This window comes from Geotrypetes seraphini, chromosome 2 (assembly GCF_902459505.1).
Source record: "Geotrypetes seraphini chromosome 2, aGeoSer1.1, whole genome shotgun sequence".
In the NCBI taxonomy this organism is placed as follows: Eukaryota; Metazoa; Chordata; class Amphibia; order Gymnophiona; family Dermophiidae; genus Geotrypetes; species Geotrypetes seraphini.
In genome coordinates, this window is record NC_047085.1 from 41,778,539 (window position 1) to 42,024,952 (window position 246,414).

Genomic DNA, 246,414 nt, shown 5'->3' on the forward strand with positions numbered 1-246,414 from the left:
AAACTCTGAAGAGATGTGCTGAGGAGAGCTGACAAATGCGATTGCTCTGCTCTGAAAAAAAAACCAAAGACTGCTGGTCCCACACACCCCACATTGGGTAGAAAGGCACCATTATGTGCAGTGCTGCCAAAGGCTTTGAAAAAATTCTTGAATGCTGAGTAACGGCTGTGCCAGAGCTCCACTGTGAGAAGATTACATCCTGCTTGTCCTGTAAGAAATATCATAACTATTAGTGGGGGGGGAAAAAAAAATTTTTAATGTCTTTTTATTGAAAGTGATACAGAGAACACATACATGAAGACCAATACATCCAGAAGAGGTCAACAAACCAGTATAGAACAAGGAAAACTAGATAGTATCAAAACAGCAATGAGACATGCTATAAGAAAAGCGCTATTCTCTGTACACCAATTTTTATAGTATAAAAATTTTTACAGTCTACCATGCTAGCCCCCGCACTCCAAACCGTCCTGGCACAGGGCATAGCCTCCAATCATACGACACATTCACTCACCTCCCTACCCAGCCTCTCCCCTCCCAAGTACTGCAGCATATCATGCCCCCCCTCCTCCATCCCTACAACAGCAGAACAAATTATGTGTCTCAGCGGTTTCCTGGGTGCAAGCTAAAAAATGGCCCCAAAGAGCTACATAACTTTTTCTGTCAGGGTGCATGGAAACCGAATAAACCCGGGTCTCAAAACTCACCAGTTTCCTCATGCGCATCTTCCATTGCTGAAGTGGCGGTGCTTCTTCCGATATCCAATATGCCAGGATTAGTCTCTTAACCAGCACTATGGAGTTATAGAAGCGGTGCTGAGGCGCAGTAAGCCCCTGCACCACCAAGGGGCCTGAAGTCCCAGGAGTAGGGTGCCATAATCCCATTCCACCTCCCGGCTCAAGCGGACAAACTAGGTTACAGGGATCTTCGACGCCACCTGGACACACTACTTAATGATCGGGCGGCACAATCCCTTTATTTTCAAAAATACCATCTTTTCCGATGGGGGAGGGGAAGCGGGAAAGGTGTTGGCTAACTTAGTTCGCCCCCATAGAAAGACTCAACTCATCACGAAGCTTCGCAACGAAAGAGGCATGAGTTTTGATAGAGCGGATCAGATTCAGCACGTTTGTTAGCTATTACACTTCCCTTTATGCTAAAAGGGAGTTGTGGGAGGAGCATCTTCATTCCTTTTTTAAAGATATTTCTCTACCCCAATTATCAGAGTGAAAATTTTTAAAGTGATATTAGTTTTGCCTTATCCAACCCCTTCCTCTAGCTTCAGTGTCTGTCACTTAATATATTTTAAAACAGGCAGAACCCGGATTTAAACTCAAATGCATTTCTTAAATAAAAACTGCATTCATTACACATATTAGAATCAGCATCACAGTTTATTCAAAAACATTTATGGTACATGTGCCAATAATCAGACTCAACACACAGTTTTGTACATTTCAATATACACTATTAAAGTTATATCAGAAAATCAGTTGTAATATATTGAAATACATATGTTTAAAAATTACAAAAAAAAATTTAAAGAAACCAAAGTGCAGTAATGTATGTAGGGCATTACAAATCACCACAAAAACTTTACTGGTGTGTTCCCTAAGTTTCACAGATTTGTCTAAGGCTAGTGACACATTTACATAACAGCAAGAACAGGAAATATTTTAGTTCTTTTAAAAAGGAAAGGAACAAGAATGGAAGGGAACATAATAATATATTTTTTCAAAGTGCTTTAAACCTGGACTCAATGGCCGAAGACTGAGAAACAGAGTAAGAAAGGGAATAAAAAAAACTTTATAATTCTGTCTATTGTTTCATTAAAATCCATAAATTTAACAAATCGTATATATTCAAATATAAGCCAAGATTTTTAGGGTCCAAAAATAGGGGCATCGGCTTATATTCAGGTCAGCACCCACCCACCTCCCTCCTGAACCTGTTGCAGCCCTCCACAGGAACTGATGGGCCAGTAGTGTGCTGGGATAGGAGGGATCCCTCTCACCTCCTGTCCTGACCGACTTGAAAACCTTTCACCCACCCTACTGCCTCCCTCACGTACCTTTAAAATCCCTGGTGGACCAGCAGTGAGCCGGAAGAGAAGCGATTCCTCCTGTCCCAGCCGACTGCCTTCCTTTACCCCCACCCCCCTCCCATGCATTCCTTTTACAATCATCGGTGGTCCAGCGGTGAACTGGAGCGGCCCTCTCGTAACTCCTGCCCTGTGGAGAGCCACTAGTGATTGGCTGCCGTTAGTTCTTGCAACCACTGTGGATTTTAAAAGGTACGTGGGGGAGGCAAGAGGCTGGGTAAAAGTTTTTCCAAGTTGGCCAGGACAGGAGGCAGGACAGGCCCTTCCTGTCCTGGCCCACCGCTGGATCACCAGATCTTACAGCAGGCTCGGTGGAGGCCTACAAGGTATCAGGAGGGCGAGGGTGCAGGGCATAGGGCAGGGAGAGAGGGGGGACAGAGTGCAGAGCCCCGCAGGGCAGGGAGGGGAGACAGGGTGCAGAGCTAGGGAGGGAGGAGGGCTGGGTGCAGAGCCTGGCAGGGCAGAAAGGGAGGGGGGACAGGGTGCAGAGCCAGGGAAGGAGGGGGGCTGGGTGCACAGCCTGGCAGGATGAGAGGGGGTGGGTGCAGAGCCCCGCAAGACAGGGTGCAGAGCCTGGTAGGGCAGAAAGAGAGGGGGGACAGGGTGCAGAGCCAGGAAGGAAGGGGGCTGGGTACAGAGCCTAGCAGGGCAGGGGAGTGGGGCTGGGTGCAGAGCCAGGTAGGGCAGGGTACTTGAATATTAACCCCCTCTGGTTTATATACGAGTCAACCTTTTTTCCTCCATTTTTTTTTTTTTTGGGGGGGGGGAAATGTTACCTCACTTTATATTCAGGTTGGCTTATATTCAAGTATATACAGTAAGTTTTGAATGGCTATATACATATATATCCTTTTAAAAACTGCCTCCTTGATAAGGTGATTTAATAGTAGGGTCTAAGCAAGCACTTGAGAAGGAAGTGGTCCGCTGTGCAGCAATTCAGTTCCTCCTCTACTACCTGTGTCTGGACTGAATTCTGCATAGCATGTGCAGAATTCTAGCATCCTGAGTGGGTGAGAAATTCTGCACTCACAGAATTCCACCAGGAGCAAGTTTTGTACAAGGCGTACTTATATGGACAGATAGAGAGTCATTTTATAAACAATTCTTAAAATTACCTCACACAAAAAGGTGAGTGTTTTAATGTGGTCTGAGGACATAGTTTGCACCTATGTGAAACTTTGCCTGTGCATGAGGGTGGTGGATTTTAGTCACAATAATAAAGTAGCTTCACAAAATTTGTGTGTCTTTATAAAATAGCCTCAAAATCAGTACTGTACTTGGTATTCTAGCCTCAGTGACCTGTAATAAAAGTTACTATTATAAGGTGCTTAGTACCTCTTCCACTGAATATGATGGAATGAGTAAGAGATTTGTTTTGAAGGTCACTCCTTGGGCTTCCAGCACTTTTCTAGTCTGTCATAAGAAGCAATGAGTAAACGTGGCAAGGTTTAAGGTGCTAGTAACCTTCATAGAGTTACCAGGGGTTTGATCCCTCAACCAGTTCACCTAGCTTGAATACTGAAAGGGGAACATGGATTTCAGAGCCTGGCAAAACTGCATCATTATAATCTAGACCTTTTGAGGGATGACTGTGACTCCCCCCTCCCCAAGGCTGTGGTTCAACTTCTACCAACCTTTAGTAGAGAATGACACAGGGACAAATTTTTCCCCGTCCCCGCGAGAGCTAATTTTCCCATCCCCACAAGTTCTTTTCCTGTCCCTGTCCCATTCCTGCAAGCTCTATCCTTATCTGCACAAGCCTCAAAACACTTTAAAGTGTTCGAGACTTATGTGGTTAAGGCAGAGTTTACAGGAATGGGGCAGGGACATGAAGAGCAACCAAACCCACGGGGACGGGATAGGGAAACCGAGTTCCCCGTGTCATTCTCTGATTAGGGACACGAAAATAACAACGAAGACGACCGGTTTCATTTTCACCTTCATGCGATTTTTCGCTGTACTCACCGCCAGCCACTACACGTTGGTGTTTAAAAGAGATTTTATTGTAAAATTTTAACATATGAACTTATACACCTATGGTTTTATCAATTCACATCAAGACTCCTGAGGCAGGCCTTTTGGGCCGAAACACGATCGTGTCGAGTCTAGTTTATTAATAAATGGATTGAGCACCATCTGGTCTCCTTCGTTGTCTTTTGAATTCTCTATTAGGGAGCCGAAGCTACAGTAGGTTTAGAAGCTAAACAGCCTGTGACACCATCAAGCATGTGATTTTTGAGAATCTCTCTCTAGCAATTGTTTGCTTTATCAACTAAAAAAGCTCGACTCTATACTTGTTATAACAGCAGTTTATTTAACTAGCTTGTTAGTTACTAGGCATTCTCATATCTATACCTCTGTGTTGTACCTTTTTGTGCTCACTCTCATCTTTGCACGCACCAATATGTCTGTCATGTTGTTCCTTCCTTAAGGTATTAAGATTCCCTATATACCATCACATTTCCCCATCATTTTTTGTATTGTGATTTCTCTATGTATTCATCCAATGTTCTATATTCCTCCTTTCTTCTGTAAATAATCCTATTTGGTAAACCAATTTGCTGCTTTTGGGAAAGGCAGCGTATCACTAACTTTACCAAGCAATATACGGCCAAACTGAATAAAATTTGATTAGGTACAAAAAAAGATTTTTTAAAAATGCATATTAATATTGTAAGCACAACCACTTACAATTTGCATTACAAAGGTATGAGTATTTCCTTTTCATCCTTGCAGTGGGTTGGGAGGATATTTATCACAGACTGCTAGGGAAATAAGAGATCAAATATATAAGCATTTGACCACTCTGCTTTTAAAAATTAAAACAAAATCATCACCACGCCCACAAATTCAACATAATCTTGGTAAATAAAAGGCAGTTCTTTATGGCAGTGCATTTTAATAGATTAACACTTTTGGCCCAGATTTCAAGTAGGTGCAAAATGAATTATGCAGACATATTCTATCGGCAAAAAAAAAAAAAAAAATTAAGGTGAAAGGATATTGGGAGGCAAGCACTGGAACTCAGGGTGCAAAGAAATAATACATCAGTTTTTTTCCATTAAATATAACATGTACATCAAAGGGAATGGAAATAACAAAATGGATTTCACATGGAATACTTAGTATTGGGAGAGCACGGAATCACTTGCATAATTAGTTTGTCTTTAGAAATACAGCTTGGTCTCAAGACAGAAATAAACCTTGAACAAGGTTTTTTCAACCAAAAAAATTCCTAGCACAAAAACACCAGTTGTACAGCATCTTGGACCACAAATAGGCACGTGGGTTGCATTTTTGAAAGAACAGGACAAGCATATGAAAAAAAAAAAAACACCAACCCAAAGCTTTCCAGGAAAAAAAACAACATAGGAGCAATGATTATACAAAGAATGTCAGGAGATAATTTTGAACAGCATTACCAGAAGGCTTCAGAATTCCAGTAAAATTACAAGTTTAAGGTTTTCTAATAAACAGTTGAGTCAAAATGGGTAAAATGTTAGTGCAAGCTACCAAACACTGCATAAAATTCAACCTCTCTACAGAATGGAACTTTATAAAATGCGGAACTAACCAAATCGGATCAATGTACATCTATCAAAATCAGTCCTCAAAGAGATGACAAAAGTGCCTCATTACCAACTGATTTTAAACAAGTCTGAAGAAAGTATTATTGCATTATCTTTCACTCAGCTAGGAAAACATAGCCAATTCTGGTCACATCCAGGGTTATCGGAAACAGGAAGGCCGCTTCTCTTTTTATTGAATTTTGTATCCAGACTGTTCCTTCTGTGTCATGGAACACCAGCGTTAACTGGCTAAAGAACAGAGCAAAGGATGAGAAAGACCTAGGATGGTTGCATCTCCAGAACTAAAAAGTGACATCAGCCGGAGTAAAAAACAGTTACTAAAATTAAACATAAAAATTACATCCAGAGGCAACAAAAGTTTTCTAGGGTTATGCAGTGACATTTTCACTAATCCACTGGCTATGTTTCTATGAAGCATTGCTACTATTAAGTCTTGAAACAATGATCTACGTATGCAAAAGACTTTATCAACCTAATATACATATCTTACAGTCTACAGAAAACACCATTGGACGGTATCAAGTTCCATATACTTTAAGTTAGGTCCTTTTCAAGTCCCAGTGTCAAATTTTAAACTTTGTATTTAAAAAATGTTTTGATTAACTTGATGTGGAGTAAAATTTAAAAATAAAAAAAGGTACAGGCAATCAACTTTTATAATATCTGGAATGCTTTTAATAATGGTATTTAATCTAAAGACACCAAGATAATGAAGTGATGCAGCTTGTTGATTGAGATAGAATACTCAATGCTAAGTCTTTTGCTGAAGCAGGAAACATAGTGATGAGCTACTGACCTTGCACAGTGAAAATATCTCCACGACCGCAGCACAAAACCCGCTCATGCCACAGCAGCAGATCCTCTCTTAACCCAGCTCACACACCACTGTACACAGCAGAACATGAAGCACTAGCCCTAATAATATATATGCTGTATTATTTCAGGTATTAGCTTATCACTGCTCTGGCTAATATATATTATTGTGAAATACCTGTTGAGCTAATAATTCATTTTCTTCAGTATTAGCAGTGTGGGATTACATGTGTGAGTGTGGGAGGGAAGGCAGTTTTTTTTTACCCCTCTGCCCCAAACAATGAAATGAAATTATGTGAGCTGCTCTTTAGGTAGGGTTGAAATGAGTACAGAGGAAGGACAGCGCCCATTCCATTCTGAAAGAGTTCCATCTTTAAACACCAGGTTTTTGGCAGGAAGTGAGACACCCATGTCAGCTGATGTGGGCTGTGACATCAGAATGGATGCACTGGATTCCAACAAGAGATCCTGAGTGGAAACGCCTTCCTAGAATAAAGAGAGAGAAAAATGGTAGTCTTAATGCGTTGGTACTAACCAAATTAAGTTTTTAATTTAAATAATTAAGTCACAAGTTAGAACTAATAAAGCAAGAGATGTTTTTGAAAGATCTCATGGCTTGCGATACTACTTCCAGCAGATCTATATACTAAGGTGCTGCCATTGTCAAAAACCTACGCTACTGCTCACTCAAAAATATACAAACCAAGGTGGTGACTTTAACTGAAGAGGAGGGGTTTCAAGTCAAACCACTGTTTTAAAAGATGGAGAAGCTAGACATAGTAAAAAGGCTCATACTGAATCAATGCTACAGTATAAAGGAACAAAGACATGCTTGGAGTACAAGAAAGGAGAACAAAGAGTAAAACCAACAGATGAAGGAAGAGAGACAAGAAACAAGGAAGTTGATGTCTGGAAATATTTAAGCCCCAATGCTCAATAACTTGCTGTGGAAGTAAGACTGGTTGTAGACGGTCTTATTTTCAAGGCAGCTCAGCCTCTGATGCATCAATTGAAGTAGCAGTCACCAAGAACCCTATGCAAATGCATTACAAAGCGCTCATTACTATTAAAATAAGCATTCCTTGTAATGCACAGAAGGGAACGCCCAACTCTTACTGTGCAAAATTTTCTGGCAGATCTGAAGCTACCAATAGCTGTTTGTACATATTTTCTATGAGCGTGTCCCCTATGCCTCTGATCAGAACACAGCCATTAGGCGCAGGAAAACATACTCGCACAAAACACGCACAACAGTTGTGTCCATATCGAATGTGAAATTTAAAAAAAAAAACACCAAAAACTTCAGAGCTCTGGCAATTGGGAACTGTACTGGGCCTGCCCACAAGAGCCATGCCTACCGCTCAGCTATTATGCGCAGGCGCCAAGCACAGTTCCTCCCCCTTTTACCAGGATACGGAGCACAAATAGTGTGCAAATAATTTGAATGCTATTTCTACTGAGCATAGCTGAGCAAATCAAACTTGCTCCCAACCCAGTGTTTTGGGTTTTTTTTTTATCAGTCTACTAAAACTTTATGCATCCTGCCCTTAGAGTGCTGCTGCTTTAAGCAGAACTGAAAAATACTGCATACTAAATGAAATAAGCCACTCTCCTTACACTGTTTCCTTCTGTTTCCCACTAGCTCAACTACAACATTTCACCCACTAGATGTTCCTTACAGTCCTCACCTACACCATTCAGTGTGTAGGAGTACATTTGATATTTTATTTCTTATCCGCTTAAACCTAAGTGGCTTACAAAATACACTCAAACATCAAATAGCAAACACACAAACAAAACATAGTAGTTTCAATGTTCTCATAAAATGTTACCATTTTTTCAGTGAAAAGCTTCCATAAATAGTTATTTTTAAGTATCTTCTTAAATTTTTGCATGTTCAAAAGCAATCTCAACGGTCCCTTTAAATTGTTCCATAGGATACCCCCTGCTATCGAAATTACAGTTGTTCTCATATTTTCATAATGTATTCTGGGTTATGGCATGAGGAGGAAGCCTAGGGTTTTACATTTTGGTACACTGAATATTTTATTTAAGCCTGCTCCCAACCCCGTTTAGAAGAGATTGCCACAAAGACAGAGATGCTGAGTGAGGATCTCTAAGGAGAAGAAAAACTCCATTGGAATATAAGAACATAAGAATTGTTATACTGGGACAGACTGAAGGTCCATCAAGCCCAGTATCCTGTTTCCAACCATGGCCAACCAAGTCCCAAGTATCCTACCTGCTGGCATTCAGACTTGGGAAAAGACAAACTTGGGCTTCAGTAGGTTATATGATTGTCTTTCTTTTCAACATTTTATTTCAGTACTCTGCTTTTTCAGCAAAGTCAGTTTAGACAATAGGGTAATCTCTAAAGGTTCTGTTAGGGTTTTTTTTATAAAAAGTGTTTTGGTCTAATTTAGTATTTTAGGTTGCAGTTGAGGAAAGTCTCTGTTTAGTGTTTAATTCCCTCCCACCCTCCCCAGCTACCACCCATCCCAAGCCTTATCTTTTAATTTACAGGATCTTCAGCAAATAAGGAAGAGGACATTGCTTTGGTAGGATTTTCTTTTTTGCTTTCTCTTTTTTTTTTTTTTCCATCAAGTATGAGCACTTCTGCAACCATAGTATGGCTGGGAAACACTGTTTGCCAAACCTGTTGCCCAGGTTACAGCTTCTGACTCTGTGCAGACAGAAAATGTCACCCAAGCAGAACGGGTGGTTCCTGTGCAAGTTGTCTTCAGCTTGAATCCCTCTTGAAGGAAGTGAAGGAACTGAGAGGGAAGGTAGCAAGACTGCGAAGCATCCATGAGAATGAGAAATAAATCGATGAAATGCTTCATGAGGCATCAAAGATTTCCAGCAGTGGGGAAGAAGAGGCCGTGCTGATGGAGAACAGCTGGACTCAGGTTACAAGATTAAATAAACTTGGAAACCCTGCAGGATCGATACTGTTACTCCACTTAGCATTGAACTAAAGAACCGATATGCAGCCCTGGAAGTGGAGGAGATGAGAGCATCCCAGGGAGAGGAAGGACCAAAGCATGAAATCCCCCAAAATGCTGGATCCCTGACTATTAGGAGGCGAAAGGTAGTAGTGGTTGGCGATTCCCATATAAGGGGTGTAGAGGCATCCATCTGCAGACCAGACATGATGTCCTGCGAGGTGTGCTGTCTGCCTAGTGCCAAAATTCAAGAAGTTACAGAGAGCTTACCGAGTCTCATCAAGCCTGACTATTATCCGATACTAGTCATCCATGTTGGCACTAATGATATCAAGTGATTTTGTGGCTCTGGGACAGAAGGCAAAGCTCTGGGACAGTCAAGTGTACAGGTGGTGTTCTCATTAATCCTCTTTGTCAAGGATAAAGGCCAGGGCAGAGAAGTGCACATCCTGGAGATGCACAGATGGTGTCATTAAGAGCATTTTGGCTTCCTGGACCATAGAGTGATTTTCCAAGGGCTGCCGAGTAGGGATGGTGTGCATCAAAGAAGGAACGAATGTCTTCAGCAGCAGACTGGTTAACCTACTGAAAGGGCTTCCGCTCCTACACCGTTAACACAAACGGTTCCTCATCCCCTGCCTGGAAGCCGAAATGTGGAGTCCCGCAAGGCTCACCCCTCTCTCCTATTCTTTTCAACATCTACATGTCCTCTCTGAAACTCCTTCATCTATCCCCCCTAGAAACTCTCTACTCCTATGCTGACGACATCCTCATCCTCCTCGAAACCGACGCAAACCTCTCGAACCTCGCTGAGAACATCTCCACATGTATTACGAACCTCCAATCCTGGGCCCAATCTGTACAAATGAAACTGAATGAGTCCAAAACCAAACTACTTTGGCTCGGCCCAATTTCAGATCATTTACCCACCTCCATCCCTCTACCTTCCGGCCCCACTCTTCATCTTGAGTTTTCAAGCAAAGTCCTAGGCATCATCTTAGACTCCTCTCTCTCCTTCAACGATCACCTCAACTCCCTGGTAAAAAAATGCTTCTTTAGCCTCCATATGTTAAGAAAAGTAAGATCTTGCTTTCATCATTCTCATTTCGCCATCCTCGTCCAATCCACCATCCTCTCTAGACTAGACTACTGCAACTCCATCTATATAAGCCTAACTAAGAAAAACCTCCATAGACTTCAGCTAATTCAGAACGCCGCTGCCAAGCTTATTTTCGCAAAAGGCAAGTTTGATCACGTTTCCCCACTCCTCTCTAAGCTTCACTGGCTCCCAGTATACTCCAGAGTCCTCTATAAATGTGCCTGCTTAGCCTTCAAGATTCTACAAGATCCTTCCTCCCGTTATCCCACTCTTCTGGAATTCATCAAACCCGCTCTCTTCTAGACCCTCCCAAAAACTGAAACTATCTTTCCCATCTATAAAAGGTATATCCCGCGCAGGAAAACTTGGAACATCCCTCCCCTTCAGAATCACGGAACTCTGGAACAACCTCTCTTCCCCACTCAGAAATTCTAGCTCCTTCCAATCCTTCCGTAAACGCTTGAAAACTTGGCTCTTCTCAAAAATCTAATCTCCTCCCGTTCTCCAGTACCCTGCCCCTCTCTATCTTCTCAGTCCCTCTCCTATATCCCTTCTTTGTAATTCCTTTCCTCTTAACCTCTGTAAACCGTACCGAGCTCTGCGCATGCGGAGATGGTGCGGTATACAAACCTAAGGTTTAGTTTAGTTTAGAATCACTGAAGCAGGGTGCAAAGCCCCCAGGTAAGTATAAACCCTCAGGTAAGTGAATCACTAAATACCTTTATACAAATGAGAAAAATGGACAATGTCTGGAAAGCAGTATATGCTAATGCTTGAAGTATGGGAAACAAGGTTCTTCATCCAGAGTCTGTGATGAAAGAGGCTGAGTTGGATTTAGTGGAGCTCATGGAGATGTGGTTCAAGAAGAGCTATGGCCGGGACATAGTTATACCAGGCTGTACAGTACTCCCCCCGAAATTCGCAGGAGTTCCATTCCAGGAAGTGAATGCAGTTTTCGCCTGTCAAAAGGCAGGGGAGGCAGGAGAGGGCAGCTAAAGCGCTGGTGGGTGAAGAAAATCACTCGCGGTTTGTTCCGACCACCTCTTCCTATAGTAAAGTTGGGCTACACCAATCAGGAGCTGCTTTGACACGCAGCTCCTGATTGGTGTAGCCCGACTTTACTACAGGAAGAGGCGGTCGGAGCAGACTGTGAATGAGTGAGTCCACAAACTGCTAATTTGCGGGGGAATCTGTTCAGGAATCTGTAATCTGTTCAGGAATAACAGTGTAGGACAAAAAGGAGGGGGGGGGAGTAACATTATATGTTAAAGATCATATTAAAGCCACACAACTGCAGGATCTACAGGGGAAGGAAGAGGCACTCTAGGTCAAACTGGGGAATAGAAAATATATTTATATTGGTGTAATATACAGGCCTCCTTCACAGATGGAAGACATGGATAGAGATTTAATAGAAGACATTCAAAATATAACAGTAAAAAGTGAAGTACTACTAATAGGAGATTTTAATATACCAGATGTTGAATGGGGAATCTCTATTATGGAATCTTCTAGAAGTAGGGAAATATTGGATTATCTACAAGGAGAACTGTTCTAGAAGTTGGTAATGGAACCCAAGTGGGATGGGGCCATACTGGACTTAGTGTTTACAAATGGGGAATATGTTTCTCATGTTATAGTGGGTGATCATTTGGCATCCAGTAATCACTGCATGGTATGGTTTACTATTAAGATAGGTGTAGAGAGAGGGCTCATTCAAAAGTGAAGGTTCTAAACTAATTTTGTTCGGATAGGGAATTATGTCAGGAATTGTATGGATGGGTACATCTGGAAGAAGTAGGAAAGCAGTGGCAAATCTGAAAGCAGCTATTATAAGGGCAACAAACCATTTTATAAGAAAAGTAAGTATAAGTAAGAGGAAAAGAAGGCCACTTTGGTTCTCAAAAGTAGTAGCTGAGAAGGTTAGCTTTCATAAACTACAAAACATTGCAGAAAGAAGAAGACAGAAAAAAAATATCTAGAAAGTTAAGAGAAGCTGGCCAAGTAGTCAGGAAAGAAAAGTTGGAAATGGAAGCAAAAAACGACAAACACAGTAAAACAAGGGGACAAGACATTTTTTAGATATATTAGTAATAAGAGGAAGTACAAAAGTGACATTGTGAGACTCAAAGGCGAAGGGAAGGAATATATAGAAGCTGATAAAGGCTGAATTGCTTAACAAATATTTCTGTTCTGTCTTCACAGCTGAAGCACTGGGAGCAGGACCTCAGAAAAGAAAAGTAAATAAGGCTGGAGGTATGACGGACCCTGATCGATTTTCAGACTAAACTAAAGGTGGATAAAGCGATGGAGCCAGATGATGTATATCCAAGAATGGAAAATAATGTACTATGCCGCTTAGTCCACTATCAGATCTGAGGGCAGGCTGAGAATTTCTATGTGTTTGTTGATGCTGTATTGTCTTTACACTAACAGAATAAACATGACACAGTATACTCCATGGCCATCATACATCCTTAGGTGAAATCTGTTTTTTATTAAGCAACAAACTACAACAAGTACAAACATCGGGCAAAAATCAAATATAGAAAACATGGCTCCCCTCCCCCAAGAGGACTGGACTCTTATGTCCTCTCAGGTAAGATAGGAAATTGTTGAACAGTGTGGGTGAATTCAAGCACTAGCCAATAACCAGTTGAATCATTCTTATTTCAGACAATTGGTCAGTTCTGAAACAATATCTAATAAGCAAACTTCAGACCACCTCGGTAAAACAGGGTAAGTTGAGACCATGGCTCAACCAATCTTTTGCCTCATCCAGCGTATGTAAATAGGCAGCTTGACAGGTTGGCGCATACATTGGTTTGTTTCTCTTCCATTCTGCAAAGCACCCTCCAAATGCACCAGCGTCAGCTCTCCCACGGCAGTTTGTTTCCCTCCTTCATCCTGTGGCCTGAAGCCACGTGGGAGACAGCTAGAGGATTTTACTGTGGCACAGCCTGCTGACCTCTCTCCTTCTATCTGGATGCCATAAGTTCACTTAAGTCTCCCTCTCTAGCACACTCGCTTAATCAGACTAGAACTTGCAGCAAAGCACTATTTGGGCGTACATATCTTGGCCATGAGACGGAGCCTCAGACTTAGGCTTCCATCTTTGCTGGTGGCATCACTTCTTCCCCACAGGTTGTTTTGTCTGGCTCACACCTCCCTCCCCACCATCATCTATTCTGAATCTGTGCTAGCATTTCTTTACCCATTCTCTAGTCAATTTGCTAAGCAAAATAAAAACAAACAGAAAAAAAAATAAAACCTAGACTTAAACAGTATTTAAAAGCAAGAAGTATATTTTAGGTTTTTATTTTTACCTGGAATGACTGAACAAAATTAAGAACTTGTAGTGAAAGCTTTCGGCTGGAATGTAAAAGATTTTGAAGGCTGTGAAAAAAAACAAACAATGAAAATATAATAAGCAAACAAAATAAAGCAAGCATGACCAAAAACTGCAGAAGTCTGCATTGTAGAGCAGTCTGTTATATTACTAGGCAGCAGGATAGACTCTACCACTCCACCTACAGGGCAAAGACAGGACAGGAGATTCATTCCTAGCACTGATTGCTGAGTAGCTGATTCATAAGTACAGCAAGGTGGCAGGAAGGTCCTGAGCCTCAGTTTAACAACAAGATACAAAATTCCCTGGGTTATTCAATTCACCCCACCAAATTACCCACATGGCTTTTTTGGGCTGTAATCTTAGAAAAGAGAACTGAACTTTTTTTCATGAATTCTTGCTTTGACCCAACGACAACATTAAATAAATATTCAGTTGCCAATTTCAGATATCTCTGTTCACACACTAAAGACCTGGTTCAGAAAGACCCTAGCAATTCTGGGACTCACAAAGGTTGCAAAAGAAAATGAAAGCATTTCTGTACAACGGTGATTCTCAAACCTATCCTGGGAGGAACTGCAGGTGGAGTTTCTAAGACATCCATAATAAATGTGCATGATATACATCTGCATGTTTAATAGAGGAAAGCTCATGCATATTCATTGCAGATGGTATGAAAATTTGAATGGCTGGTGCAGACTCAGCTCTTTAGATGCAATCAATGAGACTGCACAGCTCAAACTCAGATCAAGATAAATTAGAAAACCTCCAGTATATATAAAGGCACTTCACCTTTCTTTCCCACACAGTCTATGGGCAGCGATCTTCTTGCAGACACTCCTGTTCAATTCAGAGCTAAAGAGTGGAATTCCAAAGCACAGCTCCAGCGGGACCCACTCCTGCTCCGTGGTAGATGCTAGAAAATGTAATGCATTATAAAAAATATTGATAGAGATCCGCATTCATTATTCTGTCAAAGTACAGCAGCAGACAATTAGAGAACCGATTCTTTATAACATGTATGCCTAACTATTTTCATCATCCTAGAGTTTTATCCTATCTCAGATTTCAGTACAATAAAACACAACTGAATTAGAAAGACAAGCGATCCCACCACAAAAAGAACAAAAAAAAGAAAACCTATTAGAAAATGAAACAGCACAAAAATTTCATACTAATAAAATATATATAAAGACAACTTTAAGATAAAACTCTATCAGATAAACATCCTTTGACTATTTACAGGAATCAGTGGGACATAAGCCCTGGTAAGGGCACTCGGACTGGGCCAAGCACAGTTATGCTTTGCAGAGGGGGGGAAGCACCCATAAGCCAGGGGCTGCACTTGGCTAAAGAGAGGCCCAGATCTGGACCTGGAATCAGATCTTGCATCAAAACAATTCCCACAACTGGGGCTGGAACTAGAAGCAAGCAAGAACTGAAGGTCTACAGCTGGAACAGGAAATGGAAGTGAACTGGAAATGCAAGCCTGGAGTTAGAAACCAGGTACTCAATTAACCTCAAGTAGAGGAATTTAAAACTATGGGTTAATCATGTAAAATCTATCAGGTCTTCAACTAAACATAGAATCCAAAAACATGATTCCAATTATGATATCAAACTTAAGAAAACTTTGGTCAACTGCATGGGAAAATGCAACAAGCAGACAAAATTGTGCCGATAGGATGCCACACAGAGCAGAAATCATTACCCCAATTAGTAGAACCAAAAATACCAGAAACCTCACAAACAACACAGAAAACCATCTCCTGTGATAAGATCTGAATCCCAACCAACCATGCTGTTAAATAAATAGGCAACAAATTAGACCTGATTAAAGTAGTTGAGTCCATAGGAATAACTCATCACAGAGACATGGCTAAAAAATAAATCGGATCCTATAACAATATTTGACGTCTTTATCGGAATAGTGACATTTTCTTTCTATTTTTATTTGTCGTCAATAAACCTGGGACTTGCCAGTTCATTAACTCCACTTTGCTGGTTTTTGACTACCAGAATTTGTTTGTGGTTTCTCTGTGTGAACCAGAAAGAGATATTAGTCTGTCAATTTAAAAATGATCCCGCACAACAACTTCTAGGCCAGTGTTTCTCAATCTTTTCAAGTCAAGTAACCCCTAAGCCTAACAAATACCAACCGAGTATTCCGCCCCTGACTCAACCCCCAAAATAATACTAATTGTAATGCAATATACATACAATATAAAGCACACTATACGCAGAGAAAATGTTAATTATTTATATTCGGGGGGGGGGGGGGTTTCCCCAAAGATGTCAAGACAGATGACTTTAAAATATGCAATGTCACCTCAGTAACAACTATAGAAAAATAAACAAATATAGTGCAAAATATAGACAGCAGATATAAATTCTCAAAACTGACACATTTTGATCACTAAAATGAAAATAAAATCATTTTTCCTACCTTTGTTTGGTGATTTCATGAGTCTCTGATTGCACTTCCTTCTGACTGCATTCAATATTTATTTATTTCTCTCTGCCTCCTGAATGCTTCCTCTCCTCCAGAACTTATTCCATTCCCCAACCAACATCTCTCTCTGTCCCTCCATGAGTCCAACTTTTCTTCCTTTCTCATCCCCCAGATCATTTTTCACCACTGCCCACCAGCCCCATGCCCATTTCTCCTTCTATCACCCCTCTCCAACACCATGCCACATCGCTCCTGTAGGGGTGTTTCCTTATTTGCACCTGAAGGTTAGGCCTCTCTGACATCATCAAGCCTGAACCATTATTTGCAAGAAATCATTCCAGCCTGAACCTAGCAAGAAGAGAAAGAAGAAAACATCTTTGCTGTTTCTGCCTGATGCATTCTGGGTATGTACCAGAATGGTATTCTAGTCAAGGACATCCATCTATGCCTTCATGCTTAGACTGTGTGAATCTTGGGGGAGTTATACTCCTATGCTGTGCTTATCTATGGAAAGGAGTATGTGTCTCCAAGCCTGTATGAGACTTTATACCGAAAGGCTATTCATCTAAGATCTGTTTCTGGACTGGTCCGGAGAAATCATCTGACGAGATCCAAGTGAAAAGGTTCTAATTATAATTTAGTCTGTTTTTAGGTGTGGATGAACTCACATCTCATCACAGATGTTCTGCACGCCCTCTTGTTACCTCGTGTGACTCTCTGCCTGAGAGAGAGTGAATCGGACCTTAAACAGATCTGAATTTCATCACCTCAAGGAAACTTTTGCTGCCAATAAATTACAGCTTTACCAGTGGCTGACGAACACTTGTTCCTGTAACCAAAGGATTTCTACATCGGCTAAGCTGAGGAGACGTCTTCCATTTCACCTGATTTTGTGCCAAGGCCTAATTGGATGGTAAGATAAGGAACTTATCAGCGGGGGTTAGATAAAGTATCCTATTGTGATATAGGATAAGGCTCGTAAAGCTACTTGTAGTGATAACTGTAATAGATTGTTGCTGATCAGGAATTATTATTATTATAAGGAATTGTTTAGTGTGTAAGAATTAGTTACTTAGTTATCTAGCAAGTGTGTAGTGATAATTATGTACCGAGTTTCATATATGTAATCGGATATTTTGTGAACAATATTTAGATATTGCTGCTGGCTTGTGAATTATATTTTTCTATTTTCATAATAAAAGTATTTCTCATTAGCCTTGGTCTGGTCGTGTAAATAGGCAAAAAGAGTTGAACCTGGATGAGATAGTATGGTCTTCCCTAGAAACTAACAGGCACGTACTTGTTTATGTAACAGATTAGTGGACCGTAAATCTTTCTACACTCCCTTCATCACTATGACCAACATTCCTCCCCCTTGCATCCCCTTCAATCTATCCCTCTGTTCCCTCACCACCACCATAGCCAACATTTCCCCCTCTCATCCTTCTATTCCCCATGCATCTCTACGCCAAATTTTCCTCTTTGGTTCTCCATGTGAAACATTTCTTTCCCTCTCACTCACACAGGCCCAACAATTGTCCATTTCTATTCCCTCCCTCTCATGTCCCAAGTTAGTGCCCCCCTTCCTATGTCCCGAGATCATGCCCTCTCCCCCTCACTGACTTCCAGCCTTTGTCCTTCCTCCTTCCTTCCCTGCCGTACTGAAGCCTGCCTCCCCCCTCCCTGCTGCGCCGAAGCCTGCCTATCTGCTGCCGATTCTTCCTCCCTCCTGGTCCACCGCTGTAACTCCAGGAAGGGAAGGGCCAGGCACATGCAGCGATTGCATGCCACCGGCCCACAAGCCTTCCCCCCAATGTCAATTCTGACATCGGAGAGGAGGTCCAGGCCAGCCAAGCAGCTATTGGCTGACCCAGACCTTCTCTCTGATGTCAGAATTGACATCTGGGGAAAGGCTTGTGGGCCGGCGGCATGCAATAGCTGCAGGTACCTGGCCCTTCCCGGAGATGCGGCAGGAGATAATTAAATGCGGGTGGCAGGGAGCGGCGGTGGACCGGGGGGAGGAAGAATCGGATCAGCCTGCGTACCCCCTAAGGTAAGTATACCGCAGGTTGAGAAACCCTGCTCTAGGCCTCATACTCTGCTACAGACCTCCCCATCCATGTTCAAAAAGTACACCAAAAGTACAGGAATTTATTTCAAATGCGGTGCTAACACGTTTCTCATTGACACTGATTGGCAATTTCAACCTACCTCTAGAAAATACCCTAAATGAGGAAGTTAAGGAACTATTCCAACACCTTGATAACTTATCATTTCTTTATAATATACAGTGCTTCCCCGCGGATTCGTGGTCCCGGTCATTCGTGGTATTTTCTGACCGCAAATGACCGGGCAGCAGAGGGCAGCTGGAGCGCTGGCGAGTGAAGGAAATCACTCGCTGTATGCTCCAACCGCCTCTTCTTGTACTAAAGTTGACACTTAGCTCCTGATTGGTGAGGCCCGACTTTACTCCATGAAGAGGCGGTCGGAACATACCGCGAGTGATTTTCTTCACTCGCCGGCGCTCCGGCTGCCCACTCCTGCCTCTCCTGTCTCCCCTACTAAAAAACGTATTTGCGGTTTTTCAACATTCGCAGGGGTTCCTGGAACGGAACCCCTGCGAATATCGGGGGGAGTACTGTAGTAGGCCCTACATGTGAAAAAGGCCAACACTACACATAGTAACAGCAAATGATCCTTCATTGAATGGTCACCAGTAATATGGTCAGATCACTCTACAGCAATTTCACCTTAAACTGTGGAAAACTATACAACAAAACAAATGAAAAAAGAAAATCCATCAAAGCTAGAGGTAAAATTGATGCCAGGAAAAGACTGGTCCCTTGCTACAAATGACATACTATAGCCATAAAAGTGATAAGCTATAGAAAACACATTAGAATCAATAGCTCCACCAGTAGAGAAGAAAGTGCCCTTAGATGACAAAAAACAGTAGTATTCAGCAGAGCTGAGAAGTCTGAAAAAAGAATGCAGGAAACTAGAAAGATCAATCAATGAAAGACAGATGGAGGAAATGAAAAGCACACTATAACAAACAATTAAACAAAACAAACGAAGACAATTGCAGACAATTAGAGAGGCTTTGGCAGAAAGATAATACAAATCAAGCAAAGACAACTTGGAAAATAGCAATTAGAATTTATAAACTCCATATTACAGAGGCTAAAAAAATTCTTATAATGCATCAGAAAGATGAATTGGTAAATGTAATCCTAAAAAAACTATTTGAAATTATATATAAACTAATAGATCCTCCATCTCAGGGAGAGACTGCAGCTGTCTGCTCAGAATTTGGCTGATTTATTTTTTAAATAAAATTATTACAGTATGACAAGATCTTGATAAGATTGAGACTCCAATTGAAAACATGGAGCCATTATTAGATACGTTTAATTTAGGATTTAGAGCTGACCAGATTTGGGACACATTTGACACTATTTCTAAGGAAGATATAATCCTGTTTTAAAGAGATTCTCAACATGAACTTGTGCTTTGGATATATGTCCTTCATCTCTTTTTGTTAATCTTCCAGATGGTATCCTCTCATGGCTTCTGGTCTTTTTTAATAGATTGCTAGCTGAAGGTTCTTTAATAAAAGTTATGGGTAGTATTGTAATCACTCCAATTTCAAAACAACAAAATGACGATTTATCTCAGCCATCTAGCTTTAGGCCAGTCACTAATATACCATTTATGACCAAATTGTTGGAATCTCAAGTGAATAAACAGCTATCTGGATATATATATTTAGAACAGTTTTCTTGCCTAGATTCAACCCAATTTGGGTTTAGACCAAAGTACAGCACAGAATTATTGTTGTTGTTAACCTTAACATCTAAAGTTAAATATTGTTTAAGTTAAGGTAATCAATCTGCTCATTTTTTAAAATTCTTTCTTTATTAATTTAACGTAAATGTACAAGATAAACTCTTGTTAAAGCAGTACAGAAGGCAATATAAAACATTAAGGAAACTAATCCCCCTCTTTTACGAAATTGCGATAGCAGTTTCTAGCGTGGGGAGCTGCGCTGAATGGCCCGCGCTGCTCCCGACGCTCATAGGAACTCAATGAGTGTCGGGAGCAGCGCGGCTCCCCGTGCTAGAAACTGCTATTGCAGTTTCGTAAAAGAAGGCCTAAGTATAGAAAAAAAAAATTATGAATTCTTCCTTAGCCCACTAATAGAAAGGGGGAAGAGTAGTAGGAAATAAAAAAAAAAAAAGATGAAAACTTCTAACTCAAAAGAGAAGAAAAGCCATAACACTGTTATTCCCTACCTCTATGTATAATAAATCTGATAGCACTCAAGCAATTTTTTTCAAATCTAGAAAAGCTCTTAATTGCTCTGGGATGAAGAAAACATATTTCAATCCAGCAAACGTAACAATACATTTACATGGATATGCTTGTAAAAAATGACGCCCCTATTGATCTCGTTTCCTATTGCATAGAAAGAAATAATTTCCTTCTTTCTTGAGTATTTTTAGTTACATCTGGATATATCCAAAATTTCTTTCCATGGAACAGTTCAGTTGAATGACGAAAATAAAGTCTCATTAAAGCATTTACCGTATTTTTCGGTCCATAAGACGCACTTTTTCCACCCCTAAAAAGGAGGTGGAAAAGTGGGTGCGTCTTATGGAACGAAGATGACCTCCCCCCTTCCCGGTACTCTTTAATAACACCGCCTGCCGGCCCTTCCTTTAAAACATCCCCCCCATCCGCCCGCCCTTCCTTTAAAACATCCCCTGCCCTGCTGTACCTTTTCAAACACCCCCGAAGCCTGGTGGTCCAGCGGTGTATAAGCTGGCAGGAGCACGTCATCTGCGCTGCTACCCGGGCCCGCCCCACTCTCTGAATGGCTGCGTCAGTTCTTGCGGAATGCAAGAGAACTGACTGGAGCCATTCAGAAAGTGGGGTGGGCCCAGGCAGCAGCGCAGACAACACGCTCCTGCCGGCCCATACACCGTGTATACCGTGGAAATTAAAGGGCTTCTTTTATTGTGTTACTCTCTCTGCAAGAGCGCGGCTGTTGGAAACAGAGCCCGGATGAGCATGCGGCATGGAGTGCACTGTGTGAGAAATCAGCTGCGTGTGACTGTTCGTAGTTGCTCCACTGTGCTGGAGGGGGCGGGCTCAGCACGAAGATGAAAGGTGAAGGCACAAAAAGCACAGTTACTTACCGTAACAGGTGTTATCCAGGGACAGCAGGCATATATTCTCACATGTGGGTGACGTCATCTACGGAGCCCCAGCGCGGACAGCTTTTCAAGCAAACTTGATTGAAGTTTCAAGTTTGCTATGCTGCACCACGCATGTGCATGCCTTCTTGCCCACTAGAGGGCGCATCTCCACCTCGTGGTTCTCAGTTCCATAGCCAGCAAAGAAGCCATCCCCGGGGAGGAGGGCGGGTTGTGAGAATATATGCCTGCTGTCCCTGGATAACACCTGTTACGGTAAGTAACTGTGCTTTATCCCAGGACAAGCAGGCATGATATTCTCACATGTGGGTGACCTCCAAGCCAACCAAAAAAGGGCAGGTGGGAGGATGGCAATTTAGGAAAACAGATTACGCAAAACTGACTGGCGAAACCGGCCGTCACTCCTGGATAACGTATCCAGACAAGTTCAAGTTTATTTACATTTGATGGATCGCCTATTACAATATCTAAGCGATGTACATATTAAAAACCAACAGTTTTTGGTAATACATATAATATTGTAGGACAAGACATTAGACAGAGGGATTGGACATACATGAATGAGTGGGTAAGAGGGGAAAAAGTTACAATTGTAATGTTTAGTGAAATTACATAAATGGGAAATACATTAGGTAAGAATGGGATAGAAATGTAAAAACATTTTAGTTAATTGTTATGAAAATGCAGAAAATTGGAATATATTTGTTATAAATCAAATGCATCTTGAAATAAATATGTTTTTAAAATTTTTTTAAAAGAAGTGATGTCTTTTTCAAGTTTAATAAAATTTGGGAGGGCATTCCACAAGGAAGGTGCTACGACTGAAAACATATCATTTCGTCTTGTGCCGATAACCCTCAAAGACGGGATCGAAAGTAGATTCATTGAAGACGATCGTAGGGAACGAGAAGAATTGTAAGGGACAATAGTGGGAGGTGAAAGTATGAACCGAAGACCAAGTGGCAGCCTTGCAGATATCCTCCACCGGAGTAGACCGGAGGAACGCCACAGAAGCTACCATCGCTCGGACCTTATGTCAAGTTTCAAGTTTCAAGTTTCAAGTTTATTAGGATTTTATATACCGCCTATCAAGGTTATCTAAGCGGTTTTTACAATCAGGTACTTAAGCATTTTTCCCTCTCTGTCCCGGTGGGCTCACAATCTATCTAACGTACCTGGGGCTATGGAGGATTAAGTGACTTGCCCAGGGTCACAAGGAGCAGCGCGGGATTTGAACCCACAACCCCAGGGTGCTGAGGCTGTAGATCCAACCACTGCACCACACACTCCCGTGACCCGACCATAAAGCGCGAGACCAGCCTGAGCGTAGCAAAAAGAAATACAAGCAGCCAACCAGTTGGACAAGGTGCGCTTGGAAACAGGACGTCCCAACCGATTAGGATCAAAGGACAAAAATAATTGAGGAACCTTCCGATGAGACTTGGTGCGTTGAAGATAAAAGGCCAACGCTCTCTTATAGTCAAGCGTGTGAAGCGCCGCCTCCCCAGGATGAGAGTGGGGCTTCGGAAAAAACACCGGAAGAACAATGGACTGATTGAGGTGGAAATCAGACACAACCTTAGGTAAAAATTTAGGATGGGTGCGGAGAACCACCTTGTCATGATGGAACACAGTAAAAGGCGGGTCCGCAACCAAAGCCTGCAGCTCGCTAATCCGACGAGCGGACGTGAGCGCAAGCAAAAAGATCACCTTCCAAGTGAGAAACTTAAGATGAGATTTGTCAATAGGCTTGAAGGGAGGCTTCATCAGTTGAGCCAAAACCACATTAAGATCCCAAACTACAGGAGGAGGTTTCAAAGGAGGATTAACATTCACTAGACCCCTCATGAAACGAATCACCAGAGGATGAAGAGAGAGAGATCGACCCTCGAGATGCCGATGGAAAGCAGCAATCGCACTGAGATGCACCCTAATGGAAGTCGTCTTCAGCCCAGACTTGGACAAATGCAACAAATATTCCAGAACCGAAGACACCGGAACCGAACTCGGATCCAGATGATTCGAGGAACACCAGGAAGAAAATCTGGTCCACTTCTGAGAATAACAAAGCCTAGTCGAGACCTTGCACGAAGCTTCCAGAACCTCCCTCACAGACTGAGAAACCTGTGAAGTCATGGGGAAATGAACCAAGCCGTCCGATGTAAAGACTGAAGATTGGGATGCAACAGCGAACCCCGACTCTGAGACAGCAGAGAGGGAAAGACAGGCAGAAGCAGAGGCTCCCTGACACTGAATTGAAGGAGCAGGGAGAACCAGTGCTGACGAGGCCAACGAGGCGCAATGAGAATCATAGTGGCTCTGGACGCCTTGAGATGAACCAACGTCCTCAAGATCAGAGGGAAAGGAGGAAACGCATAAAGGAACCTCCCTCCCCAGTCGAGAAGAAAGGCGTCGGCCTCGAGACGGTCCGGGGAGTACATCCGAGAACAATAGAGGGGCAGTTTGCGAGTCTCCGGGGAGGCAAACAGATCCACCTGAGGAGTCCCCCAGCGGTCGAAGACCTCGCGCAGAACTCGGGAGTTTAGCGACCACTCGTGCTGCTGGAGAAGACGACTGAGTTTGTCGGCCAGACAATTCTTCTCTCCCTGAATGTAAACCGCCCGCAGGAAGATGTTCTGGGAGACCGCCCATTCCCAAAGGCGCAGGGCTTCCCGGCACAGGGACCAAAAGCCCGTTCCCCCTTGTTTGTTCACATAACACATGGCCACCTGGTTGTCCGTCTGCACAAGGACTACCTGATCGTGCAGCAGGTGGCAGAACGCTCGAGCAGCCAGAAAAATGGCACGAAGTTCTAAAACATTGATGTGACAACTCCTGTCCTCTGCCGACCATAGACCTTGAGTCCGCAGACCGTCCAGATGAGCTCCCCACGCGTACTCCGAAGAGTCTGTGGTCAGGACCTTGCGATGCGGAGGAACGAGAAAGAGCAAACCCCCGGAAAGATTGGAAGAGTTGGTCCACCAACGGAGCGAGCGTCTCAAGGAAGGAGTCACAGTTATAGGGGAGGAGACTGGGTCCCGATCCTGACGCCACTGGGAGGCCAAAGTCCACTGAGGAAGCTCAGGTGCAAACGGGCGAACGGAGTGACATGGACCGTCGACGCCATGTGGCCTAGCAGAACCATCATGCGCTGCGCCGAAACTGAGGGCAGCAACGAAACCTGGCGACTCAATCGAAGCAGGACCTCCAACCGTGGCGGGGGGAGGAACGAACGGAGGCGAACCGTGTCCAGCACGGCCCCGATAAACTGAAGGGATTGAGTCGGGCACAACTGAGACTTGGGGAAGTTCACTTCGAACCCCAGACGTTGAAGGAAGATGATAGTCTGTCGGGTCGCTGAAATAACCCCTTCCTTGGAGGACGCCTTGATCAGCCAATCGTCCAGGTAGGGAAACACCTGCAGCCCCCGAGATCTCAGGGCTGCCGCGACCACCACCATACACTTCGTGAAGACTCGAGGGGACGAAGCCAGTCCAAAGGGGAGGACCCGATACTGGAGGTGCAACTCCCCCACCTGGAACCTGAGGAACTTGCGGAAGGCGGGATGCACCGGAACATGAGTATATGCTTCTTTCAGGTCCAGGGAGCACATCCAGTCCCCCGATTCTAACAGAGGGTACAGGACTGGAAGGGACAACATACGGAACTTCTCTCGGACAAGGAACTTGTTGAGCCTCCGGAGGTCCAGAATGGGCGTAAGTCCCCTGTCTTCTTCGGGACCAAAAAGTAACGGGAGTAAAACCCCCGTCCCCTTTGGTTCGGGGGCACGGGCTCCACCGCCCGAAGGCTCAACAAGGACCTGGCTTCCGACAGGAGAAGAGGAAGCTGGTCTCGACAGCCAAGAGAAGCCCCCGGCGGATGTTCTGGCGGCATGGCTAAGAAGTTTAGCGAGTAACCCTCAGAGATGATCCGGAGCACCCAAGCGTCCGACGTGATCTCGGCCCAGGCTGGAAGAAAGGCCTGCAATCGGCCCCCGATAGGAAGGGGGTCCTTCGACAGTGCGGAGGGGGCCCGCCCCCAACCGCGCATCACGTCAAAAAGACGGAGCCGGTTTAGACGCCCCTTGCGCCTGAGGCTTTGGTTGGGACGCTATGCCCTGCTGAGGGGGACGCCGGGGCAGAGGCCTCGAAAAAGCTGGCGTCGACTTCTGCGGGTATCACCGCGGAGGAGGTCTAAACGGCTTCTGCGGCGGGGCCCGGGGTTTAGGACGGACCAATGAGGCGATAGAGCGCTCATGTTCAGACAGGCGTTTGGTCGCCGCCTCCAAGGACTCATCGAACAACTCTGAGCCAACACATGGAAGATTGGCCAGACGTTCTTGCAAGTTCGGGTCCATATCCAGGGTACGGAGCCATGCGAGACGGCGCATCGCCACCGCAAAGGCGGAAACATGAGAGGCCAACTCAAACACGTCGTAAACTGCGTGAAAAAGGTACAGACGCAGCTGTGACAAATTGGCCATAAAGGTACCAAAATCCCCCTTATGGGAATCCGGCATGACCCCATAATAAAGGGGCAATGCCTTCACCATCTGCCTTAAATAGGACGAGAAGGTGAATGCGTAATTAAGGACCCTGGCAGCCATCATGGAATTAGAATAGAGGCGACGACCAAACTTGTCAAAGGTCCGTCCCTCCCGCCCTGGGGGGACCGCAGCAGAGAGCCTAGAAGGCTGAGACTTCTTCAACGCCGACTCCACCAGCAACGACTGGTGGGATAGCTGTGCTTTGTCGAAGCCTTTGCAAGAGACCGTACGGTACTTCGACACCATCTTTGATGGAACCGCTGTGACTGTAAGAGGGGAGTCCAAGTTTCTCATGAAGGTCTGATGTAGAACCTTGTTGAGAGGCAGATGAGGAGTCTCCCTTGGGGGAGAGGGCAAATCCTGCTCCTCCAAAAATTCCTTCGTGTATTGAGAGCCTGACATAAGGTCAAGGTCCAAAGCCCTCCCCATCTCAAGCACAAATCTGGAAAAGGAGGAGGGCTTCGAAGGCGGAGAGGGAGATCGAGAAGCCCGCGTCGCCAAAAAAGAAGGGGAAGCCTCACGGGAGTAACGAGACTCCTTACCGGTGCCAGACCCCGAACCCCAAGAAGCCGCACCCAGCGACCTCGACGGGGTTGGGGACCGCCCATGCCCCGAGGAACCCCTGCGGGAAGTCCCCGGGGTATGAGGCACCGAGGCCCACCCCTTCCGTCTCGGCGAGGAGTCCCTCGAAAACTCCACCTCGGAGGAACGGAAAAGCCTCGGATTATCGAGGCGGAGCTCGGAGACCCGCAGGGTCTCAGCCTCGGTCAGCGAGGAGCGACCGCGGCGTCGAGGAGAGCCCCGTTGACGTTTGGGCTTCCTCGGCTGACGCTTCGCCCCGAGGCCGACCCGAGGGAGAGGAGCCCCGGGAGGACCTCGATGAGGAAGAAGAGGAAGAGATCCTCCGAACCCTCCGCACCTTGTCCCGAGGCCGCACGCTCTGCTCAGGCTGGTCAACCGAGGTCGAGGGCAAGGTCGGGGTCGAGGCCGAAGCCACCTCGGGGGCTGAAGTCGAGGGCACCGAGACCGAGGCCGCCGAAGCCGGGGCCGACGAGGCCGAAGCCGGCTGGAGGTGCGCGAGGGCACCGGACAGTTCCGAGGCAATGAGCGCACGGAGCAAGTCTTGAAAGACGGGAACCCCCATCATAGTCGGCAGATCCTGGGCCGGCTGGTGCTCCCTCGAGGGCGACCTCGGTCTCGAGTATTCCCGCGGGGCACCCGACTTCGACGCTCGGGGCGGGGCCGAGGACGACCCACCCGCCCCCGTCGATGAGCCTGAGGATGGCTTCTTCGAGGCTGGAAGAGAAGAAGGAAGTGAGGACTTACCCACCGTCGACTTCGGGGTCGAGGACGCCGGCTTCGACGAAGCAGGCTATCGGGGCGAGGTCGAGGGAGTCGAGGCCGAGGTCAAGGCCGGGGCCGAAGCCGACCTCGAGGCCTTCCCCGCCGCGGGGTCGACAGCGAAGAGCTCCGCCATCCGAGCGCGACAGCAGCGGAGAGCTCTCGGCTGAAAAGTAGAGCACCGAGTGCAGGAGTCGGTCGGGTGCTCAGGACCCAGACAAAGTAAGCACCACCGGTGGGGATCGGTGATTGAAAGCAGCCGATCGCACCGGGTGAACTTTTTAAAGCCCGTCAAGGGACGGGACATGGGCCCAAAAACCGGCCGGGAACGAACGAGGTCCCGCGGCCGCGGCTACTGGGAGCCCCCGGAGCCGAACGAAAAAGGGTTTTTTTTTGTTTTTTTTTAACGAAAAAAGACACACGAACAAAATAAAAACACAAATTAAGCACAGCGACCGAGAAAAAACCACTCAGCCGCGGTGTCAGAAGGCAAATTAGAAGAGTACAAATTCCACAGGTCTTCTGGCTCCGCGGAAAAAACTGAACTGAGGACCACGAGGTGGAGATGCGCCCTCTAGTGGGCAAGAAGGCATGCACATGCGTGGTGCAGCATTGCAAACTTGAAACTTCAATCAAGTTTGCTTGAAAAGCTGTCCGCGCTGGGGCTCCGTAGATGACGTCACCCACATGTGACAATATCATGCCTGCTTGTCCTGGGATAAACGGAGCTAGGTTAGTTCTGTGATGGGGTGAAGATGGTATAGTAAGGAGATAGGATGCATCTGTTGTGTAGAGGACATAACAAGGAATAAGGTAACACAAGGAGAGGATGGTGATGGAGGGATTCAGGAAGGTGATGGAGTTGAAAGTACAGGTTGAAGATGGGAGGAAAGAGAGGATTAGTGCAACTGCAAGGAGGAGATGGGGAGAGGGTACAGGGCAGGGCGGCAGGATAGGATACAGAGCCTGGCGGGGAGTGTGGGGGTTGGGTGCAGAGCCTGGCAAGAAGTGTGGGGTTGGGTGCAGAGCCCGGCAGGGAGTGAAAGAGAATGGGTGCACAATCTGGTTCAGAATGTTTTTTCTTGTTTTCCTACTCTAAATCAAGGTGCATCTTATGGTCCGGTGCATCTTATGGAGCAAAAAATATGGTAAATCCTGCTCAAAACCAAAAGAGACCAATAAGGTAGCTCTAATTGAAGAGTCTATTATAGATTCCTCTAGAATAGCAGATATATTGTTCCAAATCTAATTGAATTTGCTGAAGACCTTCTCTCTCAATATCTCCTTGGGTTTCTCTTGTTGAAACAGGCAAATAATAAATTTTATTTACTGGCGGAATAACTTCTGAAGAATATTTCAAAATTTCAATCAAGTATTTTTTAAACAATTCAAATGGTGAAACTCCTGGGGTTTTAAGAAAATTAAGTATTCATAAATTCAGTCCACAATTATGGTTTTCAATATTTTCAATTCTGTCAAACTGTTCTTTTACAATTTGATATTAGTGCTGCTTTTGATTCTGTAGATCATATTTTGAATGAACTGGGTATAAGTGGTGCGGTTCTCAATTGGTTCAAAGAATTTCTGACAAACAAGAACTACTACGTAGTGAAGGATATGATCTTCTCTAAAAGCTGGGCCTCTTTTTGTGGAGTTCCACAAGGATCTTTGATTTCTCCTATGCTTTTTAATATTTTTGAGTTCTTTGCAGACATTGTGGGGTTATTAGATGATGACTGTGTTCTTTCCTATGCAGATGTTATCTGCTGATCCCTATAAGTTTGGAAACGGCAAATATTAATGTGAAGATTTTGGACTGTACTGAGAGAACTGAGACTTGGCCATTGTCTTAACTCAAGTTGAATACAAAGAAGACAAAAGTCTTGTGGTTTCATAATCAGTTATCTATGGTCCCTTCATCTATCTCTTTACAAAGCGGTATCTCTCTTACAGTGGAAAAAACTACCAAAGTTTTAGGAGTTTTCTTGAATTCCTGTCTTACTTATGAAAACCAAATTGCCAGTCTCTGGAGGAAAAATTTATATATTATGAGACAATTGAGATTAGTGAAAGTCTATTTCTTTGAATGTTATTCTGAATTGTCAATTCAGATGCTTGTGTTACCTAAAATTGACTAAATTGCAACTCTTTGTATCTGAATGTAAATTTAAAATTAGTTAAAAAAATTGTAGTTAATTAAAAAAACTGCAGTAAGGTTGATATATGGATTGAAGAGATACGAAAGCATTTCAGCAGTATATAGAAGACTAAATTGGTTCTATATCTATAGAGAAATGTATATATAGCACTAAATTGTATATATAGCACTAAATAGATATAGAACTAAATTGGTTCTATATCTATAGAGAAATGTATTCCCATGGTTTGTAAATGGCTTCTTTTGATGTAAATCCCCTTGAACTATTTGGTATTAGGCAATCCATAAATCCTGTATTACATTAAATTAGATACTACTCAGAAATGATTGGGATAGACAAACCCAACTTAAAGAACCTATTCAAAATTCTAGCAACTCTGACTGTTCAAGCAATGACTGCTTCAAATGTAGATACCCTCACACCCATCTCACTAGCATCATATTTTGCGAACAAGATCGAGAATATATTCAACCACTTCAAAAATATGACATCAATCAACCAGAGGATGAGATCCATGAATGCTTTTCACTCGATGTAACTGGGGACAGAATATGGATAGAGTTTAATACTATCACAATAAAGGACCTAAGACCTCTAGGGAACAGACTTTCAGGAATGAAATGCCAACTGGACCCAAGTCCTTCCCACATATACCAAGATATACCAGAAAAAGTACTGCTCTAGCTAGCTAAGATGAATAATTCCACACTAAAGCAAGGATGGTTCTCAGAGGAATTTGGAGAAATCCTACTTTGAGGACCAGAAAAGAATTAAGCATGGGAAAACAAATCCTACCACTACAATTCGATATCTCAGCAGCATTCGATACAGTTGTGACTCTATGCTACTAAACAGACTAGCTGAAAAAGGAATTACAGGAAAAGTATTACCATGGTTTCATGGCTTCCTGATGAAAAGACACTACAGAGTGTTAAAAAATGTATTCTTTTCTGACTATTGGTCTCCACCATGTGGGGTACCACAAGGATCTCCTCTCTCACCACTATTATATAACATCTTCGTGACCACACTGAATTTGATAATCCTCAGACCTGGGGAATGGCTATTCTCATACGCAGACAATGTATGAAACTGAAATCACAACATCCAAGTCAAAACAGAGATATTCAGCTCATAACATCCAAATTGGGCATCCATCTCACATGTATATTCCAACAGGAAATACATCAGGACGTCCAGCGTGAACAGCTATTTTACAAACTAGAATATCCAACATATGAATGGCAAAAAGGCAGGGGCAAGGACATCTGTCTGACAGCATTCTTAAGATGAATGGCCACACAGAGGAGAGGTTAGTGGTCAGTGCAGTGGACTTTAAACCAAGTGACTCTGGTTCAAATCTCATTTTTACTCTTTTATTTTGGAATTGTGTGCTCTCGAGGAACAGAAAAATACATACTGTGGAATGGACATCATTTCAATAGTCTTGCAGGTATATATTTAGATACAGTAGGTATCTTTATGTTTCTGGAGGGCTCACAAAACGGCTTTAATTTAATTGTGTGACCAAATACACAAGAAATACCCTTACCAACAAGGCTATACCTAGACATCCCCAGGAGTGAGTTTAGGCAGAACTGCAATGCACACATACATTTTATCAAAGATGGAGTGCACATAGAACAAACACTAACATCTTCATTGGGGTAGAAATAGACTTGTGTGAGAGCACTGTTGCATTATTAGGGATAGTTCTAAGAATATTTTATAAAAACACATTGGCACCTATGTTACCCTTCATAGAATAGGTGGATTTTTATTTTGTTCATTTCACACACGCTTCCAATAGTATAGAACTAGGCATGTGGGATCTCTCGGAGAGGGAAAGAGATAATGGCTACTGCGGATGGGCAGATTAGATGGGCCATTTGGCCTTTATCTGCCATCATGGTTCTATGTTTCAACTATAACAAAAGCAACAGAGGCCTTCTTTCAGTGTGACAAACATACTCATTTGTACCTTCAATGCTTTGCTTAGCTGTAGAATCAAGAGTTGTTTCCTCTGCTACCATCTCAAAGGACTCTGTGCTTCCACCATTGATATCAGATCCTGAGACCAACTCGCAGTCTCCTAGGATGAGATTTGTTAAATTACAATCAATTGCTTTTAACTAGTGGACAAAAACATGAAAGGTGCTCAAACTATATACTATACTTTGGCAATGGTTTCAGACTCTAGTCATACTCGTTTTCAAATTTATAAAAAACAATTGTATCAGCCAAAAAGGCTACTTGATGTAATGATCAAGATAAAACAATTAACATGTGAATGCTTTCCCAATATGCTCCTCAGTTAGTCCGCAGATTAAAACACAGCTCTCTGGCAAGTGGGAGACATTATGTGTCTGATTAATCCTTCTATCTACAGAGAATCCCCATTACAGATAAACAACTCTGTTAACAAGTCTAGTGAAATCAACCCCATGAGTGGGTTCTCCCCAGTTCAGGCATGCTTTAGTAAGTAGATACATAACACAGAATATAAAAAACACTTTTTACAAATTGATTACTGGAGATAGAACATGTTAGGAATGACAGATTTAAAGCAACTCAAGATCTCTAGAGTAGATGGCACTTAAGCAAAAAAATACTATATGTCTTGATACTACTTGCTCTCCCTCACCGTCTTTTCTTGAAACTTGATTCTGGCAATAATGTGAAGTGAGAGTTAATCTAAAAAAGAGCATATGGCAACTCTATATATGTTTTGTATCAAGACTTAGGGCTCACCATTCAGGATCCTGTCTGCTTAAATCACACTGAATGAGCTATCTGCCATTCAGTGATACTTAACTGGCTAGGGCAGCTGAATATCGGCTCTGACTGCCCCAACCAATCCAGGAGCAGTCAGGATACAGCTGGAAAATGTGCAGACACCAGTGATATTCAGTGCCAGTGCCTACAAACCTAAGTGGGTAGATAGAACTGCATAAAACAAGGCAAGGTTAGACAAGGTGACGTCATCCAAGGAGTCACCCATCCGAGACGTTCCAGCCAAGACACCACTAGGCGAACCGCCAAACGGCCCTGCTCCCATGAGGGAGCTCTGATCAGCCAGTCGGCGAGGAATGGATGACTAACACACCCAGGAGATCGCAGAAGGGCAGCCTTGAACTAGGTAAAGGTTCAGGGCGCCGATGCCAAACCGAAAGGGAGCACAGCGAACTGGAAATGCCTCCCTAGAACACGAAACCGCAGGAACCTCCGATGTTCTGGGAAAATCGGGATGTGTAGATACCCTTCCGTGAGATCCAAGGAAGCCAAAAAACTCCTCGAGTGCCACCGCTGTAAACACAGCACGTACCGATACCATCCGGAAATGTGGAACTTGCAACAATGCATGCACCTCCATGAGGTCCAGAATTGGTCTGTAATCGACGGAGTCCTTTTTTGGTATGACGAAGTAAATTGAGTATCTCCAGAGCCCAAGTCGCCCTGTGGAACCGGCTCTATAGCCGCAAGATCCAGCAACCGGTGCACCCAGTTCAGATTGCCCTTGGGAGAGGACATGAAGAAGACCGCCGCCGGCCAGAAGAAAGGCAGTTGAAGACCTTCCCTGAGTACCTCCAGAACCCATTGCTTTGAGGTTATCTTCAGCCATTCCAGAAAAAAGGCCGACAGCCGCCCCCTGATCCGGGGAGGCCTTGCCAGAGCCCTGGCATCATAATTCTCTTTTGGAAAGCACCGAAGGTTGAGAGTTGGGAGATTACAGGCGCACTGTACCTCCAAGCGAGGCCTGTAGGAGGCTCCGAAACGCCATCCTGCGTACGGTGTACTGCGAGGTACTCCTGAAATGATGAATGTCAGCTCGCTCAGAGCAGCCTTGAATGAAGAATCCCCCGAAGTCATAACAATCTCATAGCAGAAACTGAATAAGCTCCCAGCGTAGCGAAAACCATCAAAATATGATAGAGGTTTAGTATGACATGCCCAGGTCAAAAAGGAAGCGGCCGCTGCAGCTCGCACCCCTGTCGCAGCAGAATCAAAAAGGCACTGCAAGACAAAATCCAGCTTATGGTCCTAGACATCTGGCAGGACCACCCCTCCATCCGAGGGCAAGGAGGTACATTTGGAGAGCTGAGCCACCGCCGAGTCCACCCACAGCGGGACTAGGCGCATGGAAAATGCCTAAGCCATGGGATACAATTTAGCCATGGCCCTAGCGTACTTCAGCACTCAAGGGCTCCCCAACCTCCAAGAGCATTTCTGCCGAGTCCTCATGATCCGGAAATGCAGCGGAAAGCGGGCACATGGTACACATGATCAAACACTCCGCCTGAACTGCAGTCGGAATCAAGTCCCAATGTCTGCAGGGATTCAGAAATAAAATCAGGAAGGCAACTGGACTTAGCCTGTGCACCATCTGATACTCTCCCACATCGTGAGAATCAGCGTTCTGGGAATCCCTGAGATCAGCTAGGCTAGTCACACAGCGGGACCCGCCGAATCGCCGTGTGACCGCAACGGCTTAGCAATTGATGCAGGTACCACGACAATAGTAAGAAGTTGCTGCTGACATTCAGGCATACCAGCAAGGATCAGATTGACATGTTGGAATCCAAAGACTGTACAGACTGCTGCATTGCAGTCTGAAAGTGAGACACAGGCATAGCCCACTTTCTCATGAAGGCCTGAGACAACATATCCACAATTTCCGGCTGAAAATAGTCCTCGGGAGTCTGAGCCAATCAGCGAGACTCAGATTTAAAATTGTCTGGAACTGCGCCTGTGTTTATGCAAAAACGCCCTCCTCGCGCAATTGCAGCGTCCCGGACGCTTGAAATGTGACTTTGGCGGCAATGGAGGAAAGTAGGTCCTCTCCGGAGGAGGAAAGTGTGGAATCCACACACTAGAAATGCCCCTGACGGACCGTGGCGCACAGAATACGCGGCTGCGCAACCACAAGCCATCCACTGGATTTACGGCATGAATCCATGCCATCCTGAGGTGGGCATCTGTGAAGTTTGAAGCAAAAACGAAGCTTCTAAGTCCAAAAAATATAGTTTTAAATACTTTAAAGAAAATCCAAGATGGCCACAACAGGTGCCGATTTTGACATAAAAACGGCTGTTAAAAACGGAGGAAAACGCTAAAAACAGCGATTTTAGGATTTTACAGGTGGGGGGGGACCAGGGCATGCAGGGATACCCCCCAAAACCCCGATTTGAGGACCCCCCAAAATCAGCAAACTCTGTGACTCACAGACACCATACAGAGACATGTGCTGCAATGCATTTCAATGGCAGCCAGCATTACACAGTGCAAGCATAGGGAGATCATACCTCAGGAGCAGATTAAACTGGAATGTCAGATCATCTGGCCGCCTCAACATCCCTACCACCTCAGATCACAATCATCAGGACCCCTCAGGGAAATCAGGGAAGACACGTGGCGCGGTCCCAATCCCGGCGTACCTCCTCGGAACCGCAGCAGCCTGCACTCTACCCCTTTGCGGACAAACCAGGGGAGAGATGGCTCCCGAACCTGGAGACCTGATTCAATATGTAGGCTGTCCAGAGGACTTACTGCAGTTTCAGGCTTACAGAGCACCCTCCAGAAGCAGACAAACGTCAACATGTCTGCGATCTCCCGCCGAAGGATCACTCGCATGGTGTTAATCCGCAGCACGTGGGCAAACCCGCAAAAAAATCAAAATAAGACTAGAAAGTGAAAACAAATCACGAGCAGAATTAACTGTGAAACCAAGCAGTGAAGCTACAGGAACAAATTTAAGCAAGACAGGAAGCTCCCGGGCAGGTAGCCCAAAGGGGAGGGATCTTTTAGTTGCCCTGCAGCTGAAGCTAATAGAAATACAAGATCCTATCCATTCAGCATCCCGAGAGCTTGTACAAGAAGGCAAGGTTAGGCAAGGTGACATCATCCAAGGAGCCCCGTAGCGGACAGCCTTGCAAGCAAACTTGCTTGAAGATCTTCAAAGTTTGCGAGTGCCCTCCTGCCCGAGTCAGGGCACGCATCCTCCTCAGCGTGGCCTCAGTTCAGATAGCTAGTAAAGAAGCCAACCAGGGGAGGTGGGTGGATTGTGAGAATATCTGCCTGCCGTCTCTGGATAACACCTGTTACGGTAAGTAACTGTGCTTTATCCCAGGACAAGCAGGCAGCATATTCTCTACATGTGGGTGACCTCCAAGCTAACCAGAATGGGACAGTGGGAGTGTTGGCAAATCAGGACAATAAATTTTGCATAACAGACTGGCCCAAATGGCCGTCTCGTCTGGAAAAAGTATCCAGACAGTAGTGAGAGGTGAATGTATGAACCGAGGACCAAGCGGCACCTTGCAGATTTCCTCAATAGGAATTGATCTGAGGAAAGCTACAGACACCGCCATCGCTCTAACCTTATGCCCCGTGACTCGACCCTGCAGAGGGAGACCAGCCTGAGCATAGCAGAAAAAGATAGAAGCAGCCATCCAGTTGGAGCTTTGAAACAGGACACTTTGAAACAGGACACTCCCCACCTATTTGGATTGAAAGATATGAAAAGTTGAGGAGCCGTCTGATGAGCCTGAGTGCGTTGCAAGTAGAAAGCCAACAAACGCTTACAGTCCAGAATGTGAAGCGCTACTTCCAGGATGAGAATGAGGCTTTGGAAAAAATACTGGAAGCACAATGGATTGGTTGAGGTGGAAATCTGAAATAGCCCAAATATTCAATGCTGGTGTTCAGATGTAGTCCAACATTAAATATTCATATCTAGTTTAGTTGGTGATAAGTCAGAGTTTAAAGAAACACTCACTGAATATTAACCTTGTTACATATAAAGCAATTAAATAACTAAGTAAACTGCCCAAAAAAACCCCACAAAACCCAAAATAGGGGAAAATAATTCCATAATAAAAGGGTATCAAATAAACACAGAGCACATCAAAGAGAGAGTGCAGTAGTATAATCCACAAGAAACTTATCCCTTACTTACTGCAGAGACGCAAAACAAAAAACAAGTATTATGAGTCCTAAAATAAGTATAGAGAAGATTAGTATCCCCAAGGTATACTCATATAAATCAGGTCAAACAAGATATAGCGGTTGCGGATGTAAAGCTTTGGAATGCATTGCTAGGAACCTTGCATTTCTGTACTGCTAGGATGAATTTTAAGAAAATGTTAAAATCCCAATTGTTTGTTAATGCTTTCTTGTATTGAAATTATATTTTTAGAATAATCTGAAAATGTTTTCTATGCCTGCTGACTGCAAATGATGATTTGGAATATTTGAAACATGTATGTTAACATTTTGTGTCTGTTATTATATAAACCGTACACCGTATATACGCGAATATAAGTTGATCAGATTATAAGTCGAGACCCCCATTCCCCCCAAAATGAGGAAAAATGGTTGACTCGAATATAAGTCGGGCGGCTTAATATTCAAGTGTCCTGCCCTGCCAGGTTCTGCACTCAGCCTCCCTCCCTGCCAAGTTCTGCACCCAGCCCCCTTTCCTCCCTGCCCTGCACTCAGTCCCATTCCCTACTAGGCTGTGAACCAAGCCCCCCTCCCTGCCAGGTTCTTAATACTGTCCTACCTTCCTTCCCTGTACACTCTTCCCCCTAAAAAGAGCCAACATCATCAGTGAGGTCACAATGGCTTGATTGTCCTGCACTCCCTTCTGCCTTCTAACCAAGCCAGCAGATTATGGTAACCATTCCCCTTAACTTTGTGGTAGGCCGGGGTCAGGAGGGATCCCTCCCGTCTCCTGCCCTACACTAATAATTACCACCCTCCCTCCTTCCCTCTTCCCTGGTGGTCCAGCGTGTATGCGCTGAAATCCTCCTTTGTAAAAGTAGTAGCCAGCAGCACACCTGGGCCGGCACGCAGGTGTGAGCTTTTTGTGCTCCCAGCCGGCCCTGCACTGCTCCTTGATAGGTTACCGCAAATCCCACAAGAACTTGTGGCAGCCTATCAAGGAGCGGTGCAGGGCCAGCCAGGAGCACGAAAAGCTTGCTCCTGCGTGCCGGCCTGGGTGCACCGCTGGCTATTACGTTTACAAAGGAGGATTTCAGCGCATACACGCTGGACCACCATGGAAGAGGTACGCGAGGGAGGGTAATAATTATTAATGTGGGCCCTAAAGTTGCCTCCAAGGCCTAAACTCTGGCCATCAACTGAAGAAACACTTTTCTCACCTGAGCTGCCTTACTTACACTGAGGAACAGACAGATTCTCTGCTCTTAAAAGGCAACATTATGATTGTGAAAATAAGCTTTCAAATTTTTTTTTATCTAATTCACTATGGGGAAGAAGAAGGGGAAAGAGCGCTGTACATTTAGCATTCAAATAGACAGTCTCTGCTCAGAAGAGCTTAAAATCTAATGCACTAAGAAGTCACATCAAAAATAGGGACAGTGTGACTCACTGGTAGAGCTGCTGCCTCTGCACCTAGAGGTTGTGAGATCAAATCCCAGTGCTGCTCCATGACGGGATATAAATAAAGTTATTATTATTAATCCTCCAGTGCCCACCACTTTGAATGTCAGCTTTGAAATACCAGTCCTCATTTCTTCCTCTTCCCTTCTCTCTAAGCATCTGTACTATATTAGTAAGTGCCACAAAGTGTACCACATGCTGATTTCATCTAATCAACATTCAGCAAGAGTTTATTAGCAACCAACCTTTTTCATCAGAAGCATCGCTCAGTTTACGCTGGTTTCCAGAACTGGAAGAATTCAGCAAGGTGATATAGCCACAAAAATGTTGCAAATCCACCTTCTCTTGCAACGTTCTTAAAGCTCTATGAGCTCCCATGTTCAAAAGAGAAAATTCTAAGATGTAAAGAAAACACACATGCTATTGATTAACCTGCTGTTGTCTTTTCTACATTGAGTTTCCTACATTTGTTTAGATGAAGATTAACCTAGCTGTCCTAGAATTTAATGAACAATTTGGTTCCTCTACAACAGAAACAATAGCATCATGAAAGACAGCGTGCAGAGAGACTGGGCTCTAAGGAAAGATTAGGTTCTTACCTCAGCAATCTTCTTACTAGTAGACATACACATTCTTGAACCTTGGGATAGTCAATCCATTCCCACAAAAATTATTGTAGAGAGCCTCATTAGCATTTTTTGTTCCATCTCCCATCTCTCTCCGGGCTGTCCTCCAATTCCTCAGTTTGTACCAAAGCAGATATTCAGCACTAAAGAGGAAACAGAATATGGACCGGTACAGGGACATTCCCTGAGAAAACATGTCTGTTCTGTTCATTTTCATTAACATCGAAGAGATGAAACAAACTTAAACATTTGTAGTATATAACAAGGTGAAAACAAAACAAGTCACCTACTGGAGTGTATCCTGTACTAAGAATGTGGGAGATTCATTACATAGCCCTTAGATTCTTGAAAGCGGCAACCGCATCCTCTATTCTTGTCAATGCTGGATAAATGAAAGAAACAAGGTATCTAGATTCCCCGGCATGCTTGAGACAGTAAGCAGACAAATGAATATCTGGCAGGGCGGGCTTCAGGAATAATGTGTATGTGTACTACAAAAAGATTACCGAGGTAAGAACCTGATTTTTTCTTCTAGTATGATAGACACATTATTCCTGAACCTCTGGGATTTATCAAAGCAGTCCCCAGAGTCTAGGGCAGGACAGATGAGCCTGCTGACAGTATGGATGACCTGAATGCGGAGTCCATTTTGGCCACTACATCTACCCTGTAAAACTTTGTGAACATATGACAGAGGACCATGTGGCCACTCTACAAATTTCTTTGGGGGGACACCGCCCATGAAGCAGCCACACTTCTAGTGGAGTGCACCTTCACGAATATAGGCAGCCACTTTCCACTTCCAATAAAGGCTGAAGAAATTACCATACGGATCCACCTCAAGATGGTTGTTTTTGAGGCAAATAGAAAAATAAGAACATAAGAATAGCCTTACTGGGTCAGACTAATGGTCCATCATGCCCAGTGCCCCATCCTCACAGTGGCTAATCCAGGTCACTAGTACCTGGCAAAAACCCAAAGAGTAGCAACATTCCATGCTACCGATCCAGAGCAAGCAGTGGCTTTCAACACATCTCTTCAGACTGCTTCTAGGGTCCAATGACCAGCCGGAGACTTCAAACCCCACCAGAACCTCGCGCATGCATCAGGGGGAAGAAAGCAATCGGCCCTGATCCTGGGAAAACACCACAGAGTCACTAAGCACACAAGCACACAAGTGCTCAAGCACACAAGCTCAAGCAGACAGAACCTGGTGCAAGGCAGTCTGCCCCCTGGATGCAGATCTCCAATCCAAGAGTTTATGCTCTCCTGCAGCTGCAAGACAGGGATCCTCTGCAGCACCAAAAAGCCTCACAAACAGTAAGCAAAAACCAAATTTAAAAGAAAAATAAACACAAGCAGAAAAGACAGGCTCCTACCATCTCACTTGTAAACAGACAATTGAGGAATTGGAGAACAGCCCAGAGAGATGGGAGGCAGAGCCAAAAATGCTAGTGAGGATCTCTACAAGAATTCTCTTGGGAATGGATTGACTATCCGAAGGTTCAGGAATAATGTATCTGTCGTACTAGAATTAGAGATATCAACAAACAAGAGGATTCATGACTAATTTTACCTTGAACTGTTTAGGGGTAGCAGGTGCCAAAAAATAAGTCCTCAAAGCTCTTTGGGGAAAAGTATTTACCAAGTACAGTGGTGCCTCGCATAACGGACGCCTCGCACAGCGAACGCTGCGCACAATGAACTTTATGTCTTGATCCGTACAACGAACTTCGTTTCACACAACGAAGTCGCCCGAGCTGCATCCTTCCGCGCAGGCACTGCGCTTAACTGCCCTCTCTCCGCCTGGTTCCCTCTTGCCCCCCCCCCGACTCCCCGACACGATCGGGGCAAAAAGGAGCCCAAGCCCTCTTGCCCCGCCGATTCCCCAACTCCCCACACAATATCGGGCCAGGAGGGAGCCCAAGTCCTCCTGGCCACGGCGACCCCCTAACCCCACCCTGCACTACATTACGGGCAGGAGGGATCCCAGGCCCTCCTGCCCTCGACGCAAACCCCCCCTCCCCCCAACGACCGCCCCCCCCCAAGAACCTCCGACCGCCCCCCCAGCCGACCCGCGACCCCCCTGGCCGACCCCCACGACACCCCCAACCCCCTTCCCCGTACCTTTCTGTAGTTGGCCGGACAGACGGGAGCCAAACCCGCCTGTCCGGCAGGCAGCCAACGACGGAATGAGGCCTTGGCCCATCCGTCCCAAAGCTCCGCCTACTGGTGGGGCCTAAGGCGCCTGGGCCAATCAGAATAGGCCCGGGAGCCTTAGGTCCCTCCTGGGGGCGGGGCCTGAGGCACATGGGCCCAACCCGACCATGTGCCTCAGGCCCTGCCCCCAGGAGGGACCTAAGGCTCCCGGGCCTATTCTGATTGGCCCAGGCGCCTTAGGCCCCACCAGTAGGCGGAGCTTTGGGACGGATGGGCCAATCCGGCCTCATTCCGTCGATGGCTGCCTGCCGGACAGGCAGGTTTGGCTCCCGTCTGTCCGGCCAACTACAGAAAGGTACGGGGAAGGGGGTTGGGGGTGTCGTGGGGGTCGGCCAGGGGGGTCGCGGGTCGGCTGGGGGGGCGGGCGGAGGTTCTTGGGGGGGGGGCGGTCGTTGGGGGGAGGGGGGGTTTGCGTCGAGGGCAGGAGGGCCGGGGATCCCTCCTGCCCGTAATGTAGTGCAGGGTGGGGTTAGGGGGTCGCCGTGGCCAGGAGGACTTGGGCTCCCTCCTGGCCCGATATTGTCGGGGAGTTGGGGAATCGGCGGGGCAAGAGGGCTTGGGCTCCCTTTTGCCCCGATCGTGTCGGGGAGTCGGGGGGGCAAGAGGGCTTGAGCTCCCTTTTGCCCCGATCGTGTCGGGGAGTCGGGGGGGCAAGAGGGCTTGAGCTCCCTCTTGCCCCGATCGTGTCGGGGAGTCGGGGGGGCAAGAGGGCTTGAGCTCCCTCTTGCCCCGATCGTGTCGGGGAGTCGGGGGGGGCAAGAGGGCTTGAGCTCCCTCTTGCCCCGATCGTGTCGGGGAGTCGGGGGGGGGCAAGAGGGCTTGAGCTCCCTCTTGCCCCGATCGTGTCGGGGAGTCGGGGGGGCAAGAGGGCTTGAGCTCTTGCCCCGATCGTGTCGGGGGTGCCAGGGACCACACGGAGTCACCCACCGTACCACCCGATTCGGGTAAGCGCAGGTATCGGTGGGTGGCTTATTTGCGGGGGGGTGCCTTATTTTACATTTTTTTCTAAAAAGGGGGGGCTGTCTTATTTGATGGCCCTGCCTTATCATCGGGGAAACACGGTAGAAAAAAAAAAAAAATGAACAGTTAAGTCCCAGTTTTTGCCGCTGAGACTCTGCCCTCTCACTGTAAAATTAGACTCTACTTAGTCTGTCTTTAAATTTAAAAAATGTGTGTTGTTTTAAAAAACAATTATGTTTTTAGATGTATCTAAATAAAAATAATAACCAAAAATTTATCTTTTTTTATGTCATCTTAGCATATTTTATGCTACAGAACGAATTATTTTTTTTAACATGTATTGTTATGGGAAAACGCGTTTCACACAACGAACGTTTCACATAACAAACTTGCTCCTGGAACGGATTAAGTTCGTTGTGTGAGGCACCACTGTATTGCCATTTCTATCAAATTCTACTTCACTTCAGAAGTAGATCTGTATTAAGTGGATCCCTTTTATGGAAAAGAGGTCAAGACTTCAGAGTTAGCGCAAATAAAATGTTTTAAACTACATGATACAGAATTAAGGATCAAACAAGTTGTAGGTGATACCATTTTATTAAAAATTCAACAAACCTGTGACTAGCTTTTGAGAGCTAAGCGCCCTTTATCAAGTCAATCAGGCAAACAATATGATTCAAGTTTAAAAGAATGCCAAATGCAATACAGTACCTCCTTGGAGTTCTGCTTCATCAAGTGGGAAAGACACATGCACAGTTTCTCCTATTCCACTCATTCCATGTCCCTGAGCATCGAGAGAGAGAGAGAATAACGGAATCAGAGATATAGTAATAGTAATTCAACAGAAGAAAGACTGAATCGGCCCAGTCTGTCTACCCAGTTGAGATTTTTATATTCTGGATAGGTAAGTAATGTGCATAAATTCTCAGGTGCAAGACAACCCCTTTATTTCAAGCCATGACGTCTACAACCATCTAAATAATGTCTAAAATCTGATTTAAAAACTGCTGGCCTATTTCTAGAGGGAACTCAAAATAGAAAATGGATCCACCAAATTTATATTTAGTATTTTTTTTTTATAAATCTTTATTCATTTTAGATTTTTCAACAAGTGTACAGAAAATCATCAATCAATATATAACATCACTTGAAACTCTACAATTTCTCGAGAAGATGATTTAACCCCAACCCACCTCCCAAAATTGTAATCACACAATACATACTACATAATATAATAACATATACCATTTGTTCTAAAATTTATTAGTGAAATTCAAAAACCCACCCCCCACCCTCAAACAATATATATAGTAATTAGGGAAAAATGCTGATTAATCATTATAATAAGTTATTAATAGCCCCCACACATCCTTAAATTTATTAAAATATCCTTTTTGAACTGCTAGCGCTCTTTCCATTTTATACATGTGACACACCGAGTTCCACCAAAAACAATAATTTAATCTTTTACAATCTTTCCAATTATATGTTACTAGTCTTATAGCCCGTTAAATTAACGGGTGCTAGAATATGTGTGTGTGTGTCTGTCTTTATTTCTTTTTCTCTCTCCTTAGCCGCTTTCTGTATTTCTATCTTTCTTTTTTTTTCCTTGGCTGTCCACCACCACCCCTTGTCTGCTCCCCCTGTTCATTCTTCCTTCCTTTTACCTCCCCCACCCCATCACTGCTCACCTTATCCAACAGCAGCCCTTCTCCCATTATTTTACCTCCTCCCTCTTCCTGCTCCCTCGTCCATCAGCACCTCTGCCTGCTCCCCCTGTCCAGCAGTAGGCCTCCCTTCATTCCCCCCCTGTCCATCAGCACCTCTTCCTGCTCCCCCTGTCCAGCAATATGCAGTTCAACAGCAGAGAAAGAGAAAAAACACTATACACTTTGGAATATTTTATTCATATTTATCCCAGTTTCTGCTCTCTTCTCTCAATTTTCTTACCAGGGTTTGCAGTCTATCTGGCTCTTCTCTCATTCCTGTCTTCACTTCCTCTCCTACATCCATTTCTGACTTTAACTTTATCTTTCAGTTTTCCTCCATTTATTTTTCTGCATCTCTATCTGCTTCTATTTCTCCAGTTGTTTGTTTTTTTGGGAGTTTTTATTTTTTTTTGCTAACTCCTCCCTTCCAGCATCTTCTCTTTCTCTCTCTTCCCCCTTTATTTTCAGTCTTCTAACCAGTATCTGTCTTGCTCCCTCCATCCAGCATATCCACTCCCCTCTTTCCTCCAACACCTCATCTCTCTCTCTGCCCATCACCTTTTACTCCTTGCTTCTTCCAATGGAGTCGCGAGTCAGGCCTGACATATAAGGCTGGAAGCCGATTCCTCCCGGAAGCAGTCCTCCATGTTGTTTGCCGGCCGCTGGAAGGAGGGGGGGAGGGTGTCAGGTCAAAAGCGCGCCAGGACAAAGGCGCGCCCAGACAACTGAGCGCAGCGCGGAGGTGCATGCCGGGTTCCCCAACAAAACCCCCCGTCGGAGCCCCTAAAAACTTTAATTTTCTTTGGTGCGCGCCTCCGTCTTGCGCTCAGTTGTCGGCGCGCGCCTTTGTCTTTCGCGCCGATGTGTATGAACCGGGAGGAGTGATGAGTACATCTGGATTGTGAGCAGCCCTGCCTTCGGTCCTGTCTCGGTCCCACTAAACCGGCTGGCAATAACGAAGCTAGACATCACGGGGGCTTTCCCTCTTGCTAAATTGCTGTAGGCTTTGCCGGTCTCGATCCTGCCCCCTCAAAATCAGGAAGTAACTTCAGAGATGGACAGGATCGAGACCGGCAGAGCCTTTAGCAATTTGGCAAAAGGGAAGAACCCATGACATCTTGTTTTGTTATTGGCAGCCGGTTTAACAGTGACAGGACCGAAGGCAGGACTGGTGAGGAGCAGAGGCTGGAGTCGGGCAAAGGAGGAGACTTACGTTTGAGGGACGGCAGGACTCCGCGTTAACTCCCTCTGTGACGGTTCGTCTTCTGACAGTGACCTAGTAAGCGCGCATGCGCACTCGTGCGGCCACATCCCGACAGAAAAGGGATCAGGGAACACGCTTGTCGCGAGTGCGCATGCGCGGGCTAGCATTTTATTATTTAAGATTTGTTGAATGGCAACTCCTGTTAAAATCATTAAAAGTTTTTTATTATTAGAGGATAACTGACTTTTAGCTCTCATAGACATGCCAAATAAAATTGTGTCATATGACAATGCTACATGATTTTCTAGCATACAATTTATTTGATCCCAAATTGACTGCCAAAAAGCTTTAATAAATGGACAATAAAACAATAAATGATCTAAAGTTCCAGCCTCAAGATGACAATGCCAACATCTATTAGACTTAGAGCAATCCAATTTTTGTAAACGAACAGGGGTCCAGAGTTCTCTACGCAACAGGAAAAACCATGTTTGTCTCATAGATGCAGACATTGTACACTTCATCCTCCAGGACCAAATACGTGGCCACTGAGATGCATTAATTTGATGCTTAATCTCAATGCTCCAAATATCTCTAAGTCCAGTTTTTGGTTTCTTATTCAAATAACCAGATAATAATTTATACCACTGCGTGGCCTGGTGACCCAGGAAGTCTACCTGAAAGCATAAGAAATCTAAACTAAATTGATTATTGAGAGATTTCCATTCAGGGAACCCTGCCTGAATAGCCTGCTTCAGTTGCAACCATTTATAACTTTGTTTTTTATCAAGGACAAATTTATGTTGCAACTGTGAAAAATCAAGCAGTTTACCATTAGATATAACATCATTTAAGGTTCGTATACCTGCTTTTATCCAATCCTTCCAGACAATCTTAAAACCGCCTATTTGAATCCTGGAGTTTAGCCATATATTTTGATACTAGTGTTTTAGCCCGTTACATTAACAGGTGCTAGAGTAGATGTCTGTCTGTCTGTCTGTCTGTTTTGGGGTTTTTTTTATTTGTCTCTCTCTCCTTGGACGCTGTCATTCTTTCTGTCTGTGTCTTTCCCTGGCCCCCTGTCTGTCTATCTTTATTTCTAACTCTATCCTCTTCCCTCAATCCTGCATGTGCCCTTTTTTCTTTCTCCTCCCCACTTCCTTCCAACGTCTGCTCCCCCTGTCCTCCACACTTCCATTCAGTGTCTGTCTCCCTCTCTCTACCCCTTCCATCTACTGTTCACCCTCTGTCTTGCCCCTTCCATTCACTGCCATCTCTTCTCATTCCATCCAATGTCTGCCTTCTCTCTCTCTGTTCCATATGGCCTCTCTCCATCTCCTCCTTCCTTTTCCCTTGGTCTGGCATACCTTCCTCCTTCCTTCCATGCCCTGCCATCTCTTCTTCCCTCCAAGCCATTCTCTCCCCCTTTGCTCCCTTTCCTCCTTGAACTACTTCATGGGGCAGCAGCAGCATTCACAATTCATTGCTGTTGCTGGCTTCAGGTCTTCCTCTCTGGCCGGTCCTGTCTTCATGAAAACAGGAAGTAGGCAGGACCAGCCAGAGAGAAAGGCCTGAAGCGAATTGTAAACGCTGCTGCTGCCTGAAGCACCCGAGGCAGACGCTTCTCTCCCCTCCCAGCCCAACCCCCGCTGACTCTGCGACCCTCCCAGCGAGATGACCTCCCTCCAGCGTTGGCAGCCGCAGCACGCTAAACAGGCTGCTTCGCGGCTTTCTTCTGCCGTTGAGTCCCTCTGTCACATCATTGATGATGTCATCAGTGACGCGGCAGAGGGACTCAACTGCAGGAGAAAGCCACGAAGCAGCCTGTTTAGTGTGCTGTGGCTGCCAACGCTGGAAGGAGGTTTGTGCCGGTATGTGCAGAAGCAGTACCTGTGCAGCACTTTGCGCGGCGCATCCTCCCACGATCCTGAGTCGGCCACAGCACTCGAGTGTGGGCCCTAACCGCGCATCCGCTCTTCTGCCTGCCACGGACCTACTGATCACGGAGCACACAGGTAGGAGTGCGCATGCGTGGCTAGTGTTTTATTATATAGGATGTAGATTTTTGAATTGGAAGAGGTGTTAAATTATTAATATATTCGTAAAGTTTTCCATGAGTCCATTAATATTTTATTGTTTTTACGTATCCTAGACATTTTAATGCTGAGAAGGTGACGAAGCCTAATGGGAAACATGAGCTGCTATTCCAACCATAACCAATCTGGTAGCTTTTCCATGAGTTCTGGGAGGACCCAATACATACCCTGGCGCATAATATAGGACTGATGGTACCTACAGAAGTTTGGAAAATTTAACCCACCCTCCTCAATTGGCTTTTGTAAGGTCACTAAGGCAATTCTTGCAATTTTACCCAGCCAAATAAATTTAGTAAGAATACTATTCAACTTTTTATAAAAAGACCCCTGAAAAAAAACTGGTATCATCCCCATTTGGTAACAAACAACAGGAAATATCATCATTTTAATGGTTTGGACTCTTCCCCACCAAGACAAATGTAAAGGATTCCATTGCTCACATAACTCTTACTTTTTGCAATAAAAGTCTTTCATTCACTTTCATTGTCTCATCGAGTGTATTTTTTATCCAGATTCCTAAATATTTTATTCCTTCCTCCTTCCATATAAAAGGGAATGAATCAAATAAACCTCTTGTACAATGTACATTTAGAGGAAGAACTTCTGATTTAGATCAACTTATTTTATAGCCCAAGAATTTCCCAAATTTCTCAATCAATTCAAGCAAACATGGAATGGTTGTTTCAGGATTTCTCAAATGGAGCAGTATATAAGCAGATACCTTATATTTCTTTCCAGAACACGGAATACCTTGTATCTCCTTTACTTGTTGAATAGCTAATAACAAGGGTTCAAGTACTATATCAAAAAGCAAAGGAGACAAGGGACAACCTTGTCTAACCCCCCTTTGCAGTTTAAAACAATCCGAGAAATTATTATTAATATATAATCTGGCTACAGGAGAGCTATACAAGGTTTGAATCATTTGTATAAATCCCGAACCAATACCAAACCACTCCATGATCTGATACATAAAGGTCCATTCTACCCGATCAAAAGCCTTCTCTGCGTCCAAGGATACAGAGAAGGCCGGATCACTCATATCTTTTGTTAGATATAACATATGAAAGGCCAATCTGGTATTATTGGAAGAGTGTCTCTGAACAACAAAATCTGTTTGGTGCATACCAATTATATAAGGAAGAGCCTTAGCCAAACGCATGGCCAAAAGTTTAGCTAAAAGTTTACCATCTACGTTAATTAAAGAAATAGGCCTGTAATTTGAAACCAACATGGGATCTTTATTTGGCTTTGGCAAAACAATAGTTAACGATTCTGCCATAGTGCCTAAAATACAACCTTTATTTAGTTGATTCTGATATAAATGTAATAAATAAGGTAATAGGGTAATTTGGAATGATTTATAGAACTCTACCGTAAAACCATCACTACCTGGAGCGGTCCCTACTCTAAGAGACTTCAATGCTGTTTGTAGTTCTTTTAGCGATATCGGCTCTTCCAAGCTTCTTTTTATATGATCAGGAATTTTTGGACCCTCAACTAGTTTTAAAAATTCTTTTTCTCTATCTAAATAAGGCTCAGAAGAATAAAGGTCTTTATAAAAATTTAAGAATTGTTTTAATATAGGTCCAATTTGAGAATGAATATCTCCTTTTTCATCTTTAATTGCATTTATTTTTGTCTTTCTCTTTTTTTGCTTTAAGATAATTTGCCAATAATCTTCCCGCCTTATTTGAACTCCCATAATACAAAGCTAACCAGTTTAGAAGAAATCTCATTATATTTACATTTAGCTTTTAAAAGAGCTTGTAATGTAGAATGTTCCCATTATTTATATTTAGTATACATATATATCGTCAATGCCACTAACACTATACAGACAACAAATAGGTTTCCATTAATGAGGTATAAAGGTTAAAAAAAAATTCAGGCAATGAAGGACAATGGGAAGAAGGTTACTTACCTCAAGAGAACAAAAAATGACAAGGTTATCATAATAAATTTAAATCAGAAAGGCAAAACTCGTTAGTTACCTCCAGGTACTGCAACAAGATCCTAGGCACATCCAAGGACCACAACACCCATTCCTGATCCCTCAAACCAGAGGAAGCAAAAGCAGGAAGTCGGACTTCCTGATTCACTTTGGGAAGAAGGGAAGGAACAATGCGCAACATCACACTAGATCAATTACCATTTTCACTGTTGTTAAATTCTGGTGATGCTTTAAAGATTGAATTTTCATCAAAAATTCTGGGTTTTTTTTAAACTGGATTCCACTCTTTATCAAATCAATAATATAATGAAAAAATGTTTTTTCATCATCGGATGTTGAGAAGGGTCCATTTGTTTCATTAACAACATTTTGCTATTCAGGCAATTATATTGGCTCATTTGGATTATGTAAATTCTCTTTATTATGAGCTTAAGTAAATGTAACATGAAAAGGCTGCAACTTATTCCAAATATGGCGGCCAAACTGATATTTGATAAGAGTAAATATGATCACGTTACTTCTTTGTCAAAAGCCTTGTACTGGCTTCCGGTTTATTGGAGAAATCCAAATCAAATGTGCCAGCATAACATTTTAAATTCTATATAGGATTTTTTTCCCCATTGATCGCTCTTTCATTTAATTTTCAACAGCCTCTGTACTCCAGGGGAATTCATAAATATAAACTAGCCTTCCTTTCTATTAAGGAAATTAAAGCTTTAGGCAAGATCTGCCTATCTTGCTTTCTCTTTTGCAAAAATTTGGAATAATCTTCCTGCTGAAATTAGACTTCTTCCTTCTTTATTAACTTTTTAGAAAACTTTAAAAACTCATCTATTTCAGAAATTTCTAACTGATTCTTCAACATAAATAAGGATTATAAATAATGATACCTGTACTTTAATATCTTGCCTTCCTTGTCCTATTACTCTAAGGTGACTAAAATTTGCGTTTCTTAGGCTGCGAAAGATTCACAGCCTGGCGGACGGAATTACCAGCCATGCCGAGTTCCGAAAGTCAAGCAAGCCGCCCTGCTGGGCTAGCTGAGCACTTGGTCACCTGCTTCAGCAGGGGAGAGGCTAAGCTGGATGCTGCACCCCTCCCCCCAGTTGCGCCACGCAGCACATGGAGCAAGAGCGCTCTAAAAATGCTAAATATGCACAGTCTTGGCAAGAATCCACATGAGAAGAGCCCAAGGACTCCATCCCAGCAAGTTTCCAGGTGAAACTTGCAGATTTGAAGAAGCAGGGAGCTTTAGGAAAAAATAAAAATAAAAAAATTGCAAAAAAAATCCAAGATGGCCTCCATCAAAAATTCACGCCAAAATCACAATATTCACCTTCCCAAACTAAAAATGTTGATTTTAGGATTTCTCAGGAGGTGGAACATAGAGGGAACATTTGAAAACACTCCAAAACCCCCACTTTTCCAACCTCCCCCCGATTCCTTTCACAGGCTGTCAGTCTGTGTACTCACTGTGACCAGACAGAATTTGTGTAGCCTGCTTTCAGCTCTCTCACAGTAGCTGGATGAGAAAATTCACTGCCATAATGCTAGGAAAGGATCTGTAAAAACTGATCTTCAGGCTGCCAGTCAGATTCGTATATCTGACTACACCTCCACCCCTGTGGACCAACAGATGCGCACCGGGACGGGCAGAGGCATGATGATGGAGTTGGCACTCTGCGAAACCCTGCCGAGCCTCCTAAGGGCGCTGAACAGACTGTGCTCGACCTCTGATTAACAGGAGGTGAGACCACCTCAGGGACAGCCCTGAGCTCCAGAGAAACTATGGAGGCTGGATAACAGTATGTTAAAATTGATTGTAATTCTGTATTTTTTTTTTTATTATTCTTATTTATTGTATTGTCACCCATCAAATGTAATTTTAAACTGTACATCGCTTAGAAGTATGATTAAGCGATTAATCAAAAAATTATTAAACTTGAAACTTGAACAGGTACCTAGAGGGATCAGCCTGTCAGCTACAGACCAAAGTCTGCGAATTCTCAAGCAGGCAGAGCTTCAAAATCACTCCAAGCACTAATTTACCCAAAAAGGGGATGAAATTACATTGAATTAAAATAATAAAATGGGTAGAGCAGAACAAACACTCCTGCAGGCATGTGTGTAGAAGGAAAGAACTGAAGGTAGAGCTAGAAAGCCCAGTGAAGTACAACAGAGGCAAAAAAATCCGGAGTGGATTCCTTCTACAGCAGCATGCGGCTATAGGGAAATAACCCTACTGTCTAGAATGTCTCACCTATTGCACTGAAAAAAAGATATGGTTTTCTATTAGCATTGACTGTGCAGAATTGATCTGTACAAATCTGGCTTGTTTTGTTTTACCATGAGCATACTGATGTTCTAGTGCTCACTGCAGTGTTTAAGATGCTGTCTTTTCCTAGGCATACCCTTGTGTTTCGTGGATTATTAATAAAAATATTTTTTTTTCATATAGAGGGGGGGTGTTAAAAAATGATTGGCCCCAGGTGTCAAATACATTAGGTACACCAAAAGCTATAACTTTCTCACAGGATAAGATTTGCATCTAACCTTATTGAAACACAGTCCATTACCTATTCTGGACACAAAATCAACACCAAAGACAAATTGATCAATGTAGAGAGAGATACAAGCTGCATTTTTGGACATGTTAAAGATTAGGAATGGCAAAGAAAAGCAAAACTTATAAATAACTTCAGGGACAGGGCACCCAGCATAAACACACGCATCTGTGATTCATACCACATATTATGGAATACAGGTAAGCTTACCTGAATTAGTACTGCAGAGTGCGTTAAAGCATCATTCAACATGGTGAGCACATTAGATGTAGGGACCACCCCAGGATCATGTCCCCAAGATGTTATCAATAAGCGATCATAACCCTAAAAAAAGGAGAAAAATTAAATTTGAATATATATATTAGTATCCCTCATGGAGGATCTCAAAATTCAGATGAGTAGATAAGTGCCATTAGATTATTTGATTATAGTGTGGGAGGGAAGGGATTAAATCTTATGTATTAATGTAAAAATAATAAGAAATTCAAGTGATGTATACAACCAATTTATCAATTATTTATGCACTTGATGTAAGAGTTAAAATGAATAAAGAATTTTTTTTTTTTTTAAAAAGAGATTTCTGGCAGTCTGACTGTTCAAAATTTCCAAAAGGAAAGGAATGGCAGACCCCTTACCACAAAAGCTCAAAATGAGTCACAGGACAAAAATTAGCTAAATGATAAAAACATGTATGGAATTAAAATAATTGATAGTAAAGACCATGGTAAATCTTGACAGAAACTCATAAAAATTATCACTAAGGGGGATGTTTACTAAAGTCCAAGATGTTTTTGCACTTAATGCACCTTAAGTGCAAAATCTAAGGTGCAGTAAAAGCCTGTGCAGCACTACTTTAAAAAAAATAAATTAATTAATTTTAAATTAAAGTGTTGGAATAAAATCCCTAAAATGGACTCTTATGTTTACCAAAGAGTTTAAAATGGAAGGTTGTTCTTATGCCAGATATAAATAAAGCATCCAGTACCCACCCAGATCCAATAAAGAGAGCCTGTTGATATGCCAAACCTCCACCACAAATTACAACCCTAAACAAAGGCATGGAGTGAAGTGCACAAAATGGTAGTTACAATTCTAAACACCTTAGGGGGCAGACTAGATGGGCCATTTTGGTCTTTATGTGCAGTCATTCACAGTGTTACTGTATCAAGAGGTTCACTTTCCAAGGCCTCAAAATGTATTTTTAATCTGCTTAGCACTGTCTAAAGAATAGCAAATGTTAAGACTAGGAATGTTCTCTCAAGAAAAAGAAATATAAGAACATAAGAAGTGCCATCTCCGGAACAGACCCTAGGTCCATCTAGTCCGGTAATCCGCACACGCGGAGGCCCTGCCAGGTGTACCCTAAGCTTCTCATAAGGAGATGTGCATCTAGCTTACCCTTACCTATGTCACCTTATGCCACCCTTACCTGAAAAATATCTGGTAGTTTTCGAAGCCTTGTTCCTTTAGATAACAACAAAGATGGTGGTCCTTGACCAGTAAGCCGATATATATACAATTTAAACCAAACTGAGCTAACCTCTGGAATAGCAGGTCCAATATGCTGTGGAAAAATTAAAATTTGATGTAAAATATTTCAAAACACTTAAGATGAGACAGCTGCTTTTTTTAATACACAACTTCTATCAATGAAACTGTTATATTTATAATTTGTTCATTAAAAGGGACATTATTTCTGTAAAAAGCATTTCATGACACTGTAACTATTTTCCTCCTAATGTATGTCACACATGCAGAGACTCAAATCCCAGAAATACAAAAATAAGGCTCTCGCACTTATGAGATTTTGTGCACTATCTAAAAGTTATGGACTGACAAAAAAAAGGGGAGACCAGAAGATGATGATTTTGTACAACCGTAACACTAGATCATTTCCAGGAGGGAAAGATTCATGCACCAAACGCTTCATCATCCTCATAGGATGAAATGCAGTTATAATATATACCAACCAACAAAGAAGTGTCTAAACTCAGTTTTGTATTAGATGAACCAGTAAGCAGTTTCACTAATTAACAAACTGGCCTCAAAATCCCAAAGGATACTACTCAAACCAGTGCTCTGTCCCTAGACAGCCATCCACCGCAAATCTGGCATGAATCCAGAATATCCTTGCCTGAGGAATCCATCTGATTTTGAGCAAAATTGAGGTGCTTTAAGGCAGATAGCGGTTTCTATTTTTTAAAAAATCAGGAAATCTAAGATGATCACCATAGCAGCAATTTTGGCACTAAAAATAGTCCATAGGAGCTACACTGGGGGTTGAAACCCAGCGATTTTAGGATTAGATAACCCTAGCTCTTGCACCAGCACCCCCTCCCCCACCAGGGTTTTGGAGATCCCCCAGATTTTGTTTTGTGGCTGTCAGCCCTGTACTCACTGTGACATGCTCGTGCTAGATGCTGTCTAGGCTGACACTGCAGCCATCTGAAGGGGAGAACCTCTGCCTCAAGCAAGCCTGGAAACTGGATTGCTTGATTCTTCGGAGTACCTCTCAGCCTCTCACCGTGCGTGCTGAGGAACCGCAGTCAGCCCCAATCCTAGAGAACCATCCCAGAGCTATTCAGCCTGCGCTCAAGCCCACTGTGAACAGAACCTAGGATGAGCCTTGATCCCAAGAGGACTGGTCTCTGAGCTCCAGAACTATTAGTGTAGGCTGGTCAAGTGAGTTTCCTGCAATGCAGGTGGACACTTGACTACAGACTTCTGATCTGAAAGTCTGTTCTCCCGCAGCCAGAGATGTCCCGAGACTGACTCCCTCCAGCCTCGCAGTCGTAATATGCTTGACAGCCGTTCAAAATTGGCGGCGTCCTGCTTTTGCTTTAGCGTTTGTTCCGGAAGAAGTGGTGCCTTAAGTCCCTGAAACCATGCCTGGTCGAACCATTTAATGAAGTCTACTTTTTATGGAGTAACTTCTACCACCAGAGCGCTAAACCGATTGGAATAAGCTAAGCGTTTTTTTCTAAGTTTTTCATTCTACATGTGGAGGAGGCTGTGACCACTCCAGTTCACCTCTCTGTTAAATATTTTTTGGCACTGAATTGCTCCATAAGTTTATTAAATCTAAATTTAAAATTGTTAATTTGCACTATTTAATTTTCACATCTCATTAATGGACACACACATACCCTCTGATGGTGTGCGGCAGTCGAGTGAGTTTATGGACTCACTGATTGAACCTCTCAGTTAAGTGTTGGAATGGCGACATCGTTGCCATCTCCTGTAGCTTACCTCCTCACACTGAGGGTTCGTTTCACATGAATTATTTTTAATCATTTATTGTTAATTCTTTTGATGTATGGGGCAATTTTGTGAACAGTGCAGTTGTTCTGGTGTTGGTCTAGTGGCTTAGCTGCTTCTATTTGTGTCTTTTAAGTACCTTGGTGCAGCATTTGAGATTTTTGTTGAATGATCTCTTTAGGGTCAGCCAGCTTTTGAGAAAAGCCAGGAATAATTGCCATGAGCTTTCCTACAACCTGCAAATCAAAAAGAATGGTCCTAGTTATCTAAAACAAGTTGCCTTCAGGTGAACCAGACCTTGATAAAATATCAGTGTGCAACTTCCCCCTAGAAGCCTTCATAAGAGTATCCTTTTGCATATCTGTGTTTTGCACAAACTATTGAATTGAAGGGAGCTCTGAGCTGAAGAACTCTGTGATCTAAAACTTAATTCTTTGTGCTCTGGACCAAATGAGAACAAACGGGTAGAAGAGACTACCCACTCTAAACCCATCTGACTCAGGGTCAAGACATTAGCAAAGTCAATACTGCAAACCAGCAGAGTAACTTTAGTGTCACTGTTAAATGCCTCTGACTAGAGTCCTAGAAACTGGTGTGATATCCATGCTGGAAGGAGAACCTCATTTCATAAGGCACCCGTTCAACAGCACCAAATCTCATACTCTTCCAGGCTCTTGGAGCAGTGCACTGAAGAACTATGCCATGCATCATGGTTTCGGTTACTTTGGCTACTTATTTGATTTTTCAACTCCTAGGACTGATGGGCCAATTTAGTTCAGACCAACAGTAGTCTCTAGCTCTCTGGTTCCTTTTGGGGATTGACTTAGTTCATAAGAAAGCTGGGACTGCAGCTTCGGTAGACCTAAGTGTATCTGTGGGCCACATAAACTATCTATTTAAAAATGTAAAGCTAGCTATCCTCTTCATAACCTCTAATTTCTTATTATGTCCTTCCCTCATTTATTGAATTACCTATAAACTATGCCGAGCTCTATCTTTATGGAGATGATGCGGTATACAAAGTTAAGGTTTAGTTTAGTTTATTGGCAATAAAAGGATTTTGCCTTACTGAAACACTCTGAAATACTGCACATTTGATGTCATGAACCACTTGTGTGTGTGATCTAGTTAGTTTGCTCATCTTCTGGGAAGGTACAGCTGTATGATTGATTGGATTATTTTTCATAAACACTGCCATAATCTACAGAACATATGGATGCACAAAAACAGTATGAATTGACCCCATTTATTCATCCTTTAGCTGTGATTTTTAAAAAAAGCAACCCTACATAGCTGAAGCCATTTGTTCAAACTATAAAGGTATAATACTTTATTTTTCCTTTCCAATTATACTGTACTTTTTAAGTTACCTCATTTATGCAATCATGTACTTCTAACTAAACTCAGCCCAACCTAGATTCTATAGAAGAGCAGGCAATTCATAAGCTGCTCTCTGAAAATGTTGGCAGGGTCATAAAATCAAAGACAGGTGAATAAAATCTACCATGTAGTAAACCAATTACACAGAATATCATGTACTATCAAAAAGCTGTCATTCCCACAAGGGTCCTATAGAAAAGCAATACATATGCCCAATTACAAATGACCAAGTTGGCATGGTTTAGTTATATCAAATTGTTTCCCCTCTGTGTAAATTAGGGAAAGAAACCATTTCCCTCCAAGATAACAAAGAGCATTAACTGTTTGTGTGGATTTACCTGAGGGGTGCAACTGCTAATAGGTCGGATTTCATTGGTGAGGGGTGCCATGGATACAAGCAGTGTGTAATTCTTGTTTAATACTCTGCTGCAAGTAGCAGGATCAAGACCCAGAAGGCTCTCACAACGCAGTAGGTCCAGTGGGAAACCTGTGTTAAAATATTTAGTAAAAGATGAAATGTTGGAGTAACTTATTACATAATGTATTTTGAGAGGCTTGTAATTCTAGTGACTAGCAAAACAATATAAAAATTAGACGACTATAATATAACCAAAGAATTTTTGATTTGCTGCTTTGATGAGCTTAGTTTGCATCAAAAAAACATGCAATATATCCAACCTAATGTTTATCTCAGTTTGGTAAAAAAGATCATATTGGCAGCCCCAGCAGAGAAGCCGATGTTGGAAGGACCTTAACGGTATGGGTCCAACAAACGGCAAGATGTCAATTTAGTTTGTGCGCAGATATCCATGCGGTGCCTAGTGAGAGACCTAAGTGGAGGCACCCTCTGACATTTAACGATGCTTACCTAAAAAGTAGGCACGGTTAGTGCCGGAGAATAGGCTTGGTAGATTTAGGCATTACTAGATGTTTAAGGTAGGTGCCAGTAAATTACACCAGGTAAACTTGATCTAATATACTGGCGCCTACCTCTAAGACGCCTAGTGATGCCTAATTCCACTTATGTAGTGCAAACTGAACAGGTAAAGTGAAGACCTTGAAGAAGTGTTCGAAAAACAAAATCCTCAGATTAACATCAACACTGTAGAACACTTCACGTATGTAAAATGCACAAAATTTGTTTAACCAGAGGAAAAAGATGTTCTACAGTGTTGATGTTAATTCCACTTATGTGCCACTAGGCATGAGTCTATAAATGACACCTTGAAGTTGATTGACAACTGCATCAACCGGCGCCTAGCTATTAGGCACCGTTTATAGAATTATGTCAAAATTCATAATTGTAAAGACTGTATAAAACACATGTATTTTATGACCCAAAGAAGCTCTAAGATTTTATAATGGCAAGGTTTGAATGTATCAACTGCCCTTCGTCCGGGAAACTTCAAGAAACTTCTTCAGATATGAATTCTTCCTCTGTTACATTTGCATCTGCATCTCTATACAATTCTGGATGAAGTTAAATCCATCAAAATCTAAATTACCCTGGTTAAGAACATAAGAATTGCCATACTAGGACAGACTGAAGGTCCATCAAGCCCAGAATCCTGTTTCCAACAGTGGCCAACCCAGGTTCCAAGTACCTAGCAAGATCCAAAGTAGTAAAACCTGAATGATCGCCTTTTCTGGAACAACTCAAACAGGCTGAGAAGAACTCAGTCCCCATTTACTCACCCCCTCAATCAAAGGCATAAAGCGCAAGATGATGTACGATGGTCTACTGCAACTAAGGCAGCGGAACTAGACCACGACCTCCCCTACTTAAAACAACGCCTGAATACAAAACCCTCTGAAGGGAAATAAAGACCCTGCTATTCAGGAAATTTATCAAGACAAACTAAAGCCGTACCTAATTATCCCTGCTCTTGTAAATATCTGAATAAGTTACAGTCTAGCAATTAGTACCTAATCCTGTAATTCTCCTGGAAATGTCCAGCTTACTCTTTTGTAATCCACCTTAAACTGCAAGGTTAAAGCGGAAAAAAAATCACTAATGTAAAACAGATTTTGATCTGCTTATCCTAGGAATAAAAGCAGAGGATTTCCCCAAGCCATCTCAATAATGGCCCATGGACTTCTCTTTTAGGAAATTATCCAAGCGTTTTTAAACTCTGCCAGATTTCACCACATTTTCCGGCACCAAATCCACAGTTTAATTACACGTTGTGTGAAGAATTTTTTTTTCTGGTTTGTTTTAAAATCTACTACTTACTAGCTTCATCACATGCCCCCCTAGTCCTAGTATTTTTGGAAAAAGTAAACAAGTGATTCACATCTATTACATCATATCTGAGCTGTCTCTTCTCCAAGCTGAAGAGCCCTAGCTGCTTTAAGCCTTTCCTCACAGGGAAGTCGTCTCATCCCTTTTATCATTTTTGTTATCCTTCTCTACCTTTTGTAATCCCACTCTATCTTTTTTTAGATACGGTGACCAGAACTGCACACAGTATTCAAGTTGTGGCTGTACCATAGAGCGATAAAAGGGCATTATAACATTTTCATCTTTGTTTTCCATTCCTTTCCTGATATTTCCTAACATTCTATTTGCTTTCTTAGCCACTGGCATACACTGAGCAGAGGATTTCAATGTATTCTCAACGATGATGCCTAGATCTTTTTCCTGGGAAGTGATGCCTAACCCTGCATCACATAGCAATAGTTTGGGTTACTCATTCCCACATGCACCACTTTGGACTTGCTCACATTAAATGTCACCTGTTTCGTCAGAAGGTTGTGTCAGGGCAAGAGATTCACTCACTCGCCAGTTAGCCATCATAGGCAGTGGACCAGAGATACAGAGGCAGTGAATCAGACATGACCTGAGATTCATCAGGCAGACAGTACACGGGGAATAGATTGAACTCTTTGACAACCACTTGAGCAAGATAAGTTTGTTGTTTCATTTTTGTTATTAAGAGTTTTGAGGACTAATTTGTCACTCTGTTTCACCTTCAAGTATTTAACGGGTTGACACGAGCATTGATGGTGCTCATGTAGGTTTTTTTTTAGCTGAGGTTGTTTCCAGCTGCTCTTTAAAGCAGTCTTTGATTTCATCAAGGAATTTTATCTACTTAGCATGCCCTGTTACATTTACCAAGTCAATTTCAGGGTAGTTGAAATCACCCATTATTATAGTTACCCAGTTTGTTAGCCTCTCTAATTTCTGATAATATTTCAGCATCTGTCCATTCATCCTGGTCAAGTGGATTGTAGTACACTCCTATCATTATCCTTTTCCCCTTTATTCATGGAATTTCTACCCATAGGGTTTCCAAGGTGTGTTTCAGCTTCTGAAGAATTTTCAGTCCATTTGACTCAAAGCCCTCCTTAGCATATAATGCTACACCTCCACCAATTCGATCCACCCTATCACTGCGATAAAGTTTGTACACCGGTATAACAGTGTCCCATTTCTTCCACCAGGTCTCAGCGATGCCTATTACATCTATCTTTTCATTTAGTGCAATAACAAATCAGACTCTCCCAGATTATGTAACTCGATCCGGTGAACATCTTCCAATTGAATGGTCATCAAGAGTTCTTGACATTATTCTAGACTTTTTTCACTTTTCAACTGCAAGCAAATAACCTGGTTAGAAAAAAAAATCAGTTTATGATGTTTGAAATTAGTATGTTCTTTAAATCTTTTTGTCATGCTGGTCCATCTTTTATTTTATCATGATTACTGTAATTCGATATATTGTGGAGCAAGTGTTGGCATTTTTAAATGCTTGCAGTTAATTCAAAATATTGTAGCCCATTTGATTTTTGTAAATCTAAATTTGAACATGCCATCACCTCTTTTGAAAAGCCTTCACTGGCTGCCGCTTCAGGCTAGAGTAGATTTTAAATGTTTATGGTTGTTTCTTAAAAATATTTCACGGCTTCACTTCCAAGTCTATAACTTCTCTAGTGCAGAGTTTTCCAGGAAGTACTGTGTGCAGATTTATTCGCATGTACGAGTATGTTGATGTTTCATTCCTTTATGGGTATCCATATAAAAACTTTTATTGTACATTCTTTTTCTTATGTGGCGACTTCCTTATGGGACAGGTTGCCTTCTTCTATACTTGTGATTAATTCTCATCAGCTATTTTGTAAACATTTGAAGACTTTACTGATTCGAAAATTCTTTGAGTCTTAATTTCTTTTTTTAGCTGTGTTATGATTGTTATTCCGCTTTATTGTGAACCACACAGAGCCCTATTTTTTAGGGAAGATGTGGTATACAAGACTGAAGACTAGTCTAGACTTCACTACATTCTAATTTTCCTACTTGGTTCCCATCTCATATGGAGGGCTAATAAAGCTGGCACTGTAGAAGACTGGCATAGATTGTCTTCTTATTTACTGTAGTCAAAGTCATCTTGAATTTCATATATGAAAACATATATAAAGAATATCTTTAAAATACTGCATAACTAAAAATCCAAGAATTATAGCCAAAAAAAAGATAATCAGAAGAATAAAAGGGATCTAACTGAACATTTTCACACAAGTATTAATTCCACTGTACCATTATTTAGCTGATCAGGATGTGCAACTAGGTCCTTATTATGCCGCAAGAAGAGAATTGTATTTCTTAAGGTAAGGGCATGATCAAAATACCTCTGGGCCTCTCCTTCACCTGTGCTCTGAACCTAAACAGGAAAGATAAGGTCAGTGGACTCTGTGTTAACTAAATGTCTATATATCCTTACATATTTCAGGAAAAAAACCCTACAAACATCATTTTTATTTCATTCATTAAACTTACATATTTAAACAGTTTAAAAGTTTACAGTATACAAAATATAAAACAACCAATTATCACTTCATTTTTAAATTCCACGAGATGAAAAAGACATTTATTGCATGCAAAAGCAAACACATACACACCATCCAAATAAATGGAACACAAAGAAGCTTTTAACAGGGGTTCTCTAGACACCATGATGAATCTGACACACCAGTATGAATAACATTCTTATAGCTCTAAACGATCTTAGGATGACCCTGCAAGGATATTCCTGTGTAGCCTCTTCCTTGTGTCCTACTCTAAAGTCTATTTCATAGCTTCTGACAGCATCTCCCAGAACAATGTGTTAAAATTTATCTGTCATCTATGGAGAGTAAAGCTAAGTAACTCCACATTCTTCCTCTACAAGCAGGATGAACTTAGTCACATATATGGGTAATTCCAGAGCTAAGGGTTATAACTGTCCTGCAGGAAAATTCTTTACAAGCAACCCCCAACTATGTATAGTGTCTTCCTATCCTCGTACATTTTCATATTCTACAGTCTAAAAAATGTGACAAATAACATAGATAAAGACTATAAAGGTTTAGAGGGGCAACTTTCAATTTTGAAAGTCGTGTGCATATAAGGTCAGTACAATGGGACTATGTGATTTGTTTTCATAAGACAAACTGCAGCTCAAAACCCAAAATTTTCAGATCAGTAAGCACTTTGAAGCAAAAGGTAGTGATGGCTGATGATGCCCTTTTGACAACTCAGATGTGTCCTGGGAGGTGTGCTGTCTGCCTGGTGTCAAGATCCAAGATGCTGCAGAGTTTGCCAAGACTGATCAAGTCTACTATTAGCCAATGCTGCTCATCCATATTGTTTTATTTATTTATTTTGTTTTCCGTCCCCTTTTCCCCAGGGAGCTCAGAATGGGTTACAGGTTAAACACACATAAATATTTGTTGCACTTGTTGATAGATGAAAAAATGAATAAAGATTTAAAAAAAAAAAAAACCATACATAAAATACAGTTAACAGATTACAAAATGACAGTTACAGAGCAATTTTATGATATAAGGTTGTGTTCTAATTCTATACATACTAGGGGTCTAATATCACTAAACATAAAATAGAGTTCAGAGGTTAAAGTTTGTCATAGTTATCCTCAACAGTGTAGGTTTTTCAATACAAATTTTTATCCCAACTAGTCAAATATTAGGGATCTAATACTAATATACATAATGTATAGTTACAGGTTAAATTTGCCATAGTTACAGTGGAAGATGTTTCAACACCAGTTTTTTTCTAACATGATCCCAGTACCAATATACATTTCTTTGTAATCCATCGGTCATGGGAGGGGGAGCTAGGTGAAAAGGCATGTTTTTATTGCTTTCCTAGAGCTGAGAAGTCCTTCAAGGGATCTGATTTGCAAGGGCAGTTGGTTCCAGTGGTTTGGTATGGCGGTCTGCAATTGAAGGGAACGACCAGGAGGCGTTTTAAGGCATATACAGAGGAAGCTTTGCCATCATGTAGTCCAGCGCCATGTCATGCAAAATTGGAATGCTAGCATCAAGCCCTTGAAGACACAATATTTGGCCAGGGGCCGCCAGTGAGCAAACGATAGAGCCTGGGAGACAGGGTCATAGGCACAGAGGTTTTTTTAGAAGTCTGAATGCCACATTTTGTACACATTAGAAACATCATATGTTGTTTGCTGTGAGACCATTGAATAGGGCATTGCAGTAGTCCAAGCGGGAAAGGACATAGAGTAGTTGGATGAAGTTCGCAGCCTGGGAGTAACCCTAGACGGACACCTATCCTTATCCAACCACATATCCCAAGTAGTCTCCACCTCCTTCTACTACCTTCGCCAACTGAAAAGGATCAAACCCTACATCTCCACACCAGACCTCGCCCAACTCCTATACGCATATGTCCTATCCAGAATGGATTATTGTAACTCCCTATTTAATGGACTAACCAAAAATAATATCAAACGCCTCCAACGGGTCCAAAATGCAGCCATCCGCCTCCTACACAACCTCAACTACCACGATCCCATCTCCCCGGCACTCCATGCTGAACACTGGCTCCCAATTAGCCAACGCTGTACTTTCAAAGCCCTGACAATTGCCCACAAGAGAATCTACTCCACCACCCCCTCCTACATAAAATCCAAACTTCCCATCTATAACCCCACTCGCACCCTCCGCTCAAAGTCAGAGATACGCCTATACACCCCCCCTGGAAGATCCCTGCTCACAGAAACTGCCCACAAACGATCCTACAGCCACTTCATTCCACACCTCTGGAACCAACTCCCCCCCCCAACTTAGACAACAGAACTCATTATTAACATTCCGTAAATCGGTAAAGACCCTCCTCTTCAATTAAAGATCTCCTCTGTCTTCTCCCCCCCTTAGGCCCCACCCTCCACTCTCCTACCACCTTCCCGAAATTCCAATATGACCCTCTCTTACTCTATCCACTAACAAATTGTACCTATACGCTTATAACTTTCCTTAAACTAAACTACTGTATTTCCCCCTTCTCTCTCTCTGCTTCTCGCCCTGTATTTAATTCTCTCCAAAAACTAAATCCAATCACTAAACCTGTTGTACCACTTATATGTCTAGTTGCTCCCCACTGTGTATGTTCATTTGTAAACCGTTCTGAGCTATTGGGAGGACGGGAAAAAAATCTAAATAAATAAATAAATGAAGTCAGATTCAGAGAAGCAGTTCCTTATTTTTCGGAATTGATGTAGGTAGTAAAATAAGGAAGTTACCACCTGAGAGATATGGATGGAAAGTTTCAGGTTAAAGTCAAGGAGTATTCCTAGGCTACATGTTTGGTCCTTTGTAGTTAAGGCAGTCGAGTCCCAGCATAGTGAGGGACGGGCGCAGTTGCAGTATTCTTTGCGGATCCAAAGGAGTTCTGTTTTGGAGGCGTTTAGTTGCAATTTGTTGGCGGTCATCCAGTTTTTTATTTTCAAGAGGCATTTTAGGAGTTTCGCGATCTGGGCGTCACGGTTTTCTCATAGTAGAAGGTATAGTTGGATGTCATCTGCAAAGGAGTGAATTTGTATTTGATATTTGTGGGCTATGTCTAGGACTGGCCTAATGTAGAGATTGACTAATAGGGGGGATAGCAGAGCCCCCCTGAAGAACAACATATTTGATTGGTTTCAGTTTCAATAGCTCATCATTGAGCAGTACAACTTTGGGATCTATTATTAAGAAAGGTGAACCATCGTAACACAGTGTCTCGGATTCAGATTTCAGAATTTCCTGAATCCCAATTGGAAGGGGGATAGGGCTCTTTGTTCATCGATAAAGGAGTGTAATTGGTTCAACACTGTTTTTTCTAGGATCTTGGAGATGAAGGGTAGGTGTCTAAAGTTGCTGGGTACATTAGGCTCGAGTGTGGGTTTTTTCAAGATCAGTCTGATGACCGCTGACTTCCAGTGTGTGGGCACTACATCTGTTTTCAGAGAGGTGTTCATGAGAGGAAGAATGGAATCTACACAAAGGAATCTTTCATAGCCACCAGAAGGCGTGGTGGACAGGAATCCAGGTTGGAGCCAAAAGGGCATGTAGCATCTAGTATCTTGGTGATGTCATCATGGGAGATGGTTTCAAAGTGAATTAAGTATCCATTTGTAGTTTGGGCATGAATAATACTGCTAGGTATCCATCTGAATATATAAAAAATGACTTCATAGCTCTAGGAGCGAAGGTGACAAAGTAATGTTACTTACCCTATTCAGTACGGAGACAGTAATCGCTGCCATCCTAAACTATCTGCGCCTATTATTTAGTAAGGGCCTCAACGCCCTGATCATGCAATTCGACATGAGCTCTGCATTCGACTTGGTAGACCATGAGAAAATGATGCAATGCTTAGACGCCATGGGTATCAGAGCTGAGGTACTAAACTGGTTTCGTGGCTTCCTCACATCCCGTTCCTACCAGATACGCTTTAACAACGAACACTCCGACACCTGGAGCAACTCATCCGGAGTGCCACAAGGGTCACCGCTTTCCCCACTGCTTTTCAATATCTACATGTCCTCATTAGGTGTGTAACTAACCCAACTAGGAATAAAACTATTCAGCTACACAGATGACTTTACGATCATCATCCCATTCGCCAACTCCATCTCGGAAACCATTCCCAAGGCATCCGATGCCATAAATGAGATGGAACAATGGATGACAGATTTCAAGCTCAAGCTCAACCCAGAAAAAACAAAATTCTTCGTTGCCTCCCCTCACCCGCTTGACAATAAAACCCCATTATGCATCAATAAACTCAACTACCCTATTCAGCCCACCATGAAAATACTAGGTGTTATTCTAGACCAATGCCTAACAATGAAGGAACAAGTGGATTCCCTATTCAGAAAAGGTTTCCTTACTCTCTGGAAACTCAGAACCATTGAATCATACTTCGATACGTCAACATTCAAAATCCTAGTGCAATCCCTCATACTGAGTCAGCTTGACTACTGCAACATCGCCTATCTAGCAATCTCACAAAAGAATATGAGACGTCTCCAAATAATGCAAAATGCTGCGGTCAGACTTATCTTCGGGCTGAAGAAATTCGACCACGTGACACCCTACTATCGGCATCTGCACTGGCTACTAACGGAAGCCCGAGTAAGGTTTAAATTTGCCTGCCTTTGCTTCAAAGTACTATACGGCCTGACCCCCAAGTACATAACGGACCTTTTCGTATTTTCTAATAACAGACTCAAGGGAAACACACACCCAAAACTCATTTCCCCTCCAGTTAGAGGCTGCAAAATGAAAAAAACACCACGAACACCTTCTCTCTCACCAAGCAGTCCTATGGGGCAAAGACCTAGACCAACTGCTTTCGCCCACTACATACGGGGAATTCAGGAAATGCCTAAAAACATACCTGTTCCAGAAATACCTAAACAATTGACCCGCTCTCCCTCTCCCTCCCCCCTCCCTATTCCACCTGAACTTATAGCACTGTTATAAATATAATCTGTTATCTTCATCTTATTGTAACTTTACGTTGCTATTTATCCCCAACAGGTCCTGTCGGACATTACCTACTAAAATGTACATATTACATTTTCGCTCAGCAAATTGTATTTCTATACTATTGTCTCCTGAGGACTCTGATCTCTGTATTTCCTCTGAATATCTACTTATTGTATTTCACTGAATGTCCAGCACTCTTGATTGTAAACCGCCTAGAAGTCGCAAGATTGTGGCGGTATAGAAGAATAAAGTTATTATTATTATTATTATTAACACTGAACTTCAGGCTACCAGTCAAACACAGTGCCTGACCTTACCTCCACCCCTGTGGACCAACGGACGCTCTATTTGGACGAGTGGAGGCGAAAACGCAGCCTGCGCCCTGCAAGACCCCACTGAGCCCCAAAGGACATCTTAACAGCCTGCACTTAAACCCATGCTTAACAGAGAGTGAGAGAAAAGCGGGGACAGCCCCAAGTTCCACAGAAACTAATTCAGGCTGGCAAACAGTTACCACCAGGGATTGGTCTGTCAGCTACAGACTAGAGTCTGTGTCTTCTCTATGAAGGCAGAGCTAAAGAAATGCTCCGAGCACAAAGAAATCCCGAAAAGGGGCGAAAACACTGAAATAAAATAAGAAAAAGGGAGAGCAGAGCAGAAACACTCCTTCAGGCATGCATGAGGAAGGAAAAATCTGCAGGTGGCGCTAGATCTCCCAGTGAAGTAGAGCAGAGTCACAGAAAAAAATCTAAAGTGGATTCCTTCTGCATATGGCATGCGGCCATTGGGATACAACCCACTTGTCTAGAATGTCTCACCTATTGCACTAGAAATACATTTTTAAGATAAACAAAATGATTATTACAAGAGTCACAGAAGGTTAAACTTTGAAATGTTTTTAGCGCATCCATTTTTTTAGCCCACTTAGAGGCATTTTACATACACCAGTTTCAAAAAATGAAAATCCTCATTAGTTCCAATGAATAGATCATAAAAACTTATATAAGACAGCCAAGTTTCATTTATTTTGCTTATATAACCAAGGAAATATTTTGACTCAAATTTACAAAAAATTTTGTAGGTATACTGTCACATGGTATCAAACAAAAAAGCTCATCTCCACAAGGATTCAACTGGTGGATTTTAAACTTTACCAGAGTTTGGTTGGGCCACGTAAGTTTCAGCACACAAATTTTCATCAAAATCAGTGATGATGAGGTGGGAAGCCCTAGACCACATGACATGGAGACCCTGTGGAAAAAGTGATGATGGTGATGCCTGGAATGACCTTTTGGGGGCGATGCGGTAGGAACAAAAATAACGATAGAATTCAAAAATACGTGGGATAAATGCAAAGGACTCCTATAAAGAAAGAGCAAAGTTAAATGACCTTCCTATGAGATTAATACCCTCAAAAATCCTATGACAGGGATAGGGAACTCCGATCCTCGAGAGCCATATTCCAGTCAGGTTTTCAGGATTTCCCCAATGAATATGCATGAGATCTGTTTGCATGCACTGCTTTCAATGTATATTCATTGGGGAAATCCTGAAAACCCGACTGGAATACGGCTCTCGAGGTCCGGAGTTCCCTACCCCTGTCCTATGACACCGTGTGGAAACTATTTTACTTGATGTTTATAGTATTCAAATTGTTTATTTCCTATGAAATTTAGAGGATGTAAGCTGCAAAGCAATAGGTGCAATTCTGGCCACTTTAATAGATAGATTATATGGACACACAGGTTTTCATCTGCCATTATTTACTATGTAACAATCATAAAAGCTTAAGACTAGTTTTACTGGTCCATCAAGCCCAGTAGCCCATTCTCAAGGTGGCCAATCCAGGTCCCTAGTACCTGGCCAAAACCCAAGGAGTAGCAACATTCCATGCTACCGATCCAGGGTAAGCAGTGGGTTCACCCATATCTTTCTCAATAACAGACTATGGACTTTTCCCCCAGGAAATTATCCAAATCCTTCTTAAAAACCAGCTACGCTAGCAGCTCTTACCACAACCTCTGGCAATGCGTTCCAGAGCTTAACTATTCTCCGAGTGAATAAAAAAAATTTCCTCCTATTGGTTTTAAAAGTATTTCCCTGTAACTTCATCGAGTGTCCCCTAGTCTTTGTAATTTTTGACAGAGTGAAAAATCAATCCACTATTACCCGTTCTATTCCATTGAGGATTTTGTAGACTTCAATCATATAGTTATGCAAAATTATACATATCTAGGGCATACATGCATTCTGCAAACTTGTAAAAATTCACATCCAAAGTCTTTTCAAACACAGGATGAAGTTAAGAGGTAATAGGCTCTGGAGTAAGGGTGGTAGATGCATGGAACAGTCTCCCAGAAGAGGTGGTGGAGACAAAGACTGTGTCTGAATTAAAAAGGGCCTGGGATAGGCAAGTGGGATGTCTCGGAGAGAGAATGGGCAGACTATAAGGCCATTTGGCCTTTATCTGCCATCATGTTTCTATGTTTCAACTTGACCATAGCTAGCCACAGTTTTTAAAATCTGAATCTTGATTGGCTGATGTGTCCTTACCCTGCTGTAACTAGTGCCAGAATCACTATAGTGAGCTGGATTATTACCTTTTCGAGCTCCAAAAGAAAACTGTCCAGAGACTCATCTGACAATTTTCCAACTTCAAACATGGTGACAGCATGGCTTTTCAAGTTCTGCAACAACAGGATCCAAAGTCAGTCACAGGGTCCTTTTTATTGCACACTGTGACTTGAAGTAAGGAAGATAGGGAAGAGGATGATAGAAAGACATTTTCAGTTAAATGTTAAAGAAATCCTAAATTTCAATAATTATTGTTCAGCAAGATTTCTATATAATCTTTTTTATTAATCTGACTGCTTTGAAGAGGTTTCTAATATAGAAAAGGCAATATATTAAACTATAAATTAAATAATTGCACAAGCATGCTCTCTACATTTTATCTTAAGAAAATCAAGAAAGAGTAACAGGGAGTAAACGGTGACATACTGGTGAGAGATTTCCCATCATCAGAAAGGCAGTGAGCGTTGAGTCGAAGAGAAAGGCAATCCGCTTGGTATGGACAGTCGATAAATTCAAACTGCTCACACTGGCTGTGTCCGCTATTAAAACACAAAAGATCAGAATACCCAGTTTATAATTTACAACACCAAAGAGATATAGTTACTAAATAGAAACCAAATGTGAGCATAATTAAATTCTGAAGGAGGTATGGACAAGAGAATGGAGTGTGGCCACAATGAGAACAATCAGCAACAGCCACAGCAACATGAGAGATAAATGAGCCGGGCCTCTTTCACATTAAAGAACAGCACAAGGATGTGTATCTGGAGCTCTCAGACGAATTTTAGCATGGGAACCATCTAAAATAATTTAGGGTAAACAAAACCAAACATACTGTAAATAGCATTTCATCAAATCTTTCACTCCTTTCCAACCAATAGAGCAACATGTACACTTAAGAATGAACCTGCAACATGCACTGCAGTGCTATCTATATCTGCAACCTCCAGTGTCCTTTGGCAAATTTTTCAAAATCACAAGCAACAGCAAATATATGCAAATTTGTGAAAATATGCCATGTATTTTACTAGTAAATTATACATTTACTCACATTAAAAAAAAATTAAATGGGGGAACCAAGATGACGGCGGCCTAGCAGCCAATGTTAGCGTTCCATCCCTGCCTGACTATTTCCCCTGAATTGCTGGATTTTTTTCGGCGATCTATACTGACAAATTCTACAATGCCACATACTAAAATGAGGGGCTCTGTTCGGCTGAATCCCTCACTGCCGGGACAGACGAGGATGGACCGCTTCATGGCAAGTTCACCATCTGTTCCAGGAATCGAGTTGCCTGCTTTTACTTCGGGGGAAGGAGCCTCCAGAGTTTCTGGGCTGGAAACATCTCTCTCTCCTCCGTTTACCCTGCCTCTACCGCGACCGACGTCAGAATACAGCGATGCTGTCGTGTCTCCATCTCCAACCCAGGGCGGGTTGGTGCAGATGCGCGAAGAGGGAGCTGACCTCCAGACCGACGCCGACATTAGAATCAACCAGGGAGCGACAGAATCGAGCTCCCCTGCGGTGGTTACCTTGGATGGAGTTTGGAGTGTTCTACAAAGGCTAGAAACCGCAGTAACGCCGACATTAGAATCAACCAGGGAGCGACAGAATCGAGCTCCCCTGCGGTGGTTACCTTGGATGGAGTTTGGAGTGTTCTACAAAGGCTAGAAACCGCAGTAACGAAATCAATTTTGGAATTCTCAATGGTCGCGAGTAAAATAGATGATCTAACTAATCCGTGGAATACATAAGAACTGATCCAACAAATAGGCTTGATCAGATGGGCAAAGAGATATCTTCTCTTCAAAATTTGACTGGGAACTTGGTGAAAGATAAACTCTTTATTCATAGAAAAATTGAACAAATTGAAAATTTTAACAGAAGGTTAAACCTTGGCTTAGACTGTTAAATTTTCCTAAAGCCACAGGAGTAACACCAGGCGACATATTTTAAAAATACCTGTCTGAAGTACTAACATTTCCACTTGAAACAATGCCGCCCATTAACCGTATCTACTATCTTCCTGAAAAAAAGAAATTGGATAATCAACTTGAAGCTGAAAAATTGAAACCTATTGATATTACTAACCTGTCTGATTTATTGGAAAAATCTTTAGAAATACAATCTCACCCTACTCTTTTTGTTTCATTTGTTTTTGAACAAGACCTAAATTCTGTAATGCGTATGTTTTTTCATTTCTCTCAAGCTTTATTCCTTGGACAAAGAATTTGGGTCTATCCAGATGTGACCAAATCTACCCATGAACGAAGGAAATTATTCCTAAATATGAGACAAGAGGTTAAGGCATTAGGGGCTTCTCTTTTACTAAGCTACCCATGTAAATGTTGTGTAAAATATGCTGGGACTAAATATACCTTTTTTGCCCCTGACCAGCTTAAAGCCTTTGTAGATACTAAGAAACTGCTCCATTAAAAGCAGAGATAATTAAATTAAATTGCAGATGTTGTTATAACCCGTTAAGCATATGCCTTAATTTAAATATATAACTTTAATTGATCTCCTTATCTTTTGTGTTCCCCCCCAGCTTTATTGTGGTCTGAGGAAGAGATTACATATATTATTCTTTGATTGAAGATTTCTGCTTTTTGTTAATTCTTTATTCTCTGCATTTCTAGAACAAGTGGATGCATGTAATTATATTGATAAAATGAATAAATAAATAATAAAATAAAATGTTCTGGCATTGCATGTGTGCCCTATTAAGAGATTTGACTAATTAATATAAGGAAGAAAGAAAAGGATAGTGACTGGGGGGGGGGGAGGGCAGGGAGATGGGATCTCATTGGAAAAAAATGGATCTCAATTTGGGAAGAGAAGACAGAAGGAAGAAGCTGGACTGAAGGAGCAGAGGAAGACAAGGGAAAGGGACTGAGGGGACAAAGAGGAACTGGAGAAGGGAAAAGAAAAAAAGAGGAGACCCTAAATTGGGAGGACAATCCACTGCCATCTCCCACAATTGATTTCTTTACTGATTTCTCCAACTCTTCCGCACATCCTGCAACACTTTGGACACCCTCATTCACTCCCTCCCTCCCACATAACTCATATCCTCTTAGAGCCCCTTACTCCCACCGCATCTCCTCCCAGCTTGGCTCTAAGAAAAGAGTAACAGGGTAGTGCTTCAAGCTGCAACCTCTCCTTATGCAACATAGGTCTGGTGTCATGCTTTGAACAATGCGTGGTACTGTAGTGCCACGAAGTTTGCAATAATCATGAGGGTAAATTCCAGGATACTAAGCCTTTCTTCAATATAATGGGACCTACTCTTCCCCAGGACAGGCACAGAACACCTAGGAGGAAGAAAAACCCAAATACAGTAGACTGTTAACTGGAACTCAAGCAACCAGCAAAAAAAAACCCACCCAAATACTGTAATACTTTAAATAAAAATGACAATAAATTTCCACCAGAAATTGATTTTAAGTGTAAACTTAGCATGCCACATCACGCCCACACTTTGCCTACCACATGTCCGGTTGTTTGTCTGGAACAGTTTATGATATGGCAAAGTATGGGGTATAGTATTAGGTAGGTCTATTTTTAATAATTACTCTCAAGCAACTAGAAACTGCATTTAGCCACATCTATCAATCCCCATGTGTGCCAGTTAACTGAATCTACTGTATGAGAGTTTCAAAAAGAAACAGTAAATTGAATATTTTGAGACATATAATTCAATTAGAGATACAAATTATGTCATTTTTCTACATAATTACCCTCCTTTTCAACTACACCAGACATGTCAAACTCTGGCCTACGCCGTAGTTAAATTTGGCCCTCCAGACACTTTCAACTTTCCACTTAAGCTGGCCTGCCGGTACAAGCACTGCATCAGCAGCCTGCAGAGGATCGCTGGTCGGCCGTTGCGATCCCTGCAGGCTGCCGTAGCCTCAGCAGTACGTTCAATCTGCTGTAGTCCCGTACGTCACAGGAGGGGCGGGACCACAGCAGAGGGAAGTGCTGCAGAGGCCGACTCTAGAGCCTTTGCTAGGCACTCTCCCCCTCCAACGCTGCGATCGTCTCACACCGAGGGACCCCCCAACCCCACGATACAGGAAAACATTAAGTGCTCGGAGAAGGGGCTTGCTTGCAAGCCTTTTTGATCGAGGAGCAGAAAACATCTTGGCATGCAGCCGGCAGGTAGGTTTCGGGAGACCAGGATGTGCAAACCTCAGGATTCAGTTCTATCCTTCAATGGTGCTTATAAAAAGGCTCCTGTGGGCGGTGTCCAGACCTAGGCAGCAGTGTGAAACTTGAAGGAAGTGGAAAGCATGTGGCATTTGAATTATTATTATAAATAGCTAGGAACCTTGCTTGAATATACCCTCACTGCAAACCAAAATGAAAAAATATATATTTATACCCCTCCAGAGCTGGTGTTAGACAGCAAGCGTGAATAGGATCTAAAAGAGAGAGGAAAAGTCTTTTTTTTTTTCAAAATTCTTTATTCATTTTTTCATCTTACATCAAGTGTACAATATTACATCAATTAATTCATATACATCACTTGAAAATTATTTCCTATTATTATTTCAATACATAATTTTAATCCCCCCGACACCCTCCCTTTCCACAAAAATTGTAAATCAAACATATCATACATGTAATGTGTTCAAAATAATTATTAAACCAATAATATATCTAATCTAATCCTTAGGTTTGTATACCGCATCATCTCCACGTTCGTAGAGCTCGACGCGGTTTACAGTAAAATTGATGCTCACCTTGGTCCTCTTGGCTAGTTGTATCAGTGTCTGTAGCTGATGACAGCACTTCCTGAACAGGGCTCTTGTTCTCTGTTCCTTCCCAGGAAAGAAGCATCTTCTGGGAGTCTATTGTATTCCTATTAATAATGAATACAGTGCTTCTTAAATGCAAAGATCCTAGTAATCAAAAGAAAAAATTCAAGTCTGCTTTAACTATATATTCTCTTCCCTTCACTTTTGGGATTTCAACCACAATTTTCATTTTATATATTTATCATATCATATTTATATATTTAATTTTGTTTATTGCAACTTCTGTTCCACAATTCTAATGTTCGGTGTGGATTACAATCAAGTCTACATATTTATGAATCGACTGAGCAAAACCTGGATCACGGTGATCCGCCCTTATAACATTAACTAGGGAATGGGGATGGAATTTGATATACTGCTTTTCTGTGGTTCCAATCAAAGCAGTTTACATATTATATACAAGTACTTATTTTTGTTTGTACCTGGGACAATGGAGGCTATGTGACTTGTCCAGAGTCACAAGGAATTGTGGTAAGAATCGAACCCAGTTCTCTTGGTTCTCAGCTAACTGCACTAACCTTTAGGCTACTCCTCCTACTGATTTTTCCAACCTAACATCCACCCTCTACTTCATCTCAAAGCCAATGAACACTCCTTGGTTCTTCTTAGCTACTGATTCCATAGTTCTCACGTCTCTGTATCTCCCCATTTTCCCTTTGTTACAAGCCTTAAGCTTTTCCGTAAGTCTCACCATTTCTACTTTTCACACCCAACTTTCCCTACTAGGGGTGGTGGTTTGCTTCTATGCTATAGCTATTTCGCTTCACGTTGCTACTATTAAATGACTGATTCATTTTTCAAAAGACTACTGCTATATTTTCCAAGAGCCCAAACAACAGTAATTTAGGATTTAGAGCAGGGGTGCCCACACTTTTTTGGCTTGCGAGCTACTTTTAAAATGACCAAGTCAAAATGATCTACCAACAACAATAAACTTTTTTAAAACACAAAGGACACTGTACGCAGAGAAAATATTAATTATAATTTATATTCTGGGTTTTTTTCAAAGAGGTCAAGGCAGATGACTTTAAAAATGCAATGTAACAACTATATAAAATAGACAAATATACCCCCTTCTCTTTTACTAAGCCGCAATAGTGTTTTTTAGCACAGGGAGCTGCGCTGAATGCCTCACGTTGCTCCCTTGGGTCACAAAGGTGTCAATAAACAGGTAGCAGGAACCTTTCAGGACCAAATTGGTTGACTCGAGGTTTGGCCTGTTTGCCCATCTCTTCGAGACAAGGTAGGAGATGTCTAAGCTAGCATCTAATCTGTGACAGTCATCTTGGATCCCCTAAAATAAATCACTCCAACAGTTCAAAACGTTTTGCTAAATATAGGATGTATATTGCTTCAGAAATACTATATACCAATATGAAACAGCTTGATCAAGGTTTTAATGCTATAAGTCTCTCATATTAGGGGTTTCAAAGTGAATCACATCCTGAAAAAGAAAAGATCTCTATCAGGATCCTTTAACTTATCCAAAGCATAAGACTCCATATTTCTTAAACCCAAACAGCACTAATCCAACATCTTTAAAACTGAAATTAAACCAAAGTAAGAGGGAGCAAAGAGAGAGTAAAGAAGAGTTAGGAGGCTTCATGTCAGCAAGTGCCAGCAGGACTGTTTTGCTGATGTATGCTAGCTTTTTCCTATTACCGGTACATTTTATTTCTTAGTTTTAAAATTTTGCAGATTAAAAACTTGGCACTATACAGTATTTTTATGATTTACTTATTATAAACTGCCATAATCTGTATTCAGCAATGGCGGGGTATCAAGACTTTAAATAAAACAAGTTATTTGCAGTCTCTCAGTGTTGAATCATGTGTTAAAACTAAAAATATAATTTCCATTATGAAACAGGACAGGACACAAAGAAAGGAACAAGGAACCATCTCTTCAATATAGTTACAATAATGCAAACAAAATACTCCAAAAAGTGTCGCTTTCCTTGCAACCCGTGAACCCTGGATATTTACTTCAGTCTGTTTACAGATGGGACATTCCTCCAAGATGGATGAAGTTGATCTGGATTTATTACTTGGCCTTTTTTGTGAGCAAAACCCAATCGAGAATACATAGAAACCGCATTCTGATAGAACAAAAAAAACATAGAAACACACATTAGGTATTTTTTTTTCCAAATTCTTTATTCATTTTTTCATCTTATATCAAGTACACAATATTACATCATTTGAATTAGTACACATCACTTGAATTTCTTTCTATTATCATCTTAAATACATAAATTTACTCCCTCCACCACCCACCCTTCCCACAAATATTGTAATCAAAAAATATCATATAAACATTACATTCATATTTACTGATTAAACCTTTAATATAACTATATACCACCCCCCCTCCCCATAATTATAAATGTACTTTCAGTGTAAAATGGCGTCTAATCATTACAATAAGTTATCAATGGTCCCCAAATCTTTTTAAAATTATTATAATTCCCTTTTTGTATGGCAATTGTTCTTTCCATTTTGTATATATGGCACAACGAATTCCACCAGAAGGTGTAATTAAGTCTAGTGTAAATTTAGGGTTTTTTTTTTAAATTTTTGATCTTCTAACAAAATCAGCATTATTATACTATGGTAAGAATACCCTACACTGGATAACTGCTTACCTTTACTAGTGATAAATCTATCTCGAGGACATTAGCAAGCTGTTAAAAAAAAAAACACACTACAGTTAGAAAGAATAGTTAGTTGAAGAATCCTCGGCTCTGTGAATTAGGGACATATACTGCACCATGAATGCAGCAAGTTACAAATTGATAAAACATAGTTACTCCTTCCAAGCCTATCCTGGGTATGAAGGAAATTACCTTCCAGTTAAGACACAGGAAATAAAATCACCACTAAAATGTTATTCAAAACTTATGTGGCAAATGAGCAGCATCACAATCAGCACTTCCATGTATCTATATCAATTATGTGCTGCTTTCTGTGTGAACTCAACTGGTTCATAGACAACAACGCGGAAGACAAAGGCGCGCGCTGACAACTGAGCGCAAGATGAAGGCGTGCGCAGAAGAAAATTACTGTTTTTAGGGGCTCCGACGGGGGGTTTTGTTGGGGAGCACCCCCAGTTTACTTAATAGAAATCGCGCCGGCGTTGTGGGGGGTTGTAACCCCCCACATTTTACTGTAAACTTAACTTTTTCCCTAAAAACAGGGAAAAAGTGAAGTTTTCAGTAAAATTTGGGGGGTTACAACCCCCCACACCCCACACAACACCCCCACAACGCGGCGCGATCTGTATTAAGTAAAGTGGGGGGTTCACCCCCCACGCCCCCCCCGTCGGAGCCCTAAAAACAGTAATTTTCTTTGGCGCGCGCCTCCGCACTGCGCTCAATTGTCTGCTCGCGCCTTTGTCCCAGCGCGCTTTTGACCTGACACCAACTCAACCACATTCTTTTCTCCAGCTACCAGCAATGCTTTGTTAAACTGAAGCAATTCATTTAGGAATTAATTTTATAACTGCTCATACATGTAAAAGATATGCTCATATTTTTTTCCCATGTGGATGTGACCAGATTTTTAAACCTAAATATGTGTATACTTCCACCTTGGAAATTACCCAAGGGAAATTATGTGTGTCCATTTGTCACACAAATTTTCCAGCTTAATTTATGTGAATATGGTGACATTTTCAATACTATATGCACAAATGCAAACCTCGCTCCAAAGCAGCCTGTGGGAACATCTCAGCTCAGTGCAGGTAAACTTGCAGGCATTTAATAAAAGTCCATTTCCACAGTTAAAGCGCTGCTTAATCTGCAGAAATACTTTTGAAAATTACCCTTTGTGCAAAGACAAGCTATAAACCAGTGGTTCCCAATCCTGTCCAGGAGAACCCCCCAGGCCAGTCGGGTTTTCAAGATAGCCCTAATGAATATGCATGGAGCAGATCTGCATTCCTGGCATCTCCATTATATGCAAATCTCTGTCATGCATATTCATTAGGGCTATCTTGAAAACCCGACTGGACAGGTTTGGGAACCACTGCTATAAACAAAGGACAACTTACCTCTGCTACATTAGTGTGCTCATCTATTGAGACAAAGATCTTGTATAGAAGAGTTTCAAAGTAATCTCCCTGTACTCTGTTCATCACAAAGCCTTCAAGTGGAGGCACTGGGAAGGAAAAAAAAAGATGCTTTCTAGGCTTCCTATAAAATGAGGATACGGACATGCCAAAGGGCAGTTTATTAAAGGATTGCTTCTCCTTTAGGATATTTATGGAAAATCCATGGTATCTATCCAAGTCATTAAATTGAAAAATACCTTAAAACTTTTAACATGTTTGATGTTTAAGCTGACTTAAATGAATGATATTTATATGCAAATTTAATGCTCAAGCACAGTGAAAAATGCAAGGGATTTGCCTTAGTAAAAGGAATATTTGCAGATCTAGGTCACCATTTCCGTTCCCGTTTGAGATTGGGATCTGTATACCACCTTTCTGTAGTCTTTACAAACACACTTAAAGCAGTTTACATACAGGTACTTCAAGCATATTCCCTATCTGTCCCAATGGGCTCACCATCTATCTAATGTACCTGGGGAAGTGGAGGATAAAGTGACTTGCCCAGGATCACAAGGAGCAGCAAAGGAATTGAGCCCACCTCAGGGTGTTGAGGCTGTAGCTCTAACCACTATGCCACACTCTCCTCCTAACATGCAAATACCTGTTCCTTCTGACCACCATTTAAAATTCAGTACCATACGTGGCCCTTGTTTGTCAGCTAAGCTAGTAGTCTCGACAGAAAGGCCAAAGGAAATATGACCCCTAGAGAAAGTAGCATAAGACTACCATTAAGGGTGCCATTCTAGGGATGGCACTGACCACAGCAGGCATAACTGGGAATCACTTCTGTACGAAGACCATTTGACTACCAGAGAAAATAATATTTATTTAAAAAAAATAAATAAATTATCCTGCACTATCCAACAATTCTATACAGGTTATAGTCTATAGGTAAGAGGTGATGGGCTGTGATCAGGGCGACCCTGATACTGTCAGCATGGTAAAACACCCCTTGCTTTTGACTGGGTTATTTTACTGTGAATTTATGGCAATTAAATTGACTTGCAGTGTGTATCTGGTGCACACCACAAGTCGTTTATGGTTTCTACATTTGCATGTTTTGCATATCATTACTAGTAATCCACGGTGGCCCAAATATCAGCGTGGCAGAACAAGCCAAGCTGCATCAGAACTTTTAAGTCACATTAAGGGACAATTAACACGATTTAAGGCACTAAAAAAGCTTGATAAATTTCCCATTTCTTCTGCAAGTTGAAGTGTCCTAACATTCACAGTCTTTCTTCATTAGGAAGCAAGGTTCCTCCCATATAATTAAAGCTTTTTCCTTTAACCTTTTTCAATAAATCAGCTCTGTACAGTCATACGAGGGTTGATTCATAAGTCATGGCAACTATTTTTTTCTCTTGAAAATGTGCCAACACTGGAAATCTAATATATACGTTTTGAAAGTGTGTGACATATGCTTCTTAATGTTGCCACCAGATAAGACACAACTGAAATCATCATTTTATTATGGCATACAGTGTACAGTCTGTATGCTCAAACCTCTGATGCAGGCCTCGCAGCCGAAACGTGTGTCAAGTCCATGTGACTTCAGTCTCATTCCTAAAGTGAAGAAGTCATTGCATGGGAAATGCTTTGCTAACAAACAGGACATTTTAACTGCAGTTTGTCAAGAGGTGCCACACATTAGCGAATCAAATGCAGCTGATGGTATTCACCGCCTTCCCCATTAATGGCAATGAACCGTGGACAACCTGGCAGACTACTTTGAAGAATGTTGTTCGTGTTGTATGCCATAATAAAACAATCATTTCACATGTCATGTTTTTGCTTCTCCCCTACCAGAAACGCCTGTACTCATCTCTTATCTGGTGGCAACATTAAGATGCATTCAATTGCTCCTGAATTTCTCTTCATAATTCCACCAAACGCTTTCATGACACGATCCTATCCCTAATGTTTTATCCCCTCTCTATCCATTTCCTTTCTACCCCCTCTTTTTTTTTGTTTTGTTTTTTTCTCCCCTTCTTATCTCTTATAATGTAACTTTACCCCACCCCTTCTCTTCAGTCATCACTCTCAAGTCTGTCTTGTCGATGTCTTCAATGTTCACCTCCCTTCCTTTCAATAGTCATTACTTTTAAGTACTTTTTAAACTCTATTTTAGTATTTTAGTATTTTATTGTAAACCGGCTAGATACTCGTTGATGGTCAGTATATTAAAAATCAATAAACTTGAACTTGAAACTTGACATGCATGTCACACACTTTCAAACAAATATATTGGATTTCCAGTGTTGGTGCATTTTCAAGAGAAAAAATAAATAGTTGCCATGACTTATGAATCAATCATTGTTTTTTTTTCCTTTTGATCTGATGGTTTATATGGAAGGAATTTGGATTAAAAATACTCTGGAAGACACAATGAAAGAAAACAAAAAAATCTTTGCTGCAGAAGGTAACAGAAATGTGCGAGCAATGGAACCCTTTACATCTTTCTTGGTGGGGGAGAGTTCAAATGGTTAAAATGATGATATTGCCTGTGGTTTGTTACCAAATGAGTATGTTACCAGTTTTTTTTTTTAGAGGGTCCTTTTATAAAAAATTAAATAGCATTCTTACCAAATTTGTTTGGCTAGGTAAAACTTCTAGAATTGCTCTAGTATCTTTACAAAAATCAATTAAAGAGGGTGGGGTAAATTTTCCAAACTTTTATAGGTATCATCAAGCCTATATTCTGCACCAGGGTATGTATTGGGTCCTCCCAGAACTCATAGATAATACCCCAGAATGGTTATGGTTGGAATGGCGACTCATGTTTCCTCTACGCTTATGTCATGTCCTTAGTATTAAAATGCCTAGATTGTATAAAGACAATAGAATATTAATGGATAAATGGAAAACACTACGATATATTAATAATTTAACATCTGTTCCAATACAAAAGTCAACAAATCAAACTATATGGCTAAACTCCAGGATTCAAATTGGCGGATTTAAGGTCATCTGGAAGCATTGGATGATAGCAGGGATACATATTTTGGAAGATGTTATTTCAAATGGTAAACTGCTTGAATTTTCACAATTGCAATATAAATATGGCCTTAATAAATCACAAAGTTTTAGATGGTTGCAATTGAAGCAGGCCATTCAGGTGGGGTTCCCTGAATGGAATACCCTTAACAATCAATATAGTTTGGAGTTCTTATGCTTTCAGGTGGACTTTCTGGGACACCAGGCTGCACAGTGATATTAATTGATAAGTGGATTAGTTAAAAAAAAAAGCCTAAAAATGGTCTTAGAGATATTTGGAACATTGAGATTAAGCATCAGATTAATGCATCTCAATATCCACGGATTTGGTCTTGGAGAATGAGATCTACAGTCTCCGCTCTAAGAGACAAACATGGTTTTTTCTTTTACATAGAGCTTTGTGGACCCCAGTAAGGTTGCAAAAGTTGAATAGCGCTAAGTCTAATAGATGCTGGCATTGTAATCTCGAAGTAGGGACTCTAGATCATTTATTATTTTTTTGTCCCTTTATTTTAGCCTTTTGGAAATCTATTTGGGGTCAAATAAATTGTTTATTGGAAAACCATGTTACATTATCATATGATAAAATTCTATTCGGAACATCAATGAGGACACAGAGTTAAATTTCGTCTAACAATAATAAGCTTTTATTGATCATGACAGGAGTTGCCATACAACAAATCACATTTAAATGGAAAAATTGGAGTAGACTTAATTGCTGCTTCTGGTGGAATTCATTATGTCACATTTATAAAATGGAAAGAGCAATTGCTATACAAAGGGGGAACTATAATAAATTTAATGAAATCTGGGGGCCATTGACAAGATATTGTAATGAATAGATACCATTTTTCTATTATAAATACAATAAAAAGGAAAGGATTGGGGGAGAGATTTTATAATTTTATTAATATTTAGACCAATAATAAAGAATATTATATAGGAGTTTTGTGAATGCATAGATTATGGTTGGGTTGGGAGGGATTGGGTTAAAATTATAATGTTTTAATGCTGAATATGATAAAGTTACAAGTGTTGTATTCAATTTTAACTGTTATTTATTGTTACACTTGTTATATGATGCAAAATGAATAAAGATTTGTAAAAAAATAAAATGAATCAATCATTGTAAAAACAGTTGAAATTGTGGACAAAATGAAGTTGCATCAAGCTAATCCTTAAACTCCTCTAGTTTCTCACCAACTTTGCCTGCCTTTTCTTAAGCAACACCCCATCACCTCTCTCCTGTCCCATCTGTCCTCCCTCTCTCTCCTCAATCCCTTCATTTATTTTCATTTGTCTGCCCCCACCCCAACTACCACTGTATCTGTAATCCCCTGGCAACTCCATGTGTCCTCTCCAAAGGTCAAAAGATGCTTCTAATAAAGACATCTTCCAAGTGACATTTTTGAAGACTGAGCCATAATCTCCAGTTTATAAGTACACTTCCCCCTCCCCATTCGCGGTTTCAGTAATCGCAATTTCACATATTCGTGATTTTTTGGGGGAGGGGAAAAAAGGAAAAAAAAAAAACATCCTCAAGTCTTCCCCCCCGGCATCCCGGCCTTACCTGGTGGTCTAGCGGGCTTTCGGGGCAGGAGCGATCTTCCTACGCTCCTGCCCCGTGCAGATCGCCATTAGGAAATAGCTGTAGGGAGTTCCCATCGTAGTCTCGAGAGACTACGGGAACTCACAGCAGCCATTTCCTAATGGCGATCTGCACGGGGCAGGAGCGTAGGAAGATCGCTCCTGCCCCAAAAGCCCGCTAGACCACCAGGTAAGGCCGGGAAGGTGGGAGGGAGGCGGGGGTGGGTCAGAACCGGATATTCGCGGTTTTTCGCCATTCGCGGTCCGACTCTGCCCCTATCCCCCGCAAATCCGGAGGGAGAAGTGTGCACACATTGACTGGGACTTTCTGACCCAAAGTTCAGAATAGAATGCTTGACATTAAGCGGGTTAAACTAAGTGGAACTGTAAAAATAAACCCTAAAATTAACAGGTGCAGCAACAGAAGACAATATACCTCATGCAACCAAATTATTAAATAGTAAAATGTGAAAGCTTTGGCTGAAGGATTCTGCCATATATACTGCAAATATGGCATATCACACTTCAGCAACAGGAAAGTACACTTCTCCCTCTGTATTCGCGGGGGATGCGGGCAGAACATAGCCTTGAATACCGAAAAACCGTGAATAATTTTTTGCATGTTATTTGTGTCTTTTTGGTAAAATAGACCTGAAAAAGATAATAAACCGTGAATAACCCGACCTGCGATTTACTCCGTACAACGCGGGGAGCAGCAATTTCCTCCAGGAACCACCGGGAGCAGCGATTTCCTCCATGAACCACTGGGAGGGCCGAGTGCCCATACTAGGCTCTATCTTTCCACAGTGAGTTCCTAATGCTCAAACCACGTCTCTGCTCCTACGCTCTTCTCTACCCCTTTCAGGGCCCGCCAAACTTTATTGCAAGGAAATCACCCTGCAGGCCACACACATGCAGCAGGAACGGCGCCGAAAAAAAGGATCTTGTCTCTCTCTGATAGTACCAATAGCCTCCTCCACAGTCTGTGCACTCGCAGCAGAGCGACGTTCCTAATGCTCAAGCCACGCCTCCACTCCCGTTCTCCTCTCAGCCCCGGTAGGACTCGTCAGATTCCATCGCCGGGGAAACACTCTCCACTGCAGCCGGTACACTCGTGGCAAAAATGCCACAGAAAGAATCCTGTTTTACTCAGGTAGGGCTGATAATCGAAAATTTAGCATTTAGTAGGGCAGTCGCTAAATTTCTCCAAGCCAGCGTAGAGTCCGGGGCAGCTCCTACGCTAGTCAGCCATTCACTTCCGCAGGGGAGCAGCAATTTCCAATGTGAAACGCTGGGTTCCGTGATGAAAATTAGGAGGCGGAGTCAGAAGCCCAAAAAATCGCGAATAAGCAAATCCGCAGATGCGGATATGGAGGGAGACGTGTACCTGCATATAATGTGTATAGCGTTGCATACATCTAGTAGCGTTATAGAAATGATTAGTAGATGTAGTAATAGTAGTATAACAGCATCCAAACTTTTCCCTGAGTGGGTACCAGTGAGATTTCAAAACAAAAGCATGGAAGGATGACTGCTTAGTAAACCACTTCAGGAAATAAATACAAATTTATTTAGGAACATTGGCAGATTAAGACCGGGCAGAACACATTAAGCAATTTGCAACATGTCCGTGTTGAACCGTGCGCTATAACTGTAAAAAAATAAATAAATAAATGTGCATTTACATGAATATTTTAAAAGTATGCACGTAAATGCTGACCCAACCCAGCTCCACCATTCCTTTAGGAATGCCTCTGCTCAGTTTATTTACAAGCCTATTACTGTACTTGAAAGGCTTATTCAAGCAAAATGTCTTTTTAAAATTACCTGCTCCCAGCAAAAATTCAATAAATTGTTTCATAGAAGATGGTAAGCCAATTGGAATGCAAACTATCCACTCACCTGCTATGCAACTGTCATCAGATATGGGTACATCAAGATAAATAAATCCCTTGTTATACAGACCTAAAAGAACAGAAATACATTACCTTCAGATCTCGCAAGAGAACTTGTAAAATACTGCACAGCTGGAAACAATCAACATATCTGGACAAAAACATTTTTTTTGTTATTTTGACGAAACAGTGCCTCCATGCCCAAAAGACACATTCTAAATACCTTTCTCCACTTCCTAGAATACATTTTCTTAATCTTGCCCCTAAATTATAAGAAATGAAAGTTTTCTTTTCCTGTTCAGGCTCACCAAAGTCTAAGACTTTGCCAGTAGAAACATGGGTAAAGTTCAAGTTTGGTTGCTTTTGCTACAAGGTTGTGTTTGGACTTACCCCTAAATATGTAACTGATCTCTTCTCTCTTACCATTAATAAACATTCACATTTGAACTTATCTTCTCGTCTATAAAAGGCTGCAAACTTAAAAAAAAAAAAATCACCAACGTTTACTGCCCTATTAGGCAGCTTTATGGGGTAAGGACTTAGATTGATTGATTGTGACTGCTAGTACTTACTTAGAATTTAGGGGGCATTTAAAAACATATCTGTTTGCTAAGTATCTGGGTAACTAATTCTGTTCATTCAATTGTACATTTATTTTTTGTAAACCGCATAGTTCCACGGTCCTGTGGTATATAAACTGATTGTTATGTTATATAAAACTGTTAGGCAGTAGTCTCTCTCTTTCAGTCCAGTGCTTTTAACATATGCCTTGACCCTTTTCAAAGGCATCCGTTAATCTTAACCTAGTAACATAGTAGATGACGGCAAATAAAGACCCGAATGGTCCATCCAGTCTGCTGAACCTGATTCAATTAAAAAAAAATTTTTTTCTTAGCTATTTCTGGGCAAGAATCCAAAGCTCTACCCGATACTGTGCTTAGAAGTATTTTACTTCTCCACAAATCTGTAAGATTTAAAGATTGAAAGTATGACCCCAAACCTTGTATTTACATTTTCTTTTATAATTGTTCTTTCCAATCATTATAGAAATAAAAATAAGAACACCTGAGAATTACATTTTAAAATTTCTTGTTTTGTTTTCAAAGTTTTTCATGCGATCACTCCTGATAAACTGGTCTTATATTCTCTCTGGCAAACTAGAACACAGATTTGATTACCGTATTTTCAAGCATATAACGCGCGCGTTATACGCGTTTTTACCTACCGCGCATACCCCTCGCGCGTTATACAAAAATTTTTTTACATAGTTCCCATCCCGCCCGACGCCCGATTCACCCCCCCCAGCAGGACCGCTCGCACCCCCACCCCGAACGACCGCTCGCACGCGCTCCCACCCGCACCCGCATCCACGATCGGAGCAAGAAGGAGCCCAAGCCCTCTTGCCCGGCCGACTCCCCAACTCCCCGACAATATCGGGCCAGGAGGGAGCCCAAACCCTCCTGGCCACGGCGACCCCCTACCCCCACCCCGCACTACATTACGGGCAGGAGGGATCCCAGGCCCTCCTGCCCTCGACGCAAACCCCCCTCCCTCCAACGACCGCCCCCCCAAGAACCTCCGACTGCCCCCCCAGCCGACCCGCGACCCCCCTGGCCGACCCCCACGACACCCCCACCCCCCTTCCCCGTACCTTTTTAATTGATAAACTCTACTACCGGGTAGATAAATGCAGAATACCAATCTGAAGAGATCAAATTAAAATGTGGGCTCTACATGCAGCATTAATCTTTTATAGGCTTACCCAAAGGCTGAGATGCTGTTGTATAGTCAAAATAGTATTCACTGGGCAAATTACAAGGCCAGATAGAGGGGGGCCACAGCCACGTGGTGAAAAGCACACCACCAGAAAAACAGCCTTGGTGAAAACTAAGCGGCAAGCATGCTCAGACCATTGCGCATGCTTACAGAGCTGGGAGCAGGGCAGGGCGGGCGAAAGGAGAGTCGGGACAGCGCACGGAGAGGCGGGGCAGTGCACGGAAAGTCAGGGCGGGTGAACGGAGAATCGGGACAGCGCACGGAGAGTCGGGGCAGTGCACGGAAAGTCAGGGCGGGTGAACGGAGAGTCGGGACAGCGCACGGAGAGGCGGGGCAGTGCACGGAAAGTCAGGGAGGGTGAACGGAGAGTCGGGACAGCGCACGGAGAGTCGGGGCAGTGCACGGAAAGTCAGGGAGGGTGAACGGAGAGTTGGGACAGCGCACGGAGAGTCGGGGAGGGCGAAAGGAGAGTCGGGGCGGGCGAAAGGACAGTCGGGCTGCATGCGCGGTATACCCGTGAGCGCGGTATACAAAAGTTTTTGTACATAAAATCGTGGTTTCTGCGCGCTATACCCGTGTGCGCGTTTTACACGGGTGCGCGTTATCTGCGTGAAAATACGGTAAATGTTCTTTTCTTTTAAGACTATCATATATATACCTACAGGCTGACTTTACCCTAAGAAATACTCCAAAATAAAAATTAATATGAACATTCAAATTCAAGGAGGAAAAGATTTCAGTGGGTACTCACAAAGGTTATCTATGTCACTCTACCCATCACTAATCAGAAAACCCTCCTCAAAAAAAGATGTCCATTGACTTATCTTGTTTATTCATACATATTCATAATCTTCTTTCACAAACCATTAGAGCAAAAATCAATTTCAACTTGTCTTAAATATCAGCAGTGACTGAGGCAGATAGCAACGCTCAACAGAGTATGCAGCGCTGTACGGAGTCACAAAGAGTAAGAAAACAGTCCCTGCTCGAAAGAGCTTGCCATCTAAACAGGCAAGACAGACAAACAAGATGTCATGGATACAGTTAAGGGGAAGGGTTAATCAGCTGGCTGGGTTGGATTCTTAGGGTAGAATGTGGAGACTGATGAGGAAAAGCTAACTTGCTAAACAAATATTTTTGTTCTGTGTTCACAGAAGAAAATCCTGAAGAAAGACTGCAATTGGTTGGCAAAATTATGCATGAGAATGGAGTGGATGCTGCACCGCTTACACAAGAAAGTGTTTATGAACAACTTAAAAAACTGAAGGTGGATAAAGTCATGGGACCGGACGGCATCCATCTCAGGATACTGAGGGAGCTCATAGAGGTCCTGTTGGGTCCTCTAAAAGATTTGTTCAATAACAAGTTACAACTACATGCATTCAAGATCGAATTACTCTAGATTTGCAAAAAAAAACGGCACCCACCCTCGTCCAACTTTCTCCTGGGATAGATAGTGTAACCCTCAAAACTAAGGACCAAGTCCACAGCCTTGGAATTACCCTTGTTGCAGACCTATCATTAACGAGCCATGTCTCGCGCCAACTCCGAAAAATTCGTACATACTTCTCCGAAGGAGAATTCACCCAACTGCTCTATGCCTATATCTTATCCTGCATGAACTACTGCAGCTTTTAAATCTGTTAAGTTCACTCATTCTGTACATTCTTTTAATTATTGTAAACCGCATAGAACTTCACATTCCTGCGGTATATAAACTGTTATTATTATTATTATTATGACTGTTGTTTTTTAAAGGCTTCATTTGGCTTCCTGAAACGTGGCACGTCGAGGTCAAAGAACTTTATACACAAGATAAGTACTATTGGTTCAACATTTGATGCTTTTGCACTAATATAATAAAACCCTAAGCCGCGCATGCGCACTCTTACCTGCATGTTCCTGTTTTCCGTGCGCTGTAGTCCTCGCAGGTAGGAGTGCGCATGCGTGGCTTAGGGTTTTGTCGGCTTTAGACGGCACGGAGGCTGTCGGCCGCGGCAGCTGTCGGCGTCTGCAGGCCGCGGTCGGTGGAGGGCAGACGCGAGGTAAGGGGTGCTGCTGGACAGGGGAAGAGACGATTGGCCCGAAAGCAGGAGCCATGTTCAGCAATTCCTATACTGTAGCTTCAGAGCTGCTGTTGTGCAGGTAGGAAAGCTGTTTGCTCTTTATTTTTTTTGTATATCCTTATTGCCTCAATATCTTTTAATTTTTTTCTATCCAAGTGCCCTTATTTTCTTTTAACAAATAATACTTTCTGGGAGCTCACACATATTCTTTTCTTTCTCTTAGTTATGGTGTGTATCTAATATAATAAAACCCTAAGCTGCGCATGTGCACTCTTACCTGCATGCTCCCGTTTTCCGTGCGCTGTAGGTCCCCACAGGTAGGAATGCGCATGCGCGGCTTAGGGTTTTGTCGGCTTCAGGTGGCATGGCGGCTGTCGGCGGCTGCAGGCCACGGTCGGCGGAGGGAAGATGCGAGGTAAGGGGTGCTGCTGGACAGGGGAAGAGACGGGGGGGTAGAAAAAGGAAGGGATGCCTACTGCTGGACAGGGGAGCAGGAAAGAGGTGCTGCTGGACAGGGGAAGAGACGGGGGGGAGAAAAAGGAAGAGGGCCTACTGCTGGACAGGGGGACAGGAAAGAGGTGCTGCTGGACAGGGGGGAGATTAAAAAAAGGGAGAAGGGCTGCTGCTGGATAAGGGGAGCAGTGAAGGGGTGGTGGTGGACACAGGGAAGGTAAAAGGAAGGGAGAACGGGTGGACAGCCGAGGAAAAAGAAAGACAGAAAGAAAGACAGAAATACAGAAAGCGGCTAAGGAGAGAGAGAGAGAAAGAAATAAAGACAGACACACACACACACACATATTCTAGCACCCGTTAATGTAATGGGCTATAAGACTAGTATTTATTATATTACAAGTGGAAGTACTGCAATGATTGGGTGGTGAGGTTTTTTGGGGACTCTATCCCCTTTTTCCTCCATGTCTCTGAGCACAACCTTTCCACATATGAGAATTTGAACTGTAAACTCTTTTGATATTTTTGTGTGAGTTTATTTAAGTGTTCTATGGCGATATACAAAAATAAAGTTATTATTATTATTATTCTAAGTAAGCGTGCCCTGTATTGGTAGGATGGAATATTGCTACACTTTTGGTTTTGGCCAGGTACTAGTGACCTGGATTAGACACCGTGAGAACGGGCTACTGGGTTTGATGGATCATTGATCTGACTCAGTACGGCTATTCTTATGTTGTTGTACATCAGGGGTGTCAAAGGTCCCTCCTCGAGGGCCATAATCAAGTCAGGTTTTCAGGATTTCCCTAATGAATATGCATGAGATCTATTAGCATACAATGAAAGCAGTGCATGCAAATAGATCTCATGCATATTTATTGGGGAAATCCTGAAAACCTGACTGGATTGCGGCCCTCGAGGAGGGACTGACACCCATGCTGTACATTGTTCTCAAAGCAGATATTTGATCTCTGCTGTATATAGAAATTGTCTACTATAGAGGTTTGAGCCCATCTAGCCGCTAACCAGACAGGCTTCCTGCTAACCTATCATCTAGCCTCTTCTGAGTATAGCTATGTCTCACTATTATATGAAGAATGTGCCTACCTTGTCACTAGCCGTTGCCAAAAGATGTGGTAAGAGTGGTTAATATAGCTAGTTTAAAAAAAGGTTTGGACAAGTTCCTGGAGGAAAAGTCCATAAACTGCTGATGAGACAGACATGGGAGAAGCCACTGCTTGCCCTAGATCAGTGATTCTTAAAAAAGTCACTGCAGAACAATCAGACAAATGTGAATTCAAGAATAATAATTTGTTTACAAATCTTTTCTTCGAACTCTGCTCAGAGACATGAAGGCTGATTCTCCGCCTCACCACCCAATCATTGCAGTGTTCAAAATGAACTCACTCTGAAATATGAACTTTTTCAATAAATTGAGTGCTAGCTTCAACAGCTATGCTGATACTATCATTTCAAAGGTTTAGTATTTTTAAGGAGTAAATTTAGCTTTGGAACCAGTCACTATTTTCAAAGCTAAGTTTACTCCTTAAAAATACTAAACCTTTGAAATGATAGTATCAGCATAGCTGTTTAAGCTAGCACTCAATTTATTGAAAAAGTTCATATTTCAGAGTGAGTTCATTTTGAACACTGCAATGATTGGGTGGTGAGGCGGAGAATCAGCCTTCATGTCTCTGAGCAGAGTTTGAAGAAAAGATTTGTAAACAAATTATTATTCTTGAATTCACATTTGTCCGATTGTTCTGCAGTGACTTTTTTAAGAATCACTGATATTTCTTTAGTCACTCTACAATACCAACGTAGTAGTTGAATTTATTACCCCTGCAATATTTTTGTGCCCTAGATCAGTGGCATAGAATGCTGCTACTATTTGGATTTTTGCAAGGTACTTTTGAGTTGGATTGGTCTCCACAAAGACGGGATTCTCGGCTACATGGACTATTGATCTGATCCAGAAAGGCTATACTTATGTTCTTGTTGCCAACCTTGATTATGCATGTAAACTTGTAACCTGTTCTGGGCTCTTTTGGGAGGACGGGCTAGAAAATAAAATAAATAAAAACTCCTTAGGGATGGGAGATGTTCCACAGGATTGGAAAAGAGCAGATGTGGACCCTCTTCACAAAAGTGGTTGCAAAGATGAAGCGAGAAACTATAGGCCAGTAAATCTCACTTTGGCTGTTGGAAAAATAATCAAAGTGGTACTGAAGGAAAGGATAGTGAATTTTCTAGAATCCAATGGGTTACAAGATCCAAGGCAACATGGCTTTACTAAAGGTAAATCATGTCAAATATAAAATGACACAGTGACAAAATTAATCAATGTTCCCGTCCCTGCGGATAACCGCGGGAAACCATCTCTATGTCATTCTTTAAGAAGAGAGGGATGACTCAGACTATGAATGAACACAGCCACTGACCCTCAAGCCTTGATTTGAAGAATGCTGGTATAGAAGGACTGAAGATGAGATAGACACTAAAGAATGACAAGGGATGGTTTCCCGTGGTTATCCATAGGGACTGAAATGGTGATGAATTTTGGCACTGTGTCATTCTCTAGTGTCAAACAAACCTGATTGAATTCTTTGATTTGGCAATCAGAGAATTAGATTGAGGTTGTCCGCTCCGTTCTTGGGCCCATCTTGTTCAATATTTTTATAAACGATCTGGAAGAGGAAACAACTTGCAATATAATAAAGTTTGCAGACGATACAAAACTATGTCGGGCGGTTGACTCTCAAAGGGACTGCGAGGAACTCCAGAAGGATCTGAACAAGCTGGAGGCATGGGCAATAAAGTGGCAGATGAATTTTAACATAAATAAATGCAAGGTGATGAATCTAGGGAAAAAAAACAAAGAACACGAGTATAAGATGTTGGGAGCGAAATTAGCAAAATGCGAACAAGAAAGAGATTTGGGGGTACTGATTGACAGAACCCTAAAGCCTTCAGCACAATGCGCGGCAGCGTCAAAGAAAGCAAACCGGATGTTGGGCATGATTACGAAGGGGATCATGAGTAGATCGGAAGATGTAATAATGCCACTTTATAGAGCAATGGTCAGACCGCAATTGGAATACTGTGTACAATACTGGTCTCCATACCTCAAGAAAGATATAACTCTGCTGGAGAGGGTATAGAGGCGAGCCACGAAACTTGTCAAGGGATTGGAGAATTTGAGCTACAAAGAGCGCCTTAGGAAATTGGGACTGTTTACCCTCGAGCAGAGAAGACTGAGAGGGGATTTAATAGAGACTTTTAAATTAATAAAGGGATTTGATAAAATAGACCAAGAAGAAGCATTACTAACTTTTTCGGAGGTGACACGGACAAGAGGTCATAGACTGAAACTGAGTGGCAGCAGGTTCAGGATGGATATCAGGAAGTACTTTTTCACACAGCGCGTGGTGGGAATTTGGAATGCTCTCCCGGAGGATGTTGTGACAGAGATTACTGTTCTGGGATTCAAGCGCAAGTTGGATGCACACCTTCTTGCAAATCATATTGAGGGCTACGGTATATCTGGGTCTCCAATCAGGAGTATCTAAATGGGCCGCCGCGTGTGCGGATCACCGGACTGGATGGACCTCGGTCTGATCCGGTGAAGGCTTTTCTTATGTTCTTACTTAGATTTCAGCAAAGCCTTTGACATGGTTCCTCATAGGAGGCTCTTGAATAAACTTGACAGTCAGAATTTAGGACCCAAAGTGGTGAACTGGATTAGAAACTGTTTGGCAGACAGAAGCCAGAGGGTGGTGGTTAATGGAATTCACTCGGAGGACAGAAAGGTGAGTAGTGGAGTGCCACAAGGATCAGTGCTGGGTCTGATTCTATTCAATATATTTGTGTGCGACATTGCTGAAGGGTTAGAAGGTAAAGTTTTCCTTCTTGCAGATGATACCAAGATTTGTAACAGAGTGGATACCACAGAGGGAGTGGAAAACATGAAAAAAAGATCTGCAAAAGTTAGAAGAGTGGTCTAATGTTTGGTAACTAAAATTCAATATGAAGAAGTGCAGTGATGTGCTTGGGGAGTAGAAATCTGAGGGAATCATATGTGCTGAGAGGCTGATATGCACGGATGGGGAGAGGGACCATGAGGTGATGGTGTCTGAGGATCTGAAGGTAACAAAGCAGTGGCTGTAACCAGAAAATGTTGGGCTCTATAGAAAGAAGCATAACCAGCAAAAGAAAGGAGGTGTTAAGGCCCCACCTGGAATACTGTATTCAGTTTTGGAGGCCGTATCTGGTTAAGGATGTAAAGAGTCTTGAAGCGGTCCAGAGAAAAGCAAAGAAAATGGTATGGGGCTTGCACCAAATGATTTACAAGAAGAGTTTGGAAGACCTGAATATGTACACTCTAGAGGAGAGACGGGACAGGGGAGATATGATACAGACATTTAAAAACTTGAAATGTATTAATATAGAAACAAATTTTTCTAGAGTAAGGAAAATGGTAAAACTAGAGGGCATGAATTGAGTCTGCGGGGTGGCAGACTTAGGAGCAACATTAGGAAATTATTTTTCATGGAGAGGGAGGCGAATGCCTAGAATGCCCTCCCAAGAGAGGTGGTGCAGATGAAAACAGCGATGGAATTTAAAAAAAAGCATGGGACGAACATAGAGCATCTCTAATTAGAAAATGAACAGTATAAAACAAACTAAAGCTGGTACTGGGCATCCCGTATAGGGCGATTTGGTTTAGGTTGAGTTGGTGAGGGCTTTCAGAAGCTCCAGTGACAGGATGGTTAGGATAGGCTGGAATGGGCTTCAATGGCAAATCCAGCAGTGGGAACCTAAAAAGACAGTCCAGGCAGACTTCTATGGTCTATTAAAGAAAACAGAATTTAAACATGAATGTGTAATGAGTGTGAATGCTGGGAAGAGTGGATGTATCTGCTGTCACTTACTATGTTACATTAAAAATGGGAAAGGGGGAAAGAGGCAGAATAGTGCAAAGGAGAAAGTGGACAAGAAATTAAAGGTTTCTAAGACCAGTATAGTTTTAAGTGATTTCTTAAAGTAATAATACATCCAACCATTAGATATCATCATCAACGGATTTTAAAGAATGCATTTTATATAGTTATGTATGTATGGGGCAATATGTGCATGTAAAATAGAGTTAAAATTAGATCAGGGTAAACTTGTGCATGTTGTCTCCTTGTCCAATTAACCTAGTTACCCTGTAAAATTAACCTCTTAAACAACAGATACTGCCTTGCTTCTCCATTACTAGGCAGCCATATCCATAGCAACCAATAGCAACTACATTATTCAGTCACTAGGTGTCACCATATATAGCAATCACTACAAAAGTAACAAGTTCAGCAACTAGGTTTGCCAGAAGAACTTAAACTACCCTATTTCCCCAAAAATAAGACCTAGCATGATTTTTAAAGATGCTTCTAATATACGCCGTACCACCAAAATAATCCCTAGTTAAGATCAACCCCCGAAGCCCCCCACAATGTCCCCGACACTCCCTGACTCCATCCCCGACACTAATGTTGCTCGATTCACTGAAAATTGGACCAATCAATTCAGCAATCCATACCTCCGCTCTGAGTCCTCCAAAAACAGCTGCCGTCGCTGCTGTTTCTGGAGGCCTTGAAGCAGAGGTATGTCAGTCTCATGGTGGGAGTCAGTGGGGTTCTGCTGCACAAGGGGATGGGAGGGAGGGATAGAAAGATGCTGCACAAGGGGATGGGTAACAGGGGAGGACTGCACAAGGGGATGGGCGACAGGGGAGGAAAGATGCTGCACATGGGGGGGAAGGAAAAAGGAAGAATTGGGGTGGAGGAGAGGAAGGGAAAAAAATACATGAAAAAAAATAAGACATCCCCTGAAAATAAGCCCTAATGTGTTTTTTGGACCCCAAATTAAAATAAGACACCATCTTATTTTCGGGGAAACATGATAATAAAATAAAACAGAATAAGAACTAGTGCAGAAGAGAAAGAGGTGTGACAGCAGGGTTGGGGAAAGCATGTGGAGCATGCCTAAAGAAATAGTTTCAAACATTTCTGCATGTGTCTTGAGTAAATGTTTCTGTGTATTACGTCTAAATGTCTGTGGGTGCTTGTAGGAGTGGCAAAAGCAGTGTCTGCCTGACTTCGTGAGGCAGCCCACTTGAGATCTTAATAAAAAAAACAAAAAATTAAAAAAAAAAACCTAAATTAGCTTTTAAAGCATTGCAGAGCTTTAGTGGATAAAAAGTCATGTTTTTAGAAGAGATTCACAGATTTTAATGAGTATAAATAAAGGTAAAGATGTGAGAGGGATTGAGAAAAGACAGAAGAGAACAGAGAGTAGAGGCAGTTTGAAAGGAGTAATTCCCTATTCTTTTGGCCAGGATATGGACCATATTGATTTTTTTTGCTTTATCTTTCAGCTATGGTTTGTGCATATATATCAGGCTGCCAAACACTTCCAATGCCAGTTTATGCTGTATAATGGTTGTCTAAGAGAACTATTGAGAAACATATGACACAACTTACATAATTTTAATCACAAAAATATTTTGCAAAATGAGAAAAAGCACCGAGAAGAAACTTTACTTAACAGCGCCACAGAAAATGTAAGACTAATATGATCCTGCATGACAGTTTATCAGTACTAAAGTTTTTGCTTTATCAGATGGCATCACGCATGTTATGATGATTTCAGTAAACTTCTTGTCCTTGGAGAATACTGTAGATCAATAAAACAAACTCCTATTTTAATGCATTCAGAAATTCATTTTATAGAAATCAGAGCACAAAAAACTTTCAAGGATACAAAGTTTTCTACAAGGCACTGTATGATTCCAGACTCTGGTACAAGCCTGTTAAAAAGACTTTTTGTATAAAAAATGCATTCTTTTTAAAAAAACACTTACTGTGAACTACATTGTAGTCAAGTGATCCAGCAAGCTGAGGACCTGAATCAATGATTTTATCCACAGAACGTTTCTCAGACAGGCTACAAATCTAAATGAAAGAAAAAAAAATAAACCCAGCGATGGCATATTTTATCACACAAAAGCTATCACCTATTTCTATTAAATTCTCCATTAAATTAAAAGAAAGTACGTAACTTAAAAAAGGCTAACTCAAAAAAAGCAACACAAATCCTAAACAGATAAACAAGCACTAGCAGTAAATCGGAGAAACCAATATCACATTCAACATACCTTGGGGCTTAGGGGCAATTTTCATGACTGCCATGGCGGGAGAAACCTAATCCATTTGGAAATACTATTGGTTCTTAATCTTTATGTCGCCAAGACCTTTTTAACTTCACTCCAGATCCAGTCCTCCCCCCCTTTTCATACACACATACACAGATTGTTTTATAGAAACTAATACATAAATTCAATCATCCTAATTAACTGGCATAGAGGAGTGGCCTCGTGGTTAGAGCTGCAGACAATATTCCAAGTTTATTACCAAAAGCAAACAAAAATGTATATATTTGCACTGTAAATATTTTTTTCTAGCACAATGAAATGCATTCTAGATTTCTTTTTGTAATCATACTACAAACATGAGGAATATTCAACAGTTCTATGGCATTCCAGAATGCATAAGATGACCAATTTTATATTACTGCTTCCAAGCTAATTGTTTTCTTCATAAAACTGCAGTTTTAGGTAAACTATCAATGGTAAAGTATTCCAAAGCCCTAGGAAACATAAATCAAATTACAAAATACCTTAATATCATCTTCTGTGATATAGCCAGCTTGCACAACCCACCATGGTTCCACAGAAATCTCCACTGGTTTCACTGGTAATAGATCACGAGCAGTTTTCCTTCTGAAAAATTTCTGCAGTGGTACAGTCCATTTGGAGATTGCACATACAGTATTAAGTGTTACTAGAAAATTACTTTTATATTGCAATGTCTTTACAAATGGCAGATACAAAGCACATTTAAAAGCATCATGTGAGGGGAAAAATACCAAGCTATTTCATCTTTATCACAGTTGGGAGATTAATAAAAACTTTTTATTTCCAAAGGCTTACTTATATCATAAAACAACACACAGATCAGTATAAGTATACTATTTCTTTTCTTGACCTGACGGATTCTGGAGACCTACTAACAAACACACGGATCATAATCCAAATTATCCAACCCACAAAAATATCATCAATCAAAAAAGAAGAAAAAAAGGTGGTATGAAGGATAATTAATACGAAAAAATTAATTTAATTTTTATTTTGTACCTAACTTCCTATTTATAAAAATTTTTTATTACTAATAACCCACACATGTGCTTATGCTGAGCACACACTTTTACCTCAATATAAATAGATGAAACGTTTTAATTTAAATTTAAGAGGCCGGAGTATCATAAAGAATGCATAATTCTCAGTAAAGAGACCTCTGATAACTTAGATGTTATTTCAAGTCTTCATCCTGAATGCATATGTTGTAATCATTTACTTCAAACCTTCTTCCTACCTCAAAAAGATTTTATTTGTTTATTTATATATTCAAATTAATAAATTTATTTAAATAGAAACTATCAATTAACTTAACTAAGGATGCAATAATTGAATCTGTTGACTGAAATAACTTCATGAATTAATCAAAAATGTATAATATAATGTGACGAGAAAAGAGAACAGCAACACTTATCTTAGTGGCTTCCCAGCCAGAACCAACGTTGGTGGGTTGTGAACTACCCAACGTTCAAACTGTTTTAGAGCGTTTCAGGAAAGTTGAGACATGGTATAGCACAGTAACTACATTGTTCCCCGATGAAGGCTAGTTTAATAGCTGAAACGCTCTAAAACAGTTTGAGCGTCGGGTAGTTCACAACCCACCAACATTGGTTCTGGCTAGGAAGCCACTAAGATAAGTGTTGCTGTTCTCTTTTCTCGTCACATTATATTATACATTTTTCATAAATTCATGAAGTTATTTCAGTCAACAGATTCAATTATTGCACCCTTAGTTAAGTTAATTGATAGTTTCTATTTAAATGAATTTATTAATTTGAATAAATAAATAAATAAAATCTTTTTGAGGTAGGAAGGAGGTTTGAAGTAAATGATTACAACATATGCGGCAGATCCAAGATGGCGGAAGGGACAGCCAGCTGAGCGTCCTGGCTCAGATCCTCGATCGAGTGTTTGGCTCCCTTTTCTTTTCCTAAGAGGAACTTTACATTACTATAATGCCAAAAAGAAGGGGCTGAAGTGCCGCTGCAGCCTCGTGGCGCCCCGACCCAGCAAGATTCGGCAACATCGATGATCTGCTTTGCCGGATGCAGGAAATGTCAGCGACGGCAGCAGTTTCCCCGCTGGAGGCTCCCACTGGCGAGCAGGAGGTGGTTTCCCCGGGGTTGGAGATCTCATTGAGTCCCAATGCCAGAGCACCCCCCCTCTTCTCAGACCGCCAGCTCCCCCCGGGTGGAGAAGCCATTGGAGGGCGGTGAGCTCCTATCCCGCGAGGCTTTGGTCATCAGAGATGGGAGTTTGGAATTGGATTCCTGTTTGGAGAGTCCTGTGGTGTCTGAGGCTTCCAACAGCAAGAGGGAGCATAGCCTTCAAGAGAAGCCTTCAGGAGGAGAGGTCAGTTGACTTAAATTTACAAATTCAGCCTGAAAAATCTATTTTAATAGAGAAGCCCCGAGAAATAACTCTAGAAGTCATATGGGATCTAGTGGCGGATCTGGCAAAATCCATTAAACCTCAATTATCCCAAATTGAACAAAAATTAGATACTCATGAAACATGAAACTCCCCATGCAACAATTCTTGGATCATTTTGTAATTGTTCACTGGTTTATACCAAATAATTGTTAACTATTCTCTGCACCTGCAATGCATAAATTGATCTGAACTGTTTTTCTGATATGCTGTAACTTCGCTGTAAATGTACAGTCTCTTAACCTGTAAACCGCTCTGAACTGATTTGTGGTATTGCGGTATACAAAAATAAAGTTATTATTATTATTATATTAAAAGTTTACAAACTGACATGCAGGACCTTAAAATTCAAATGTTGCCACTAAACAGCTCACAGAAACATTAATGAAAGACAATATAAATGTAAGAAGAAAACTGGAAGCACTGGACAATCTTTCTCGTAATAATAATCTCAGATTAATTAATTTCCCTAGAGTGGCAACAATACTTCCGAGAGATATGTTAAAACGGTATATGATGGAAATATTGGGAATTTCAGAAGAATTGCTGCCACCGTTTACCCAGGTCTATTATTTGCCCATATGAAGGGAAGAAGGACAACATCAAAAATTACGGATATCACAAGAGGACCAACAAAAATTAAATATCTCAATGATGTTGGAACAGTCGAATAGGGAAATGGCGACACCAGCAACTTTACTTCTTACAGTTGCCTTGGCACCAGACAAAAACTGGTTGCTGAGACTTTATTTAAAAAATAAGTTAAAAGACTTCTTGGGATACAGAATACAAATGTTTCCAGACCTGGCACGAAACACTCAGAAGCGTCGTCGTGAATTTTTTATTTTAAAGCCGGGAGTTATTGCCCTTGGAGCTTCTTTCTTTTTACCCATGTAAATGTGTGATATTGCATCAAAAGCAAAAATATGTTTTCTTTGATCCTATTCAACTGACAACCTTTTTGTCGGCTGCACACCTGAAAACTGGGACATGAGTGCTCAATGTTAATTTGGACACTTCCTTCAGTTGATTGAATCCCTATTTTCCTTTGATTTACTTTAGAATGCTCGCTGTTTACACTTCTTGGATCTATGATTTGAGGACTTGAGTTGGAGTTAAGTTTTATTTTGTCTTGATTGTGGTTATATTAATTGGAAATTTTGTGTTCTTTAATTAGTTTCATCTTTCTGTACAAGTGGATACTTGATATGATTATGAAAATATGATAAATAAAATAAAAAACAACAACATATGCATTCAGGATGAAGACTTGAAATAACATCTAAGTTATAAGAGGTCTCTTTACTGAGAATTATGCATTCTTTATGATACTCCAGCCTCTTAAATTTAAATTAAAACATTTAATCTATTTATATTGAAGTAAAAGTGTGTGCTCAGAATAAGTTTTCATATGTGGGTTATTAGTAATAAAAAGTTTTTATAAATAGGAAGTTAGGTACAAAATAAAAATTAAATTAATTTTTTCGGATTCTGGAGACCTGACAGATTCTTGACCTTAGAGATTCTGGAGCTATACTAAGAAATTAATGAGAATTTAGAAGGACATCATCTAATGTTTCTGGAAATTAAGAGATGTTTAGGTGGCTTCTCCTGAACAGATCTTTAGAAACTATCAATCTGCAGAACATAGAAACTGAAAAGCAATAGACTGGGAAGGTATATGGCACAGCATTAACCACTGGTATGCCACTCTATTAATGAGGAGCGGAAATTGAAGAGCGCTTTTCTAAAACTCACTATATCAACTGGAGTGAGAAAAATAGGTAGTGGCTTTTGGGCCGAGTTTTGCATAGTTATTAAAATCAATACATCGTAGTGATACTAAAAATAAATAATTAACAAAAACTATCACCCACCAGCAGTGGGCTCAATTTCTCAGATCTGACTTTCAAACAAAACAGGTGGAGAAAAAGCCTCAAGTATGATTTTAAAGCTCTTGTTGTTTTTATCATTGGCAAAAGACTCACACCTCAAAAGAATGTCAGGATCTCAAAGAAATTTAGGACCCACTGCTGTGCACAGTAGAAAAAATTATTTTTTCATTTTTAATTTATAACTTTTAATCAAAAATTAGTTCAAAAAAGCCCAACATTAAAGGCTTTTTCTGCTGTGCACAGTAGTGGATCCTAAATTTCTTTGAGATCCTGACTTTCTTTTGAGGTGTGAGTCTTTTGCCAATGATAAAAACAACATGAGCTTTAAAATCATCAACGATTGCTATGTGCTGTAATACTTGAGGCTTTTGCTCCACCTGTTTTGTTTGAAAGTCAGATCTGAGAAATTGAGCCCACTGCTGGTGGGTGATATTTTTTGTTAATTATTTATAGTTATTAAAATACCATAGTCCTAGTTAAGTTTTAGCATGGAAATAAAACACAGTAAATGAATCTTGCCTTGAACGAAATTAACTGATCAAAAATGGGTTGAGTGAGTTTTGGAAAAGTGTTCTTCAATTACTTTTCACAGCACATAAACCCTACACATTTCTTTCAATAGCATCAAGCATCTAACAATAACCCCTGTTCATTCCAAAAGCTCTTTTAATAAAAGACTAACTAGGCACTGTCAGAATTAATAAAATGGTTATTTGACAATCTTTCCCCAACAAGTGTTATTAGTGTCTTTAACGTGTTTACTTCAATCTCTTGGCTAGTGTTGAAACCTTTGATCTTTACTGAAAGAAGTTAGGTCTTGTCTTCCAGACTGTCAATGACTATAGGGTTATGTACACCTACCAGCATGTGGAGACTAAGAACGCTAAATCCCTCTGCTTATTCAATTTTCCATTCCATTCTCCCAGGTACTCAAGTGCTTTCCTGTTGGCAATGGGGGGATTAGGTGACTCGCCCAGGGTCACAAGGAGCAGCGTGGGTTTGAACCCATAACCTCAGGGTGCTGAGGCTCTAGCTTTAACCACTGCCCCATACCCTCCCCCCTAGGCTCACAAAGCAGGGACAAAGGCTTCTAACAAAAATAATACCAAGCATATTTTGCCAGCCAGAACATCCCACTGCTCAGCACAGCCCTTACTGCAGTAAAGATGAACATGCCACACTGAAGTGCCAACCTGTGTAACCCTTAGCTACACAAAGTTGGCAATTGTATCCTCATTTTTTTCTTTTATTTTTTTAATGCAGAAGCTAAAAGCTCAGAAAAGAAAACACAAAAGGAAAAAAAATCTCTGTACCCCTTATAGCCACAGTACCCGCCACTCCTGAAACACCCCCACCTTGAACTGTCTAACACTGGGAGGGTTCTGAACTAGTCTGAAGGTCTAAAGGAAAGAAAATTAGCAGGTAAGACTTAATTTTCCTTTCTTGCTGGCCTATCCAGACCAGTCCAGTCACTAACTGTAGGGAAGTACCAAAGCAGTTATTGACGAGGGTGGGAAACCTGGAAAGCAGAACACAATGCCCCTGCCAAAGTCCTTATCCTGAGATGCCTGGATATCAATGCGGTAATGACAAGTGAAGGAATGCAGAGAGGACCGAGCCGCCACCCTAAGGATCTCCTGCAGCAGGATCAAACACCTCTCTCCTCCTCCCTTCCCCCGGTCAAGTGAGCCTTTAGAGTCTGAGGAACCAATCTACCATTCAACAGATAATCCGAAGCAATCGCCTCCTTAATCCCGTTAGCTAAGGTTGCTTTAGAGGCCATCGCCCCTGCCTACGACCCCCAAATAAAATGAACAAGTGATCTGGTCAATGGAACTCCTCCAATCTCTGCAAATACGCCAAAAGATTTCACTTCACGTCAAGACATGCCAGCTGGTGCTGATCCCTATCTCCTTTACAATTCCCCAGAATCAGAAGAAAAATGAACTGGTTCAAATGGAACAGCAAGACTACCTTAGGAAGGAAGGAACTGTCTTGTAAAACCACATTCTCCCGCAGAAAAAAACTAAAATGGTTCCCTACACAAAAAAGCCTGCCACTCCGCGATTCTTCTAGCTGAAGAGATAGCCACAAGGAAAAAAGTCTTCAAAGTAAAGTCTTTTAAGCAGCAAGCAGACAAAGGTTCAAAGGGTGCTGAAACCAGCACAGACAGTACCAAATTAAAGACCCAAGGGGGAACTACTGGACGACGAGGGGGCCAGAGATGGACCCCCCCACACAGAAACCGCAACACTTCTAGAGAAGATGTCACACTCTGTACCCCGATCAGGTCCCTGAAAGCAAACAAATCCACAATCTGGACCTTCAGAGAAGCTAAGTCCAGACCCTTATCAAAACCATCCTACAGGAATTACAAAATTTTAGGAAGAGACCCGCAATTTATATACCCTCTATTCCAAATACCAAACCTCAAAGATGCCAGACCTGAACATAAGCCAGAGAAGTAAAATGCTTATAAGAATATAACATAGTGGAGACTACTGCCTCTGAAAAACCTTTTCTAGTCAAACGCATTCTCTCCAGTGAGAACAGAGATAGGTCTGGCATTTGAACTGGACCCTGAACCAACAATCCATCCAACCCCAAAAGGCACAATGGAGTGTCCATTACGAGTCTGATCAAGTCTCTGTGCCAAGGTCTGCAAGGTCAAACCAGAACCGTCTGCAAGGTCAATCCAGAGCCACCAACACCACTAGATCCGCATAGCTCTCTATCTGATGGAGCACACATCCCACCAGAACCAAGAGGGAAGCACATATAGAAGACCCTAAGATAGCCAAGGCTGCACTAGGGCATCTATTGACACCTCTCCGGGGTCCCACCATCTGCTGAAAAACCAAGGAACATGTGCTTAGCCACAGTGGCCATGAGACCCCAGCTTCAAACAATCAGATTAAGGTCTCCAGACTAAGACTCCACTCCACTGGATCTAAGGTGTTTCAGTAGGAAGTTGGCCTAAACATTTTCCACACCTACCACGTACACCACCGACAGATCTACCAAGTGGCATTCCACCCAAACCAACAGAGATGTCATCTCCTCAACCACCAACATACTTCTTGTGCCACCCTGTCTGTTCACATAGGCCACCACTGTTGCACTGTTGGACAAAACTCGTATTGCCTTAGAAACATAGAAGATGACAGCAGAAATGGGCCATGGCCCAACATGTCTGCCCACTCTATTAACCCACCCCCTAATTTCTTCCTTGAAGCTATCCCACATGCCTATGCCTTGACCTCAAAAACTTGCTGAAAGGCTTGCAAGGCTAGTCAAACTGCAAAAGTCTCCAATTGGTTGATCAACCAGCCAGCCTCCTCAGGAGACCAGTGTCCCTGCACCACCAGCGTAAAGCAATGTTCCCCCACCCTCCCCCCGGCAACTGAGATTTGAATCTGTTGTCACCACTGTCCACTAAGGTGGTTCCAGGCTGACCCCTGAGAAAGGTGACCCACATCGAGCAACCGACTGAAACTGACACATGCTACACCCTGGAGATGAAGTCTCACATTCAGAGCATGACGCTGAGGGGACCAACGTGAGAACAATGCTCTCTGAAGGGGGCATGTGTGAGCCCACTGAACTAACTCCATAGAAGCCACCATGGACCCTAGTACCCAGAGATAATCCCATGCCTGAGGAGAATGAGAAGCCAAGAGCTTGCAAGCTTGAGACCACAAGCAGACAATCCACTCTTGAAGAAGAAACAACCTGCCCATGAGGGTGTAGAATTGCACTCCCAGGTTCACATAGGCTACTGCAGTTGCGCTGTTGGATAAAACTTATATTGCCTTGACCTCAGGCTCTGAGATGGCTCCAAGTGGCTTTTGGAGAAACTCATCACCCAGCCAAGCACCTGCAGAAAGCTTACCACTTGAGTTGTCATCACCGATTTGCTTTCCTGGAAGGATGCCACCTAAAATCAACCAGTTGTCCAGATAAGGATGCACCAGAATGCCCTCCTTGCTCAAAGTTGCTGCAACCATCATCATCATCTTGGAGAGGGTACGCAGAGCTCTAGCCAGACCAAATGGCAGTGAACAAAATTGAAAATGTTGCCTTAAGACAGCAAAATAAGGAAGCCTTTAATGAGCAGGGGCAAATTGGAATATGTAGATAAGTTTCTGATGAGTCCAGAGCCATGAGGAACTCCCCACAATGTACCACCATGATAACTGACTGCAGAGTCTCCATGCGAAAACTTGGGACCTTCAGGGCCTCGTTGACCTGCTTCAGATCTAGAATTTTACAAAATGTACCTTCCATCTTGGACACCACAAAGTAAATGGAGTAACAGCCCAATCTTTGATCCTCTGGCAGCAAGGGAACCACCAAACTGAGGGAAATGAGATGTTGCAAGGTGTCCACAACTGCCTTGGCCTTCCAACTTGACCGATAGGGGGATTCCACTAAATGGTCCAGAAGAGGAGCGTTGAAATTTAACGCATATCTGTCTCAAACAATTTCCAGCACCCAACAATCTGTAGTAATGTGGGTCCACCTCAGATAAAATTCTGCCAAACATCCTCCCACTCAAGGAACAACTCCCACACTTTCATTGGACTGAAAGATAGGGAAAAAGACTCCATGCTTCTCCTGAGCACCCCAAAAGCACTGGGTCTACTTAAAGATACAGCCTTTCAGGACCCTACTGGATCTGCCTGGCCAATACCTGCAGGCTTACAAAAACCTACCTCAAAAGGAACCACCTCTACTTATGCCCTTAGGCTTGTCCTCAGGGAGCCTATGGACCTTTGCTTCCCCTAGGCCCCAAACAAGTTTGCCCAGATCCTCACCAAACAGCATAGACCCCTGAAAGGACAACAAACACAGCTTAGCTTTAGAAGCTACATCTGTGACCTAGCCATGCAGCCAAAGAGCCCTATGAGCTGCCATGTTTAATTGTGAGTGTCTGGATCATCTAAATTAACTAGGGAATCAACATGTTTCCCCTCTGAGGTCCTCACCATGGGCGTCTTCACCTCCTCAATGTGCAAGACTGAAGAGACCTGAGAAATAAGCTCCTGAAACTCATCCTGTGAAAAATTTAGATGACAGAAGGACCCTCTCCCACTGGAGGATCCTCCACCTCCCTCCTCCCCCAATCAAAAGCTGATCTTCATCCTTCTCTGTATAAACATGGTCCTCTTCAGCTAGAATGGAAGTCAGATCCCTCCCATTCTTCAACTCAATCCAGCAGAGGCTTTTTAGAATCTGCAGGATTTTGAGCAGACCCAGAGGGAGAGGAACTCATAGGATCATCAGCCTTCTAAGCTCTAAACATGGCCCAAACTCAGGAGAAGAGCAACCATCTTCTCCCAATGCCAACGAAGGCCCTGCCAAAGCTTCCTTATGTAACCGAGCCATGGCAGAGGCACAATTCACGGCAGAAATGGCGGCCATTGCAGCCAAAATCTCCACTGGCATAGAAACCAGAGCTACAACCACCAAGGATGCTGCGGACTCATCTCCTGTGCAGTCCCAATGGGACTGCTGATGCCAAAGACTTTGCCTCGCCACAGAGTCAATAGCCCATCCCCCAACCACCCATTCCCTTGCGGCCACATGTTTTACAGCGGCGCGGCTTCTTGCCCAACATACCAGATAGAGAGTAGGCAGCAAAAAGGAAACCCCTCCCAGGGGCGCTTGTACTGAAATGGAGGAGGACCATGACAGAAGGCTCTTTTTTTATATATAAACTAACTGCAGTTTCCCTGTAAGGCAAATGGAACCATACTGCCAGCCAGGCTCTCAAGGGTCCAGTATGTAGCACTGGAGTTGAAGCGTACAGTCCTCCCACAAGGACCCTCCTGGTTAATACACCCCAAGGGGATAAAAAATGGCCCCCATGGACCACAATCCCTAGAAGAGTTAGCCCACAGTATTGTAACTGGGAATATAACTCTCCTAGCCCCTGAATGCCCTAAACAAAAAGGAAAGGGAAAAGTGCCCTGAAAAAGGTCTACCAAGACACGTCCCTGACTGGAGACTCAGAACATTCTGGATGCTTAGGTTTTGCACAGGAATCATATGCTGTTTAAGATTTAATGTTCTAAGTCTCCACCTGCTAGTAGGTATACATAACTCTACAGTTAGTGACTGGACTGGTCTGCATAGGCTGACAAGGATGCTTAAGTTTCAGGACACCACAATGTCTAAAACCAGTAGCAATCCACAAATTAGTGATGAAGGGGTTTGCCTAGGTCTGTCTGACATGCTATGTAAAACTGGCAGCAATGAACCAAACTAAGACTATCTAGAATCACACCATCACCATAAGAACAGGGTCCCATCTACTATACATACGACTTTAACAAAACATATGACTGACAATTATTAAATTTGCAATTAGACTAGATCACCCTCAAGACTGGCAGATTGCTGGAAATTTTAAAGATAAATTACTAGCAATAGTTCTGCAATTTCATTTTTTAGTTTTATCAGTACGTATTTGTGGAAATTGTGTGAAAAACAAAACCCTGTAGCCAAGAAGCTGATTTGGGATTTAGAGAGGCAGTAATTTAGGAATATATATTGATGACTGGTAAGGTCTATTTGTCCTACTGATAGATTAGGACAATTTATAAAAGTGTATTAAAATGTGACAATTAACTAAATACATTTATAATTTGATAACTTTTTTTGAATGTGTCTATTCTGCTACTATTTTCGATGTGTTAAAGAAAAGAAAATCTTTACCTTTGATGATCTACACTGGTTCATTAGGTCGATATACTGGTTTCTTCCTATCCCAAGCAGCCTTAGACCTGAAACATTAAACACTTTTGAGACTAAAAGTGTTTTTAAAGAAAGAACACTACACTTGCAAAGATCCCTGTCTTTTGGATAAGCTGTACTTAGACAATGACACAGTGGCTAAAACGGTGGGAAAAAAATGTTCACTGTGGCTACGGGGACAAGGCCATTCACCGCCCTATGGAGCAGTAACTGGCCTTGTCCCCGCTGTTAAGGGAGGGAACACGCGTGCGGTCACCTATCACACTCCCTCCCTCCTTGCTGATCGCCTCCGCTGCTGCCACCCAGTCCAAATATCTCCCTTCTCTCACCCTGCCCATTACCTTTGTGGTGGGCGACTTTCTCCTTCCTACGAGCAGCCGAAGCGTTGAAGTTGCGTGTGGTTGCCGTAAAGGTCATCTCTGATGCAACCGGAAGTTGCATCAGAGACAACCTTTCTGGCAGCCACACGCAACTTCAATGCTCCAACTGCTTGTAGGAAGGAAATTTAGAAATCGCCCGCCATGAATTTAAGGAGCAGGGAGGTTTGCCAGCACAGTTGTGTGCTGCAAGCAGGAAACACTCCTTCTGCTTTTTAAATTGAGAAGCACGTGAGTAGGACTTACTGTTTAGCTTTTTTAGTCAGACTGTGGCCTGATGTCCGGGGAGGGGGGGGCGTGGTGTGCATGGCGGAAGCGGCTAAGAGAAGCGGAGAACACCGGTGGGTGTCTGTTCTGCCGCTTGTTTGGGGGACATGGGTGCGATGGTGATAGCGCCAGAGGACTCGTTAGTTTCCCACGATAGTGATACGGTAGAGGAAGTAAAATGTGTGGCCGCGCCAGCCCAAGATTGAACCTCTCTGGCAGCAAGGGGGGGGGAGGTGAAAGCGCAAGAGAACGCAGACCTGGATTTTTTATAGGCAGGACTTATGTCTTTTTCCACGGAGTTTATTCTTTTGTTTCACAAAGCTTTTCTGTTGCAACAGGCCAACTCAGATCAGGCAGGAGAGAATCCAGGGAGTAGTTTGGCTCAGGAGACACTGGCCCAACCACTGTTTGGGGTGGGGGTAGGTCAGAAGGGAGCCAAACGGCACAGGGTGGTTCTTGATGAGGAGGAGGAGGAAGGAGCGCAGACCTACAACTCTGGACTCTCTCTTGCTCAAGCTGTGTTCCCTGGGGAACTAGATATGGATTTTGATGAGATACCAGGGTCAGAGGCAGATGGACCTCTCTGGCAGCAGGAGCCAGGGCTTCAAAGGGGGGGGGGTGAAAGCGCCTTGAAGGTAAGAGGCAGGAAGGGAGGAAAGGTGGGGTGGAGAGGAACAGACGCTGAATGGAACTGGGGAAGGTGGGGTGCAGAGGAACAGACATTGACGGGAAATGGTGAAGAGAGAGTGGAGAGAAGGTTTGTATGGATTGCAGGGGCGGGGCGGGGACAGTGGTCGCGGGGACGGGGACAAATTTTTCCCCGTGTCATTCTCTAGCTGTACTCTGTAACTGATTTTCTGCTGATCAAACAAACATTAGAACAGTTCATCTATGATGTTATATAGGCATGAACTATTGTAGCCAAGTAGTCTTTTGAGAAAGAATTTCAGATTAAAAACAAATAAAATGACATTTTTCCTCAGTGTGAAAAAAAAAGCCTTATGCAGCGAGACAGTTACTAATAACTGGTAGTTATCAACATGTGATATTATTAACATACTGTATATTACCACTAACTTGTGCTATTTTAGCACAGGTTACACTTAATGCAGGGAGAGAGTTACTAATAATTGGGGTTAACAGTAAAATACACTCATCTTAATGATAGCCTACATTGATAACTCTCTCCTTTTAATGAGGGTCAAACCATACCATGGGTCTGATACTAACACTTTTCACGTTAAAGAGTCCCACTATATAAAAACATGACTTGTCAAACCTAAAATTTATCTTTTATCATGAAAAAATGTGTTCTGCAAGGAAATCAATACAGCCCTAATTTGCATGAAAGCCGCTAAATACATCCTGCAGTATACCTATGGTTAGAACAGCTGCACAATACGCTGAATTTATGCATGCCTATAAAACCTGATACAAAGATTACCGTATTTTTCGGTCTATAAGACATACCTGACCATAAGACGCACCTATCTGTAGAGGAGGAAAAACCAAGGAAAAAAAAAATTTTGGTTCAGAATTATTTTTTTTTTGGTTTTCCATCTCTACATGTAGGTGTGTCTGGTAGTAGGCAGCCCGCTACCTTTTTGTAAATGCCGGTGGTCCAGCGCGGTCTTCTCCAGGAGCTTTCCGCGCTCCTGCTGGACGGCTGCTTCCTTTCTTGCTTCAGAGCGGCACAAAAGGCAGGAATGCGAGCTTTTTGCTTCCTGCCTTGTCCTGCGCGCCGCTCGTGAATGGCTGCTGCGAGAACTGAAGGCAGCCATTCACGAGGGGCACCAGACAGGAAGCAAAAAGCTCGCGTTCCTGCCTTATGCGCCGCTCTGAAGCAAGAAAGGTGGCAGCCATCCAGCAGGAGCACAGAAAGCTCCTGGAAAGACCACGCTGGACCACCATCATTTACAAAAAGGTACTGGAGGTGGGGGGAGGTATTTAAAAAATTGCATTTGCGCCATAAGATCCACCCACTTTTTTTGGGGGGGAAAAGGTGCGTCCTATGGAGCGAAAAATACGGTACTTTCTATTTGACTTGAATCAGAAGAAAACAGACACTCATAACATTAACAGACTCTTGCGTAAGTGACGTACACGTCATCTATTCTAGTGGTTCTGTGAGTTTGAAGAAAGGGAGTGCAATGGACAGACCACGCTTCATTTGAATTCGATTTAGAACTTACCTCTCTACGGGTTTTCTGAGGCAGAACTCTGCGAAATGCGTCAGGACCCCAAAGCAGTTTGAAAGTCCTTATCATTACAACCATCAGATAAGTGATTTTTTGTATTGTAAAAGCTGAAGATTTATTCTAATATTGAACATATGCGTTGATTGAGAGTGCAGTTATAGCCTCTTGAACATTCCGGTGTTAACTGGTCTGACTACGCAAGAATTTACTCTGAGCATTAATGCATCTCAATGGCCACGTATTTGGTCTTGGAGGATGAAATGTACAATGCCTGCGTCTATGAGGCAAACATGGTTTTTCCTGTTGCATAGAGCACTCTGGACCCCTGTTCGTTTACAAAAATTGGATTGCTCTAAGTCTAATATATGCTGGCATTGTCATCTCGAGGCTGAAACTTTAGATCATTTATTGTTTCATTGTCCATTTATTAAAGCTTTTTGGCAGTCAATTTGGGATCAAATAAATTGTATGCTAGAAAATCATGTAGTATTGTCATATGACACAATTTTTATTTGGCATGTCTATGAGAGCTAAAAGCCAATTATCTGCTAATAATAATAAACTTTTAATGATTTTAACAGGAGTTGCCATTCAGCAAATAACAAATAACTGGAAAGATTGCACAAAAGATTAAATTATTGTTTTTGGTGGAACTCGGTGTGTCACATGTATAGGATGGAAAGAGTGCTTGCAGTTTTAAAATGGATATTTTAATAAATTTAAGGATGTGTGGAGGCCATTAATAAGGTATTATAATGAATAATCAGCATTTTTTCCTACTTAATATATATTGTTTTGTGGGTGGGGTGTGGGTTTTGTGGTTTTCATTATCAAATTGTAAAACAAATGATCTAAATTATTATATGATATATATTATATTTGAATATAATTTTTGGGAGGGTGGGGTGGGATATAACCTTTTTCTTGAGAAAAATGTAGAGCTTCAAGTGATTTTGTATATTAAATGAGGATTTTATTGTACACTTGTTGAAAGATTTAAAATGAATAAAGATTTATTAAAAAAAAAAAAAAAAGAATTTACTCTGAGCATTGTTCCAAATGTATTTTGGAAATCAATTTGGCCTCAAATTAATAGGATGTTAGAAAATCCGGTAGCCTTGACATATGATACGATTTTGTTTGGTACTGCAATGAGAGCTCGAAGTCAAATTTCATCAAATAACAATAAACTTTTATTTATATTGACTGGAGTAGCAGTACAGCAAATTACACATAATTGGAAAAATTATGACAGATTGAACTATAATTTTTGGTGGAACTCAGTTTGCCATATATATAAGATGGAGCGTACATTTGCAACACAAAAAGGATATATGGATAAGTTCAAGAAGATTTGGGGACCATTAACAGATTTTTGCAATGACTGATTTTAATTTTTTCCCATAATAAGATAATGGTTAAAGAAGGGAGGGAGGGAAGGGGTAAATAATTTATTCTCTTTATTATACATTATAAAAAATATATCATAATGAATGAATGATAGTCTTATGAGAAATTAATGTGATAAAGGGAGGGAAAAGGGTTCATAATTAAATAATAATTGATAAAATCATTACAATATATATGTTATATAAATTCATAAGAAAAATAATATAAAATATGGTTTATATAAAATACATTATAGAGATATCAAGTGTATTGTTAAGATAAATGTATGGAAAATTTATAACACTTGTTGATATGTGAAAAAATCAATAAAAAACTTAAAACAAAAAACCAAATGTATTGTTGAAATCATCTATACAACAGGTTTTGAACGATTGAATGCCGCTTCATTCATATCATTTTGAATAAGAGTTTATTCCTTCTGAGGTTGGTGACTCATAATCATTTATACTTCCCTGTTTTTTGGATCTATTCTAGTGTATACTTATGAAGGGAATTTTAAAAAATAAAGTAAAATCTCTCATGGCACACAGTTTGAGACACTGCACTAAATGCTAAGAAGTCCATTTTATACATATACACTTCTTAGCATTTGGCGCAAGCTTTAGTAAAAAAAAGACCACTAAGGACATACATTTATTTTGCAAAGATTAATCAGAGGGCAGGGAAAAATAGGCTGTTTAACTGTAAATAGCTAGTTTTAATTCAGCTAATTTTAATTCTCTTATTAAAAACTTATGAAACCTATTTTCTTTTAAGAATAGCAATGAATGAAAACTTTGATTCTCAGCAGTAATTTAAAGCAAGGGTTTCTGCTTGGTGAATTGAAATAACTTTAATGAATCATGCCCCACACTAAACACAAGCTTGTCTTTCACTTCCTCTAGGCCAGACATATAAGAATGTTATAGCAGATACTGCCAAAGAAGACCACCAATGAAGCAAATCAGAAAAATTCTATAAATTAAAGCAAAGATAGAAAAGAGTGAAATATTAGGAAGCAGGTTATCTATACAGAAACCTCATGCTTTCCTTTCATATTATAATCTCTTCATCTTCCCTATCCATCCCTGGATGTTAGCTCTTTAATTGAGCTTAAGCAATAATGCACCTGACATATGCGAGCTGTATTGGTAAATCCTATCTTAAAAAACTACAGCAACAAGAAAGCAATCCCAATATACTTACAGTCAGCAGCAGTAAAATTAGGAAGTGAATCATAGCTTTTTTCACTGTTCATTATATCCTTAAAGAAAGAAAACAATAAATAGTTGTGTAAAAATATATATAAAAGCTAAAAGTTTGGATCACGTCATTCCTTTCTTTTCAGACAGCTGTTTATTTATGTGTGAGACATCTTAGAAAAAAAAAAAGTTTCCCATTCATATTAATTTTATTATTCTAAAAGATACCTCTCCATCTCAGTGAAAAAGCATCAGCACCATGAAAGCACAAGCACAATAGATTAGGTTCTTACTTGAACAATCTTCTGTTAGAGCAGTGTTTCTCGATACATGGCATGCATATCCTTAGGGGGTACTGGGATCCCTCCTTGCTGCCAACCCCACACTCTGAAACTGAAGCCGCTGCTGGAGATCCCTATCCGCTCTCCCTCTCTGCCCACCCGAAGCCGCCAGAGATCCCTCCTTGCTGCCCACCCCACCCGCTGCCAGGGTTTCCTGCACCTCCCTCCCGAAGCCGATCCACAGGGCTTCCCTCTGATGTTAGAGCTGATGTCAGAGGAAAGCCTTCTGGGTCAGCGGGGGGAGTGTTCCCAGTTACCTCCTTGCTCATTTTGCCTCCAGTGGCTTGTTTGGGGGGAACGCACAGCAGGCAGCGGTTTACACACTGTACGTAGTTGACCCGGAAACCTTCTCTCCAACATCAGGGCTGACGTTGGAGGTAAGACTTGTGGGTCAGCGACGTGCAGCATATGAATCGCTGCCTGCTGTGCGTCCCTACAACAAGCCATTGAAGGCAGAAGGAGCAATGCGATTCAAACAAGAGGAGAAAGGGGGGAGGGAGAAGGAGCACATTGGGACATTGGAGGGGCACAATCCTTGGACAACAGCTGGAAGGCAGGGAGGGGGAAGGGCCATGAACTTGACACAGAAGGAAGGGGGGGCATGAACATGGAACACAGAAGGGAGGAAGGGGACCCTAACTTGGGACAGGAGGGAGGGAATAGAAAGGGAGAATTTTTGGGCATCAGTGTGTGAGTGAGAGGGAAAGGAAGAAAGAGGAAAATTGGGCATAGAGAGAAATAGGAGAGAGGTAGAGATGCATGGGGAGAGAAGGATGAGAGAATGTTGGATATGGTGGTGGAGAGGTAACAGAGGGACAGATTGAATGGGATGCAAGAGGGAGGAATGTTGGACATAGTGATGGAGGGAGAAATGTGGCATGGTGCTGCAGAAGGGTGATAAAAGGAGAAATGGGCATGGGGCTGGTAGGCAGTGGTGAAAATGCTGCACATGATTCGGGGGATGAGAGAGAGAGAAATGTTGGATGTGACAGTAGAGGGGGGTGGGAAAGATGCCTGGATTTTTCAAGACAGATGGACAGTAAGAGAGAGGGAGGGAGATTTGTTGCCAATAGGGGTGAAGGAGAGAGGAAGAAAAGTTGGACTCATGGAGGGACAGAGAGAGATGTTGGTTGGGGAAGAGAATGATGTCCAGAGGAGAGGAAGCGTGCAAGAGGCAGAAAGTGTTGGACTCATGGAGAGTGAGAGATGGATGAGGAGGGCAGAAATGAGGGAAGGAGAAATGTCACTCAGGGGAAGGGGGGGAGAAGGCAAAGAATAAAAAGTTGAACTCATGGAGGGAGACAGAGATATTGGTTGGGGAAGGGAATGAGGTCCAGAGGAGAGAAAGCATGAATGAGGCAGAAAAAAAATATTGGATGAACAAGTCAGAAGGAAGTGCAACCAGAGACTCATGAAATCACCATAATAATAATAATAATCTTGTATACCGCCCAACCAGTAGTTCTGAGCAGTTCACAACAGGAGAATACTGAGACATTTCAACACATGGTACAGTTTCATAGAACACACTATCTATGTACAATCTAAAATAATATAATAAAAGTAATACAATTGTTAAAAACACTCAAGTACAATATTAAAAATTATTAAAAAGTTAAAACATACTATGACAATAAGAATAGAAACAAAAGGCATTTAAATATATCAAAATTAATATTCTTATTTGTCAAATAAATAAGTCTTTAATGATTTCCTAAATGTGAAGTAAGAATTAGATTGAACAATCATCAGACTTAGCCAGGAGTTCATCTTCCCAGCTTGATATACCAGACAACAAAGGTAGGAAAAATGATTTTATTTTCAATTTAGTGATCAAAATGTGTTAGTTTTGAGAATTTATATCTGCTGTCTATATTTTGCACTATATTTGTCTATTTTTCTATAGTTGTTATTGAGGTGACATTGCATATTTTAAAGGCATCTGCCTTGACCTCTTTGAAAAAAAACCCACAAATATAAACGACAATTAACATTTTCTGTGCATACAGTGTGCTTTGTGTTTTTCTAATTTTGTGGTTACTATTATGTATTAATAAGATTATATTGTGTGTATATGAAAAATGGATGGAAGAAACTGCATTTCAATTAGTACTATTATTGTGGGGGTGGAGCCAGGGTTGGAGCTTGGGCGGGGGTACTCGGTTGGTATTTGTTAGGGTTAGGGGGTATTTGGCTTGAAGAAGTTGAGAAACAATGTGTTAGAGGACATAGGAGTCTGTACTCTAGTTGCAAGCTGTTTGCAGAAACATGTCAATCACATCTTTCAGCCCACCTCCTTCCCCAGTGGACTATTCTGGGGAAGTTTGTATTAAAGTAGTCAACCACCACAGAAGAGCACAGTTGCCTAGAAGTTTACTGGGACAGTATATAGCCGTAATCTCTTCCAGTTCCTAAAATCTCAGACCTTTTGTGCTTTCTGTTCAGGAGCTATATTGTGTCAAATATTTGCCTGTGTATTCCAAGACAAGCTTTTTCATCAACTTTGTGGTCCCCCAACAATATACCAAAGCATACACCAATGATCCGAGTGGTATATTTGATTCAGCACAAACAGTTGTACTAGAAATATGACTCTTAGCTTGGTCGAGCAACTATCCTTTCTACAACCTGAACCCAAAGTTGGCATTTTGGCACTATCTTCCATGGAATGAAAAAAGAGGCCCTAATTTTGGAAGAAGCTGAGATCCAGCTCTAAGACTTTGCACATATTCATTGCATGTCCTATTGTACTTCCACTAAAAATTTCAACAACTTCTGGAATGACTCATCTCTGAGTTGAGTGACTGAATTGTCAGTAACACCTATAAACTGTGTCTTTCTGTGCTAAGTTCAGTACAAGGAAGAATTTAGGAGTTGATTATTTACTGCTTCTACCAGACTGAGAATCCAGCAGCACATGCAGGGCATGGACTTGGACTATACCTGATGCTAACCAGAAGTTCGCTGTGTACAGCTACTACTACTATTTACCATTTCTATAGTGCTGAAAGGCGTACACAGCACTGTACGTTTAAAATTCAAAAGACGGTCCCTGCTCAGAAAAGGCACTGGGGCTGTGTATAAGATGAATATTTTACCATAAGCCTTTTACCATCAAGTATTCTTGGATGTGGTAGCAGTAAAGGAAAAGCAATTAATTACTTTCCAAAATGAGTAATCTAAATACTGTAACTAATTACTTTAAGTTGAGAAGTAATTAGTAAATGCCAGAACTACTTAGGTGCACCAACAAATATCTCCCATCTGGAGGAAACATATAGGAGGGGAAAAAAAAATCAGCAGATTTGTTCTTGTCTCCACCTGCTGGAAGAAGAGCAAATACCACTGGTCTGGCAGAAAGAAACAGGAAATTCCTTTTCCATTACTACATTAAAAATGGTTTTTAAAAAAGTTGGTTTTTATAATAAAGCTTTAAGTTTATGAAATTTTTAATGAATTTTTATTATGTGGTAGAGGGAATCAAGAAACAAAATAAAACTGTGATAACAGCTGGAAAAATCTCTTTTCTGCTTAGGGAACAGAAAGCTGAAAAACAGAAGCAGGGGTGCCAACCTTACTCACAAAAGCAAAAGAAGGAAGAACAGCTGGCAATCCTTTATAGAACACCCTAGTAACCAGCCAACAATAACACTATTTAGCAAGCTACCAGGGACCATATGTATGCAGCCACAAGATGTGAGAAAAAAAAGAATCTAAATAGCTACCTTAATAGCCATGCCTATGCCTGCCTGCCCACAGAAATGATACAGTAAAAGTCATACAGGGTAATGACGGAAACTAGGAACAAGAAACAGCATTAAGTGGAAAGGAAATAAAACAGATTTGATCCATCTTCAGTTTGCACATTGCCATACAGTAAGGTTCCTTAACTAGCTCTTCCCTGATTACATATGCTGAATAAGGGTTGATTGTTATCCTTTCAAGTGAAGATTTTGTGTTAGAAAGTGAAACATATCATCATTCCTGGATTTCCAGAGATTGAACACATTTTTGAGAAATCAGCATGGGATGCAACCATAGTAATTCTATATTGCTAAATTAATCAAACAATCTATGAAAAGTAAAATATGCCCAGCAATCTGTTTGAGGCTAAATCATAAAAAAGAGCAGGCAGAAGAAGCAACATCTGCCTGATTTAGCACCTGCCACATTAACCAAAAGCAGTTAACATAGAAACATAGAATATGACGGCAGAAAAGGGCTGTAGCCCATCAAGTCTGCCCACGCTAATGACCCACCCCCAGACTTCACCCGGCTAGAGATCCCATATACATATCCCATTTCTTTTTTAAATCGAGCACGCTGCTGGCGTTAATCACCTGCAATGGAAGTTCATTCCAATGATCGACTACCCTTTCGGTGAAGAAATACTTCCTGGTGTCGCCATGAAATTGCCCACCTTTGATTTTCAACGGATGACCTCTTGTGGTTGAAGGTCCTTTAAGAAAGAAGATATTATCTTCCACCTCGATGCGGCCCGTGATATATTTAAAAGTCTCAATCATGTCCCCCCTCTCTCTACGTTCCTCGAGCGAGTATAGTTGCAGTTTATTCAGTCTTTCCTCATATGGGAGGTTCTTGAGTCCCGAGACCATCCTGGTGGTAATTCGCTGAACCGAGGGTGGGGGCTTGATTTCAAAGAGGGAGGGGACCTGCCATGCCTGGTCCTTCAGTGTATCCTCGTGTAATTAATGTTCAGAGCTAGGGAGATGGAGATAGAGAAGCCACAGCCACACAGAAAACCCTGACACCTCTTCTCTGCCCTGCCCCTATTAAATGCAGGGCAGACAGAGGGGCTCAAAGACCTTAGCATCTATAGAGAAGTAGCAAAAATAAAACCCCGAGATAATACCTAGCATAATGTGTTAGAGTAAAAGGGAAAGAGAAAACATACATCACTTACTTCCATTATTCCTATGTAATATGAAAATGGTGTTATCCGCAGGCCCTTCACCATGTCAGACAGATGGTAGGGGTATAGCATGAGATGTTCCCTGCTGTATTTAAGCAGCTCTTCATAGTATTTGCGTTCATCTTTCCTCACATGCTTCACTGTAAAATGAATATGCTCCCATGTCATTCATATTTCTTCAAGAAATAACCCTTATATATACTCTCTCAGCACACATTACAATCAAAGGAAAAGTTAAAATAGAAGGCTAGCTACTCTAACCCCTAAGCATTTCAAAGCTTAGTAAAACCAAATGTTACATAATACACAGCAATAATTACTTAACAAACAGAAACTTTGGTTTGGGGACTGTAACTCATTACCACGCACAGATCTGATACTGGCCACTGATTAGATCCTCAAACTTGAAAACTTAAAAAATACTAGCACTACCCTTGAAGATCAGATCAATTCCCTGGTCATAAAATTCTTCTTCAGACTAAGGCAACTAAGGACAATAAGATCCCTTTTAAACCAGGCTAATTTTAGAACTATTGCACAGGCTGTCTTGCTCCCATACCTAGATTATCGTAACTCCTTGTACTGCAGAAGTACTGAGTTGCTACTCTTTGGGTTTTGGCCAGGTACTAGTGACCTGGATTGGCCACCATGAGAATGGGCTACTGGGCCTGATGGACCATTGGGTTGACCCAGTAAGGTTATTCTTATGTTCTTAAGGGACACAAGAGATTGCAACTACTCCAGAATACCACAGCTAGATTCATTTTTGGATTAGGCAAATTCAAGAGGACTAGCACACTGGCTACCAATGAAAATAGGATTCTTTTCAATTTAAGGTAAAACTCTGGCAGACTAGTATTGGCCATCAAGATTTCTCATTCCTTCCATAACGCTAGAAAGACAAAGCATCTTAGGCTGACCTTCCCCTCCCCTCATCATGTTTAATGCAAAAAAACTATTCAAATCCCTGGGCTCCAAAGTTTGGAATAGCCTACCTCTAAAATTATGTCAGGTCCCCTCCTATTACAGCTTCAGGAGAATATTAAAGCTTATCTTTTCTCCTTATAATGACTGATCACTATCCAATATGTTCTCTAGAAACTAATTGTTAATGTAATACCAGGTAGACTTTACAGTCTATGACCCAGAAATATCAAAGAAAAGACAAGTTAATTTAATCATATATTTTTAATGAGTATAACTAATGGGCAGACTGGATGGGTCAATTCAGGTCTTTATCTGCCATCAATTACTATATTACTATGTAATAACTGATCCCAAATCTTATTGTAAGCCGCAATGACTCCTTGTTGAAAACTGTGGGACATAAGAAACTATATGGTATGGTATCCAAACCAGTGGGCCATTTCCTCACTTATTTGCATCTCATTCACTAAAAGTCTTATTGCATTTTTTTGTGTGTGGAATCGATCATCATTATATTTGATTTTCCCATCCATGATGGAAAGCCTATGACACATAAACCTTCAAAAACCTTCAAGCTATCTAGCCAGGATCAATTTTTCTGCTTAAGATCTAGCAGAATATTTTGTGGTTTCTAGCAGATTATATTGTGGTAAAGATAGAGTCTTCCCTTGTGTCCTTTGATGGTACTGACTGCTTCACCTTCTCCATTTTATCAAACCCACTAGGAGGAAGATTTTGTGCAGGCGATGGCCAAAGTTCTGCCTATGATATTTTGGGGGAGATTGTTACATTCTTTGAATTGCATGACTTCTCCTTATGACCCGATGGCTTGATTTTTGTTTAGAAAATGTGATATGGGTGGGATGGGGAATGTATATCATATGGAAATAGGAATATTGACAAAAGGGGGGGATTTATTCTATATTATAAGAGAATTTGTTTGTAAATACAAGTGCCATATGATAATTGATTATAATATGTTTAATTCACTTGTTGTAAGAATTCAAAAATGAATAAATAAAAATTAAAAAAAAAAAGAAAAAGAAAAGAAAATTTGATACTTTCTCTTTTTTTTTTTTTTTTGCCTTCTCTCTATAACATAATGGCTTCTAGTATACATGGTGAGATTGTTCCTCTAGCAAGGAAGACAGCCTCTATTGAATCTTGTTTAAAGGATCAAACAATCTGCAGCACATGTATCTAATTATTGACCAGTACCTAATTTTACCTTTTGTGCGTAAGCTTATGGAACAGGCACTTTTTATATTAAAGGGAAACTAATGATAAGAATAAGGTACTCCTTAAAAGAATGATTTTATTTATTTTTATGGGCCTGGGTCCCTTTTCTGCAGTCCACCAGCCTACTCCAGAGACATGCTTGCAGCTCTACTAGGTGTGGGTAGTAGGGGGGTCGGTGACCATTGGGAGAGTGGGTGGGAACCTTATCTTCATCCCTCCAGTGGTCAGTTTGAAGACATTTTTGGCTCTTATTTGTTTTAAAAAACAGGTCTAGCCTAAAATGTCCAATTGTGCCCTGGACATTTTGTAAAAATGTTTCTTGCTGTAAAACATCCAAGTGCTGAATCCACCCTAATCCCGCCCAAAACATGCCCCCATAATATTTAGACCAGTGTTTTTCCAGCACCGATCCGTAGACTGGTGTCGGTCCGCAGAAAATTCCTGCCGGTCCTTGCAAGGCCAGTGAGATCGACGAACTGAAATTTCCTGCCAGTCTGCACAGGGCCGGCAAGATCATGAGGAGCCTCAGACAGTGGCTTTCTCTCCTCCCAGCAGCTTTCGGTACTTGCCAGCGTAGCGATTCACTTCAACAGCCTTGGGACTTTTGCTGAGTCACGGCCCGCCTCTGATGATGCAACTTCCTCTTTCCTCAGAGGAGGTGCAAACCATCAAAGGACCCAAGGCTGTCTTAGTGAATCGCTGCGCAGGCAAGTACCGAGAGCTGCTGGGAGGGGAAAAAGCCACTGTTGGAGGCTGGGAAACAGCTGGACAAGGGAAAATAAATGGACAGCTGCTAGTGGACCTGGAGGGAGGGAGAAGGAGAGATGCCGCTGGGAGGGGAGGAGGCAAAGGAGGCTGGGAAGCTGCTAGACAAGGGAAAATAAAGGGACAGCTGCTACTGGACCTGGCGGGAGGGAGAAGGAGAGATGCTGCTGGGAGGGGAGGAAGGAAAGGGAAGGGAAAAGTTACTGATGGGACAGAGGGGGAGAGAAGGGAGAAGGAAAAAAGGAAGGAAACAGCTGGTAGGGAGATTAGAGGAGGGGAAGGGTAGAATGGAGAGATCAAATGAGGGAAAAGGGAGAGACAGAAATGAGAAAGTAGAGAGACTGATGTTGGGAAGGGGGTCAGCAGAGAAATAAGCAGAGAGGGACAAAGATGCTAGATCTAGTGTAGGAGAGATAAAAATGATGAGAGCAGTGAAGCTGGCATGAATCATGTAAAAAGGAGAGAGGGGGTGCAGGCTGGATGGAAAGGGGCATAGAAAGAAGACAGATACCAAATGGAAGGGGGAGAGGGCAGACAGTGGATGGAAGGGGCAGATGCTGGATTGAAGAGACAGAGAGGGCAGACGCTGGAAGGAAGAGAGTGAAAAGAAGATGAAAGCAGAAACCAGAGACAACAAAAGGTAGAAAAAAATAATATTTCATTTCTATTTTGTGATTAGAATATATCAGACAAAATTGTTGGTCTCATGGGAGGGGGGTCTAACTGTATCAGATGCTCTCTTGTTGAAGGCTTCCATGTCCCAGGGTACCACAGACCAGATGGCCTCAGGAGAGAAAGGGAGCATCAAGGAGTCCAATTGGCTCTCTTTATAAAGTCTCTCTTCCAGACCATTGTGCCAACCCCTGCTCACAAATTGACAGAAAGAGACACATTTTATTCCTGATGCAGTAATATTTTTCCTGGCAGTGAACACTCTTTAAGCTGTGGTAATCTGCTTATCATTTGCTTACTGCATCAGGAGTAAAACTATTTTTTAGTACATGCATTAAAGCACTTAACACTAAAGCTTTGCACACTTCTAGTGTGCTGCTTACTGCATCGAGGCCTTGTTTAGCTCACATCACTTTGGTACTGCTCAGGCACCAGCTTCCCCTTCAGACATGGCTGAATTCAAACAACCCTCCCACCACAACAACAACTGCTTATAAACCTGATCATAGGTTTTCCTTTGCTTTCTCATGTTCTCACTGTTACTCATTTTACACAGTATCTACTATAATAAAACGCTAAGCGCGCATGTGCACTCTTACCTGCGTGTTCCCTGATCCCTGATCTGTATGTCCGTGGCAGGTAAGAGTACGCATGCACACTTAGGGTTCTATTCTAACGACCGGCGGCAGGTAGCACACCGCGACTTCCCCCCACTCCCCCAGCGCCGACCCTACCCGGCACACCCGAAACCCCCGTTGACCCTCCCAGCCGAACCTTCCACTGCAAGACAAACACAAACCTCCCGGCTCCAGCAGCATCCGAGACACAGTAAACACGCTGCTTCGCGTCCTTCTACTGGCCTGATTTCCTCTGCCGCGTCCCTGATGACATCATCAGAGACGCGGCAGAGGAAATTAGGGCAGTAGAAGGCCGCGAAGCAGCGTGTTTACTGTGCCTCAGACGCTGCTGGAGCTGGGAGGTTTGTCGGCCGTCTGGTGGTGGGAGGGTCGGCTGGGAGGGTCAACGAGGGTGTGCCGGGTAGGATCGGTGCCAGGGGGGTTTAAATGCAAACATGCTGCTCAGGGGGATGAGAGGCAGGCTGGCATGGGGGGGTTAAATGAAAACATGCTGCTCAGGGGGATGTGAGGCAGGCAGGCTGGCATCGGGGGTGGGGGGTTAAATGGAAACATGCTGCTCAGGGGGATGTGAGGCAGGCAGGCTGGCATTGGGAGGGGTTAAATGGAAACATGCTGCTCAGGGGGATGTGAGGCAGGCAGGCTGGCATCAGGGGGGCTTAAATGGAAACATGCTGCTCAGGGGGATGTGAGGCAGGCAGGCTGGCATCGGGGGGGGGGGTTAAATGGAAACATGCTGCTCAGGGGGATGGGAGGCAGGCAGGCATCAGGGGGGTGGGGGTGGGACAAAGTCTGGAAGATAATGATGGGGACATAAGAAGGAGGCACTAGGGGCACTAAGGACATAGGATGCACTGAGGGCACTAAGCAGGACAGAGGCACTGGGGGCACTAAGGACACGGGAATGAGGCACTGGGGGCACTAAGGACATAGGAAGGGGGCACTAAGGACATAGGAAGGAGGCACTGGGGGCACTAAGGACATAGGAAGGAGGCACTGGGGGCACTAAGGACATAGAAAGGGGCCACTGGGGGCACTAAGGACATAGAAAGGGGCCACTGGGGGCACTAAGGACATAGAAAGGGGCACTGAGGGCACTAAGGACATAGAAAGGGGCACTGAGGGCACTAAGGACATAGGATGCACTGAGGGCACTAAGCAGGACAGAGGCACTGGGGGCACTAAGGACACGGGAAGGAGGCACTGGGGGCACTGACATAGGAAGGAGGCACTGGAGGCATTAAGGACACAGTATGCAGGCACTGGGGGCACTAAGGACATGGGAAGGAGGCACTGGGGACATTATGGGCACAGGAGGAGGTACTGGGGGCACTAAGGACGTAGGAAGGAGTACTAAGGACATGGGAAGGAGACACTAGGGGCACTAAGGACATAGGAAGGGGCACTAAGGACATAGGCAGGAGGCACTGAGGGCACTAAGGACATAGGGAGAGAGACAGACAGAAAAAATGACAGACAGGCAGCGTCCAAGGAGAGAGACAAAGAAAAAAAAATAGACAGACAGACAGACATCTACTCTAGCACCCGTTAATGTAATGGGCTTAAACACTAGTACATCTATAAAGCACAAAAGGCCTGATTCTATAAACAGCAGCTAACTCCTAAGCACCATTTGGCACGGTTGTCAAATCAACCACTAGGCGCCATTTACAGAATTGCACCTAGCAGCACCAGAAGCCATAAAATCCTTAGGCGCACTCCTGGCCTAAAAGGAGTCCACCTAAGGTAGGCATCTTCTTGCACCTAACTTAATTCATGCTCAAACTCCACCCCTAACCAAGCCTAGGCACCTCGGTATAGACGTCTACATTGAAGTAGAAGGCACAAATTGAGTTAGAAGCCTACAGGCAAATGAATTTTTTTAATTGGTTTTTTACCGTATATACTCAAATATAAGCCAAGATTTTGGGGCCAAAAATGGGGGTCTCGGCTTATATTCGGGTCAGCGCCCCTGCGCGCGCCCCCCCCCCCTCTCAGACTTGTTACAGGCTTGCCATATGACCTGGTGGGGTGGGCCGGGCCAGGCCAGGACAGGAGATGGGAGATATCCCTCCCATCTCCTGTCCCGGCCAATTCTTGACAATTTTTATTACCTCCCTCCTCCCCCTGCATACCTTTTTGAATCCAGCGGTGTACTGGGCAGGAGCGAGCTTTCCGCACTCCTGCCCAGCGCTGAGCTGCTCCCTGAATGGCTGCCGCAAGTTCTCCTGGGACTCGTGAGAACTTGCAGCAGCCATTTAGGGAGCTGCTCAGCGCCAGGCAGGAGCACGGAAAGCTCACTCCTGCCCAGTACACTGTTGGGCCGCAAGAACTCAAGGTGGCCATTCAGGGAGGAGCTCAGTGCAGGGCACAAACACAGAAAGCTCGCTCCTGCCCAGTACACCGCTGGACCACCAGGGATTCAAAAAGGTATGCAGAGGAGGTGGGAGGGAGGTAAAAAAAATGTCAGAGTTGGCCGGGACAGGAGATGGGAGGAAGTCCTCCTGTCCCGGCCCAACACGCCAGGCCCGGTGAAGGCCTACATGACATCGGGAGAGAGTGGGGACAGGGTACTGGGCAGGGAGGTGGGACAGGATGCAGAACCTGTCAGGGAGGGAGGGAGGGAGGGGGGCAGGGTGGAGAGCCAGCAGGGCAGGGAATGAGGGGAGCAGGCAGGCACATGAATATTAACCCTCCCGGCTTATATTCTAGTCAACTTTTTTTTCCCTCCTTATACTCAGATCGGCTTATATTCAATTGGTTTTTAATGGCACTTTCATTTATCAGCACTGATTAAGCCAATTAAAAAAATTAAGTTAGGTGTTTAGACTGGCTATGCACACCAAACTTGGTACCTAACTGTTGGTGTTTTTTATAGAATTAGGGCCAAAATGTCACTTTGGGCTAAAAGTGGATATCTACTCCTGTCTATACCAAGAACGTATAACACAGAATTACACACAAACAAACCCAATATATATCCTCAGATTTAAATGATTCTTAAAAGCTTTTTTTTCCTTCAATTAGACACCATTTCCCAGTCTCTTATAGTAACTATACATTTGTAATCTAGGAATTCCAACATTTGGGAAATAAATTTGAGTTACAAATATACCTGTATGGACAATGACAAAAATATTTTACTCACCTAAGTTATTTCTGTAACGCAATTGATTTCGGATGCTGTAAAGTACCACATGTTTTTCATATTCCTTCTGTGAGTTTCCAAGACTCTATGAACAGAAAGTTCAAGATGATTTTTCAATATTATCTTTTCACATGCCATGCAAAGAAATGTCCTTTTAGTACCTTTAATGCATTTTGAATTGCATTTTTTAGCAAAATATGAAAAATGTACAAGGGTGTAAAGAATTATGTAAGTACTATAAACAAACATTTTATCAGACCTAAGCTGAGTTTGCTATTACATTACATTACATGAGAGATTTCTATTCCGCCAATACCTTGCGGTTCAAGGCGGATTACAAAAGATTTATGGTTGGTCTGTTACATATGGAGATCAGTGGGCATGATTAGTGAAGGTAAGGAATAGGGCAGGTAGTTTCAGAGACTATTATAAAAAGCTATTATAAAACCATATTGGGATGGGGTATGGGGTAATTTCAAAATAGGGAATTCTGAAATTGTTTAAAAAAACATTTATTTATAAAAGCAAAACAGATACACACCCTGTATAAAATAGGCTCTATAAGAGCCATCAAATCAATATGGGATACCCCAAACCACTTCCAAGAACACTTATCATTTGTGATGTTTGCTTGAATTTTAATTGTGAATGTTTGATATATGAACTGTCTAGACTTTTAGGATAGTGTGGTATGTAAGTTTTTTAAATAAATAAAAAATATATACTGCATGTTAATTTGATTTTAATATAAATTTTTAGATGCACAATCTATGGGTGTCTAACTATTGCTTATAAGTTTTAACATAAGAATAGCCTTACTGGGTCGGATCAATGGTCCAGTATCCATCTCTAGGGTGACCAATCCAGGTCACAAGTACCTGGCAAAAACCCAAATAGTAACAACATTCCATGCTACCGATCCAGGGTAAGCAGTGGCTTTCCCATGTCTGTCTCAATAGTAGACTTTGGACTTTTCCTCCAGGAACTTATCCAAACCTTTCTTAAAACCAGCTACACTATCCGCTCTTACCACATCCTCTGGCAATGTGTTCCAGAGCTTAACTATTGTCTCAGTGAAAAGATATTTCCTTCTAATGGTTTCCCTAATTCTCTCTTAACGTATTGTCCTCATTTACAGGGGTGGGGGGGGTGTTTAAAACTCTGTTTTATTTCATGTGTTTCTAGCAAAATAGTCACATATCTATATTTGATTAACAAGGTGAAAAAAAGTATGTGTGTGCACGTTATTGATTTGCCAAGCTTTCAGGACACTCCTATTTCCAAGGCCAGATTAAATTCACACTGGTCAAGGGCAAAAATTGAAAACCAAGACTGTGAGGTAAACTAATGGAAACTGCAATGAGGCAGGCTCAGCAAACAAACCTTCAACAACGATGCAGTTCCTGTTCTCTAACAGCAGATTTAGTGATACTGCTGAACAGGTACATTATATCATCATTAACATTAATTATTCAACTAACACATGAGCTACAAGTTCAATGCATCCAACAACGAAGCAACCGAATCAAAAGTGCTGCCTCACACACAACAGCAGCAGCAGGGAAGCTAAAAATTATAATGGGGCTTTGAATATTGCTTGCAGATAAAAGCATATGTTCTGTTCAATAAAGTGTATATTTTATCTGCAGACCCAAAGGCTGAGAGAACAGTGTGCATGGCTCCAATGAGAACATAAATCCATTCGTGCTTTGTGCTAAAGCTACATTTTGCTAGGCAATTAACAATTTTTGTATATTTGTTCTTAATTATGGATCAAATCCCACAGGTAAAAAGGAGGATGGGACTCATATACATATATACAAAGAGGTTTACAAATAAACAGGTACAGTGGTGCCTCACACAACGGACGCCTCGCACAGCGCACGCTGCGCACAACGAACTTTATGTCTTGATTCGTACAACGAACTTCGTTTCACACAACGAAGTCGCCCGAGCTGCATCCTTCCGCGCAGGCACTGCGCTTAACTGCCCTCTCTCCGCCTGGCTCCCTCTTGCCCCCCCGACTCCCCGACACGATCGGGGCAAAAAGGAGCCCAAGCCCTCTTGCCCCGCCGATTCCCCAACTCCCCGACAATATCGGGCCAGGAGGGAGCCCAAGTCCTCCTGGCCACGGCGACCCCCCTAACCCCACCCTGCACTACATTACGGGCAGGAGGGATCCCAGGCCCTCCTGCCCTCGAAGCAAACCCCCCCTCCCCCCAACGACCGCCCCCCCCCAAGAACCTCCGACCGCCCCCCCAGCCGACCCGCGACCCCCCTGGCCGACCCCCACGACACCCCCAACCCCCTTCCCCGTACCTTTCTGTAGTTGGCCGGACAGACGGGAGCCAAACCCGCCTGTCCGGCAGGCAGCCAACGACGGAATGAGGCCGGATTGGCCCATCCGTCCCAAAGCTCCGCCTACTGGTGGGGCCTAAGGCGCCTGGGCCAATCAGAATAGGCCCGGGAGCCTTAGGTCCCTCCTGGGGGCGGGGCCTGAGGCACATGGGCCCAACCCGACCCTGTGCCTCAGGCCCTGCCCCCAGGAGGGACCTAAGGCTCCCGGGCCTATTCTGATTGGCCCAGGCGCCTTAGGCCCCACCAGTAGGCGGAGCTTTGGGACGGATGGGCCAATCCGGCCTCATTCCGTCGTTGGCTGCCTGCCGGACAGGCGGGTTTGGCTCCCGTCTGTCCGGCCAACTACAGAAAGGTACGGGGAAGGGGGTTGGGGGTGTCGTGGGGGTCGGCCAGGGGGGTCGCGGGTCGGCTGGGGGGGCGGTCGGAGGTTCTTGGGGGGGGGCGGTCGTTGGGGGGAGGGGGGATTTGCGTCGAGGGCAGGAGGGCCTGGGATCCCTCCTGCCCGTAATGTAGTGCAGGGTGGGGTTAGGGGGTCGCCGTGGCCAGGAGGACTTGGGCTCCCTCCTGGCCCGATATTGTCGGAGAGTTGGGGAATCGGCGGGGCAAGAGGGCTTGGGCTCCCTCTTGCCCCGATCGTGTCGGGGAGTCGGGGGGGCAAGAGGGCTTGAGCTCCCTCTTGCCCCGATCGTGTCGGGGAGTCGGGGGGACAAGAGGGCTTGAGCTCCCTCTTGCCCCGATCGTGTCGGGGGTGCCAGGGACCACACGGAGTCACCCACCGTACCACCCGATTCGGGTAAGCGCAGGTATCGGTGGGTGGCTTATTTGCGGGGGGGGTGCCTTATTTTACATTTTTTTCTAAAAAGGGGGGGCTGTCTTATTTGATGGCCCTGCCTTATCATCGGGGAAACACGGTAGAAAAAAAAAAAAATGAACAGTTAAGTCCCAGTTTTTGCCGCTGAGACTCTGCCCTCTCACTGTAAAATTAGACTCTACTTAGTCTGTCTTTAAATTTAAAAAATGTGTGTTGTTTTAAAAAACAATTATGTTTTTAGATGTATCTAAATAAAAATAATAACCAAAAATGTATCTTTTTTTATGTCATCTTAGCATATTTTATGCTACAGAACGAATTATTTTTTTTAACATGTATTGTTATGGGAAAACGCGTTTCACATAACGAACTTTTCGCATAACAAACTTGCTCCTGGAACGAATTAAGTTCGTTGTGTGAGGCACCACTGTACTTATTTTGTACCCGGAGCAATGGAGGATTTAGTGATTTACCCAGGGTCACAAGGAGCATTGCTGGGATTCAATCTCACAGAGCTCAACCACTAGGCCATTCCTCACCTCCAAGTGTACACAGTTTGCCCACAGATACCTAGCTCTGAATATTTATTCCATATGGTTAATTCATTCTAAATGCTGAGAAAAATATTAGATAAATACTCAAAACGTTAAAGGCTTTTGCTAAAGAAGCTCTTTTTAGCATGGATTCAACAGAAAGAAGGGCTTATGAGACTACTGAATGTGGGTGCATACTGAAATGGAGGGAAGCATCAGACTTTTGTAGCTTTAAATGTGTTTGAGACAGGGGGAGGAGGACATAATGGTATTGCCCTGTGACAGAAAACACTGTCTTACAGGGTACAGGAGCTCCTTGCTCTTCCTAGAGGCCTTTGCCTCCTCTGATGCTCAGGTTGGGCAGACTGGATGGACCATTTGGGTCTTTATCTGCCGTCATCTACTATGTTACTATGTAATTTGTAGAGGCACAAGAGGGAGACAACGGTGGTATTTTTGCCACAGCTGAACTCCCAAGCCTTTCCTATGGCAAGCTAGAATGTCATACCTTTTACGCATCAGTACCAGGAATGCATTAATGCCAAGAGGGGAGAGGACAGAAAGAACCCCAAGGAGTTAAAGCAGAATACAGACCCCTGAATGCAACTTATTCACACAATACTGAATGCGAAGCTCAAACTTTAATCAATATCTTCATACTTGGTTTGGGTTCTTTTTAACATTTTTATAAGTGATATTGCTGGCTGTCTGGTAAGGTAAGCCTCTTTGCGAATGATACCAAAATCTAGAACAGGGTACATATCCCTGAAGATGTGGATAACATGAGGAAGGAACTAGTGAAACAAAGAATGGTCCAGAAGTTGGCAGCTATGATTTAATGCTAAAAATATAGGATCATACACCTGGGCTGCAAAAAACCAAGGGAGTGATACAGGTTAGGGCAATGGTCTGCGTATCTTTTCAGGGTTTTATCCCTTCCCCAACCCCCCCCAAGTGGGATCTGGGTGTTGCTCACGCTTCTCCTTTCTGATAGCACCGCTTCGGGCCACCAGCACCATGAGTGAACACGCTACCTTTGGTGACCCAGAAGCTTCTTGTCCCCGCATAAGCAGAAAGTAGTAATAGAGAGAAAGCTTCCAGGCTGAAGGCCTGTTTATTTTGCTGCCCACGCACAAAAAAAGTGCTGCCCTCGCACTGCAATCTTCTGGTTTGATGGGAGGGACCTAAGAAAACCAACTCTGCCCTACCCAAAAATTGGTGTTGGAGCAAAAGGTTGGTTGATCTAACTGCCCATGGAGTCAGTGCAGTGGGGAGTGGCAGGAAAGTTGGTCAGTGCAGGGATAGAGCAGCTCCCCCTTCTCTTTCCCGGTGCCTGTGGCTGGTATGCTGTACAACAGGAGCTCTGTATCATTCTCACATTGTGTGATGCAAGGTGTCATAGCAGCAGTGCATCCCTTTTTCCCATGGTCTAGTAGTTTTCAGAAATTGCTATAAAAGACTTTCTCCACGTGCCTGTTTACTTGTTACTAATGACTTAGTGGAGGAGGGGTCTGGAGCTTAGAAGGCACACTAGGGCCAAGGCTACTTTGAATTTTTCGGATGGTTTTGTAATAAATTATGGCATGCCTAAGTCCATTTTTTTCTAGTTTTCTTGGCTCTGACCAGGATCACACCATCCTGCCCTATCGCAGTTAGGGAGGGCAATAGTCTCCTAGCTATCACTGGAACTATTGCCTTACCAATTCATTAAGAGTTTTCTGAAGGTGTAAATAAACATGTTCATAACAAATAAGCTGGTTGATATAGTGGATCTGCATTTTCAGAAAGGGTTTGATAGTCTCTTATGACAAACTCAAGAAATAAAGTCATAATATAAGAGGTGATGCCCCTTTATGGGCTGGAAACTGACTAAAAGAGAGGAAAAAGAGGACTACATGATCAGTTTTCTAAATGGAAGAAGGCCAATAATGGTTTGCTCCAAGAATCTGTGTTGTCTAACATATTCATAAATTATGATAATCACCCAATGCATCTTTTCCCTAATCAAAACTGCAAAGGACAAAATTATTCAAATCATTAAAACAGCAGCGGATTGTTAAGAATTGTTAAAGAATCTTGTCAGAATGAGAATCTGGGCATTTATTATTATTAGTTTCACTTTCCCATGGCATTAAAAACTATTCCAAATAGTTTTAACATGACATTGAAATTTTCAGCTCAGTGTGAGCTGTGGCTGAAAAAAAAAAAAAAAGCATATAAAAGTTTTTTTTTTTATACATTTATAACACTTCTACATGGTTAACAATAAAACCATTCAGCTAACTGTGTTAGGGATTATTTGAAAAGAAATGGAGAACAAAAGTAAGACTACAATTAAGTCTCTGTATAGATTCATGGTGCAACCTTGAGTACTGTGTGCTGTTCAAGTCACCATCTCCAAAGGATGTAGCATTGTAGCAGAATTTAAAAGGGGTCAGAAAGGGGAAAGGTTAAACAAGGCTCTTCAGCTTGGAAAGAAGATGACAGATGGGATATAATAGGGTGTAATGGAATAATGAAACTTGGGACATTGCTTCACCTTTTAAATAACAATAAAACAAGAAGACATGCCGTGAAACTAACAAGGGCAGACAGAAAACAAGTCAGAGAATGTATTTTTCAGGTACTAGATAATTAACCTCCTCTTTTACAAAGCCCTGTGGCAAAAGCCTGGATGCCCTTTAAATATCTATGGGCTTTGGGGCAGCTACCACAGTGGCAGCCGCTAGCCCAGCTTATAGGAAAAAAAAAAAAGGAGGGGGGAGTAAGTTATGGAATCTGTTGCTGGTATATGTGGTCAAAGAAACTGACATAGTGGAGTTCAAAGAAGATTTGAACAAGTTCCTGGAGGAAAAGTCCATATAAGAACCAGATCAATATAAGGACACCACCTATTCCTGGAAATTAACTATGAGGAACAAATCAACATTTTGGAATCTGCTGCTACTTGTGATTTGAACTGACCACTGTCCAGAAACAAGATGATGGATTTTGGTCTGAGTTAGCACAGTTTATCGGGACAAAGGAAGCCTAATAGGAGGATATAATTATACAAAACCAGATTGAGGATTAGGATAATTTTCTACAATACAGTTATGCTATGTTAAAAGTGATTTTTAGCCCGTTTTATTTCCAAGTGGAGTACAGTAAGATTTAAAAAAGACATAATTAAATAACTATTGCCTGTGGGAAGGGCGCTAAAAGTACACCCCTCCCTCGCTCCTTCATAGAAACAGAGAAAAATGAAGGCAGATAAAGACCATATGGCCCATCTAGTCTGCTTACGGTAACTAAGCCGTCTACTATCCCTTCCTCTCCCTTAGAGATCCAGTGCCATTTTTCTAGACCCTCTGAACTCTTATTATTAGTAGAGACCTTGTTTCTATTGCCATTCGTTACTCATAGTCGGAGGGGGGGGGGGGGAGGAGAGAGAGTTAAGTCGCAATATCAGAAAACTTGGAAAAGAATCCGCTCCCTTGGGAAAGGAACCCAATGAAATACTAGTCTGCACCTCCAGCTGGAAGCCCCGTCACGTTCGTAGCCAGACGGAGGTGCTAAAGAGCCGCGAGCCCCGCGTCGAGAGGGCGTGACCAGCCTCGGGTACCTGTCTGATGTTGGCCGGCAGCTTGCCCCAGGGATAGTTGTGTCGGATGTGGAATTCCACGTCAATGTTCATGGCGAGCACCTCGCTCCGGCCAGGGCTCACACAGCCGGGGCTCGAGCCGGATCCCCCCACGCACCGCCCGTCGCCAGCTCAGCCCAACCGCCCCGCGGGTTAAAAAAAAAAAACCCAAAAACCCACGAGACGCCCTCCGCCACTCGCCCACCTCCCCGGCCCCGGTTACTTCCTACTCCGAGCGAGAGGAAGCGGCCACTGGCGTTGTTACATCACTTCCTGTCACGCACTCCTTCGGAGAGCGAAGTGGGACAGGACGGCGGAGGTGCTGCTGAGCTCTTGCGGGTTTTTTTGTTCACGAAGGGAGGGGGGGGTCTTAATGTTCCGCATTTTGACTTCAATACTATATTGTTGAGCTTTGGAAATGGGCTTCTCTGACTTTATACACAGTGTTTTTTTTTTACCCTGTATGGTTTAAAAAATGTCAAGAAATAGCACTGCAGCCAAACAGAGGATTCTTGCTGTATGTGTTACTCGTTGCTATAGCTGCAGCATTTTGTTGGGTATCTAAAATCTCTATTTCTCACCGGATCTCACTTTTTAAAAAGTGTTGGTGTGTTATGATAGCGTGGCTCTATCCAAGAGAACGGTTTCAGTGACTTTAGGTAATAGGACTGCCCGATTCATGGAAAAAAATTTCGATTCTAATCACTTTTCTTGCCCAATTGTGCGGTTTTGGGTTGTTGTTTTTTTTTTTGGGGGGGAAGGGATTTCAAATGACCTAGGGGTTTATCCTTGTAGCCTATTCACCCACCCCCACCCCTTTGCTCTCCAACTCCACGCTGGTGCTGTGGTGTAAACTAGAGCAGTGATTCCCAACCCTGTCCTGGAGGAACACCAGGCCAATCGGGTTTTCAGGCTAGCCCTAATGAATATGCATGAGAGAGATTTGCATATGATGGAAGTGATAGGCATGCAAATTTGCTTCATGCCTATTCATTAGGGCTAGCCTGAAAACCCAATTGGCCTGGTGTTCCTCCAGGACAGGGTTGGGAACCACTGAACTAGAGAATGACACGGGACACATTTTTCCCCATTCCCGTGGGAACTCATTTTCCCACCCCGTCCCCGCGAGTTCTTTTCTTGTCCTTGCCCCTTTCCTGCAAACTCCATCCTCAAAACACTTTAAAATCATAAGTATTCAAGGCTTGTGCCGGGAGCTTACAGGAATGGGACAGGGACAAAACTCATGGAGATAGGACAGGGAAATTGAGCTCCTGCTTGGGGATGGGGACAGATTTGTCCCTGTGTCATTCTCTAGTGTAAACAAAATACTTTTCCTCTCTCTGTTAGGTCCTAGCTCACTCTGCTGGCTTAACACCAGCTCTAGCAGGATACACATTTCAAATCTGACATATTGTAATCACAAAGTAGAAAATAAAATTATTTTTTCTACCTTTTGTTGTCTGGTCATTTTATTATTCAAATCATATTGGTCCCAGACTCTGGTTTCTGTTTGTCTTCTGTTAACTCGCTCACCAGGGTGTCCTACCCATTTAATATTTTCTTCTTTCTTCCATCTCAGTACCTTCCCTTCTACTGCCATATCCAACATTTCTGTTCCTTTTCCATTGTTTACCATCTCTGTCCCTGCCTTGTGCCCTGGGTCAAACCTCTCTATTCCCCTCCATGCAGCATCTCTCCCTTCCTCCCCTTCATTATCTCTCTCCCCATGCATCATCTCTCCCTGCCCTCCACCCTATGTCCAACATTTCTCTCTCCTCCATGCATGTCTCCCCTCCACCATATGCAAGATTTCTCCCTTACCCCTTTCTACCTCTTTCTTGCATCTCTCACTTCATCTCCACCCTATATCCAACAATTCTTCCTTTCTTATTTCTACCCCCCTGTATATCAGCTTTACATCCCTCCCTCCCATCCTATGCAGCAGCCTTCCATTCCTCCTATCCCCCTGTGTGACACTTCTCGGTCACCCCCTCCCCCACCATGAGATCTCAACTTTCAGGCCTCCAAAAGCAGTAGCAGTAAACAGGCTGCTCACAGCCTGTCCGCCAGGGCTTCCCTCTGTCGTGTCATCAGTGATGCGGCAGAGGGAAGACTCAGGCAGGGCAGGCCAGTATCAGTATGTTCACCGCCTGCTTCAGCCACCATTGCTGCTGCTTTAGGAGACCTGGACATATTTCAGGAGACTCAGGGCTCACTGAATCGGTGAGTCCAATTTTTTAAGAAAACAAATCGATTCACTGAAGTGAATCAGGCAGCACTACTGTCAAGGTGGTCACCTCAGTCAGACTCCCTGCAGATATGTCTGCCATGGACTTCAGAAGCACAGGCCAGTATGAGCAGGTGGCTCTATCCACAGGTGTTATCAAGGGGTATGCCCCTTAGAATAGCCTCATGGGTATTTGTTATAATGGATGACAGCCTATTTGGCTAGGGCTCACTGCAACGGACACCCGATCCAGGCATGTTTGTCGGCCTCCCAAAGGAAATAGTTGAACAGATTTGAACTTTGTGTCATTCAATTGGGGTTGCAGAGGCTGGAGAAGAGTCTGCAGGGGCAAGCGGTCCAACTGTTCTCAGACAATGCTACTGTGGTAGAGTATGTCAGTTGCAAGGCAGGCACCAAGAGTGTGCACTGAGCCTGGAGGCCCCCTTACTATGCAGGTCGGCTGAGTTTCATCTTCAGGCATTTTCAGAGACACATGTAGCGGGAATGGACGATGTCCAGACCAATTTCCCCAGCAGACAGACACGTTCAAGCTGATGGTGTCAACAAGAAGGTAGTCCAATTCTTCAGTTGAAGATCTGAGTCTGGAAGTGCAGGCCTGGATGCTCTGGTCCAGCTGTGAGTCGAAGAGTGAGCTCTTGTATGTGTTTCCTCCATGGTCCATAATAGGCCTGATACTCCACAGGACTGCAAGCAATCTGGGAAAGGTCATTCTCGTGGCTCCAGATTGGCTCTGCAGACTGGTATGCAGACCTAGTGAGTCTTCAGAAGGGTGCAAATATTGGCCTGCAAGTACAGCCAGACCTTTCTCAGGAACCAGTAGTCATAGAAGATCCATATCGATTTGCTCTTACAGCATTACTCTTGAACACGTGGCCTTAGCGTGCAAGGGATACTCAGAAGTGGTCTATGATATTCTTTCAGAGCCAAAAGCCTACGACAGTCTCTGCTTATGCTAAGGCATGGGAAACTTTCCACCACTGGTGCATTAAAGAGAAGGCGGAGCCTTTCTCTGCTCTGATCTCCATGGTCATGTATTTGGGCTGCAAAAACCCAAAGGAACAGTATAGTTTAGGGGGAGGTGAAGACCTTCTGTGCACGACAGAAGAGCAGGACTTGAGTGTGATTGTATGTGATGATCTTAAGGTGGCCAAACTGGTTGAAAAGGTGACAGCGAAAGTTAGAAGGTTACTAGGGTGCATAGGATGAGGAATGGCCAGTAGGAAAATGTAGGTATTGATGCCCTTGCATAAGACTGGTGAAACCTCATTTAGAATATTATGTACATTTCTGGAGACCGCACCTTTTAAAAGATATAAAAAGGATGGAGTCGGTCCAGAGGAAGGCTACTAAAATGATGCATGGTGTTCATCATAAGGCGTATGGGGACAGACATAAAGATCTCAATATGTATACTTTGGAGGAAAGGCGAAAGAGGGGAGATATGATAGAGACATTTAAATACCTACATGGTGTAAATGCACATGAGTCGAGTCTCTTTCATTTGAAAGGAAGCTCTGAAATGAGAGGGCATAGGATGAAGTTAAGAGGTGATAGGTTCAGGAGTAATCTAAGGAAATACCTTTTTACAGAAAGGGTGATAGATGCGTGGAACAGTCTCCCAGAATAGGTAGTGGAGACAGAGACTATGTCTAAGTTCAAGAAAGCATGGGATAGGCTTTCAGTTCCTGCATACTTTCGAGCAGCAGCCTTCACAAGTTTTACATTGACTGTCCTTCTAAGGATAGTTGTTTTTATCAGGTTCTCTGCGTTGATGTACACATACCTTTCGGACCCCTGATGAAAGAGTTTTCCAAAACACGGACCGTGTTGGGTCCCGTGTACTCACAGAAGAGGACCTTTGTTTGAAAAACTACATTGCATCTTCTTTAATAAAGATAAGTTTTAAACCTTGTACACCAGTTCTGCAGAATTCTTTTGGTTTGTCTGTGTATCTTTACATCTTTGTCTCTGCAAGTATTTGTATGTGTGCGTGCACATGCACATATGAATGCTTATGCACATAGATAGGCAAGCAGTCAGTCCCCAATAACAACTATCACTTTGGTGAAATTTTGTAATAAAGGCAAAGGATAAACACAGAGGATCCCTTAATGGTAAGGGGATGGAGATTAAGCTATGGGGTAATGCATATGGAATGACGTTTCAGTCCAAAACAGTAGTAAAAGTACTTTTTTGTGCTTCTAAGAACACAGGGGAACAGTAACAGAAATTCAAATTAAGGGTCTCTCAGAGCAGAGGGGATCGACCTCTGCAGATATGAGAGTAGCTATCAGTGGAGCCTTCCTTTCCTGGACCCCCAGCACTGAAGAGGCTTCATGAGTGGAATTTACTAGAGAATGACACGGTGACAAAATTCATCACCGTTCCCGTCCCCGCGGATAACCGTGGGAAATAATCCCATGTCATTTTTTAGTGTCTATTTCAGCCTCAGTCCTTCACCAGCATTCTTCAAAGCAAAGCTTGAGGGTCAGTGGTTGTGGCCATTCATACTCTGATTCTTATGTGAGCCAAGGATAATGAAGCCATTGTGACATCACTGATGCGATTGGCTCTTAGGCACTGGTGGAATGAGGCATTAGGACATCACAAGATCTGCTCTGGATACCAGAGACTGTTATTCTGTAGTGTCTATCTCAACCTCAGTCCTTCTACATCAGCATTCTTCAAAGCAAAGCTTGAGGGTCAGTGGTTGTGGCCATTCATACTCTGATTCTTCCCTCTCTCTTTAAAGAATGACATGAAGATGGTTTACCGTGGTTATCCGCGGGGACGGAAACGGTGATAAATTTTGTCACCGTGTCATTCTCTAGAATTTACATCACTGCAAGGAAGGTAAACTGCACAGAGTTGCTGTGACCCTAACCACCTTACCACATAGCCTTTACCTGTCCTTTGGGTATGGGAGGAAGTAGTGCTAAACGCCCTTTAAGAAAAAGCTGCCAAAATGAATAAATGGACACCACAGAATTTTCACAAAATATTAGACCCAGAAGGTACAAGCATTGCTTAAGATGAGTAGCCCAATAGGAATGAGACATTAAAAGATTTAATAATTCAAACTACTGAAGAAAGACTTTTTATTCAATCTTTTAGTGCAAGGGTGTCAAAGTCCCTCCTCGAGAGCCGCAATCCAGTCGGGTTTTCAGGATTTCCCCAATGAATATGCATGAGATCTATTAGCATACAATGGAAGCAGTACATGCAAATAGATCTCATGCATATTCATTGGGGAAATCCTGAAAACCCTACTGGATTGCGGCTCTCGAGGAGGGACTTTGACACCCCTGTTTTAGTGCATCATTGTCTAAGGCAATGGTTCCCAAATCTGGTTCTGGAAGTAGCCAATCAGGTTTTTGGTATATCCATAATGAATATTCATGAGAGAGATTTGCATGCAATGGAGGCAGAACATACAAATCTCTCATGAATATTCATCATGGATATCCTAAAGGGCTGGGATGTCTCCATGAAAAATTAACACAGGGTGGAGCTCTTCTCACATCCTTTGCTACAAAGTATGCCCACAGTAAGCATTTATTTCCAGCATTTTTAAAGCTATTTATAACATCTGCATTATTAAAAGGAAACTGGAGACGAAAAATATTTTAGAGCAAGACTGGGAAGAAGCTTGCTCAATTACTCACACTTGATCTTTCCAGCTCAGAAATGGTTCCAGTGGAAAATAATAGTGCAACATTTTATAGTGTTAAGTAAACAGCAAATGGATAGGGCAGAGCAGAGAGCAATGTTAGAGATTCTGTAGCTGTGTTAAAGGAAAAAGTTACAAAAGCGCAAAGAGTTATCCAAAATCACTTTTGTACTTTTTGTAAGTGGAAACTAGTGAGCTGTACCAGATATGAATCTGTTTGTCCATGTCAAACTGTCCATTGTAACTTCCTGGGTAATTGACCCAACCTCTTGTAATGCAATCTGACCTTGAACTGAATAGGTAAAGGCAGAATAGAAAACCTGATTAACATAATCTAATCTAAACCTTAGGTTTGTATACCGCATCATCTCTACATTCGTAAAGCTCGACACGGTTAACAAGAGTTAGGGTAGAAAGGAACTCCAGTGGAGGGAAGAGGCAAAATGAAGAGAAAATTTAGAGGACTAGAATAACCAGAGAGGGAGGAGGAGTTACATTTTTGAGAATAACCAGGCTTTCAGATGTTTGCGGAAGACTTGGAGGGAGCTCAGATTCCTAAGAGAGGAGGTAAGGTTGTTCCAGAGCTGAGTGATTCTGAAAGGGAGGGAAGAACCTAGTTTTCCTACAAGTGAAACGCCTTTTAGAGAGGGAAAGGAAAATTTCAGTTTTTGGGTGGATCTGGCAGAATTGGAGTTAGAGGAGTTCCAAGAAAGAGGAATGAAGGGAGGGAGAATACCGTGTAGGATCTTGAAAGTGAGGCAGGCACATTTGAAGTGGACTCTGGAGATAATCGGAAGCCAGTGGAGCTTGGATAAAAGCAGTGAGATGTGGTCGAATTTGCTTTTTGTGAAGATAAGCTTAGCAGCGGTATTCTGAATCCGCTGGAGTCTTTGAAGGTTTTTCTTTGTTAGGCTAAGGTAGATAGAGTTGCAGTAGTCCAGTCTGGAAAGGATGGTGGATTGGACAAGGACGGCAAAGTGTTTTTGATGGAAACAGGATCTCACTTTTCTCAGCATGTGAAGGCTGAAGAAATATTTTTTTACTAGGGAGTTGAGGTGGTCGTTGATGGAAAGTGTAGAGTCAATGATGGCTCCCAGAACTTTACTAGAATATTCAAGATGCAGAGTGGGGCCAGAGGACAGTGGGATGGAGGTGGGGAGTTGGTCCAACATAACATATTGGTTCACCATTTTTGTTCAGTGTGTCTTTAATAATTAGATTGTAAGCTCTTTTGGGCAGGGACTATCTCTTGGGTGCTTAATGTACATCACTGTATGTTTCTGGTAGCGCTATAGAAATAAAGAATACAGTAGAATCCCAGTTAACTGGTATTCAACTAACCGGTACTTTCAACAAACCAGCAAAAAGAATTGTCTCCAACGCTCCTCAGACAGCCTCCAAAGTCATGCACCTGACCCTACAACACCCCCCTCCCTCCCTCTAGCCCCCAAAGCATCAGCTGCAGCCACAAATCTCCCTCCCTCCAGCTCCCGAAACAGCAGTGGCAGCCACAAATATCCCTCCCTCCAGCTCCTGAAGCATCAGCATCAACTAGAAATCTTCCTCTGAAGCAGGAGCAGTAGCTGACCCTGACAACACCCTCTCCCTCCGGCTCTCTAAACTGCAGAGCTGATCCTGACACCCCTCCTCCCTCCTCCCCCCCCCCCCCCACATTCCTCTGCTTCTCAAAGTAGCAGAGCTGGTTCTGACAGCCTCACCCCCTCCCTACCTCACCAGAAGCAGTAGCTGCAGCTGGTGAGCAGTGGAAGTGCCATAAACAGGCTGCTTTCGGCCAGCCCCAGCAGGGCCTTTCCTTTACCACATCACTTCCGACATGGCAGAGGAAAGACCCTTCCAGGGCTGGCTAGAAGCAGTCTGTTCACTGTGCCTCCTCTGCTCACTGGCTGCCGCTACTGCTTCAGTTAAGTGAAGGAGGGAGGGGAGTGGGATTGTCAGGACTGGCTCTGCTGCTTCGGGGGCCGGAGGGAGGGGGTTGTCAGGACTGGCTGCTTGATGCTTCAGGGCCGGAGAGAGGGAGGGAGAATTGTGGCTGTAAGTTGGGTCAGACCTATGCTAAGGGAGAGAAGACAGACCCGGGGGGAGGAGGTGGACCAAAAGTGGGGGGCGGGTGGAAGGGACAAGGATACAGGTCCTGAAAGATACGGGAGATGGATGAATGCTGGACTAATAAAGGGAGAAAGAAAATGACCCGGGAAAAACAGATTCTGGACCTAGAAGTGGGGGTGGGGGATGATAGAATAAGATGGGAAGGGAGGCAAAACTATTTACATAGTAACACTCCAATAAGATTTTATTGTAATTTTGAAGACAACATAACACAAACAAACAATCTAATATTCTAATATAATAAAACGGTAAGCCGCGCATGCGCACTTCCTATGCGTGCGTCCGTTTTCCGTGAGCTGTAGCAAGGAAGTGTGCATGCGTGGCTTATGGTCTGGCCTCGTGGCCAGAGTGCGTATGCGGCGGACAGATCGTGAAAGCACAGCACAGCCGGCAACTCCTCCCCTCCCGCCCTCACTCACGCCAAAACCACCACCTCCTCCTTCTCGCCGGCTCACCCACTTCACCCGCTTTTAAATGCTGTCTTAACGCTGGCTTTGCTGGCTTCTGTCCACTGCGGCCCGCCCTCTCTGACTACTTCCTGTTTCTGCTAGGGTTGGCCGCAGTGGATAGAAGACGCCGAAGCCAGCGGCTGTAGCCGCCGATCTCCATTCCTCTGGGGGGGGTGTCTGGGAGGAGAGGGATCGCGGCCACTCAGCGCCCTCACTGAGGAGCCCAGCAACTTTCCGCTGCCCGGGACCCGAATCATTGGCCGCCCCCCCCCCCCCTCTTCCCTTACCGCGGGCCCGACTGCGATTTAAGCAGCGTGTACAGCAGTCTTCACACGCTGCTTCGGGCCCTTCTACTGCCCTGATTTGCTCCGGACGTGCCAGAGTAAATCAGGCCAGTAGAAGGACCCGAAGCAGCGTGTGAAGACTGTTGCACACGCTGCTTGAATCGCCATGTATAGTCGGGCCCGCGGAAAGGGAAGGGAAGGGGGGGCTGGCAATGGACTCGGGCCCGCATTTGTAGTCGCGACTGTGGGAAGGGAAAGGAGGTAGAGGAAACGCTAATGCTGCTGCACAGGGAACTGGTGTGGGGGGAGGGAAATGGAAGGGGGAGGGAATGCTGCTTTGCACAGACAGACAGAGGAAGGAAGGGAGACAGAAAGACAAGAAGAAAGACACAGGGGCAGGTGCACAGGGAACTGGTGTGGGGGAGGGGGAGGGAATGCTGCTTCGGACAGACAGACAGAGGGAGGAAGGGAGACAGAAAGAAAAGAAGAAAGACACAGGGGCAGGGAGATATACAGAAAGACAAACAGACAAAGGGGGCCAGGGACAGAGATAGACAGAAAGAAAGACAGCGGGAGTCGTGTCAGGAGGGGTGCGGGATGCCGCAGAGGGAACTTTTCCAATGGGTGCAACTGGGCGGCTGTCGAGAGCCTCTGATCAGGGGCAGAGCAAGGTAAGTGTATCATAGGGATAAGAAGGAGGAGGGGGGGGAGAAAAAAGAAGGGACGCCTACTGCTAGACAGGGGGAGAAGGAAAGAGGTGCTGATGGACAGGGGGGGGTGAAGAAAAAGGAACGGAGACCTAATGTTGGACAGGGGGAGAAGGAAGGTGCTGCTGGACAGGGGGGAGGTAAAACAAAGGAAGAAGGGCTGCTGCTGCATAAGGAGAGCTGTGAAGGGGTGGTGGTGGACACAGGGGAGGTAAAAGGAAGGGAGAATGGACAGGGGGAGCAGGCAAGGGGCGGTGATGGACAGCCAAGGAAAAAGAAAGACAGAAAGAAAGAAAGCGGCTAAGGAGAGAGAGAGAGAGAGAGAAAGAAATAAAGAGAGACACACACACACATATATTCTAGCACCCTTTAATGCAACGGGCTATAAGACTAGTATAATATAATACAATAAATAAACTCAAAGGATGTCATAACATACGATACAAATTAAATACAATAACATTCAATCTGTGAATTTAAGTAAACAATTCCATCTTATAAAACGAATGCTAGGAAGTTCTTCTTTACCCAATGTGTGGTGGACACCTGGAATGCGCTTCCAGAGGACGTAATAGGGCAGAGTACGGTACTGGAGTTTAAGAAAGGATTGGACAATTTCCTGCTGGAAAAGAGGATAGAAGGGTATAGATAGAGGATTACTGCACAGGTCCTGGACCTGTTGGGCCGCCGCACGAGCGGGCTGCTGGGCGCAATGGACCTCAGGTCTGACCCATTACTTATGTTCTTATGTCTCAAAAATACCACACTTAATAGCATATATTTTTTCATATTTGCTATATAAACATAAAGTATTCCATCATGTATTATATTCCAATTTAGAAAGATCCTCCAATTAATTAAAATTGTTTTAATGGTAATCATTATTAAGTTATTCAACAATTTTGTCACAGAAGAGCTTAATGAAGACCGTAAACCCAAACCCCCCAGAATAATTATTGAATAAGTTAATGACTCTGATATAGGAAGCAAATCTGAAATTGTTGACCAGATCTTATTCCAATAATCAGGCACATAAGGACATTCAAACATCATAGGTTCTAATGTTCCCATCCCGTCTTTGCATGACCAACAGAACTTTCCACAGGAGGTATCTATCTTTGACACTTTAACCAGGGTCCAAAGAGCCTTATGTAGTAAAAAGAAGGCGGCCAAACAAGTGGAGAAGGCCTCATCCAAGGCAAGGCAAATGATGGGATGTATCAAGAGAAGCTTCATCAGCCGCAAGCCTGAAGTCATAATGCCACTTTACAGAACCATGGTGAGACCTCATCTGGAATACTGTGTGCAATTCTGGAGGCCACATTACCGCAAAGATGTGCTTCGAGCCGAGTCAGTCCAGCGGATGGCCACTAGAATGGTCTCCGGACTCAAGGGTCTCTCATACGAAGAAAGACTGGGCAAATTGCAGCTCTATACTCTAGAGGAGCGCAGGGAAAGGGGGGACATGATTGAGACATTTAAATATGTCACAGGACGTGTCGAGGTGGAAAACGACATCTTCCTTCTCAAAGGACCATCGGTCACAAGAGGGCACGAACTCAAACTCAGAGGAGGGAACTTTAATGGTGACACCAGGAAGTACTTCTTCACAGAAAGGGTGGTGGATCACTGGAACAAACTTCCGATGCAGGTGATCAAGGCCACCAGCGTGCTCGACTTTAAGAATAAATGGGACATCCACGTAGGATCACTACGAGGGTCGAGCTAAAGAACTAAGTCATTAGCACCCAGACTCAATGGGGTGGGTCAGTAGAGTGGGCAGACTTGATGGGCTGTAGCCCTTTTCTGCCGTCATCTTTCTATGTTTCTATGTTTCTATGTTTCTAAACTCGCCAAGTGTAATGAAGTAGTGACTGATCTCCAAACCGATTTCCATTGAGACTCATCTAAATGTATATTCAGATCAAACTCCCAAGATCATTGTGTTCCTATAGGAGCCTTACAAATGCTCAACTTCAATCATTTATAGTAACTCTCAAGCAACCAGAAACTAGTTATCCTGCAACCACCAATCTCCATGGGTGCTGGATAACTGAGAGTTTACTGTAGTAGTAGTTCTTGTGTTTTTCCCATGGTCCTAGTGCTGCTTGGTTATCATGTGTTATCTCTGTTTTGAACAGATTTTATAAATCATTGTGATATTTAATTTGCTCAGAATGGTGGCGTATCACATAGGGATAGGTAGCCAGAAAATTTTCATTTCATATTGTTTTCCACGTTGTTTCTTAGAATATCCATTTTTGTTTGGCCATTTCATCTTATTTCAAAGTTATTGAGTGAGTGCTCTTTTGAAAGAGTGCATAGTATTTACAAAAAGAGAACACTCAGAAAGATGGTTATCAGATAGAAAACAGAGGGTAGGGTTAAATGGTCATTTTTTTTTCAATGGAGGAGAGTAACCAGTGGAGTGCCACAGGGATCTGTATTGGGACCGGTGCTATTTAACTTATTTATAAATGATCTGGAAATTGGAACGACGAGTGAGGTGATTAAATTTGCACATGACACTAAACTGTTCAAAGTTGTTAAAACGCATGTGGATTGTGAAAAATTGCAGGCAGACCTTAAGAAATTGGAAGACTAGGCGTCCAAATGGCAGATGAAATTTAATGTGGACAAATGCAAAGTGAAGCACATTGGGACGAATAATCCGAATCACAGTTACCAGATGCTAGGGTCCACCTTGGGGGTTAGCGCCCAAAAAAAGGATCTAGGTGTCATCGTAGACAATACAATGAAACCTTCCACCCAATGTGCAGCAGCGTCCAAAAAAGCAAACAGGATGCTAGGAATAATTAAAAAAGGGATGGTTAACAAGACTAAGAATGTTATAATGCCCCTGTATTGCTCCATGGTGCAACCTCATCTGGAATATTGCATTCAATTCTAGCCTCCATATCTCAAGAAAGTTATAGTGGCGCTAGAAAAGGTTCAAAGAAGAGTGACCAAGATGATAAAGGGGATGGAACTCCTCTCGTATGAGGAAAGACTAAAAAGGATGGGCTCTTCAGCTTGGAAAAGAGATAGCTGAGGGGAGATATAATTGAAGTCTACAAAATCGTGAGTGGAGTAGAATGGGTACAATGGATCAATGTTTCACTCTGTCAAAAATTACAAAGAATAGGGGACACTCGATGAAGTTACAGAGAAATACTTTTAAAACCAATAGGAGGAAATTTTATTTCACTCGGAGAATAGTTAAGCTCTGGAACGCATTTGTGGTAAGAGCAGATAGCAGTCCATAGTCTGTTATTGAGAAATACATGGGGGGAAGCTACTGCTTGCCCTGGATCAATAGCATGAAATGTTGCTACTCCATGGGTTTAGGCCAGGTACTAGGGGCCTGGATTGGTCACCATCAGAATGGGCTACTGGGCTTGATGGGCCATTGGTCTGAACCAGTAAGGCTATTCTTATGTCTCCAAATCTTTGACAAAAATGGTCACACTTAACATTTCAAAGTACAGAGAGGGCTGAGGGTGTCCCTTAAAGGGAGACAAAAAAAAAGAGAGAATGTTAAGGGGTAGAAGTTGAGTGAAAGGGAGGAAGGAGAGAGAAGGGACAAGCAGAAAAAGTAGAGGCCAGAGATGAGAGAGATGGAAGATGAGGAAGAAGGGTGGTGAAGAAAGAAAGAAGGAGAGGTGAAGGAGATGAGAGATGTGTGAAAGGAACAGAAGATCAAGATGTGAGAGTTGGAGAAGGGTGAGTGCTGGGAAAGAAGGATGTGCGTTAGGAGTCTACAGCAAAAGGGAGGATAATTTATCCAGGTTCACAGCAAGGCTGGATTTAACATTGCAGCTCTCAATTGCAGAGGACTAGTTAGGAGAGGAGTTCCTCAGAGATTGGCAAATGGAGTTCCAGGTTTTGGAAAGCTTCAGAATTTGATATCCTAGGCATGTGCCTACATTTATACCTAAATCCAGTTGTTCACAGAACTGAGATGGCAGGTTGATTAGGCAACAGGACCAGATAATCAGCAAGATTATCTATCCCTAGGAGGCCGAAATTAGGCCAAGGAGCCTAGAAGGAAGATTGTTGCTTGACTGTAATTTTCTACCAGAGGTGTCTTGAACTGGCGGTCAGGGTGAGAACTTAAGAATCACTGGAGGGATTTTAATGTACATGGATGTAGGATTGGCAACTCATCGCAGATCAGCCAAACAGGTAGTTTTGTCCTATTACAGACATGGAGTTGGAATTTTAATTGGCCCATTCAACTAAATAAGCACATCATAAGAAGGATTTACAGATAAAGGGAAAGTTCCTATACATGATGAATGTTATACCAATAATATTTTCACTGTGTGCTTTTGATAGGCAGTGATGATAGCTTTCAATCCGTACCCTACTCCTCTGCCCTCCAACCCAACCCGCTGATTAACCGTTCCACTTAACTATATCCATGACATCCTGTTTGTCTGTTTTAGCTGTTTAGATCGTAAGCTCTTTCGAGCAGGGACTGTTTTCTTATTGTTTGTGACTCTGTGCAGTGCTGCGTGCGTGTAGTAGCGCTATAGAAATAATTAATACTGTAGCAGTAGTAGTTTGGGTATAGGTCACCGAAGTCAAAAGGGAATATAATGGAATCGGAGCATGGTTTGTCTGTTCTGTTGAGTTTTCTGAGAAAGTACGTGAAGCTGTTGGTGGTAGTTACCAGTGATTTTAAAATGGATTCAATTGGGTACATTTTCAAAATCTGCACGTAACATGAGTTACTTGCTTACTTTAATCATCTGCACGTTGGGGATTTTCAGCCATACTCGGGTACATGGGTCGTAATATTTTATTTTATTTATTGCAGACTTACTATATCACTTTTAGCTGTCAGAGCAGGACAAAGCAGTGTACATTCTAATAAAAACTAAAAATAAAAATCCATAAAGAAAAGAACTACAAAATCAATAGGAAAACAACCATTCATACCAGCAGTCCAAAGTAGCCATTCCTGGACAGTTAAATAATTTTGAATATCAGGTAGAAAAACTTTTATACGGTCCTATTTATGCAGCTAACCTGGCTGGTTAATTAAGAACAGCCTTACTGGGTCAGACCAATGGTCCATCAAGCCCAGTAGCCTGTTCTCATGGTGGCCAATCCAGGTCACTAGTACCTGGTCAAAACCCAAGGAGTAGCAATATTCTATGCTATCGATACAGGGCAAGCAGTGGTTTCCCCCGTGTCTTTCTCAATAACAGACTATGGACTTTTCCTCCAGGAACTTGTCCAAACCTTTCTTAAAACCAGCTACGCTATCCGCTCTTACCACATCCTCTGGCGTTCCAGAGCTTAACTATTCTCTGAGTGAAAAAAAATTCCTCCTATTGGTTTTAAAAGTATTTCTCTGTAACTTCATCACGTGTCCCCTAGTCTTTGTAATTTTTGACAGAGTGAAAAATCGATCCACTTGTACCCGCTCTAGTCCACTCAGGATTTTGCAGACTTCAATCATATCTCCCCTCAGCTGTCTCTTTTCCAAGCTGAAGAGCCCTAACCGTTTTAGTCTTTCCTCATATGAGAGGAGTTCCATCCCTTTTTACCATCTTGGTCGCTCTTCTTTGAACCTTTTCTAGCACCACTATATCTTTTTTGAGATAAGGAGACCAGAATTGAACGCAATACTCCAGGTGAGGTCGCACCATGGAGCGATACAGGGGCATTATGACATTCTTAGTCTTGTTAACCATCCCCTTTTTAATAATTCCCAGCATCCTATTTGCCAACTCTGCCCCCGCCCTCCCCTTCTGGAACGTCCCCAAAATAGCTGGTTTGCAGTTCGGTACTAATTGGTTATTTTCAGCAACACTAACCAGTTAAGTGCTGCTGAAAATTGCAGTTAGCCCTGAATAGACAATATTTGTGGCCAGTTAGTGGCTGCTCACACCGAAGTTAAAAAGGTACTGCGGAAGGGAGGGGCGCCGGTGCCCAGAGCAAGATGGCGCCTGGGGGCGGACCGTCCTCCCTTACTATGCTACTGCCAGAGTCACATGGAGCAGTGTGGGATTTGAACCCACAACCTCAGTGTGCTGAGGCTATAGCTCTAACCACTGCATCACACACTGTACCTATTCACAGTGGAGTTTCTGCGTTGGTATGATTTTTTGTATTTGTTATGTTTTGTATATGTTACAATACATAACAAGCATACAAGTATATCAACTTTCAAACATAGCATAAAAATGCTCAACAAATAAAGTCCAAGGCAACAATTTATCAGTGATCTAGACCACATTAATAAAAAGAAAATAATATTTGACATCTTGGCACAGATTGGCAATGGATTGGGGAAGCAAAGGAGGTTTTAGTGAATCTAGCCCTAAGAAAATTTTCTAACTGGGCTGGATCCAGAAACACATATTTGTCACTTGCAAATGAGATAAGGCATTTACAGGGAAATTTTAAGAAGGATGTCACACCCACCGTTAAAGCCTTAGGCCTAAGCGATAGAAACTGCTTCCTCTTTAACTGAGTCTGTTTAGACACGTCAGGGAATATTAACATTCGGCCACAAAACAGAGCTATGTTGATATGATTTTACCCATATAAACAGGGGAAAAGCAAAGCACCACCTATAAAATAGGTAGTTTATAATTAAACTATAAAGATCCTCTAAACGAGACACACTACACCAAATCAATTCCCGCTGTCATAGGAACGGTCACCTGGTACAAGCTGTGCACTGGTACTGTCTGTTTACTTTTGATAACAGATATGACCCACCTCTCAGTCTGATAGCAGATGCTATGCACAGACAGTGGTGTAAAATATTCAACATTGGGGGGAGGGGAGAGGTGTTTCAGCAAAATTTTCAAGCGCTGATTTCTAGGACAGGTTCATTGTAGGATTTCTGATCCTTTGCTAATGAGAACAGATTGGAGGGAGGTGGGCTTAGCTTTTGAAATTTCGATTGAAAGGGAAGTTTCAGCAGGAGGCCATGATATATAGGCCCCAATGCTATAAAAGGTGCCTAAAATATAGGCACTGTTAGGCACTGTTTATAGAATCGCACCTAGTGGGGCATAAATTGGACTTAGGTGCTGGTAAGTGCCCCCTATTTATGGTAGGGTTTTCATGGCCTAAGTTAGGTGCCTTCTGGCGCTTAAGTACAGTCTGCCATGCCAAACACACCCACAATCCAGGGACTAGGGGACACTCGATGAAGTTACAGTAATACTTTCAAAACCAATAGGAGGAAATTTTTTTTTCAAAGAATAGTTAAGCTCTGGAATGCGTTGCCAGAGGATGTGGTTAACGTAGCTGATTTTTAAAAAAAGTTTGGACAAGTTCCTGGAGGAAAAGTCCATAGTCTGTTATTCAGAGAGACTTCTTTGCTTGATTCATAAAACCTTGCATCCAAATTGTCTGATTTATTATTGGAACCCTTTCAGTTTTTACATCCCTGAAAGACCTTTTGATGCAACCAGAAGGAATGAGACATCAATCTATATGCTGAAGGGCTTTTGAAATTACTACACCCCATATTTGGAAGCGGTTACCATTCGATATTCAAATGATAATGATGATCAAGTGCCATCAAGTTGAGGACAACTTCCAGCAATCATATACGAGGGTTCTTTAAAAGGTTTCCACACTTTCATATTTTCGTGGGAAATGGTTGAGAGGAGAAGTGGTAAGAGGGTGTGTCTTAGAATGTCATGTGATTAGTCAGTCAGGCAAGCTGGCTCACCTTGAAGGTAGTGATATAATTTGCTTTTGAGATATTTAATAGTGTTTAAAAAAATAAGTGTGGAAACTTAAAAAAAAAAAAAATCTTTATTCATTTTCAAACTTACAATAAGTAACAGTAAGTAAAAACATTTTAACATTAAATATATCACTTAATATTCAGCAATAATACAAATCATATAACCTTAACTTTCTCCCTTCCCACCCTTTCATAACAAATATTTTTATATGCTGTACTAAAAATTATCCCTCCCCCACCCTGAATATTGAACTTATAAATTTAAGGGAAAAAATGGCATCTATTCATTACAATATTTTGTTAACGGCTCCCACACTTCTTGAAATTTCCTTAAATACCCCTGCTGTGTAGCTATTACTCTTTCCATTTTATATATATGACACAATAAGTTCCACCAAAAATTATAATTCAGTCTACTACTCCAGTTCTTCCAGTTACAAGTAATTTGTTGTATGGCAACCCCTGTCATTATAAGCAAAAGCTTATTATTAATCGAAGATATCTGACTCTTTGCTCTCATTGACATGCCAAATATCATAGGTCAATGCCAGCAGGTTTTCTAATAAACAATTAATTTGGCCCCAAATTGATTTCCAAAAAGCCATAATAAATGGACAATAGAACTTTTTGAAGATCCCTCTTAGATTGACTTTCTCCAGTACTCTATGTTCAGCTTGTCTCTGAAGGCTACTCAATGGCATATTAATAGTTGATATTATTGAATTCATCCATTTTGGTCATCAATGCCTTTTTTGCCTTCAGCCTTCCCAAGCATAATACTTTTTTCTAAGGACTCTAACATTTTATAAATGGTGCTCAGAAATCAGTACCAGAAAGATGCATGCTAAACTAGAAATTCTATAAAGGGATCTCCATGCAAAATACCTGTTTTAAAATAGTGCTTAGTACAGATTCCCACATCCGTTTCAACAGAAGGTCCAAGAGTTCACAGAGTTCGCAAAGGGTATCAGACCACCCTACCAGCTGATACAGCTTGAAGGGAAACCATTCCTCATGTACCCGCGATTCCTGAAAGCTAAGTATTTATTAAACAGCTCCAGCAGTTATAATGTGTTGTAGAAAAATGAAAAAGATAATGACAAATAAAGTAAAATAAAATAAAGAAAAAGTTAGAAAAAGTAGCAATACGGAGGAGGAGGAATCGCGGGTACATGAGGAATGGTTTCCCTTCAAGCTGTATCAGCTGGTAGGGTGGTCTGATACCCTTTGCGAACCTCTAATATAAACTCATTAAAGTGTGGGTTTATTACTCTGTGAACTCTTGGACCTTCTGTTGTAAGATCTTAACGAACAAATAGGAGTAGTTGGTGTGTAGATGGCACATCCGTTTCAGGCACCAGTATTGATGCCTGCCGTAACCTAGTGCAAATGCTGGCACTGTCAACTTCATAGGCTGCACGCACATCTGCCCTGAGTGCTCAAATTTTGGACATGCAACATTTGGCGACCTATGTAGAATCAGCCTGAATATTTCCAAGATAAGATGGCTTCGGTCTCGTTATTTAAGCCTCAAGTGAGACTATAGGTTTGATCTGGTCCAGACCCAGCTGTTTTTCTTTTTAGTTGTCCATAGCATTCTCAAGATGTGCCATTAACAGCCCACCTTAAATTAATCAATACCTCGTACTTTTTCTGTCTTGTTTCTTGATAGCAAACACCAACAAGAAGAGTTGTACAAGCAAGAAACAAACCAAGGGGGAAGCACTTTTTAATTGCCTCGCTTTTGGGTAAGTGATCTTTATAACTGACACAAACCAGTATCTATTATTTTTTAATTGATAGCTAGATTTTATCTAATGTCTTAGATGAATAATTATTTAGGCCTATATTCTATACACGGTTCTCTACCTGCACCTAACGTAATTGGTAAAAGCCATTTTAAAAGGTTTTCAAATGTTTTTTAAAAATATAGGCGCCTAGAAAAATGGCAACTTCATTGTGTATATGAGGTACCTTAGAACACATAGAGGGGCATAATAAAAAAAAACATCTAAGTCCGCTTTTGGCCTAAGGCCTTAAACGTTGAAAGTAGAAGCAGGGAAAATGTCCATAATCAAAAAAAACATCCAAAAGGAGTTTTTTTTATTAATGGCCTGCCTCTACCTTCAGCTGTTTAAACGCCCAGACCACCCACCACACTACGTCTAAACTTATACCCTATAATGAACCTAAAAAATGCCTAAAAGCCCCAAACGTCCAACACAAGGGCTTTTAGGCGAAGGAGGAGCCAGTCCTTTGCCTAAAAGCTGGATTCTGTAACCGGTGTCTGTCAAAAACAATACCGGTTAGAGAATCCACCCCTCCCCCCCACGACATCGGGGCAGAAGGGAACCCAAGCCCTCCTGCCCTGCGATCCCCAATCCCCCCCCTCGATTACATTCAGGGCAGGAGGGAACCCAAGCCCTCCTGTCCCGCGATCCCCAACCCCCCTGATTACATTCAGGGCAATAGGGAGCCCAAGCCCTCCTGTCCCGCAATCCCCAACCCCCCGATTATGTTCAGAGCAGGAGAGAACCCAAGCCCTCCTGCCCCGCGACCCCCCCCCCCCCCGAGTCCGTTCCGGCCAGGAAGGAGCCCAAGCCCTCCTGGCCTCTCGCCCCCCACCCCCCACTACAATACGGGCAGGAGGGATCTCAGGCCCTCTTGCCCTCGACACAACCCCCTCAACGACCGCCCCCCCAAACTCCCGATCGCCCCCCGCCAACCTGCAACCCCCCCGCCGACCCCATGACCCCCCACCCCCAATCCCACCCCCCATACCTGTTAAATGTTGGACAGACGGACGGGTGCCAAGCCCGCCCGTCCGACAAGCCAGCAGCCTCCGAAATGGGGCAGGATTGGCACAGGCAGCTGAAACCCCACCCACAGGTGGGGCCTAAGGCACCTTGGCCAACCAGAATAGGCCCAGGAGTCTTAGGCCCCTCCTGTAGGCGGGGCCTTAGGCACATGGGCCCAACCCGTCCTCCTTTTTCTGGATCCATATGGTAACCCTAGGCAGGGTGAATGGCCACAGACAATTGACTACGGTACTCTGCCTATTACTAAATCCCCTTCCCCAAACATAATAGATAAATACAGAAAGGAAAGATAACAGTTTCCACTTTTTGACAAATAGAACATTTTCTTTTAGTTTATTTATTTATTTAAAACATTCATATCCCGCAGAACCAAAAATCTATGCAGGTTTCAAAAGAAAACACATAAACATAGGTGAACATACATATTCAGATATTAAAATACTAACATATAATTCTTAAACATCCCAAAATACACAATCGCACATCTGGAATTCATTGCCGGAGAATATGGTGAAAACCAGTTAGCCTAGCAGGGTTTTAAAAAGGTTTGGATAATTTCTAAAACAGAAGTCCATAAGCCATTGTTAAAATCCTAGGATCCTAGGATAAGCAACATAAAATCTGGTTTTCTCCTTGGGATCTTGCCAGATACTTGCGACCTGGGTTGGCCACAGTTGGAAACAGGATACCGGGCTTGATGGACCTTTGGTCTATCCCAATATGGTAACTCTTAAGTTCTTATATTTTTATGAATTTATTGAGATGCATCTCCTCCCATAGAAGGCAAATGTTTAAACAGATAAGAAGTAACTAATTATATTAGTAATTATGAAAACAATGAGGAGCGAGCACTGTATACTAGACAGGCAGACATCACATTGTGCATATTTCTATCAGGTTGACATGTCAGAACTGAGCTTTCAATGGAAAATTTACATTTACCATTCTCACTACTGTAACTTTTGGTCTGAAACACAAACTGACTCATATTTATGATTAGTTACTCATTTCCTCTTTTTTTGTGGAGCAAATTGCTTCCTTTGGTTATGTATTACTCTTCTTTACTCATTTCCTTCATTTCTCATCCACTTAAGAACATAGGAACTGCCATATTGAATAAACATCAGAGCTTTTACCACAGCAGCTTTCGATAAAAAACCCCTAACGTGGCTTGATAAAAGGGGGCCTTCTGTAAAGATTTCATAAAACGATTTTGTGTATCCGACAATAATCCCATAATGCACTACTCTCCAAAAATTCTCACCAGTCAGAATGTCCTTCAATCTCCACTTTGCGAAGGTCACCCAATGGTGCCTCGTAGATCTGAGGATTTTAGGATTGCAATTACTACCTTGTGACAGTTACCCCATTGCTGTTTTGTAGATCTTAGGATGCCTAACTACACTTGCCTGGAGGCACCTACCTGAAAAGTAGACATGGTTGGGGGGGGAGAATAGGTATGGTTAACTTAAGCATCACTAGGCGATAGCACTGGTAAAACCAGGCCTAATATACTGGCGCCTACCTCAAGGACGCCTAGCAATGCCTAAGTCTGCTTAAGCACCACTAGGTGTGATTCTATAAGTGGAGCCTATGTTTATGTTTATTAAATTCTTATATTCAACCAAATCTTGCAAAAGTTCTAAGCGGATTACATATAAAATACAAAGTTAAAACTAAAAAGCATATCTTCTATATATATAAAATCGGATGTGTGTGTGTGTATGTATGTATGTTCCCCCACTTAAAGGTAGCTGAGAGTCTGCTCCAATGGAAGCAAAAGCCTCAGATTTTATTGGCAGAGCTCAAGCTCAAACCACCACCTCCACATCATTGACTAAAAATCTTCCATAGAGTGACAACTCGCTGTTGAGGTTTGAAATAACTGAGGACCGAGATATTTTGCAACTGAAACCGCTGTGAGTGTTTAAAGCAGTCTGTTAAAAAGGCCAACGTTTCACAGCACTAAGCTGTTTCTTCAGGGCTAATATGACCTTGCTTGAATCTTCACAGAGTGACAGTGTTGTGCACACTAGTGAGATCGTGAGCACAACATTGTCACTCTGTGAAGATTGTGAAACGTTGGCATTTTAACAGACTGCTTTAAACACTCACAGTGGTTTCAGTTGCAAAATATCTCAGTCCTCAATTATTTTAAACCTCAACAGCGAGTTGTCACTCTATGGAAGTTTTTTTAGCCAATGATGGTGGTAGTTTGAGCTTGAGCTCTGCCAATAAAATCTGAGGCTTTTGCTTCCATTTGAGCAGACTCTCAGCTACCTTTAAGTGGAGTTTTTTTGCATTATTTTATTTATATTTCCCCACTTCACCTTTTGCAATATTGTATGCATTCCAGCATAACTCTGGAATGCATGGACAGATTTCAACCAAACTTGGTATACATATGACTTACTATCTGGGAAAAAATACTGTGAGGGTGGGAAGGGGGTGACATGTAAAAAAATTTTAAAACTACAGATATTAGTGTCTAACTCATAGCTTTTGGGCTCGCTGAGATGAATACTGACACTCCTGATGCCGTTTAAGTCCAAGTTCAGCCCCATAGAGAGGGCCATTCCTGTGGAACATGTGGGGGATGGCATGTGGGGGGTTGGACATGGGGGATATGGGGAGGGGAACATGTAAAAATAATAAAAAATGACAGATATTAGTGTATAATCCATAATTTTCGGGCTCCCTGAGATTAATACTGACACTCCTAATGACGTTTAAGTCCAGGTTCAGACCCATACACAGGGCCATTCTTGCTGCTAAAAATGAAGATGTCCACGAAATTAACAATCAAATGCTTCCCGTTTTACCAGGCATAATCATTGAATACATGTCTATCGATACCGGAAGATTGGGATAAATAAATATCCAGGCAACGCCGGGTAATCAGCTAGTTACCTATAAAATACAAAGTTAAAACTAAAAAGAACTCCATGACGTAAAGAAAAGACTTAAGCTCCTCATTCATATCTAAGATACAATCAGAATTCATTCTAGCAAAAAAAAAAAAAAATTAATCAGTGGGTCAGTTCAGTTGCCTGTGAATCTCTTGAATTAATGAATATGTTCATTCGGAACAGAATCAATACCAAAAGCCTTTTGGGAAAAAAAAGACCCTAAACTATCAGAACAGCACCTACAATGTAGGCATGCCTAGGTGCCGTTTATAGAATATGGCCCTTGATGCTGATATTCAGTTGTACTAGCCGTTTCAGTGGATAGCCCCACCCATGCGAATTAACTGGGCAGGAGCCTCTCCTGCCCGGTTAAATCACTGTGCATATCGGGCCCTAAAATTTACGATTCATAAGAATCCTGGTTGAAGGACCTTAGACTAAAACTAAACTCAGAAAAAATGTGGTTCCTTTTAATGGAGAATGATAAATAACCTACTGCACCCAACAAAAAAAAAAATTAACTCCCTAACTTACCTACTAGAACCCACACTAAAAGTATTAGGGGTTGCTATAGATAGTCGCGGCTCTCTTCAATTACAGATCAACAATGTCATCCAAAAATCCTTCCTAACAATGCGCAACCTAAGACACATAGAGGGCATAATTTAAAAAAAAAAAACGTCTAAGTTCCCTTTTGGCCTAAGGCCTTAAACGTTGAATGTAGAAGCAGGGAAAATGTCCATTATAAAAAAAAAATGTCCAAAAGGAGGGTTTTTTTGATAATGGCCTGCCTCTACGTTCAGCTCTTTAAACGCCCAGACCACCACTATGTCTACACTAACAACATATAATCAACCTAAAAAAGCCTAAGTCCCAAACACCCAACACAAGAGCTTTTAGGCGAAGGAGGGGCCAGTCCTTCGCCTAAAAGCTGGATTCTGTAACCGGTGTCTGTCAAAAGCAACACCGGTTACAGAATCCACCTCCCCCCCCAACTACAACGATCAGGCTAGGAGAGAGCCCAAGCCCTCCTGGCCCCGACGATTACGATCGGGGCAAAAGGGAGCCCAAGCCCTCTTGCCCCAGCGATCCCAAACCCCGACTATGACCGGGACAAGAGGGAGCCCAAGTCCTCTTGCCTCAGCGATCCCGAACCCCCGACTACGATCGGGGCAGTAGGGAGCCAAAGCCCTCCTGCCCAGGCGGCACCCCCCCCCCCCACCCCACCCTAGCTTTGATTATGGGTACTTGGATGATCAGACTTTTTGATTGTTCAAGTACACATTTAGGCCACTTTTTAGACATTTTTTATTATTATTATGAGCCCCATAAGCACATTTTTTGAAGAACCACATTTTTGTTTCCTAGTACAATCACTAATCTTGGATTATTGCAACATCTTGTACCTACATTGTCCGTCAATGATAAAACAGTTGCAAACTATACAAATGCTGCATTAACAAATATGACCACATAACACCATCCTACCTAAAAACACACTGGTTCCCAGTGAAAGGCTGAACTTTATTCAGATTCTATTGCCTGTTGTTTAAAGTACTACAGGGCTATGCCTCAATTTATCTGAATTATAGACTCGCATTGAAAGAAGCAAAAAGGCCTCGGAGAAACATGAATCCCTTTTTTTACCCCTCAACCAAAAAAAATCACAAAGGCTAAAAAAAGCAGTTAAACTAGAAAAAGATGTCATCAAAATCTTGAATCTTGGGTACCATATTGGATTATAGAATATTCTGGAAAGAAATTAAAGCTATGTTATTTAGGAAATATGTCTTGCAATTCTAATCCAATGTCTGTCTAATAATGAGTTCTGAAATATAATTCCCTGGAAATGTCCTTTTATTGTAATCCGCCTAGACCTGAAAGGTTAAGGCGGAATAGAAGTTTCAAGTTTCAAGTTTTATTATTATTTGATGAATCGCCTATACAAAACATTCTAAGTAAATGTAATGTAATAAGTACCTATGAAAAGAAACCTGAGTATTAGAAAGCGAAGAACTCTGAAAAAACTTCAAAGCTCGTGAGTTGGAGACTCGGCGGCTGTGGAACTTTTGGTTTTTCCTACACGGATAAGATCCCTCCTCCTGAAGAAGCTCCGAGTGAAACCCGAGGTGAGGAAGAGGAAAAATTATTTACATATTTTTGGACTTTTTAGTTTGTCACATCTTTCATGTTTTTGTGTCACCTGCATCTGGGGATTGAGATGCCGGAATCAGCAACGTTGATCACCAGCAGCCTTCGACCAGGAGAGAACTGAAAAAATTCCAACAAGACTGAGATGAGTTTTTCTCTTTATTTTTTCCCTGACTACTAAGTTGGTCAGGTTGGGCTGGTGCTACGATGTTCTAATTATATACCGCTGTTTTCCCGGCTGGTATATCATACTGAGCACATCACATAATATTTTTTGTTTATAGTGAGATTTTATAGTGAGATTTTTCTTCAGTTTTAATAGTATTTGATCGAAAAATCTACAATTTTTGTTGATATATTTTGGTCTCCTAAAATGTTTTGGGCTATAAAACATCACAGTCTACATAAATAGTATAGAATGAAAATAGCCTCAGCCAATGTAAAATAGATGTAGTTTATGTATCCCAAAAACTTTCTATAATATCTTATTGCCACTGGGAAGTTCAAGTGCAAAATAGCAGAGAAATTATATGCAAATATTAAATATTTGTTAGGTCCTCAGTATTCACTCCTCTCAAGTCAGGTTAAGCCTGTAATTAGAGTCGTGAGTCGTTGTAACCTAAGAGGGTAATCAGACATGAAACATGAAAAATAATTTCGATCATTGTTGCTCACAGCTGTTTCTTACAGACATTTTAGAAAACAGCTAAAAACCTATCTTTTCTCCAAATACCTGACTAGCTGACTCATTCAAATATACGATTATGTTTAATGTTCATAATCTTTTGTAAACCACATAGAACTTTTTGGTAACATGGTCTATAAGTATAATGTTATGTTATGTTATGTTATGAAACATCCTCGGACATAGTGCACAAGTGTAAAATGATAAGTGCATAACATAAGTGTGTGACATAAAAGCGTTATATCATTTTTTTTCTCTCTTTTTCTTTTATTCTTGGTTCTTTTTGTCTGTTCTTTGCTTTAAGCAATAAATACAATAAATACACTACCCAATGTGCAATAAAAGTCTGGTGAGATTGAAAGTTAAATACAGGAACCCAGTTCCTCGTAAGGACTCCCCTGACATCCACAAATTCGAAACAGCTTGCAAAAATAGTTTGTACTTATCTGAGCATAGCAGTACACTTCTCCCTCCGTATTCGCAGTTTCAGCAATCGCTGTTTCGATTATTCACAGTTTTCAGCTTGCTGGCTCCTCCCCCCCAATTACATCAGCTTGCATAGAGAAATCGCCGATTCCAAGCGTTTACATAGAAAATCACCGATTCCCAGCACTTTCTTCACCGTGTTTTGCCTCCCCTTCAGGAACAGGCCAGGTCTCCCACCATGTTATTTGCGGTTTCACCATATTCACGATGGTTTTTAATAGAAAACAGCAAATAACATATGAAAAAGTTATATGCGGTTTTTCTGTATTTGCTGTTCTGTTAATCCTCTAAGACAGCGAATACGGAGGGAGAAGTGTAGTTTTAAACGCTGAATGTTATGCAAAGTTAGTTGCTCTGCAGAGCTCTTTTTCAGGGAATAAATCTCCTTCTTCAGGAGCAGGCACTGGATGCTGGCAGGAAAATCGTAGGGGGAGAAACCACTTTGAATCTCGCAGCAAAATGGCTGAAACAGAGCTCTGAAGAGCAACTAACTGTGCACAACATTGAGCGTTTAGAACTACTGCTATACTCAGCTAAGTACAAACTATTTTTGCAAGCTGTTTCGAATTTGTTGATGTCAGGAGAGTCCTTACGAGGAACTGGGTTCCTGTATTTAACTTCCAATCTCACCGTACTTTTATTGCACACTGGGTAGTGTATTTATTGCTTATAGCACAGAACAGACAAAAAACCACGAATAAAAGAAAAAGAGAGAAAAAAATGATTTAATGCTTTTATGTCACACACATATGTTATCAAAAAATAACCCAAGAAATAAGGGAGAATATAGACAAAATACAGGAGAAAAAAAATCTTCCCAAGACCCCAAAGCAGAAGGGTGAGGGGGGAGAGACAGCTTTGGGGTCTTGGGGAGATTTTTTTCTTTCACACACTTATGTTATGCACTTATCATTTTTCACTTTACACTTGTGCCCAGGGCAGGATTAACCAATAGGCCAAGGAGGCACGCGCCTAGGGCCTGGAATGGTCTGGGAGGCTCGATGAAGGAAGGCATCAACATTGTTTTTTCCAATCAGCGATGGGCCCCTCCAGCATTGATCGGCAACGCGGGCCCCACCCCGATCGGCAATGTGGGCCCCCCCTTCTTCGACGGAAAGTAAGACAAGCAAGCAATGCGGGTAAGAAAGGCAATGGGAACTGTAATTGTGCAAGCGGTGCTGCTTGCCCAAAGCTTCCCTCTGACGCAGCTTCCTGTTTCCACCTGGGCGCATGGTGGGGTGGGGCGGGGCAGGGGGCCCAGTGTACTTGTGTGCCTAGGGGCCCTCGATGAATTAATCCTGCCCTGCTTGTGCCCTAGGTCCGAGGATGTTTCATGTCTGATTACCCTGTTGGGTTACAATGACTCACAACTCTAATTACAGGCTTGACCTAACGAGAGGAGTGAATACTGAGGACCTAACAAATATTTAATATAAATACGTAATATTTGCATATAATTTCGCTGCTGTTTTGCCCTTGAACTTCCCAGTGGCAATAAGATATTATAGAAATTTTTTGTTTAGATTTACCTTTTTGGATATTCTTTCTCTTGGGTTCTACATTGTTTAAAGTTTATGTATCCCACCCATCTATAAGCTGGTGAAATGAAGATAAACGTCAGAAGTTAATCATTAATCCGAAGGATCTCATAAACTTGATGCTTGTATTTCATTGCCGACAGAGTAGTCAAGTGTTCATCATCTCTGCACCACTGATAAGCAGCAATGGGCAACTTCCACGTAAGTACTAAGCACTTTTATTTTTAGTGAGGAGCAAATTTTAACATCTGTACAAATGTACTCTAAATAAAATAAGGATCTTTGCTATGAAAATGTCGTGTTAAATAGCGGCAAGCCCCTGTGACTGATGCTAGCTGCGCTAATAGTATTCGATTCAATATAGTAATATGTCCTCATCCTCTCGCACGTCCAGTTAACGTTTGCTTCATCTTGTAGCTGATAGCTTAGCTGCGTCTACTTTTCTTTGATTTGAGCTCTTTTGCTAGAGTGTTTGTGGCAGAATGCTACATGTAGGCTTATTGCTTCAAGGTTTGGAAATTACATTGTTGTATTAAACTAAACTAAACTAAACTAAAGCTTAACTTTCTTTGTGCACAGAGTCATCATTCTGAGAAGGCTCGACTCGGTTTACAGCAATAAAATAAACAAGGAATGATTTACAAATGATAAATAGAAGATATTAGCAAAATTTCAAAAGAATTAATTTTCAAAATGTTTGGCAAATAGAGTAGTTTTTAAAGATTTACGGAAAAATTGAAACGAACTGGAACTCCTTAAAAAAAAAGGGGGAGATCATTCCAGAGTTGAGAAAGTTTAAAGACCAAAGATTGACTGAAGATCTTGACTCCCTTGATGTCTTTATTAGAAGGAATGGAGAGTTTAAATTGTTGGATACCTCTTGCAAAGGAGATTCGGTAAATGTTCCAAAATAAAGGAATGTAGAATTTTAAAAGAAATACAAGCGCATTGAATTCTAAAAAAAACTGGGAGCCAATGAAGACTCTGAAGCAAAGGGGTCACATGGTCAAATTTACGTTTTCCAAAGATCAACTTTGCAGCAGTATTCTTCTGTTTACTACATGTTTATAGTAACATAGTAGATGATGGCAGAAACCCCCCCTCCCAAATAGTCCATCTAGTCTGCTCAGCAACAACTCGTCCAGTTAGTTAGATGTGCACCCAAATTCCCGCATGGAACCCAATGCTCCCTCCCCTGTGTCCCTCACCTAATTTTTCAAAGCTGTAAAATTATCTAAGAGTTGCAATTACAACTTTGTGAATGTTACTGCCATGCTGTCTCATAGACTGGAGGGTTTTAGCATTGCAATTGGCATTCCATGAAGGTCACCCCAAATACTGTCTCAAAGATCATGAGTTTTAGGGTTGCCATTGTCATTTCATGAAGATTACCCAATGGTGCCTCATAGATTCAAAGTTCTTAGAGTTGCAATTGCTACTTTGAAAAGTTTACCCAATGGTGTCTTGCAGTGGCATAGTGAAGGGGTGGACGGTCCGCCCTGGGCGCCATCATGGTGGGGGTGCCAGCACCCCTCCTCCTCTCCACTCCACCTCTTCCCACTCTTCCCTGATACCTCTAGTTGTCACCACCGCGAGCAACAACTTCAATGTGCTCCTCAAGACCGCGTCGGCTCCCGCTGACGTTGCTTCCGGGTGCCGCACCTATGAAGTGACATCAGAGGGAGAGCTGATACGGTTGCAAGGAGCTCGTTGACGTTGATGGTTGCAGCGGTGAACAACTAGAAACATGAAGGAAGGGAAATGGGCGGTGGGGCATGTATGCGACAGGAGGGCGGAAACGAGGGTGGGGGAGGGGTGCCACTGCCCCAGGCGCCTCTCACTCTCGCTACGCCACTGGTGTCTCATAGATCTGAGGGTTTTAGGATTGCAGTTACTACCTTGCAACGGTTACCCCATCATTGTCTTGTAGGTTCAAGGTGTTGGGTTTGCAATTACCATTCCATGAAGGTTGTCACAAATCTGTCTCAAGGATCATGGGTTTTATAGTTGCAATTGCTTGTCCAAGTGGATTATCCCCTAAATAGAAATTACATTAATTGTAATAATTATTTAATAATTGCATTAATTATTTTCTGTTTATCCTTAAGAATTATACTGTACTGTTACTATTTGTATTTTGTACTTCACTGAGTATCCAGTCTCTCTTTGATGTAAACCGCCGAGAAGTCGTCAGATTGCGGCAGTATAGAAGAATAAAGTTATTATTATTATTATTAATAATAATAATAATTTTATTTCTTATATATTGCTATACCATAAGTTAGAAGCGGTTTACAGCAAGATTCATGCAATGAGAGTATGCGATGATTACGACAAGAAACAAAAGTTTACAACAAGATACATAAGTTCAGAGCGGTTTAAAAACAAGATACATAAGTTCAGAGCGGTTTGCAAGAAGATACATGCAATGAGAGTATGAGATGTTTGCAACAAGCAGCAAATGATTACAACAGGATACAGAAGTACATTATTATTAATGGTTTGGTTAATCATGTTCCCTATACAGCTGTAATTTTTAGAATACTAAAACAGTAGTTCTATATGAAATAGAAATTAAGGAAAAGACCACTTCAACCATTAAAACTGTCTAGATATATCTGATGCTACCTTTTCCAAAGGAGGGAAGGTGGTAGAATTAGAGGGCATAAATTTAGGTTGATGGGGGGGAGGGGGCAACTCAGGAATAACATCAGGAAGTACTTTTTCACAGAGAGGGTGGTAGATGCCTGGAATATCCTCCCACAGGAGGCTGAATTAAAAAAAATGTGTGAGATACACATAAAGGAATCCTATATGGAAGGCATGGAACCAAATGAGTTTAGCGGTGATTAGATGACAACACTTGTCAACACAGTAATTGAAAAGCAAAAGCCGTGCAGGGCAAACGTCTACATTCTAAGCCCTGAAAATAGCAAGGACAAATCAAGTATGCATATGGCGCATCCCATCATACCTTATGAATTTATCCCGTTGGGCAGAGTGGATGGACCGTACAGGTGTTTATCTGCCACAAGCCTGAGGAGAGGGGGGTGCAGCCAGCACATCGCTCCAGGGCCTATGAAGCTCAAGGGGGCCCAATGAAGCCCAAGAAACATCACAGAAACCAAAACGTGTCAATGTCTCGAGAAGAAGACGACCTTACCAACGAAGACAAAGAATGGCGCGAGAACTTTCGCGTACAAGATCGCGAAGCATTGGGTGAGCGCAATGCAATAGAAGGCCAGCGTCGGTCTGCGTATTCTGTTGACAATTCTTGCCACGGTCACCTCTGCAGAGCGCTCATTCAACAAGTTAAAGCTGGTAAAAAATTTGCTAAGATCCACTATGTCACAAGCGCGACTAGTAGATTTGACAAGACTCAGTATTGAGTCTGATCTAGCAAAACAGATTAATTTTGATTATGTAATTCAGTTTCACTAAGAAAAAGGCCAGGAAAGCACCTTTGTTTCACAGACAATAAATGCTATTATCTAACGTCTTTTACTATTATAAATATATTACTTTATTATTGCATTTATACCTATACATAATTATCTAAATGTATCAATGTAATCTACGATTGTTAGAAATTAATAATATACACACATACATGTGTATAACATTTTGTATAAGGTCCCACACACCTTTGTATCGGGGCCCGGATTTTCTCTTGGTGGCCCTGATCTGCCGTCATCTATTATGTTACTTGGAAAAGTCAAATTTGTAAGGGTGTGGCCAGTTGGCCAGTTATTGTCCTATGTTCTTATGTGCACACATGTTTTACGTAATAGCATTTTGCCGTTTATTGTTCTTTAGTTTTTTTCCTTCTGCTAGGAACACAGTGTCAGACTTTGGTTTCTTGTTTGTAATAGTAATTTAGGTTATTTAAATACTTAGATAACCTCAGAGACACCAAACAATGAATTACCTTTTTTTTATTGAAACAGAGAGGAAGCGGAATAGAGATTAGAGCAATGAACTGCAAAATGGGATTGAAATCCTGTTTCAGTCTTGATACTTTGTTCCCTTGGCCATGTCACTTTGTTTTTTTATTGCCTCACTTAAAGGAGACCCAGATGCAATTTCTAAACCAAACGTGTTCTTGGGAGGAGTAAAGTATGCTAGGGAGACGGCATGCCCAGCCACCAGGCAGGGAGAAAGTCCTACCCATCCGTCAACAGCAACGTGCCCTTCTGTCCTTCTGTCATGATATGTTCATTGCAGTGGCTATGCCAGATGAGAACACGCTACCAGAACACGCTCTCATCGCCTCCCACTTATCGTGTTTCCCTGAAAATAAGCCCTAGCATGATTTTTCTGGCTGCTCACAATATAGGCCCTACTCCCAAAATAAGCCCTAGTTACGCAGCAGCGTGACTCGGCCCTCTCCTACCATACTGACAGCAGTGTCTCATACCCCATCTGGAAGCCTCCCTGCTGAACGTCCCTGCAACCTGCGCCTGTGTCCCGGATGTTGTCTCCGCTGCCGCGATGTGAGCTAAATTCAAATAAATTCCACACACCTCACTACCTTTTCTGCAACCTTCCCAAAATCCGAAATTCTCCCCAAATTTCTAAAAATAACTCTCCATGTTGCGACTCTCCAGCAGAGCATTACTCCAAACCAATTCATTTTAAGAAACACGGGAGTGGAAAACAATTGACTTGCATAATTAGAAAGGCATATGCCTCGTAGAAATTTGACTAAAATGGAGGAATAAAAAGTACTGATGGTTTGTTTTGGGAAGGGTTTTTTTTTTTCTGCTTTAGTTAACAATGATGTATTGTAGATGACACAGAGCCTTGCTTAAAATATCACAGAGCCTGAAAATAAGTCCTAACGCATCTTTTGGAGCAAAAATTAATACACTTCTCCCTCTGTATTTGTGGTTTCAGCAATCGCGGTTTCGATTATTCACGGTTTTTAGCTCGCTGGCTCCTTTACCCCAAAAAAAATTACATCAGCTTGCATAGAGAAATCGCCGATTCCAAGTGTTTACAGAGAAAATCGCCGATTCCCAGCACTTTCTTCACTGTATTTGCCTCTCCTTCAGGAACAGGCCAGGTCTCCCACCAAGTTATTCACAGTTTCACCATATTCACAATGGTTTTCAATAGAAAACAGCGAATAAAATATAAAAAAGTTATTCGCGGGTTTTCTGTATTCGCGGTTCTGTTAATCCCCTAAGACAGTGAATATGGAGGGAGAAGTGTAAAAGACCCTGTCTTATTTTTGGGGAAACACAGTAGATACTGCAATGTACTCCTCATAGGTACCCCAATAAACTACTCCCCCCCCCCCATCTGTTCAAAATTCTAGTGCACCACTTAACTTTCACCGGTTTCACTATACTCACATAACCTAAGATATGAACAATGCATACTCCCCTCTCTTCAGGTCACTTCATTAGCTTCCTAGCTGTTTCTTTATGCAAACTAGACTCCTCTTACTGACTTATAAATGCATTCATTGTACAGCTCCTTAATATCTCTATTTTATTTCACCTTACAACCCTCCCTCCCTGGGAATCCTCTAAATGTCACTCTTATCTGTACCCTTCTCCTCCGCCACTAATTCCAGACTCTGTTCCTTCTATCTTGCTGTGCCGTACACCTGGAATAGATTTCCTGAGTCATTGCATCATGCCTCAGCTCTAGCCCTATTCAAAAACCAGGCTAAAAGCCTGTCATTTTTTTGAGGCTACTTTTAACTCGGTCCATTTTTCACCTGTACAGTGCCCATATTATTTTAATCATTCCCATAACAAATGAAACGTCCTCATCCCTTATTTGTTTGTCTTGAATAATTTGTCAAATCTGTCAAGCAAGGGCTGCCACAGTGCTGCGTACAGCTGTTAGTACTATAGAAATGATACACAGTAGTAGTAGTAGAGAGCAGGAAAAGGATTAAAACCAGGAAACCTTCAGGGTACTACTACTTATCATTTACCAGAGCAACCAGTATATGTCCATATATATAGAGCAACCACCCTAGTGGGTCCATGTGCCTAAGGCCCCACACACAGAATGGGCCTAAGACAACTGGGTTGATTCCGGTTGGCCCAGGTGCCTCAAGCCCCACCTGTGGGCGGGGTTTGAGCCACCTGGGCCAATCAGGCCCTAAGGCCAGCCATTCCTGAGATAGCTGGCCTGTCGGACAATTTTTAAGGTACGGGGAAGGGGGGTGGGGGTAGGGGTTCGCGGGTCGGTGGGGGGCCGATCGGGGGTTCGGGGGGTCGGTCGGGGGGGTTTGTGTCAAGGGCAGAAGGGCATGGGATCCCTCCTGCCCGTATTTTAGTGGGGGGTGGGGGTTAGAGGGTGTCGTCGGGCCAGGATGGCTTGTGCTCCCTCCTGGCTCCCATCGGACTTGGCGGGGGGGGGGGGTCGAGGGGCAAGAGGGCTTGGGCTCCCTCTTGCCCCGATGTCAGTGGGGGGGTTGCGGTTCACCAGGGCAGGAGGGCTTGGGCTCCCTCCTACCCTGATCGTGTCGCGGAGTTTGGGGATGCCACGGAGCAGGAGGGCCTGGGCTCCCTCCTGCCTGGATTGTTGTAGCGGGGGGGGGGATTCTCTAACCGGTGTTGTTTTTGACAGACACCGGTTACAGAATCCAGCTTTTAGGGGAAGGACTGGCTCCTCCTTCGCCTAAAAGCTCTTGTTTTGGACGTTTGGGGCTTAGGCTTTTTTAGGTTGATTATATGGTGTAAGTTTAGACGTAGTGGTGGTCTGGGCGTTTAAACAGCTGAACATAGAGGCAGGCCATTATCAAAAAAAACCTCCTTTTGGACGTTTTGTTTTTTTTTTTTTTGATAATGGACATTTTCCCTGCTTCTACTTTCAACGTTTAAGGCCTTAGGCGTTGTTTTTTTTTTATTATGCCCCTCTATATGTACAGTACCTGTATTGCAAGACCTCGCTCATTTAGAACAGTCATTACATTCTTGCAGCATCAGAGAGAGAACCATCGGCTCAGTTGTGATGTATGTATACTGTATGTACTTGTATTGCAAGACATTGCTTGTATATCAAGTTAAAATTTACTAAAATGTTTTGCTTGTCTTGCAAAACACTTGCAAACCAAGTTACTTGCAATCCAAGGTTTTACTGTATTTTAAAACCCATGCTATTATAAAAATGCTAAGTATCCATGTATTAGCAAAGATCACTTGCTGCTATTCAGAAAGCAACTACCTGGGGTGTGACGATTTGGTAAAATAATATCATGCTTTCAAAAAGTACAGTAATTTCCCCAGGTGCGGCATTATCTCACCACAACACTAAATCTCATGTTCTTATTGCTGCCATAAATTTGTTCTTGATTAACATAACATTTTCTCTATATACTTTCGCTTCATCGACTACACCAAAAGCCCCTATACGTTTGCTTCGTCGACTACAACAAAGCTTTTGACTGTGTAGATCATGATAAACTATGGAGAACGCTAGCACAATTGGGAACACCCAAACACATTACTCATCTGATAAAGAGCCTCTATGAAAATCAAGAAGCTGCAGTGAGAACAGAATATGGCAACACTGATTGGTTTCCAATTAAACGTGGCCTCGGGCAAGGAGGCATCTTGTCACCTTACCTGTTCAACCTTTACGGCCAAGCCATTTTCAGAAAAGCAAATTTGGAAGGAGAGAGCATTGATTTCTCAATGGTGGCCGAAATATAAACAACCTGTGCTATGCAGATGATACATCACTCGTCACCAGCAGCAAAGACAAGCTGTATCTACTGAGAAAAGTCAAAGTCGAAAGTCATAACATGTAATTAGAATTGAACACCAACAAGACGAATATCATGAACACGAAAAATGATGAAGATTTTGAACTTGAAGGTGATAGAATAGAAGTTGTAAAGGATTTCAGTCGTAAACAAAAGAGCTAATAGAAGGGAAGAAATACTCCACAGAATAGCACTGGGTCGCTCTTCAATGAAGGCTCTTGACAAAGATCAAACTTGTCCAAGCACTCATTTTCGTAGTGGTCAATTTGGGATGCAAAAGCTGGACACTACGGAAACAAGGCAGAAAGAAGATTGACTTATTTGAGCTTTGGTGCTGGAGATTTTATGCATGCCGCCAGAAGAACTAACAAATCGATTCTGGAAGAGATCAAACCAGCTGTGTCACTCAAAGCCCAAATGATGAAGTTATGATTGTCTTATTTTGGTTATACTGTCAGAAGAGAAAGTTAATTGGAGAAAGACATTATGTTTGGGAAGATTGAAGAAACAAGGTGAAGAGGGTGACCTGCAATCAGATGGCTGGAAATATTGAAAACAACCATGGGAAGGGAGAGGTGAGGGGGTGGGTTGAAGAGTGGAGTAGAGAGTCCATAACTAGAGCATTTTCCTTCGTCTGGAGGAGCAGGGAGGGTGCAGGGTTTAGTGATCCGCTAGGAATTTGTTGAACAGGAATGTTTTTAGTCTTCGCCTGAAATGCATGTATGAGGTAATGTACCGCTAATGTACAAGTTAGCATGCACTAACAGGCAAAATACCAAAAAACACAATCGTGCATTTTGTGGTTTCCTGTTTTTCCCATGCTAAGTGCATTAGGGCTTGATGCCTTTTAGCAAAAGGGCACCAGGGTTTGCTAGCCATGTTGGTTGATGTTTGTTTCCTGCTTGTACTTACTGGAAACTCCAGATTAGGTTGGATTTTTCAGTGTGATCATTCATTTTGCAAATCTGCATGTTTTCATGCTGCCAATTAAGTAGTGAGGCTGCATTTTTATCTTGTTTTCAGTTCGGAGGTGGAAATAAATTACATGGCATTAAGGAGAATGATACCCTTAAAACCTCATGTAAAGCCTTGGCCAAAATGAGCACTTATTTAAAAGCTTTCTGGTCGATATTCAAAGCAATTTAAGTGGGCAGGAGAGGCTCCTGCCTGCTTAAATCGTGCTCTGCAAACCAGCTGTCAGTATTCATCGGCATTTAACCTGGCAGTGCCGCTAAATATTAGCTCTGACCAGACAATTTTAAAGCAGGCTGAAGAGGGGCGTTTCAAGAGCAGAGTCAAGGCGGAGCTGGCAGCTTTTCAGGTTGTAGCAATATTCAGTGTAGTGGCATAGTAAGGGGGAGGCAGTCCGCCCCAGGCACCGTCTTGGTGAAGGCGCTGGCATCCGTCCTCTCTGCCCTTCCCCCATTGCCACACATGCACACTGCTTCCCTTCCCCCATACCTCTGTAATGTTCCTGGCGCATGCAGCAAGCCCCAAGCTGCTGTAGCTCCAGCATAGGCTCTTCCTCTGATGTCACTTCCTGGCCCCGCACCTAGGACGTGACGTCAGAGGAAGAGCCGACGCTGGTGCAACAGCAGTTTGGGGATTTCTGCTCATGCCAGGAATGTTACAGAGATAAGGAGGAAGGGTCGGGAAAGGTGCATGTGGAGGTGAGGGGGGGAACAGGGAAGGGGCATCTCTCACCCTTGCTACGCCACTGATTATTGTAAATTGTTTAGATATGTTTGATAGACGATATATCAAGAAACTTAATAATAATACACTTGATTCAGTGCCAGTGTCCACATAACTTAGCCACCAAATACAAAGGGCTAGCTTCTGCACAAAACCCTTTTTCAGCATCTGTGTGCTCACAAAAATTGTGCGCTAAAGTCACGCTCACCCTGCACTAGCCCTGTGTAAACCCCCATGAGCAGATTGTGCCTACAGTTTATCACCAAAATGAAAGCAATGAATTATAAGAGCACTGGGATTATAAACAAGGAGTTTGTTGTGATGAAGTCATGGAGAAAGCAAAGGAAGGCTACAAAAAAAAAAAATTGTATTTTTATTGAAATTACATTGAAGAGGATAGTAATGGAGCATTTAACAGAGAAATGCAGACAGTGGCCTAGTAATTAATCACTGCTAACCTTTCCCCCGCATTTGAACACGCAACAGCAAACTATCAAGCGCTGTAGATGCAAACAGAGTTATTGATCCTACCGCAACCGCTGTGGGACCAGTCAGATCCTGAAAAATGTAGGCGATAAGACTGCGGAAACTCCTCAATACTGTCTATTGTACGGCCCCGAATGATTAACTAGCACCTCAGAGCTCACTGTTTCAGTCTGATAATCTTATCTGTCATTTTGCATACTGTAGTAATCTGTTGAAGAGTAAAAGAAACCCTTTTTAATGTTTAACAAGAAAATAGCAAAGGCAAAATCTTTGTCATAAAGATAATTCTACTGAGACAAAGAAATCCGTCGGTTACAACTTTTACAAAATACCGCAGTCAAGCTTATTTACAAAGCTAAAAGATTTGACCACGCGACTCCCCCTCTTTCGCAAAGCTCACAGGTTACCCATTCCTCACCGCATCACCTACAAAATGCTTCTGTTAACATTTAAAACCAAGCGATCCAATTCACCAGCATTCATCAATAAATGACATATTCCGTATACCCCTTAAGTTCCCGGAACCTGCATTCCACTACCCAAAACCTATTCTCTGTTCCTCCTATTCGCAAACTATTTCTTGATTCTACCCGTAAAACCATTTTTTCAGTCACTGCTCCTATGCTATGGAACAACTTTCCATCAGATCTCAGACAAGGAGCATCCCTTGAAAAATTCAAATGTAATTTAAAAACATTTCTCTTCAAAGATGCTTTCTCAATTTGACTCTGCTCCGCGAGCCCTAACAGCTTCCTTGTATTCGGCAGTATCGAATCAAGAAAACCAAAACGCTTCTTCTGAAGCGACCCCCCTAACCTAATGTATTAATGCCCTCCTCTTTCTTTCCTCCATTTTTTGCCATTGTATTTAAGCTCTTCCCATCTCCCACTTTTCCCTTTTTTATTCCAGTATGTCTATATATCTTGTCATCCCCCCCCCCCACTTTTCTTTTTTCCTTTTCTAATTTTAAAGTTCTTAAATGACAATTTTGCATGAGGTAAAACTCTTTATAGTTTATAAATCTTTCCTTTTACCTAAGTCTTAATAATAATATTGTAATTTATAGCTAAAGAGACATATGATAAAGAAACGGTTTTATTTTACTTTTGTGATTATGATAAACATACCGAGGGCCTCAAAATAGGACCTGACGGGGCCACGAGTTTGAGACCGCTGCTCTACAGGGCCTTGAGATGTCACGCTTTACCAGGGCTACCAGATGTTTGCGAAAACCTGGACGTGTCCTCTTTTTGGAGAGCTGTCCGGGTGCCCTGAGGGGTTTCCAAAACCTGACAGCATGTCCGGGTTTTGGAAGGCTCCGAGCTTGGGGGCTGCATCTGGGATGTCCCCTGCGTATGCAGAGATGTTGATGTGACTTGTGTGCTTGCGATGTCATTTCTTTCTTTCTTTCTTTGTTTTTAAATCCGGCCCTCCCAGAAGAGCTCAGAAAGGGTTAGCAGTTTGCATACATAACAAAGTGTCAGCAACTGCGCACACACAGAGGGCATCCAGACACCCTCTCCCCCCCCCGCCCCCCCGGGCTCAGGGAAGGAGACATGCCTTTCGTGTGGGGGTGGGGCTGAGGGAGGGGTGGGGCTGGGACCAGAATGAGGAGGGGAGTGGCCTTTTTTTAAGAGGGAATCTGGTAACCCTATTCCTGGACCTGTTGGGCCGCCGCGTGAGCGAACTGCTGGGCACGATGGACCTTAGGTCTGACCCAGCGGAGGCATTTCTTATGCTTAGGCTTATGTTCTTAATTTTAACAATACTCTGATAATTGTAAACCGTTTAGGTATGTTTTTGATAAACAGTATATCAAAGAACAATGAACTTGGAAACTGCTCTGCGCAGCAATAGATCCAGGGTCAGCCCTTCTGTCCATCAGGTGTAGCTGGACCTGGGTACATTGCAGAGGTGGTGGAACAGTCAGGACCAGTAGGAACAGAAGATAACTGCCCGTCAACAAGGGTGACAGGGCCTTTGTTAGTGACACATAAAACGAACCAGCATTTATAGATAAATTGATTATCCCTCATGAACCGTCTAGAACACTAAGATCCTCCAACCAACATCTTTTTTTTGTACCCTCCTTGAAAATAATCGGCACTCGCCGTACAACAGTATTTTCTGTGACTGCTCCCACAATTTGGAATTCTTTACCTTTACATATTAGATCAGAAACTACAAATAATAACAAATTATTACTTATAATGACTGGGATTGCCATTCAACAAATTATATATAATTGGAAAATTTGGAGTAGATTAAATTATAATTTCTGGTGGAATTCCTTATGTCATGTTTATAAAATGGAAAGATTTATTGTAATAAAGCGAGGTTTTTTCAGGAATATCAGGATGTGTGGGAGCCATTTACAAAGTATTGTACCGATTAGATGACATTTTATTATTTTTTTTCCCCTTAAATTTACAAGTTTGATTGTGAGGGGGGGGAGGGGAGGGTAAATTTATTGTTACATATTGTATAAGGTATTGATTATATGATAAGAAAGGGTGGGAAGGGTGGGAGATAAGAGCATTTTATTTTTATCATTGATGATTATTAAGTGTTATATTTATTGTTAATTTGTTTGGCTATATTGTTACACGTATTGTAAATTTGAAAATTAATAAAGAATTAAAAAAAAAAAAAAAAAGAAACTAACTTGGAGAAATTTAAAGGCGTTTTAAAATGATTTTTTTGTTCAAAGATGCCTATGAACACTAGATATCGTTTTCTGTTCAAAGATGTCTAGGAGCGCCGGGTACCCTTTCCAAATGCGCTGCTCGCCCCTTACAGTCACTCTTCTTTTTAAAAGAAATCCAGCAGCATATGTGTCTTCCCATTCTTTGTGTTTGTTCCTTATATGACTTTATTATAGTTCCTTCCCCCTTCCCACGTATAATCAGTATGGTTCGTCCTTAGTCTGTAGATGTCTTAGTTTCAAATTATTGTACTCCCTATTTTTATTAATATTGTACTCTCGCCTAGAATTTTGATAGATATGTAATTAAATTTTAAATAAACTATGAAACTATGAAACTCTTCTTCAGGCTAAAATTCCTTGAGGTGCCTTGGGTGCCACCTGGGGAAAGGGGAGGAGGGATGTGTAGATGGCAATGATCCAGGGGAGAAAATGGGCAGAGAGTGAGAAAAAGTGAGCTGCATGTATTTAGAGATCAGACTGGGAAAGGGTTTCCCCCATTTTGTATGTATTTTAAAGGCCTGAATCAGGCAAAGCTAGCAGACCAGTGAGAATCAGTCAGCTGGGCAAGCTCATTTAGAGGCTGTACCAGACTGACGCGTCCATCTAAATTGAAAAAGCAAGCGAGATGCCATAAAACAACCAATCATGCTGTTAGCTTCTTGTGTTGATACAGGTTGGCTTTAGTGCCAACACTATAAGCATATTGTCAGTGGCGTACCTAGCATATGTGACACCCGGGGCCCATCATTTTTTGACACCACCCCATCTATATGAAAAATATGATTTTTAGTAACAATCTACATATCACACAACAAGAGTGTACCTAGGAAAAGGCAGCATCTTAAACACTGCAGTGAGCACTAGAACACCAACACATACATTGTAAAACTAAACAAACCAGATCCTGCACAGTCAATTGATCCTGTACAGTCGATGCTATCAGAAAGCCATGTCCCTTTCATACCCAAAGACAGATACACCCTCGCCCAATATGGAATAATCACAAACTAAAAATAGAAATATGTAGACAAAAGTTAAACTGAACTGCCAAGAAACCAGACTCTGCATACAATGCAACACCATAAAAACAGTAATACATGTCCTCTAATACTGTGCAAAATATAAAGACAGTAGATGTAAATTTGAAAAAACTGATATTACATAACAATCACTACTTTATAAATTAACAAATAAAAATAAAACAAATAATGAGAAATAAGAAAATACCATTTTATTGGACTAATCCCCGTAAGCTCGGTCCTCATTCCCACAAACCACCTGATTCCATCCACACAAGCCTTGAATTGTTTTATATTGAACTTATTATATTAAAGTATAAAAATAAACAATATTCTGTACAATTGTCAATTTATAAATCTTTTCCTCACTCTCTGTTTCTCATTTCCTTTCAGCGTCCTCAGCCCACTCTCTCTCCACTTTCCTTCAGCGCACGCACATAAAAACAAGCAAGCAATTTTATATCATTTTCATTCTATTCATTCATAGAAATTAAAGTCTAAATAATGCTAGTCACATAACAAAACATGATTTTACAAAAATAATTATCTGCACAGTCAAGCCTGCAAGGATTACTAGATGTCTTTCAGCAGCTCCCCTCCCTCCCTCCCCCTTACCTTCGTGGCCAAGTCAAAATGATCTACCAACAATAAAATTTTAAAAACACAAAGCACACTGTACGCAGAGAAAATGTTAATTATCATTTATATTACGCGGGTTTTCAAAGAGGTCAAGGCAGATGACTTTATGCAATGTCACCTCAGTAACAACTATACAAAAATAGACAAATATACTCCCTCCCTTTTTACTAAACCGCGATAGCGTTTTTTTAGTGCAGGGAGCTGCGCTGAATGCCCCACGCTGCTCTCGACACTCATAGGCTCCCTGTGCTAAAAACCGCTATTTTGCACTATGGCTCCCTTTAGTAAAAGGGGGCCATAGTGCAAAATATAGACAGCAGATATAAATTCTCAAAACAGACACATTTTGATCACTAAATTGAAAATAAAATCATTTTTCCTACCTTTGTTTGGTAATTTCATCAGTCTCTGGTTGCACTTTATTCTTCTGACTGTGCATCCAATATTTCTTCCCTTCTTTCAGCCTCCTGTATGCTTCCTCTCCTCCAGACCTCATTCCCTCCCCCAACTTTTTCTTTGTTTCATCCTGTCCCTTTCTTTCTTTCTCTCTCCATGCCCCCTTTCTTTCTTTCTGGCTCCCTGTCTCCCCCCCTTTCTTTCTTTCTCCCTGCCCTCCCCCATGCCACTACTGCTGCCACCACCACCATGCTGCCACCACCGCCGGGGAAAGGCTGCCACTGGCCATCAGAAACAGGCCGGCGCCGAATTCGCCCTGCTTGTTTCCCGCGGGCCGACCAACTCTGGCTGTCCGACGTCAATTCTAACGTCGGGGAGAACGTTCCGGGCCAGCCAAGCAGTGATTGGCTGGCCCAGAACGTCCTCTCCGACGTCAGAATTGACGTCGGACAGCTAAATTTGGTCGGCCCGTGGGAAAAGAAGCAGGACGAATTCGGAGGGAGGGAGATCTGGCGCCGGCTTCTTTCATGGCAATGGCAGCCTTTCCCCTGTGGCAGGCCAGCTGTGCACCCTCTTGGGACCGTGCACCTGGAGCGGAGCGCCCCCCCCACGCCCCCCCCTAGGTACGCCACTGCATATTGTTTTCTACTGTAAACAATATTGATTTAAGAATTGCTATTGTAATCTATATTGTTCATCATTTGTTGTTCTTCATCATTTATTGTTATTTGAAAATAACTTAAAAAAATAAAACAACCAATCAGAACTTTTAGTAATGTATGTTTCGGCTGTCTGGAATGCGTTCTTCAGGGGACAAACAAGTAAACAAATACCGACTTTGAAAAAAAATGGTACGGTACAAAAGCGTGTCGGTGTCTCTCGGAGCGATGTGCCAATTTGCAGAAACAAAATTCTATGCTTAGACATGTTTCTTTTATTAGTAGTAAGTCCCATCTATTGTCAGTTAGTGCATCAGTTGCCAGAGGTTGTGGTAAGAGCGGATAGCGTAGCTGGCTTTAAGAAAGATTTGGACAATTTCCTGGAGGAAAAGTTCACAGTCTGTTATTGAGAAAGACATGGGGGAAGCCACTGCTTGCCCTGGATGGAATGTTGCTACTCCTTGAGTTTTGGCCAGGTACTAGTGACCTGGATAAAACCGTGAATAAGATATGAGAAAGTTAAAAAAAAAAAGTTGTGGGAGGAGGCCAGAAACATTGACGGTCTGAAGCTGCCAGAGGACGAATTGCGCTTGCAAAATGCCTACTGTACTGTAATATGGGGGGGGAGGAGCCAGCATGCTAAAAATCGTAAATAATCGAAGTTGCGATTGCTGAAACCGCGAATATGGCGGGGGAAGTGTACAGGACACATTTGTTACTTTTACTTTTACAGAAGCAATAATTTCACCAATTTTTACTCAGTTACATCTGATGTTTGCAATTAAAAGTAAAAGTGGAAGAAAACCATAAATGATGATTCCTTGTAAACCTCATCATGCAATACTTATGCCCATGTGTTCACGTACATATATACTCATAAATGACTAGAATATCAGCATTTAAGTACATGCTTCCTACTTAACTTTAGGCGGTTACATATAGAGGGGCCCTTTTATTAAGCTGTGTTATGTGCAAAGTGATATTATTGCTAGAGGGCTCAGTGGCCAATTTGAAACCAGGAGGTACAAGGTGAGAACAAGTGGCCACTAATCTCACCCTCCTAGACACCCAGCGTTTCAAGCCCAAGGTCCTTTTTGTGGACCATGGACGCTGGGGAACATAGAAGCCACCTTTTCAAAATCATTGAGGGTGCTAAACTCAGTACAAGTTGAAGTTCCCTGATTACAATAAAGAGGTTTCCTTGATATTCGGGGTGTTCAATCACCCACAGAGCTGGTACCTCCGCTGGGGGGGAGGGGAGTGTGAGAGAGGCTCCCATGAGGATGAGAGTACCATTGGGAAAGGCTAGCTGTGTTGTGGGAATAGGAGTTGGGGTTGGGGTACTTTTGGGGGCGAGCTGGCATCAGAATAGTGGGACACCTACTGTGGGGGGGACCTGCCAATGCTGGCAAAGGGTGCAGTGATTTTTAAAGGTTGCTCCAACATCTATCTGGAGATAAAAAGTGTGGACTTTCCCCCCATATCCAGGTTTCCAAAATTTTTCTCCCTCTGGACACAGATATATTGGGGCACGCAGTCCTGCTTCTGTTTTACAAGAAGCTTTACATTTGGCAGATCATCCTGTAAAATAGTATAGGAATTCAACTTGTCCTGACTTGGACATTTGAATCCCCCTCTTCACGTCCTTTCTAAAATCCACCTCAAAATATTCTTGCTACTGAGAGGAGCCATATAAAGAATGTTCATGCCATAAAAATTAGTGCCATTTACTTATAAAAATGCAGAATAAACCAATTAGAAATTTAACCCCTCATTTACGAACACATAGCGCGGGTTTTGGCGCCACCATTGCCAGCGCTGAAACCCGCACTTTGCGTTCGTAAAAGAGGGGGGTTAATGAACCGTTAGCTTAAGGCTCTCTCATTCATAAAATTAAAGAAATCAAATCTTTAGCCCACATAACTTGAAGTGTTCTGTTCCAAATTTTCACATGAGAAAATGAACAGAGGCATGCCAGGTGATGGATAAACTAAGGGCTAATGACACTCGCATCTAATGACTGTTAAGAAAAGACAGTTAGGAATATTATCCAGGAAACCTAGGCATCTTGCTAATCATTTACAAAGAAGATAATGAGTAATAAACCCTTCTCAATCAAATAATTTAACCTCTTTCTTCCATCTGTATATTTTTAGAGGGCTCTTCTTGGATAGATGATGTTGAAATAATCATGAGTGTTGACTTTAATTATGTATAAATGACTTAACCCAGGAAAAAATTAAGTTTAAAATCAAAGTAATCAAATACATTTCAAAAAACAAACCCACTGACGGAAGACAATTCTCCTGCTTCAAAATGGTGTCTTTGAAGTTCTCCAATGCAGAGTCTCCTAATAACTGAAGCACGTGTACTCTGTTTTACAATAATGTCCATTCAACATCATTATTGAGACCATTTGGGTGACTGGTATCCTGTATAAATATTAATTTTTGCTCCCTATTCAATAAAATCTGGGAAACGTTGCCTCCACCAACTTGGAAGGTTAACAGTCAATAAAACCACAAATTTCAAGTCTTGTCAGTGATCAAGCAGTGGTACCTTAACTTGATTTATTTTTTGATTATAGATATTTTTATATACCACCTATCAAAGTTATCTAAGCAGTTTACAATCAAATACTTAAGCATTTTCCCTATCTGTCCACAATCTATCTAATGTACCTGGGGCAATGGAAGATTAAGGCCCAAATTCTGAAACCAGCACCTAAAGTTAGGCGCCTATTTCGGAGGCGCCCAACTAGATAGGTGCCTATCTAAATTGGAGAACAAGCTCAATTAAGCTTTTTAATCAGCACTGATTACCTATAGATGCCTATCAAGAAAGCGCAATTCTGTAAGAAGGCGCCACTAAAAATGTAGGCGGCCTTCAAAAAAATAGGCGCTATGCATGTTAGGCATGGGCGTGGCTACGTGTTAGGCACCTTCTTAGAGAATCCCTGCTCTTAAGCGTGCTTAAGCGCTCGCATGGGTGCCTAACTATTAGCTGTGCCTAGAGCTGGCCTATTTAATGGGCGCCTTCAAAATAGGTGCCGCTCAGCGTGATTCACTAAACAGCACCCAATTGTACTTGAATCACGCTGAACAGTGCCTATATCAGAGCCTAACTTTTGGGCACTTCTTATAGAATTTGCCCTTAAGTGACTAGCCTAGAGTCACAAGGAGCAACGTGGGATTTGAACCCACAACCTCAGGGTGCTGAGGCTGTTGTTTTAACCTCAATGCCACTCCCTTAAATGTTCTGCAATCCATACTTTAATTCCGCATTTAGTATGACCGATGTAATATTTATTACAAGGGCATCTAATACAGTACACAACTTGAGAGGTGTTGCAATTTGTTTTGCACGGCAAATAAAATACCTTATTATGCTTTGGCACTGGAACTACCCATGTACTCCATACTTAAGTGCAATAACAGCAACGGCCACAAGGCGAATGACCGGCTTCCTGTTCTTGATTCCTCAATTCAAATTGATGCAGAGCCCATCAAATGGTCACTCAAGTTTTTGCTCCTGCGGTATGCAAACCGTGGTATGATAGTCAATTGATAATATTGTAACACTTGAAAAACCGTAGTAACATAGTAAATGATGGTAGATAAAGACCTGAATGATCCGTTCAGTCTGCCCAACCATACACTCTCTGTAAATTAATGATTTAATTTCAATTGTCCTTTTTCTTAGATATTTCTGGTCCAGAAACCCAGAGCTCTGCCCGGCGCTGTGCTTAGGTTCTATCTACTGGAGTCTCCGCCAAAGCTCACTCCAGCCCATCTAAACCATCCCAGCCATCGAAGCCCTCCCCAGCCCGTCCTCAACTGAATGGCCATATACAGGACACAGACTGTGAAAGTCTGACCTGTATTGGCCTTAGCTCTCATTATATGCCATTATTTTCTGATTAGAGATCCTCTGTGTTCATCCCGTTCTTTTTTTTTTTTTTTTTAACACTGTTGACATTTTTCTCTCCACCATCTCCCTCAGGAGCGCATTCTAGGCATCAATCACTCTCTAACGCTCAACTTCACATTTTGCCCTCTGGTTTTTACCATTTTCCTTTCTCTGGAAAAGATTTTGTTCTATGTTAATAACTTTCTGAATGTCTGAATCATATCATTTCATAAGAATCCTTCTAACGTCAAATACCCTGATTGAATAAGGTAACACACGTTAAATCTTGAAATTCCTTCTCAGTATTTGAAGGCAGTAACCACTGTCATCTTGAATATAATGCCTGCTTATAAGCTTTCTTAACTACAGCCCAGGAGCATCCTCAATCAACAAACCGCTTGAGAAACTGTCCCACTGGGATGTTGTCTCGAAGAAGATGTGGGTGATAACTGCAATAATGCAGCAGAGTGTTGCAGTCCATTATCTTCTTATGAATAGTAGTCTCAGATTTGCATCTTTTATAAATGTTGTGAATGTCCAAAAAAGCAACAAATGTACCACTCATTTCAGCTGTAAACTCTAAATTAGGATAACATTCGTTGACTCAATTCAAAAATTCCTGGAACATATCTATCATTGGTCCAAATGAAAAATGTCATCAATAAATCATTTCTAAATTAGCATAAGAACATAAGAATTGCCATACTGGGACAGACTGAAGGTCTATCAAGCCTGCTATCTTGTTTCCAACAGTGGTCAATCCAGGTCCCAAGTACCTAGCTAGATCCCAAGTAGTAAAACAGATTTGATGCTGCTTAGCCTAGGAATAAGCAGTGGATTTCCCCAAGTCATCTCAATAATGGCCTATGGACTTCTCTTTTAAGAAATTATCCAAATCTTTTTTAGGCTAACTAATTTTCTACATTCTCTGGCAATGAATTCCATAGTTTAATTGCACGTTGTATGAAGAAATATTTTCTCCGGTTTGTTTTAAATCTACTGCTCATCACATGTCCCCTAGTCATAGTACTTTTAGAAAGAGTGATCAAGCGATTCACATCTACCCTTTCCACTTCACTCAGTAGACCTCTGTCATATCCCCCCTCAATCGTCTCGTCTCCTTTCTAAAGATGGGGCTGCTATAGATTCTATTGCTACCCCCTTCACTTGATGTAACTCATATTGCAGAAAAACTATTTCACATTCATGGTTCAGTTTTATTTACAAGCAACGAATACGGCGATGATGTCTACAATGCTGCTGCAAGGTGGATTTAATGCTTCGGCTATTGCACCAAACCTATCGTTCCCCCTCTTTTCATGTCCACTTCACCGAAACCTCATCTGACATATGTTGGTGGGCATATGGCAGTCAAGGCAATTCTTTTATATGTAGTGATCCTTCAGTGTTCTGTGGGGTAACAGGAATGTGTTCCAACACAAAACACACAAAATCATCCAAAGTATGCCGTTCTTTGGCACAATGGCGGGTCAGGATGTCAACTTCTTTTCTGTGACCAATGTTAGACCGGTGTTCAAATAGCCGAGTCTTAAAGCATCTGGCAGTGTGGCCAATGTAAGTTAACCCACAAGGGCACGTCATCCCATACACTACTCCTCTTGTTTCACATGTTGTCAAGGAGCGTAATTTCACAGCTCTTCTGCCTGGGACCTGAACAGCAGTACCCTCTTGCATGACATCACAAGCTGCACATTTTCCACAATGAAAATGACCCACCTTTCCCTCCTCCTGGACAGTCCAAACATCAGCCTTGCACAAAATATCATTTAGATTCCTGTTACGTGTGTAAGCAATCTTATACTCTTGATTATGAAAACACGCAACTGTTTGCATCATAGGCCAGATATTCCCGATCTTTCTACCTAAACTTTGTGCCACAGCAAAAAACTTCATAATACATGGAACAACTTTATCATCTGAAGCCTGTGTATGATATTGCAACAATTGTTCCCTCGATCTAAACCTGGCCCTCTTCTAGGATTTCTGTATTATTCTATAAGGATAACCTCCGTCTCTGTACCATTGTTTAAGAGGTTCCGCTTGACTCAAAAATTGTTCTGTCGAACTGCAAATCTGTCTGTAATGAAAAAACTGGGACGCAGGTAAGTTGTTTTTTAACCCAGCCGGGTGCATGCTGGTGTATTCCAAAAATGTATTCCGGTCAGAAGGTTTTAGAAATACTGATGTGGCAAACCTATCTTCTTCCAAATGAATTTTCACATCCAGAAATGACAACTCCTTATTGTGGAAATACTCCATGTGTTGGAGCACATTCCTGTTACCCCATGTATGGGCAATGTGAAGAGGCTTTTGTACCAGCATGAACAGCGCTGCATTTTCTTTTTGGACACTATATGGCCTAATGGCCTTAATCAGCGGGTGGAGTGGGTGGCATTTTTCGGATGAGTGGCAGTTTGAAGGATGAATGGCAGTTTTGTGGACGAATGGCAGCTAGGCTTTTAGCTGCTGTGATGAAGTTGCAACCTGGAAGTAACACCGGAAGTTGGATCTTGCAGTTCTTTATAGCAACGGGCAATTCTTGTGCCTGTGTGCACGGAAGAGGAGCGGAGTTTTCCAGCTGATATATTCCCTGAGGAAGCCTTTGAGAGGCGAAAGAAGGCTCTTGTTGGAGGATTGGGCATGGATTCTGGACTGTACATCTAAGTGGTGCCATGGCGTTTCTATCGGTAGTCTGGCCAGACATCTTCAATCAACACAGCACGGCGTTTTAGACCATGTTTCCCAAGCTAAGTAAAAATTTTTGATTTTGCTTTTCCTGTGCACAGTGATGGGTATATTACCCTTTTGATAATTACATTTCAGTGGTGGTGGAGTTTTTTGCCAGTGATAGTAAATTAAGCAGCTTGAATCTTAAATCAGTATTGAAAGTTGTTTGCTGCCACGTTGAAAATTTTGAGGCTTTTTCTCCACTTTGTTGTAAAATGTTTATCGTGGGTGTGTAGCCCATCTCTGGCGAGTAATATTTTTGTAGATTGATTTTGGGGATTTTTCTATTACTCTATAATTTTTTCTTGTGAGACTATGTATTGTTCCCCATGTTCAGCATCTCCCTTCTCTATGTCTCCTAAACACCCCTTTCTAGTATTTCCCTTGTGCCCATCTCCCTGCCTTCATCATTTTGTCATTCTATGATCCCTTCCCCCTGTGTTCAGTATCACTCCTATATATCCCTATACCCCTCTAAGTCCAGCATCTTCCTTTTATGTTCTTATTCTTCTCTCTATGTCCAAATGCCCTCCCATGTCTGGCATTACCCCTCTGTGTACATATACCAACCCCATGCAGCATTCCCCTTTTTGTCCCTGTTCTTATGCTCCCATTCATTCCCACCACCTCCCCTCTTTTTCTACATCTCCCTGTGTCCAGCTTCTCCCCTCTCTTATACCAATGTGTCTCTCACCCTCTCTCTTTCCTCCGTCCCTCCTCTATGTTCAATATTTCACTCACTCTTACTTCTTCCCCTTGGTTCAGCTTTTCGCTTTCCCTTTCTTTCTCTCATCTCTCTCCCTTCCCTCTAGTCCCCATCCTATGGGTCCAACACCTCTATCCCCTCCTTTCAGTGCCCAGGTATGGGTTTGGCACCTCTCCCTTCCCTCCAGCTCCAGTCCTCCCATCACACAGGCCAAGCATCTCTTTTCCTTCCCCCAATCCCCAGACCAGGCCCATCAACTGTCTCCCTTCCCTTCGGCTCCATCTCTGGAGCCAGCCTGTCATGGGTCCAGCAGCCCAAGCAACCTTCTCCTTCCTTTGCGATTACAGCAGCAGCCCACCACCTCGCGGGTGCAGCAGCAGCACCCCTCCCTCCCTCCTGATCACGGATCCAACAGCTTCCTCCCTCCTGATTATGGGTCCAGCAGCCCCCACTCTCCCAATTGCGGGTCCATCAGCCCCTCTCCCTCCCGATCACGGGTCCTGCAACCCCAGCAAACCCTGCCCCACAGTTAAAAAATGGCAATAAACCCCCCAAAACCCTCGAGCCTACAAGCGTCATAAAAGCTTCATCGAAAAAAGAGGCAACGTCGCAGGCCTGCTCCGGGACCTTCCTCCGGCTGAGTCCCTCCTTCCGATGTAACTTCCGGCGAAACCGCTAGTAGATTTCTGAAAAAGAAAAAATTAAGCTGTCTCTTCTGTAAGGCCATTTAAAAAAATTATTTTAGCTCATGCGAAAAACCTGGGCAAGGGCGTGCCAAGGCCCCTTTGTTCCACAGTTTAGTAAAAGGAGTCTTTAATGACCCGTACCTATAGCCATATGACAAAAAGGTTTGACCTGAGACTTTAAAAAAAATAGCACTTTATTACTCATTTTATTTAGCTACTCCTTTTCAATTATTAAAATTTATGACCCACTTATCAAAGTAATCTTATGTTGAGAACAAAGTACAGCAACTTGCGCTTGAACATTACAGTTCAATGAGCTATGGCTTGAAAACCAAATATCCCTTCCAAGGTAGGACTAAGGGACACGTAAACTAGGCATATGCCTAGGGCTCAAGTCCAGCATTAGCACCCACAATATTTGGAGGAAGGGGGGAGATAAAGCCATGGTAGAAAACCTAAATGAATTTTTTTCTTGATCTTGACATTTATAGACCACAAATCTACAAATTCGAAATTGTTTACAATAAAAATATTTATAATGTAGAGTAATATAATCAGACAAAAGCATACAAATATCATATTAAAACAAATCAAAACATAAAATATATAATCAGTATACATAACATAAGAATAGTCTTACTGGGTTAGACCAATGGTCCATCTAGCTCAGGAGCCCATCTTCATGGTGGCCAATCCAGGTCACTAGTACCTGGCAAAAACCCAAGGAGTAGCAACATTCCATGCTACTGATCCAGAGCATGAATCACTAGGCACTCTGTTAATAAATGTGAAAGAAGGATATTCATATATACTCTCAGACACAATAGGATGTAATCCCACTGCTAACAGTACTTCTTTCAGAAATGCTTTTATAATTGTATTTTAGGGTCCTCAGAGGGCCACCACACACTCAAGTCATTTCATTGTGTGGGGCTTTATGCTCCCATTCGTCATTGGGCCCATACTTCTTATTTAAACTTTTATTAAGGTAATTTTGAATATAAATACTAAAAGTACTTAGCTTTAGGTTAAACGTTAGTCGGGGGGGTAGAAATATCCGCCAACATGTTTCGCCCATACAACTCCGGGCTTTATCAAGACTCCCTCACCCGTTCATTATCTTTAGTAGTCATATTACTGCCGCCATCACGTCGCTAGCGACTACTAAAGATAATGAACGGGTGAGGGAGTCTTGATAAAGCCCGGAGTTGTATGGGCGAAACATGTTGGCGGATATTTCTACCCCCCCGACTAACGTTTAACCTAAAGCTAAGTACTTTTAGTATTTATATTCAAAATTACCTTAATAAAAGTTTAAATAAGAAGTATGGGCCCAATGACGAATGGGAGCATAAAGCCCCACACAATGAAATGACTTGAGTGTGTGGTGGCCCTCTGAGGACCCTAAAATACAATTATAAAAGCATTTCTGAAAGAAGTACTGATCCAGAGCAAGCAGAGGCTTCTCCTATGTCTCTCTCAATAACAGACTATGGACTTTTCCTCCAGGAAACTGTCCAAACCTTTCTTAAAACCAGCTACGCTATCTGCTCTTACAACAACCTCTAGCAATGCGTTCCAGAGCTTAACTATTCTCTGAGTGAAAAAATATTTCCTCCTATTGGTTTTAAAAGTATTTCCCTGTAATTTCTGGAAAGAAAATCATCGAGGTTAAGAGCCTAATCTTCCCTTCCAGTACAAAAGAGATATGAGTCCTGACAAACGAGACGTACCAAAGCAGTCTCCTGAGTTTAGGGTAGGGCAGATGAGCCTCCTGTTAGCACCAAGGACCCAAATGCGGTGTCCATTTGTGCTGCCATATCTACTCTAAAACCCTGAAAAAGACCATGTAGCTGCCCTACAAATCTGTCCATGAAGATGCCATGCTTCAGGTGGAAGGCGCTTTTAAAGAAAATCAGCAACTGTCTTACCAATGTACGCAGATTCAATGGTCATGCAAATCCATCCAGAAACGACAGCCTTTGAGGCTCACTTTCCACGAAAGTCTCAAGAGCAGGATGAGGAATATAGTAATAGCAGAAAGCAATGCAATCAGGGCCCAATTTAAGATTTTGGTCCCCATGAGCAAGAGCAAGCAACAGATCCCAAAGATAAGAGAAGGCTAGGGTGTCAGACAGTGGCACAGAGATGGGTGGGCCCACGTGGACATAAGCCCAACCTGGCCACCCACTTTGGGGTTAAGCCCATTCAGCAGTAGCGGACTTGAGATGTGGTTGGCAGGGACCCTAAGCAAGCCCCAAAAGCTGAGAACTCCCGACTTCTCTCTATCTCCCATGGCCTGCAGGTCCTCCAACATCTCTCAACTCTCCACCACCCCTCCGTACCTTGCAAACACTTTAGTTGTTCACCAGCAGCAACTCATGCACACTGTTTGCGCCAGCCCCAGAGCCTTCCCTCTGATGTGGTCCCGTCTATGCAGAAACAGGAAGCTGTGTCAGAGGGGAGACTCTGGGGCCAATGCCAGTAGCATGTATAAGTCACTGCTTGCTATCGGCGTGTTTAAAATGAAATGGGCAGGGGGGGGGGGGTTGAGAGACCAGATCATCTACAGGGAGGGGGGATGGGGAGAGATGCTTGATGGGGGAGCAGGGTTGTTGTGCCCACCCCTTTTGAAGCAGTATATGCACATGGCCCCAAACTAAGCAGAAGCAGACTCTTCTTTGGCCTGGGTATTTGGCACCTTCAAAATGTGGTGCCCTGGGCAGTGGCCTATGCTACATGTGCCCAAATCCATGCCTGGAGCAGCTTTCAGTGATGGCAAAATGTTGGTATTGCCTCACATTTTGTATAGATCCCAGCAAACAATGACAGAATACATTTAACAAAAAAGGGTCTGATTGCAGAGATGTGATGAAAAAGGTAGCTGAAACAATAAGCAGGATGCATCTGTTCAATAGAAAATCCATTTGTGTACAGGTAAGTCACTCAGCCTTTGTTTGAGAGGATGTCAGATGATTGTCAGGTTTGAATCCTTTCATTTCGACCGCTCAAAGTTTGAACAAGTTCCTTATTATTCATCTCAACAATGAAGAATTAAAAATAGCTTGTGCAGTTTTAGAAAAGCCACAGAGCAGATATGGGGCTCCTTTCATGACGCCGCATTAGCGGCTTTTATCGCAAGCACCTTTTTTAGCGCACGCTAACCCCCACGCTAGCCGAAAAACTACCGCCTGCTCAAGAGGAGGCGGTAGCGGCTAGCACGGTCGACAAATTAGAGCGCGTTAAACCGCTAACGTGGCTTCGTAAAAGGAGCCCATAGTGTAGAGTGCAACAGATGAAACGACAAGGCGGAGGCAAAATACAAAGGAGCAACCTTATGTAAAGGCCTTACATAGGCCTGGATGCACTAATAATAATGATTTATTTCTTATATACCGCTATACCGTGAAGTTCGAAGCGGTTTACAATAAAGATACATTTGACAGTACAAGGGATAGAAACGGTTTACATTAAAGATTCATTTTGTCAGTACATGGGATACAAGTGGGTTACAATACAAGTGGTTTACTATCAAGATGCATTTTGTCAGTGTAAGGGATACAGGTGGGTTACCATAAAGATACATTTAGTCAGTACATGGGTTACAATAAAGATACATTTTGTCAGTACATGGGATGCAAGTGGGTTACAGTAAAGATATATTTTGTCAGTACATGGGTTACCATAAAGATACATTTAGTCAGTACATGGGTTACCATAAAGATACATTTAGTCAGTACATGGGTTACAATAAAGATACATTTTGTCAGTACATGGGGTGCAAGTGGGTTACAATAAAGATATTACTTCAGTACATGAGATTCAAGGTGGAAAGTATAATTAGTTTCGGGCCTTGGAATTAGGGGGCGAGGTGGAAGGGTCATGGCGAGGAAGAGTTGGGTATGGGAATTTAGAATTTGTTAAACAGTCGAGTTTTCAGGGATTTTCTAAAGTCTGCGTATGTAGTGGCCTCAAGTATGGGCTTTCCAAGCCATGTGTTCAGCCTAGCTGCCTGGAATGATAACATTCTATCTAGAAACTTTTTGTATTGTAGAGATAATCACTAATACCAACTGGATCGCTGTTGGCCAATTCTCTGGCTGATTGTGGATGAGCAATCGATGCACCACCGAGCTGACATGTAAATCATCTGAGCAGAGACTCGCCCTAATCTCATCCGATCGATCACTATGAGAGCGATTTAAACGCACGCACAGAATATTCCTGTTGGTTCATGCTGCAGTGTATGCACCTGTTGTACGTCAGTCATAGGTGTGGTTTATTTGCCTGTGCCCCCTATGCCTGGAATAAATTACCCGAGTTTGTCCATCAAGCCCCTTCCGTTGTTTAAAAGCAGACTGAAAACCCACCTTTTTGATATAGCCTTCAATCCTTAACCCTACTCCTTTGCCCTCCAACCCAGCCAGCTGATTAACCTTCCCCTTAACTGTATCCATGACATCCTGTTTGTATTTGGGAAGCAGAGCCGAGATTGTGATGTCATAATGCCTCATTCCACCAATAAGAGCCAACCTCATCAGTGATGTCACAATGGCTTGGTTGCCCTATACTCCCCTCTGCCCTCCATCCCAGCCAGCTGATTAACCGTTCCCCTTAACTGTATCCATGACATCCTGTTTGTCTGTCTTGCCTGTTTAGATTGTAAGCTCTTTCAAGCAGGGACTGTTTTCTTACTCTTTGGGACTCTGTACAGCGCTGCATGCGTCTGGTAGCGCTATAGAAATAATTAATAGTAGTAGTAGTCATAAGTGTACATCATCGGCACGTGTCAAAGGCATCGGCCACAAAGCATTGTTGTCGTAAAATGCAATATAAAGAATGCCAGTAGAGATTTTTGGGAGCTGTTGGAAGTAGCTGTTCGAAGCTGTTGGGACAGAGCTGTTCTAAGGAGATATTGAAAGGAGTTCGAAGGTGGTGTTGGAAGGAGCTATTGAAGACTGTTGGGCGGCGCTGTTGTAAAAGCAAGCAGTGAGACAGCATTTATACTTTTCCATCCTGTTTTCTGTTTACCGCTTTTTTTCATATTGGTTTTGATGTTTATATAGTATAACTTCGATACAGATTCTACTTTCAGGACTGAAGAGTCGGCAAGGATCCGTGAGCGACTGGTCTTCACCAATCGCTCTTTTTTGGATCGGTAAACCCGGTCGCTATTTCTGCTGGCAAAAAAGCCATTTTGTGCATCGATCACTCACCTAGTTTGCACGGCATTTCAATACTAATCTCATCATTTGCATGCTCGGATTGGAGAATGAGCGATTGCTCGATGAAACACACAGCCAGCAGTTTTGTGCATCGGGTCGGGAAATCCGATCGATCGCAAAACCTGTCAAACCGGTTTAGCAATGATCGGTAGACGATCGGTAAGTTTGGTGTCAGGTCAAAAGCGCGCTGGGACAAAGGCGCGCCGCAGAAAATTACAGTTTTTATGGCTCCGACGGGGGGGCGTGGGGGGGAACCCCCCCCACTTTACTTAATAGAGATTGCACTGCGTTGTGGGGGGTGGGGGGGAGTTGTAACCTCCCACATTTTACTGAAAACTTCACTTTTTCCCTGTTTTTAGGGAAAAAGTTAAGTTTACACTAAAATGTGGAGGGTTACAACCCCCCAAATCCCCCACAACGCCGGCATGATCTCTATTAAGTAAACGGGGGGGGGGGGCTCCCCAACAAAACCCCCCGTCGGAGCCCCTAAAAACTGTAATTTTCTTCGGCGCGCGCCTCCGTCTTGCGCTCAGTTGTCGGCGCGCGCCTTTGTCTTTAGCGGGGTTGTCTATGAACCGGTAAGTTTAGTGCATCCTAGATAGTCTGTTTGGCAAATTCCTGCTTCAGGGGTCAGAGTGATGTCAGAACAAATGAAATCTTCCTGTGCCAGTTCCACAATCACAAGATTAAAATATCAACACAAGAGTATGAAACACAATTTTTATGTGCTACTTAATTCCTCTGATCTGCTCTTTTAGAAAAATCATGGCCTTCAGGTTATAAGGTTGAAATCATTGAAACATACATCACCAAAGAGAAAAGTATTATGAAATTAAAAATATTTGCATTGGGACATAAGCACATTGGAATAGCCTCCTGCTCCAACAACTTACAATACAGAAAAGGCAGAGCTTACAGTATTGAAATGGCATACAGTTCTAACAGTATATAATAATTAATACACAGATAGGTGACCAAAAGTATGAATTTATCTCTTGAAAAATATATACAAAAAAGAAAAATGGGAGTGCCAGGGAAGCAATTGGAAGCCTCAAATTTACCATAATTCATGTAAACCTAACCAGACCAGGCACTTCAAACTAATGGAAAAACTTGATTTATAGTAGCACAGTAGGTGATGGCAAAAAAAAAATCCCAAAAAAACAATTAGCCCATGGATTTATGTCACTGCTTTGTAGTCATTGGATGAAAGGTGGTCATCAAACTAGGGCTATCATATGGCTTAGAAGGAGTTCAGATTGAGACATCTGTGCTTTTCTTCCATTGCTTTTATTGGAAGTAAAACTCAGATGTCTCAATCCATCCTCCTTTTTCTGGAGCCATATGGTAGCCCTACATCAAACATACAAATAAAAAACTCAGTTGTAACCATAGAAGATGGACAAATTGTAGAAAATTGGCCCTTATCCAAGCCAGTATTTTGTTTGTTTGTCTTTGACTGCTGACCACCATAGTCTGGAGCGGCCCAAGATTATCTAACACCCTAAGCAACCCTTTCCCCAATATTCCAGCATCTTCCCTCCCTCCCTCCTTCTCACTCTCCTGCTATGTCCAGCATCATACTTATTTATTTATTTAGTTGATTTTCTAGCTCGTCCTCCCAATGGGTTACAGGTTTGCATACATAGTAAAAGGAGAGCAATAAAGTTACCACTCTACCTCCATCCTGGCCCCAAGCATGAAACACAATACAGGGCCTTTGAGTACATGCAAATGCTCTAGGCCCGCCTCCTTCTGCTCATTCTGATGCAAACTTTCTGTGGGAGGGGGGGTGGGACACGACCAGCCCTGGGCACATACAAGTACTCAAAGACTACTGCTGCTCTCTTGCTAACTGTGCTGACACTACACTGCTCCTCCCCAATGCTACTGCCCTTGGTGAAGGCCTAGTCCATCTTTTGGTCATGCTGGCCCTGACCATAATGTGTTTTCAATACCAGCAGGCAGCTCATATACAAACCTTTCTGTTATTTTGGAATGCCTGATCTACTTATATTATGTGCCAATTTTGAGGTAAAAGATCTCCAATAGTTTGTTAAATGAGCTGATGAAGTGATACTGTAGAGTCAAAACCAAGAGAACTGTGGACATGAAGTACTTGATGACATAGTTTATTGGAGTACTTCTTCATAAAAATTCCAAATGGTTAAGGTAGTAATAACACACAGCAACACAAAGTGGAACACAAGGTCCTGGAGTTGCAGGAATTGAGACAAAAACGTATTTATTCCTCAAGATGCCTTGCAGTCACAATAAACTGAACGTTTCATCAGCTTTCGTGCTAGATGCAAACACTGCTTTAAAACTTTACGGTACAGACCATATAGTGTCAACGTTACAGTCATTGAAATTCAAAATCCTATTCAAGGTTCAAGCATTGGACCCCTGAGGCAGACAAAGCATTGCCGAAACACGGCCCGTGTAGGGTCCTGTTTTCATTCTAGGAACCTTGAACCTAGGGAGTTCAAACTGTAACATCTTGACACAAACTTTGTGTACCTTAAAAGTATTGTTTTTTTATTTACCTTCAATCATTGTGACAACAAGGCATCTTGAGGAATAAATACATTTGTCTCAATTCCTGTGACTCCAGGACCTTGTGTTCCATTTTGTGTTGCTGTTGATACTTTCGATTGTGGTGTGGAACATTGGTCGCTTCATTTTGGGTTTTGTTGCTTAGTAATAACACATCACAATGAATAGTGGTGCGGACCCAATACAGTCTGTATTTTGGCTTTGAACGCCTTCTTCAGGGGTCCGAATTCCAAATACTACTAGACTTAAATATGCTCAAAAGCATACAATGATGTGTGATTAAAAAAAGACGTTGATGTGAAAACGTAAAGATAGAGGAATGCTTATGAAGAAGTACTACAATAAACGGTGACATCAAGTACTTCGTATCCACAGTTCTCTTGTTTTTTGGTTTTACCTTGGTTTCCTGTATATCTTGTTGGTGTTCTTTTGTTGCGATACTGTAGAGTACCAAGCAAGATGGGAAAATAGGAGAATATAGGATGAATGATAGTTGACTGTAGATTATGTGGATGGTGGTCATTCTGAGGTTAACTCACTTGTAAGACCGTAGTGTATTTCTGTACAAGATTTCTAGGTAGGTCTGCATAGTTCGGAGTGAGTAGCTTTTTCCTTCAATTTCTGCACTAAAAGGTAATGAAGGAAGCACACTGTGCTGGTTTAGCTAGTGACCTTCCATGGGCAGATAAGAGCACAGCAACTTCAGGTATATTTCAAGTTCAATAAAATTGTGATACAATCGCAATTTCGGAATTCAGAGCATCAAGACATCATCCCAAGAATGCACACAGTGAGGAGATAATCTTGCATTTGTCTTCCAGCCAACCATCCGACGCCATCACAATTTTGATGCGGAACGAGATGCCAAGAAGCTTCACAAAGCCTGCAAAGGGATGGGTAAGAGCACTGGCTGCAGTCCTCGACTGTACTGTAGGGTATGCGGTTCATTCAGGGATAAACATCAGCTCACCATCTGGTGTACAGAAACATTCATCTGTGATTCACACACATACAGGGAAACACCCCCCCTCCCAACACATCTGTTTGCACACACTCACAAATTCATCCCCACAGGAACACACATAGGGCTTGATTCTCTAAAGGACGCCGATCTCAGCAGCTGCCTAAGAAGCAGCCACCAATCGCCTCTTCTTTTTCTAACAGATGCCTTATTCAAAACATCAACTGGGAAGTCCCAACACGTTTTCAAACGTGAATGCTATTATTCACTCTTATTTTCTCACGGACCTCAGTGGTACCGTCTGCATGCCGCTAGACTTTTAGAACATGCAGAACTATGGCACCCCTAATCGTCATGGGTCCCTTATAATGTTTTTCATTTTCATAAATACTTTGTATATAATTTATATTTTTAAATATGTCAGTACTTATCTTAGGCTACGCGGGTGGGGGTAAGCACTCCGACGTAGGCTACGTTTCGCCCCGCAGGGCTGTATCAAGGAAATCCCCCTCAAATCAACCTGCTCATGCTCCTCGCGTTAGAATTTCAAGACTGTCTTGAACGCAGGGGAGCATGAGCAGGTTGATTTGAGGGGGATTTCCTTGATACAGCCCTGCGGGGCGAAACGTAGCCTACGTCGGAGTGCTTACCCCCACCCGCGTAGCCTAAGATAAGTACTGACATATTTAAAAATATAAATTATAAATTATATACAAAGTATTTATGAAAATGAAAAAATTATAAGGGACCAATGACGATTAGGGGTGCCATAGTTCTGCATGTTCTAAAAGTCTAGCGGCATGCAGACGGTACCACTGAGGTCCGTGAGAAAATAAGAGTGAATAATAGCATTCACTTTTGAAAACGTGTTGGGACTTCCCAGTTGATGTTTTGAATAAATTGTATTTGGGGAAGGCCTGAAGATTTCTATAGCCATTGATAATTTCTTGTGTTTACATTTAGGCCAGTATTTTACAGGCCTACATTTAAGGCCTACAGAGACACATAGGGATGCTTACGGATACCCAAGGCCACTTCCAGTGGAAACCACACCCACACCGGCCTTGGGCATGCATAAGCATCCCTATGCATCGGCATAGGCATGAAACAAATGCCTACAATGTAGGTGTAATTCGCCACATCCATTTTTTTTTTTTTTTTTTAAACATGCATCCTGACTGGCTGGTGAGTTGGCGGTAGGATGCCTACCATCACCTACAATTGGAATGCTGTTTGCAGAATCAACCCCGATCGTGTACAAATACATATATACACAACACACAGGAAGCACATAGCAATATACACACTCACTCATAGACCCATCCCCACAGAAAGAAGTTCTCTTTGGCATAATGCAAATGCTATAGCAAACATTGGCAGTAAATTTGGGAGAATGAGGGCATAGTCCGCGTGCCCTGGCTTAAGACTGAGGTTCATTCCTATCATGGTATGTGCAAAACTAACCCACTTGGATAGAGTTACCAGATGTTTCAAATGGAAAATCCGGACCCTTAGACACGCCCCAGGCCTGCCCAGTTTCACCCATCCCCGCCCCACCTCCACACTAGCCCCGCTGCCGGCATCTTCCTTTCCGCCCCCGCCCCCTTCCCCCCCCACCGTGAGCCCCTTCCCTCGTGCCTCTAATTTTCCCTGCACGAGCAGCATTACGAACTTCCTGTCTGCATTGGTGTCACCTCTCTCTGACATCACTTCCGGCCCCGCGCCTAGGAAATGATGTCAGATGGATAGCCGACATGACAAGGGCAGCAAGGTTATGAGGTTGCTAGCACCTGGAAAATTAAAAAGGTACAGGGGAAGAGAAGGGAGGGCCCGCTGGGCAGGGAGGGCGAGGGGGTGGATAAGAGGGCAGGGGAGGAGCGCCACCCCCCCTCGCAATGCCACTTCACAGCTTAGTAAAAGGGGTGTGTGGCTCATGTCCATGAGGGATCTGCCAATGGTAGGCCTTTGTCTTCATGCCCCCTTCCTAAAGAAGGGCCCTGGAATTCTCTCTCTCCATCGAATTCTGTTCATTCTGTTATGCATCTGGTTAGATCTGGTTGTTCTTTGCGTAATCAGCAAAACGGGCCAACATTCTCTTTTGGCTTTTATAAAAATGGAGTCTGCTCACAGTGACCTTCGGTTCTTCATAACCGGAAGGAAAATGCCACAGTCTGAAACTCCTCATCCCTTCTATCTACTTCCCCTATGGCCCCCCCAAAGGTTGAGCACTGTGACTCTTATCCACATACAGTAGGTGCTGACTCTAAGATGTCACTTTGCAATAACACAGCTCACTTACCTGCTCCATACCCTACGAGTCATTGATGAATTGCATTTTTTATGTCAATTGAATAATTGCAGGGACAGATGAAAAGACCATTATTGAAATCCTTTCAAATCGATCATCGGACCAGAGGCAAGAAGTTAAAGTGAAGTTCAAGAGCATGTATGGCAAGGTATTTCAGAGATTCTGTTACCCGAGGATATACTCATAGTTGCAGTATAAGCACCCCTACAAGAAGTTTAAAGAAGAATGAACAGGAATGAAGTACTGTATAGGGATATAAATGTACTTGAATTCCCAGAGCTGGCTTCTACTTCTGAGGAAGACAGGCAGGGGTAGTTAGTGGATGCTGAGGAAACAGCACTCACAGCCGGGGTCTGAAGGCAACTATTTATTTAATTTAAGTATTTATATACCACTTATAGCCTAAGTGGTTTATATTCAGGTACTCAAGCATTGAGAAAGACGCGGGGGAAGCCACTGCTTGCCCTATATGGTAACATGGAATATTGCTACACCTTGGGTTTTGGCAAGGTACTAGTGACCTGGATTGGCCACCGTGAGAATGGGCTACTGGGCTTGATGGACCATTGGTCTGACCCAGTAAGGCTATTCTTATGCCCTTTATGTTTCCCTATCTATCCTGGTGGGCTCACATTTTACCTAATAGGGGCAATAGGGGGTTAAGTGACTTGCTCAGGGTCACAAGAGTAGCATAGGGTTTGAACCCAGAACCTTAGAGTGCTGAGGCTGTAGCTCTAACCGCTGTGCCACACACTCCCACTATATCACTGAGATAGAAGACTTGACATAATGGCCGGGCTAGAGAAGGGCTAGAGACTCAAAATAAGGGGAATCCCTGGGCACCTGTGAATATGTGCCCTGGGAAGCAGAAGCAAGCAGGTGGAAACACATAAACGGACAGAGCATCAGTCGTGCAAAGGAAATAGCTGGGAGGATGGGCTAGCTTAGAATTTATGAGCACAAAAGGAAAAATCGAATAAGCAACCAAATTGGGGAGTAGTGAGGAAGCGGTTTGGGGATAGATGGAAAGGATAGTAGACATGTTGGGGCTGTTCTAGGAGGAACTGTGATAACTACCAAATAGGACAGCTCTGTAATGAGTCTTGCAAAAAGGAAAAGAAGTTCTCCAGTGACTAGAGAAATGGCGACAAAAGTAGACGTGGGGAAGGGACACAGTCAACCAACAGTGAGAACAATCCATTTATTAAAAGTACAACATATGTAGCATATATTATATATATTATATATATATATATACACACACACAGTACTCCCCTGATATTTGCGGGGGTTCCATTCCAGGAACCCCCGCAAATGTCAAAAAACCGTGAATATGGTTTTTAGGCAGGGGAGACGGGAGAGGGCAGATGGAGAGGCAGAAGAGGGTAGCCGGAGCACCGGCAAGTGAAGGAAATCATTCGCTGTATGCTCCGACCGCCTCTTCCTGTACCAAAGTTGGGCCTCACTAATCAGGAGCTGCTTTGACACACAGCTCCTGATTGGTGAGGCCCGACTTTAGTACAGGAAGAGGCGGTCGGAGCATACAGCGAGTGATTTCCTTCACTTGCCGGTGCTCCGGCTACCCTCTCCTGCTTCCCCTTCACAGTTGGAAAATACTGCGAATGACCGGGACCGCAAACCGCGGACCGCGAATTCACAGAGCAGCACTGTATATAGCAAGCCTAATAGAGAGTCCATTAACCCTTTTAGTCCTGGAGCCCAACACGGTCCGTGTTTCAGCTGGAACTGCCTTCGTCAGGGGTATGTGGCTGAAGCCTATAAAACAGAGCAGCAAGAATGTGTGTTCACATCTATATATGAGAGAAAACCATACAAATAAATAACTAGAGAAATGGCATCACGTTTTCATAGACTGTGTTCCACTAAGGCCCTCTTTTACAAAGGTGCGCTAAGCATTTTAGCGCGCATTTAGCCCGCGCTATATCAACGCATGCGCTAACTGCTAACGCGTCCATAGGATAACATGAATGTGTTAGCGTTTAGCGTGCGCTAATATTTACTGCATGCTAAAAAGCATAGCACACTTTAGTAAAAGAGGGGGGTAAGCTTTTTTACCCTAAGAATAAGGATCAGGGAGGGGGAAACAATGAATCATAGCTTTATAGTAATATGCATAACAAGGTAGATGACAGCAGAAAAAGACAGCAAAAAAAAACAACCCAACCCAATCAGTCCATTCAGCCTGATAATTGTTGATTATTGTCCCAGGAATACTTGAATTTTAATTTTGTCCCAGAAATGACTGACTTTTGATTATTGATAACCATTTCTCATTTTTTAAAGATATAATTAGTCCATATCTGGCCCTGAAATTTTGCAGGATGATACAATTGATATCCCTCTAGCCCAGCGCTTCCCAACTTGGTCCTGGAGCCAGTCAGGTTTTCAGGATATCCACAATGAATATGCATGAGATACATTTGCATGCACTGCCTCCATTGCATGCAGATCTCTTTCATATTCATTGTGGGGACCTTGGGAAACACTGCTTCAGCTTATCTTGACTCAATAAGTCACATACCTCACTTTTCGCTCGGTGGTTGATCTGTATGGTGCCTCCTGTCTCTGTCAATTGTGTTACACTACTAGACTAACACAGCTACCCTTTCAGAAGCACTAAGTGGTCCTTTTATTAAGGTGCGCTAACCGGTTTATCACATGCTATATTATTAGCACATGCTTTATGCTAAAGCATGGCATGTACTAAATTGGTTAGCACACCTTAGTAAAAGGACCATTAAGTAAAATGTTAGGGTGGCAAAACATTTTCTTTAATTAAAGAACAGACATTGTCTTGATTTTTTTTCAAAAAGACTGTTCAATAAGAGTCATTCTCTTCTTAAAATATTTTATCTCTTCTTCCTATGCTTTAATTGCCTCCCCCCAAAAATCTGAATTTGCTCGTAAATTTGAAATGTAATTGCAGAAACCTAATTAACCTGGAGAAACTTTGGACATGATTTCTGATATCTTAGAACAGATTCTACCAGGAGGGGGATGAAAAATGCCCATTATCTAATTACAGTTGGAAAACTGGCCAACAAGTAGCAGAAGTAGTCTTGTCAGTCAACCCAACTCCTCCATATGCCTAGCATCATACCTGTAATGCTCCTGTTCTATAGGCCCCAGCGAAAAGGCCTCTCACAACCCACTGATTTCACCTAAACTCAAGATAACACATGACTTTACTGACCTGCCTTAGTACTTATAAGATAAGAAAGGCTTTTTATGAGGGGAGGGGAGCAGAATTGGATAAGAAGATACAGAGCTAGATTCACTAAACGTGGCGCTTCTTGGGCGATCTGACCCGCTCTGTGGCTGGCTGACTGATCCACAATGCATCCTCATGCAAATGGAGGCGATCGGAGGCACGCCTCACACCGATGACATGGATCGCTGCTGAGCAATCCCGCCACATGCACAGACCATCTTCTTCGCCTGTAGATGGTCTGCGCATGCGCTTGCTGTCCTGTCCTTCCTGTTCAAAGCTGCCTCCCGTATGTAAAACCCTGTGCTACACTCATCTTGCTCTTCTAGTCGCTTCATTAAAGTGTCTTGCCTGCTTATAAATTTTTAAAAAACCCAGCATATAAACCTTGTTTGATTCCTTCAGGTAAAACCTGTATGTATCTCTGCTCGGTGACTCCCTTTGGGCGATGTACTGTGCGTGTGTATGCGACGCTCGTGACTCCTGCAGAGAGCAACTGTATAACAAGGGCGCTGCCGGCAGCGCTCGCCGCTCTCCCCTTTCCCTTTCCTGCCATCTCAGCTGACCATTGCCCGCAGCGCTCGCTCTTCCCGTCCTCCTTCGCTGTAGTGCAGCCCCGTTTTAAACCTGCCGGTTAAAACCACGGGCTCGCACTGCAGGGAAAGGTGGCAGAGAGCAAGAGAGTCGAACACTTGCTGCGTTGAAGCTGAGTGAAGAAAAGGACACCATTGGAAACTACTGTAGAGTCGGGGCAGGAGACGTAATGGGGCAGGGGTGTAATGGGGCAGGGACGTGAGCGACTGGCTTCTTTTTGGATCGGCCAGCCCAATCGGTGTTCCTGCTTGAGTTTAGTGAATCGCATCCTTCCTACTTTGCATGCCGTGTCCCCTCATTTGCATGCGCGGATCAGAGGTCGATCAACCATGAGGTTAGTGAATCAGGTCGGAGGAAAATCGGGTCGGTGGCTTAGTGAATCTAGCCCATAGTCTCAACATTCTCCCAATATAAAAAGTAGTCATTAAAGGGAAAATTCAGTAAATTATGGCACCCAAAGTTAGGTGTTGGAAATAGGGTTACTAGATTTTCCGCTTGGAAAATCTAGACCCCCCTAGGCCCGCCCAGATCATCCATCCCTGCCCCATTACACCCCAGCCCTTTCCCCAATCCTGTCCTAGCCCCACCCCCAGCTGCCTGCTGGGACAAAGTGCCGGTTTTTGAAAAGCCGTCCGGACCCCCAGATACATCCGGATGTTGGATAACCCTAGTTGGGATGATCCACATTAAGCAAGTATTCTGTAAGGAGCATTCTGCATGGAAAGACCTTTACAGAATACTAGCTGAGCATGCATTTTGAATCTAATTCTATAAACGGTTCCTAGATTGATAGGTGCCAAGGGAAACGGCACCCAACACGTCATTTAAAGTTAGGTGCCATTTATAGAATCGAGTTAGGCGCCAGTAGGCATCAAGGGCTAGCATTTTGCAGGCCTACATTTAAGGCATCTGTCTCATATCTGTGGAGACGCATGCTGACACTTAAGCCTGCCCAAGGCCACTTCCAGGTGAAACCATGCCCACACCCCGCCTTGGACTTGCTTAAGCGTGGGTATGTGTCTCCATAGATGCACTGCAGAGGCCTACAATGTATGCATCCTGCCTCAGTCACTTTTATATTAATAACGTCCATCCCAACTGGCTTCCAGACGGCAGCAGGATGCCTACCACTGCCCGTAATCGGGACACACGTTTCAAGAATCAGGCCCCAAAAGCTTAGGCGCCAGTATATTAGACCAGGGTTTTCTTGGCCTAAAATACGGCACCTAACTCATTCATGCCCAAACTCTGCCCTATAATCACAAATACTTTTAGGGGAGGCACTTCCATGTAGACGCCTACATCGTGCCTACCGAATTAGGCACCTTCTCGAAAATTAATTTAAACATTTTTTTTAATCGTTTTTAATGGCACTTTCCAATTATCAGCACCAATTTACCAAATTAAAAAAATTAAGTTAGGTCCCTAACTCTGTAGGCATCCCAATCTGGGCGCCTACCAGTAGGCACCATTTATAGAATCAGGGCCTTTGCGCCTAACTTTGGGCGCAAGCTTTTATACCTTCCAAAAGCTGGTGTAAATGCTTGCGCAATTAGGCCCAATTAAATGGAACAGACTGCCTGTGGAATTGCGCCAGCAGAAGAATCCCTCCGCATTTCAGTGTATGTGGCAGCAGCATCTATTTATGCAGGCTAATTGTCAATATGTCTCAGTACTCTGGACTCTTTTGACATTGGTCTGCTGTTTTGGTTTTGCGATTATATTTTTAACGTGCGTGTTCTTTTTCTGTATCTCGCCTTGAAATAAAGCAGGATATACATTTTAATAAATGAAATGAAAACATCGTACCTAATTTCTGGGAGCACTCCTAACCCAACCATGCCCCTCTCCCCCCCATGGCCACGCCTCCTTTGGAGTTGCACACTATAAAATTTAGGGCATAGGGAAGATCCACGAGTAACTCCTAATTACTGCCACTTAAGTGCTTGTTAATTGATTGGTATAGCCTAACCAGCTAATTAGGATCTGCAGTCTACAGTCACTCTACACCAAAATTGCACGCCCAACTTTGGTTAACCTATACAAAATCTGGCAGTAATGACTTTATTTTAATTATGTACTGTCTATATAAAAAATATACATCTGCTCATTGGCTATGAAGAAATTTTACCAAACTATTTTCAGCGCTCTTCTTGATCACTCTTAATCATGCATGTATGATAATGAGAATTCTGTTCTTTTTTTGTTGTTGTTGATGCGATTCCGATAAACACTTCTGTAGGACTTGGAGGATGTGTTGAAAAGTGATCTCAGTGGAAACTTTGAAAAGACAGCCCTGGCGCTCTTGGATCGCCCATGTGAATTTGATGCCAGAGAACTTCGGAAGGCGATGAAGGGACTTGGAACCAATGAAAGTTTACTGATTCAAATACTTTGCACAAGAGCTAACCAGGTAAATACATTTCAGACAGAGGGGATTCATGTGCAAGTCAAGTCCTGGAGAATTCCTTTTACTGTTTTTACAAGAGGCACTGCCAAACAAAAAATACTTTTTCATGAATTGGATGCTGAATGTGGTAACATAGAGCCCATTATTCAAAAGGCTTTAACTGGGCAAGAGAGGATTGTGCCTGGTTCAGCCCTGTTGAGATGGACAATATTCAGCAGTAGGCAGGGTATGGCAGGGATCAGCACACGACCACAATATAGCCCCGGCATGCTTCCCCAAGAGGGAGGAAGTCCCTGTTGTGGAGAGCTTACCCTGTGTGTAATGGTCAAGATGGCATAACACAAGTAAGTATTCAAAAAAATGAAATCAAATTTATTTATCATTCAGTCTTGGTACAGAATGCAAAGGAAAAAGAATCCAAAGGTATCAACAACAATTGCAACAAAAAAAAAAAACACTGCTGCACTCACCAGCCTGGTCTGGTCAACTCCCGAGTATCCAGTTCATGTCCCAGGTATGTCCTGTTGCTTTGTCAATGGCAACAACAGTATAGAACACAAGATCAGTACTATTCAGTCCTTTTAGCACAACAAAAAAAACCCCAATATCATCACAATACTGAGGATCTTCGCTCCTTCTCATGTGCTCAGGAGCACAAGGATGGTGGATTCACCAAAACAGCACCTTGCCAATGCAAAAGTGCAAAAGTAACCTGCAAAACCCTCCACATAGAGGACAGGCAAATCCTGCCCCCAACCTTCAGATCTTTAAGCTCCAGAAAAGGACAAAACCAACTGTTCAGTTACTCACAGGCTCAGCTCTGCTCATCTGCAGCCAAGCCTCTGTTTGCAGCGGCAGCCATCTTGGAACAAAAAAAACTTCAAACCCCCCCCCCCTCAATTTACAAGCAGTTTTTCTTTTCAACAATCACAGTCTATTCACCACCCAAGATAGTGGCACTTTCAGCCAAAAACATTTCTAGAGGCAAGCAATTCCCTCAGCAGTAAAGCAGCAAAACTAAAAAAAAAGAAAGAAAAACTTTTGCAAAACCAAACAAACAACCACTTTAGCTTACTTCCATTGCCTCAGAAAGATGAAGTTCAGGCAGGGCATTCCATTCCATTGCCTTAGGTCCCTGGTTCTTCAGGTAATCTTCCTCTGGGTTCTGCATCTCAACATCCTCTGGTGGCTGGGATGGTGGAGGCTCCTCCAACATGGGAGCTTCCCTGGGCTGCCTGCTTCTCTGTGACAACCAGTTCTCTAAATGCTGCAGAGCTGTGGTGCCACACCCAGCCCTGCACGGGGAAGGGCTTCGTGCAGCTCTGGCTGCTTTCCAGCCTTAAAGGGGCCAAACCTGATTTTCCTAGGCTATGATTAAAGTTCTGTCGGGTCTCAGCCTGAACTTCATATTCTTGTTCCTGGCCTGGACATAATGGTCAGCCCTAACCAGCTTAACAGGGCGATTTCTGGGGTTCCTGACTGGCACAAGGCTGGTAGAGGAGTCGGGCTTGTTACATTATTAATGATTAATTAGGTACAGAGCTGGGCTCTCACTGTTCAAATGAAGCTGAATGAGTCCAAAACAAAACTACTTTGGTTAGCCCAAAATTAGATCAGCTTCCCTCGCTCATTTCATTACCTTCTGGACCCACACTGCAGATTGAATTCTCAAGCAATGTTTTGGGTGTCATTATTGACTCCACACTTTCATTTAATGACCATCTCAACTCTCTGATTTAAAAAAAATGGTTTTTTTTTAGTCTCCACATGTTAAGAAAAGAGAGATCCTGCTTCCACCAACAACATTTTGCTGTCCTTGTACAATCAATCATCTTTTCCAGGCTGGACTACTGCAACTCCATCTATCTAAGTCTAACCAAGCAAAGTCTCCAAAGACTTCAGCAGATCCAGAATACTGTGGCTAGGTTGATCTTTGCAAAAAGCAAATTTGATCATGTTTCCCCGCTTCTGTCAAAACTTCACTGGCTTCCAGTAATCTCTAGGGTTCACTGTAAATATGCCTGCCTAACATTCAAGATCTTGCATGGTATTCTTCCTCCCCTAATTTCACTATCTTGGAATTCTGCGAGACCTGATACTACCAGATCCATCCAAAAACTTAAACTATCTTTCCCTTTGTTAAAAGGCATTATCTATGCTGGAAAATTAGGGCAATCTCTGCTGCTGCTGCCAGAAGGATTCTGGGCTGTATAAAGAGAGGCGTAGTCAGTAGAAGGAAGAGGGTGTTGATGCCCCTGTACAGGTCATTGGTGAGGCCCCACTTGGAGTATTGTGTTCAGTTTTGGAGACCGTATCTGGCGAAAGACATAAGAAGACTTGAGGCGGTCCAGAGGAGGGCGACGAAAATGATAGGAGGCTTGCGCCAGAAGACGTATGAGGAGAGACTGGAAGACCTGAATATGTTGTGACAGAGCCGGTACCTGTATTTTCCGGAACCCGGTCTCTGCTCACCCGAGCGCAACTCCGGCGTGCTTCCGATGAAGGAAGGAAGTCCTGCTGGTATATCCTTACTTGTCAGAAATCAAATATAAAAATAAAACAAATCCGCTTTACTTGTTCACAGTCCCTTTATTCAGTGAAGCGATGATGGGAGCAACGTCTCCCTTAAGCATTCAAAGTCCAAGTAGAATGCTTTATCCAAATATCCAAAATAAAGTATGGAGTGGACCCACCGGAATGGGTTTACCACTGCTACCTTGAATCAGGCAATTCAGGTAAGTAACAGTTCAGTATTGCAATCATTAACAGAACTTTAGAGGGGTTGTCTTTACCTTTAAGAAGGCAAAGGAGCCTTTTTTTCCCTCACACAAGTTCTGGGCCTCCAAGCTCAGCAAGTCTTAAAGCTTGGCTGTAACCAACAGAGAAGCTGTTGGTGGGGGAGGGGAGTAAAGGAATTCACTTATCACTTTTCTGATACTTCAGAATGCCAATAATGGCCCCACTATCCCAACCTGGATCTTAAGTGAATTCTCCCCAAAATCACAACATTTACTTCCCTCACATTCACATACATGAGTCCCCAATTCAGGCCAATTGAATTAACTAAAAAAAAAAAAACACGTTTTTTTTTTCTTAGCACAAGTCTATGCAGTTTCCCACACACAGCACTACTGCACAACAATACTCTATCAACATAGAAAGCTCCTGCCTGCACAAACCTCCAGACCTGCCACTTATCCTCACTCCAGGAGCATGTCTTCAGGCAGTCCAAGGTTTTCTCCCCAATCCATGGGTTCAGGCAGAGCTGGCTGGTTGGCAACAGGGTCAGTGTCAGCTTCCTGCATTATCACATCCTCACAGTCAGGAACATAATCAGGAGAGACCCTTCCCTGAGCTGGCTCAGGGCCAACTAACTTTCCTCTCCTCAGAGCAGCCTCTATATTGTTCAACCGAACACACCCTGCTCTCTGAGGGGGAGGAGTTACCTGCACTGTTTGCTTGGTTTGTCTTGGGTTTTTCATTATGGGTCTCAGCTGAGAGTGAACAGGAGGAGGGAGGTTCCTCTGGAGCTCTTCTGAGCTGTTCTGCTCCCCTTCCTCTACTCCCTGCAGTTCAGCCTGCTTTAAGTTAAAGGGAAATACACATTTTTCCCTGGGACTAGTCACAATCCTATCCCCGTGGTTAGCTCGCTGTATGACTGGATAGGGTTTAGTCACCGGCAGCTCTGGGATGAGCGGAGCCACAGGGGACGGATTGTGACAATGTATACCCTAGAGGAAAGGAGAGACAGGGGAGATATGATTCAGACGTTCAAATACTTAAAGGGTATTAACGTAGAACAAAATCTTTTCCAGAGAAAGGAAAATGGTAAAACCAGAGGACATAATTTGAGGTTGAGGGGTGGTAGATTCAGGGGCAATGTTAGGAAATTCTACTTTACGGAGAGGGTGGTGGATGCCTGGAATGCGCTCCCGAGAGAGGTGGTGGAGAGTAAAACTGTGACTGAGTTCAAAGAAGCGTGGGATGAACACAGAAGATTTAGAATCAGAAAATAATATTAAATATTGAACTAGGCCAGTTACTGGGCAGACTTGCACGGTCTGTGTCTGTATATGGCCGTTTGGTGGAGGATGGGCTGGGGAGGGCTTCAATGGCTGGGAGGGTGTAGAAGGGCTGGAGTAAGTCTTAACAGAGATTTTGGCAGTTGGAACTCAAGCACAGTACCGGGTAAAGCTTTGGATTCTCGCCCAGAAATAGCTAAGAAGAAAAAAAAAAAAAAAATTTAAATTGAATCAGGTTGGGCAGACTGGATGGACCATTCGGGTCTTTATCTGCCGTCATCTACTATGTTACTATGTTACTATGTCACTGAGCTTGCTGCGGAATCTGGGCTCCTTCCAATTATTCTGAAAGCATCAGAAAACCTGGCTATTCTCAAAAATGTAAATCCCGCTACCCTCTTTATAATCACTAATTCTTATTATGTTTTTCCTTCCTTATTTTAAAATTCCTGTAAACCGGGCCAAGCTCTATCTTTATAGAGAGGATGTGGTATATAAACTTAAGGTTTAGTTTAGTTTAAATTTGGGTGACCTGTGCAGAATCCAGGGGTGAATTTCCCAAACAGAAAAATATATCAATCTGTGTCTAAGTTATCTTTAATTAAGATTTCTATTCCTTTTTGTTTTTCAGCAAATTGAAGCAATCAAAGAAGCATACAAGAGGTGTAAGTAGTACTCCACGTAAAGATGTTCAATTTTTTCACAATCAGAAGCCGTTTTCTGCAAGCAGAATTTTAAAACAATTTGTTTCCTCCTCCAAACAGTGTTTGACAGAGATCTGGAGTCTGAAGTTAAGAGTGATACAAGTGGATCATTGAAGAGTATACTGGTTGCCTTGCTACAAGTAAGTTTAATTCAGTGCGGGGATTGTTTTACAAAGCCGCAGTAGAAGGTGGCTTTAGCATGCGCTTACATGGGTCTCTCTCGTGTGTTATGGCCACTTTTTACCGATCGATCGCATAAAAAGTCCAATAGGAAACCAGCCCACAAGAAAGACAATAGTCATAAGAAGGAGTGGGATGGGACAACAGTCTTTCCCCACTCGCACCCTCCGCTCAAAATCGGAGATACACCTATGCATTCCCCCCGGAAGGTCCCTCCTCTCAGAAACTGCCTGCAAACGATCCTACAGCCACTTCATTCCACATCTCTGGAACCAACTCCCCCCTCAACTCAGACTACAGAACTCATTATTGACGTTCCGTAAAATGGTAAAGACCCTCCTCTTCAACTAAAGGTCACCCTCAGTCTACACCCAACCCTTATGCCCCACCTCTCTCTTCTCTCTCCTGTCTATCTTCTCCCTAAATTTCAGTATAGTCCTCTCTTAGTCTGTACTCTGATAAATTGTATCTAAACTCAAATAACTTGTATTTAAACTAAACTACTTATACTTAAACTCAACTCTTAATTTGCTGTATACTCTCTGTATTTAAACTACTGCACAGTCTTGTATGTCCAAACATTTAAACCTATTGTATATCTTATATGTCCAATTACACTCTATGTGTATGTTCACTTGTAGACCGTTCTGAGCTACTGGGAGGACGGGATAAAAATCTAAATTAAATAAATAAATAAATAAAATAAAGAGGAGCCAAAAGGACCAATGAAATCATATGATTTTATGTAATTTCATGCACAAAGGTATAGACCCGACACAGCACTGTGTTTTGATGTTGTTCCACCCCGCTTTTTACCGCTTCCAGAAAATGCTGCTTTTTACCATTTCTATTTTCCTTATTAATGGCCATTGCCAAAAATTAACGCATGGACTCTTATCACCACTTATTTTGTAGGCAGTAACTGGGGAATTCTATAAATGATGCCTATATTAAGTGCTGCTTGGCGCCCTAATAGCAGCTGCCTTTTGATGCCTAAGTTCGGGATCTGCGCCCATTTTTATTTTTTAATTGGCTTACTAGTTGTGGTAATTGACCATGCCAGTTATCAGTCAATCAAGTTTCAAGTTTATTTAAATTTGATGGTTCGCTTAACATTTCTAAGCGAATTACATAAGAAAATACATTTGGGGTAAAAACATTAAAAAAAGAAAATTAATATAATTGTTATTTTAAGTTAAAAACAGTGCTTTCTTATCTGACAATACGGACAAAACTGGATAGGATTGGGAAAGAACATTAGGGAAAAAAAGTTACAATATTTTGTTTCCTAGATAGAGGAGAAGAGAGTTGGAGGGGGAAGGGTAAAACAATAGGGTTGGGATATAAGTAAAATCAGAAATTTTTAAATTATCAGATAACCCCATTAATTAATCAATTTAGAAATCTGGTACCAAACTCTTAGAATGCCTAGTAATGCCTAAGAGGAAGTGCCCTCCCACGCCTTAGGACACCTAACGATGCCTATGTTTGAAAGTAGGTATGGTTATAGGCGAAGAATAGACATGGTTGACTTAGGAATCAGTAGACATTCGACAATGGTGCCGCCAAATTAGTCAAGTGAAAAGCTGGCCTAATCGACAGCACCTATATCTAGGATGCTTAGCAACACCTAATTCTGTTTAGACGCCGCTAGGCATGATTATACCAGGCATTGATTAACAACCGTGGTGAGCGGCACCTATAATAAATAAGATCTGCAGCATTAATAGAATTTGGCCTTAAGGGATCACACACTAATCAATTTGGGCCTGAAGGCAGATAAAGACCATATGACCTATCTAGTCTGCCCAACGATGCCATCCACTATCCCCTCCTCTCCCTATGAGATCCAACGTACTTGTCCCAAACTGTCTAGAATTCAGATACACTCTTCATCTCCACCACCTCCACTGGAAGGCCATTCCAAACATTTGCCATCTTTCCATGAAAGAATATTTTCTGAGGTTACTTCTAAATTTATCTCTTTTCACCTTCATCACATGCCCTCCCATTCCAGAGCTTCCTCTCATTTGAAAGAGACTTGTCTCATGTGCATTTGTGCCACGTATGTGTTTAAATATCTCTATCATATCTCCCCTCACCTGCATTTCCTCTAAAGGATACATATTGAGATATTTAAGTCTGTCTCCATGACCTTATGCTGAAAACTATCGACCATTTTAGTAGCCTTCCTCTGGACCAACTCATATCTTTTTGAAGGTACGGTCTCTAGAATTTTTACACAATATTCTAAATGAGGTCTCACTAGAGTCAATACCTTCTTTTTCTTACTGGCCATTCCTCTCCTTTTCGCTGTCACCTTTTCAATCTGTTTGGCATTATCACATCCAAGTCCCACTCCACTTTCTTGCACAAAAGTTCTTCACCCCCTAAACTGTATCATTCCATTGCGTTTCTGATGTCCAAATGCATGACCTTGTATTTCTTAGTATTAGATCTTAGCTGCCAAATTTCGGACCATTCCTCAAACTTTGCTAGGTCCTTTCTCTTTCCACATTTTCAGGGTTGTCTACACTATTGCAGATTTTGGTATCATCTGCAAAGAGACAAATCTTACCAGACAGCCCTTCAGCAATATCACTTATAAAAATGTTATAAAGAACAGGTCCAAGAACTGATACTTGAGGCACACACTGGTAACATCCCTTTCCTCAGAGCAATCTCCATTGATTACTACTCTCTGTTGGCTTCCACTCAACCAGTTCCTGACTCAGTTCGTCACTTTGGGGCTCATTCCGAGGGCACTCAGTTTGTTTATTAGATGCCACTGAAAAAGGCTTTGCTAAAATCTAAATACCCCACATCTAGTGCTCTCCCCCTATCCAATTCTCTGATCACCCAGTCATAGAAATTGATCAGATTTGTCTGACAAGACCTGCCTCTAGTAAATCCATGTTGCCTCAGACCCCTCCCTGTGTATCACATGATAGACCAGGGAGGAGCCTAAGGCCCAGTGTCGTCGTCAAGGGAGGACTTGGAGGAGCAGGAGGATTTTTTGGTACCTCCTGCTCCCAACATTTAAGGTACGGGGCAGGGGGGGGCCAGAAGGGGGAGTGGGCATCTTCATGGCAGGAGGGAGTGAGCATCCTTCCTGCCTTTTTTTCAGGGGGGGAGTGGGCGCCTTCATGGCAGGAGGGAGTGGGCATTACCGACAGGTCTAGAGCAATCAGGTTTTACGATTGGTAAAACCAGATGCTAAATAGCCAAGTGATGTTTGTGCATCAGTCGCTTGGCTATTTTTGCATGGGGTTTTACTAATTTGCATGGGTTGGATTGGATCGTTAAATGGGCGATCGGGGGGAAAAACACACAGTGGGCAGTTTTGTGCATCAGGGAATCCAATCCGATCGATCGCTAAACTGGTCAAACCGGTTTAGCGAGAATTGGGACACGATTGGTAAGTTTTGTGCATCCCCCCGATTGTTTGCTATTTGCTGTTTATTGTTTTGAGGAGAACAGAGGGCCAGAGCCCTTGATATAGCTGTATGCAAAACAGGGCCACTGTTGGGTCTGGCTGAAGCCATTTGAATTTACCTGAATGTTCTCTGTTGATGATTGCTGTTGAACGTCAATGGACATTAATGGCTGCACAATTGGATTTATTACTATAGAATTTGATGTTAGTGGAGTTTGTGTTTTTTTAGAGCTCTTTTACAGGACTTCAATGTACTGAAAATAAGGAGCAATTTCTGAGGTCTCTTTTTCTCCACTTAATTTTTTTTTTTTTTTGGATCTGTTGTTTATCTATTATGTGCAGGGATCTTCTGATCATAGATGTCTAATACTACTATACTATTATATAAGTGATCACCTATACACTGCTATTTCGCTGAGAATGATAGAGGGTAGATGTGAACGAGACATGGATCCACCTCTGGACCCTTCAATAAGGAACAGTTACAGCCACTTTTTAGACTCCTGGATAACGAAGCACACTATGCCAGCCAGTGCAGGAGCTTCTGCTAGGAGCCAACTCAAAAAATAGAAGCATATGTAGTCTGTCCAGTTCATTTCCTGGTATAATGCCATAGAATCCCCAGTTGAACTCTGACCTCCCTTCTCAACTTGCAATGCGTTGTGTTATCCCAGGCTTCCTTGGATACTGTTACTGTTTTTATCTCTACCATCTCCCCTGTGAGGCTGTTCCATGCAGCCCTTTTCCGCACCATGAAGATATATTTTCTAATATTACTCTTGTATTTATGTATTTAGATTGAGTCTGCACCTTTTCAATGGTAGCACGAAACAAGTTTACCTTCAGATACAGTAGTAGGTATTTTCTTGTCCCCTGAGGACTAACTGAGTTTGTACCTGAAGCAATGAAGGGTTCAATGACTTCCCAAAGGTCAAGGCGTGTCTGCAGGACTTGATCCTTGATTTTCCTTGTTGCCAGTCTACTGGTATAATTACTGGGCTACTCCTTTACATTTTTGAAGCTCGATATCATGATCTCTTATTGAAGAATGCCCTTTCTATTAAGAATGTGTGCTTCTTATTCATAATATATACCCTTGAGGTATGTGAGCATATTGTATTTACAGATTTTTTATAATAACCTAAATCCATTAGAATAATTCTCATTCACATTTGACTTGGGTCTCACTTTTACTGCATACAGTATGCTCAACATTCTTTTCTGTTTTCTGCCTTCCAAGCAAGCTTTGGCTTCACAGCAAAAATGTTGCGTCTTAGAAAATCTTTGTGCCATCATTGTTACAGTGCTTCATACTTTCCAGCAGGTGGCAGTACAAGAATGCTACAATAATGGTTGTAGCACTGTGACCCCAGCAAGAGATAAAAATGTGAATGTTTTCCGATTCATTTTTCTGAGACTTGATATCTCCTCTGGATGACTTTACCCTTAACGTGGACTTGATACTGAATTTGGTTTTCCTTTTTTGATTGATATTTGTATTATGTTTCTTTTCTTGATTTCTAAATTGATATACAGAAAGTACTAATTAAGAAAACACTCGTACAGTTCTAAAATATCTTTCGTAGGCCCCCCTTTTATGAAGCCGCGTTAGGCTTTTTTATCGCTGGACACAGCGGTATTAGCTCCGATGCTTATAGGAAAGGAAAATGGTAAAACCAGAGGACATAATTTGAGGTTGAGGGGGTGGTTGATTCAAGAGCAATGCTAGGAAATTCTACTTTACAGAGAGGGTGGTGGATGCCTGGAATGCGCTCCAGAGAGAGGTGGTGGAGAGGAAAACGGTGACGGAGTTCAAAGAAGTGTGGGATAAACACAGAGGATCTAGATTCAGAAAATAATAGTAAATATTGAAGAACTAAGGCCAGTACTGGGCAGACTTGCACGGTCTGTGTCTGTATATGGCCTTTTGGTTGAGGATGGGCTGGGGAGGGCTTCAATGGCTGGGAGGGTGTAGATGGGCTGGAGTGAGCTATGACGGAGACTTCAGCAGTTGGAGCCCAAGCACAGTACCGGGTAGAGATTTAGAAATATCTAAGAAGAATAAAATAATTTAAATAATTTAAATTGAATCAGGTTGGGCAGATTGGATGGACCATTCGGGTCTTTATCTGCCATCATCTACTTTGTTACTATGAATGTCAGAACTTTTACTGCCACGGCCAGCAATAACAAAGCCTAACACAACTTCATAAAAAGGGGGGGGGGATTAGTGTTTGATTGATAAACAAGTATAGGATGTCTGACTCTTTTTTTTGTTCTTTTTCTAGGCTAAGCGAGATGAGGGGCTTGAGATTAATGAAGCCTTAGCTGGCCAAGATGCTAAAGACTTTTATGAAGTAAGTCAGTCAGGAAACAGCACAGGCATTAAAGCTTTGTAATTTTTGCAGAATTTGTTTGGAGTCCTTAAGTTTCAAGTTTTCAAGTTTTATTAAAATTTGTTGTGCATGCAATGTCAAATATTTCAAAGTGTATTACAAGTTAAAAAATAGGGGATAAACCATAGGACAGTTTGTTACAAAATAATATATATATGTACAAATTTAGTACCAATACAGGAGGAAAGGGGGGGAATGAACTACAATTGTTAAAGAAAATGGAGAAACATTTATGGGTAACACATCAGGGGGAGCAAAAAGTGAAAATAAAGAAGAAGAGAAAAAAAAGAAGAAGGAAAATTTTTGAGTCCGATAAATGAGGACTCATTAAAACTGGGTATTAGGATATAAAATATAAGATTTTAACCGTAAACTGGTTATCTTGTCTATGTCTCAAATGCGTCCTTATACAGGAAACTTTTTTTAAAAAGCCTTTGAATTTTTCTGAGGTTTCACCATGCAAATAGTTTGTTAGATTATTCCAGAGCTGAGGAGCTATATCCGAAAAAAAATAGTATTGCCTATTACTTTTAAGGAGGGGATGGGTTAGAAGATGCTATTCTGTTGATCTGAGTGTCCTAAATGGGGTGTATGGTATCAGAAAGCGATCTAGAAATATTGGTGCATTAGATTGTCAATACTCCCTCCCTCCTTTTACAAAACAGTAGTGCAGTTTTTAGGCTGGCCATGGCGGTAATAGCACCGACGCTCAAACTCCTATGAGCTGGCACAAAAAATTGCACTACAGCTGGCACAAAAAATTGCACTACAGTTTTGTGAAAGGAGGGGGATTGGGATTAATGAACAATCACTAAGAATAAGTAAAGGAAATAAGCAAATAACCAAAAAAAGAAATACGATCCTATGACGAAGTTGGCTACAATGTTGGATATATAAAGAACTCAATATACATATAAAAATGTTTAGGAGAGATATAAATGAGGGAATAATTATTGACGATCAATATAGTTCAAAAGCAGAACCCAGGAAAAATGGTGTAAAAGGATAAAGTTTATTGCACTTCAATTTACAAATGGTATTAATATAATATTTTTAAAGTCCAAAGCACAATCATAACATCAATCAAAGCAACCCTATTCAAATATGTATTATTTTTCCGATAGTACTTATTATTTAAGCCAGTGGTCTCTATGCTGCCCCTGAAGCCCTCCATTGCGGCCTTCAAACAGTTGACCGAAATGCTCTTCAAATCCTTTAAATAGGTTCATTTCAATCTTTCCCACTTGCTATAGTAACAGCAAACAATCTCCTAAGCGTGTTACTCAGGCGTCTTATTTATGGAATGTGCTAATGCTGACAATCCACAATAAAGTGAGTTTTTAAAATGTATCCTTGAAGTATTGTAGAATTAATACTAGAATTAATTCTTAATGTTTAATACCCAGTCTAAACAAACAGGTCAAGATGGTTTACACCCCCACCCTTTACTAAGCTGCAGTAGAGGTTTCTACCATGGCTTGAACGCTGCTCTGAAACTCATAGAATTCCTGTGAGCGTTGGACCATTTAACGCTCCAGGCTGTGGTAGAAACCTCTACTGCGGCTTAGTAAAAGGGAGAGGTGGTAGAATTCGTAGTATGTGTAAGCCTGAAATCTTTTGATGGCCCTCAGAGCTTTCTCATATTCACACTGCGGCCCTTTACGCGAAAAAGGCTGGAGACCACTGATTTAAGCCATGCAGAGACATAATATAGATGTGTACAATTAATAAAGATTGTGTATGGTGCACATAGAAAAAAATAATGGTGGATGTGTTGCCATGACAACTGCCAGTCAAGGGAAGCACAGGAAAGGCTCTTTTAAAATGGTGGCTTTTGCTTTACTGTAGTTCATTTCTTTTCCCTTGGAGGGGGAGACTATGTACAACCTGCTGGCTTGGCACCCACTAACTCTATAATCTGTGTTAGATGCAAGGTGAAGGTCACGGTTTTATGACTGTGCCTTGGGTTTTATAAATACATTTTATGCCAATACTGTTTGTAAAGCGAAGTGCATAAGTTTTTGTCTGGTTGTGCTTTTGGACTACATGCTCTGTACTGGTTCCAGTCAAGAACGCAGGCACGAGGGTCCCCAGAAAGCTTCACATGGGAATGAGAAAACCAGAAAGAGATAAAAATAGCCTTGTAGCAATTCTCACGGAGGCAGACGTCTGTTCAGCCCACTCTGCTTGGCTAAATGTTTTTCATGTCAAGCAGAGTGCAGTACCATGAGAGTAAATAAAAACAAAGAGCTCAATAAGGCAATAGTCACGTGGTGTATTCCCCACAGTATTAATACCTGAACGCTAATTATTTTTAAGATTTACATAGTATGGGTTTTCTTTTAAATCTTCCAGGCAGGAGAAGGCCGCTGGGGCACAGAGGAACTGACATTCAGTACTGTCTTGGCAAATCGAAACTATATGCAGTTAAGGGCTACTTTCAAAGCTTATGAAGTTGTAAGTATGACTGAGGCAGGAGGGGACAATGAAGTGTGCAGTGTGGCCTAGTTCTCCTGATTTTCTGAAGGCCGCCTGCTAAGGTATGACCCTGATTATTCTTTTCATCGTTTCTTCCACACCTCCTGTATCAATTATGGTGTGAAAGTCAACTGTGAAAGGCATACTGTCCCTCCCTTATCCCATCTTCAAGATTCGGGAGTCCTTCTGAGAGTTAAGAGGACATAAGAATAGCCTTACTGGGTCAGACCAATGGTCCATCAAGCCCAGTAGCCCGTTCTCATGGTGGCCAATCCAGGTCACCAGTACCTGGTCAAAACCCAAGGAGTAAGAGGGTGTATGTGGGCTGGAGTGAGCTTTGACAGAGACTTCAGTAGTTGGAACCTAAGCACAATACCGGGTACAGCTTTGGATCCTTGCCCAGAAATAGTTAAGAAGAAAAATTTTTTTTTTTTTAGATTGAATCACGTTGGGCAGACTGGATGGACCATTTGGGTCTTTATCTGCCGTCATCTACTATGTTACTATGTTACTATGAGTAGCAATATTCCATGCTACCGATCCAGGGCAAGTAGTGGCTTCCCCCATGTCTTTCTCAATAACAGACTGTGGACTTTTCCTCCTCAAATCACTCTTACAGATGGTATCTTTACATACGAGAGGAAAAAATAATCTTTTGAGGCTCCTAGGCAGCATGTTGCAGTAAAAACAAAAAAGAAGAAACCCCTACACAATTGCTCTGAATCTGTTTTTTTTTTCCAAAATTTAACACTTTAATTGAGTACTTGATGCAGATTCATTATTTATCATATAGTATACATCTGAGTCTGATGCAATGAATACAAGCAAAAATTAAAAGACAATACGGTCTAAAATTTAAAGTAAACAACTTCTGCTTACTCTAGGGTTTTTTCACCAGCCTACCTGGGCTTTTCCTATATTTACTCATACAGCATCGGGCAAATGTCTCTTCAGTAAGGAAACTGCAAATGAGCTCCTATTGTCATCTCTGGTAGGCAGCAGCTCTGTAGCAGCTTCACCATTTCTGACATCAGCTGTGAAATCTACTTGTTTAGTTATTTGGGTATTCTTCAGTGAAACATAAGGAGTGTGGGATTAACTCATGGCCAATCAGGGACTTCCTTAGGCTACTCACTAAGGAAGTCCCTGATTGACTTAGGCGTCTCCCATTGCATCACATGATATACAGGGGCAGGGCCTAAGGCTCAGACATGTCGCTGGAAGCATACGAGCAGGAGGGACTGAGCACCCCCTCCTGCTCCAAACAGGTACGGGGAGGGGAACAGGAATGGGGAGGGGGCATCCGGTGGCAGGAGGGAGTCAGCATTAGAGAAGAACACGGAGAAAAAAATTTACCACCATCCCTACCCCGTCCCCACAAGCTCAGAACCCCTTCCCTGCACCATCCCCGCAAGCTCAGTCCCTGTCCCGTCCCTGCGAACTCAGTCCCCATCTCTGCAAACTGTCAGATCCTATCCGCACAAGCCTCGAATAGTTATGATTTTATAATGAATTTATTTTATTAAAGTATAAAAAGAGACAATATTCTGTACAATTGTCATTTTATAAACACAAATAATACAGAGCAAGGATCAACAACACCCCTATCTTCCTTCCCTTTCACAAATATCCCCTCCACTATTGTAAAAACTGAACAAACCAAATTACTATAGAATGCTACATAGAAAAATCAAGCTAACAGAATACTTCAGTCACACATGGCAGGAATAGTGTTAGAGGGAGAGCAACTAGAGCTACTGCCTCCCTCCTAAGCCAGCTGGAAGCTAAAGAAGCACAGCCTGGGCTTTGCGGTCCCCAGTGTCTAATATCAGCTCTAGAGGATACATATTTCAAATCTGAAATATTCTAATCACAAAATATAAAATATTTTTTTTTTCTACCTTTTGTTGTCTGGTAATTTTATTCTTCAAATCACATTGGTGTTAGGCTTTGGTTTAGGGTTCCTTCTGTCGTCATCATGGCATGGCTGGCTCCTGAAGGTAAAATAGGTGCAAGAGGAGCTGGGGAGGAGATGCCAAGTCTGACACGGGTACAATTTTTTTACCACAGCAGCAAGACTTTTCACCACTCCCACGGGGCGGTGAAAGGTCTTGTCCCCATTTCCGCGGGGCGGTGAAAGGTCTTGTCCCCATTCCTGCGGTAAACCAATTGCAAAAGTCTCCATTCCTGCAGATTTACTGCGCTGACCACAGTTTACCGCGGTAAACGGGCCCCGTGTCATTCTCTAGTCAGCATCCCTCCTACCATTTGTTTTTTGGGGGAGGGAGTCGAGAATCAGCCCGATGGTAGGAGGAAGTGGGAATCCCTCCTGCCATGATTTTAAAACGGCAATGGTGGTGGGCATCGGCGTGGGGGCATTTTTTTTTTTTTTTTGATTCGGGGAGGGAGGGGGATAGGGCAATTTGTCAGGAGGGGGGCTTTTGTTCTTTCTTTTTTTTAATTGGACAGATATTTTGCGTGTGTAAAACACGCAAAATATCTGCCCAATTAAAAAAAAAAACAGAAAAAAAAACAACAGAAGTCCTGAAAACAGTGACAGGAGGCTACTTCTCCTGTCACAACTGTGAGGGCTTTGCCCCGACTCAATCGCTCACTGAGCGGTTGAGTTGGGAGTTTGCATGCAAATGATTTGCACCTCCGTGCAAATCATTTGCACGCAAAAAAGATAGTGAATCAATCGCTGTTTCAAAATCGGCCAGGAATTGGCCAACAGTGATTGAGTCGCTATCTTTAGTGAATCTGGACCTATGTATTGTCTCTGGTTCTTTTGGATTCTGAGTCTTCTATTGGGATCCTCCTGAACCCCAGTTTAGCTTCTCTCCTGCAGAACAAGATACCTTACAGTATCCTTCAGCATACTCGTAGGATACAGACTAGGAAGAAACAAGATCCAAAATGGGCTTATGAGATTTATAGAAACCAACTTCCTGAAAAACCTCCTTCGACAGTTCCCCATAAATAGGCACCTTTCTCACATCCATTCCAGCAGGGGAGAGCCAACGGAGGAGGGCTGCAGTCCAGCCATCGGACCAACAGTCGACTCGGGGGCCCGTTCCAGCGGGGCACCCGACACTGTCTTCGCTCTTCCCCCATTCCAGCAGGGGAGAGCCGACGGAGGAGGGCTGCAGTCCGGCCATTGGACCAACGGTTGGCTCGGGGGCCCGTTCAAGCTGGACTTCAGTTTTGACTGTTTTGATTTTATTTTCACTTCTTCTTTTTAGTTTATGATATATTTTTTAATCTCACTTATTGTTTTACCACTTATTTTGTTTTATTTTATCATTCAAATTTCATTTAAATTTCATTTAAATTTCTATTGCTTCAACGGTTCTCCCTCTGCATCTATTCTTATCTCCCCTCTTTTTCCAATCTTTCAAATTCCTTTAGATCATTGTAGTCTTATTAGAATGTTTATTTTCTTATTTTTCTCATCTATTCTCTATTTTATTTCTTCATTATTCTACTAATTGTCATTTTTCCAGGTACTTTAGTTAGATTGTGAGCCTTCGGGACAGTAAGGGAATTTCGAAGTACCTATTTTACTTATAATTTTAATGCACCCTATTGTCTATTTTTCTGTAAACCGCTTAGAATCCTAACTGAGTTTAGCGGTATATAAGAAATAAATTACATTACATTACATTACATCCGAGGTTCATTGAGCCACTTGGGAATGTGGAAACAAACACCAAACATTCTTCCTCTTCTGTCCGTTGCCTATTTTGCCCCTCAGAACCTTCTTTTGGAAGCCAGACACTTCTTATATTTCAAATCTGTTTTATTGAAGGAACATATCTGAACAGTACAAATGAAAGATACAAATCTGCAATAGATACAAAAACAAAATCCAGCAGAGCCCTAGTTCGTGTGGCCCCACTCCAGGAATTAAGCTAACTTTGTAAATAAGCAGTTCCTCTACGCATTACAAAGGATAACAACCTGCCCCCCCCCCCCCCCCACCCTCCCTTAAGACCCTAAAGATTGAAAGTGACCTTCAAATCATTCAAAATCAGACTTATAGATCTGTGTGGTAGAGATTGGAGATAGGGTTCCCAGATCAAGCCAGACACGTCTTATCTGGATCCTGGCTCCTCCAACAAAGGTTTACAGAGACAGGAAAACTTCTTCAAGACAGTCTTCAATTTCCTCTGAAATATGGGCTTTTTAAAAATTATTATTTATATGCAACTTATATCCTAAGTGGTTACATTCAGGTACTTTATCATATATCCCTATCTGTCTCGGCGGGCTCAAACTCTATCTAGTGTACCTGGGGCAATGAAGGGATTAAATGATTTGCCCAGGTTCACAAGGAGCAATGAGGGATTTGAACCCACAAACTCAGGGTGCTAAGGCTGTAGCTCTAGCCAGCATTACATTGACAAGAGCTCAGCAGCTCACCCTCAAGCTCCAGTCACTGTGAGGAAAGGGTAAATAGAACTGCTTTCCCATAGACCATCTGCTTCTAAAGTCCAGAAAAATATTTTCTTATTCTCAGCTACTCTGCAAGAAGGGCAGAAAGAATTCAAACAAGAAAGGCAAAAACCATACCCTCATCGAGATTTTGCTACCCAGAATTACATCATCAGTGCATATGAATAGATCCTCCCCCGATACTCAAGACACAGTAGCACATGCCTATAAAGGCTCAATTAATTTCTGATGCTCTAAAAACACACTTAGAAAATTCCAGATAATTACATTCAAGCTTAGCAGTATATAACGCTTAGTAAGCAAGACTCTGCCCAGTGCTTTTCATCTATTGTCTGAAACATGCATATCACAGCAGAGAAACGGTCTATCCTGGTGAATTTATTTATTCATTCAGTCCATTAGATTCTAAGAAACAAAATTAAAAAAGAATAAAGGGCTCCTTTTACAAAGCTGCGTTAGGGCTTTAATGCGCTGAATTGCCGCGCACGCTAGATCTTAATGCCAGCATTGAGCTGGCGTTAGTTCTAGCCGCGTAGCGTGGGTTTAGCGTGAAAATCTTGCGTGCGCTAAAAACGCTAGCGCACCTTGTAAAAGGAGCCCAAAGACTTTACCCACCTGTAAAATAGCATTCTTGTCCACATAATAAGACCCTTTTTTGTTTTTTAAAGCTTGACCACCTTCTTTTGAACTGGCTGTCCTTTTGTTATCTGCACAGCTCACACTTTTGGCCTCGTATCCCATGTATGGCTTTAATTAACTTGGTGCAAAACTATGAGTAAGTTCTGATTTTCTTTCAACATTGTTCCACTAATTCAGCACAAAATACACCATTATTTATTTTTCTATATTGTTCTCCCAGGGGAGCTCAGAATAGTTTACATGAATTTAATCAGGTACTCAAGCATTTTTCCCTGTCTGTCCCAGTATAGCAACGCTTATATTCTTATGAAATATTTCCATATATATTACACTTTTGAGTGCTACAGGGCCAGATGAGACCCCACTAACAAACCTAACTTTACCCTCTCTATTTTATGTCTCCTAAAGATAAACCTACCAAACTTTTATGACTCACTTCAAAATATGAAAAAATAGCCTCAATAATAATTGTACTCAGGGTACCTTATACACTCCAATGGGAATTCAGATTCCACTGTTCTCAGAACGAGTCAGTGGTGTTGGAATTCTTCACCATTCCCCTTACATGGAGAGTAATAAATATATTTTATGGAGATATATATTTTTTTCTTTTTCTTTTCTTTTTCTTATTACATCCTTATTTAATCTTACATCCAGATGTAAGATGGATGTAAGATTAAATAAGGATGTAATAAGAAAAAGAAAAGAAAAAGAAAAAAATATATATCTCCATAAAATATATTTATTACTCTCCATGTAAGGGGAATGGTGAAGAATTCCAACACCACTGACTCGTTCTGAGAACAGTGGAATCTGAATTCCCATTGGAGTGTATAAGGTATCCTAAAGATAAAGCCACTGTTGGCCCTGGGATCAGTAGCTTGGAATATTGCTGCTATTTGGGTTTCTACCAGGCATTGTGACCTAGATTGGCCGGTGACCCGTCAAATGCGCGCAGGACATTGGCGCACCGACAATCCCGCTCTGATATTTGCGTGCAGGACAAATGCGAGCCGCCCTATTTCCTTCCTGTTTGCACTCTGAGGGGGGCTTGGGGGGAATCCCCCACTACACTTACAACTTGCGCGAACTCAAACCTTTCACGTTTACGCTCTGAGGGGGGTGGGGGAATCCCCCCACCACAGTCAGGGGGATGCCGATGCGCTCTGAATTAGATAATTGCAGCAAAACACCCCCCCTCCCACTCCACTTACAGTTTTGCCCAAAGAATCACGCTCCCTTTAGGCACTCACTTGTCAGTGCACGCATTGTAGGGGCGCAATTGTCCGCCGCGCTATTGACGGTGTACCAGATTGGCCACTAGTGGAAGCAGGAAACTGGGCTAGATGTATCATTGATCTGACCCAGTATAACTATTCTTATTTTCTTATATTAAAGGTACATGTACTGTACAGTATATTTTAATCTGTTTAGCAATCTGACTTCCAAAGTCAGCATACCTGGGTACCTTGTATTTGAAATTTAATTTGTTCTGTTTAGCCCAGGGTTGTCAAAGTCCCTCCTGGAGGGTCGCAATCTAGTCGGGTTTTGAGGATTTCCCCAATGAATATGCATGAAATCTATTAGCATACAATGAAAGCAGTGCATGCAAATAGATCTCATGCATATTCATTGAGGAAATCCTGAAAACCCGACTAGAATACGGCTCTTGAGGACTGGAGTTCCCTACCCCTGCGCTAAATGCTAAGAAGCCCATAGGATATAATGCAGTGGTCTCAAACAGGCGGCCCGCCAGGTACTATTTTGATGCCCTCGGTATGTTTATCATAATCACAAAAGTAAAATAAAACAGTTCCTTGATAATATGTCTCTTTAGCTATAAATTACAATATTATTATTAAGAATAAGCCAAAAGGAAAGATATATAAACTATAAAGAGTTTTACCTCATGCAAAATTGTCATTTCTTTAATAAGACATTAACTATGTTTTCTGAGACCCTCCAAGTACCTACAAATCCAAAATGTGACCCTGCAAAGGGTTTGAGTTTGCTAGTCGCGGGTAGCCATGGGTAACCCGCCAAAACGGTGAGGGGGAAAAAAGTGCTCACTGCGGGTACAGGGACAAGACCATCCACCGCCCTGTGGAGCAGTGAATGGCCTTGTCTCCGCAGTTAAGGGAAGGAACACATGTGGTCACCAATTGCGTGGCCCCTTCCCTCCTTCCTACCTACCTGAATATATCTCCCTCCCTCCCCCTTACCTTCACGGCGCGTTTTGAGTAACTTCTTCACAAAGCCATTGGAGCCTGCAAGTAGCGTGCATGTGTGGGCGGGAGCTTCTCCTCTGATGCAACTTCCGGTTAACTCTGTGGCAAACTACTCAGAGAAAGAAAAATAAAAAAATCGTAACCCTCCACAATCCAGTTCCTTTAGGTAAAAGATCAGTGTTGTACCTGTAATAAACCAAAACCATTTATGTGGCATATGATTCAAGAACCTCAGAATCAGTCGAGCCGAACTTTAGCTGCTTATAATGGCACTAAAGTATAACCATCAGTTCCAGGACCCAAATGTAACTGTCAACAGAAGGCCTCAAAAGTCTCTTCATTTAATAAATGAAGATAAAAAAACATGGCATTACAAATTCACTTATATACCGCAGTAAACTCTCAATTCAGCACGTTAACAAAAATCTAGAGACTGTACAAACACAATGTATTATCATCGCATTCAAAAAATTTGTCAAATAAGTAGGTCTTTAGAATTTTTCTAAAGGAAAGATGGGACTTGGAGTTTGTTATCAGGACAGAAAAGGGTTTATCCCATGATCCAGCTTGAAAAGATAAAATTCTATGGAAAAATCTTTTGTAGAAAAATAAAGATGGTGCATAGCGGTGTGTCAAAATGCCTTCTCAGAAGCCTCTCTGCAGTGCCAAGTCACATTTTGTTTCTTTAAAGCCGCCTTGGGGTATCATTAACTCCAGGCTTGACAGGAATACTTTGATGAACGAATTGCAAAATCAAACCAAATCACCAAATCTTCCACTGCTATACATTGCCATTTCACTTTCATGCAATGAGGTTTTTTTTTGTTTTGGTTTTTTGTGGCACTGGCTATAAACTTCAGTGAAGTTTGGACAGTATGGTCAGTGACTATCTAGTTTCTTGAGTACTGGAGCCCTGCAATCTGTCTGCTTAAGGCACTGACCCATTTTCTTTTGTCTTTTCAGCTCCATGGGAAAGACATTGAAGACATAATTGATAGCGAAACCTCAGGAGACTTAAAGGAGGCCTATCTAACTCTAGGTAAAATCCCCAAATAACCGTGTGCAACTGAGTTTGCAGATGTCCTATATGGGCTGTGATGTTTGTCATCGCAGTGCTTCAGAGGTTCAAGTTATCCTGGGTAGGCATCTTTTATTTACAGATATTAATTCTTTAAGATAGACTACCAGTCAGACTAGTTTAGAAGTGCTTTTCCATCTTAAATGTAATGTAAAACGTGGTTGTGTTTGGCCACTTAATATTTTTGTAACTATTTACCCAGCATGGGGGAGAGTATAGTGCAGTGGTTAAAGCTGAAGCCTCAGCACCCTGAGGTTGTGGGTTCAAACCTCTGCTGCTCCTTGTGACCCTGGGCAAGTCACTTAATTTCCCCTGTGCCTCAGGTACATTAGATAGATTGTGAGCCCACCGGGACAGACAGGGGAAAATGCTTGGGTACCTGAATAAATTCATGTAAAACCATTCTGAGTTGCCCTGGCAGAACAGTATAGAAAATTGAATAAGTAAACAGTGTGAAAAGCTTCAGCCTCTGATAACCAGAGCTGGTATTGTGACATCATAATGCCTCATTCCATCACTGCCTAAGAGCCAACCTCAGCAGTGATGTCACAATGGCTTGATTGTCCTCCTATACTTGGCTCACTTTGACTACATTTTGATTTCTAGAGTGGTGCAGTGGTTAAAGCTACAGCCTCAGCACCCTGAGGTTGTGGGATCAAACCCTGTGCTGCTCCTTGTGACCCTGGCCAAGTCACTTATTCTCCCCTGTGCCCCAGGTACATTAGATAGATTGTCAGCCCACTGGGACAGACAGGGGAAAATGCTTGAGTACCTGAATAAATTCATGTAAACTGTTCTAAGCTCCCATGGGAGAACAGTATAGAATATTGAATTTAAAAAAAATAAATGACATATTTTTCATGAAATTCACAGAATTATCACTGATATAATACTAATTTAGCCTGAAGGGAGTTCTCACCAGCTCTGATTCACTCACTGTTGGTTGTGGGGTGTCAGGGAGTTTGTGGGGTGTTTGGGGTGTCAGAGGTTCAGGGTGGGGTGTCGGGGGATCAAGGGGGCACTTCAGCAGGAGGGAGTGGGCATCCTTCCTGTCAATCTCAGATGTGGGGTGTCGGGGGATCAAGGGGTTTTTAGGCAGGAGGGAGTGGGTATCCCTCCTGCCGATTGCAAATGTACCTGGGGCAATGGGGGGATTAAGTGACTTGCTCAGGGTCACAAGGAGCAGTGTGGGTTTGAACCCACAGCCTCAGGGTGCTGAGGCTGTAGCTTTAACCACTGCGCCACACGCTTCAAGGGAGGGAGAGGGGGCATGCTGCCAAGAAGACATTGTGCCCAAATTGGAAGTCTGGTTACGTCACTGCCTGGAACTTTCTTATGCGTGGCGCATTTTCTAACACCCATGCAGTTTCTCAACTCCCTTGACTTTTTGAAAGCGATCTTCCCTTTATTTGTCTAATCCCATTCTGCGGTATGTAATGTTCACTGGAATGTCTCTGTTCCCATTTAGTACAATGTGCCAGAGACTGCCAAGGCTACTTTGCCAAAAAGCTGAACAAAGCCATGAAGGGAGCAGGAACAGATGAGGACATGTTAATTCGAATCCTTGTGACCAGAGCAGAGGTAAGACCACCTGAGAACCCATCCTATCATTTTTGGTCCTGTCACCTGTAATTCGTAAAACCCCTCTCTATTGCTCTTAATCCTGGACACTTGTAGCCACAAAGTATGACTCCTTGTTCTAAAACTGTCTTTGCTCCTATGAAATGCTTGCTTCTTGTGCAGTAGTTATAACATTCAGGGATGAAGTACACTTCCCCCTCCGTATTCTCGGGGGTTCGGGGCAGAGTCGGCCCGCGAATATGAAAAAAACACAAATAATATTCGGGCCCCTAAATAATATTCTGCCCCTAAACCCCACTTCCCCCGGCTATTTTAAGCCCTGAAAGCCCCCCCTTAAGCCTTACCTAGTGGTCTAGCGGATTTTCAGGCAGGAGCGATCTTCCCATGCTCCTGCCCCGTGCAGATCACTCACAGGAAATGGCTGCCTTGAGCTCCCGTAGTCTCTCGAGCCATTTCCTGTGAGCAATCTGCACAGGGCAGGAGCGTGGGAAGATCGTTCCTGCCCCCAAAACCCACTAAACCACCAGGTAAGGCTTAAGGGAGGGCTTACTGGGCTTACAATAGCCCAAAAAATGAAAGTGATTTTTTTTCATTTAAAACCGCGAATAAGCGAATCCGTAGATACAGAATTCGCGAATACGGAAGGGGAAGTGTAATCAATGTGAGTTACCATTGGGATGTGTTATTTTGCCACAAACTGGGGCTATTTTAGCACAGATCTCATTTAGTTACTAACAACACCAGATTAAAGTACAATAACACATCTTAATGGTAGCCCACGTTAATACACTCCCCCCTCCGCATGTGCGGTGATAGGGGAACGGCAAGGCAGCGAATAGAGAAAAAACGCAAATAACTTTTCGTATGTTATTCGCAGTTTTTCTGTAAAAAAAAAAAAAAAAAGACACAAAACTGCGAATAACCTGACCTGTTCCAGTGATGAAAGTGCAGCTGGGAGGATCGATTTTCTCTGTACAATGCCGGGAGCAACGATTTCCTGTGAAGTAAATTTGGGGGCGGAGCCTTCGATCGAATAACTGAAACCGCGAATAAGGAGGGGGAAGTGTAACTTTAACTTCCCCCGTAATAATTAAATTGTGCTTGGGACTTGTAAACTGCCTTTTTGTAGTTTTATAACCACACTCAAAGCAGTTTACATGCAGGTACTTCAAGCCTAAACAAGAATCTGATTTCTAAGAGTCCAGTTAGGCCTGTAGCAGTGCAGTGGACTGAGAAGCTGGGGAACTACGTGTGATTCCCACTCAGTGGTGTAGCAAGAGTGGGAGGCGCCTGGGGCAGTGATTGATCCCCCGCCCTCTTCTCCACTCATCGCTCCTTCCCCGCCCGCACACACCCACCCCTGCCATGCATGTGCACTACTTCCTAGGGTTACCAGATTTTACTTTAGTAAAATCTGGACCCCCCCCTAGACCCCCCCCCAGGCCCGCCCAGTTCCACCCATCCTAGCCCCACCTAGCCCTAGCCCCACCCCAGCCACGCCCCCCGCCACCTGCTCTCGTCGGGCAGGACGGCATAAGTGCATGTGCGGATGTTATGCAATGGTGTCACACGTATGTGCGGGTGCGCATGATGTCATCATGTGGCGTCCGCGCATGTCATCCTGTCCAACGCAATTTCAAGGAAGCTTTTCAAGACACGGACAAAGTGCCGGGTTTTGAAAAGCTGTCCAGACACCCGGACATGTCCTCGAAAAGGAGGATATGTCTGGGGAAATCCAGAGTCGTCTGGCAACCCTACCCCTTCCCTTCCCCCGTACCTCTTTAATTTTGCCGGTGCAAGCAGCATCACCAACCTGCTGCCTGCGCCGGCCTCGGCTCTCCTTCTGATGTCACTTCCTGGTCCTGTGACTAGGAAGTGACTTCAGAGGGAGGGCCGAGGCTGGCACAAGCAGCAGGTTGGAGAAGCGGCTCACACCGGCAAACAGAGATACAGGAGGTGGGGAGGGAAGGCGCATGTGGTGTGTGGGGGGGTGGAGAGAAGGAGAGGAGCCAGCATCCCCACCGAGATGGAATTTGGGGCAGTCCGCTCCCCTTCCTATGCCACAGTTCGCACTGTAGATATTTGTGACTCTAAGCAGGTCACTTAACTCTCCGTTGCCCCAGGTACAATACTTTGATTGTGAGTCCACTAGGGACAGAGAAAGTAGCTACATATTACAAATGTTAAATATGAGAGAATGAAAGCGGAATGTATGGGGTTTAGTAGTTCATTTAATAAAGTGTGGAGCCCACTGAATACGTTTGTTACCTCGCAATAAGGGTCATATATCTTTCCTTTTCTTAGATTTCCTTACACATCCAGGGTGGGTGGTTGGGGGGGAGGGAAATGTATTTTGAGGATTTAAATAATATTGTAATCACATCATATGTCTTATTGTATTAATAATTGGGAGGATGGGAGAAAATGAGTGCTTTATGGATTACTTGTGTAGTTAATAGTGCGTTTTATGCAGTATTTTATGTTCAATTAATTGTATTGCACTGTCGAAGTTTGAAAATCAATAAAGATTTTTTTTTTAAAAAACAACCCAACAAATGTTAACCACTTTGATTGTACCACAAAAGGCGGTATATCAAACCCGATTACCCTTACCTGTTCACGTCATACTATCATTTATTTTGCTGCTGGAAATAGCAATCATATCCCAACCTAGCTGATATAATACAAATGTGTTTTTCACTCATTTTCTTCTAGCTCAGAGCATAACCTCTTTCAGTGCCATCACTGCCGTGTTTAAATCTAAGCACAGTCACTCTCCAATGCACACAAGTAACTGCTACATACTAAGCGAACACGAACTATAAAAAGGCTTGTCTGTGCAGGGTACTTGGAAGCAAAGAAGGCTTAATGTTGAAGACACTGATAAACGATGCAAAGTCTGCTTTTTGTCAGCAGCACGTAAGCAAGCAAGCTGAGGACAAGTTCAGCGAGTTCTGATTAAAGACAGATCCTCTTCTTGTTTTGGTGAATACGATGTGTTCATCCGAGTCAGCCTTGTTTGAGCATTCTCAGTCTGATATAATAACGTGTGCCACCATATTATTGCATGGCAATGCGCAGTGTGAATCGGGGGGAACCATTTCACGTACATGCTATTACATTGACCACAAGTCCTTAAAACCTATAGGGCCCAATGTTTATAGGATTTAAAAGAGCAGGAGAGGCCCCTAAGGACATAAGAACAGTCATACTGGGTCAGACCAACGGTCCATTTGGCTCAGTATCCTGTTTCCACAAAGGTAGGGTTGCCATATGACTCCACAATTGGGTCTCCTGAAGAAGACAAACGAAACGGGGCCACGTTGGGACCCCAAACCTTTTATAAAGCTAAGTAACATTATTACAATTCACCTATTTCAAGTGATATTTGCTTTTATGAAACATACAAACAAAGAATGCCATCATGTTTTGAAGTGGTTTTAAAGGACTGTGATATATTCTTTATTTTTCCTGGCTTGGAGCGTGATCACTATTGAAAAAGCTGCAATGACTGGAAGGTAAACTCTGTACCAATACTAGGGGGGTATAAACCTTCCCTGAAGAGTTTCATGTCTCTGAGCAACTTCTAAAAATTTTTGATCAATCTCCATAGACAGGTTTTAAGTGAGGTCAGTTTACTTTTTGATATACGGTAAGCACTTTCTGACTTCCTTCTGTTTTCAATCAGAAGTTTCCCAGCAATTTCTAAAGGAAATTTATTTTGCTCCAGATAAAGGAGGACAGATTGAGATATCCGGGTTTTACTTGCATTGAAATCAAAGCACATAGAATTTAGCATGCACTAATTCCCATAACATACATTAAAGGCACGTTAACCCCTAATGCTGCTTGATCAGTTCCCCTCCCCCTAAGTGTCTGACGCAAACATAAAGTCATTAATAACAGCATACATGAAAGGTGAATCTAAAATTGCTGTACAATAACCCTACTGTAATTAAGTCAGTTTGACCAATATTTGCATATTTATGACACCAACTACTTTATCCAAGGTGAAGTGAATAAGAAGAGGGAAAAGTGCCTGAAGGGAGGAATGGGGAGAAGGTATGAAGGATCTGGTAAATAAGGGATTGGTGGTCAGTACAGAAAATCGAAATAGAGAACTAGGGACTGGGTGACAGAGAGAGATAGGAAGACGAAAGAAAGAGAAAAGGCAAAAAAAAGGCAAGAGAGATGTCTTACGCCAACCTACAGGTACATTTATTTCAAAGCAATATAAAAAGTCCTAGGTCTTTAAAAAGACCATTTAACATCCCAACCCTAGGATGAAAATAATCCAAGTCATTCAGAATGTTTGACTACACTTCCCCCTCCGAATCCACGGTTTCAGCATCCGCAGATTCGGTTATTCGCGAATTTAAAACAAAAAAACATTTTAATTTTTTGGGCTATTTTAATACCCCCCCTTAAGCCTTACCTGGTGGTCTAGCGGGTTTTCGTGGCAGGAGCGATCTTCCCACGCTCCTGCCCCCTTCAGATCGCTCATAGGAAATGGCTCGAGAGACTACGGGAGCTCAAGGCAGCCATTTCCTGTGAGTAATCTGCACGGGGCAGGAGCATGGGAAGATTGCTCCTGCCCCGAAAACCCGCTAGACCACCAGGTAAAATTTAAGGGGGGCTTACAGGGCTTAAAATAGCTGGGGGAAGCGGGGGTTAGGGGCAGAACCGGCCTGAATATTATTTGTGGTTTTTTTAATATTTGTGAGCCAGCTCTGCACCTAACCACCGTGGATACGGAGGGAGAAGTGTATTGGTATTTATGAATTTGTCAGTTTCAAAACAGTTGACCTATTTGTCTTTTGTGAGCTATGTTACCATAAAAGGAATCAAACAAAAATCATGGAATAATTATCATAGCACAGTGTATTCTATAAAATTCAAGAATTTATTGCTCAAGACAAATAGTTTGCCAGCTATATCTTGGAACATGGTGGCTGGAGGGAAAGAGTGAGTGAGGACACCTAAGTGTCGGGGATTTTCAAATAACCTTCTTAATTTTTCTTATGGGGTCTGACCAGGGCCGGATTTAGATGAAAAGAGGCCCTAGGCTATTCCACTTATGAGGCCCTTTCACCTCCCATTTTTAAGTTTGTAAATTACATGAGAAATAATAAAATACATCATTACTGTGATATATATCAATATGTTAAATGAAACATGTTGTTATTGGTACTAACCTTTATAAAAAATGTGACACGGATAATAAATAAAAAAAAGTCAAGAACACTTATTTGGACATTTATTCTCAGCACCATATATAGTACTTGTAACACTAACTAATCAAACATAACACACAACATTGCCCCTTCCTATGTCCATAGTGCCCCCAGTGCATCCTTCCTCACCTCACCCCCCTCCGATGCCCACCTGCCTCCCATCCCCCTTCCATTGAACCAGGGCCGCCATCAGAAATTTCTGGGCCCCTTACTGAGCAATCCTATTTGGCCCCCCATGCACCCCTCCCCCCCCCCCCCGACATCCCCCACCCCCTTCTTCCATGGGCCAAATACACACATACTTTTCTGCTAATGCTCCACCTAAGCCAGTCTCTTAAAATCTTCTCACGTCCATTGGGTGATTTGGCATAGAGGAGATATTCATAAAAAGAACGTCCGTCAAGATCTTTACTCATAGACTGTGCCATTTGCTTTAAATCATCTTCCATCATTAATCCAAATTGCACAATTCTTTCTCTGTCTTTGTCCTGAATGGCATCTGGCCACATTGCTGGATCCTTCCAGTCAACAAATTTATGAGAAGGCGCAGAGAACGCATTTTTAAACAAATGTAGTTTATCCTTGTACTCCTTATGCAATTTTAATCATCTATGGATATGTTTGTATGTTTATTGTTCAAATGGTTTTATTTATTTCCCCAAATTTATTTTTGTTATACGCATTGAAAATATTTGATATTGCGTTTAAATCAAAATCTCAATAAACTTGAAACTTGAAACGAGTGCCCGTGAGATTGTGGGAGGGTTAAATACTCAAAACTTAGAAGAATAACAATTTACTTAAAGTTTTTGCTACGCCAGCTTTCTGGTATCTTTACATACAGTGGCGTACGTAGCATATGTAACACCCGGGGCCCATCATTTTTTGGCACCCCCCCATCTGTAAGAAAAACATGATTTTTAGTCACAAACCACACGTCACACATGAGTACCTAGGAAAAGGCAGCATCTTACATATTGAGGTGAGCAGTACATCAATACACCCATTGTAAAACTAAACAAGCCAGACCAGCACAGATCAATCCTACACTGTCAATCCTAACAGAAAACCATGTCTTTCGATCACACAGAACACAGAAAACACCTTCGCCTAGTATGGAATATGTCATCACAAACTAACCCCTCACTCTTTTACAAAACTGTAGTGTGGATTTTAGCCACAGTGGTAACAGCCCTGATGCTCATAGAATTCTGAGCATCAGAGCTGCTACCACCACGGCTGGCGCTAAAAAACGCTCCACAGTTTTGTAAAAGGGGGGATAAAATAGAAATACACAGTTTCAACGCTCTAGCTCAGAGGTGCCCAAACTTTTTGAGCTTGTGAGCTACTTTAAAATGACCAAGTCAAAATGATCTACCAACAATAAAATTAAAAAACACAAATCACACAATATGCTGAGAAAATGTTAATTATCATTCCTATTCTGGTTTTTTTTCAAAGAGGTCAAGGCAGATGACTCTATGCATTGTCACCTCAGTAACAACCATACAAAAATAGACAAATATACCCTCCATCCTTTTTATTAAACCACATTAGCAGTTTTTAGCGCAGGGAGCTGCGCTGAATGCCCAGCGCTGCTCTTGACGCTCATAGGCTCCCTGCGCTAAAAACCACTATTGCGGTTTAGTAAAAAGGGACCATATTGTAAAATATAGACAGCAGATATAAATTCAGAACTGTGCATAGTAAGTGAAGGGAAGTTTTCATCTCTGGGAATTTACCCAGTTAACTATTAAGTTATTTGGGCAAATTCCTTTGAAAACTGTGGTAATACTGCCTCCACTTTGCTAAATTTAAAATAAAATCATTTTTCCTACCTTGTCTGGTGATTTCATGAGTCTCTGGTTTGCACTTTCTTCTTCTGACTGTGCATCCAATCTTTCTTCCCTTCTTTCAGCCTGTATGCTTCCTCTCCTCTACACCTCATTCCCTCCCCCAACTTTTTCTTCCTATCTTCATGCCCCCTTTCTTTTTTTCTGTTTCTCTTCTTTCCTTCTGTTTCCCTGCCCGCCCCGTTTCTTTCTTTCTCCCTGCCGTTCCCCAAGCCATTGCCACTGCCGCTGCTATCGGGGAACAGGCCCCAAAGCCGACGCCTGCCCCCTATCTTTCTTTCTCCCTGCCGTTCCCCAAGCCACTGCCACTGCCGCTGCCTTCGGGGAACACGACCCACCAATGGATAACAGGCCCCAAAGCCGACGCCGACTCATGCTCTCCCTGCTTAGGGCCGATCAGTCTTCCTCTCCCCAACGTCAATTCTGCCGTCGGAGAGGAAGTTCCGCCCAGCCAGGCAGCGATTGGCTGGCCCGAACTTCCTCTCCGACTGGCCCTACATCGGCGAGCTACTGGTGCCCCTGCCTTAGAATACTGCCTAGGACCCTGGGGAAGCCAGGGCCCCCTGTCAGCTCCGGGCCCCTGAATGCAGGACTGGTAGTACTGCCCTGATGGCGGCCCTGCATTGAACACCCCCCATGCCATACTGCCTGCCTGCCTTCCATTAAACCCTCCCACCCCCCTCCGATGACAGCCTGCCTGCCTCCCATTCCCCTTCCTCTGAACTCCCCCTCCCCCGATGCCAGTCTGGGCCGCCCTGTCCTGACGGATCCACGTTTTGCCTCTCTCCCCGCGGGGCTGGGCTTTCCCTCCCCGATCCTCCTCCCAGGGCGAGAAAAAGAAAGGGAAAAGCCGAATCGGCACCCCGTTGCGGCCGGAGCCGGTTCCGATCCCGAAGCGTAGAATTTCTCCTTATTTTCGCTTCAGTATTTTAGTGTTCACTGTTTTTAGAATAGTATAATTTTAATTTTGCTAACAATTTTAATGTAGGCCCCTCTTGATCTTGAGGCCCTAGGCTGAAGCCTAGTTAGCCTATAGAAAAATCCGGCCCTGGGTCTGATCTAGGATTTGGGGTGAGGCTTCAGGGAGTGTCAGATAATTTTTCAAGGGCTCTCTGGATGAGTGAAGGAGTGGGGTTTCTACTCGGGTCATCAGAGACCTGTGATCACTTGGGGTAGAGTGCATGCTTTTTGTTCCAGTAGATGGCCCCTTTGACTAGATTACCCAGGAGCATCAGTGAGCCATTAGTAATTACCTCTAGGGCTCCAAACACATGAGTACACTGTCTTTAGGACATCTCATGTAACACTGGTGCTACACAAGTTAAAGGAGCAACTTACAAACTGACATCTGGCTTTTCAGTAGAGAATGACACAGGGACAAATTTTTCCCCGTTCCCCACAGGAACTTATTTTCCCATAACCTTCCCGGCAAATTCTTTTCCTGTCCCTGCCCCATTCCTGCAAGCTCTGTCCTCATCTGCACAAGCCTCAAACACTTTAAAATCATAAGTGTTTGAGGCTTGTGTGGTTAAGGCGGAGCTTACAGAAATGGGGTAGGGACAGGGACAGCAGCATAACTCATGGGGATGGGACGGGGAAATTGAGTTCCTCTATGGACGGGGAAAAATTTGTCCCCGTGTCATCTACACTACACCACTCTAGAAATCAAAATGTAGTCAAAGTGAGCCAAGTATAAGACAATCAAGCCATTGTGACATCACCAATGAGGTTGGCTCTTAGGCATTGGTGGAATGAGGCATTATGATGTCATAATACCAGCTCTGGTTAACAGAGGCTGAAACTCATCACAGTATTTATTTATTCAATTTCCTATACTATTCTTTCAGGGGAGCTCAGAATGGTTTACATCGATTTATTCAGGTACTCAAGCATTTTTCCCTATCTGTCCTGGTGGGCTCACAATCTATCTAATGTACTGGGACAATGGGGGGGTTAAGTGACTTGCCCAGGGTCACAAGGAGCAGCACAGGGTTTGATCCCACAACCTCAGGGTGCTGAGGCTGTAGCTTTAACCACTGCACCACTCTAGAAATCAAAATGTAGTCAAAGTGAGCCAAGTATAGGAGGACAATCAAGCCATTGTGACATCACTGCTGAGGTTGGCTCTTAGGCAGTGATGGAATGAGGCATTATGATGTCACAATACCAGCTCTGGTTATCAGAGGATGAAGCTTTTCACACTATTTATTTACTCAATTTTCTATACTGTTCTCCCAGGTAAGGAATGACACGGGAACAAATTTTTCCCCATCCCTGCAGGAACTCATTTTCCCCATCCCTTCCTGGCGAGTTCTTTTCCTGTCCCTGTCCTATTCCCGCAAGCCCCATCCTCATCTGCACAAGCCTCAAACAATTTAAAATCATAACTGTTCGAGACTTGTGCGGTTATGGCAGAGCTTACAGGAATGGGGCAGGGACAGTGACAAAACTGGCGGGGAAATTGAGTTCCTGGGGGAACGGGGACAAATTTGTCCCCGTGCCATTCTCTGCTTATGAGAAATGTCCCTTAATAAATTCCACTTGTTGAGTTATTATATTGTACCTTGTAAATTTCTCTCTTCATTTCTCAACAGATTGACCTCCAAACAATAAAGGAGAAATACCAGCAAATGTACAACAAATCTTTGGCTGACGCCATCAAGTCTGATACATCTGGTGACTTCTGTAAATTACTTCTGGCACTCCTGCACTAGAAGGAGTCATCCCCCACCTCAGTTGTACTGCGAACCAGGGCCAAAAAAATAAGAACCTAGCAATAAACATTCAAGTTTATTTTTATGTGTTGTGTAAAAGTTATTGCTGACATGCCCAGCAATGTACCCCAAATGTTCTTGTAAAAGGCAAAAAAAAAAAAAAAAAAAAAAAAAACCCAATCTTCTTGAAATCTTATCATTCTCTTAATGTGAAGAATTATTTTGAAAGTTCTGTTTTCTTCCAACTAACAGTCTTGTTGAGTCTTTTTCAGAGGAAATGTAAGAACACAGACTCATTTTAATCACAGGACTCTAGTGATATACAGTAGTTGCACATTTTGAGAGCTATAGGGATTGATTTTCTTGAATCCAACAGTTTGAACATTTAAAAACAAAAAACCAAAAAACACACACACAGAGGAACATGTTTTCCAGGGGTTTTGTAAAGTGTTAGAAATTAAGGGGATGGTATTCAAACAGCAGGAGTTAGCCGGGCTGACTCCCGCAGTCGGCAGCGAACCTGTAAATTCAATGCCAGGCCATTTCCAGTGACTGGCATTGAACTTCCAGTCTATTGTAACAATGGTGAAACTAAAGTAGATAGAATAGAATCGCAAATCAATGCGATGGATGTGCTTGTTTTTTAGTGCAAATTAACTCAAAACGCAGCTCAATAGTTGACAAGCACACAAACACCCATTTCATCATCCACCATCTACAGTTCTCTTTTTTTTTTTTTTTTAATTTCTGTCAGAGCTGAAAATCCAACTTTGCAACGATAAGAAGATTCAAACGGTAACAAAGCCTTGATTGCTTTGTTTCTCAAGTTAGGATAGCTACTGCGTAAAAAATTAAAACTAAAATGACTTGCCATTAGTTTTCAAAAACCAATCGCATCAAAGAATGATGCTTGTCTGGGCGGTTGTAACCTTAAGCACACAGATGCTCATAACGTTGACAGACTTATGTGTACGCGAAGCACATGTCATCTGTTCTATTGTATACTTATGAAGGGAATTTTTAAAAATGAAATAAAATTCCGGAATCTCTAGTGGCACACTCAGAATCTCTTCAGGGCACACCACTGTGTCATGGCACACAGTTTCAGAGAGACTGTTCTAAATCATAGCAGCCAAGGATAGACCTGTTATTTAGGCATGGTCTATCTGGTCACAATCCTTAGCAGGCCAGCCAATGAATATAATAATAATAATAACAGTTTATATACCGCAGGACCGTGAAGTTCTATGTGGTTTACAATGGTTAAAAGATGTTACAAATTAATTAGAATTAACAAGGTTAGAAGCTAGTTATTAACAGCGCTAGAGATCAGCTATTGTGGATTGGCACTAACTGGCTATGTCCGCTCATGCCAAGCTTGATCTGTTATCCCTTTTTGTGTTTGATAAAACAAAATTTTTCAATAAAATTTCATGAAAAAAAATCCAAAAACCTGATTTTATTAAGCTGAAGGATTCAACATCCATACTGCCTTATCTTTTTTTTTTTTTTTTTTTTTTAATTCTTTATTCATTTTTACATATTATAACAAGTGTATCAGAAAAAAATCATTCAAACTTATAAAATACACTTGATTAACTTTCCTGTATCACTTTAAATATAACATTTAAACCCCCCTTTCCCATTTCAGTCAATCCCTATGTTCTATAATATACTGAATATTATATACTATTCCTAGCATCTAAGACAATTAATATCAGGTCAGAAAGCCCTCCCTTTACAAAAGTTCCATCCCTAATATATCAGAAATATTTATATATTCTTATACATTATAGGATTTAATAAAATATTACCCACCCTCATCCCATCATTTCAAATAAACATACTGCCTTATCAAGATTCAGGTCTTCTACTCTGCATGATAGTCTCCCGCTGTTCTTAACCCTCCCCCCCAACCCCCTCCAGACCCTTCAGCAGTCTAGTAAGGAAGCTTAAAATGAGATTCCCTAAATTTAGGACACAACTGTAGATCTGCGGAAGCCCATAAAGGAAGTCAGCCTGAGGTGGTCAGACAATGCTGTGTCATAAGAACAGATTTTAACATTTTAACACTGCATATTTATATATTTTTTAATGAGGTTCCAATTTGTTTAACAAAAGGGGTACAGCAAGTCTATGGATACAGTGTGGTAAAGTCAGTACCGATTCAGACTGTCACATATTGCAGGGAAAAATTTGGCCATTTTAAGTTGCTTCACCTACTTATGGCAGTAATTGGCGACACTAGAAGAAGTTCACTACATTGAAAACAAAACTGATAGAGGTGGGTGGCACCTTATAAACTAACTATCCCCCCCCCCCCCCCCACACACACACCTTTTATCAAGCTGCGCTAGAGGTTTTTATTGTGAGCCAGCGCAGTAAATGCTCCGATGCTCGTAGAATCCCTATAAGCGTTGAAGCATTTACCTCTCTGGCCTGCGCTAAAAACCCCTACCACAGCTTGATAAAGGGGCCCTAATTTAGGGGCCCTTTTGCCAAGCTGCACTAAGCACTAGTGTACACAGTGGCGTAATAAAGGGGAGGGAGGCGGTCCGCCCCATGCACCATCTTGGTGGGGGCACCAGCACCCATTCTCCTCTCTGTCCCCCCCCCTTCACTACTGTGCATGCAGACCCCTCCCCCCCATTCGGTACCTCTTTCACGTTCCCGTCACAAGCAGCAACCCCAACCTGCTGCTCATGCCAGCGTCAACTGTTCCTCTGATGTCACTTCCTGGACCCATGCCGAGGTAGTGACATCAGAGGGAGAGCCGACGCTATCCCTATCAGGAATGTTAAAGAGGTACGGGAGGGGGGGGGGACGGAAGGGGCGAGCACACGGCAGGAGGGGGCAGGGAAGGAGTGGGTGGGAGGTGGAGAAGAGGGGCTCCACTGCTTAAAATGGCTCACTGTGGGACTCACTGAATAATCCTACAGTAATGTCCTAATCTGCACATGTAAATCATGCACTAAGAAATGGTTTTATTGCTCACTGGCATCATGCCAAAGACAGCTTCTTTCTCGAGCTCATGCGATGTGTTGTTCTCTTATAAAGGTTTGCCTGAAAATTATTTTTAATCAAGCTTATGGCACCCAATATACACCCCTCCCCCTCTACTAAACCGTGATAGCAGTTATTAGCGCGGGAGGGGGGGGTGCCGCGCTGAATGCTCCACACTGTTCCCGACTCTCATAGAGATTCTATGAGCGCTGGGAGCAGTGTGGAGCATTCAGCGCAGCTCCCTGCCCTAATAACCGCTATTGCGGTTTAGTAAAAGGGGGTAGGGTGGATAATGAGGTATATTTCTATATCTTTCTGCCACATTTTCTTGATCTCTGACTGCATAAGTTGATATTTGCAGATCTTTTCTTTCTCCAGCCAATGCGCACAATAATCACTTGGTACTATACTGGTTTTAAGATTTCACCATTGTCACAGTGGGTTTTCTTGTGTCCAGCTGTTTATTGTGCTGTTTTATCGGTTAGAACCACAATGTCCCAGGTGATCATAGGCTTTTCATTTCTCATAATTCTCTTAGGGTCATGTTTCCTGTGCTTTCCCAATGCACTGGTTGTATAATGTTTACAGAATTCCTAGTGAATAAGCCATGATATCTTGTCTTTTCTCTCCATATACAAAACCTTATCCCATCAAGGTTTTGCAACCCGTTATGAATTACATAACCATTTCCAGCTCTTCCTTAAAGAATCTACATATCTCAGGTTTCCAAGATATTTTTTATGCTTGCTATGAACCAGTCTTTCTCAACCCTTTCAAGCCAAGTACCCCCTAAGCCTATCAAATTCTGAGTACCCCTGCCCAAACTCTGCCCCAGACCTGCCCAAACTCCGCCCCTGAATCCACCCCATAATAATAGTACTAATTGTAATGCAATTTCTTCCATCCATTTTTCATATACACATAATATAATCTTATTAACATATAATGGTAACACCAAAATTTAAAAAACACAAAGCACACTGTATGCAGAGAAAATGTTAATTATCATTTATATTTAGGGGGGTTTTCAAAGATGTCAAGGCATTTGACTTTAAAATATGCAATGTTGCCTAGGAAAAGATGTCAAAAGGCGAGCTGACACTGACGTGGGCATGCTGCTCACATCAGAGAAGTTAAAAAGGCATGGGGAAAGAAAAGGGGTCATGCGCATGACGGGGGGAAGAGGGCGGGGGAGGGGTGCCACCCTTACTACGCCACTAGGTAGGAAAACACAATATGATAATTTTATGTTTTGCGGAATTCTACCTGCACAGTTAGGGCCCCATTATAGATCTTAATATTTATCTTATATATTTAAGATTTATAAGCATCTTCAAATAAGAAAGTTTTAAGATCGGGCAGACTAGATGGGCCATTTGGTCTTTATCTGGCGTCATGTTTCTATGGTCTTAAACTTATCAAGACAGTTCAATAATCTTACAGATACTGGTAAAGAATTCCAAAGTTTGGGACCAGTTACTGAAAAAATTGGGTTTAATAGATGCATAAGGTACAGTGGCTCTCCTGTGGTTAATGTTTTTAAAAGCAATAAAAGAGTTTTATAAGTTTGTAAGTTTGATGATTTATAGGTAGCTAATGGGCTTCCTTCATTGAAAGGATTACAGTATATGATCAAATTTCCATAAATTATAAATTAATCAAATTGCTGTATTTTGAATTATTTGGAGCCCTGGGATATCTTTCTGATTTAAGCCCATGCCAGCTGTCATTTGGCCTTCCTTCCTCCTTTTTTAATAAATGGAATATATCTGGTTTGGACTTCAAGGGGGGGGGGTCAGGGGGTTCTGGCAGGAGGGAGGGAGCATCCCTCCTGCTGCGGGACTTTGAGGGGGGGTTCTGGAAAGAGGGAGTGGGCATCCCTCCTGCCAATGTCATAAAAATAGCCATCTAGCCCAGTAGCCTGTCCTCACAATGGCCAATCCAGGTCACGAGTACCTTGCAAAAACCCAATTAGTAGCAACATCCCATGCTACCGATCCAGGGCAAGCAGTGGCTTCCCTCATGTCTCTCTCAATAACAGACTATGGACTTTTCCTCCAGGAAATTGCCCAAACCTTTCTTAAAATCAGCTAAGCTATACGCTCTTACCAAAACCTCTGCCAATGCGTTCCAGAGCGTAACTATTCTCTGAGTGAAAATATATTTCCTTCGACTGGTTTTAAAAAAGTATTTCCCTATAACTTCATTGAGTGTCCTCTAGATATCAGGGGGGTCCCCTACCACAGCTGCTCAGCTGATCACAACAGGGGTATTCTCCCCCCCTCCCCCAATCAGTTGAGCTGGCAGGACTCCCTAAAGCTACGGCTTTGGGGAACCCTGCCGGCTCAGCTGATTGAGGATAACTTCCCCTGCCGTGATCAGCTTATGGCTGCTGAAGGCTGGCTTTAGGATCCCGCAACAGCCTAGATAGGTGGCTGAAATGTAGGCCAGGTTTTCAGCCGCCTATCTTGGCTGCATCAGGCGCGATTCTGTAACCGGTGCTGTCGAGTGATTGACACGCAATCAGCAGCCGCTGGCATAGGCACCTGTTATAGAATCCGGGCCTTTGAGTCCCTGAAGCAGAGGGTTTGAAACAAGGCACCTAGTCAGACTTGTGCTGGATTGTATCCATTTTTTCTAATACAGTACTAAGATAGGTTTAGTTCACTGTGGCATTTATTTATATTATTTGGACATTTTGAGACTTTTTTTTCTATTGAATTTGATGCTTTTTGGCACATGAATATGGGTATCTGCTTAGCACTTTTTAAAGGAATGTGTTATTTATGAAGTCTCTTTAAAGCTGTTCTTTAGACCCCATTGTGAATTCAGCATTCAGTTTAATGTTTTTGGCAGTGTATTCATACACCAGTGAAACTGAACATCTCTGTTCTCCTAGGACAAGCAGGATGAGTCAGCCACATATGGGTGTTGTCCCAACAGCTCCCAATTTGCAGATAAGCTCCCCAATAGCTCAGAGATATTTTTTTTTTCTCTCTCTCTCTCTCTCTCTGAGCACGTGCAGTGCCCGGGCCCCACTGGGCATGCCCGAGCCCTACCCATTTCCCCCTAATCCCCAGTCTTTAGTTTCCGCCCGTTCCCATCGGTCGGATTTTCTACAGCTCTCCATTACAACTTTTCTACTCATCACCTTGAAGATGCCTGAATCATCTAAAGAAACGACTGGGATGCAGGAGAAGGATGAACACACTGGATCCTCATGAATTGTGCGCCCACTGATTGGATCCAGCGCTCGAGGTTTCCCTGTTGCTTGCATTGTGCGTACATGTCACCACGTGCACGCAAGCTAAGGAAGAGGGCACTGAGAGACTTCATGAAGAGAAATGAGGCCCGAGAATCTTCCTCCAGCAGCCATCCTCATTGGAATGCAGCAGCGGGGGATCCACAAGCTACAGCGGCAAGGAGCCTCCAGGATGCCCTGGCTCAGCTAATCCCCCCGCCTGCACTCGGCCTGGTAGAGAAATATCTCCCGGAGTTCCTGCATGTTGCCGCTTACAGCCAGTCTCTGCAGGGCAGCCGATAAGAGTCTCACCAGACTGAGAGATCTCTCCAGGAGTCACTGCATGCTGCCGTGTAAAGCCAGCCTCAGCGGTCAGCAGATCAGGGTTTTCGCCCTCCAGACTGAGAGATCTCCCCCGGAGTTTTTGCATGCTGCCGCGTAAAGCCAGCCTCTGCAATCAGCAGATTGGGGTTTTCGCTCTCCAGACTGCATGCTGCCGTGTACAGCCAGTCTCTGCAGGGAGCCGATCGGGGTTCCCCCTCCAGCCCCAAAGGTAAGTCCTATCTGCTTGTTTTTAGGAAAACCTCTGATAATCTTTTGCAAGCCCCGAGGGCTCTGCCCCACCCTCCTCCCAATCTGAATTTAAGGAGAAAGAAACTCCCATGCTTCTTTCCCTCGGAGGGGACCTGCAGACCTCTCCTACCAGCAGGAGACATGCTGCCCCAGAGTTCAGCTTGTAAAGGACATGCTGAAAAAAAACCAAAAACAACTCGATGCTTCTTTCCCTCTTGGGGTCCTGCAGAGTCTGCAGTTCACACCTCTCCCACCCCGCCCCCCTCCCCCTCTCATGTCGGGAACGAGGAGTCTGCCTTTCACAGCAGGGTGCTGATATCATCAGTGATGCGGCATGTCAGACCACGCCTCTCCAAAGGTGGGGGTTTGAAACTCCTCAGCCTAAGAGCTGTTTGCACTTCAGATACTAGCCAGAGTGCTTTCCTGGCAGCATGAGGGACTCTGCTACTATTTATGATTTCTATAGCACTGAAAGGCATATGCAGCGCTGTACAGTTTAATATACAATAGGCAGTACAGCAGAAAAAGCCCACTCAAGAGGCATTATCACTCCTCTTTCTCTGCCTCCAGGCACAGTGGGAAACGCAGCCAGGAGCACTGGCACAGATTAAGGGGTGCATCCTGCCCCCTCTGCAGGCTCTCCCTCCCCCTCTCAAGAAGGACAGAGAATGTCGGTGGAGTACATGGAACCACCCAACCAGTCAAGTGGAGCAGCACATGAACCTGCGAACCACCAGGGTTGGGACCAGCAGCAACAGTTAATCCTCCTACTGACCCACTCCTCTCTCAGCGGGCAACACTCCCCCCAATGCCCCCCTTTAGAGGGAGCCATGCACAACAACATGGCGCATTCCAGCGGCATGCCATGCACCCAAGCAACGGAGGAACAAGCAACACACCAACCTCCAGCCAAGCCCCGAGTCACCACCCACAAAAATAAATAAATAAATAACCAAAAAAAAAAAAGAAAATCCACAAACGAGGACTCACCCCAAGTCCCTCCAGAAACTCAGCCTTTCTCAAGATCCACATGGGTGGACAACAAGTACCCAAGACAAGGCCTGAACTACCAGTACCAGTACTTCACGCAGGCAGTGGCGATTCCAGTCCACAAAAACCTCCTGGACTGCAGAGACAAGATTTTGGCTGACTCCCTCTTCAGGGCAACCAACATCAAGGAGACTGGGATTGAAGTACCAGATCTTTCCAGCCCAGAGATTCGACAACCCGCAGCAGCCTTACATGGACATTGTGGTAGCCTTGGCGCTTAAGAGAAACAGGGCAGCACGACCCCCCCCCTCCAATGCCCTGTCAGGGAAGGACCTGAAAAACCCTGGATTCCATGGGGAAAAAGACCTTCGAGGGCGCAATGCTGAGCGCACGAATTGCTGCGCTCCAGTTCCAGATGCGGCTTTATCAGGAGGCCAGTGAGAGAAAATAAATAAATAAAATAAAATGGGGACTCCAGCTCACTACCGAGCCAGTCCACACTGGCAGCAGTCTGTGCCCCAGCACTCGCAACAGTAACATAACTGCTACGCAAACAAACACCGTCCGAGGGGCAGGGGTATCCAAGGGCAGCCTTCTCCCCAAGACAAAAACAGACCACCCTCCGGCCCAGCAGGATCAGATTGTCTGCGAAGGCTTGGCCCAGGATCACCATCGACCAGTGGGCCCTAGGCATCATCAAGCAGGGATTCTGAATTTGTCTCCACTCCCGTCCCCCCCCCCCCCGAGTGGGCGGGGCACCCTCCATCTGACGACCCAATTTTCCTGCAGCAAGGAGAGGACCTGCTTCGGCAGAATCAATAGAGGCGGTGACGAACAGAGGATATCACCAAGGGGTTTCTACTCCAGGAACCCCCGCGTCCCCATGGACAAGGACAACGCTCGATCCTGGATCTCTGCAAGCTCAACAGGTGCATACAAAAGGTCCAGAGGCACTCTCTGGGTACAGTCTTGGCCCTGTTACAGCCCGAGTATTGGCTAGTATCCCTGGACGTACATGATGCATACACTCACGTGCCCATGCACCCAGCCCACAGGAGGCATCGTCGCTTCTAAAGCCAAAACAGATGCCTCCAGTACAAGGTCCTACCCCTTGGACTCTCAACGGCTCCATGAGCGTTCACAAAGTGCGTGGCAGTGGCACATCCTCGCCTTCAAGGGGTGTGCGTCCTATCTTATCTCGACAGCTGGCAGCACCGACAACCACCATAACCCTCCTCCAAGAACTAGGGTTCCTCATCAACTACATGAAATCCCACCTGATACCCCCCCAGGGGATATCGTTCATCTGGGCAGTCATCAACACCACACAGACCAAGGCCGTCCTACGAGTCTACCAGATCGACGCCATGACATCCCTGGCCCAGTGCATCCCTGCCAGCAGCTCATCGTCAGCACGCTCCCTCCTGTGTCTCGGCTGCGGTCTTTGTTGTCCAGCACACCAGACTACACATGAGATCCCTGAAAGGGCACCTCAGACGTCACTGGGACCAGTGTACCCAACCTCTGACCACCCAGATACCCATTCGCTAGCCCATACACAAGACGCTTCACTGGTGAACGGCCCGAGATAACTTAGCAAAAGGGAAACCAGACCACCACCTCACCAGCTGGTGGCCACCATGGATGCCTCCAAACATGGAGGGGGGGACACACCTTCTCGATCCTGGCACAGGCGTCCTCACTCCATATCTACCTACTGGAGCTCAGGGCCATAGGGAATGCCCTCGAAACCTTCAAACAATGGGTGACAGGCAGGGCAGTCCTCACCCAAACAGAAAACCAGGTGGCCATGCACTATATCAACAAGCAGGGAGGGACAGGGTCAACCTCGCTATGCAAGGAAGCTAGCCACATGTGGGAGTTCACCAACTCCATTCAATGCCCCATCCAGGCAACTTATCTCCTGGGGGAGCAGAACGACCTGGCAGAAAGCCTCAGCCACCAGCTGGATCCCGATTAGTGGTGTCTCAACCCAGCGGTGATGAAGAAGATCTTCAGCACCTGGGGCACACCGAGCATCGACCTGTTTGCAACCGAACCGAACTCAAAATATTCGACCTTCTGCGCAAAGAGATCAACCCATCGCCGTCTCAGCCCCGACAGTCTGTCTGTGAGTTGGAACCACGGACTCTTATACACCTACCCGCCATACCCTAAGTCCTGCAGAAGATCCTTCAGGACAGAGCAACGGTGATCATGATTGCCCTGTCCGGGCCCCTGCAACCATGGTTCCCGTTCTGGCAAGGGATAGCGGTTCACCCACCTCTCCCCCCTCCCGATCAGTGTAGTTCTCATAACACAACGCGGGAGCCTTACCCTCCACCACGACCTGCATTCCTTAGCCCTGACCGCATGGATGATGAGAGGATGAACCTACCACAAGACGTGCAGCACACACTTATGGCAGCCAGAAGACCTTCAACCAGAAAACGCTATGGGATTGAAATGGAGAAGGTTCCGCTACCGGTGCACAGACACGCAGCGAGACGCCTACAACTGCCCCATACCGGACATCCTGCAGTACATACTGAGCTTATCTCAGTGGGACCTAAAACCCACTTCCATCAAGGTCCACCTATGTGCAATCGCGGCATACCACACTGGCCTAGACAACAAACCAGTGTCGAGGCATTCAGTAATCACAAAATTTCATGAAGGGACTGTCCAATCTGCACCCACCGGTCAGACCACCACCACCCGGATGGGACCTCAACTTGGTGCCGCATCAGCTCACCTCGACCCCTTCAAACCTTTGGGGGAGGCAGATCCCGTATTCCTGGCCGGGAAAACCCTGATCATCGTGTCGGCCGACACACTCCTCCATGAGAACATGGTGGTACCCAGAACCCACCCCCGATTCTTGCCGAAGGTGGCTTCAGCGTGCCTCCCGGCACTCTACATCTCCCCACAGGGAGGCACACAGCCGCCTCAGCAACACCTCCTGGACTGTGTGCGGGCCCTGACTATGCAGCAGATTAGACAAGCCTCAATTGTTCGTCTCCTACAACCAAAACAGACCAGGACTTCCGGCCACCAAACACAGGCGCTCGCGCTGGATATACAAGTGCATCCCCTTCACCTATAGAAAAGCGCAGCATCAACCGCAGGTGGGAGCCCACGCCCACCAGCGCAGAGTCATAGCCACCACAACGGCTCATCTGCACCACACACCAATAGGGGACATCTGCGATGCAGCTACTTGGTCCTCCATGCACACCTTCACCAAGCACTACTGCCTCGACATAGCATTCCACGCTCCAAATGCATTCGGCCGAGCAGTCTTGGAAGTGGCTCTTCCCTCCCGGGAGGGACAGCAACCACTAGCACAGCCTTGACAGACACTGATCAAGTAGGGTGTTATAAATATCGACAAACACTGATCAAGTAGGGTGTTATAGATATTGATTAAGTAGTCTTCTAGCACTCCTGTCTAGACTGAATGTGGAATAGGCAAGTATGAATTCTCACATGCAAGTACAAATTGTCACTGTTGACCAGTTGGTTTCTCACTGTTCATTGATTGTCATTGACCAGTTTCACTGTTCTGTGAGTTAAGTAGGTCTTCCAGCACTCCTGTCTAGTCTGAATGTGGAATAGGCAAGTATGAATTCTCACATGCAAGTACAAATTGTCACTGTTGACCAGTTGGTTTCTCACTGTTCATTGATTGTCATTGACCAGTTTCACTGTTCTGTGAGTTAAGTAGGTCTTCCAGCACTCCTGTCTAGTATGAATGTGGAATAGGCAAGTATGAATTCTCACATGCAAGTACAAATTGTCACTGTTGACCAGTTGGTTTCTCACTGTTCATTGATTGTCATTGACCAGTTTCACTGTTCTGTGAGTTAAGTAGGTCTTCCAGCACTCCTGTCTAGTCTGAATGTGGAATAGGCAAGTATGAATTCTCACATGCAAGTACGAATTGTCACTGTTGACCAGTTGGTTTCTCACTGTTCATTGATTGTCATTGACCAGTTTCACTGTTCTGTGAGTTAAGTAGGTCTTCCAGCACTCCTGTCTAGTCTGAATGTGGAATAGGCAAGTATGAATTCTCACATGCAAGTACAAATTGTCACTGTTGACCAGTTGGTTTCTCACTGTTCATTGATTGTCATTGACCAGTTTCACTGTTCTGTGAGTTAAGTAGGTCTTCCAGCACTCCTGTCTAGTCTGAATGTGGAATAGGCAAGTATGAATTCTCACATGCAAGTACGAATTGTCACTGTTGACCAGTTGGTTTCTCACTGTTCATTGATTGTCATTGACCAGTTTCGCTGTTCTGTGAGTTAAGTAGGTCTTCCAGCACTCCTGTCTAGACTGAATGTGGAATAGGCAAGTATGAATTCTCACATGCAAGTACGAATTGTCACTGTTGACCAGTTGGTTTCTCACTGTTCATTGATTGTCATTGACCAGTTCACTGTTCTGTGAGTATTATTGCTCAGTTAACACAGCACTTTATCTAAAACCTTGTTTCCTCAACTTCACCTGCTTCGCCTGATTACCTTGCCCGGCTCGGCCTCCACAGCCAGGCGAGGGATGCACAGAACGCTAAGGCGCAGGTCCAGTCGGTACATCCCTCGGCTAGGGAGTCACCCATATGTGGCTGACTCATCCTGCTTGTCCTAAGAGAAAGTGTAGTTACTTACCTGTAACTTAGGTTCTCCGTGGATAGCAGGATAGTCAGCCACACAACCCACCCGCCTCCCCATACGGCCGACCCGGCCACAGCTAGGAACATCCTGGGGATTAGGGGGAAGCAGGGGGAAATGGGTAGGGCTCAGGCATGCCCAGTGGGGCCCGGGCACTGCCCGTGCTCAGAGAGAGAGAGAGAGAGAGAAAAAAAAAATCTTTCTGAGCTATTGGAGAGCTTATCCGCAAATTGGGAGCTGTTGGGACAACACCCATATGTGGCTGACTATCCTGCTGTCCACGGAGAACCTACGTTACAGGTAAGAAACTACACTTTCCTTTCAATATTATGTTCAGCATAAAACAAAGTCCAGTTTTGGTTTGGATAGATTTATGCAGTGCTAATATCTTTTGCCAAATCACATCCAAAATGTATGTCCTTTATCTAATTTTTAACCCCGTTCCTTTTCTAAAATCTCTACTCTTTATAAAAAAAACTTCTGTCCTTTTACGCATACAAGTCATATACAGGCAAAAGATGCCTAAGGCTTCTAAACTTCATTCTTTGTTCTCTACCACTCCAATTTCATGCTCACATAGAATTACAGAAACATAAAACATAGAATTAATACGGCAATCAAAGCAGCCTTGAAAGAAATGCTAATGAAGTCAATTGACCTTTTGGTCTGGCAATTCTAACATTCCTACTTTAAAGGCACAAAAGC

The 246,414-nt window shown here is 42.8% G+C and overlaps 2 protein-coding genes across 4 annotated transcripts; one reads left to right on the top strand and one right to left on the bottom strand.

The window, feature by feature from the left end:
• Positions 1–1,375: 1,375 nt before the first annotated feature.
• On the bottom strand, positions 1,376–131,913 carry FAM91A1 (family with sequence similarity 91 member A1). 2 transcript variants are annotated; one of them, XM_033933473.1, is made up of 24 exons: positions 131,756–131,913; positions 124,450–124,534; positions 117,055–117,203; positions 111,794–111,851; positions 106,318–106,385; positions 95,755–95,868; positions 94,940–95,030; positions 83,754–83,816; positions 77,208–77,314; positions 75,802–75,840; positions 75,143–75,255; positions 73,083–73,201; positions 68,760–68,872; positions 68,360–68,446; positions 60,526–60,649; positions 56,327–56,475; positions 52,780–52,914; positions 51,561–51,674; positions 42,535–42,607; positions 38,263–38,412; positions 31,596–31,706; positions 14,690–14,813; positions 13,875–13,944; positions 1,376–6,990 (listed from the first exon to the last, which is right to left on the bottom strand). In XM_033933473.1, the coding sequence occupies exons 1-24, from the start codon at positions 131,825–131,827 to the stop codon at positions 6,796–6,798; spliced, it is 2,523 nt and encodes an 840-aa protein (XP_033789364.1). In that variant the 5' UTR covers positions 131,828–131,913; the 3' UTR covers positions 1,376–6,795. The 2 variants fall into 2 exon arrangements, with proteins under 2 accessions (XP_033789364.1, XP_033789365.1); XM_033933474.1 differs by lacking the exon at positions 31,596–31,706 and having other exon boundaries at positions 131,756–131,827.
• A 27,816-nt stretch (positions 131,914–159,729) lies between these two features.
• Positions 159,730–233,285, top strand: ANXA13 (annexin A13). 2 transcript variants are annotated; one of them, XM_033934880.1, is made up of 11 exons: positions 159,730–159,770; positions 191,551–191,626; positions 194,052–194,146; positions 200,064–200,234; positions 204,885–204,918; positions 205,018–205,097; positions 210,862–210,930; positions 213,325–213,426; positions 221,733–221,808; positions 223,316–223,428; positions 233,110–233,285. In XM_033934880.1, exons 1-11 carry the CDS (start codon positions 159,756–159,758, stop codon positions 233,227–233,229), a joined length of 951 nt encoding a protein of 316 aa, XP_033790771.1. In that variant the 5' UTR covers positions 159,730–159,755; the 3' UTR covers positions 233,230–233,285. The 2 variants fall into 2 exon arrangements, with proteins under 2 accessions (XP_033790771.1, XP_033790772.1); XM_033934881.1 differs by lacking the exon at positions 233,110–233,285 and adding an exon at positions 226,144–226,248.
• The last annotated feature ends 13,129 nt before the right edge of the window (positions 233,286–246,414 follow it).

What these genes read in the sequence shown, in the direction of transcription:
- FAM91A1 (XM_033933473.1), bottom strand. Translation starts at nt 131,827, where the DNA reads ATGAACATTGACGTGGAATTCCACATCCGACACAACTATCCCTGGGGC. An exon ending in TCACAGAAGATGATATTAAG is followed by an intron (nt 95,031 to 95,754) that starts GTATTTTGTAAT and finishes TCTTTCATTTAG; the next exon opens with ATTTGTAGCCTGTCTGAGAA. An exon ending in TTAGCAGTTGCACCCCTCAG is followed by an intron (nt 52,915 to 56,326) that starts GTAAATCCACAC and finishes ATTTTTCCACAG; the next exon opens with CATATTGGACCTGCTATTCC.
- ANXA13 (XM_033934880.1), top strand. An exon ending in CAAAGCCTGCAAAGGGATGG is followed by an intron (nt 191,627 to 194,051) that starts GTAAGAGCACTG and finishes GAATAATTGCAG; the next exon opens with GGACAGATGAAAAGACCATT. An exon ending in ATGCTAAAGACTTTTATGAA is followed by an intron (nt 210,931 to 213,324) that starts GTAAGTCAGTCA and finishes TAAATCTTCCAG; the next exon opens with GCAGGAGAAGGCCGCTGGGG.